Below are 251,672 nucleotides of genomic sequence, written 5' to 3' on the forward strand. Positions count from 1 at the left end.
CACATGCTACAACTTCAAGTCTTTGTTTACTTTTTCCTTGTTATTTAATTCAACCAACATGGTTACTTAGCAACCCATAAGACTAATGTAAAAAAAATGTGACTTTCAGTTTCATTTTTCTACGTTATTAGATTTTTGTTGGCAGTTCTAACTGTAGTAAACTCGTTTTTAGGCCAAAAATAATCTATTTACAACATTTGAAGAAAATTGTCTGAGCCGTTTTCGAGATCTTGGTACAAGCAAGCAAGCATACATACATACATACAAGCAAACATTGCTCGTATTAGAGTATAGGATAGCAGGAGATTTAAAGCAAGTTTTCACACTAAGAGCCTTGTTTTCGCGTATACTTTGTGGAGTACTTCTTAAAACGAAACGATCTGTTGGCCCGTCTTAGGTACGGAAATGGAGCAGTCAATTAAAATTGAGCATGACTCGGAACAGCTAGTTTACACGCAAAAAGTTTCAATGGAAAAAATCATATTGCAAACAAATGATACGTGACCACTACTTTTTTCCGATTATAGGGCTATACGCATTTAAATCCGATAACTATATAATAAGCAGCAATTGTGTCAATTTGAAATGCCTTCAAGTGAGATTGGTGGCCGATTCACAAAACTGGTTTTAAGAAGACGATGGAACTACCTCGATATTTTAGGTACGTTTTAAATTATAAAACTGAATAAATGAATACTGTAAATTAATTTATTTCCATTTTGAGTACAAACTTATAACATATATTGACTGTGTTTGGAAATTCACTGGCCACTTTTCAAGTAGTGCGGCCAGTTAGAACAAATAAAAAAACAATAAATTATAACATATTTTGAGTCTAGCATCTTGCATTAAAAACTCTCATGCCACCATTTGGGTATCTGCTAAATACATACATTAAAATAATAAATAAATAACAATATAAGTGTTGCAAATTATACGTGCACAATTAAATAACACTAATTATAAATAATAAAATAACATCAATTAAATAATAACCAACAATAATTAATTATAGGTAATCCATATATAAATAATAAACAACAATAATAGTGAAAACTTAACGAAAGGTAGAAAGTCATTTCATTCTTACATGAAACTATTGACCTACATTTGCCTTTGGTACCATATCTATGATATAACATTGCTTAAATAATTGATATCTTGTTGTGCTGTAAGCCAGAGAGTAAATTGTTTGCAGAATGTTTTTAAATTTGTACGATTTTTAATAAAACATTATAATTAAATAAGACATATTTATTTCCCAGTTAAATCACATTAGATTTTACGAGTATTTAGGTTTGCTGCTATGGGGAGGCTTAAAAGTGTGATTTTCGAAAAAATAGTAAGAGTAGGCCTACAGAATAATTTAAATAAATTTGCCAAATTTTATCAAAATCCATCCATAAATAAGCAAACTACTTTAGTTTTATTTTTCTCCATAAGAATGACATGGGCATTTTAAGAATACAGTTTTTTTTTTAATTTTCTCTTTTGATTTGACAACTACCCTTCAATATACAACATCATTCATTTTTGTAAGTTCTACACGATGGTTATATTGAAACAGGCATATTCATGATTTTAGGGTAAAAATGTGAAAACCCCAATTTTACAATTTTAAAACCCTCAGAAGACTCCGTTCCCATGACCAGATCTTGCTGGTTCGCAGACTCCTTCAAGTTTATCCTGCCCTTCACCTTCAAGCCAAATTTCATCAAACTCGGACCAAAACTAACAATTCAAGTTATCGCGTTGACAGACACATACAGTATATATAAATTTGAGCGAATAATGTTTTAGCCTCTGGGGAGATCAAAGAGACAAATTAAATCGGCCCCGGGCCCAGGTCTTACCGTGCCACTTACGGTGATAGCTGCTTCCCTTTAGGGAAATTTGCTAAGATGTATCGCAGTAAACAAATAAACACCTTATTATTATAAAAAAAACCTTTAGATATAGTGTGCTAGTGTTACTTGTCCTACATAAAAGAATCACCTAATGACGGTAATGCAATAATGGTACCATTCAATTTAATGCTGCAAATCAAATGCAATAAAAAACTTATTACCACTCTACTTCTGAGAATCGTTAGTCCATTGATTGTTGTTAGAAAACTAATTGTGAAAATCAACCGAGTGCAAGTACTTCTATATGTCGCAATTACAGAAAAGTTAAAGAAAAAAGTAATGAATGAAATCGTAATTACCGTTTATAGCGCCTCGGTCCATTAAGCTTACATTCTACATTGCCTCATTACTTCCTCATTACATTCCTGTCTAATTACTGTGTGGCCGGGCCCTGAATAAGTAAACTGGTGTCAGTAATGTAATGCTACATTGACTTTGGTTATGTCACTGGAAACTGTGATGAAATAAATCTACTAGAAATTTATATTATAGGATACGCATTTGAGAAACAGACAAAAAATAAAAACGATGCTTACATAAAATATGAGTTTGGTGGGCACAAGTTTGAGTGAGACTTTTTTCATCAACTATGTCTGTCCTCTAAATGCGGCTCAATAAATGACCATATACAATGCATTATACAATTCAGCTTTATAACAAAGCTATAAATGAACTACTGATTTCAACCTACGTTTTCTGTGTTTCAACTAACAAAGTGATACTTCTCCTTCTCATAGAGCTAGTAATCCTTAACCTGCTAGCCCTAGAACTCCTCCTCCTTATTAAAAAATACTCCTTATTCTATATCTAGTACTTCTCGTCATCAAAGAGCAATTAATTCTTCTCCTTGGTGGTAGTCCTCCCTCCCATGTTAGTTGTATTGCTCGTTCTCCTGCTACAGTAGTGCCAATAATTCTCAGATCGGCGGCGCTTGAAATATTTTCGCGAACTACGACTTATCCTTCTGCTGATATAAGTACCCCTTGTGCTAGTGTGTACACTCCTTCATCTTCTAGTACCAGTTCTTTTTCTCCTAGTACTAGTACTTGTTTCTCTGACAGTATTAGTAATCCTTCTCCTGCTACGGCTAGTATTCCTTATCATTCTAGTGCTACTGCTTCATCTTCTGGAAGTATTTGTTCTCTCTCCCCTACTAGCTCTAGTGATCTTTCCTCTACTATATAGTAGTGCTCGTGCTTGTACTAGGACCACGCCTTGCACGCCCACCCTCCATCAGCTGACCTTCACCTTACCAAGTGACTTTCCCAATACATTCCACCACTCTGCCGTTCACAAGTATTGGAAATGCACACAACACATTCACCATCTAGTATAAAGATTTGATCATTACGAGAACGTTATAATTTCATTTAAGTTTACTTTGGTATCACTATGTTTTAATACGTCACCAGATTCAATCAATATGCAGATGATATGCCTTAATTGACATTCTGCAGGGTAGCCATGCGGGACACAGAGGCCCTAGTCGCCCGCAGTAGCCAAGGAAAGCTGATGTCACTGCCTGCATCAACCGATGCACTTGGATGCAGTCCAGAGCTAAAGTGCATCTACCTCCCGGTAAGATTCTCTGCCAACGACTTTTATATACTTTTCCTTTCACACTCGTAAATGTTACTTATGACTCTTTGTATTCGTTTCTAAACACAATTTACATATATATTTAAGCACCTAATTTTGCTTTTAAAATGATTTCCCCAGAGGTGCTATTATTATAACATTTAATTGCTCTGAAAATCTAGACTATAGTTTAAGCAACATTTCAAAATTTTACATACAATCTAAATAATAATTAAATTAATTAATATTTTAATTAATTAATTAATTAATATTTAATAATATTATTTAATTAATAATAATTAAACGATTGTACGTCAAATTTATCGAAATTAAATATGTTAAACTAGCCTTTTACTCAGATACTGTAACTGTTACAATGGGTATATTCAGCTACCGCTCTCTTTACATATAAATGTAGAACAGTTCTATGAGCAAGTAGTTGGATTATACCTGACAGTGTAACGGAAGAGTTTTTAGAAGTATTCCAGACCTGATGAGAAACTGTACTTAGGAGCTTTTATTTTGTTTTAATATGATGATAGATTTAAACATTAAAACTGCTTTAAGCAATCAAAACTGCGTCTTAAATTCCATTTACAAAGATGGCAACAGTTAAGATCGGTTTTAACGGAACTTCGTACAAGCGGCAGAGGATTTATATAGTTTATTCGTGAAGCGCCGTCCGTTGTGTTGCCAAAATAAGGTGATTTAGTGTTTAGCTTTTATTATACATTGTGGTCACGCAGTTTATAGAATGACGGAAAGCTAAGGTATGCAAAGAACAAGAGACTGTTGGCATTCCTCATGTGTGCTTGGAGAAATGGCGGGAGAGTTGACAACGATGCCAGAGCAGCATGTGAGAAGACGTGAGAGCGTTTCAACACTCTGGGCTTTTATAACACAAATTTGTGATTATTGGCCATAGTAAACAACATAAATCTAGAATATATTTTAACTTATTTAGTTGGTTATATTGTTTAAGAAGTATAAGCGACAAATTGTCAGAGTTTAGACATTACAAATACACAAGTTGGTGCAAAAATTACATATTGAGTGTCATACCTTAAATAAGCTAAGATAAATTTATTTTCCAGAAATAGCAAGCATGGTGATACATACACAGTAACTTATACATGTAGGTATATATAGTCAATGCTTATACCGACAAAGAATGTCCATCTATGTGTGGGGAGAGTCTTCGTTGTCAGTTACCACTTCATAAAAAACGCAACTGTGTTTGGTGAAAAAAATTAGGTAAAAAGACTTCAATAAAAGTGTACAAATACAAGAGAGAAATAATTGAAGAACTAAAAACAAGATATTCAAATTGAATGTGGGTGTCAGTACTAAATTGAATTACGCCCCTGCATAACGCCTAAAACAAAAAGATTACAAATTTGCTACGTAAAGAGAAGTGTTTGCAACGATTTTTTCTCATGTCCTATACTGTGAAACAATTCAATATTTCCACTTATATTTTGCATAGATAATTTAACTTTCACCATATACAATACAAATACAAATACAAATACAATACAAATATATTTATTATGAAAATTACAACAGCTTGGCCTCACCAAGTTTAAAAAAACTTGTCGGTGAGGTCCAATTGATACAATATAAGGCTAACAAACAAATACAGTAGTTTACATTTTTTTTTCTTTTTTTGAACAAAGTTTTCTTAATGTACTATATTTCTACGGCGGTTTGTGGCAGGCACTTAAACTATATGTTTTTCATTTTATCTCAATGTCAATCCCTTTTCAAACCATGTATAATAATTAATTGTCCATGCAGACCAATAGGTAATCAATGTAATACAATATAATATAGAACATTTTCAACTAACCTAATTTCATGTAAATATACAATAGCCTATAACTTTTTGTAACAAAATTGCTTCAAATTCAATATAATTTTATTTAAATAACTTTTCAAAATTCAATTTTAGCTCTCTAGCAAATGAACATTGTTATAATATATGTGTGAACAGTGGCCTACAATTGTATGTGATTAAGTCAGCATTGACATATGTGAGTACAACAATGCATCAAACCTTCATCACTTCCAAGAGAGCTGAGCTAGTATGAAGATATAAGTTGTGAACTGCCTATTTTAATATAAAAAAAATTTAAAAAGTGCATATATTTGAACCTAAATTAGTGAAATTCGATTGAAGAAGAACCGTCCTTGTTAAGAACATTAATAATTACTACATCAAGAAATTTACCGAGAAGAAGACATCAATTTTTGGTGAGATCACTCCAGTAGACATTTTCTTTCCTTGGAAGCCATTAGAACATTTTTAGGCCTAATTTTTGGAACATTTAAATACTAACATTCAAAGTCAAGAAACTAATAGAAGCTTAATATTCACAACTTTAATTAATTCAACCAATCTATAATTTGGACTAATTTTTAATCAAAACAAAATTTAATTAGGCTATAATTATATAAACACAAGATTAAATTCAAATGCTGCTCGATCACCCCTCCTGAGATAAAGATCCATACAGTAAGTTATAACACCTGAACCTAAATTAGAACTATTGTAATAGACTTAGCCTAAAGCTTTAACTAGTAAATTCATTCCAACTCTTTGAAAACTTTATTGTGAACCCTTTCTTTTCTTTTACCATCAATTTTGTATTTTAATTAAATAAATTTGAGTTTCGATACTGTACATGGAGTTTCCATTATATTCTTAACTTTAAGATTGATTACAACTGGGATCTGATAAGCTCTTCGGTAGCATCATCGCTCAGTCCGAGAAGCCACTGCCATTTTGTATTGGGTTGAGATAGAGATCCCTAGTTTGCGTTAATGGGTTTCTTTTATCAGGACCTTCAAAATAAGGGGTCACTCGATGGGTCTTACAATTTGAAATGTTTGAGTTTCCCCTGAAATCCCCCATTTTGGGGATGTACACGAAGTGGCGATTAAGTACTTCATAACATGTCATAAAGGTATGGAGAGTTAAGTTTTTCTAGTATGGGCCGTTAAAAAATTGACCAGGGTTCTCCAGACTTTCATTAACCCTGTATGTATAAATATAAAGGAATGTTGTTATTAGCATCTCAAGGGATCTAAAAAGAATTGCCAACAATTTTACTGCCTAATTACAAGAATCAAATAGCTGCTTTACACATTATGTGGGGAATACACTATAGTCCAAGTAAATATAAATAACAGACACAAGGATCGTTTAAAAATTGCGATAAATTTTCTCTAATTTTTAGGTCCTAACCTATATTCCTACTACTGTAATTGTCAATTGTGAACAATTGAATTTTGGTATGTTTGAAATCCCCTAATTGTTCAGTGTTCCCATGCTGTGAACCGCGCCCTCGTACCTGCACCCAGGCCAACGACTTGGAAGCGTGCTTCCATGTGCAGGCCCGAGGAGCAGCCCACTAAAAAAAACAAAAAAAAACAAACAAACAAAGTGAGAACCATGGATGGAGGTTCAAGAACAACGCACTATTTGAGAGAAACGAGCTGTAATAAACGAATTTCAATAAACACAACAACACAATAACAAGAATACATTGGCCTAACTCTGGAAATTAAAATTATATGATTTTGTTACCCATCTAGCCTACTAACTTACAAAAATTTCTTTAATTTTAATCAAATAGGTAAGACTTTCTAGACTAGCTTTTACCTTTGAAAAATTCCTTTTAAATTAACAAATAAATAACAATTATAACAAAATTTACTAATTTCTTTTAATTTTTTTTTTTACTCTCCGCCTCATGTTGGTGCTCCACCTCCTGGGCCCCATCAAGCGCGCTGGGCGCTCTTAAATTACTGCATAGTAGACAAAATCTTCACAAAGATGAAATTACGCACAAATACATTGAAAACATGCCACAAAAGTAATGATGTAATTGGATGAAAATTTATGCCGATGCAGCGCATTCAACAGTCTCGGAGCCTCTGAATAGTCGGCGGTGGGAGTAATAAGAACAAGACACAGCCTTGTTGAGGATCGTTGGAACAGTAAACACAAACTAACATACTATACAAAAAACACTTTGACCATTGATTATGAGTTGTGACATTCGCCGGTGGAAATTAGTCACGGCTCAGCTGGATCTTTTCGGATTTTTGTTTATTTATTGTTCGGTATGTATGATTTCAAAATATGGCTTAAATTTTCTTGATGCAGTTTTTCCCACCTCAAGTGTATTTTACTTGGATTACTGATTTTAACTACTGAAGGTTTTATTAAAAACAAAACTTGGATCAAGTCCTGACTTTCATTTTGCCTGGTGAGGTACGGCCAGGTACCTCCAGGTAATATAGGTGAGGTTTTCTATGTTAATATAGAAAACCACAAAGTAGAAGAAATAAAATTTTTTTATTTAAAATCGTTATTATGGGAAACCTAATGTGGCTATGAGTGGGAAACATTTGTAGAAAACACTAAAAAGCAAGACCAGTATTTAAAAAATGATAAGATAATTACAAAATGTTGATTGAAATGTTGATAGTAGGGGGAAGTGCAGAGTTTTGTGTGGGGATCCTGATCTGTGTGGTTCCATGTGGTTCCATTTGGCTCTGTTAGGCTGGACCTCCAGGAGATCTAAAAATAGTGCAATGCCTGGGGGCTACTGAATTTCTCTTCTCTTAGGAAAGTGAGAGTTGTTACAAGGAATTATTTTAATAAATAGCCTGAAAACCAATATTGAGTTGATGTAGACCAGGGTATGAGGGTAACATTGGGTATATTTAGTGCACATTTTATGTTTTGAATCATTTAATCTGTAACTGAATTTATACCAATATGAAATTTTAAATATTGGGATATACAATTTTACTTGGTATAAAAGTGTAGGTCAAAAAAGTTTAACAGTATTTAATAAATATATTCAATACCATTTGAAATGTATTGTTGTATTCATCTACAAATATTAAAAATAAAATTTATTGAACAATGTGGTTTGAATGTTATAACAAATTAAATTTATTAAATGAACTGGATGTATGCTACAAAAATGAATTTCTACCAATCTTGCAAGTCATTATAAGTCTGTAATCAAAAACATTTCTGCCATTTAAGGTTGTACAAATATATTCCTGCTCATGTGTAATTCGGTACTTGTAATTTCGTTTGTTGTTCAGTGACTCATTTAGCTAGACACAAAATGCAGAAATAAACCATAAATGTCAACGTATAAAAATTAATTGGAACAATTAGTGGGGTTTAACATTTCTTTTCATGATGTTTTGTAAACATAATGTCATTGCAATAAATATCCTAGTTTAGGAAACTTGTAATTTGTTTTTTCTTCAACGAAATAAATATGTTAGGATTAATTCCCTAAAGGTTTTTATCAATCACTAATCTTTAGCGTTTTTTATGAACTGTATGTTTACACCCAACTGTGCTTAAAGCAACAAATATGAGCTTATACCTTTAGATAGTTATACATAGTTATTGTAGGACCACAAATGTATGTGTTGCAGTGTTTTTAACTTACAATGTGTTTCATAATCATCACACTTTTTGGTAAAAATAGTTAAAATAATATATATAATTGGAGAACATGTACACACTGTAACTGTTTTTTGTAGTATGTATGAATTTAGAAACAAACAAAAACATTGCCTAAACATTTAAGTTAAACATTAACATCCAACTGTGTTTAAAGCAACAAATATGAGCTCATATTTTTATATAGTTTTACATAGTGATTGTAGGACCTCAGAAGTATGTGATGCAATGTTTTTAACTTGCAATGTGTTTCATAATTATCTTACGTTTGGTAAACGTAGTTAAAATAATATATTACTGGATAACATGTACACACTGTAACTGTTTTCCTGTAGTTTGCATAAATTTATAAACAAAACCTTGCTTAAAAATTGAACATTAGTGTGGAATTACAATTTGACATGAATAAAAATTAAACAGTGCAATCCCTCAAACACATTAAGATATCTCAGCCATGTATCGTAAACATATAATTCTGCTATGTATTCACTGAGATTAAATTAAGTTAAAAACTCATTTGCTTCAATATCGTTTTAATTTAAACGTCATCTCTGTTTATATATCGTACTTACGACATTTGTAAGATGTTAGCAATGTATTCATTAAATATTCATTGACTAAGGTTGTACAAAGTGTTGTTAATATGATTGTGTAATTGAAATATGATCTTACTTCATATATTGCAAATTTATAACTGTGTCAATTATTGTATTCTGTATAATCAGTGTCATTTAAACACTTACTCGAAACAAATACTGTAAATATAATACTTATGCTTTATGTTAACTAGAAATTTGTAAAATTGTAATATATTCATTTTGTATATAAATTTTGCTTTGTACAATAAAGTAGGTTGGGTTAAAAAAGACATATATTTTAACAACTTGAGTTTTATTAAGAATAACTTTCTGAAACAGTATACAATTCATATAAATCAAAGTAATTTTTATTACAACGTTAGAACAAATTTTAAGTAAAAAGATACATATAAAGACAACAAATATTTCTCCCAATTAATCTTTGATCATCATTCTGAATAGTAAAGTTATATGAATAAACTAAATCTCTTATCGTTATCTTTTCTCACCAACAAGTTATAAGTAAAGCAACTACAATCTGTTTTATAGGTAACGTTTAACACAATGTATTTTTTTTTCCTAAACGGAAATTGTATCCCATTATAAGACAAAATGTATCTTAATGTAAAATATTTTAGTATGTCAGCTCAAAATAAACAAAAATATATGTATTTATATGGTAAAATGTTAACACAGTATTCTTTTTACTCAAATACTCTTAGGCGCAAAGGTCTGTTAAATATGAACAAATAGCACCCTTTTATTGCAAAAACATGGAAAATAGTTTTACACAAAACTTTAATTTACTGTTTTAAAATATAATAATTAGTTGCTTGATGTTATAATATTTTTATGCGTAAAAATAATCAATCATTTCTTATTTATACTGTATACATAAATGAAATATATAATTAGGAAATAACTAAAAAAAAAATGATTAAAAGTACTAATGCTAACAAAGGTAATAATAATATACCCTCAACAAAATCAATTGGATAGTATAATTTTTTTAATTATTTACAAATCAGAGTGTGAATATGCAATGTTCAGAACTTTTTATGGCAACAATTAAAATCATGTCTATAAGCAACTTCGTCTCAAAACGCATGTGAAATAAATTTTGAATTTCGAAGAATTAATGTAACTATATCCTTTACAAAACAATATATCAATATAAAACTATGTTTGTAATTTACAAATTATTCAAATCAGAAAGCTTAGTATTCAGATATTTACAAATATTATTGATTAGCAATCTCGTCCTAATACACTGAATGAATAACATTTTAATGTTTAGAATAAATATCACTGTATTGTTAACATACAACTTTGTTTGATGAACTACTTTAACAGATATCATAGTGTCCATATGGAAGAGTATTAACACCATCTGCACATAAGTGGCGTTTGAAGTCATAACCACTCAGTGTCAATTTATTCTCCCACTTTGTCTTGACGTCGTGTCTGTATGACCGGAAAGTTGTGTTCATAGTATACCAGTCCTCATTTTCCATTATACAACGGCGGTAGTCTTCGGCACGAAGGATTTTTGATACTACTGGCTTGGTGATTCCTTTGCATTTCTTTATAGGATCTTGTACTTCATCTTCTTTTACGACGCAATATACTTTAGTTCTAACACCCAAGAACTCTTGAATGTATGTCCCGTTAAGTTCATCTTTAAACTTTCCTAATACTTTTGCATTGTCAGGTTGGTATGCTAGGTTGTTTTTTGGTAAACTACTAGTGTCGAGATGATAGACAATTGGCAAAAAACTCTCATACAAATCAGGAGTATATACTTCTATGACAAAACTGTCCGTGTCCATATAAATGAGGCGTACGTTATCTTCTCCATAGTGTGGGACTATTACCTCGTAGTAGAATTTGTACATGAGTTCTTTGCTCAGCTCAAGGATACACATCCCAACATAAAGTGGTTTCTCAAGAACTATGTTTTCTTTCGCTAGATTTATACCAACCATCGTTTCAGAAATAATTGTTCGGTGCAAGAAATTTGGTTTTGCAATTAGTTTTTCAGCCTTTCGTTCACTTGTTGTTAGTTTGTAGTTCAATCTTTTTCTTACGTTTTCCATTGTTTTTCCAAAAACCGAATTGTTGTACAGCTTGAAGAGATCCTTTTCAAAGTCATTTTTGGCAGCCTTCCGTAGGTTGGTGTTTAGATCTATGTATGGTTTGAGCCAGGGAGATTGGTCAAACCTTACTACTCTATGAATTGTGGTTACTTTCAGTCCATGTTTGAGTGCCTGTTTTAATATGCGATAGTGGGCGATGTAATTTTTCTTATTTTCTAACGTGGTTAGTAGTTTGGGGTGTTTTGAGCCAGGTGTGGGTTTCCTTTCACAAAGGAATGGGAGATCTCTGTGCTGATCGTGAAGTGACTGCGGGTATTCCATGTCCACCTCAAGTACGTAACCCACATCGCTTTCATCTGACACAGTTTCTATGTTAAGGCAGTCAATTTCGTCCCTGTCTAACCATCTAAATCCCCCTGTTGGTAGGTATTGAGATTGAGCCCATCCATACAAGTTGTTTGCATCCACATAAGTTAAATATTTGGAACGTTTTGAAGGGTCGTAGCCTGCACAATACCTATTATTAGCCACTGATCTTCGCTTCATGCACTGTGAAATGCCTCCACGTATGCCATTTTCAAAAAATAGGTAGATATCATGGTCCTGAATGGTTTCAAGTTTTATATTTGTGTTCTTCAGCATACAGTCCCATGAATATGAAGGCAGGGTGATGTAATAAGCAGGATCCAGCTGATGTGATTTTAGACTCGCATCTCGGAAATGTTCGAAGATGTCTGTAAGAAGGAGGACATCAGTAAGGAGGTACAGATCGGAATACTGGCCTAAATCTTTGATGTTGAAGGCTTTCCAGACATCTTCAGCGTGTTTAAAATCCTGTTCAGAAATAGTCTCTAAAGTGAGTTTGTTGTAGAAGGCTTGCCTAGGTGGGAGTTGTGTTTCTTGAAGTTTCTCCACTGAGGAGATGTATGAATACGGAAAGACACCTTTGCGCGTGAGAAGTGTAAACTGAGTGGGATCTGGAAATCTGCGTTTAGTTTCTTTGAAACATTCATTAGGAAGGTTGTCTGCTAGTTTAGAGAGGCTAGATGGGAGGAAGCGCAAGGTATCAACAAATCGAAGTTTAAGAACTCCTCTGTTTGCTTTCTTATAAGGGATATACTTGGTAAAACTAATATATTTCTCCTCAGAATTTGCAATCACAGAGACTTCTCTTTCATCATATCCAAGTTCTTTGATAATAAAATGTGAATCGTATGATAAGTTGTGAAAATAACAGTTGATTGTATTTTGCTCTTGATGTCTGATATTGCAACTTGAATGAGCAGCACCTCTATATGTATATGGGGTGGAATGCATATGATCCCTTACTTTGGGATCTTTATCAGAAGTAAAACCCAGACCACAAATATAGCACTGGTAGGCAGCAATGTGAGCTGCTTCCTCTGCTGGGGTTAAGTTGGGTGTCATACGCCTTTCTTTGTAGAGTTTGTCCCCAATTTTTAAAACATCTTTGTTAATGGATTCAACAAAATGCTTTGCTGCATTTGCACCTCTGTATAGACGTACAATAGGATCAGAACTACTAAGAGAATCTTTGATCAAGTAACAGTAAGAATGAGGTTCATGTGTATGGGTAATTGAATCTGAATCCAACATGTCATTTGGGATAAGACTACATTCGAAATCAGCATAAATGGCAAATCGCACACGTTGGCTTCTTTCGGGATGCTTAAATGAAATGAATGGATCAGGAGAAAGATCTAGACGGAGCGGAGTTTTTGAAGCGCAATAACGTTGGTGTTCAACCAACCTCTCTTCGCCACTTAAACCTAACTTGTTTGGCCTGTTTTCAAAGTAAGCAAAACATCTCTTGCAAATTGATATTGGATTATTTGTTTTGGTCAGTTGAGATTTTATTGCTTTATTAAAATCTCGTATGTAAACGTAATGGGTTCCTGAATTCTCGTTAGTCAAGAGGAGGAGATCACGATGGTCAGGTAGTTCCTTATTGGAAATCTTCAAAGGATACATTTTGTTTTCTTTATCGAGGCCAAATACGTTGATACTAATATTGTTGTCTCTCTCAAATTTCGGTATATCGTTCAACTTGACTGGAAAATCTATTGATCCCCAGTTATATTTTGTCTGCAATTCAGGTGTGTAGTTAGTGGGATATCTGGCATCACCTTGCACAAATTTAGCTAAAATGGAATACTTAAAGCAAAAGTCGTCCAAATTATAAACATTAATAATTCCAGCGTATTTTCTTGGTGAAGGTATATAAGAAGCTCCTTTTAAGGGGTTGTACTTATTCACACGAATTTCAAATTTTTTAACTTTTACAAACGACCAGCCTGATCCCTTAAAATCACATTCCTCTTTCTCTTTTACTAGTTTATGGAACAGTTCTGAGCACAAACTTTCAATATCCGTGGTCTTGAGCAGTGGTGTATTGTTTGTTTTGAAGTTCTTCAAACAAGTCTCTCCATGGGTGTTTATAAACTCACATTCTAAAAAAATGTTTATCTTCACACAGTTGTAGGTCTCCTGTACCTTTTGTAAAAGGCTTGTCACATGGTCAAAAACAAATGTTAAAAAAAGTGAAAGCGTGAATTTCTTGCTGAATTTACGTTTTAGTTCATAAGTTATTAGGCGGGATTGAAATGCCTTTTCTGTGGCCACAAAATCATGTATGTCATCTTCAATCTTGGTAGGTTTTCCAATAGGCAGAGCCATTGGCTCCTCTGTAGAAAGATTAACGTTGTTTTCAGTCTTGGAGGGTTGGTCAACATCTTGGTCCATTGGCTCTTCTGCTGAAGAATGGGTTGTAGGATTGTGAACAAAAGGAACGGGTGCAATTTTGACCCTTGTTGCTGGACAAACAAATTTCTTGTGGTGAATAAGTTTATCTTTGCGAGATACTACAGCTTTGCAATCTTTACAAACCCCAGATCCTGAAACATAAATAAAACATACTCTTTAAAAACTATTTATAAATATGTTAATTTTTAAAAGTTCAATATTGTAGGTGCATATCATAGTATAATATTATATCATAGACTAAGCAAGGGAGTATGATTTATCTATGATTATATGTATAATGCACAGCATAGTATTATAATAATAAATAATATTACAGTAATATATAAGGCAAGCAAGTGTGTAAAGAAATTTAAACACAAAAACAATTAAATTAAATGTAATATTTGATCAAAAAAACTATTTCAGCTTATTGCGTTTTTTTTTCAAAGTATTATGAAGTATTGTACTGTTATTAATTTATTATTTAATTAAAACAGGTTTTTATTTTAATCAATATTCATTGTTTAAATGGCATATTGTGACCTAAAAAATATAATATTAGCACCTGAATGCAACTTCTTTCGCTTTAGTAGTAAAAAAATATTTGCCATGTATATTAGTAGCATTAGTAGTTTTCACCAATATTGTGATGTTTTTTGCTGTTTGTACATATGTTAAATTGGTGGCTAAAAGTTGCCGTCCATAGCATTGCAATAGACTTGTTTTTTTTTTCGCACAGCCTAGCAACGATGAGTTTAATTTATCAACGATGAGTTAGATCACATAACCTTATAGCTGTAGTTGTGTTGACTATTAGCATGTAGTTGTTATTGCGGTGAATAGTGGTAATAGGGTATAGTGTGTGAAAAAATAGCATTCGTATCACGAATCGAAAATTGTTTTGCAGCTCTCGATCGTTTTAAGTTCTCGATACGTTTTAAGTTTTCGATTTGGTCTTATACAAGTTTTGGTGAGTGCTTTAAAATCTTCTACACATGAAAAAAATGTCAATATCTTTACATGATCGTTACGTAAACTACTATTACTCTACACACACACATTTCAAAAGAATTAAAACAATGTGTATAACCCCCCCCCCCCCGCTCCTAACCAAATTTTTTGTATTGTCTTGCCTATAAATCAATTTTTAGTTATACATTTTCCTTTATATAACTGTTTGCTAAGTTAAATTACAAATAAAAATCTAGGAAAATAATGTTTTGCTTTACCTTGTGAATGGGTCTTCATGTGCCTATACAAGTTAGTTTGAAATGTGAAGACTTTATCACATTCAATACAAGGGAATCCTTCTTGCATGGTAGATTTAGACCATTCCTCTTGTTCTTGATTACATGCAGACACTGATTTTTTAGGTTTTAAAGTTTTGATGTTTGGTGTTGCGTGTCCTGCTTCTTCAACATCTAAAAATAAAATCATGATTATAATTATTATTTTAATTTTATACTCTTTTTTAGCTTCAGTAGCTTATGACATAACCATTAGTACACTAACCACAATGATGTTAAACATATCCTACTTAAAAATGTTGTACACAAGCAATAACTCATGGAGTGTTATCCTGTTGGCAATACCACAGATTCTTTTAAAGCAACAAAATACTGTTACAACAGAAAAGATTTAGGTAAGAAGCTTCATACACTAATATTAAATATTTCCAATTTCACATAAAAACAAGAATTTGTAATTTTTACCCGTTTAAAGTTATGTAGAATGAAAACCATATAAAGCCATGATAAACTATAAAAAATGAACTCTATTATAAATATCGCTAAATTGTGAGCTTATAGATCATGCAAATTTTAAAACTATATTTTTGTTTTCGTTACGTATTGTTTAACGTGATATAAAATAGACATTCTATACTTTATCACTGCTATGTGAAAAAAAAACAGGTTTGTAAGAGCTGTGTTGTGAGTAATGTATAAGTTTGCATTTACAAACTAAAAAAAAAAAAACAACTTATAGTTAACAAAACAAATTACAAATAAATTTTACAAGTTCAATTAGCCCATGAGAATGCTTTACAATGATATTATATCTTCATATAAGTTTACCTGATGTATCTATTGACATTTGAATATCTCGGTTTGGAGTGGGAATTTCATTGCTTGCATTGTGGAAATCATTGCGTGTTTTAGTCAAGCCATCCATTTCATTGTCAAGTCGTGCACGTTCTGTAAAGAAAAAAAATATTCGTTAACTAATCTCAAATTCAAGCCTTATTATATAAAGAAATTAGCTGATTTTGTATCTATAAAAAATGTAAACCGGAAATATTACCTGTTATAACTATACAGACTGTATTTTACAGTCATTTTATGTTATGTGAGAATCCATCTATCATCTTTACTATTGTACTAAATAACGTGAAAAAAAAACTTGTTCATGTTTTGCATCAGCTAAACAATATTTTTAGGTAGGTACCGATTTAGAAAAGGTAAATCATCAACTTTTGTACTTGAAGCTTGCCATCTCAAAATGGTTTTGGGCTAAAAATCTGTTTAAAATAAAATCAACTTTTTCCTCATGTTGGCACCATGATTGTCAACCTGTCTATTTCTTTAAAACGCAGTATATGTTATATATCAGTAATAGACAAATTAATAAAAATTTGATAAAAACATATTTTTTCAAATGCTTAAATTATGCATATTATTAAATTTTCGGAGTTATTGGTCATGTTATTACTTCAAAAATACGTTTAGAATAAAAACTGTAAAATAAAAAGTATTGGAAATGTTTTATTCTAAAAACTTTATTTTTTGTATTATCTGTTACAATTAGCCAAATCTTTGTAAGATATTATAATTTTTCGTAAAAAGTGAATACAGGATTAAATAATGGCAAACCTGCACACTTAAGTATTGATGTGACACAAATCTATATCAGGGGAAGTCTACGGGTAACAGCTACTGTAAAATAAACATGCACTGTATACAGATTTACAAAATACGTTTAATTTTACTTCAGTTAAAAAAGAGTTTAGAAAATAAAGCTGAAAATACGTTTAGAAATTAACTATTTATAGTTTTATAAAATTATTAATTTCGTATATTTGGTCAAGATAAAATTTATTGATTTTTTATGTCACAAAACTCATAAAAAATTCATAGCTCATGCTAAAACTGTATTTAGACTGTTTTAAACTATAAATGTCGCACAATTATAAATTTCGTAAACAAATTTATTTTTTTCTTTTATTTTACAGTTAATTTTTTTTTCATATCAACATTGTTTTATGGTCCTTTAAAATAGGCACAACATGTTTTACCACATCAAGTTACATCGATTATGTAAAAGTGCTATTGCACCTAAATAATTTAATTACAGTTGAAATAAGCTCATTTGAAATAAATTAATGTTTGTAGTTTTAAAACTTGCTAAACAAAATTTATTAGATTTTAAGCACATAACAAACCACATGTTTTGCTAACAAAAAACCACATATAAATGTGTAATTATTTATATCACCATATAGAATTCATTATTACATTACTTTAGACTCTCATAACCGTAAACAATACCAATACTTAATAAATCAATATTAATCAATAAGTGATCAAATGGTCCCTACACATATTCTATCTGTTAACTTGGTTTAATAAAATAGAATTTAAAATAATTTGGAACAGTTTTACTTACTTGAATGGATTTGAAGGTGGCGTTGAAAGGCATCTTTGCGATCAAACTTTTTATTACATTCACGGCAAGAGAAAATATCAATCTCAGTTGGATCTAAATGTTTTCTCATGTGGCGCTGTAAACTTTTTTTATATGTAAATTGTGTGCTGCAAATATCACATGTAAATGCCATCTTCTTTTATCTAAAAACAAACAAAGACAAGTTTAAAAGCAGCATCAATGCAATTTTAAATAATTACCTTCTAAATATGTCAGGCTCATAGGCATAGTAAACAAAGGTTGTTTTCAGTATATTTGTACTTACGAACAAAATTACTCAAGTCATCAGAATCATCATCATCATTGAAAAATAGTACTTGTAATTTTAATTTTTTTATTTGCACCCCTACAAATCATTCAATTTCTTAAACATATCATTCAAAAACTAATATTTACATGAACATTTTTGTTGGATAGCAAAGCTTATTTCTTATTATTACTCATTAGTTTTTTTTTGTCATACTAATAATTCGACTCTTTACTTTGGCTTTCTCTTTTTTTTTATTACTTTAAAAAGAATACGTTTTCATAGTTCGTGGAGTGTCTGGTTTATGTGGCACAAACACTTTATGATTTTGTGGATTTTTTTCAAAACAGTTTTAGGAGTAAACATTTAATACCATTCACTATGTCAATTATGCTAGAACATGGATTTTTTCCCTTTATCCTTTACGATTATTCCTTTACAACAAAATGATATTTCATGAATAATATTTATACTAAGCCATAATTATGTAATGCTAGGTTATAAAAAAACTTACCTTTTTAATAATAAACACGGTGTAAACTGATAGCAAACTTTCACCAAAACACTGTAGATCAGGGATGTTACGCACTACCGGAGAGATCAACTCAGCAGCAGTAACAAAGTGAAAGTGAGCACAACCCTAAGTTGCGTCTCTATTTATACACAACCCCTAGCAGTGTGACCTCAATAACTCTAAAAATACCTCAGTTTGTTTCCTGTTATGATCTTATTGTGAAATCACTGGACATTCTTTTTAAGTTGCGAAAGAGTTTATATAACAAAGGATGAAGTTCATACTTTCGTTGGAGGAAAGGTTTATAGTTAGCTAGCTATTGCAATGCTATAACGTTTGCTTCAGATTTTTACTTTTTTAATAAGCTATTCGATTTTTTAATATTTATCGTAAAAGAAATCATCACATTAAACGGTATCCAAATGATTTGTGAGCAAATGTGACGTTTAATTTTTCATATGTAGCAAATTTGAATGAATGTTTTTCTTTTACAAATAAACAATGCAATTAATTTATATTCAACATACTGTTGCATCCAAGATTATTTGTACAAAAAAGGATGTTAACAATTTGCTATGGGTACTGTTTTGAATAAAGTTGACAAACTTAAAAATAACATATTATAAATGAAGATGCACTTTGTCTTATAATGATTTACAATGCGCGTTTAAAAAAATGCATTGTGTTAAACATTATCTATAAAACGCTAGTTTTTTATTTATTTTTATTTAATGGCATAAAAAAATAGAGATTTTGTTTATTTCAGATAACGTAACTATTCAGAAGGTTAAAATAAGAGAGTTAGATAAATATTTGAACTCTTTGTATATTTTGATTTTTTTCCTAAATCTTTTTAAATAATTTAATACAAAATTACATTGATGTCCATAAATGTTATAATGTTTCAGAAATTATTCTTTGATAAAACTCAGTTTGTTGAAAATATATGTCTTTTTTATTTTAACCCAACACACTTTAGTGTACAAAACAAATGTATGCATTTTTATGAACTTATAGTTAACTTTAAGCATAAGTATTATATTTAAGGTATTTGTTATGAGTAGGTTTTAAATGACACTGACTATACAGAATACAATAATAGGAAATTATGCATTTACAATATATATGAACTAAGATCGTGTTTTGATTACAATCATATTAACAACACTTTGTACAACCTTAGTCAATGAATATTTAATGAATACATTGCTAACATCTTACAAATGTCGTAAGTACGATATATAAACAGAGATGACGTTTAAATTAAAACGATATTGAAGCAAATGAGTTTTTAACTTAATTTAATCTCAGTGAATACATAGCAGAATTATATGTTTACGATACATGGCTGAGATATCTTAATGTGTTTGAGGGATTGCACTGTTTAATTTTTATTCATGTCAAATTGTAATTCCACACTAATGTTCAATTTTTAAGCAAGGTTTTGTTTATAAATTTATGCAAACTACAGGAAAACAGTTACAGTGTGTACATGTTATCCAGTAATATATTATTTTAACTACGTTTACCAAACGTAAGATAATTATGAAACACATTGCAAGTTAAAAACATTGCATCACATACTTCTGAGGTCCTACAATCACTATGTAAAACTATATAAAAATATGAGCTCATATTTGTTGCTTTAAACACAGTTGGATGTTAATGTTTAACTTAAATGTTTAGGCAATGTTTTTGTTTGTTTCTAAATTCATACATACTACAAAAAACAGTTACAGTGTGTACATGTTCTCCAATTATATATATTATTTTAACTATTTTTACCAAAAAGTGTGATGATTATGAAACACATTGTAAGTTAAAAACACTGCAACACATACATTTGTGGTCCTACAATAACTATGTATAACTATCTAAAGGTATAAGCTCATATTTGTTGCTTTAAGCACAGTTGGGTGTAAACATACAGTTCATAAAAAACGCTAAAGATTAGTGATTGATAAAAACCTTTAGGGAATTAATCCTAACATATTTATTTCGTTGAAGAAAAAACAAATTACAAGTTTCCTAAACTAGGATATTTATTGCAATGACATTATGTTTACAAAACATCATGAAAAGAAATGTTAAACCCCACTAATTGTTCCAATTAATTTTTATACGTTGACATTTATGGTTTATTTCTGCATTTTGTGTCTAGCTAAATGAGTCACTGAACAACAAACGAAATTACAAGTACCGAATTACACATGAGCAGGAATATATTTGTACAACCTTAAATGGCAGAAATGTTTTTGATTACAGACTTATAATGACTTGCAAGATTGGTAGAAATTCATTTTTGTAGCATACATCCAGTTCATTTAATAAATTTAATTTGTTATAACATTCAAACCACATTGTTCAATAAATTTTATTTTTAATATTTGTAGATGAATACAACAATACATTTCAAATGGTATTGAATATATTTATTAAATACTGTTAAACTTTTTTGACCTACACTTTTATACCAAGTAAAATTGTATATCCCAATATTTAAAATTTCATATTGGTATAAATTCAGTTACAGATTAAATGATTCAAAACATAAAATGTGCACTAAATATACCCAATGTTACCCTCATACCCTGGTCTACATCAACTCAATATTGGTTTTCAGGCTATTTATTAAAATAATTCCTTGTAACAACTCTCACTTTCCTAAGAGAAGAGAAATTCAGTAGCCCCCAGGCATTGCACTATTTTTAGATCTCCTGGAGGTCCAGCCTAACAGAGCCAAATGGAACCACATGGAACCACACAGATCAGGATCCCCACACAAAACTCTGCACTTCCCCCTACTGTTGATTGTATAGAAATGTTATGTCCATCGTGAGTATTTTTATAATCCTCGAGTCAACTATTTTAAAGTCATCTGAAAATATGACTGTTATTCGTTTTAAAATAACGCCTGTAATACTTCGCAATTACTCGAGTTTGAACAACAAGTATACTGGTATATTTTAAATGTTCCTAACTGTGTTAAAGAAATATTCCAATGCACATGTTTAATTTTTTTAAATAATTAGTTTTTGTAAAGTGGAGAAAATTAATGATTAAACACGAGTGAAATTTGGTCAACATCTCGCACCTCAAAAATATGGTCTCAAATATGTAATTACTCCCTCTATAAATGTTTCTAAAATATACTATTACTGATTATTGTAATGGGTTTATCTATTGTACTTTGTACATTGTGTACAAACGTAGAGGTATTTATCACACAGCGTCAATTTACTTGAAAACAGGTTAAAAGACAATGTAGCTCAAAAGTAATTCTGTACTTCAGTATTGTTGATACAACTTCATTAAAAGGTTGGTTTGCAATTAAATGGGCTATTGATTGGAAACTAGGAAAACAATATTACAATCAACTGATTCAATCAACCAAATGACTATAAGTTGCAAAATTGCATTGAAACTTTGGCTCTTTGGATAATTAGAAAAATCCTAAAATTGAATAATTTTGAGAATGCTAGAATTTTAGAATTCTAGAATGCTTACCTATTCTACGAAAGAAACGAAAATCCCATATTATGTATTTCTAGGTGCGACAATACAATTTTAGTCATGCGCTCATTTTCTAAATCTTTGTATACACTGATAAAAACAGCAACACAACAAACATTGAGGTTCTTAAGACAGATAGATCCGCATTTCCGATGGAAGTTGTGGCTTTACAGTGTACAGAACTTCTCATAGCAAGTACTTAGTATACTAATTTTAAAATGTATAACAGTATCAAGAACATTACCTTTACATCAAAGACCACCGCCATGATATGACAGCTCAAGGGCAACCAGTTACTAAATATTCCCATAAAGAAAGCGGAATAAAATTTAAATACTATCTAAAAGGTTTAATTGCATGAACAAGGTCGTAGAGACCCTGAACTTTGACTTTTCAAGTCCACCTGTAGTACAATCTACTCTGGGTCGGAACAGACAGCCAATAAATCACTAGGCCTATTTAATTTTAATTATAGATATGTAAATATGTTTCTATAAAATAGTACTACAGTACTGTGTTCGGTACAAAAAAATCTCAAACAAATATAGCTTATATGAAAGGTAATTAATTTAGGTAATTAATTAGATATTTCGTGATGTTGAGTTATTTAAAACAAATATTTTCTGATGAGGACTAAATCAATGGACCCCAAGGAGGTGTAATGAGATGAAAAATTACAACATTTTGTATACATACTACCTATATATTATTATATTTATGTTATTATAATTGGTTTGTAATAGTTACTCATTTACACGTTTGTTGTACTAGGCCTAGTCAGTTGGAAAATATCCAATAGCCATTTATACTTTCTAATATTTATTTGTTGAAAGGATGATTTGTTTTAATGGTGAGTTTAAATTGACAGACCAGTTTTCATTATTTTCAATTTTAGTTCAGTTTAGTTTGGTTTGGTTGAGTTTTTTCTTACAATCGTGAAATACATTTTGTATTTCCTCATTGACCATATTATATTATTATACCGTTCAAATAATTTTTGCTAAAGGATTTGACATCCGTAATTTTTATAAATACCTAAAAAATCTTAAACGCTTATTTTTAAATTAAAAATCTTAGTAATTAAGATGTATGGTAAACGTGATCATGAAAAACGTGATTTAACTCCCCAATGACAGTCTGTTTTGGGTTAACACTGGTTATGAAAATCATAATCGGTTTGAGAGTCGCCTCATTTGATACCTAGAAGCATCATTGAACATACACTCTACATACACTCATCCACTACATACACTCTCCATACACTCAGCACACGGGAACTGGACAATAAAACATAACTTTTAAATCTCTTACAGCACTATCGGACCACATGTGTAGTCTGTAGCCCAGGAGCCAGATGGTGAGATGTTGTGTTAACACACACAGTCATGTAGTGCAATTACTCGACTGTCACTGTCACTGTCAGACCCGAGGAGTGTTGCTGCACGTTGACACGGCCTTGTCACTTTGACAATAACGAGTGTTTCAAGGTTTTATTAACCTATTTTGGTAGCGATTATTTGTCACATGGCTGTATTAGTTGTTTTACCAGTGGTGGTTGTAGGGCGACCTTCTGGAGTTTTGGTCAGTTTCAGGTTAGAAACATTGGGCTTGGTAAGCCATTTGGGGAAAACGAACTCATTCAATAGTGGATTCAGCCCCTTTTGACGAACCAGAATTATTTACAGTTATTGTTAGAGAATTTCCCATTTATGGAATACCCAAATAAACAGACATAAACCCGTAGGCTACCCGTAGGTCCCACCTAGGTCTTTCCGTTCCACCTACGGTAATAGCTTCTTCCCTATATGTTTTCATAAAATAATGGTGGTGTTTTTACCGTCTTTAAAACTATTATAAGACAAATTAAATATTTCATATTGATACCCCTGGATCCGGTAGCTCAAACAGTTTTGTTTACATTAATAAAAACAGCTGTGTTGATTGTTGTGCTAATCGACAACCTTCTTATTCTTTTAAATAAACTGAAAGTATTTTCTTATAGCCTAAACATGTTTACCGTCAAGAAGAGGCTAAGTATGTAACCAAGTGAACTAAAGTCAGTGACCCCCCCCCACCCCATTTAGGGTGTCAAAAACATAGTTTATTAAAAGAAATTTGCCCATCTACTAGTTTCATGTTGTTAGCCTCCGGATCACTGGTAAAGTAATGAATAATGGTTTGAATACCTTATACTGTCAAAAGCGATCCTTTATAGTCTATGTAGGCTACTGCAGTTTCATTCCCGGGGGAACTTCATCAGGCTTCGAAAGACATCAAAAGTTCATTCCAGAGGAAGTCGTCATGGTAAAAATCCATCAAGGTCATATTTACATAAAACACGATTTTTTATAAGGTTGCCTATTTTTCTTTATTTTTCTTATAGGGTATTTTTATTTATTTTATAAGGTATTTAAACCATTATTCATTACCATCTACTAGAATGAACCAGACATGCGGTCCCCATTGTAACGAGAGAAATGTTATACGTGTGGGCTGAAATAGATCGTCTGTAGAGCAAGAAATGGTTTTCATGTTGAAGCTTATTTATTAGCTATGTATCTTATTGATGTCAGGAGTTCAACAAAATAAATAGTTTTTTTTTTGTATATTTTCTCGTTTTCTTTTTATACCTTAACTAAACCCCACCATTATTTTATGAAAACCCTGTATAATTTTGATATAATGTGCAAATGCTACAAACGTGAGATTTTAATAGTCTCCGCCTAGTCACACTATCAATGATAGGCCAAGATTTACCATTCAGGTTAACACACAGTTTCTTATTAAAAATATAATGTATTGCTAACTACTATACAGGGTGGCTAGTCATCAGTGTTACAAAACCTTTTTTGTGTAAGTACGAAGTAAATGGAGTGTGGTGATGCATATAAGGGGTTCCTAGGCAAAACATTTGCTTTCCAAAGAATTATTTAATTTTTTCTAGAATAACTATGTTTTTAAACACAATGCATCAATTTCTCAATTACCTGTGAATGGATTTGAGTAGATGATGCAATTTTCGTGTTCTTCATTAAATTTTGAATAATAATACCGTAACATAAAATGATGGAGGATTAATAGCAAAAACACCATTGTAAATAGTTCCAAAGATTAAAATTAAGGTATTTGATGAAAATTTAAAATAATTGGCCTATTGAATTTTCCTACACCCTGTTTACAAGAAGGTAGCAAAATATCTTTAAAACTGTGCCATTTTATAAGCTTTCCAACCGTATGCTACACTATTTAGGTTTAGATCCGTTTTTGTTTGTTTTAGTGGATTTTTTTACTGATTTACTTTTTACTGTTCAAACTGTTCAAAAATACAAGTTTTGCGAGTCCAGTCATATCAGAGTTTTAGGTGGAAATAATTCTCCAAAGTGGTGGAAAAACACTTTATCCCTCTCCATGTAGCAGTGAACCTAGGTACTCGTTAAACCTATGTTATTTAAATAGATTTAAGTGAAAATCCAATCAGGCAAATGGAAATTCACTTATGCTGCAGGTTTGCTGTGGTGGGGGTATTTTACAATAACTGTGCATATTTTTAATGTATGCATTTTATATATAAACCTCGCTGCTAAGGGATTTTTCACGTTCCAAGGCCACTACAATGTAATATTTGTTTGAAAAAAAAAACTGACAGATATCAAACAAAATTTATGTTTCTCTTTTTAAATATGAATTTCAATTTGTCTCAATAACCGTTATATGTCGGCCAAATGTGGTAAGGACTAATAGATGCATTTTTGTGTGTAACTTTTGTTTGAACAAGATTTCTGTATTTCCAACGGTTAATAACATATGGCCAAAAAAGTGAAAATTGCCCGCCATTTTCCAAGATGGTGGCCGTAGCACAGCATGCACGAATGTTGATTTTTAAAAGGTGTTACTGGGTACTAGTACTACATAAAATGTGAAAAGTCTCACCACTTGGGGAACTATTTCCAGGTAGAGGGGTATTTTTACCTAAAATGACTGGACTATGCTGAATACATGCCTACTATATTTAAAATGTTAAAAACGCCTGGTTTTGGAGTCTTCAAACCACTAAAGCGAACATAAGCAGATCTAAAACTCAAAAGTGTAGCATATGGGTTGGTAAGATTATAAAATGGCGCAGTTTTAAAAATAATGTTCTACCTTTTGGTATACAAAGTGTAAAAAATGCAATAGACCAATTGTTTTTTTTTTTTTGTTTTAGCGAATTTCCCTATAGGGAAGTAGCTATTACCGTAGGTCTCATGGTAAGACCTAAGCCCGGGACCGATTAATTTTTTCATTTTGATGTCCCCAGAGGCCAAAAACACCATTCGTTCAAATTTTTATATATCTATATATATATATATATATATATATATATATATATATATATATACATATATATGTGTGTGTCCATCCGCACGATAACTTGAGTAATTTTTGTCCGATTTTCATAAAATTTGGTTTAAAGGTGTAAGGCGGGATAAACTTGAATGAGTTCGCGAACCAGCATGATCGGACTATGGGAACGGGTGTTTATGGGGGGTTTTATGGGGTAAAAATAGGTTTTTCCCATTTTTGACCATAAAAACACAAAATTTCACAATTTCTTTTTAAACCATTTTGTAGAGCTTAAAAAAACAAATAATTTAGTATATTGAAGCGTTATAATGCGCCTAACTGTTACGGAGAAAATTCAAAAAAATTGTAATTTTAAATTCCCATGTTATTCTTATGGAGAATAAATCAACTGTTGTAGTTTGCTTGTTTATGAACATATTTTGATCAAATTTGGAAAATACATTTTGTACTAAACCACAGTACTTTTTAACATTTTACATAAAAAAAATTTTTACCCTCCCTGTTGCAGCAAACCTAAGTACTCACTAAACTAATTCTGTTTAAATAGGGAATAAGTGTGATATTTTTAAGGAGACATTTTAGTTTAAATCCAATCAGGCAAATGGAAATTCGCTAAGTCTGCAGGTTTGCTGCGGCGGGGTATTTTTTTTTATCAAGGACCTTAATTTTTATCTTTGGATCGATTTACAATGGAGTTTTTACTATTCATCCTCCATCATTTTATATTATTCTTATTCAAAATTTAATGAAGAACACGAAAATTACAACATCTACTCAAACACATTTACAGATAATTGAGAAATTGTGTTTAAAAACATGGTTATTTTTTTAAAACTTAAAATAATTTTTTGAGAAGCTAATTTTTAGACTTGGGACCTCGTATATGCATCATAACACTTAATTTACTTTCTACTTACACCAAACATCTGTGTTACACTGATGACCAGCCACCCTGTATACATTAATTGACTTCTTCAATGCATTCAATAACATATACATTTGCATGACGCGACCCGTTGCGTCAGTAAAATCGATCATGGGTAACGATAATGAATGAATAGTGGTTTCTTTCCCGATTACGCCAGGTCTATGATTTTACCTGTCCCCAGTCAGCTTAAGATTTAGCAACACAAAACATGAATATTGTATAAGAGGATAGCGATCAACAGGTGACGGAGGCGTGACAGGAGACCACGTCACAGCAAGGACCACTTCTTGTATATTTTACATCATGAGCTACTTACAAACACAGTTCGTGGTTCTACGAGGACCATACTCTGAATAACCATAAGATCATTAGTTGTATATGAGGAAGATTACCATAATCTATGTACATTACTAATCAATCCACTTGTTACGTTGCTTTAGAGATGAACAAAGCCCTCTTCGTTGCAGATTATTCAATGTTATATTGATTTAAGTAAATTATTAATGGACGGAGAGTGAGTTTTACTGTCCATACATGAATATATAATAACTAAACAACTATATCTAAACTATATAAGCTAATATTCGTTTGTAATGACAAGATAAATAATAAATAGGTAAATATAAAAAAAACTATCCATAGAGGAAATATGTAATGCTATAAAATGCATAATATTAGGTCGTTTTACATGATCAAATGTACACAATGACATAACCCACGTCTAATTACTAAATTGTCAGCATTATAATTCACATAAAATCTATGATTTTACGAAAAATTCCGTTAAACGGTTCAAAATTTCACTTTCTGATTAGTCGGAAACAACATGATAAACAGGCTGAGAAAGCCGTGACATTAGCTTGGGAAGCAATCTGACCGCTTATTGTAATGACCAGCTTAATAACAGCTGACTACTGTGCTGTGGTCAGTAGTTGGCCTTAATCGATGGATCGTTATACAAGTCTTTGGTTGAAATCAAATTGTTCTGCAATAAATTTGAGTAACAAAATTGATTGCAAGATTTAATGTGATTTTATTTATTTTCCCAGTGACAAGAACTAGACAATTGAATTGTTTGTTACCTTGTTTGGTAGTAATTTTTCTTGCAGGTTAGTAGCTCAATATATTAAACATTGCCACGGCGTTTGACATCTTCAGGAAGTAGAGAAGTCGGAAGCTCTTTGTTTAAATCGTTGTGCCATGTGTATATAGTGTATAATAATGGTAAACAGAATTTCTCTACTCCGTGAACATGCCACCCACTGTGGCGAAATATATTCTAGGAAACAACTAACCTGCAAAAACAAAGGCTACTAAACAAGTTAAAAACAATTCAAGATTTTAATGATAAACGTATAGTCTGTGTTTTTGCAGGGATTGTACAGAATTTTATAATAATTATGATTTTATGTCGAGAAAACTAAATATTATAATCTAGCATTACCAAAACCAGAAAAAAATTTATACAAAAAATTCTTATATTTTTGAAAATTAACGGTTTAATGGTTTAGGTGTTTTAATAATTTAATTTGAAAGGTTTTTTGTTTCTCATGTATTACAACATTGTTTGTTGGAAAAGCGGTATTATTTATTAGCCAGCCGTTTTGACTTATCTAATTTAGTGAAATGTTAAACCAATTCTTTGAGTAGGCGCAACACATAATTGAACAAGCTGGGTGACGAAACTTTTCAAAATGCTAATATTCCAAAACTGCTTCGCAATTCGTCGTTATATAAGTTGGCATGACATAACAGTTCCGCAGGTGCACTACTAGGGACACCTATCATTACCAACACGCGCAAGGTCGACCTTGGTCCGGTTTTTGAAAGTACCTCACCTTCGCTGGAATGCACCCCTACCCCTTCCCCAAGCATCAGTTCCTATCTGGATTTGCATAAGTCTAGAAATCCAAACCTATCCGTAGTTGTATCAATGATCTGATTTGCAACTACTGTACAAGGTCAGCCTAACAGGAAAACAGCAACACTATATAGATGCATATGTATCAGGGGTAACTGCAGTAAAGCTCGACCCTTAGTGACACGACTGCTAGTATATTGCGCTAATCACATACTACTGTAATAGTTCGATGAAGTTATTGCTGCGACTTATTTGGCGTTCAACTATACATCAGGAGTTCCATCTAGATTCATTGTAAAACTTCTGTACAAATACATTCAAAAACTATTTTTTTTTAAATTTGCGATATAATTCTTATTTCAGCCCATTACAACTGCCATTGTCTTGTCAGTAGCACATAGCACGAGATATGAAATTATGCACCGGCAGTAACACAAAGAAAACGACCCTGTTACACCCTATAACCCAATGCTCTATCATACAGTACTATTACAGCTGGATCGTCTCAGTTGGGTGCAGGTCTCATTACTTACTGTTTTACTTTGTTTGCAATCTCATCTAGATGTTGGCTATCCCTACTAGATGCATCTACAGTAAAAAGGATATCATATCAGAGTGCAAGGAACATTTAATCGAGGTTCATATTCAACCTATTAAATTTAAAACATGTTAAAATTACAATCCTAGACCATTTGTAAAAATCGGGGACCAGTTTGATAAAAAAATTCGAATTTATTAATCATTCATTTATCTTTTAGATTTAACGAAGTACTAGGTGACCGAGCCAAGCTCGGTGGGGTGTTAACACCAACTTCGGTTTCAGAAGTTAACACAACATAAAACCGACACATAACACATGTATAATGTACAACTAACTGTCTTATTTCATTATACACGAGAGAAATGTATTGATTATTGAGTCTTCATCAGTGGTAGCCATATTTGATTATAGTCCCATAAGAGCAATGTTAAATTTGACACCATCATTTGAAGCAGCATGCCGGTGTTATTTGTAAATTTATAGTTTTGAAAATTTATAGTTAGGTTTATAACATAATAGTACTGTACTAGGGAATGAGAAAATTATATTTAAAATATTAGTTTTTGTCTTTTCTTAATAAATTGTTTAATTAAATGCTTAATTAGCTTATTAAGTGGAGGAAAAATGACAAAACTAAATCCTCACTCCCTAGAGGACCACTAAACCTTAATTTTAACACTTCAATCATTATTTTATCACAACAGGTTTTTTAGAAATTCTGTTACAAAGTTAACATTGCTCTTATGGGACTAAAATCCAATATGGTTACCACTGATGAAGACTCTTAATAATACTTATATAATATAAAATACGCAACTAAATAAATCGAAGGAAACACATTTGTTACAATACTCAAGCTACAGGGCTACAGACACAGCTTTTTAAAAACAATTTCACTTATCTTGGGCCATAAAAGACATTCAGATAAAACACTCATTCAATACAGGCATTGAAAAGTATAAAATAAACAAAATCCTAATCTTTTCGTTAATACGTAGTTCCTAATATAATCCAAGTATGAATAATATTTTGGATTGGCTCTCTTACATTTTCATGATGTAGTCTAAAGTCTTCTGATCACGTTTGTATGTTGGGGACCGCAATTGTTTGGGCAATTAAATCAAAAGTGAGCTTCTGCAAGTTTGGTTGTGACAAGATGATTTTTGCCGACTAAAAATCTAATAAATTTATTTTTAATCATTGAATATTTGTATAATTTGGCTCTATGATTTGTTCTATGCCACAATTCATGTATTAACCCAATGTAAAAACTATAATTTCCCAATTAGTTATTTTTGGGAAAATACGAGTTTTCCAGATTTTTGGGATTTTTCAGTCTGTTTAGCCCCAAGCACCCTTATTCTCAATTCTTGTTGGTTGGATTATGAGGTCAAGTTTGTTAAGACCCACGACCAAGCAGCATTCCTTGTATTATATTTGGATGGAATTTAGAAAAAAAGGGAATTGATCTTTGCTTAGGAAGACATCATAACTGCACCCGAAAATCAGTATATACTCACTTCTATTCATCGAATGCTCTCCAAACACCTTTCTGTAATCTGTTAAATAGTATACTATAGATAATATATTAGCTTATAGCTAACGTATAACATTTAGAGGGATTTGACGGAGGCGTTTCATACTTGATCTAGCAAGAAAGCTTACATACACGCCTGAGTATAGGTTTATTGACCTCTTACACTTATCATTGCGTCAATTCATAACAAAATGCCTACACATTTCCAATCGGTGTATTAGGCACATTATTTATAAAAAAACTCAACATATGCTACATATGATGTGTGCGTGGCTACGTACGGCATTTTTAAATCGGTCGAGGTGATGTAATACTATTGAAATATATTAAAATCACTATCTTTAAACATCAATAGTGACACTCCTTTGAACACAAATGCACACCCATTGACACAAACCCCAAGTTATGCTTTATCCAACACTTCACAACACGTTATAACACGTAACCTGCGGCACTATAACACAGAGAACGGGATGAGGATGACACCGGATGGAGGATGGTCCTGTCGAGGAAGACTCCGGAGGGAGACTGGACGAGGAGATGCTGCTCCACCTTGGCCTTGGCTCATCCTCCGAAGGTCGTCCGCGAGGTGGTGGGAACACTGGGTCACGTGATGCACATGATAGGTCACTGGGCTTACACTGAATATGACACTGGTGTAAACAACTGGATGTTAATTACACTAGACACCTTAGCAAAGTATTTGATTTTCCGTAACATAGACCCCAGCATTCAAAGGTATTTAATTATTGTGCACATACTGCAAACAAATAATATATGTGCTTAATATTATTGATTATTGGCCTACGCAAAGAAAATTATGGTATATAATTATTGGGCATTGTACAAACAAAGCCACAATAAGTGAGGTTGTACATCGTACGTTGGTGGGCTTAATGGTTTTACAAGTTAGACCACAGCGATAGTTTAATGTACTGTATAGGTGATGTAATATTTGCACAATCGACACAGTCACTGCATATCTCACAGATGTGTGCTGTGCTGTGAACTAGTCCACTGGCACATTGGTCCACGGGGCCGCGACATTGAACTGCGACCGAGTTCTCACTCTTACAAGGTCTTGTAGAAGTTTGATATAGAAAATGAAAGAGACCAACTGTCTAGGGGTTGAGGAAGGGAATCAACCTTTCTTCATCATGTACGCATGTGGCATTTTGAAATGAAATACTGTCCAGTAACAGAAACACTTTTAGGGAAAGCTGTCCGAACCAATCAAACGTTTTGTGAATTTACTGGGCAATGAACATCCTAACCACTAGGCTAGAAACACACATTTGAAACGAAACTGTGTGGAGTTTGCTACACTTTAAAGACAATACTTTTGACAAATGAAAGGTATACAGGTAAATGTGTCTAGAAGTTTGATCAAAAACAGTTCATGAAACTACAGAGAATGCAATATAGGATAATAGCTTACATCCACATACGAGCAATATTATGTACCTTCGTATTTGTTTCTTCGCTTAAAACGTTAAACTTCTACGCTATTAAAACTAGTTAAAAATACAGGCAAACCATTAAGGTGTAATTTAGATGTATACTGATCAATATATTGATCTGAAGAAACATCTACATGCTAAATTGTAGGTACAAGACACTGAACAACACAGATAGAAATGAAATTATGTCACACAACCGTGGGTGTGCAAATTACAAAGAGCAGAACCGCAAGGTAAAATCTCAACCCAGAGAATAAACTCGCTTAATACTAAAATGATATGTAAGTTTCCGTTTCAAGGAAATACTGTATGTCATAGATCAGCTAGGAGCTGAACGTAAATAATTGCGTTGACAGTGGCGCGTCGGCGGGCTTGTGCTGGGCACTGACTACTGATGTCCAAAACGTGAACTTGAGGCCGTGACAAGACTACCATCAGCGATGACTGATTTCTAACCCGTCCCTGTCAACAGTTTACAGCCCATTACCGAATGTTGCTGCCATTTCTGCACATGCCTTGCATTAAAGCTGCTATTTGTAGGTGGATTAGGAAGTAAAGCTTAATCGAGAGAGAATTGCCAAAAAGTTAAGTTACGGGTCACATTTCACTTCCGAGAGCTTATAAAACACAAACTGAGCTCACATTGATGATAATGTATCAAAATGCAAAAGGGTGTGTTTGATTCTTGAAGTGAACTTAAATTACAAATTGCAATAGTAACCTTTAAAATATAGTCCGTGTAATTTAGATTATAAACCAATAATATTAATTACTTGATACGTATATGTCTGGATATGATGGATGTGTAAGTACAATATACAGTGTATTTACGTAAAATAGTCTAAACTACCCCGACTAACATAATGCTGCAGACAATAAAAAAAAGAAGCGTGTACAGTTTCAGCTTTGTGTGTCTTCTTAATAATATGACAAACCACAAACAGCCCACTTTATACATCTTACATAAGAATTTTTTCTCTTACAAGTATGTTGAGGCATTATGTTTTTACAAACGGGTGAATGTCCGAACCAGTTTTTGGCACTAAGAACAATCTCTTGTCCCTTTCCCTGCCGCGCCGTATGATTCATATTGCATGACCACAGTAAAAGTGACCAGAGCACTTTCAATAGCTGCAGATCCGAGATAGTTGTGAACACTGCCGCGGGCTGCACGGCAGTTGTGCAACCCGACCAACCCTGCCAAGTAATAAGTAGTAATAGAGGAGACATTGTGTATGTGGTCGCGTGCTACACACTGCACTGGGGATTACGGTATTACGCACGCTCCTCAAACCACTTGTTAAAGTCCATGATTGTACAATACAAATCTACTTACATGAGCTTTATACTTCTGTACCAGAGGAGACATTGTGTATGTGGTCGCGTGCTACACACTGCACTGGGGATTACGGTATTACGCACGCTCCTCAAACCACGTGTTAAAGTCCTGAATCTACTTACATGAGCTTTATACTTCTGTACCAGAGGAGACATTGTGTATGTGGTCGCGTGCTACACACTGCACTGGGGATTACGGTATTACGCACGCTCCTCAAACCACGTGTTATAGTCCTGAATCTACTTACATGAGCTTTATACTTCTGTACCAGAGGAGACATTGTGTATGTGGTCGCGTGCTACACACTGCACTGGGGATTACGGTATTACGCACGCTCCTCAAACCACGTGTTAAAGTCCTGAATCTACTTACATGAGCTTTATACTTCTGTACCAGAGGAGACATTGTGTATGTGGTCGCGTGCTACACACTGCACTGGGGAGTCAAAGGTATTACGCACGCTCCTCAAACCACGTGTTAAAGTCCATGATTGTACAATACAAAATCTACTTACATGAGCTTTATACTTCTGTACCAGAGGAGACATTGTGTACGTGGTCGCGTGCTACACACTGCACTGGGGATTACGGTATTACGCACGCTCTTCAAAACCACGCGTTAAAGTCCATGATTGTACAATACAAAATCTACTTACATGAGCTTTATACTTCTGTACCAGAGGAGACATTGTGTATGTGGTCGCGTGCTACACACTGCACTGGGGAGTCAAAGGTATTACGCACGCTCCTCAAACCACGCGTTAAAGTCCATGATTGTACAATACAAATCTACTTACATGAGCTTTATACTTCTGTACCAGAGGAGACATTGTGTATGTGGTCGCGTGCTACACACTGCACTGGGGATTACGGTATTACGCACGCTCCTCAAACCACGCGTTAAAGTCCATGATTGTACAATACAAATCTACTTACATGAGCTTTATACTTCTGTACCAGAGGAGACATTGTGTATGTGGTCGCGTGCTACACACTGCACTGGGGATTACGGTATTACGCACGCTCCTCAAACCACGTGTTTAAGTCCATGATTGTACAATACAAATCTACTTACATGAGCTTTATACTTCTGTACCAGAGGAGACATTGTGTATGTGGTCGCGTGCTACACACTGCACTGGGGAGTCAAAGGTATTACGCACGCTCCTCAAACCACGTGTTAAAGTCCATGATTGTACAATACAAATCTACTTACATGAGCTTTATACTTCTGTACCAGAGGAGACATTGTGTATGTGGTCGCGTGCTACACACTGCACTGGGGATTACGGTATTACGCACGCTCCTCAAACCACGTGTTAAAGTCCATGATTGTACAATACAAATCTACTTACATGAGCTTTATACTTCTGTACCAGAGGAGACATTGTGTATGTGGTCGCGTGCTACACACTGCACTGGGGAGTCAAAGGTATTACGCACGCTCCTCAAACCACGTGTTAAAGTCCATGATTGTACAATACAAATCTACTTACATGAGCTTTATACTTCTGTACCAGAGGAGACATTGTGTATGTGGTCGCGTGCTACACACTGCACTGGGGAGTCAAAGGTATTACGCACGCTCCTCAAACCACGCGTTAAAGTCCATGATTGTACAATACAAATCTACTTACATGAGCTTTATACTTCTGTACCAGAGGAGACATTGTGTATGTGGTCGCGTTCTACACACTGCACTGGGGATTACGGTATTACGCACGCTCCTCAAACCACGTGTTAAAGTCCATGATTGTACAATACAAATCTACTTACATGAGCTTTATACTTCTGTACCAGAGGAGACATTGTGTATGTGGTCGCGTGCTACACACTGCACTGGGGATTACGGTATTACGCACACTCCTCAAACCACGTGTTAAAGTCCATGATTGTACAATACAAATCTACTTACATGAGCTTTATACTTCTGTACCAGAGGAGACATTGTGTATGTGGTCGCGTGCTACACACTGCACTGGGGATTACGGTATTACGCACGCTCCTCAAACCACGCGTTAAAGTCCATGATTGTACAATACAAATCTACTTACATGAGCTTTATACTTCTGTACCAGAGGAGACATTGTGTATGTGGTCGCGTTCTACACACTGCACTGGGGATTACGGTATTACGCACGCTCCTCAAACCACGTGTTAAAGTCCATGATTGTACAATACAAATCTACTTACATGAGCTTTATACTTCTGTACCAGAGGAGACATTGTGTATGTGGTCGCGTGCTACACACTGCACTGGGGATTACGGTATTACGCACACTCCTCAAACCACGTGTTAAAGTCCATGATTGTACAATACAAATCTACTTACATGAGCTTTATACTTCTGTACCAGAGGAGACATTGTGTATGTGGTCGCGTGCTACACACTGCACTGGGGATTACGGTATTACGCACGCTCCTCAAACCACGCGTTAAAGTCCATGATTGTACAATACAAATCTACTTACATGAGCTTTTACATTAGCCAATACTTTTGTAGATCGGCGAGAGAATATGTGTGTCGGTTTTAGAATCAAAGAAAAGTAATAGGTTGATAATGTGAATGGGAATCAAAGGACGATGAAGAAAAAAGAATCGTTATATTTTAGAAATATATATGGAAATTCCATGGGGAGGAACAATTTAAAAAATCGTTGAAAACACAAGTTCAAGGATAATAGCTCGGTAGGAAAAGTCACACCGTATCTGACTGGCGAGGGTTCAGTACTGACTGGGTAGGCACGAGAATATTTTTCTCTAGCGTTTATAATGATAACCTTTACAAGATTTAAGGCTCAATAAATAGTGGACAAATGTCTGAATGTCAAATGTCGGCCCTTAACAGAGGAAGAAAAAATAGATAAAAATGGCAAGAGAGAAATGTTTCTCTTTCTTTCTCTCTTATGGTTTCTAAACAATGATGGTTCCCAACTCGTGGAATGTTTCTTCTTTTCTTGCTTCTCAAAATGTGGGTCTGATTGAGATCGTGAGCTTGCAACTCTGAGCTTATTGCCTGCCTCCCTTACCGTAGACCCAATCACATTGGTAATTATCTTGGGTCGGCATAGATCATAGGGAAAAGGGCTGTAAACTGTAACTATCTTCTCGCCAGTTTATGCTCTCATAAAATGCTACAGGCAGTGACGTAGCCAGGATTTCAAAATAGGGGGGGGTCGACCGACCGGGGCCCCAGGTAAAAGGGGGATCCGGGAAAAATTTTAAAAATATAGGCCCTAAAACGGTCCTTTTAAGCTCTCTTGGCATTGAAAATAATCAACCCCAACGTCAATATTTATATATTAATTTGAAACTGTTTTTCTTTGTCATAGCTAAATTGAGAGAACGGCTGGGCGTAGAAACTCGGTAGGGGTGTCTAAAGAAAGGTCTTGGTCTGTAGATGAGCCATCAAAAGAGAAACGTGGTAAATTCCATTGGGGCTCTGCCCCAGCGGCCTTTGAATTCCCATCCCATGTTATTCTTATGGAGGAAAAACTGGGTTTTTGTCCCAGCTAATTTGAGAGAACGGCTGGGCGTAGGAACTTGGTAGGGGTCTCTAAAGAAAGGTCTTGGTCTGTAGATGAGCCATCAAAAGAGGAACGAGGTAAATTCCGTTGGGGCTCTGCCCCAGAAGCCTTTAAAGTTGCCTCTTCAAATTTGTTTACCATATGCATAATTCTACACTAATTTTTAATGAAACAGCTGTTAATATTTAAATTGTGCTTTATTGAATTTTTCGAAATGAAGTACAGTATTTGCAATGGGGTTTTCTGATTTTAAAATCGATTTTATTCTGCATCGTGTCATGTTTTGCAATATAATGTTCTATTACCAAATCAGTGGAAAATCCTAATATCACAGTAACTCTTAAAATTATTTCTTATGGAGTTAACTTATATCTATTGTATGGCTTGGTTTCTGCCTTTTTTTTACCACTTCTTGGAGATTGTACGTAGGTGATATTCTTTGGCGTATTGCATCTGTAGACGAAACTTGGGTTGGTGAAATTATTACAATGGAAAAAAGCGAGAAATCCTGGACAATTTGATATAGGCTAAAAATAAAACTGAATTAACAATATGCTACATTTCTTGAGCAATCATTGAAATAACCGATTTGCAACAATGGAAACATAGAAAAAGTCATAGAACACAACCAAGTAGAAGAAATAGAAATAATATTTTTTTTTTCATTTATAATCGTTATTATAAACAACCTAATGCGGCTGTGAGAGAGAAAAATTTGTAGAAACACTAAAAAACAAGATCAGCTTTTTGAGAAAAGACAAGATATTTACAAAAGATTTTGATTATATCTAACTGTTGTGTAGATAGTGAGTATTTCCATAATCTTCGTGAGTCGCCTGTATGCTTCGCAATTGCTCGAATTCGAGCAACAGGTACACTAGTAGTATGATTATATAATTTTACATTTAATTTAACAAAAAGTATTATATTTAAGACCGGAAAGGGGGGGGTCCAGACCCCCAGGACCCCCCCTGGCTACGTCACTGCTACAGGTATTTGTACCCCTACCCGTACTTTCAAGCATATATTGTTTAAACGCGACCGTCTTAACGGATGAAGATTCAATCACAAACCAGGTTGATTTTGAAATGATCGTAAGTAGTTTTAGGTTGATAAGAAACAAAATTATTGATAAGAAACATCTTTTTGATGGTGTACACTTTACAGCAGGTGCTTATATATATATAATGCATAGATACATAGCTAAACATCTTATCTTATCTTATCTTACTAATATTATAAATATGAAAGTTTGTGTGTTTGTGTGTTTGTTTGTTTGTTTGTTTGTTTGTTTGTTTGTGTGTTTGTGTGTTTGAAGTTCAATCACGCATAAACCACTGGACGGATTGGGCTGAAATTTGGCATGATGATAGCTTACATTCCCGATTAACATTTAGGCATATTCTTATCTCAAAAATCCTTTCGGGCTCCACCCCAGTGGCTCTGTAATTCCCCATGTTAACCTTATGAGTAATCATATTTTAAAGAATTTAGTCAGCTGTTTCAACTAAAAAAGTTGGTTCTATGATATGGAAAAGCATTAAAAAGTTATAAGATTTACCAACAGGGTGCAGCACTATATTTCTTTGCATTTATGAAAACAGCTAATTTGAACTAAGAAGCAACAAAAAACTGTGACTCGCAATGAGAACTGTCAAAGTAGGATTGTTTACAGTTATGTTTATGTTTTTCATTTCATGAATAACTTGTGATATTTTGCGAATTGTTGATCATTTATTTTTCTCTATTGTTTAGGTGAAGTGGTAGAACATTATGGCTATGGTAGATGTGTAATAATATAGAATACTGTAAATTTAAAAACGCAAATTTTATCAAACTGTGTCCTCCCTTATTGCAAACGCAAAGCTTGAGTATAACTGCAATACGCATTTTATACTTACATTCCAACCACTTACGAAGGACGGGTACTCTGCTAGTTCCATATATTTGTGAACGTTCAAGCTTTGGCTATTAATACATCTACACATTCCATCCCCTGTTGAATGGTGAGCTATAGCAACTTTTATGACTCATCAAGCTGGTCAGCAACAAAAAAATATGGTATAAAATATAATTTTAGACACTAGCGTATTCTGTGATTGGCTGGTTGTAATTAATTTGTTATGTGATGTTGATTTTTGGTAAACAATTTATGACAGCTGGTCCATATAGATGGGATGTCTACATAATGAATTCAATGTATGATCAGAATTAAATCCCAAAACTAGTCGTTTATTCACCAATAATGGTAGGTAAAGGAGGGAAAATAGAGCGAGTAAGTGGCGACATTCATCACATGATGTCCGGAACATTGAGGGTCGGGCGACAAAACTAATTGCCAAACCAGAGAGAAGTTGAGCAACACTGACACATGCACTGTACTGTACTGTACTGTACTGAGTGAGCCGTTCCCCATCGGCCATTGTAATGTACAAGGTGAGGTTATTGAAAATTGAAATGCGGGAGACGTGAATAGATGATGAAGTCATATGTCTCAATGATACTCGCATATTAGAAAGGCAAGAGCGATTGAGTTGTATGTAAGGTGCTATAGTTGTGTTCCCTATTTGGAAACAGGTATGCAACAATAGATAGAAATGCTTTATATTTCACGACTCAATAGATAAGTTAAGTTGAGGCTTGAAACCAATCATCTTAAAAATTACATGCTTACTTTCATACATATGTTATAGAAATATTCAATTAATAAAATATACTGTAGTTCAATCTCCAACTGTTAGTAATCACGCAGATTATACTGGTTGACTAATAGAAAATATATTTTGTTTTGGAATAGTGATTTTATCATTAATTGGTGTACTAACCTAGGTTTGAAAGTTTTGAATACTTGTAAAGTAATCTCAATTGGGGTTATATTAATAGGCAAGCATGTTTCATTAAAACCTTTTTTCTCAGCTCGTGTACATCACAGGGAAAATCTACGCATACTGTTAGAAAGATATATTCCTGTAGGTGTGCAAAGTTCCTTTATAAATTAAAATAGGCTCAAAGATAAGCACAAACAATTAATTTGAAATTAACAAAAAACTAAAATGGGCTTTATGGGTTTCCATGATGGTGATGAAATAACAACGGAATATAAACAGAAAATCAAAACAAATGTAAGAAATTCCAATCACATGTTTTATTTACAGCGGGGGGTGAAAATAGACAAGTCTGTACAGAGCAATTGGATTTTTTTAGCTAGAAGCGGTTAAGATGTTGTGGAATATCTTTGAAGATGAAACCTTTTTAGTGCTATCATGTGTTCATTACGTGTCAAATTTTGAGGTTAAATCAAAACAAACAAACTGGCATAATATATTCTTAGAATTTGACAATAGTTAAATATACTTAACTCTACTTTAATAAAAACCCTTTGTCATTAGAAAATATTTACTGTGAAATAGAGACATGATTCCTAATTCCAAATCAACTAATGAATAAATTGTTATTTAATTATTGCTTTCAAATTAAGTAATGGTTGCTTTGAAAATAATTAATTTAACATGAGCAGATATTAAAATATTGAATCATCTTGCAAAATTAATGTTGATCATTATATTAATAGAATAATGTAGTCGCCGTGACTGGGATACACATCAAATAACTGTTGGGACTAATGGTGATTTACGATTCGGAAATTGATTACACGATACAATGATAACATATTGATTACACGTATTGATTACACGATAGGCCAAGGAAGCAAGATTCGAGTTTGGTTTGAAAAATGCAGTAACCTAAATGATGAACGTTTTCTAATGAATCAGACAATGATATATACTAAATTAATTTATTTGATCTTAAATGCAATTTCTTTCGTAATTCATACAACATTGCCCCTAATTGACAACATGCCAATTTTTTTGTATTGATTTGATTTCACCTCAAAAATTGAAATGTGCACATTGAACACATGAACATATAAACACTGTTATCAGATCTTAACACGTGCAGAAATTTTATATTATTGAATCATATGCATTTTAAAAACAACTAATGAAAGTAAACAAAACGGGAAACGGTTAACAATGAACATATGCTTATAAAACCTAGAAAACTTCTCATTAATCACGTGTGAGTCACAGTGTCGTGGGAAAAGAATTAAGTGATGTATCCATTTAATTAAAACCTGATGATTATTTTATGGACACCCTGTATATATATATACATCCTTGAACGCGATAACTTGAGTAATTTTTGTCTGATTTTGATGAATTCGACATGAATATGTAGGGTGGGATAAACTTGGAGTTCGATAACCAGGATCGGACCATGGGAAAGGGGGTTTGTAGAGGGTGTTGTGGGATAAAAATTGGGTTTTCTCATTTTTGACCCCTGAAACATAACATTTACCAATTTCTCACTAAACCATTTTAAAAACCTTAGAAAAACAAATAGTTTAGTATATTGAAGTGTTTTTTCACGGTTATTGGCAACGGAGAAAGTTTTAAAATTAGTAAATTTAAAATCCCCATGCTTTTCTTACGGAGAATAATCGAACTTTTGTAGTTTGCTTGTTTATGGATATATTTTGATTAAACTTGACAAATTTTACTAAGATTGTAATATTTTACAAAAACACACACTTTATTACCTCCCTGTAGCAGCAAACCTAGACACTTGTTAAACCTAATGTTATTTAAAAAGAACATTCAATTAAGTGTCGTTTTATAAAGATGGTCAGATGACTAAGTGGGGCAACAAAACAAGAGGGGACGAAGTAATGTGGGCCCAGGTCGTCCAAGAAAGGGCGAGTTAGATAGCCTGGTGCCGCTAAAATACTGTCGTGGCACGGGCAAACCACATGCAACATGCACACTGGCCCAGGATAGTGCATACATGACGCATTGGTGGGAAAATAACTACCCACCAAGGGGTGGCAGGATTGTATCCCCTTCCCCTCACCGAATCAGACTTTTACTGATACATTGAAGGGTTGGGCAAAAGTCTGGAACCTCACAGTTAACTTTTTAGCAGTAGGAAAACCAAACTCGGCACATATTTACAACATTAGAAATTGGAATTTTTTCATCAAAGTTACAACTTTGCCCCAAGCCTCCGAAATGGGGTATTTTGGGGGCAGCCCCAAATTTTCGAATGTAAACACCTATCATGTGACCCCTAATTTTAAAGGATTTATCAAGAGAAATTGAATGGCGCAAACCAGAGGTCAATATCGCACCCCTAATCAAAATGGCAGCCATTTTAATTATTTAAGATGAGCAAGCAAGATAAAGTCTGGACACCCCCAGTGAACTTTAAAAATTTAATATTTTAATACTGACCAAAAGGTGAATTCTCTTTTTTTATAAAGCTATGCTGAGTTTAGTTATCCTGCTATAACCTGTTAAAAAGTTAAAAGGGGATTTTTCAAAATGGCTGCCACTTTGATTAGGGGTGTGATATTGACCTGTAGTCTACGCCATTTAATTTTTCTTGAGAAACACTTTAAAATGAGGTGTCACATGATAGGTATTTACATTTAAAAATTTGGGGCTGCCTCCAAAATACCCCATTTCGGAGGCCGCGTACAAGTTCTAGCATTAATGAAAAAGTGCATTTTTTAATGTTGTAAACATGTGCCGAGTTTGGTTTTCCCACTACCACACGTTATAAAGTTAACTGGGGGTGTCCAGACTTTATCCTGCTTGCTCATCTTAAATTAAAATGGCTGCCATTTTGATTAGGGGTGCGATATTGACCTCTGGTTTGCGCCATTCAATTTCTCTTGATAAACCCTTTAAAATTAGGGGTCACATGATAGGTGTTTACTTTTGAAAATTTGGTGCTGCCCCCAAAATACCCCATTTTGGGGGCTGGGGCAAAGTTGTAACTTTGATGAAAAAGTGAAATTTCTTATGTTGTAAATATGTGCCAAGTTTGGTTTTCCCACTACCACACGTTATAAAGTTAACTGGGGGTGTCCAGACTTTATCCTGCTTGCTCATCTTAAATTAAAATGGCTGCCATTTTGATTAGGGGTGTGATATTGACCTCTGGTTTGCGCCATTCAATTTCTCTTGATAAACCCTTTAAAATTAGGGGTCACATGATAGGTGTTTACTTTTGAAAATTTGGTGCTGCCCCCAAAATACCCCATTTTGGGGGCTGGGGCAAAGTTGTAACTTTGATGAAAAAGTGAAATTTCTTATGTTGTAAATATGTGCCAAGTTTGGTTTTCCTCCTGCAACGCGTTAAAAGTTAACTGGGGGGGGGGGACTTTTGCCTAACCCTGTATGTTATGTGAAGCTGAATTCCAGCTCATTACAAAATTAATTCCAACTAAAAAAGTAAGGTAAAATGTAGGCCTTTGTCGTATTGGGCGTCGTGGTCCTTTGAGCTTTACAAAATCGTCAATCCGATTGTCATGAAACTTAGGGAGGTGGTCCTATAGAAGGTGGTAGGTTTCTTTTCTACTACCATTCTAGAGATCCCCCTTGGACTTATAAAGGTTCAATATATATAAAATAGTTATCCGGATGCATAAAGGCATAATAAGTGCACTTGAATAAGTGTAAGGTGGACGTGAATTTTGTTTCATACAGTAGATTCAACTAACCCCAGTGTTCTTAGTTATTATAATATGGTAACTACAGAATCTAAAAAATTAAAATTTACGAAAAACATATTATCTACAGGAATTCATAAGATATCTGATTACAAAAATATATTTTTATATTTAGAAATTATCATGCACACAGTTCGTTATCTGTTTATCAGTTGTTTTGTATAGGATTAAAATATACAGATTCAAGTTCTGATATTGCCAAAAGGCTCTTGCGTTTGAATTTTAAAGTTGAGTATGAGGTCGGTTGTCCTCCTCAAAAACGGGAGAAATTCCAATCACATGTTATATTTACAGTGTGTCTGTGTGTGCTGAAAATAGAGAAGTATGTACATTGCATATTTTTGGTCGAGTGTTCAACCACTGGGTCGTCCTCTAGTATTATTTAATATCACGATCCTTTGTTTGCAGTGCTTCGGTTAGAATTTCCTACAACCAACTTAGTGATAGTACAAAAAATGCGCATAATGAATTGAAATCTGGCATTCGATACTACTGTCATTTATCATAAATTACCATTTATGACTAAAGTCGAGTATCTACTTTCATCGTGATAATTTAAATCCAATCCTGAAAATTAGCGTGACGGGACTTAATTATATAGAATTATATAAACTAAACGCTGCATATCGTAATAGAATCTACGTGTATGCTTAATAAGCACTATTTGATTAGTTCCATACCTATAATTCAAATGTAAAGTAACATTACCTCGCTATCAGTTGCCAACAACCTGCTAAAGCACGCACACACACACACACACACACACACTAGCACGCCTTTACCTTGACATTATCTGAACCTTCTAACGCCTCCACTATCAAACACAGTTCCGCCGATTTCGGCATAATTATTTTATCCGTATATAGGCTAAACGTATTTTTTCCTACAGTCACAATGTTTTAAAGACTATTTGTATATGCTTTATAGTGACTGTAGTAAAAATATAATCTGTAACGCGAGTGCAAAGTGCCTTTACTGCACTCGGGAAACTTTCTACACTCACCTGCGGGTCGTGCGTAAACATTTCTCTCATGTGCAGCAAAGTGCCACTTCGCACACTAGTTTCTCAAATAACTATTGTTAGCTAAATGTAAAAATAGTAAGAGCGCCTATCATTTTCTTACACATATAATAATTAATTGATGGTTAGAGGATAGAGCAGGGATGGTAAAAGTTAAAAAGCACTTTTAATTCGTAAACGAAATATAACACTTATAAGAATTTTGAGGCGTATTTCTCATACATAAATACTAACGGCATCAGCTTTGCTGTTAATATAGAGCGTTGCCTTTTACATAAGAGACAGTGGAAATGCTAATCCCAGGACTTGTGGACCGGACCAGTGACTTTCTTACAAAGCTAGATCCTAAGTAACCGTTAGTCTTGTGTGTCTCATGAAACTGTTCCTTCTACTTTATAGTTATGGGCTTCGTTACGACTAACTTCGTTACATGGACAGTCTTTATATCTAATTGAATCAGATTGGAATTAGTCAGAGCATTCTCATAATATACAGTTTGTTATGAGATTCTACGTACCCAGGCTGGAAAGTTCAAGACTCCTGTGCGATGATGATGTTGGTATTGCTGTGTCATCTTGATTGTACGTGACGAGGCTCATGAAGTTTATTACACCGATTATTGGACAATTGGAGTCAGTGTATCACAGTTTAACGGAATTATTTTATTGTATTATACATTTAGATATATACATTTAAGGTATTTTCACCAAGACATGTCCGCTATCGACACAATGAAAACATATTCTCAGTTTTTTTTTTTAAGATTAAGTTGCATATTTCAAAACTGTTGATAGTGAAGGTTTTAAATTAACGTAACTGTTGTCGATGATATTTACGATATTTAAAGATGTAAATACCAATGCAATGTAATGTGTGTATGTAATGTAAATACATATGTTAAATAAGATGAGCAGCGATGCCTAAAGCTGTATCCACAAGATATTATTCTTATGACTATGATTTTCATATAGACTACCAGTTAGTTAGTTTTACATTATAAACTTCGAATGATGTAACTAGTCCTAACAACTGCCAAAGATTTTTCGTTACGTAAAATCAACAACTCAATTAATGTACCAATTTAATGGGAGAGTATTAATTAAATTTGCATTTTTAGGCCCCCTTGTTCGGGCGGCTACCAGATATTATTGGGCTAGTATGCAAAACATGAGAGATTAGAGTGCCTTTCTCACACAACACTTCCGGAACGACGATAGGAAGTTGGTCAAGAGATCCTTATCAAAAAAGTCAGTATCGTACCACCAACAGTTAATCTGGACAAAAAATGCCCTTGCTCTAAAAAATGACTTTCATCTCTCGTTGAGCAAGAGGCCGGGACCGGACCTCACGTGGGGCAGCGCCGGACAGAGGGATTCAAAACGAGTTCTCTGTTGACGCAATACGAAAAGCGGTTCCTTTGCGATGTCGGATGTCAGTACCCGGTTTAATGAGACTTTTTTTACTTACAATGTCGAAAGTTTCTAATACTTTTGGGTGATTTACGTCGAGAAATCGAAGCTCGTTAAGATGTTGGGTGAAATGAGTTACATGGGCAGATCGACAAATTACTTTCCCCTTAGACTTAAGTTGCAGAGCGATGATTAGCTGTGAAAAACACGATTGAGCTGTAAACAGAGACATTAATAGTAAATATGGACAGGTGAAAATATACCATAGAGAATCCGTTATATATAAATTCAAAACTTGTAGATGACCATCCTAATTCTTGTTATGTATCGTCAACATGAGTTAAACTACAAATTTCTCAACACAGCATCAAATTTAAAAACTGTTCACTGCAGTAAAAAATGGACATTGATTCAATATAACTAGATGAAACGTATGTGATTTTAAAAGTTTAACGTGGTAATTCTATAACATGGGAAACAATCAAATGTCAAAATAACAAATATCCTTAACTCTTAGTCTATTTTGCAAATATAGTACTACCTAATTAAATGTACACATACTCGAGTGCTCCATACAAATGACCAGCTCTAGAAGTGAATTAAACGAGCGTAGTGACAGAGGCCTCGCCATTCTGTTGATGTAGGAGATAGAGCGCGCCGCTCACTTCTTCTGACGACCAATTAGTATTAGCATAAACGAGCATCGATAGTACACACATGAATGTGAATTTGCGTTGTCATTAACACACATTGTACATTAACCACAATGGATTTTAAACTCAGTTTTTAGCATTGTTTGTAGAATCATTAGCTATTTTTTTAAGAGGCTGGTGGTCTCTATAAACCTTACACTTGCTCGTATATCCAGCATTGCAAGGTATGAGCCGGACAATAAAAGAGTTCACAGCTCTGATATCATTTAGTGACATAAACCAGAACGGCCATCTGTTGATTGTATTGATTTGATTATTGCACAGAGGCATTTCTGTGGCCACCGACTTACCCAATGAAATTAATGATCGAATGCCGCTGAAAAAAAAACAGGACAAAATACCATTTCCATTTGAAAAATTAGTATGGGTTTTACATTTATTAGCGTCTAATTGCTCTTAGGCCGTTTCAATAACAGGCCTGCTTTGACTTTTAAAAGGTATGCATATTTACCCCGAGCAATTTATTGCTATATTTAGATAATAAAGTACCAAATAAATGTGTTTTTAAATCGTTATGCCCCAAACCTAGGGTTTTTATCTCTGAAATAATTTCGTGAAAACCACTGAATGTGTTCACATACTCAGTGCAATGCATAATATTTAATATAATAGTTTAGTTCTTTAAATTTAGATTAACCAAGCGCCATGAACATGTATATAATAAGCACAATGGGCATAAGGTTAAATACCCCCACCGCAGCAAACCTGCCGACTAAGTGAATTTCCATTTGTCTGAATTGATTTTCAGTTAAATATATTTTAATAACATTAGGTCAAACGAGTACCTAGGTTTGCTGCTACAAGGAAACTAATAAAGTGTGTTTTTGAGTAAAATATTGATAGCTTAGTACAAAATAAATGAATTTGCCAAGTTTGATCAAAATATATCCATAAACAAGCAAACTACAACATTTGACAATATTCTCCGTAAGAATAACATGGCAATTTTAAATTTTAAATTTTTTAAATTTTCTCCGTTACTAATAACCGAACAAAAATACTTTTATATACTAAATTATTTATTTTTTTAAGCTCTTTAAAAAGGTCTAAAAAGAAATTGGAAAATTTTGTGTTTTGAGGGTCAAAAGTGAAAAAACCAATTTTTAGCCCATAAAACCCCTCGTAAAGCCCCGTTCCCATTGTCCGACCATGCTGGTTGGCGAACTCATTCAAGTTTATCCCACTTTACACCTTTAAACCAAATTTAATCAAAATCTGACAAAAATTACTCAAGTTATCGCATTCACGGACGTATATATATATATATATAAATCTATATATATATATACACATATATAAAAATTTGAACGAATGGTGTTTTTGGCCTCTGGGGACATCAAAATGAAAAAGTAGATCGGTCCCGGGTCTAGGTCTTACCGTGCCACCTACGGTAATAGCTACTTCCCTATAGGGAAATTCGCTAAAAGAACACGTTACTTCACAAGAATAACATATTCAATATTCCTACATTAATTTTATTCAAGTGCGTATTAGGGTACGTAATTAAACGAGTCGACTTTTATAGGAAATGAATTAAAAAAGCATTGTTGAAACATATAGAAAGTCAGGGTTTGTAAGACTAAAATCAAGGTGACGAAACTACAGATGGGGAAGTCGCCCAAGGCCAGATGTAAGATAAAACTCGACACTTTCGTTGAGAAATAACAGAGTTTGTATTGCTAGGCCTATATAAGATATAATTGGTATCACATGATTTGAGACTAGACAATTAACTAGGCTTACCTGAGTACAAAAACTAGTTTACTAAACTGACTCGTCGGGACACTGTTTTGTTGGGGAGTGGAATACATTTCAACGTACCCACAACATCAATGATAGGGTTATTTTTATGTATCTGTGGAATAAAAATCACGTGTTTTCAAAACCAATAATGAACATTAGATGATGATTAGCGTTACGTTGAGTTTAAGTGGCCTTTGAAGACGACAATGGACACTAGCGCGATCTACATCTCATTATAACCTATTTTATAATAGAAGCATCACATTACACTCAACAGCTCGCATAACGATCAAAATGTCGCCACTTCGACCCTGAGACGAGTTCATAGCTTGTTGATGGTTCGAAACTGGACTCAGCCCCTGATCATTGAAATTAAAAAAAGAAAATAATCCTAACTGATGAAACGGCTTATCTTAGTCAGTGCAAAGGATACGCAGATAATCTCACAGCATTCTACACTCATCCTTCATATGTGGGTTTAACTAAAAACGCACCTCGGTGGTGTCCCTATCTCAATGATAATAGATAATTAATAAAAATTAGGAAGGATCAATTGGGTGACCACATTCAATTTTGTCACCTTTAAATTTACAAGACAACTTGTTACCTGTCTACTTACTTTATAAGCTACTAGCTTTTGTACCCGTGCTTTGCAACGGGAAGATTGCATGAATAGAAACATTTTGATCTTTAAATCTCTTGTAGCCTATATAATATACACATCCACCAACGCTTTTACAAACAAAATTCAACCCTTTGGCCATGGCGTTCAATGCGGAAAAGGACCAGGTTTCTTCACCGTACGTAACAACAGGCCTAATAAGAGTCTTGTACAACTTCATCTTTGTCTTGCGGGTCATCAGCTTGGATTTAAGGATCTTAAGGTTAGCATAATATGATCTGTTACCAGCCATGATTCGGTTTGTGATTTCTTGCGCAACAGTGTTTTTGCTATTCAGCACTGCCCCAAGGTAAACAAACCTATCCACACCCTATTTTTTATTTCTTTAGTACATATATTTAATTTACAAATGAAATTGAGCATTTAGGATGGCAGACAAAACTAATATGATTATCAAAACATGAAGAACTAAAAAAAATGTAATAGACATACGGTATATGTTCATTGCATCTATGATTCTACTCCACAAAAATATCAACGAACAACGTAATATACAAACCAGTTCTTTTATTTAGTTCCATAGTCCATTGCCTTTACATTTTCACACTTACCATATAAGTAAACATAGTAACAGATATTTCATTTATTTTAGAAACAAAAGAACACTGTGTACAGCTAAGTTTTTTTATATTTTCCTTAGTTTGATTTAATCAGTGGTGTAGCAAAACACAATTACTAAATTTACCTAAATATAAAAAATCAATGTGAAGTGCAAGTTATGTTAAGTTTATCCAACACATGTTAAGCAGTTCGAATTTATAAAAAATAGCCTGCAAATTGATACAAACCATCTATACATTGTAATTTTCATACTGTTTCCATGAAAATATATCAATAACATTATTTTCATAACTTAGACGCTTTAAAAAAATCCAAGACGGAGCCGGAGTTGATACAGCAACGGTTATAGAATCTTTTTTATTTCTATAATCATTGACATAGTTTTAGAATAAATAATCCATGATATAAATTTTTTGATTAAAATAAACCTACCGCATAGTTATGGAAAATATTATATTTAATTTTGTTGGATCAGCTGTCTGAAATTGTCAAATATGCAATTTGGCAGTTCTTCTTGTTTACATTGAAATGTCAAAGGAAATGTAAACAAACATAATGAGTTTTCTCATTGCACCAATGGAGACAAATCAATTTTACTTTTGAAATCCTCACATCAGAACTTTTAAAGCCAAAGGGGCAAAGCCCACGGTCGTATCGAAGTATGAATAGTCCTATTACCATTCTTGGTATGGTAGCTATTTTTTTTTAAATTTAAGCCCAGTTGGTTCAGTAGTTTTTGCGCCTATTAGTAATACACATACAGACAGACACCATTAGATTTTTATATAATAGTATGTGTTATTATAGCTATGTATGTACGGACAATAAGGCTGGTAAGTTATTTGAGATTCGTTATGGATGTTTTATGGGGTTTAACTTACAAGCTATTTATAACTTTTGGTAAAGGACATTTACTTTATTTATTTATTTATTTATTTATCGTTTCAACGGCTGACGCCAATACATAGATGATTAGATTGAGATACAATTTGGGAACTAACAAGAAGCAAATGTTAACAATTCAGAACAGTAACAAGCTACGAGATAACAATAAATACAACAATAAAAACAAAAACAACAATAAATAGCAACAATAAATACAAGTTGACAAACAGGCGAAATTCACAATAATGATTTACTAATTTGAGAAAATTATGTGATATAACATTTGAGTGCAAAAACAGAACAATAATAATGCATGAACAAACCAAGCAAAGAACAACCCAAACATATCAGAAAATGTGAGAAGAATACTGCCATACAATTAAACAAAACCAGAAAGGGCAGTAGAAGAATTTGCATAAACAGAGAGGCACAGGCACAAAACACAGAAAGATCTTCACTTCACCACTTCGAAATCACCACACATTTCTTGAAGGTAGCCAGCGACATATTAAAGAGGTCAATATCATCCGGTAGAGCATTTACGAGACGTTGGGCTCTAGGCAGTGGGCTGAAGAGATGGTAGTTGGTGCTGAGATGCTCACGAGAGAAGAGATCCTTGGATCTTGAAGATCTACCTGCCCTGAAGTTCAGAAGTTTGAGAAGTCCGGGACAGTCGATGAAGCCATTGACCAGTTTGTAAATGAGCAAGATGTCCTGGATCTCACGTCTGGACTCCAATGGAAGGATTTGAAGGGCCTTGGAGATTTCTTGGATGGGTACCTCTCTGTAGTTGTAGCCCAACCTCACACCGACCACTCTCAAGAAGTGATTAACAACCATTTGAAGTTCGGTCTTGAGATAGTCCTGGTGAGGTGACCAAACACAACAGCCAAACTCTAGGTGTGGCAATACGAAGGCCAGGAACAGGGTTTTGAGTAGAGTAACGTCTTGGAAATATTTGGAGCTTCGAAGAACAAAACCCAGGGCTTGAAGGGCTTTTCTGCAACTAGAGGTAATGTGACGTTCCCATGACAGGGAGGAGGTTAAGGTCACACCTAAATCCCTCACTTCATTAACCCTTGCAAGATTAGATTGACCCAGGCTATATACGAACTGAGACTGAGACTTCTTCTTACTAAACGATATGGCTACACACTTTTTAATGTTTAGATCCATGTGGTTTGAGAGACACCAGTTCTGGACGGCATCGAGACTACGTTGGAGGAGAAGGCAGTCTTCGTGGCTTCTAATGGTACGGTATATCTTCAGGTCATCAGCAAATAGAAGGCAATGGTTACCTACGTGGGTCACAAGGTCATTTATGAAGATGTTGAAAAGTGGTGGACCGAGGTGTGAGCCCTGGGGAACACCAGATGTGGGGAAAAATTCGTGAGATAAAGAACCAAGAAACTTAACTTGGACGGGGCGGTTTGCAAGGTAGGACCGGAACCAAGATAGCATTTTCCCAGTTACACCAGCAGCTTGGAGCTTGGTGAGGAGGAGCGGATGGTTTACCCTGTCGAACGCCTTAGCAAAGTCAAGATAAATTGCATCCACTTGCAAGCGATCTTGAAAGGCATCAAGGATGTCAGCTTGCATTACCAAAAGATTGGTGGTAATTGAGCGTCCGGTAGAAAATCCATGCTGCAGTGGAGAGAGATACGGCTTGATGGCAAAATTCAGTCTTTTGAGGATCAACTTTTCAAAGATTTTGGAGACTTTGGGAGGTAAATTCGTTAGGCGCACATGAAAAGAGCCCAAAAACTCAGGCAGACGCTTGAAAAGCGCCCGGACCTCCAAGGTCCCTCAAAGGACGGTGCGAAAAGAGCCCGGGTTCTTCCTAGAACTTTCACAACGAGTCTTTAAAGGAGAAAGAACCAATCACAGTTGAAATACATGAATTTATTTACAATATTAAAAGATACACTGTTAAGAGACGAATTATTAAAATTTAGATTATTAAAAGATATTTACATTACTAAAAGATATAGTATGTTTACCTAACCTAACCTAACCTAACCCAACCAGACACAACGCTATTTCAGAACACGAGTCAGCGTCCTCCTCCTCAGGTACCTGTGGAGACCCGGGCTCTTTCCCGGGTCACTTCTCTTAAGATTAGTAAACCTTTTTGGGGATTAAAATTTCGGGCTCTTTTCATGTGCTCCGAATTCGTTTGATTTCAAAAGTATAATTTTAACTACTCGCTTGTATAACCAAGACTATTTGTAAAACTTAAAATAATTTCAATTGCCTGTATTACAATATTTTTTTAAATGTTTTATCAAACTGCAAACCGTTTGGTCCTTAAAGTAATTGACTAAAAACAGTTAAGTAGATGTGTTTTAATGTGACTACCATCCAAATGTCAGGATTAGCATCAATATGCCACACTATATATAGTACACCGTATAGTGTACGGTGACCTACACCGTAACTATATAAAATGGTAAATATACCATCCAAATGTCAGGATTAGCATCAATATGCCACACTATAGTACACCGTATAGTGTACGGTGACCTACACCGTAACTATATAAAATGGTAAATATACCATCCAAATGTCAGGATTAGCATCAATATGCCACACTATAGTACACCGTATAGTGTACGGTGACCTACACCGTAACTATATAAAATGGTAAATATACCATCCAAATGTCAGGATTAGCATCAATATGCCACACTATAGTACACCGTATAGTGTACGGTGACCTACACCGTAACTATATAAAATGGTAAATATACCATCCAAATGTCAGGATTAGCATCAATATGCCACACTATAGTACACCGTATAGTGTACGGTGACCTACACCGTAACTATATAAAATGGTAAATATACCATCCAAATGTCAGGATTAGCATCAATATGCCACACTATAGTACACCGTATAGTGTACGGTGACCTACACCGTAACTATATAAAATGGTAAATATACCATCCAGTCACTGGGTTCGGCTGTTGGCAGCAAACAATAAACTGATGTGTATTGCAGTAGGCGAGTTGCCGGACCTGGTAGCCTTGCAGAGTTACCATCTGCACCAGATGCATACTCAAACAGTTGTGTTGACGATACTACCACTGCTACAGAGTAATATATTTATAAGTAACTAAGGAGTGCAACCATTGTGAAGACGGACTAAAATGTCACCCAAATCTGCATATGTATAATAGGGATTTTTAGTCATCTCGAAACTGGGTTTTCTGAATAAAAACTATCAAAAAGAAAGTTGTTTATAGGGATTTCCAGATTTCGAGTAGATTTCATTCTATAAAAGAATAAAATTGTATTTTCCCTCTTGTGATATGTTTTGGTAAATTTATAAACATTCTATTGGTATTTATCACCCTGCGTATATTTAAATCGGATCATGTTTTTATCGTAGGCCAACTACCTAATTAGATTTATTATTTGGATTAACTAAGAACTAAACATAATTTTACTATTAAAATTGGGTGCGTTTTAATGTTTACTGGGTACTTGAGTACAATTTTAGCAAATAAATATACAAGGTGTTTAGTAGTCAATGTCAAAGATTCTAATGCATTATTATGCAAGAAAACTGTGGGGAAATACGCGATTTCGATAGTAATATATCAACCCTACATCCCACAACAGCCGTTTTTACGTTTTCCGTTAAAATGTCTTGCCATTTACAATATAATCTTATTTTTATAAGTTTTAGCCAGCATAATGATATTTTTAATTGCGTTTTTAGAATTTTCATTAAATATTCTATCAGAAAACGTAAAGTTTGTTACAGCCAAAGCCATGTAAAACCTTGTTAACTCGACTTGAACTACAAATTTGAAAAAATCAATACAATTTTTGGACTAAGAACATTTTTTTTATGCGTCGTGTTAAAAACTGTCAATTTTCTATTAACTGACATTAAAACAAAAACGTATTAAGTGAACGTTGTAAGCAATGTAGCTGTATGATTTTAAGTATACCTCAAGTAAAATTGTAAAATATAATATTTCAGTACAGAAGGAAAAAAAATAAACATATTATTTGCTGTTTAAGTTATTTCACTAAACAAATTTTAAAATGCAAGGTAATATCATTCAATTTAATGGAAACTGTCAAAATCATGGAAAAGGTGTACTTAATGTGGTTAAAACTACCTGCCTTAATGTCGGATGCATGTTCTTGATTCAGATAGTTGCTGCACATTGAGGCACATATCTAAATGACAAACTTAATTGATAAACCTGTATAGATATCTTGCAGCACACCTTATCTACAATCTTGGATTTTTTATATTTACGTCGAACCACAGTTAAACACATATGTGGTCAAACTTAAATCGTGTACGTATAAAATGTCAAAAAGATAGAAATCCTCCTCATTACACTAATGAGGTATGAGTCCTAGTTTTTTTTTGCTTTTTTGGATGAAGCATATTCTTTGCATGGCCAGCCAGATGTCCTGCCTTCGGAATTCTTTGTTTGGGCATTCCTTAAAAGTGAAGTGTGTACTACACATTTATACAGGGAGGAGAAACTGTATAATTGACAGAAGCTGTAGAAATGTTAAGTGGAACCCTTTCCTTAAAGATTACAGTTGCAGCAAAAAGTTCAAGCTAAAGTCACATGCTCCAGACTTTGAAGCAGATAGTGTTAACTACATAAGAGTATTTAAAATTAAGGTGCATATTTTATTTGAACAATTGTTTGGTAAAATAACTTACATTGCAAACATGTTTGGTACTTTTTTATTACTCTTGACTCGGGTATTGATAAAACTCTCTACTTTAACCTAGCTGAACCTGGATTGAACTGTACTAAAATATTAGATTTACAAGTTTACTTGAGGTATGCTTAACTGGTACATCTCCCTTTGCTCAATACTTTCACAGAATCCCTCCTTGTGATGGTGATTAATGGAAAAAAATGATTGTACACTTGTATGTAACGACATTACAGATATTCTTATTCTTAATCTTATTCACTGCTACGAAATGTTCTTCAATGTGTAGTAACAGGAAATTAGGAAATAAGTAATTGCAACAATTATTTCCAACTAAATGTCGACCTAATAGCAATATCACCCAGTCGTGATCGGAACAAATGAATCACCAGGGAATATCGAGTGTGATTCCGGCACTGTCTAGGATCTACAGGAGCAGCAGGACACGCGAGTCCTTGAGGATAAGGCGAAGACCAGACGGTAGCCTGCATTGTAATTTATACCAAGAGAATGTTAGTGAGAGTTATTGTGATATGTAAAGTAGATCTACTCGATACTTGCTGAGCAAGGGAAAATTCACACGCACACGCACATGCGCATGGACATGTACATGCGTGAACAGCGATAAGCATAGTGCTGTAACTAATTGGACGAAAGGATCAATGCGTGTTCCGTGCCACTAGCATTGCCAGAGTAACAATGCCAAGGATTCCTCATTTTTCTCGTACAAGGACAAACTAGCATGAGCATCTTGATCATTCCGTAATAAATATAAATACAAGTTAAAAATACATTACTTAGACATAAGTTCGAAGAACTTATTCAAACTCATTGTGAAGAAAATTATCCTCTTGTTGTTGTGTGCGTTTGTTCTATTTTGAGCGTTTAAGTAATGCGAATAATTTAAAGCGGGTAAAGAAATAGAAATGCAGTACAGTAATCCTTGTATTCTGGTAAAACAGTCCCTACCCCACCCATGTTAAAATGACAGTTTTTAAGTACACACAACTTTTACAAATATTAAACTATCAACTTGAACTTTTTATACTAAGTTTTATACATTTTTACCAATAAAAAGTAACATCTTTTTTGAGGAAGAATAATTTTTTTGTATAATTTTTAAATTTTATAAAATATTTTGTCATTTTTTAACATAAAATATTTTTTAAGTTGAAAGGTTGTTGGTGGTCTTGGAAACTGATTTCTATTTGTTCTTCCATAATATTTGGTATCTTCGTGTTCAGAAAAGTCTGTTCTACAAATGTAAATCATAAAGAATTTTCCAAAAATGTTAATATATGACGGCGTACGATTATGTAGTAGGACTTTGGGCATGCTAAATTAAGCTGCAGGAGTTATTAAAAGTCGCTGTAAAATTTTAAAATAGTGTTTTTCTTAATTTATAATTATTATTTAAAGACTGTTCACAACAAAAATAAATAACAAACAAATTTCATATTTTACTGCTGTCTTGCCTTAACAACACTTGTCTTACACTAGAGGAACATACATACTTTCTACTCTTGGCGTCTGAGTAATTTCTCAGAGAAAAATAATTAATAAAGCTAATTCTGTTTTACTAAAAAAGCTAGACGTATATAAGGTGTTATACAGTGTGAGCAGTGAAACAAACTCCCATTCTCAGCATGATATAAGGTTATAACTACGGTGTTTGTTTATGTCAAGACTGTGCAGTAAAGTACAACGCATTCAAACAGTTAGCCCAGGTGCAGGTCAACGCAAGACATTTAGATTTAGGCTGTTAAAAGAAATACTTCTATCAATCAAACAAAGCTTCTATTCTAAATAGAACCCTTATATTTAACAAGTACATAAAACAATCTATAACAATCGGTTCATTAAATAACTCTTTTGGTGGTAATGAGTTCAGCTAAGCGACATTAGACCTAACTACTTTTCGTGACCAGGAAACGCGCAGAACATGTAAAGGGGACGAATGAGACCCCGCAAACTCTAATTGGAACCTAACAGGCAACGACAGGGCCGGGTGGGAGGTCAATGTCGGAATGTTGGCCATTCAGAACCCAATATGCTACGTGATCTTGTTGGGCTCAGACTTATCTGCGAAATAAATTGTTCAGTGATCAGGTTATCTTTTCATTAGTCTCCCGTAGAATTTCATCTCGATTGTCAGAACGAGCATTGGGGGATCGTTGTTCCACCATAACCCTTTTAATTATAATTTGATTGGATTGTCTCCGTATTTAAACCCTTTTTGGCTGGACTATACAATAATACAATACAATGATTGTAGTCGTCGTCTTCAAATCTGAAGGTTGATAGAACCCAAGTCTTCCCAAGATTCTAGAAGCAGAAGATCACAGAAGCATCTTATAACTGAGCATTTATTTATTGATGCTGTTTAACAAATGGATGACGTTAGACAGAAATAAGACTACGGATTTGACCGTGTCCTTACAAAAAACGTAAACGAATGCTTTCAGCGTTGAAACACGCAAAACATAATAAACACTCAGTGTAGTTTGCTGATACGTTGTTATTTTGTGATTAGTATCCTTTAAATTTAGATTACGGAATTGGGGAAATAAAGAAAGTCTACGAGGTTCATTTGTACCATTGTACCATATTTCATAAAAAAATGAACTTGAAAATACATTCTACGGAAAGTAAATAAAAAGTAAGTCTAATAACACTCAAAACATATATTTACACTTACACCGTTAACTCATAGGACGATATACATATATGGAATTCCATATATATACGGAATTCTAGACCGTAAGTGGTGATGTATTTCAATTGGACATTATTCTCTATATTAAGTTTGATGATTTTTAATAACACTTATAATAAACTTGACAAACTGTTAAGTTTAATTAATAAACTTTTTAATAATGCTGATCAAGAAATTATTCAATACATTCTACTGAGGCAGACATGATTGGTTATTCAGTGCATTAGTGAGCCACTCAACATGCACCTGTTGGTTGATGCAAGTGGAGCAGACCCTGATTGGAGACTAGAAGGACACCAACTCTAATTGTACCAGTTGTAAAACTTATTAGTAAAATGGTGCCGCAGCGTTGTACAAGAACACTGATCTTTGGGAGATAAACTCCTAAACTGTAGACAGGACTAGTGACTGGAGTCCTCGGCTGAGGAATTAACGGTAAGAGTGGAGAGATTACCGTACTCAGTTTTTTAGGCACGAGGCGTGATCTTCTCACATGTTGTTTTATAGTTAAGGTACAGCATTGGGTTTGAATTCCAAATTAGTAACCTTTTAAGAGTACAAGTAATTAACTAAACAGCAAAAGTGTTTGCGTGAATTTAACATAGCTTTTAGGAGCTGAAATGATGTTTTGTTATATAAAGAGTAAGTTTTATGGGTACTTTCCTGTTAAAGGGGGCATTCATTATCATTGATGATTGTTTTTCGATATATCGATATTTTATATTTCGATCCGTTATCAACGAATTGAAACATATCAGCTGATAACCGTGATAAATAGATATTGTTCAGTATCAACAGACAATAATAAAAAATATTATATTGAAATGAAACTGTTCTACACTAACCTTACCTAACTAACCAAACTTGCTATAACATTTCAAAATTCCGTTTGATGATTCTCAACATGCCTTTTCTGTTATCAAATGGTACAACAAGGTTGGTTAGTTATGTTAGGTTAGTTTAGAACAGTTTCATTTCTCAATCCAAATAGGTATATTATTTTTACCTAAACAATATCAGTTGTATATTCGGAATTAAAATACGTTAGCGTTTGACGATATTGAAACAGAAGTAATAGCCTATGGATGGTAAAGGAAAAAAATATCGATATATCGAAAAAACCATCATCGATGATAATAAATGTTCCCTTTAACAGGAAACAAAATGTCTTTTATGTTACGAAAATAACTCGCACATGTCGCCAAGTCTAAAAGATAGTTAGACTATCTATACTATCTATAGACTATCTATACTATTATATAACATTCTGATCGTATATGTCTGTTTGTTATTCAATCACGTAAAAACTTAAAATTTACAAATATATAGATACCATACTATAAATATTTTAATATTACCGATTATTCCCGCTCTTAAACTGACCGAAGACTCTGCCCCATTGGCTTTCAAGGTTTTAAGCTGATGTTTTTACAAGTAAATATTTAATTGTTCTCCATGACGGAAAAAAACAATTTAAAAAGAAAATAAATCTGACAATTATATGGGAATGTTTAAGGGAAAATACAACAACGTAAATGAAAATTCGGTTATTCTATAGGTTTGCTGCGGCGGGGTATTTCTGTACTGGCATACAAGTCATTCATTTTTATCTTACAATAGCATGATAAAAACCAGGAAGGAAAAAGCGCAACTAAATAAACGTGTAGTTGAATTTGTAGGTATTAATTTTGAAGGATAATGGATTAAAAATAGATTCATGTGGTTTGCGGTCTGTGACAAGAATGAATTTCCTGTCATAGCAGTTTGGAAAGCACTTCTTCACACCCCAAGTCAGTGGCTTATGTTTTGTCAATTTGGCTGTATTGATTCTTATGCTTACTCAGGGGTCTGAATAAATGATGGATGTTATGGGGTATGAAAGTTCATGAAACTTGAATTCATTGCTCGAAGGCAATTGGTTTTTCTGTTCCACCTCACCGGTGTGAAATTACAGCTGCCAGGCCAGGTGGTACTTGGTGATGCATCCGTTGACACTTTTTAAGGCAATGAGAGATTGCAGTGGATCTGGGTTCGATCTTTACAAATATCCATTCGAACACATTGAAAACTTCGTTTTCATTCAGCCAATTCAAATGTATTGCCCTTCTGTAAGAGTTTGTACAATAGGTTTAGTTTCTCTGCCAGTATAGGTAAAGGCTTAATGTAGTAGTTTGCCAAATCTATGAAAAAACTTATTGGTTGAGACCGCAGGGTCGCTTTGCTTCATCAATCGCTTTTCCATTTTCAGATCCCTTTTGATGTTGATTTTCATCAAGCAAATAACCCTTTTCTGAAAGAATTTAACTTTTAACAATTCAATCTTATGTCATGGTCACTAGGTTTGGACTAGGTTCAATCTTTCTTAAGTTTCTCGGTAGTTCGATCGATGATGATGTCAAAAGATAGTGATAAAGATGCTTTTAACACCACTAATTCCTTATAGTATTCGGTCCTTGAACCTTTGTCTTGGTGCTAACATAAGAACAAGTATCATTCTGATGACCCGGTAAAGACCATTTCACTATTTATTTATAGTTTTCATAATTGAACTTTCCTCGTCGATTTGCATAAGTAGGTAGGCATGGTTTATCTCCAAGGTGCAAAACGCTTTCCTCCATTCATTTTCGTGAAGATTTCCTCTATCATAGGTATTGGATATTTGTCGTGCTGCATCACTATATTCAGTGTGGTTTTATAGTGTGCCCATATTCACGGATCCGTTGGTTTTTACTACTGGGACAATTTGCGTTCCCTAATGGGCATCGTTCACTTTAGTGATCATACCGGCATTCTCTAGTCATTGCGTTCATATTCTACTTTTCCTTTGAGTTTGGGACTTGGATAGGTTTTATGAAGATGGGCTTGCATCCTTCTTGAAGGGATAAATCAACCTTCTCACTACAGCCAATCTCCTTTCTGAAAACATAAGATAATTCTGTAATGATGAAATCACACAAGTGTTTTTTACTAGCTCAGATATCGGAGATTTTGAAGTTAATCTCTCTAATCTCTTCTGTAAATAGTTCTACATTTTATCCAATGACGTATTTATATTGGTTGGCGTAAATGACCAAATTTCTAAATTCTTTTCACCTATTGAGTAGAGTTTTGATCAATATGATTAGAAACTGTAATTTACCCACCAATTTTGAAGACGGTGTTCTTTACCGTGGGAAAGTTGCCATATTATTGTGACCGTATGGAATATGTTTTTGGCAAATTATTGTACACAAAAGATGCTTTATCAGTAGATTGTGCGTCCCTTCACACTTGATTGGCGGATGTTTCCGCTCCATGCATATCAGAACCTTTTCGTGACATAACGTCTCATCCTGCGACGGTTTGGCGAAAGTGACATCGATCAGGTGTTAGATTGACAGCTCCTTTATGGATTAGAAATTTATGTAAATGGTAATACGCAATGCTGTGCGGAATTCAGACATTTCTCGGCTTGGCTGCCCAGAGCTGACTGTAGGCCTATAATTATGTTATCTTGTTATACTGTTTCGGCGTGAATCTGGAAGGCAGTTCATTATAGAACCAGGTAGCGTGACATAGTAATTTGCGTTGTCAGAACCACATTGATAACACGTTTGTTTGACCTTATGTCTGACTTTGACCCTTCCATCTTCAAACGTCTACACTTGTAGCTTATAAATGACCACCAAACATTATCAGATAAACTGTTTGATTGTCTTTTTGAGTAATGTTGTTCTGTAATTTTTAGTTTGTAATATTGTTAGAATACTATTTACAGCCTTATTTTTTATCTGCTGTTGTAGGCCTATTCCAAATTGTGCAGCTGTGGACATTACATAGGTTTGGTTTGTATTGAAATTCCTTTGGCATGTATTGAATTGTAAAAGATATCTGTTTGATTTTTGAACAAATTAGGTTACACTAAACCTATGAATATTCAACCCAGAATACAAGAATGACAACGTATCATTAATAGGGAATACTATGTATAAATCTGATACATATACTCTTGCCCATACTACTTGCCTATACTACCTAGATCTATACTACTTGCCTTTTAGACTGGTGTATCATCTGGTTAGGGTTGATTTTCTGCCAACCAAACAATTTGAATTGTCACTATTACCCTATGGGCAAAATTTTCAAAATCAACCATAATTTTGTAGCCTTTTATATCTAAGAAGGTTGACACAAATTGATTTCAAATATATCAAATTATAAAAACGTTAAGGGGGGGGCGGGTGCAAGTTACTTTTCAGCCACCCCTTTATACATTCGACCATTGATTAATCCATTCGAGGATATCCATGCCTTTATGAAATTCCAAATAGCGTTTTAAAGTAATTGTAGTGATGATGAGTATAATGGGCCACTACCCGGGCAGGGTTGCATAACCCGGGGGGGGGGGAGGAGATTGGTCGATGCGTAATGTAACTGTCTCAATCAGAGCAGAATGGCAATCAGCTGTAGAGTGTTGAGTGTAGAGTTCCCGCCAGAGACGGACACCTGACGTGTCAGCAGCTGGGTGGTCTGTGATAATAGCGGGTATTGTCACACTTTTTTCAATATTGTAGGACATTAAGTATATAATGAAAGTTCGATGATTAATAAGGCTGTCATAAGGTATCATGACCAAGGATCCGATTCTTTTTCGGATACTTTATTGTTACATTTATTTCCAATCCATCGGTTTTCAGCTTCATTTATTTTCCGCAGCCAAATCGCGTCAATTAATGCGATCTGTTCATATGGAACATCCCATTATGCAGAATGGTGTTCAGTAAACAAACTGCCAGATAAAATCCTTTAAATAGTGACCCAATAGAAATAGTTTGTATTGTAGACTTATGCATGATGTTTTTTTAAGCTATAAGCTATTTTGAACCCCTAGATATCGTGCCCTGTGTTCATGCACATAAATAAAATATATATATATGTTATGGACATAGGTAATCGTAATCCAATAAAATATAATAAATATCCAATAGAACTATAGCAGATCCTTTCCTTGTTCTAAAAACAAGTATTTAAACAACTAACAAAAGTATTACGTTAGTGAGTAATTTGCGTTTTAAAATGTGGTTAAACAGGAAACCATTGATATAAAATATAAAACAATTAAAAAATAACCTCAATCAAAATAATGAAATTTAAATTATTATGTATATTAGATTTAGGAGAAATAAACCTTTAAATATTTATGTTATACAGTTATGGTGTATTGTTGCGCATATATGGTGTATTGTTGATTATAAATTAAATAGTTTACTGGTTCAACTACAAATCAGTTTTTCCATGATAAAATGTCGAGCATGTATAAATACCTAACCCAATTTAGACTTATTTTCACTAAAACAAGAATGTAATTTATGGAGACAATTAAAAATTGCTATATAATTAACGATCAAGCACTGTACGTGCAATGTGAAATTACAGCAAGACGCGAATGTAATGCTACACAAGGCAGAGGCTTGTTGCGAATTCATCATTGTTTTAACAATAGTATATTCTTGACGTGGTGTCGTCAGGTTCTCAAACTGCAATAATAGAGTCGTAAGTTTCCTAACTATAAATTAAATACCCCCGCCGCAGCAAACCTGACGCCTAAGCGAATTTCCATTTGGCTGAATTGATTTTCAATTGATCTATTTAAATAACATTAGGTTTAACGAGTACCTAGGTTTGCTGCTACAAGGAAACTAATAAATTGTGTGTTTTAAGTAAAATAATTATTGCTTAGTATAAAATGAATATATTTGCCAAGTTTGATCAAAAGATATCCATAAACAAGCAAACTACAACATTTTACAATATTCTCCATAAGAATAACATGGGAATTTTAAATTTACCAGTTTTTTAGATTTCTCCGTAACCAATAACCGTAAAAAAACACTTTGATATACTGAATTGTTTGTTTTTTTAAGCTCTTTAAGAAGGTTTAGAGAAAAATTGGGAAATTTTGTGTTTTGAGGGTCAAAAGTGAGAAAAACCAATTTTTACCCCATAAAATCCCCCATAAAACCCTGTTCCCATGGTCCGATCATGCTGGATCGCGAACTCATTCAAGTTTATCCCGCCTTACACCTTCAAACCAAATTTCATCAAAATCGGATAAAAATTACTCAAGTTATCGTGTTCACGGACACATATATATATATCTTTATAGACTGCAGGATAACACTACCTACCGCATTGGATTGCAGGATATTACTCCCCGCGAGGTAGCAAAGTTTGGTAGCGTTATGCCTGCATTTCAAACACTTGGAAGCCGGGATAACACTACCTAGCACTCAGATTGCAGTATATCACTACCTCACTCCAATTTTATTGTTTTTCACCATATCACTACTTGCAGGCTTAACACTACCCAGTGATACCAACTCCTAAAATCTTTTAGACGCTAATATGCTTTGTTTGTTTTGTCTAACTTATTGATTATGATAAAACGGCAATTTTTAAGTGACAAATTTATCCTAAGCAGTTTAAGATGTTGAATTACCGGTACTGAATTACAAAACATAAAATTATTTAGTTCTCGAATATGGAGTTTAATTTTAGACATATTTGCTCAATTCTAATCACGTTATACTATATTTTTTTTTATCAAAAACGTTTAGTTAAATACCAGCTTTCATTTTAGTGGTTGACTATTATGATCGAATGTATCTAAAGCACGCTGCAGAAGCATGACTAACAAAAAAAAAGCTATTTATCATTGAGTGATAGTTAAACTATTTTAATTGAAACATTAACGTCAATTTTGACGGGTCTCACCTAGTACTTTTGATTAAAAAAAAAAAAACATTGAAATAAACTGTAAATTTATAAAACTAGAAAATCTTAGCAAAAGTTAAAATTGTGAACGGTAACGGCTCTTTTTCCGTAGCCATATACCATGCTGAATACATGAGTAAAGGTTATACATCTATATTGTTATTATTGTATGTCTTTATTATTATTAGTTATATAGAAATCGGTGTATTACGTGACAGGTGCGACAAAACTTGTGTGACATAAGGTTGGCGCGTCTTTCGCCTAAGTATTATATGGTCAACGTAACATATTTTGAATTAATCAATCAATAATTTGAATTATGTCCATTAAATATATGACCTTTTGTTACCCACAGTTTTTATTATTTTTTCCACTATTTGCCAGGCTATTTAAAAATAATTTGAAGACATATCAACATTTATTTTTTTCAGTCGAGTTTAATGAAGATTTTAAAAATAGTTAAACGGTTCTTAGTCTAATTATTTGAAGTTATACTAAAAATATAGACGAGCTGATTATTATTTTAGATAGTTATGTATATCAATTTGATATAATTGCTTTAACTGAGTCTTGGGTGGATGAATCAAGTGGGAATGTGAGTATGGATGGTTATAACGTGTTTATGAACAAAGAAAGTAGAAATCGTAATGATGGTGTGATTGTTTGTGAAAAAGTATTTTTCTGCGTGCACGGAGGAGGTTAGTATTATGTTTTGTTTGGTATTAAGGTTGGTAAATGTTTTGAGCAACATGTGTTAAAGCATAGACAAAAAGGACTAAATAAAGACCGTCAGCTGTACTGCGGTTACCATAGACACAACACTGGGGGCACCATGTATGTACGCGCTACGTAACTACGCGGCGCTCCAAGCGGTGTGTGCCAGAACCTATGGTAACCATGGTAATCACAGCAAGGTTGACAGTCTATATTTAATTATTTTTGTATATGGTTAAAGTAGAGGTAACATTTGGCGGTGCGCGGCTTTCCCTGTTATCGGTGTACAGGAGTCCGTCTAGTGATCTACAGTATTTCCATTTATCGATACCTTGAAGCCTACTTAGGTTAATAGGGTATAGGAAACACTGGCTGGTCGAACGTCTGGTCGGCGACATTAATTGCTGCATTTTGCCAAAAAAAAGCTAACAATATCTTACACCACTACGTGAATGTTTTATATATGGTTCAGGTTTTAAAATAATAACTTCATTAAATCTGCTATTATAAAACGTGCTCTAACAGATCATTTTTTCATGGTTGCACAAATACAAGGTCCGAAAGATTTCTCAAAAGCTACTTAAGATTTACAAGCCAAAATAGAGAAAACTTTTTTAGATTTTTCTGTTGGAACCCGCCTTATCTGTGATACGGCCTGGTCTGTTATGTTCAATAAGGTACAAGAAATTATTTCAATGTTAAATTCTTAATAAAAAATAGGTTTTTACCTTTGTCTACAGCTCAAACTGTTGTAACTTGAGTTACGGCCATAACTTGAATTTACGTCGTTTCAATCCGAGTTATAATGCCGAAACGGCCGTAACCCAAGTTACAACAGTTTGAGCTGTAGACAAAAGTAAATATTTATTTTAAATTATCATCACAGCTCAGGGGCAAAACATAGATTTGAAATTCATAACCATATAAGAAGAACGCATATCTTTGCACTCGAGCCCTATCAAAAATAGGTATTGCCTGTTTAGTCAAAAATACTACGAAGTAGTTTGCAATCAGAGCCAAAATAAGCTTTCCCCTACAAAAACGTTATTGAATTTTTTAAACTGCAAATTTCAAAGCAAGAGCTTCCTTTTTATAAAATAATAGTGGTTTAGTTACCTTTACTTTCGTACTTATATTTGTCTTACCAGTTCAGGGGCAAGCCACAACAATGAGTAAGCTTCTTTTTCTATAATTTGTGAATAGCTACGCTCAGCTGTTGAGAATGTGCGTGACTGATACGCTATCAGGTTCTCTACACCATCTGGTAAAACAACACGGGTCCCAGGCCTACTAAGCTAGCGTCTACGGACAATTTGAAAGGTAAACTGTTGTCTTAAAGAGCCTAAGTAGGAGTGTTCAGGGCCTTTTACCTTGTCAAAAGCCTCAATACAACATTCTCATAAAATTAAAGGATGTGTGTACTTCATAAGCAGGTCGTAAATTATGACGTAATGTAGTGGAACGAATATGAAATGACATATGGCTTCGACATAAGCCCCTAAAACGCTCAAAAGTAAAACAAATAATTGTAATATTTAAACAAACTCGGAATCAAATTGAAATTATCTATGTGTCAGGGTAGATATCTCAGTACAGTAAAACATATCTTTTGTGTAAAAAAAACAGTTGGTTGTTCTTCTTTGTATGCTTTTGTTGATATTATTTTCAACTAGATGTGTGCCCGTCCTACGTACGGGAATCTTGTAGTAGGTTTGAACCTTCTTATATTCAGAACAGGAGTTTGTTTGCATAAGGCTAGGCACACACGAGCGATTATTTTGAGGCGACTATTTCATCGGCCGATCTGTGCATCATGTAGGGTTTACTCGTATTTGAATGGAAGCGCGCACACAGGCGATCGAGTATTACGCCGATTTTAAAATCTGGGTTTTGCCAGAGATTCGTAGGCAAGGCGATTGTCGCCCGAAAATCTGTAACGTACAGGTTCTTGTTATCAGTCCGCGCTCACGGTCGACTAAAAAATCGGCCAGTCGCTTGTTGTTCTCCACAGGAGTCAGTGAACTTCAGTGTGAGTTGTGTTGTTTTCTTTGTTAAAAAAGCCACAGCTGTTATAATACAAACTGAAACATTAAATGGACATTTTATAGTAAATAAGTTTTTACTGTCATCACGTGAAGTGTATAGTTTATAAAACTGTCGATTTAAAAGTCTCTGACTTACTATCGGATGAACTCAATATTTAAGTTGTCTTTTTTCTAATTGGAAGAGTACAAACACAGGTTAATTCAACAAAGTCCATTTTAGTATAGCTTAAACAACGCACTCAAAAAATCCATTTCTGGACTAAAAAATCGCCACGTGTGCGCCTAGACATAAATCAATGGCGATTTTTTTTGGCCGATTTTTTAATCGGCCGATCAAAAATCGACCGTGTGCGCCAGGCCGAGTGCATTTTTTCAGATATGCTGGCAAAACTATTACTGTATGGGAAGACATATAAACCTTCGCGAATACAATATCAGACAGTTTCGAGCCAAAATTAATGTTTCGAAATTAAATGTCACCCAGTCGTGTTAGTCCATATTTCATATGAGGCATAGCCCAACACTGGTTAAAAGTAGTTAAAATACTACCTCAACCTCACTACTGCACACTTTATTCGGGTTGAAATTTTCATTAACAAAGTTGCTCTTGTCTTTTCCACGAGACACTTAGAAATAAGGACATTAATGCAATATACATATACACACAAATACATAATTGAATTTGGGGATTTGCTACGATTTAACCAAAGCAAATTACAAACAAAATAATTATTTGAAAGTTTTGATAGTCATCAAATTTTATGATAATCTAATTAAGTCCTGATCAATCAATAAAATTTGTATAAATCCGCTAGCAAATATATAAGTAAGTAAATAAATACTCAGTCCACAAAACATTGATAAGTTAACAACGCAAAGCTTTAAAAATGCATGATGGTTTGCTAAAAAAAATCGTTCACTGATGTTTTATCATTTTCACAGCATTAACTAATATTTTGGATACCAGACAGAAAACGCAAATATCATACTGTAAGACATCAATTAAATTTAATAAGAAATAAGTTGCAGCACTAACGATAACTACACTTTGGTGATGTGTGTGTACGTAAAAATGATTCTTGCTTCTACCACCGGTTCTAAGGAAAAGTATCAGTACCAAAAACCAACGTGTACAGTTATAACTATAGTACTTACGACCAATTCAAACTGTCCTTGTAATCAAACTGGTGTTAATCCATTGGCAAATATATAAGCCTAAATACACAGGCCAAAAACCAACGAAACGTTAACAACCTAAAGCTTTCAAAATTCATCATGGTTTGCTCAAAAATCTTTCACTTGATGTGGTATCAGTACCGAAGTTATTAATCTCCCTTGGTTTTGGATTTTTCAAGTTTTTGAAAATCAAAGCTATTTTCCATTAATAGTATTATTTGTAAGCAACTTTTGATGTTCACATATTAATGACAGTTTGAAGAAACCACCTTTATCCAAACAAAGGTTTCTTATTTAAAATGTTACGTAATCTGTAAACTATGATCGGTATTTCTAGAAAATATTCGGAGGAAATGTGACAAAAACAAATCTAGGGTTTTTTACGTTTGTAGTTTTACTTCATACGTGGGAAGGCCATGTATTCTAGGGAAAAGTACCGATATCGTTGTCGAAATGTGGTTGTGAATAATTAGGCCTACGTAGGGCCTACCCAGGAGATGGGCTATGGGCCAAGATTTGGGTATGGTCCAGCGATTACAGCACAAAAAAGTAAGTAGAAACCAAAAGGGACACATTGGAAAAGCAAGTTTAGCTACTTCTGTAAGTTAACCCTCTGTTACAATCACAGCGAAATCAGAAAGATCTTACAAGATCGCAGCATAATCCACGATCACCCACTGTCCTTGAAGAGCCGTCAATGAGTAGAAACCTTTTTTGGAAACTATTGGTGACGAGTATTAAAAAAAATATAAGTTTCCCAGCACTATACAACAATGATTCGTGGTCTTTTCCCCCGTTATAAAAAATCAAGAACAATCGTTGCACTTGTGATTAATTAAACCGGTTAAGTAAGGCACAACGTTTTTAATCACACTTGGATGTGCTTACAAAAGTTGATCGGGAATGGTTTAGGCGAGGTGCTAGGTGCAGTTGAGTATACATGAAAAGAGTCAGAGATTTTTACTTTTGATTTTGGTAATGGGGGCTTAGATGAGTGTAAAAACCAATGTCGTCACCTCCAGGGGTGGTCGACAAGTTAAGGGTGGGGGCGCAAAGTTGCGAAAAACGTTAATCGGCAAAGCGCTTTTAACTCCCTTGATATTGAATGTAAGTAAAAGGTTAATTTAAATTGACTTTTTATTTTATCATTGGGGGCCTAGGTGAGTGTAAAAACCCAGGTCGTAGTTTCCAGGGGTTTAAGTTTTAAGTCTCTATCAAGTTTCTAAATGGTTATGAAACAAACACATATGTAAATCACTTCCAAGCTTATAATAACATGGGAAACTGTTATAGCCTCGTAATAGTGTTAGAATCTTTCAAATGTTGACACTACTTTCAAGGCTTACACTAATTCAGTTAACTGTTATACACTGAGTGAAATTATACATATTTTGAGCATTTAGCATTGTTGAGAAGACACGTTCTAACTTCAAAGGGGGGGTATATCCGTTACAGTGTAAGTTTGTCAGTTCATATCGTACTTCTGTGCCAATGAATAACCCTCTATCATAGGTTTGGCAAATTGGTTGTGGCATTACTGTTAAAGCTGGAATTCCTTGACATGGAGGATGTCAGTTAGTTGTCTCAGCCTTATTAACTATCGAATATTTTTCCAATGATTTGAAAACATGTATGGCAATAATTTCATAAACCTATGATGATATGTCTAGAATAATACGATAAAATATAGGCTAAAGTGGCGGAAAAGGCAGACACAAACCCGTAAAATAGATATAAGATCGTTCTGTAAAAGATAATTGCAATAGTTTCTGTGATAAAAGGATTTTTCACTGATTTTGTAATGGAACGTTATATTGCAAAACATGACATGATACAGTAGGAAATCAGTTTTAAAATCATAAAATAACATTGCAATTACTTCTTTTAGACAATTCAGTAACTCCCAATAAATGTGTGTTGTTTAAATTACAATTTAAAAATTAACAGCTGTTTCATTAAAAAGTATTATCCACATGGCCAAAATGTCAACAAATCCGTGGAGGGTTCTTTAAAGGCTTCGGGGGCAGAGCCCTAAGGTAATTTACTTCGTTTTTCTTTTGATAAATCATCTACAGACCAAGACCTTTCTTTGGACACCTCTACTAAGTTTCTATGCCCAGCCGTTCTCTCAAATTAGTGGAGACAAAGTTTCCAATTAAATATTTAGATGCCCCCATGTTAATCTTATGGGAGAAAACTCAACTTTGATGGAAGATCCTGCCAAAACTAATGAAGATTTCAGAAAATGAAAACACTTTGCAAAACTACAGATCAGGACCATTTTTTTGACACTTTAATCATTAAAATCGGTCCAAAAATGAGGGAAGAGTTCTGTTTAGAAAAATCGGCTTAGCGTATTATATACATAGACTAGCTGATTGCCCGTTCTACGTACGGGAATCTTATATTCAGAACAGGAGTTGGTTTGCATATTTAGTGTGCATTTTTCCAGATATAATGGCAAAAACTATAACTGTTTAGGAATACATATAAACCTTCTCAAATACAATATCTGACATCAAAGTCAAAACGAATGCTTCGCAAGTGTCACCCGATCGTGTTAGTCCATATTTTATATGTAACGATGAAAGGAATTTCTTTACAGTATAGATCTATGAGGCATAGCCCTAAGGTAGGCATGTAATTTAAAGTTACTTTTCACACTGGTTAAAAATAGTTAAAACACTGCCTTAACCGGGCTGAAATTTTTTTATTAACAATGGTGCTCTTGTCTTTTCCACGAAAAATAAGGACATTAATGCGTTACCAATAGACATACACACACAAATACAGAATTGAGTCCACACAACATTTTGGAGTCCAGACAGAAAACGCTAAAAAATATACAGTAAGACATCAATTAAATTTAATAAGCAATAAGGTGCAGTGTTTATAAATAAATAGTGAAAATAGTGATGTGTTTGTAAGTAAAAATGATTCTTACTGCTACCACCGGTTCTAAGGAAAAGTAGCAGTACCAAAAACCAACGTTTACATTTGAGAAAAGAACTGTAGCACTTAGGACTAATTCAAACTGTCCCTCTAATCAACCTGTATTATAGGTGTTAATCTCTTGGCAAATATATAAATAAATAAATACAAAGGCCACAAAACATGTAACATGTAACGTTAACAACGTAAAGCTTTGAAAACTCACTATGGTTTGCTAAAAAAAACTTTCACTTGATGTGGTGCAGTACCAAAGTTATTAATCTCCTTTGGTTTTAATTTTTTTTTTAGTTTTTGAAAATCAAAGTTATTTTCCATTAATAGTATTATTTGTAAGCAGTTTTTAATGTTGACATATTAATGACAGTTTGAAGAAACCACCTTTATCCAAACAAAAATTTCTTATTTAAAAGATTACGTAATCTCTAAACGATAATCGGCACATATATCTAGCAAACATTCGGAGGAAATGTGACAAAAACGCACAAATCTGATGTTTTGTACGTTTGTAGTTTTATTTCCTAAGTAGGGGTAGTACCGATATCGTTGTCGAAATGTAAGTAAGTAGAAACCAAAAGTGACACATTGGAAAAGCGAAGTCACAGAATGGACAGACAAACATAAATACCGCATGATTCTAAGCAATGTAAGGACAAAACTGTAATTTTATTTATATAGATAGATAACGTTATCAATAGTTTTTATACAGTAAATTGAGGTAAACCTAAATCAGCGACTTCCAATGCTATTCTTATGGAGAACATTTTATGGTATACTGTATATACTTTTGTGTAAACATTTTTGGAATGTTACTATTTTCCCCGCCGTCACAGGATCGAGGCCTCTAATTTGAGCCTTCTCCCGTCATTTTACGACTTCCCAGTCACCCACAATTTTGACGCAAAGAATCAGCTGACGTAATTAATATATGGACTAGGAGCATGTAGGGACATAAGTCCCTAAAAAGCTTGAAACGTAAAACAGCTTATTTTAATATTCAAACAAACTGAGAATCGAATTATTTATTTGCCAAGATGGATCTTTTTGTCTAAAAGTCGCTCTGTTTGCCTTTGTTGTTGTTATCTATACATGTGAAATCCAATGTTTGTTATATATGCGAATATGCGTTACATCCGATCGTGATGAAACTTAAGGGAGGTAAATAAGTACTATACAAAATTAACAGTTGTATTAGCCACATTAAGTATAATTTTATGGTTTTAGGGTTCCATTTCCCAGTTGTCGAAGCCAATATTGCTCAATTGGCTCAATTATAGATAACGATATAATGTTATCCCAGGTTTTAATACAGTATACAGTGCATTTTTAGAGTTTACTGGCTAAGAAGTAGCCCAACTGCGTGTATTGAATACTGGCCTGGAAATCAGGGGTGTATGGCTTCCAATGCTATTCTTATAAAGAACATTTTACGTTATATCTAAATTTTATATCTAAATCAGCTTGGATCCGCCATTTTGAAATGAGAAAAAATATTTAAAATATGAACGCGTTGTTGTGACCCACCATTTTGAATAACTTTTTTATGCTAAACTCAATGCCGCTATCAGTTTTTTGTTATCAAGCTTTCTTAATGAAATATTACAATTATTTTATTTAAAATGTCAATATTTAAAAAACAAAATATGAATAATAAAAACGGATTGAGGTATTGAGTTCAGCCTACAAAGTTATTCAAAATGATGGGTCACGGCACCACTTTCATATTTAAAAAAAAATTTGTCATTTCAAAATGGCGGCCGAAAAAATAAATGTGTCATAGACAATGACTGATGGTGTATACTTATCTTTATCTAGCACTATTTTGATATTATGGTCTTAGTTTGTAAATGCACAATGTTAAAATGGGCTAAAAATAAATTTAGAAGAAATTTTAAAAACAGATTGCAGCATCATATTCAGCGTAACAATCTCGTTTGAAACTATGGGTCACAGCCCTAGCTTTACATTTGAAAAAAAAACTGTGTATCCAATATGGCGGATCCCAGATGGCGGTCAAAGATTTACACCTAGTCAAAATGAAGTACTTACTACTCTAAAATTATCTTACGTGGCCCGAAGTTGACATCTTAATAAATGTAGAAAAAGTGGGGGAGACTCATTAAAAACTCACCCTGTATATACGTATATTGTACAACATTTCCCTCTTTAAATTATTTTTTATTAGGATTAATTTGACATAATGAAATAGTATATATACAGCATGAACTACAATAACAATTCCATAAGTTTAAGGAACAAATATGAGAGACAAATGCAGGTACCACGATTACTAGAAAAATACCAGTATGGATCATAATAAACATAAACAAATGACGTTTTTGGCCCGATAATAAACATTATTTAACATTGCTTAAATGGAACTGCCAAATCATATGTTCAATGCTATTTGTATAGGATTCGGGCCAACAACGTCATTTTGTTTATGTTTATGATCCATACCGGTATTTTTCTAGTAATCGTGGCAGGTACGTTACGCCAAGCGTCCCTGACTTTCATCACAATTAGGATTTTTAACGGCAAATTACAATCACCAAAATCAGTCCAGTATATCAAGTTAATTGTTCCAGCACACTGTAATACAGTTTCCAACGAGATTGTGTGGGATGGGGTGCAAAAGAGCGAGATTTAATTTACTAACCTGGTATGACTTATACACGGCTAGGCACAAACGAATAAGGAGATCTTTCGACGTCGACCACGCCTCGAGGCAATTGTGAAAGTGCACGAAACTTAATGAACGGTTGGATAGCAATGTAAGCTTTAGAAAGAGGGTATTTTGAAGGAAGTTCGCAGAGCACTTGCAGCCTGAGATATGTGCGAGGGTATGGATGTCAAACGGAGCGGAGAGAGCTAAATTTGCATAACACCTCACGAACAAAAAGGGCGGGTAACTGCCGAAGACAACTGTAAAACTATGTGATCCTTTGACACAATACAAAACGTAACACGAGCTATATAACAAGCATTTATTGAAAACTGCAGGACTATTACGTCCTGAAAACGAATATGAGAGACAAATGAAGGTACGCTACAACAAGCATCTCCGACTTTAAGACGACTTTATTTTGAATGGCAACTCCAACCACCAAAATCGGTCCGGTACGTCAAGTTAATTGTTCCAGTATATTGCAATACAATTTACAACTCGATTGTGCCTGATGGGGTGCAACAAAATTATAAATTCGTTTACCAACCGAGTATGACTTATACACGGCAAGGCTCAAACGGAGGAGGACTTACGACGTCGACTACGCCTCGAGACAACTGTGAAACACACTTCACAGAATACAAAAGGTAATTCGAGCTATTAACAAACATATATTGGAAAACTGCATGACTCTTACTACCTGAGAACGAATATGAGGGACAAATGCTGGTACGCAAAAACGTCATAATTATGATTTTTTACGGCAACTTCCAATAATCAAAATCGGTCCAGTACATTGAGTTAATATTGTTCCAGTACACTGTAATACAGTTTCCAACTAGATTGTGCGTGATGGTGTGCAATAATTTATGAAACTCATCTACCAACCTGGCGTGACTTATACATGGCTAGGCGCAAAGACGAATAAGGAGGACTGACAACGTCGACTACGCCTTGAGACATTTTTTGAAAGTGCACGAAACTAACTACAGTTGGATAGCAATATAAGCTTTGGGAAGAGGGGAATCTGAAGTTCCCAGAACACTTGTCACCTGAGATTTGTGCTAGTGTATGAATGTCAGACGGAATGGAGAAAGCTGAATTTTTATAACACCTCACAAATGAAAAAGGGTGGGTAACTGCCAAAGGCAACTGTGGAACAATGTGAATCTTTCACCCAATAAAAAACAACCCGGCGCAGGAAACCTGCAGACTAAGTGAATTTAAACTTGTCTGATTACATTTTTACAAAAATATTTCCATAAATAAGACATATGTATTCCCAATTTAAATATCATTAGATTTAACGAGTGCTTAGGTTTGCTGCTACGGGGAAGGTAAAACGTGTTTTTGGCCTTACGTTAATAGTATAAGATGAAATAAATACATTTGTAAATTTTTTAAATATATATCCAAAAACATGTAAACTACAACAGTTTTTATTTTCTCCCTAAAAATAACATGAGAATTTTAAATTACACTTTTTTTATTTTCCTCGTGACCTCTAGGTATACAAAAGCGGTTCAATATACTAAACTATTTATTTTTTTATCTCTACCAAATGGTTTAGAAATAAATTGCTAAAAGATTTGTTTTTAGGGTCAACATTGGGGAAAACTCATTTTTACCCCCAAAAAACGCCCCCTAACCCCCATTCCCATGGTCTGATTATGCTGCTTCGTTATCTCGTTTGAATAAACGTAGTTTTAAACGTTTGTACCAAATTTCGTTATAATTGGATAATTTTTACTCGAGTTATCGCGCTATATGAATTTGAAGGGATGTTGATTTGCCCTCTGGGGACCTCAAAACGAAAAAGCAAATCGGTCCCTGGTTTAGTTGTTACCATGAGACCTACGGTAATTGCTTATTCCCTATATGAGGAATTCGGTAAAAGGTTATATAAGTTAATAAAGGCATTTAGTGGAAAACTGCAGGACTCATACGACCTGAGTGACAGGCGATAAATCAGGGGCATGTTGGCGGGACTATACTATGTATTTTCATTGGGGTATAGGCAAGAGTAGCGAAAAATCATAGTCGGTTACGAACACTGTAGCCGACAAAAGACAAATACACCGTGTCCCAAAAAGAATGGATCAAATCTACAGCTTAATATATGTGTTATTGACGGTCGTAGGAAAGTCAAATATGGCTTATTTTAAAGCTGACATCTTTAAGTGTTTTTAGTATGATTAAACAAAAATCAGCTGTTCATTGTTGTGAGCACGCTTGAATTTTCAAAACATAAACAAACCACACAGTTGCATTATGAATGTGCAGTTAAAAGCACAGTGCCTCGAGTGCTTCATTGAGACTAAATCAGTGGTTAAAGTAAAAAGAAGATTTCGGACTGTATACAATGTAAATCCACCATCCAGAAACAGTATGCAGCGATGGTACAGGCAGTTTAAGGATTCTGGAAACATCGGCCAGACGGATTAAACCTTCCCATTTGGATTGGTCGCGGCGGTTCCATACGGTGGCCTCCTAAATCTCCAGACATTACGCCTCGTAATTTTTTGTATGGGGATTTGTGAATCAAGTGTATAACTTGCCGATCTCAAACTTAGATGAACTTAAAGCAAAGATAAGGGAAGCCTTTGTAAAAATATCCAATGAAATTTGACACAATGTGTGGTCTGAGCTTGAAAACCGCCTTGACTTTCTCCGAGCGAACAACGGAGAACATGTAGAGGTTAGGCGGTGAAATCATGTTAGGAAAAAACTTATAATGTTAAGAAATAAAATGTATATAAAGTTAACTTTTTATCTTTAAGAATAAAGTGTTCATGTCAGTTTACTTTTGATCCATTCTTTTTGGGACACTCGGTATATCGATGAGATGATTCGACTCAATAAGCACAGAAATAAGGAAAATTAATTGAACAGAAGGTATCATTAAATGGCCTGACAAACCAAGATGAACGAGCTGCAGCAAAATATTATGTACGGCGTTTAAAGCAATCTAATCACAAAGAACATTATATGACTGTAACGTTTAGAAAAGCTTTATGCTAGTGCATTGATATGCGTATTAACATGTATAGATATTATACTAAAGACGGAGGCTATACTATAATCAAGGCTAGGTTGTGATAGGGCCAATGACGAGCTGATTGTACTAAATAAGTAACGGAATAAGACCTACAGAGTAGAAACCCTATTGCACAAAGATGTTGTTAGGACACTGTATTATAATGTTATATTCACATATTATCATATGTTAAATGTATCATATGTTAGTTGGAGGTAAACAATATCAGTCGTGTTTATGTTTCAGTCTTGAGTGGAATGGTAAATAAACTTCTGAGCTTTAAATGTTAAAGCTTCTAATTTTATTTATATTTTCTAACTAAAACATGGTGTCAGGTGTATTTTGAAACCTAGAAGAAATAATGGAAGTATCTGGATTGTTTAGGTTGCCTGAACCTATGAGTTTTGAAGGAAATGTGAGTGAAAATTGGAAAAGATTTCGTCAGAAGTTTGAACTGTACTTAATAGCAACTGGCACTGGTAAGAAACTTAAAGATGAAGTTAAGATTGCGCAGCTGCTTAATCTGTTAGGCGATGATGGCCTAGATGTATATAATACTTTTAAATTTGAAGATAATGACAAAGATAGTTTTGATTGCGTACTTGCTAAGTTTGAATCTTACTGTTGTCCTCTGAAAATGTCATATTTGAGCGGTTTAAATTCTATAGAATGAAGCAGGAAGAAGGTCAAGACTTCAGTAAGTTTGTTATGCAGTTAAAAATAGCAGCTAAATCATGCGAGTTTCTTGAACCTGACAATATGATTAGAGATAGAATTGTCTTAGGCATAAGAGATAAAAGTACTCAAGAGCGTCTATTAAGAGAACCAAAACTTGACTTGAAAAAAGCTATTGATTTCTGTATGATTGTAGAGAGTAGCAAGGATCAATGTAGGACTATTGTAGAGCACAATGAAACCAAGCTTTCGGGGACTAAGTCGGATCCATACAGTGTATGTGTTGTTAATAATGTACCAAATCAAGAACTTTCGCGGAGTGCTGCAAAAGAAAAACAGAATGATCTATGTAGCTTTTGCGGCTACAAACATGTACGAGGTAAATGTCCTGCATATGGCAAAACATGCTCGGAATGTGATGGTAAAAATCATTTTGCAAAGGTTTGTAGGAGCAAAACTATAAAATCTCATGCTGTTACAAACGAGGAACAACACGATGAAGACTCTTGTGTGAGCAATGTTAGTTTAGGCTCGGTAAGCTTAAACATTAGTGGAGTGAAAGGTCAAAGTGAAAAATCGTGGACGGAAAACTTGACTGTTGGTGGTACACAAGTTAAATTTAAACTAGATACAGGTGCAGAGATCAGTGTTTTACCTGCTAGTTATGTACGGAAAATGAACATTACACACGTAAAACGTAGTTCTTATGTACTCTCAGCCTGGGGAGATGAAAAATTCAAAATCAAACCTCTAGGTCTTGTGATATTACAATGTAAAACAATTACAGGCGTAACTGCAGATGTGAATTTTGCTGTAGTGAATGTCGAACATGAACTGCCGATTTTAGGGCTGAAAGATTGTGTCAATTTAGGACTCATTAAGAGAGTGTCATCGATATGTTTGAATTTTAAGGATAAGGACGATGTTTTAACCGGCTACAAGCCAGCTTTTGAAGGTTTGGGACAGTTTCCAAGCACTCATCATATTCAGCTTAAGGAGGGTGCTATCCCACAACGCAGGTGTAAAACAACGATCCCGGTCACTGAGGAACTGCTGAAACCAACGCTGAATGATGGAGTACAAGACAGGTTAAATACAAGACAACACCTGCAGAAAAAATATTATGATATCGGTCAGCCAAAGACTTAAGGGTTGTAAGAAATAACGAAAGAGTTGTCTTCAGAAATGAAGGAAGGGGGGAGCAGGGAAAGATTGTTAATCAAGGACCAACTCCAAGAAGTTACTGGGTAGAAGGTGACAACGGGGCTACATTAAGAAGAAATCGCCGCCATCTGAAACCATCACTTACTCAACAAAACAATTCCCAGTCAGTTCCAAGGCAAGACGAGCCAGTACGACTAAGACCTCGTAGAGAAATCAAGCTACCATCAAGATTTCAGAATACAATATAATGGTCTCAAAAGAAGGGAGAAGTTTGGTTGGTTAGTGTTTTTAGTTAATTCTTTCAAATTTGTTTGCTGTTTTTTAAAGGGGAAAGATGTATTATAATGTTATATTCACATATTATCATATGTTAAATGTATCATATGTTAGTTGGAGGTAAACAATATCAGGCATGTTTATGTTTCTGTCTTGAGTGGAATGGTAAATAAACTTCTGAGCTTTAAATGTTAAAGCTTCTAATTTTATTTATATTTTCTAACTAAAACAGACACAGAATTACACAAGTCTGTTGAGGGGACAGTCCCCTTGAATGTATTGGATTTATTTTGGAAATTCATTCTCCAAGTGTGTTAGAATGCCTATTTTGTAAAACACAAGACTCTTAAAAGGACAACTAAAAGTTTTACCTATATACAAGAGTGTTAAGAAAACTTCCCTCTTATTAATAAAAGAACGACATTTGTTCTCTTATCAGCACTGTATTTGAATGCTGTCCACTTAACATCCTAGGGTAAATCTATGTACACAGTGTGATTGAAAAGTCCCAGGACGAGGTAATATATTTTGTTAACCTTTATAAATAAAGGAATGACACTTTGTAAATCAATTATAACTACAAATGTCTACCTTTTTTGAGCAATTATTTCATTTTTCCATCTTAAGGAGGGCGGCCCATGAGGAGTAAGTCAAAATCCTCAAATTGAAGCATGGATCAAGTTTGGTATAAAGTTATAGGTCTTATTTAATAAAGTACCATGCCCCAAGCCCGAACTCAAACGGACAACCAAGTCAAAAATGGCAGCCATTCAAAAACGTCCTTAATCTGCCTTTTTGAATCTTTGAACGGCTACCATTTTTATTGTAAGCTCAAATTTGCGGCATTGTATTTTACTAATAACCGTTCTGAATCAGCATTTTTTTTTTTTTAATATTTTTAATCATTACTAGAGGTTGTCCAGTGGTCGAAACTCGACCAAAAATATGCAATGTACAGACATCTCTATTTTCACACCACACTGTGAATAAAACATGTGATTGGAGTTTCTTCCATTTGTTTTCATTTTCTGTTTATATTTCGTTGTTATATCGTCACCAGCATGTCCACCCATAAGAAACATGGAAGTTTTTCAACATTTTAAATTCATTTTCTGTGCTTATTTTTAAGCCTATTTTAATTTATAAAGGCATTCTGCACATCTAAAGGAAAATATCTTTCCAACAGTATGCGTAGATTTTCCCTGCGATGCACTCGAGCTGAAAAAAGGGTTTAAAGAAAAATGCTTGCCTATTAATATAATATAGATTTGATTTTCTTCGTTTTGTTCTATCTACAGCCTAAACGGTACATTTTCGAGACTTTGAAAATGTCGAAATCGGATTCCTCACATACTAAAACATACATTTTGACATACAGATCAATAGGGTTCGACATAATAACAAACTGTATATTGTCATAATAGTCGCGCTCAATATAATAATTTTTATTGACCTTATGGCTACATTATCGATCATAATTGTAATAACCATTATGAACCAGCATCATTTGGTTTAGGGTTTGAGACTATTATATTTATATTTCACCACAAAAAGATTTTTAAAATTAATAATTAAGTTTCTCCGAGTTTTCAACTCTACAGCCTAAACGGTACATTATCGAAAGTTTGAAAATGTTAAAATTGGATTCCTCACATACTAAAACATACATTTTGACATACAGATCAATAGGGTTCGACATAATAAAAAACTGTATATTGTCATAATAGTCGCGCTCAATATAATAATTTTTATTGACCTTATGGCTACATTATCGATCATAGTTGTAATAACCATCATGAATCAGCATTATTTGGTTTAGGGTTTGAGACTATTATATTTATATTTCATCACAAAAAGATTTTTAAAATTAATAATTAAGTTTCTCCGAGATTTCAACTCTACAGCCTAAACGGTACATTTTCGAAAGTTTGAAAATGTCAAAAGTGGATTCCTCAAATACTAAAACATACATTTTGACATACAGATCAATAGGGTTCGACATAATAACAAACTGTATATTGCCATAATAGTCACGAACAATATAATAATTTTTATTGACCTTATGGCTACATTATCGATCATAGTTGTAATAACCATTATGAACCAGCACCATTTGGTTTAGGGTTTGAGACTATTATATTTATATTTCACCACAAAAAGATTATTTAAATTAATAATTAAGTTTCTCCGAGTTTTCAAGTCTACAGCCTAAACGGTACATTTTCGAAAGTTTGAAAATGTCAAAATTGAATTCCTCACATACTAAAACATACATTTTGACATACAGATCAATAGGGTTCGACATAATAACAAACTGTATATTGTCATAATAGTCACGCTCAATATAATAATTTTTATTGACCTTATGGCTACATTATCGATCATAGTTGTAATAACCATTATGAATCAGCATTATTTGGTTTAGGGTTTGAGACTATTATACTTATATTTCATCACAAAAAGATTTTTAAAATTAATAATTAAGTTTCTCCGAGTTTTCAACTCTACAGCCTAAACGGTACATTTTCGAAAGTTTGAAAATGTCAAAATTGGATTCCTCACATACTAAAACATACATTTTGACATACAGATCAATAGGGTTCGACATAATAACAAACTGTATATTGTCATAATAGTCGCGCTCAATATAATAATCTTTATTGACCTTATGGCTACATTATCGATCATAGTTGTAATAACCATCATGAATCAGCATTATTTGGTTTAGGGTTTGAGACTATTATATTTATATTTCATCACAAAAAGATTTTTAAAATTAATAATTAAGTTTCTCCGAGTTTTCAACTCTACAGCCTAAACGGTACATTTTCGAAAGTTTGAAAATGTCAAAATTGGATTCCTCACATACTAAAACATACATTTTGACATACAGATCAATAGGGTTCGACATAATAACAAACTGTATATTGTCATAATAGTCGCGCTCAATATAATAATTTTTATTGACCTTATGGCTACATTATCGATCATAGTTGTAATAACCATTATGAACCAGCATCATTTGGTTTAGGGTTTGAGACTATTATATTTATACTAGGGGAAACCCGTCGAAATCGACGGTTACTTTCAAGGCTTACGTTAATTCATCTAACTGCGATGAATTGGGTGAAATATACATATTTTGAGCATGTAACATTGTTCAAAGAGTAAGTGTAAAAACAATAACAATATTGCGTTAGTTGCCAAATTTGGTTGTTCATTCAATGATTAAAACATTTCCTATCCTGTACGTCATCGGAGTTATTATTAGTATGTTATATGGTATCTATTCCTTTGGTAGAACCTTTAAATAGTATTTAAATCGTATTGGTGGATCTTTTGTAGCTAAACACTTCCGTGATTTCATCAGTGTTTGAGAAAAAATATATGTTTGTTGAGAAGACACGTTCTAACTTCAAAGGGAGGTATATCCGTTACAGTGTAAGTTTGATTTTCCTTCGTCACGTCGCGTCAGTTCATATCGTACTTCTGTGCCAATGAATGAACCCTCTAGCATAGTTTTGAGAAATTGACTATGGGGTTACTGATAAAGCTGGAATTCCTTGACATGGGGGATGTCAGTTAGTTGTCTCATCTCGGCCTTATCAATAACATAAAGTTGTCAATATAATCTCTCTACGGAATGTTAAGTGTAGTGGAATACATGAAGTAAAGTTGGCTTTTATTCTTGAACTGTTAGGGGCCTCCTAGTTCATATGATCTTGGCGGCTTCATTGGCAATAAATAATGCAAATGACATAGCAATTGAACATTTCCAAAAAGCAAAAATACTGTAAAATGGCTGTTACGTATATATTGACGTTTACATATTGTTAATCAACGTATATGATAAATACTTTAATCCTTTAATACGTTTTTTTTATGGCGACCATTCATAGTAGGTAAGCCAAGTATGAATGGAGATGAGTGTAGGAAGAGTGGCGCGATCTTGAAGTCTTGTTAGTTACTAAGGCCGACATTCCTTAGATACAGCTGTTAATTAATAGCCCTTACAGCGAATGGCAACCAAGGGATCTACAGTTTATAGTTGAATTGGAACCAAATTTTTTTTGCATTGGTATTTATGAATTGGTATAATTATCAGGATAGCACTGCGGGTAGTCGTAGTACTCACTCGTGCGGACGTTAATCCACACCAGGGAGTATCGCATCCACAGTGCATTCCTATAAATATCCACAATTTATGACCTCCTAGTAGCTGGATTACAGGACGACGCCACCCGTCCCAGTCAAAGGATTATGTGATCTAGTTTAAAAGGAATATGACCTTTCTGTCATGACAGTAGCTGCTTAAATAGTATTTTCTCTTTGTACCATATTTTACAGCCAAAATGTCGTGTTATTTTCAATAATGTTACTAATTCAGTGCGCCAAAGTCCGTAATACAGGCAGGTGCAAATTATTTGTCAAGATAGGTACCATTTTAGGCAATGTTTCTAAGTTTGGATTTTATTAGACACAATAAGAGCAGATATTTCTACATAAATATTTGATATTTTGTAGAATAATATGATAAAATGTAGGCAAAAGTGGCGAAAAAGGCACATACCAACCCGTACAATAGATATAAGATAGTTCAATAAGATATAATTTAAGATTTGCTGTGATAAAAGGATTTTCCACTGATTTCGTAATGGAACGTTATATTGCAAAACATGGCATGATAAAGAAGAAAATCAATTTTAAAATCAGAAAATAACATTGCAAATACTTATTTGGTAGAATTCAACTCCCAATAAATATGTGTTGTTTGAAATACAATTTAAAAATGAACAGCTGTTTCATTAAAAAGTATTATTCTCATGGCCAAAATGTAAACAACTCTGTGGAGGGATCTTTAAAGGCTTCTGGGGCAGAGTCCTAAGGGATTTTGCTTAGTTTTTCTTTTCATAACTCATCTACAGACCAAGACCTTTCTTTGGACACCTCTACCAAGTTTCTACGCCCAACCGTTCTCTCAAATTAGTGGGGACAAAGTTTCCAATCAAATATTTAGATTCCCCCATGTTAATCTTATGGGAGAAACTCCAACTTTGATGGCCTGTGGGGCAAAGCCCGATGATTTTTACTACATGAATTGGTGAAAGGGGGTGTTTACACAAAAAATATTTTATTTTGACACGTCGTTTGTAAAAATCCGTCCATTATTAACGGAGGAGTAGTGTTTTCAAGAAATCGCCTTCACGTATTGTATATAAGGATTTCACCACAAAAAGATTTTTAAAATTAATAATTAAGTTTCTCCGAGTTTTCAACTCTACAGCCTAAACGGTACATTTTCGAAAGTTTGAAAATGTCAAAATTGGATTCCTCACCTACTAAAACATACATTTCGACATACGGATCAATATATTTTTACAATCCGTTCTTTAGTAAAAAACCTGTATATTGTCATAATCGTCCCGTGAATTATAATACTTTGTGTTGACCTTATGGAAATTAAATAAAGATACGTCTTTTACACGCTTTTTTATTCACGCTTAAACTGTTACTCACAAGACGATAAATGTACAAAAGATGGTAAGTGGTGATCGATTTCGATTGGACACTCCAATCATCATCAGACCCAATAGGCGAATGACAAGAATATTGAATGGCGTCCCTATTTATACCCTATTGGCTACCGGAAACACCAGCCAATACATTTTTATAAGTACATCTGGAATCGAAATTTACTTGTTTATTAATCAACGTATTTCAATTTTTACATTTTTCCTTATAAATATACAATTCTTCCCAAGCATTCATCACATATCCCTTCTTACAATTCTTTAAAATACACAGATTATCCTCCATTTTTCCTATTGAGTGTCCATTTTGTAACAGGTGTTGTGCGACGTTTGATCTTTCTGGTTTGTTGTTCCTCCATGCAGATATGTGGTTTTTGAAGTGGTTGACGAAGTTCACAGTCTGTCCAATGTAGAAGCTATCACAATCGTTACAATTGATTTTATAGATGCCCGATGCGTCGAATCTGTTTCAATCTTCTATTTTTGGGTGCAGTATTTTACTCATGGTGTTCTGAGTCCTGTAGGCTATCGAAACTCCGTATTTCTTGAATCTGTTAGCAGTCCTTTGTGTTGTAGTCCCCGTGTAGCTAAATGTGACATATCTAGTGTTTTCCTCTTTTATCTCTTCTAAAGTTGCTCTGCTGTGTAGTGTATTCTGTCTAATGAGTTTTCTTTTCGTCTTTCTTGCGATGTCCTCTATTGTCTTGGTTCGAAATCCATTAACTTGAGCTATCTTCTTAATGGCTTATCTTCTTAGTTGACCTTATTTCTAAATTGTTGGTCATAGTTGTAATAAACATTATGAATCGGCATATTTAGGGGATTTAGTTGAGAATGTCATATTAAAAAAAAAATAAATAAACAAATTTAAATATTTATTACCGATTTTACTGGCATGCTCGAATTGAATCCAGACCTCACTGTGCATTAGTTTTTAATTATTAAACAAAATAATGGTAGTAGTTAGAGTTTCGTTGAGATAGTAGTTTAAATAAAGCTTTCGCAGACATATAGTCAAAAACTATTGTAAAGTACAATACTAGTGAGTTTTTACAAACAAGAGAGATAATAGAGCTCTTGATTTATCAATGATTTTTATTTCTCATAGTTTGTGTTTGCTTTAAAGCAATAATAATTGAATAAAGCTCAAGGCTGTAGCAAGCATAACTATATGATACTATTAAATAGATATCACACAAATATAAAAATGTAGTCATCGATACTTTTGCCTATTTACTACATTGGTATTGTTTGAAAAATACCATTAAAGTACTATATTAGTACTGTAAAGGAGTGTCGTAGATAGACCTTCGTCAATAGGGCTACTGGAGGGCTCCCCCGGGATTTTTTTTTTAAATTAACAATTAATAGACCTTGACTATAATAACACATAGAAATAATAAAAATAAGGCCGAAAATAAGGTTTTGCCGGCTCGAGATAGTTTTTAAATCGACCGAGAGCTGCAAAACCATTTCGGTCTGTGGTACGAACGCTATTTTTCACCCCACTATACCCTATTACTACTATTCACCACTATAATAATGCACACTGATAGTCAACACAACTACAACTTTAAGGTTATGTGAAGAAATAATTTGAGGAATCAGCAAAAATAAAAATAAATAGTTGCTAGGCAACGGTGACAATAATACAATTCTATTGCAATGCTATGGATTTTGATTGTGTATTTAAAATGCATTCATGTTTTAAGTAAGGAAGCGGACAGCTGATTTTGCCCCAGGCTGTAAAACCCTGGTTGGTCCCCAAATTACGATGACAGCTTGCATGGCCAGCAAAACGTAACTTTCAGCCACCAATTAACGTAGGCCTATGTAATAAAGCCAAAAAAATCATAGTGTGGTGAAAAATTATAATTAGTCCAAATATCGGAACATTCTTAAAGTTTTGTAGTCGCTGCTTCAACCTAATCCCCTAAAATATTTATCTAAAATGGATTTTTATGCTTTTTATTTGTTTGCGTATTTTATGTTTTGTTTGTTATTTTTGTAACTATTTCTGTTGAATATTAAAAAAAGAGCTAACTCCGTATTATCTTAGCGATTCTTAAAAAATGTCATAGCAGAATAAAAAGTTGAATGAAACCGTAAAATCCTAGGCTAAATTATTACATTCAATGAAAGTTTATTTGTAGCAAAGTAACAAACACGAACGCACTACTAACACCAGACGACTGACACTACTTGAAGACCGGACCAAAAAGTGCGAGTGAGGGGAGTAGAAGGAGTGGTTTATAAGCTGTTGAATGTTCGGTGACTCGAGTGCGTTTGGCGCGCAAATAGCTTACGGGTACCGGTTATTGGCAGTGCTGGGGATATATGTGAGTGAGGGTGAGGAGCAATACACAAATGGTTTCACAAAAGTGCCCTGGTCAACCCCTTTACCTATAACCCAACCAGATTTAGTCGCGCATAGGAACTTTGGCTACTGCCACTGGTATTGCATTTTTTGTGGGACCAGTTATCGATAAACAAAATAGTATACTAGTATACTTACAATAAACAAGCTTAATTATAATAGAAGTAAAAAAAGATAAAATATTTTCTTTCAAAACATGTGTATAATGGTGGTGGCACAGTATATAAGCCGGGTGGTTTGTACTGTACCGGCTCACTCCTTGCTTTGCTGTATACGATCCACGAACGGGTGGTTAGTCTATGTGTGCAAATGCAAGGTTAAAAGAGGCCGTCAACACTTAAAAAATAATAAAAAGTAACATACTTTTAATACAAATTTCAGGAAGGATTTTTCACCTCCTATATGTTCAAGATGGTGTTGTACCTACGCCACTGTGGTAAAGTATGAAATTAAATTAAGTATTTTGTTTGTAAAATTTTGCTAAACAACAATTTATACGTGTATTATCGGTATTATACAACATCCGAAAGGTGACAGTGGATTGGGCCGTTCAGTATTTTTATTACAATAGGGGTAACCGTCATGAAGTGAAATGTTAATGTAGTACAGAGTTTAGTAAAAAATCTATGCGTGTTAACAGTAACAGTTTTGGTGAAAACGACTCTTTGACATATAAAAAACTAACAATAAACCGTATATCGATCCTTATTTACTCCACGAAAAAACTACGCGGATTAAGGATCACCCTACTAAAAGAAAGGTTCTACTTACAATTTTATCATTTGTAATCGTTAGTAATTATTGAAGAATATATTTACCTCAGAAAACATAATATGTTACACCGAGTAGTAACTATGTTACATATACTTTTTGTACATCGAGTTAAAAGTCGTCCAAAAACCGAAAGTTAAATCACAGAATAAATATTTATTCACAGTAGGCCTATAAATAACTTGACGTTAATGTTTAGTGTTACGTAACCAGTCGAAATGTTAGCAGATCATCCACTAGTATATGTATACATATTGTCACTTCTTGTGTAATTTAAAACAGATTCTAAGCAATGCGTTCACCTACGATGAAACTTATCAGCATTTAATTATTGCAATGATTCTACGCTTCATCGACTGTTTTTACTTATCCTACATTCATTTGAAATTAATCACTAAACGGAGTTAATAACGGCAATGTAAAACTAAGATTAGTTTTATTTGGTAAATTACGTGGCTTTTATCATTTGCACTTTGGAATTTTATATTTCATTTAACCAGTTGCATTATGAGAATTTTAAATTATAACAATTGAAACGATTGGTTAATAATAATAAGTTTTGGGAAATCGTATGTTATATCATTCACTATGGGATACAGAAGAACTATTGTATTAATAGTCAAAGGTCATATGCGAGATATAATAACGAGACAAAGTCCGTACATAATGGAAATTGTATAAATGAACATAAAACTTCACAAAACGTAAGTCTATAATTTAGGTAATACGAAAACTTAAAGAATAAAATAACAGTAAATAAAGAAGATGTGAGATGACAGTGGGGTTTAATTCAACAGTTGGCAACACGTATTTTAGGTAGTACTATCCTTTAATCCGTATCAACTGGAGTAGAATCGACGTAAGGCTCGAGTAAATACGGAGTGAGGGATACTGCTACCCGGCCTCGAACGCCGGAAGTGGCGCGGAGGGGGGACGGCCGGTAGTGATATCACTGAATCTAAAAATCAAGTAGCATTATCCCTCCGTACATCGTTATATATATATATATATATATATATATATATATATATATATACATATATAAAAATTTGAACGAGTGGTGTTTTTGGCCTCTGGGGACATCAAAATGAAAAAGTAAATCGGTCCCGGGCCTAAGTCTTACCATGAGACCTACGGTAATAGCTACTTCCCTATAGGGAAATTCGCTAAAAGCAGAACTGTCACATAATTAGAAGACAATGGTGCGACGACAGGCTGTTCTCAGAGATACCTGTCTGTTGCCAAACTGTCAACACTCAACAATACACGAGAGACGTGATAAGCCGACATAACACGCGGGTGTAGGTGTAATACGTGTGTATTATACGCGGGGTTTAATACTTAAGCTTTTCAATAGGGAAATAAACATTTAACATTTAAGGCAAATAATATTAAACGCATAACAAAATTTGTGAGGTGGTCCTTATTGCAGGTTCTTATCTTAAAAACTGGTTGAATGCCACAAACACAGGATATCTCGTATTTTGCTACACAACTAATTAAAAACAACTTATCGTTGGTGGCCATGTTGTTTATGGAATAACAACGAATTCAAATTTAAAACAACTGCAGGATAATTTCTACCAGAAAACAGTTTCATCCGCATTAACATATTACTCCATAGGAAATTGAAATTCCACTTTAACTTGAGTTTGATAGCATGCATTTTCAATAGTATTTCATAGTTTATGTTCTTTAGTTTATCTTTCTTAAGATTTCGTAGTAAAAAATAATCAAAATTTGTTGTTTATCACACACAAGTTTCAGAACTATCCTAGCGTACGAATACCGAGCATGGCGCTGTCCTCCAATACCATACTACACACAGTGGGGGATGGCAGAAGCTGTGTGCTCCTGTGCTGTGTGTGTTAGGCCTCGCGTAACGGAGGATGGAACAAATGGAAACGGAACAACCGGCGCGGATGGCGCAAACAGAGACAAACGAGACCTTGGACAGGGAACTGTGGATAGTGGACAGTAGTGGAGGACGGGGACAGATACACTTACAGATTACACGGCCGAGGTGGCCCATGGAGCAATCGTGTGTGTTGCTAACAACACACAACAAATGCCAGGAAAGGTCGACAGTTGCAGCAGTACAGTATACGTCTGTGTCATATTGGACAATTGGAACTGTCACACTCAGAACACATCAGGGGGATTCTAACTGTGAAATTCATAATACTAGTTCATAATAAATGAAATTCGACACCTAGATTCCCCCAGTACTGCTCCTAGGTTCCCCAATCCTGCTCACCATCCCTTCCCCAGGGTCTGCCATGGTATCATGGATATCTGTGTAATATATCTCAGATGAATCACATCTAATACCTCTCTGACCGTATAATTCATAGGCATACATTTAAGAGTTCTCTGATAGGTATATTTTTCACAAAAGCAGACATTTGCACCTCTCTGAGAGGTCTCAGGTATATCTAAGATAGGTTTCATGCGTATCCTTAGTTATAATGAGATGTGTCTATCTAGGAGTTTTGCTTAGCCGTTTGTGTTATTCAATGTGTAATGGGAGCAGCCTGGCTCATGGCCTTTTAGGTTATTGAAACTGAACGAGGCTGCATATTGAATGGTATAAAAACTGTGATTTACTTGTAAAAAAACAAACTTAGGAAAGCATATATTCATAAAACAACGTAGAGGGTGTAAGAAAGGGGATTAATCCCGTCAGTCGTATGTCAGTCTTATGGCAGTCTTATGTCTCATTAACCTAACACCTCTTGACTAAGCAAAGCGAGTGATACCTTTAGGAAACTTTAATTTAAAGTGAGGCAAGGGTATTCAAAGTACACGCTCTTCTGAGTGGAAAATAGTTTTTCGTAATCTATATTATATATCTAATTCCGTAAGCCCAAAATTTTGCAATGAAATTGTGAGCAAACGGGAGGTCGTAGAAAGCTGGGCGAGGTCTCATTTTAAAGGTCTGGGCATGAAATTTTGGGGAAAATTATTAATTTTTCTTAATTATGCACCAAAAGGTTGTTACGTAATAAAATAATTCACATTTAAATAGCATGGGAATCTAGGTCATGTCTGCTTTGTTTACCTACTTTAAAACATGTGGTTTGTCTTTATTTAAAGCATATGGTAATATGTACTGTACTGTAATATGTATAGACCAATTTGTAATGTGACATTATCTCTACATTACAATTTTGAGGATGACATTATCTCTATGTGTTTTATCTAAGTGAATTTGTTTATATTCAAAGAAATTTGTATATATTTAATTAATAGTCATGAAGATTATTATTAAACATGTTCCTTAGTTGTAATATGATTTAGTTTGTATTATAAACACACCGCATGAACAGTCCTTTGTAATTTTTATTTTAATCTGAGCAGACATCAAAATGCATTGCAGGTATGTATACATATTATAATATACAAAAATGTTCATCGATAATTCAAGGTAGGGTAACCCATGAGACTAATAATTTGTACAAAATAATTACTAGAATATATAGTATATAGGGACTATTGCCCCTACAAGCCACTAGTACTGCTTTAAACACAACTGTTTTTGACACATGGTTGTGTTAAAATTCAAAAGTTCTTTTTAGTCTTTGGATAATAGCATATTATGTTTTGATGATCATTATCGTACTAGTAGGCTACTAAAATGAACATCGTTGATGGCACTTTTGATTCGAGGTAGTTATAAACTGATTAAAATTCATTCGATTATAAATAATCGAAACAATTATTGTTATTATCGAAAAATTCATTGTTGTATTGTTATTATTCTTGCGTTCGTTTCCCGTACACCACTGGTGATTGGTCACTCTATGATTAAAAAATGTTTAGCAGTTAAAAAAAATATCAAAGTAAAGCAGTTTCACAAATGGTTAGCCTTCTTAAAATACAAAATTTTGGTTTTTGCCAAGGAAATCTAATGTTTTATGATGGAAGCACCAAACGAACTTTGGCTACTAACTACAGTGATTTTATCAATTGGTTTCTTTGGTGCTTGTCGGAGTGACGAACTTGTAAATTTATCAGTTGGTGACGTCCAAGACCATGGACGTTACTTAGCCGTGTACTTGTGTAGTTCACCAATGATTTATAATTTAATTGATTATAGTACTGGTGTAGGTTTCTATTGTTAAGTGCGTTTTGTATTTTAATAAAACTACTTAAGAGGAAGAACCTTTAATTAAAGGTTATAAATCAAATGAATTCAAGATAAATCAAGGTGTAGCATATTTCCACGAAAACCTTGCCAAAATCTAATTTTTGTTTTGAAGAACAACCGATTGATTCGAACCACAATGATTGGTTTGAAATGATCGACTCAACAACTGATGGTTATGAATGAGCCAAAGTGAAATGTGCAACAGCTGATTGTTTCAAGGGACAATCAGAATAAAACGTTTGAGGTTATGAAGACTCAGTACGTAAATTCTACTATTGTTTTTATTTAAAACTTAGGGTTTTTGGCTGTATGACGAAAAATAATGTTCGTTACTCGGATCAAAAGTGTATTTTTAATACTCGCTCATTTCCCAGTCGTATGCCATTTTCCAGCCGAGGCGAGAGCTCGTATTAAAAATATCCACTTTTGATTCTAGTGACGAAGTAATTCAGCAATTCAACTTAACACAGCTGACACTAACATAGCTGCAGTATCAAATTAGCTAGTTAAATTAAGGGTAAACAGAGTTTAACATCAAACTAACATCAAATTGTAAAAGAAACAATGTGTGTTTTTTTTAGATGTGGAATGGTGTCCCAAACAACATATCAAAAGTCTACCAAAATCGACTAAGGGGAAGGCTGCCATATTGGCCGCCTTAGAGTTTTTTTTTTTTTACTTGAGACTTGTGAGTATTATGACTCTTTAACGACCAAATATCAACCGAATGGGTCAAACAAAGTGTATATTAATAAAGAATCAAGCCAGCTTTGTAATTATGTATAACATGTCGACATTTAACAAGCCAAAATTTAGCGAAGTCTGAAAAACTTTGAAAAATACGGGGTGTTTTTACAGTTTCCCCCCTTAGTCTACTGAAACCAAATGATTACTCAATTTAACAATATTGACTCATTAATAATTTACTAAAGATTCTGAGAGGTTTAATAGTAATATTTCATTACTAGGGCCTAAAGTGACTCTTTTTGACCCGAGGTCAAGAAAATGAGCGAGGGTTAAAAAGTCACTTTTTGCCCGTGTGGTGAACCATATTTGTCGTCATATTTCATCATTGATTAACAAAAACAAAGCTAAAAAACGAAACAATTTTTATGTAAAGAATACCTCTCAAAACTAATATCAGCTTGTTTTCAATTCTGCTAATACAAATAAGCAGCTGTTTAGTAAGTTATTAAATTATTTCGTCTATTATATTAAGATTGTGTTATTATATAACGAGCAATCGACAACGATAGGCTAAACCCTTACCTAATCAATCAATCGGTAAATAATGTCGATCGATACGATTGCCACAATTGAAATTTACAACTGTTTACAACAGCTGATTTTTACTCCCTAGAGACTAAAAATGATTTTCACTCCTTAGAGAGTAAAATTGCTACTTTAGACCCGCAACGCATGCTTTAGAAACGGCTGTTTTTGCTGCAGTATGACGAAAAATTATATACATATCGTCAAAATTGTTTAGCCAAACTTAAGTACTTTCAGTAGCTTTCGTATACAATGAACACTTAGATCTTTTGCTGGTTACAGGTAGTCATGAATAATGGTTGTTAGGACTAAAATGTAAGTTTATTATAACCCATAATATAGTTTAACAATTTACAAAAATAAATATTAACTCGGGGTTTTTAAAGTCAAAGTTGTTTATTTATTTACAGTTATTTTACTTATAGATATCGTATACATAAAGAGTTGGATAAAACTTAGTTAATTCTGGACTATAGTTCTCTCTGAACAAAGGTGAAACAACTATCTCATTCTCCATCAGAAACACCGTCATCATACACTTCTTCTAGATTAGTCGTTCAAGAGCTTTAATACTCACAAGTCTCAAATTTTTTGAAAAATCAAAGATGGCTGCCGATATGGCGGCCTTCCTCCTTGTGGATGTTGGTGGACTTTTGATTTGTTGTTCGGGACCCCATTCCACATCTAAAAACCTTACTTTGTTTCTTTTACAATTATTTTTATGTGTTTTCCTTCATTTGACTAGGCTAAATAGTCAATGATAATACTGTAGTAACGCCACGCTGATATTATTTAATTCACATTTTCACCCTAAAACCTCCACAAAAACATAACTAAGCACAATTCATAATATTGTAACCTGAAATAGCTTTACCTAGCTTAGTTTTTAAAGACGCTTTATTATTATTTCAGAAAATTTGTGGAATGATCCCATTGGGACTCCCGCACTCACTGGAAATGGGAACGAAAACAACGATAACTCCTTTCCTAATTCCCCCTAAAAGAACATGGTGATGCATCTAAGCACCTACACGCTAGTTTTTTGAAACTTTACAGGCCTTAATCATATAGCAGCAACTATCATTAATCATCAGCCTTAACCAGTAGCAACTATCATTTTTTTTACTTTTGAGTGTAACTTTGCAAACTTTGACAACATTAAATTGGAATTCGTCATAAGTACGGTTACGTAAGGTTTTTCCAAAAGCGTATACATCTATTGCTTAAGAGAATGGACAAAAATCGATCCGCAATAGCAATACCATATACATGTAACCAGGGAAGTATATAAATGGTCGCAGAGAATGTAGTCACGACCTGTGCTGTGCTGTGCTGGTCGTGCCTTACGCGAGACGGCCCCAGCTGTGTTGTATTAATTATGTAAGTAAGTCAATACCTTTCCCTGGTGCACCAGTGAATGGACCTAGAGAAGTGTCTAACCCACCCCCTGGTCTGGCGGAGACGCCAGAAAGATGTAATAGATGATCGTAAACTGAAAGCTTTCTATTTGTCATTTCTTAATAGACGGTTCCTAGAGGTGAACGGACATTTTATGTGACGTTAGAATCATGACAGTGAGAGGCATAGTAAAACACGACGATAGAAGGGAGAGGAAGTTAAGGGTAAAGGAAATGCTTAAAACATTATTCGACAAATGTTCATGAAACGTTGTTAGATACATACTGAATAGAAAATTAAGTAACTGAGTTTATGCAAAGTGATTAAAGGTCAAGTGTTAATGGTTGTTTGAATATAAACACTTGATCTACATGTGCCTTTAATCCATTACAATGTTACTACCAAAAACACTCCAACTTTAACAATGTAGACAATTATAAAGAACCCTTTTTAAAACAAATCAAACAATTTAAAACAACACCAATTTTGGGTTCTTGAGAAACCTTTAACTACGGTAAGTTTGGTGGGTAAAAAAATAAAACTTAAATGTTTTTTAGTATACCTAAGTTTAAGTGATCTTTAAGACCCTCGTCAAATATTTATTTAAATTTTGGCTAAACAGTCCTTTGAGCCCTTGGATAATAAAATCAACCTACCAATATTCTTAAACGAAATATTTTTAAAATACCATAACACAAATCCGTTATTTGCTGGTTTGGTTCGGAAGAGTTTAGGGTTGCAGTTTAGACCTATCACAGGTAACTAAAAAACAATGCCAATAAAAAAGTCTTTTTGTCATTACAAAATATAAAAATATATCTTAGGCAGTTTTAAAGGATAAATGGATAAAATATTGTTTAGTTATGACTGAACGTTCTTACTAAATGTACTACCAGTTAATATGCATCACACAACAAAATACAGTAAAATAAAAAATAGCTATGAAAATCTGTTAGGTGCGTGCAAATATTGCATTGCTCGATTTATTCGTCTGTGAAGTAGCAGCGAGGTTCAGTATGCATTAGATGTGCGATGTGCACTCATGCTCATTACATATGCGTGCAGCATGCACTCATGCAGCTTGGGTGGTGGATCTATTGTTCGTCAAACAACTGTCACAGTAATGATAGTGACACTGTGTAGGACTGGCGTCATTTGTCACCTGAGGCTCATTACATATGCGTGCAGCATGCACTCATGCAGCTTGGGTGGTGGATCTATTGTTCGTCAAACAACTGTCACAGTAATGATAGTGACACTGTGTAGGACTGACGTCATTTGTCACCTGAGGCTCATTACATATGCGTGCAGCATGCACTCATGCAGCTTGGGTGGTGGATCTATTGTTCGTCAAACAACTGTCACAGTAATGATAGTGACACTGTGTAGGACTGACGTCATTTATCACCTGAGGCTCATTACATATGCGTGCAGCATGCACTCATGCAGCTTGGGTGGTGGATCTATTGTTCGTCAAACTGTCACAGTAATGATAGTGACACTGTGTAGGACTGGCGTCATTTGTCACCAGAGGCTCATTACATATGCGTGCAGCATGCACTCATGCAGCTTGGGTGGTGGATCTATTGTTCGTCAAACAACTGTCACAGTAATGATAGTGACACTGTGTAGGACTGACGTCATTTGTCACCTGAGGCTCATTACATATGCGTGCAGCATGCACTCATGCAGCTTGGGTGGTGGATCTATTGTTCGTCAAACAACTGTCACAGTAATGATAGTGACACTGTGTAGGACTGACGTCATTTGTCACCTGAGGCTCATTACATATGCGTGCAGCATGCACTCATGCAGCTTGGGTGGTGGATCTATTGTTCGTCAAACAACTGTCACAGTAATGATAGTGACACTGTGTAGGACTGACGTCATTTGTCACCTGAGGCTCATTACATATGCGTGCAGCATGCACTCATGCAGCTTGGGTGGTGGATCTATTGTTCGTCAAACAACTGTCACAGTAATGATAGTGACACTGTGTAGGACTGGCGTCATTTGTCACCTGAGGCTCATTACATATGCGTGCAGCATGCACTCATGCAGCCTGGGTGGTGGATCTATTGTTCGTCAAACAACTGTCACAGTAATGATAGTGACACTGTGTAGGACTGACGTCATTTGTCACCTGAGGCTCATTACATATGCGTGCAGCATGCACTCATGCAGCTTGGGTGGTGGATCTATTGTTCGTCAAACAACTGTCACAGTAATGATAGTGACACTGTGTAGGACTGACGTCATTTGTCACCTGAGGCTCATTACATATGCGTGCAGCATGCACTCATGCAGCCGGTGGTGGATCTATTGTTCGTCAAACAACTGTCACAGTAATGATAGTGACACTGTGTAGGACTGACGTCACTTGTCACCTGAGGCTCATTACATATGCGTGCAGCATGCACTCATGCAGCTTGGGTGGTGGATCTATTGTTCGTCAAACAACTGTCACAGTAATGATAGTGACACTGTGTAGGACTGACGTCATTTGTCACCTGAGGCTCATTACATATGCGTGCAGCATGCACTCATGCAGCTTGGGTGGTGGATCTATTGTTCGTCAAACAACTGTCACAGTAATGATAGTGACACTGTGTAGGACTGACGTCATTTGTCACCTGAGGCTCATTACATATGCGTGCAGCATGCACTCATGCAGCTTGGGTGGTGGATCTATTGTTCGTCAAACAACTGTCACAGTAATGATAGTGACACTGTGTAGGACTGGCGTCATTTGTCACCTGAGCTGCTCTAGATTTCTAACATGTAATCTAATAGTTCAGTGAGTCACTTATTGGTGCTAGGAAAGTTCACTTGCTCTCAAGTGTTTCAATTAACCTATCTGTATTAATATATTTATCAGGAATGATTATCTTAACTGGTTCAATCAAAGTATAGGATTGGAATTACGTTTTCAATTAGTATATAAGTGAGTGTGTCAACGTTTTACATAAATTATACACTTTTAAGATTGTAACTAATAAGACAGACAAACAACAAGAACAGAAGATTAAATGTCAACAATGTTGACGTTGTAATATTAAAGTAACTAGCTGATAGCCCGTCCTACGTACGGGAATCAAGTAATCGATAAAAACTGAATATAATTCAGAACTACTAGTTTACACGGATAAAGAATATTCTGCTAGTTTGAATAGGGAAAATCATAGCCTATTGTAAACTAATACCACGTGACCATCTATTTCTTTCATCCGATTTCTATATTATTATAGGTATATACGATATGCATTATAAATCCGATAATTAATAAAACATCAATTGTGTCGATTTTAAAAGCCTTGCAGTGAGATTAGCGGTCGATTCACACTCAATGGTTTAAAGTACAGCAGCTACATTCCACTTTTAGTTGCATATTATCACTTATCGTACCTTATTTTAACTCAGTGGCCACTGAAACCTTAAGAGGTTTGTGGCCTCCCATTCTCTTCGATGCCTTGCCTCTCCTAATGTTGATCCCAGTCTGGAGAAATCTTTCATTGCTTGGTCTATTCATTGGAATACATTTTTAAAAGTTCATGTATCTTTAAATAACATTGTTACATTGTTGTATAGAGAGTTTCCTTCACGTATATCTGGGTGTTTAAATATTCCTCTTAGCTCTCTGTTCTTTCGGATCTCAACCTCCGTTTCCATAATTGGATAATCATTCCATTATTTTCTCTGCACTATATTTCTCAAACCCAGCAATAAGAGCTTTCGGTTCTTTTGTCAGTGACAAAGTTTCTGAACCACACATTACTGGGGTTATATGGTATGACATGACTCCAATTTGGTATCTACTGACACCCTGCATCTTATTGGACAGTCTTCTAGAGACCTACTACATCGGTTGACATTATTTGAATTACCAACCAAAAATTTGGTATGCACACATAGTCCTGACATTATTGAATAAATTTTCCATACCTATCCTTTGTATCAATTTCACTGCATTAATTGCTTAAAAAATTTGTAAACGAGGAAAAGTAAAAACAAAAATAGATTGTTTTAAAACAGATGTTTGGTTAAAATAACATTCATTTTAAAAAAGAACTTGTCATTTGTGGAAGGAATTTGAGAAAGTGAACACAATATTAAGCTAGTGACGTATTTTTTCTATGTTTATTTATCCGTGATAATTACCCACCCTCATTGAATGATAAGACATTTAGTTTAAATAAAAGTGATATTTTGCCTACATCAGCGTACCCAAACGTAACCACACATGAACACACTCCAAACAACGTATTAGATGTTACAAAAGGATAGTAAGTCTACTTGCAGTATCCTACGTCAATGATAAAGTCGTGTTTAATCTACGTCATCCTTTTATCTCTGAATAAAACCCATAAAATAATTTGCATATTGCACGAAAACAAACTTAAGATTTTAATGACTGCTCTAAAAAAAATTATTATCAAGTGTTTTACAATGTATATTTCAATAATCCGTCATTTCCTTACCAAATATATTAATTTATTACTTATTATAACATTACACATAGTATAAATAAGCCAACCCTACTTATGTCATTTCATGTCTATCCAAATGCTGAAATTGTGTCACAAACTCTGAATGGTACAGCTGTTACGTTAAGCAAATGGTTTCATAGGTACCATCATATTTACTTATTGTTTAATGCAAAACAGATTGTATGTAAAACTATGTTTAAAAAAAGGTACCAAAAGCTAATCTAGAATAATAGTGTCAGCTGTAAGACCTCTTTAAAATTAAAATTTAATAAAAAAACTGAAACCTTAAACTAAAATGATGGCTTCGACATTCCCTAGTTCTCAAAATGATCTTTCTTTTAACACAAAAACCATGAAAACCCGTCAAGTGGTTGATTCAGAATCGTGAAATAAAAAAATCCTCTCACGTTTTAATATGTATATGATATAATATGACATGATGACAAAGCATATATCCAATATTTTTCTACAGTTACAGTCCTTTAAATAAAAAAATTCCATTTCCAATCTGTGGAGGAGTTAAAAGGTTATCATAATTGTCCTTAAGACGCGAAAAGGGAGTTCATTAGACAAACCGTGCTAGACTGTGCTAGAAATCTAACGAAGCCATACAAAAAACTCGAAAATAATTATTTATATCTCCCATTTAAGGGCAATAAGACAAAATGAAATGTCAAGAATGTTGTCAGGCCGTTGATAGCTACTGTGGCAGTTAGCAGGAGCACCTGACAGTTGCCTGAGACTTTGAGTGTTGACACTTTTGCAAACTTTCATCTAGATGGTAGGGATGAAATAAATACAACTAGCGATTTGAAAGTTAACAATGACAGTTTTAAAAGATGTATGGTCCTTTGCATCCTGGAGCTTGAAAATATTTTACTTCTCTCATACAGCATTTCATCTCGGTGGCGATGTTGGTCATGTTACAAATAGTTAAACTCTGGCATTGAGTCCCTCGCCTACCTGTGAACTAGAATGGGTTGGTTAAATGTATCTAGGCTGCTTTACTAATGTGAATTTTCAATCTGATAACATATTATGATTGTCGTACTGTTGTCAACGCCTTTAGTAAGAATTCGAAGAAAATGTTAACTAGCCACAAGAATTTTGATTGATGAATTAGCACTCGTATACTGAATAATGTTTTATGTATTGCACTATGCTATACTTCATTGAATTGTCAATGATACATATATTTATGTATTTAAATGGACTTACCTAAAATGTAATTGACAGTTATTAGAAAGTGAACGTTTGATTGTTGTTCTCTTGCACGTGGATTCAATTAATTGGAATGTAATTAAATTTCTTTAGACTAATGCAAAACATTATCATTTAAAACCAACACATGAAGAACGTTATTTGAGTAAGATATTGATTTTTCAGGCTTCAAAACCTATAAAATATTTTCAAATATCAGCTGACGGGACTAATCTCTCTGAAATTCTATATCCCAATCACGGCACATGCCGGAACAAGATATGAGACAAGTTAGATCCTTGATGTTGTAGTCTAAATCTGTTTTTATTTACGTTTTTCAGCCATGACTATCAAGTACTACAATCGTCAGCTTCTGTTTATGTTATGAAATACAACCAACTATTAATTTTTAGCTAACGGTAACCATATTGTCATACGAGTGTCAGCGTTTAGATATATTTATTCAATCGGGATATTAATTTTACTACCAATTTACAAACAATACAACCATTCACGAAATAATTTACTTTATAACATAGTTCCACTTGCTATTTTATAATTTTTGAGACAGTTTATTAGAATGTTACGAAGTTCTGTTATGCACAAAAACAACTGAAATGGAAATGATAGACACCTATGCAGTATCAATGCAGTACTCTCCCCTAACAGGTGATCCTGCAGCTTATCAGTTGCAGCATCTCGGTGCATATAACGTTGCAGGATGTATACCTATGGGAGACATTACTTGTAAGTTTGGCAGCAAGTCATAACCCAAGTGTAACTGTCTATGTGTGAGACTAATTGGATTCGTCCGTTTGGAGGTATGATGAATAAACGTCTTTAGATAATGCATGACGATTCACTAGAGGGTACGAATATTAGTCTCCCAGCTAAGACATAGGCTCGCCAGCTAAGACATAGGCTCACCAGCTAAGACATAGGCTCGCCAGCTAAGACATAGGCTCGTCAGCTAAGACATAGGCTCGCCAGCTAAGACATAGGCTCGTCAGCTAAGACATAGGCTCGTCAGCTAAGACATAGGCTCGCCAGCTAAGACATAGGCTCGTCAGCTAAGACATAGGCTCGCCAGCTAAGACATAGGCTCGTCAGCTAAGACATAGGCTCGCCAGCTAAGACATAGGCTCGCCAGCTAAGACATAGGCTCACCAGCTAAGACATAGGCTCGCCAGCTAAGACATAGGCTCACCAGCTAAGACATAGGCTCGCCAGCTAAGACATAGGCTCGCCAGCTAAGACATAGGCTCGCCAGCTAAGACATAGGCTCACCAGCTAAGACATAGGCTCGCCAGCTAAGACATAGGCTCACCAGCTAAGACATAGGCTCACCAGCTAAGACATAGGCTCGCCAGCTAAAGACATAGGCTCGCCAGCTAAGACATAGGCTCGCCAGCTAAGACATAGGCTCACCAGCTAAGACATAGGCTCGCCAGCTAAGACATAGGCTCACCAGCTAAGACATAGGCTCGCCAGCTAAGACATAGGCTCGTCAGCTAAGACATAGGCTCGCCAGCTAAGACATAGGCTCGTCAGCTAAGACATAGGCTCGCCAGCTAAGACATAGGCTCGCCAATTCCTTGTCATCTTTAAACCCGATAAATCAACAATAACAGATTCCAGTGTGCTTCGAGATATGGAAATGTGTAGACCTAATTCTTGCTCAAATTAATGCGACACGGCTTTATCGACGAATTACCATGTAAATGTGAGATACGTTTGTTAGGCGGCTACATCCTCTAGCTATTAACATAACAATGTTCAATAATCTAATAGGGGCACAACACAATAGCTAGTTATTGCGAAGCCAGATTCCAGCAGCTCGTTAATTAGGTCCTTTCTTCATTTGCCAAACACCTTGCCAGTCTTCACACTGTACGCCTCTCTCCTAATTTAGTCTTGTAAATGTGGTATTTGGGTAAAAAGTGAACGGTGCTGAAGGAAAAAAACTGGCAAGAATTTATGACTCGTCTGTACCATTTTATTTTAAGAGGCGTCGTGTTTGTTTTTTACAGAGCTATTATAACCAAAAGCTTGGAGTGAAAGGTACTTCTGTAAGATACAAACCAGAGCACTTGTAAGCGTTGTGGGAGTGTGTTTAGTATGCAACTGCACTTTCCCTAGAGCGACTTGGATTGGGCGTGCTATATCTATGTCTGACAGTGTTACTGTCAATAATCTATACGGGTTCCTTTACTCTTATGTGTATGCCAATCAATAATTAATTGTTGATGATTTTTATTACCATCATAGTCTAGGCATATTTGAGAAATTACCTAAAAAAACTCTTATAAGTGTAAAACTTGGTACGTATATTGAATTTTACTTCCGTAATAACATACTAAAAATCCTAAAAAAAAAACTTGTGCTACGGCCGCCATCTTGGGAAATGGCGTCCAAAAACCAGTTTTCCTCGATTACTCCAAAACTGTTCATCCTATAAAAAAACATTAAATATAAAAAATGTTCGCCAAAGAAAGAGCTAATAAGGTATATTTCGATATAATTAACCGTTTAGCCATAAAATTCAATATTTATAAAATAAATTTGAAAATTCTTAAAAAATCATTAATTGCGTTTTATGGCTAAACGGTTAATTATATCGAAATATTCTTGGTACAAAAGTTGTAGCTCTTTCTTTGGCGAACATTCTTTACATTTAATGTTCTTTTATAGGATGAATAGTTTTTGAGTAATCGGGGAAAAGTGGCTTTTGGACGCCATTTCCCAAGATGGCGGCCATAGCACAAGTTTTTTTTAGGACTTTAAGTATGTTATGCCGGAAGTAAAATTCAATTTACGTACCAATTTTTACACTTATAAGAGTTTTGTTTTGTAATGGAGAAATGCTGATTTAAAATGACTACACTATCACCGTATCAATAACTGAAGACAGTGGCGCACACCTACAAGATACACCTACTAGTAGATGGGTATTTTAAACTGAATATGAATGCTAGGTGATTGGAGAATGTAGTGAGATGAGATTATTTGCCCTTATACTTATTACTTTACTTTACATTATTTGCAGATGTCTCTTGCAACATGACTGCCATATACAGATTGATTCGCAACTCAGACTCCACGTCATAATTAGCAGCTGTTCTACATTCAGATCCAGGAACTAATACTCCAGTGTTTCTCAACTGTATCAATCCTGTAAATCGTTGGTCTGCATGCACAATTACCCAGCCGCTGGCCGAACTCTATGAGACTCCGAGTTATATAACATTGTAATCGGTTGAGACGTGACGGCATTCACCTCTCAAACTTCCCTGATGGATCGCTACATTATTTCTAAATCACAACATGCGTCAGTAAAACGAACTTTTGGGGATCTTACATTGTATTTGCAGTATTTGGTTTCCACGGGTTTTACGAGTGTTTAAATGTTTCTTGGGCAATTAATTAGAAAGACTAACATTTAAGCCCACTTGTAGTTAAAAGACAATACAGTATCTGAACTAATTCAAGGTATTCCATTGGGCATAATGACCCAATATTGCGTTAACTTGCAATTAGGTGAGTCGGTGGCCCAATCGGTAGCGTCACGGACTTCGGACCCCAGGCAGCCATGTCGTTAAAAAGGATCCTGGTCACAGCCGCAAAAATTTTATCAGTACAGTTCACCTTCGTACTGTAAGGGCTCACCCCTTGCATTGCTGGATACGTTTTACGCACGGGCAGTTAGTATAAAATGTGGAAGGGCAAATGCAAGGTTAAAAAAGGCTGCCAACATATTAAAAAACAATAGCCAAGCCAATGTTGGCCCACTAATTTTTACTTTTTGGTAGTAATTGTGATTGGCAAATTGTGTAGGCAAAAGGTTAAAAAAAAAAAAATAGATCTATGATATTTGAAATATAAACATAAATCTATATTTTGGATACCCCAAAAGGCAAATCTTAATCTTATAGTGTGCATTTATTACAAACAAATTAACCTTTATTCAGTTGAATGTTTCACATTCAACCATGGTTAAACTAAATAATGGTAAATTGAATTTTATATGTTAGCGTCAGCAGCTTGACTAAGAATTGAGGGTAAGTTTCTAAAAAACTTAAACTAAAAATAAAAATCACGGCTTCTACATTACCTCCCTCTGAAAATTTTGGTTCTTTCGACAGAACAATCATGAAAGTTCATCAAGTGGTTGATTTAAAATCTTCCAATAAATAACTCCAGCCCGTTGAAATCATAAAATTATTGAGATTATTAAACAGTATTATTAACAACTTTACTGAAGATTCGTGTTTAATAGGGATATATGACCGATATAAGCCTTTTAAAAGGATTACAAATAAAAAGGTTTTCATTTTAAATAGTCTACGTTTGTGTCGATGAAGTCTATGTTTGACCTTACTAGGGCGTCCACAATCAGCCTTATAGCTCGTTTGGAACTACACCTTAACGAACTGGATAAATAAAGGTGCGATGCAAGGTCGATCCTAACGTAAAGAACTAGTGAATGTGAGAGGGAGAGGGACACAGCACAGGGATGTAGAGTAGAGGAGGTTTGAATGTATGAAGGTTGGTAGTGTTGTGACGGCGGCTTGTACTTGGTGTACAACTTTACAATGAAACAGTATGAATTATAGTTATGAAACGAGTAAAAGTCGCTACATTTGGAGAGGAATGAGTGAAAAGGAAGTATGAGAATATATATTAGCTTTTTACTAGACACATGACGTATAGAATCCAGGATATACAGGGTGGTCTGGACCTAGTGTTAAAAAATTTTTCGGGTGGTAGAGCAACACAAGTGTGACTCAAATCCACAATTTAAAAAAAATATATTCCATACACCCACTTGCAGAAACATTATTTTGATTTTTTTAGAAAAACCTGTACATAAACACAAAATTTTAAAATTTCTCTAGTATTTTCATACATTTTTATAACTTTGACACCACCATCATATTCTCCATTAAATTCTATGTAAGAATAGACAGCTTTTGGTGAGCCGTTTCCATGTATCCAGAATGTAGCTAAGCTTCAGAATTGCTATTTAATTTGATTAGAACTAAGACATTTTGATTTAAAAAAAAGGTAAATAATATGCCTACAGACACTTTTTTTAAGAAAAATACTAGAGATTAGCAAATTGCTCGAAAAGCTGCTCTAAAATCTTAGCTTTTAAAAGATATGATGAGGCATTTAATTTGCTTCATTCTAAGTACAGCTATTCCAGTTATAACTGTGGAAAACATGGTTTAAGGAAAACAAAACCACACTTTAACAAACCAAATAGACACACATGATAGTTTTTATTTTTATAGAAACAGCATGAGGCTGCAACAAAATTTGTATCTAGACAAGTTCAAAACGAATTCCAAGTATTGGATTGATAACCGAACTAAAATGCAAGTTCATTTTAATTTATTTTCAAAATGTCCTCCATTCTCTCTGATGCAGGCTCTAGCTCTCTTTCGAAATGAAATCCATGGGGTTCAGATCAGAAGATCTAGCGGGCCAGGGCACTGGAATTGAATACACCTTGTTTTGTAAAAAGAGCTTCATCTGTGCACAAAATCTTTTTGAAAAAGTCGTATTGTTTAATGTCAGAATTCAGGAGGTAGCGACAGAAATCTACTCTAGCACCATGCTCTCCTCAATACTCCTTTCAAAAAAGATTTACTATAAACGTTTGGACAGCTGTGATTGGTGATTGCTTCTTAGGTCCCCATATTTTTTAGGGAAGTTTGAGTGGAGAGATGTACCTTGAATTTTTGCAACACGATCTTCCTCAAATTTTGGATGTGATTGATCCTGTGCTCCGTCAAGATATCATTTATCAACAAGACGGAGCACCTCCTCATTTTACGAATGACATTTGAGATTGGCTGAGTGCTAACTATCCCATGTGGATAGGCCGAGGAGGACCGGTGCCCTGGCCCGCAAGATCTCCTGATCTGAACCCCATGGATTTCTTTGCGGAAGAGAGCTAGAGCCTGCATCAGAGAGAATGGAGAACATTTTGAAAATAAATTAAAATGAACTTGCATTTTAGTTCGGTTATCAATCCAATACTTGGAATTCGTTTTGAACTTGTCTAGATACAAATTTTGTTGCAGCCTCATGCTGTTTCTATAAAAATAAAAACTATCATGTGTGTCTATTTGGTTTGTTAAAGTGTGGTTTTGTTTTCCTTAAACCATGTTTTCCACAGTTATAACTGGAATAGCTGTACTTAGAATGAAGCAAATTAAATGCCTCATCATATCTTTTAAAAGCTACAATTTTAGAGCAGTTTTTGTAGCAATTTGCTAATCTCTAGTATTTTTCTTAAAAAAAGTGTCTGTAGGCTTATTATTTACCTTTTTTTGAAAATCAAAATGTCTTAGTTCTAATCAATTTAAATAGAAATTCTAAAGCTTAGGGCTCACCAAAAGCTGTCTATTCTTACATAGAATTTAATGGAGAATATGATGGTGGTGTCAAAGTTATAAAAATGTATGAAAATACTAGAGAAATTTTAAAATTTTGCGTAAATGTACAGGTTTTTATACAAAAATCTAAATAATGTTTCTGCAAGTGGGTGTATGGAATATATTTTTTTTAATTTTGGATTTTAATCACACTTGTGTTGCTCTACCACCCGAAAAAAATTTTAACGCTAGGTCCAGACCACCCTGTATAATGATTTGGTAATGGCATTTTCGCCACACCTCTTTGTTTAAATGGTCTTTCCTCGACCATAAATTTAGAGAGGTAATCGAGTATTGTGTGTAAAACAAGTAGAGGATGTGAAAAATCTTTTTAAAAGAGATTGAATTAAACACATTTTGTAGCTGCCGTCTGTGTTATCGTCCTGTTGCTAAGCATGGGTTACTCTAGTATGATTTGAAGGGGTTTTTTGGAATTTGGAAAGTTATGTATAGTCAGGACCTCTTGGCGTAACCGTCATGTACCTATACATTAGCTGATTCTTTATCAGTTTCACAGATCCAACCATAGTTGCCCGCTTTCTTGGTCAGTTAATGTGCTTCTGGACCACATTTCCAACCAAACTGGACCCTGTTAAGTGGCGGGTTAATCACCTTCGTCAGTATGTTTGGTAACCGACTCATGTTTTCTGCATTTGGAAATCCAAGTTTATTTCTGAGAGGCGCCTTAATGTGCAACAGTTTTCTCCAATTAATGTTTTGTCCTTTTTATCAAATCCAGTCTCAATTGTAAACATTGTTAGTATCTCTAGTTTGACCACATTTTACGAGGTATTTTATTTATATAGACTTTACAAAGCCAACAAAATGCATTGACAAGGACAGTTGTTGATGTTTCTAGGGGTTGTACCAGCAACCTTCTGGCTACTACTGTTAAACATCCGATTTTGTATATCTTAATTGAAACAGGTGATAAATTAATTTGTTGTAATAAATTCACAACTTGGAAAAATAATAATGGATAGGCTTTACACTTGCATTTATAATGTTAATAGCTACATAATTTAAATTACAAGTAGTCCGTGGTTACTATTGAGGCCTGATAATAAACGGTGACTTACCTTTTATCCTTCATTTTACGTAACTAATCAAAAGTAAAAATTAGACGGACCCTGATTTTATCTAGAGCAAACCTTTAAAAATATAGTGGAAACAACATACATACTAAACAGTTGATGTAGATTTAAATCTTGCAAAGCCCCTAGTAAAATGTACGCATGAAATAAAAGACCAAACATTTTATCGATTTAGTAAGATTTTACATTATTTAATAATATTGTATAATTACTCAGGTGATATATTTTTTAAACTTTACAGAATCTTTTATCGTCTATATTTAGAGCCCTTCTGACATCAATTTTAGTCGCTGGTTTTTCTAGTTATTTAGACTATTATGTTATTGTGCAGGACCAACCCAATTTTTACGCTGCTATTGTTTACTTGACACGTAACCGGCAGTTGAGGCCACAAGTTTTTCTCTCAGATAAAAGTGAAATGTCAACAAGAAAAATAATGTCCAATACCAATTATTTATAGCAATACAAAATAATTTTACGAGGAGCCTAGTAGTCCGAAGAATCTGAAGGTTTTTGGTTCAATCCTGTCAGGGATCGTTCCTGCATCCAGTCGCTACCAAACATTTGTCTAAACCAATAACAGACAACGTTGCGTAACCACAGATAACTGGCGTGACAAATATCACTGGCGTTGAAGAACACGAGATAAAAACAATGCCTCGAACTTAAACTATACGACTTACTTTCAATATAACTGATCTTCAACCATTAGCATATTATTCGACAGAGGTAGATACAGGTAGATAGATACAGCGACGACACCTTGTCGAGTGGAAAGTCGTCTGGTTCGCAAGGGCGGTTGACTCATTAGCCGCGTGGACAGTATAAGTCGTAAATCCACTAAACCACAGGACTGCGGCCCTGGCTGAGTTATGGGGGTATTATTTACAATTAACATAATTCCCACCCTACAGACACCACTGCACATTACCACTTCAGGTGTAGCAAAACACGTGTACAGCAATGAAACTGGGGTATTTAGACACCACCTTGGTTGTGGGAATTGACAGTGCTTCTAATGTATGGAGTGGTCTTGTACTAAAATATGTACTTCATTAGCTCCAGGAAACATTTACAACGTGTGTTTGCCGTTATAATGTTAATACCAATTAGTTTGGTTAGTTTACTTAGATAAACTAGAGACACTAATCTATCTATTAATCTATTATGGTATACCAAATGTTTGTTATTAACTTTGTTTTAATAATTCTTTGTGTACATGAAAAAACTTTGGATGAATTATGTATGTTATCAACCAAACTACCACATACGGTATATTTACAAACCAACACTTCTGTAAATCTTTTGGCTTTTGAAGATTTTGGAAGATTAACTAAATGAATGATTTTATATAATAACTAGCAGAGTACCCGTCCCTTGTACGGGGTTGACATATAAGTATAAAATGCTTATTGCAGTTATACTCGAGCTTTTCGTTTGCAATGGGGGAGGACACCGTTTGATAAAATTTGCTTCTATTTTCGGTATACTATAGCCATTAAATTTACGGTACACACCTACCATAGTCATAATGTTCTACCACTTCACCTAAACAATAGGGAAAAATAAAAGATTAAAAATTTGCAAAATATCACAAATTATTCATGAAATTAAAAACATAAACATAACTGAAAACAATCCTACTTTGAGGGTTCTCATTGCGTATCACAGTTTTTTGTTTCTGCTTGGTTCAAATAGCTGTTTTCATGCAAAAAAATAATAGTGCTGCGCCCTGTTGGTAAATCTTATAACCTTCTAATGCTTTTGCATAGCATAGAACAAACTTTTTTAGTTGAAACAGCTGACTAAATAATTTAATTCCCTTTAAATATGAATACTCATAAGGGTAACATTGGGGAACTATAGAGCCACTGGGGCGGAGCCCTAAAGGATTTTTGAGATAAGAGTGTGCCTATACTTTAATCGGGAATGTAAGCCATCAACATGCCTAATTTCAGCCCAATCCGTCCGGTAGTTAATGCGTGATTGAACTTCAAACAAACACACAAAATTTCACATTTATAATATTAGTAAGATATATATAAATATACTAGCTGGTCCAACAGACGTAGTCTTGTCCTAATGTGGTTTTATGTCAAAAAGATGAACTCGTTCGCATCGCTCAATCACGTCCTGATTGAAGTTCGTTTGCTACGCTTACTCACCTTTAGGTTGGAGCTCGTTCGCTATGCTAACTCGCCTCCAGGTTGAAGTTTGTTCGCTACGTTCACTCACCTTTTGGTTGCAAAATTAGCTGTTGTCATAAATAAAAAAAATAATTGTCTGCACCCTGTTGGTAAACCTATTAACTTTTTAATGCTATTGAACGTCACAGAATTAAATTGTTTAGTTGAACCAGCTGTTAAGATTATTAGTTTACATTTAAATATAAGCACTCATAAGTAACCTTACAGGTTACTTATGAGTACCTGTAACTTAATGAGTACTTAATGAGTACGTGTAACCTGTATACAGGTTACACGCCCCAGTGGTTCTTGAGTTTCCCATGTTAACACATGGGAAACTCAAGAACCACTGGGGCGGAGCCCTTTTGACGGATCTGCACCAAACTTCACACAAACCATCCTTGAATAATGCCTGAAAGTTTGATTACAATCTGTCGAGTGGTTTCGGAGTCCATAACGTTCAAATATATATACAAACCTCCTCTTTTATAAATATAGATATACTAGCTGTAACCCGCGGGCTTTGCCCCGTTTAACTTCTTAATTTTCAAGATGATCTCGTTCGCATGGCTCAATCACGTCCTGGTTGAAGTTCGTTAGCTACGCTCACTCACCTTTAGGTTGGAGCTCGTTCGCTGCGCTCACTTGCCTTCAGGTTAGCTCATTCGTTACGCTCACTTGCCTTCAGGTTAGCTCGTTCACTACGCTAACTCGCCTCCAGGTTGAAGTTCGTTCGCTATGCTCACTCACCTTTTGGTTGCAAATTAGCTGTTGTCATAAATGTAAAAGAAATAATAGTGCTGCACCCTGTTGGTAATCCTTGTAACTTTAATGCTATTGAACATCATAGAATAGAACCAACTTGTTTAATTGAAACAGCTGTTAAGATTCATTAATTCCATTTCTCATAAGGTTAACATGGGAAACTCCAGAGCCACTGGGGCGGAGCCGATTGGACAGATCACGAAATTGATGGTGTATAAACCTTTTCCATGAAATTCTACACGTATGTACCAAGTTTCGTGGCAATCGGTTCAGCGGTGTCTGAGTTTATCACTGCCAAATATATATACAAACATCCTCTTTTATACTTATAGATATACTAGCTGACCCGGCGAACTTCGTATCGCTTAAGTTACAGGTTTCCCCTAAGACAGACCGATGGAAAGAAAGTACCGTTACGTTTAATTTTCAAGATGTTTTAATTTTCTCGTTCGCATCGCTCAATCACGTCGTGGTTGAAGTTCGTTCGCTACGCTCACTCACCTTTGGGTTGGAGCTCGTTCGCTACGCTCACTCACCTTTAGGTTGGAGCTCGTTCGCTGCGCTCACTTGCCTTCAGGTTAGCTCGTTCGCTACGCTAACTCGCCTCCAGGTTGAAGTTCGTTCGCTACGCTCACTCACCTTTAGGTTGGAGCTCGTTCGCTACGCTCACTCACCTTTAGGTTGGAGCTCGTTCGCTGCTCTCACTTGCCTTCAGGTTAGCTCGTTCGCTACGCTAACTCGCCTCCAGGTTGAAGTTCGTTCGCTACGCTCACTCACCTTTTGGTTGCAAATTAGCTGTTGTCATAAATGTAAAAGAAATCATAGTGCTGCACCCTGTTGGTAATCCTTGTAACTTTAATGCTATTGAACATCATAGAACAGAACCAACTTGTTTAATTGAAACAGCTGTTAAGATTCATTAATTCCATTTCTCATAAGGTTAACATGGGAAACTCCAGAGCCACTGGGGCGGAGCCCTTTTAAGAATTTCGAAACGGGAAATAGTTTACGTCCGATTCGCATACCTACAGAATTTACACACCAAATTTCATAACGATCGGTGAAGTCGTTCCGGAGGAGTTTGCAGACAAACACTGTGACACGAGAATTTTATATATTAGATATTGATTTCATTTTGTAATGTACATTACAAGCAGAGTTGTCTATAGCTATACGACCCGTGGCTGGCCAAGTGCTTTGTGCACGGTACTTCGGTGCTGAAGGATTGCGTTTATATCAAACCATTCACCACGATATAGCCGTAGTAGGAAAGGGTAGGCCAGTGAGAAATTCCCTCCACTAAGTTTTAGCGAATTTCCCTATAGGGAAGTAGCTATTACCGTAGGTCTCATGGTAAGACTTAGGCCCGGGACCGATTTACTTTTTCATTTTAATGTCCCCAGAGGCCAAAAACACCATTCGTTCAAATTTTTATATATGTATATATATATATATATATAGGTATATATATATATAGATTTATATATATATATATATGTCCGTGAACACGATAACTTGAGTAATTTTTATCCGATTTTGATGAAATTTGGTTTGAAGGTGTAAGGCGGGATAAACTTGAATGAGTTCGCGATCCAGCATGATCGGACCATGGGAACAGGGTTTAATGGGGGGTTTTATGGGGTAAAAATTGGTTTTTCTCACTTCTTACCCTCAAAACACAAAATTTCCCATTTTTCTCTAAACCTTCTTAAAGAGCTTAAAAAAACAAACAATTCAGTATATCAAAGTGTTTTTGTACGGTTATTGGTTACGGAGAAAACTAAAAAAATGATTAATTTAAAATTCCCATGTTATTCTTATGGAGAATATTGTAAAATGTTGTAGTTTGCTTGTTTATGGATATATTTTGATCAAACTTGGCAAATTTATTTATTTTATAGTAAGCTATCAATATTTTACTAAAAACACACTACTTTATTAGTTTCCTTGTAGCAGCAAACCTAGGTACTCGTTAAACCTAATGTTATTTAAATAGATCAATTGAAAATCAATTCGGCCAAATGGAAATTCGCTTAGACGGCAGGTTTGCTGCGGCGGGGGTATTTTAGTACTTATTTAAACTAATTTACCTGTAAGTTGATACATGTTGGCATCACATCTACAGTTTAACTCAGGTAAATTAGGATGTACACAAGACTATTTCATATTCCATAAAAACATTGGAGTTACAATATTCTAATCAGTTATTGACTGTTCCCTATTCACGCTATCTCTCACTATCAAAGTATGGTTTGATTGGAAACGATCCAGTGATTCGAGTGTATCCGGGAGGTTCTTATTTTAGACTCAATAAAGTATGAAGGGATCCAGTGGGCTGAAGCCCTTGCTCAGTTTGTTGGCCCGAGATTGTAGTGAAGGGTAACCTTGGCTAAACGGAACCGAACTGTGGACTAGCTATGACAGCTTGAGGTACAACACACGGGGCGAGGCACTACAGGTCTACCCGGACATCGGACATCCACACAAAGGATAACACTATCAAGGTCGTGCATTCTAACAGCAAACAATTTACTGATCTGTGTTTTCGAATCCCCCGAAGATTTGGGATAGTTAGTACTTCTAGTTTGTACGTTGTCCATTACTGGGCTATTACTGGGACAAATGTGTTGCAGTATACAGTATAAGTTAGTGTAATATGACTACTTCAGTAAGTATAGCTCTCTTGCTTAGTCCTACTGCTATAGAAATATACAATAGCTTAGCTACAAAAAATATTAAAGGGACAACCAGCTATATGTAACAAATGGAACGAGACAAAAAAGAGCACGTAGTGACCGCCTCGTAAAGCTAGGTCTCAACTAGATCTCTGTTACCAGCCTTCAAAGAGTTGTGGGTGAGTCACACTCTTCAGGATAAAAATATAATTGTAAGGCATTTATGTACAGCTTAAACATCAGGACAATATTTTGACTCTTTGAATGTTGCAATCAGCTCGATTGTACCTTACTCTCAACGGCGCCAGTTCACGTCATGAACGCACAGTCTAGTAATCATTAGTACTCGTCTTTTGCTCTTCACTCGCTGCTTAGTTGGATCACCTACTGTTGCATTAAGCCTTACACCCATACTGTGATGCCTTCAATTACCACAACATAATCAGCCATTGAGTCAACCTTTTCCATAAATCGTTACGGTACAATTTGTGGGAACAGAAATTACACAACAAAACTTAATAGTACTTATACATTTAATTTCCCATATAAAGATTCCACTAGAAGATACAAACCCGAAGAGAATGAGGTCAATTGCCAAGTAAGGAAGTCGGAGCGCGCACGGTCCGATAGCACTGCTCTCTAGATGTTGTCGTTTGTTAACGTACGTCATCGCGTCAGCTGATCGGTCAATCAGGTGGTAAACTATCAGCTGATAAACAGGTGATGGTTGTTGAAGTATTGCCAAGTTATAGCCACGCGTCGTCCCAGATACATACTAGTACACCTGTGACCTGCACTCCTTGTTGTCAGGTCAGTAAACTCGATTCTGGTTTTCATTCTGAAAGAGAGAATTTTGCCAACTAAGATCCACGTGGCAACCAGTTTTGGGCTTAGGCAAGGTCAAATCGCTCACCATAAACCCATATTAGTTTATCTTGTTGTATATGTTTCTTGTTATGTAACATTTGAATGTGTTTCGACTAATGTGTCGGATTTGTAAGCAGACAAATGTACTTAGCTTGTTGTTGTACTTTCAAGTTATGTTAGGTAAAAAGAAAAACAATTTTTTGCTCCATTTGTCTAAAGGAGCAATTTAGGGGTGATTTAGGATAAATTTAGGGGGATTATTTTCTGATTTAAGTTTCTCTAAACATTGTATGTTATGTAAAAACTAAACCTATCCATTTAATAATATGGAAACAATAAAATACCACTTTTGGGGAGATTTGGTGGAAAGCACTATCCTTGACCGAACCCACGGGTGGAGTAATGGTTGTTGGATTCATTTTAGTGAATTTCCCTATAGGGAAGTAGCTAATTACCATAGTTAGCACGGTAAGACCTACACCTAGGACCGATTTAGTTTTTCATTTTGATGACCCCATACGCCAAAAACACCATCCGTTCAAATTCGTATATGTTTCTCTGAAATCGATAATATGAGTAATTTTTGCCAGATATTGATGACAATTGGCTAGAAGTTGTAGAACACGATAAACGCGAATGAGTTCACGAACCAGTAAGATCGCGACACTGGAACGGGGAATTATGGGGTTTTGAAATTGCCAAAATTGTTTTTTTTTTTATTTTCCTAAAAAAATGGAAATGTTAAATTTTTATTACAACTATCGTGTAGAGCTTAAAAACAAATAACTTTGTATATTGAAGTGTTGTTGTACAAATTAAGAGTAACAGATAAAATAAAAGAAAACTGTACATTTTAATCCACAAACCATTTTTACCGTCACCGTAGCAGCAAACCTAAGCACTCGTTATATCTAATGTTAATTAATTGGGATTGAATATGAATAGTTAAAGTAAATATTTTAGTAAAAATCCAATCACACAAATTGAAATTCGCTTAGTCTGCAGGTTTGCTGCGGCGGGGGTAGTGTTTTTTAATAACAAGTTGAGGGGAGAAGACTAATCTAATACAGGTTATAAGTCTCGTCACTGTTTTTCAAAGGGTAATATATTTAAAGCTAAACATATTAGTTTCAACGTACTTTCATTAATTATTGTGGTAAAGGCAATATGAAATCTATTTTACTTCTTCATGTAATATATGAACAGTTTCAGACTCTTATATTATAAGAGTCTGAAACTGTTATGAATACTGGTCTTCGTATCATTGGACATGGAATGTCTAACAAAAATTGATAAGGAAGATTGTGGTCTCTATTTACCGATTGACCAATCAAGTGACACCACGAGAGCTAAGGCGTCTCTATTGATACATCATCTCATCTTGTATTTAACCGGTTTGACACAACAATAAGACATTTGCATCTCCAAATTCACCGTGTAATTTATACAGATTGTACGCAACTGACTGCGTTTTAATTCCTTGGTATGGAAAGCAAAACTGGATGAATGAACGTGGGTTTCGCATACGTCATTCTCTTATGTAACCTGACTTTCTCTGATTTTGTGTAGATCACGTGCTTGATGAATTTTGATCCGGTGAAATTGACGTGATTAGTGATCTTAAATTTGATTTGTTCACCAGTTTTTATACATAAATATGCATCATAAATCAAATATTTGAGGAATAAATGCTTTAATAAATGTTTTTTTTTCAAATAGTTTAAATACTAACCCTTCGAAATGGACTATTGTATTTTTGGGGGTTTCTTCTATATTTAGAAGTTTACAGTGCACAATTAAATGGGTCATTGCAACTATTCCAGCGTCTCGGAGAAATTTTGTTTCTGCTCCTTGGTTTATCGATTGTTATGTATTTTAGTGTATTGACTACGTAAACATAAAATGTTTTATATTATTAAGTCTAAGCTATACAATCTTAACTGTCCGCAGAACATTACATTCTTTACCTTTATGACTGTAAATAAAAGTAAACTTTATCAAATATAGAAAAGTACGCTATTTTTACAAAGACATTGTAGACTATAGATAATTAGTATAAAATATATTTGGTATATCAGATGTATTTTGTATTCTGTAAGCTTGAACCCAACATAACACACGTGAGAGGCCGTAGCTATATTTATTAGTTGCACGACAGCTGATCGGACTTGCGGCTATCGCAACAACTGAAGGCAACAATGCCAGGTATTCACCTTTATAACTATTGCAATTTTCTCATTGTTCTTCTACACTTTGTAGCAATTATTTTATACAAAGAAAGACAAAATGTGTGATTGGGTTAATGTCGTGTAAACGAAGTAATCTGTTTGATGATAACTATTCTGGCTATTCAAAAATAGGCATTTATGTAACTAGTGCCCAAAGTGATACAGTACTTTGCACTCGTGTTATGCGTTATATTTTTCTTTCAGTTACTATAAAACGTTTAAATAATGGTTAATTGTATGTATACGAGTTAACTGTTACTATGCAGTTTCACAAGTTGCTTTAACAATTTCAAACCTAAATGAAATTATCTATAATAATAATAATAATAATAGTAGTAGTAGTAATAATAATAACAATAATAAATATGTATCTGTTATATGGATACATTAGATCAATAATACAAAGTAAAAATCATCATCTTACATCAATTGTTAAACAAAAGCAACACTTTCAATATAATGTTAAGACAATAGACATATAATAAATCACTGATCACTATATATCTTAAAAACTACAAGCCATAAAAACTCAGGAATTGGCATGGAAGTTCCAATCAACCTCTAGGTGTGCAATAAGAAGCGTTTTCAAGGAATTCCATCAGGGCTCTGCCTCAGTGGCTTTTAAAGTTCCCATGATCCCTATGGAGAAAAGATTTGTTTAAATCGCTCGAACAAATTAATACTTTTGAATCTGCACTATTAATTTAGAACAGCTGGTTATATTTTACGAGGTAAAATGAAAATATTTACATTATTTTTTGGCTTGAAAAAGTGTGTTACTGCATAACACATTTTTAATAGTTAAATTAATTTTAAAAAAAATCCAGATGTGGTTGGCCCTACTCTATTTTTTGTGGTTTTTAAGATCTTTGTATTCTCTATAATTTAATAACAGTATATTTCACGAGCTCAGAATGTCAATTTCAAAGGAATAATAATTATTTTCTAACGAGTTTAATCTATCATTAGAAGGGATGGCACCTGCCTTCTTCTATCACTCTAAAACTATTTATAATTGGTGTTCATAAAATAAAATCATCACAAGTTTTTGATAAGTATAATCTTGTCCATTCTTAGTTAGATATAGGACAATGACAATTGTGGTCACAATCATGCAATTGCAGAATAATAAGTATGTTGTTGTAAGATTAAGTTCAGTATTTGTGGTTGAAGTAAATTACAAACTAGAATTTAAAAGTTAAAATTGTAAATGGATAAGTTTTCCTAACTAATATAACTAATAACTAATATAGCTAATAACTAATATAGCTAATAACTAATATAATAAGTATATAATAACTAATACAACTAATATAGATAAGTTTTCGTAACTAAATTAAGTGATTATATATACATGGATTAAGCATTAATATGTTTATTTTTTATTTTGTTGACCTATCATATTAAACATTTAACTTAAATTATTATATTAATTTAAATTTTAGTGATCGAAGCCACGACGGGTTTACTAGAATGCACATATTATTACTAAAACAACAATAATTAAGGACCTGATAAAGCATCAGGCCAGCAGCATGGTACTTTATATGAATGTCAAAAATATATTTGGCCAGATGTGAAAAAATCATCCAGGCTATAAGAAAAGTTGTCTAGTAGCCAATTGTAAAACAAGGACTTAAATTTTTGCTGGGTTTAAAAGGTTATATACTTCAGTTGATAACACTATGTGGCTCCTGCTCGTCTTACTCAGACGATGTAACTCCAACAAGGCACTACAGTATTTGTAAATCTGCTATTGTTATCATGATTTTGAATTTTACGTTGTGGTTTTTTTTTTAGATATAAAGGGTAAGATCATTAAACAAAGTTATTACAGATTGAAACTTAACACTCTTAAAGAGAGGTTTGTAGTGCTTGTTTGGCTCCGATCCATTCACAGCTCTGATAGCGCTCATTTGCAGGATTAAAATGTCTTTAATTATTCCACACATGACCCAGAATGTCAATCTAGATCACATTGCAGACTTAAAATATGCTAAATAAGCCGATCCCAAATAGTTCACATCTTTGAGACGATCAAGAAGAAAAATTAGTGGATATAGCCTAGTACACAAATAATTTATATGCTCATTCAAGGATAGTTGATGATCAATATATTTGATACCCATAAATTTCGCTGTCACAGTAATAATTTCACTATTTTAGGCAGCATTGTATTTTTGTTTTGTTTTATAGTCATTCAATATAAATCCATTGGCATTAAACCAATTGGATGCGTTTAATCTTGTGACATGGCCTAAATCTTGAAGTAGAAGTTGGTTAATGTTTTCATGAAAAAAGTGGTATCATCCGCTTACAGAATAGTGTTGGTATTCTTTGCCATTGAAAGGTCATTAATGTAAATTGAAAACAGAAGTGAGCAATGGACTGATCCCTGTGGAACGCCCCAACTTGCTGTACTTCCCTTTCTTGTGATTTTTTCTCCGTTTAAACTTACTATTTGTTTCCGGGGTTTTAAATAAGATGAAAGAAAATTTAGAGAAGATAAACCCTTTAACCTTTAAACCTTTAAACCCATACAGTTTCAACTTATTAATAAGAATTTCAAAGTCAACACAATCAAATGCTTTTTTGATTGCAAGAGAGGGCCTACAATCAGACCGTTAACGTGATTAATGTTCCCATATTAACACAGTTTAAAAAAAATCTTTAGATTTTCTTTTCACTTTCCACCCCAATCCCTGTTTTAACCCCTTAAAAATCCCCCCTTAATACTTAGTACTAGTTGGTGAAAAATATCTCCCATTATTTTAGCCATTCATGTGAAAAATAGCCTTCTTAAGCAATGCTTTCTTACATTGTAAAATCAGAACTTTCGAGTGATGAAGTTTTTTCGTCCGTTATTTGGTTTCAAACACAAAATACGAACATATAATACACACCACATTAATGGTTTCATTATCACAACTGAATACAAAGTAAAGAACAGCCCTTTACCTAGTAATTAGCTATTTAGCCTGATAACATATAGAGAATGCGTCTGACGAAAACAACAGGATCACTCAACCGTACAACCGGTTGGATCTTAATTTATCAATACATTCAATCGGATGTTCAATTTCTTAATATTTCCCATAGTAAGTTGCCATTGAGTTATACAGAGGTTGTATCAACCTACATTTATAAAAGTCTATGTATAGTTTTAATTTAAAAACCTCGTATTTAATGTTGTAATTAGTTTGTTCTCATGGCTTTCCCCGGTTGGTACAGAAGGGTCTGAACTGGACTTCACATTATTTTCCAGAGAATAATAGAATATGAAGCTTTCACATTGATGGTTCGTGCGCGTGCGCGTGCGTCTAGTCGTGTGATAAGTTGTTTGTGGCGATATCTATAACTAATGAGACTGCAGCTACTTAACTAATGAAGGAGAAACACACGTTGGGGTTTAAAGGTATGAGTATTTCCTCAAATGTATCTTATATTAGAATGGTAATTCACAATTGGGAGTTTTACTAACTATTTCTCCTATCTTCTTCATTTCGATTAGATGCAGTACGTATCTCATACATAAACTGGTTTAAATACCAGCTTCTATGTAATCCAATAGTTGCAAGGTCACGCAACTAGTTTCAATTTACATAGAAGCAGGTATTTAAACCAATTTATATATTCAACGTAATCCGGAGGCTAATATCAAAAATGTCTCATACAAATCATTCCGTTTCTAAACAATTACAACTAAGTTTGCTATTTCAAAATGGTGGCGTTTAATAATGTATGATCAAATAAAAAATACGTTTAAGTTAATTAACCAGTCAAAAAAAATACTGTTACATTCAAAATTACTTTCGCTAGTTCATTCATTTTTAATTATACACCATCCAATCTTTGAAATTAGTAACAGAGCTATTATCTAATCAATTGAATAGTACCAATGGCTTGTAAGCCGTCTAATTACAAAAATAGTTAACGAAATAAGTAAAATAATAATGTTTCCTTCCTTTCTTGATTTATTGTGTATTCATCAATTTAAAAACGGTTTCTCTATAATAAATGCGAAAGTTCAAATAACAAAACTATAACCTATTAAAATATTTTACTTGATTGATTGAATATTAGGTCGATTTAATCTTTTAATATTATGGCGAATGTTCTTGTGTGAATTATTTTGAACACGTTAAGCGTCCACAGATTTATTTTAGTGAATTTCCCATGTATGGAGTAAGCTATTAACGTAGGTCTCATGGTAAGCCCTGGGCCCGGGACCCATTTACTTTTTTGTGTTGAGTTCCCTAGAGGCCACAATTCGTTCAGACTCATACGTCGATGTTTATAGTCTAACTATATTTGTATAGTTAGTCTATATACATCAATGGGTTCATATATGCTATCATTGACTATATATACCTATCAATGATGCTATATATTTAAATATGTGTCCGTTAGCGCATACTTCGAACCAAAATAATTCGATTTTGATGAAATTTAGTACAAACGTATTAAAACGAGTTTGCAAACCAGTATGACCGATCCATGGAGATTCATGGAGGTTTTATGGGGTAAAAAGTGGGGTTTCCCTTTTTGATTCTGTGAACATAGAATTTTACATTTTCTTTCCCAAACCATTTTGTAGAGTAAAAAAAAATAATTTAGTATACTGAAGAATTTGTGTATGCCTTAAGGTTAGAGAGAAAATTCCAAATAAAGTGGAAATTAAAGTTTCCAAGTTATTTATTTCTTACTAAGCTATCAACATTTCGAAAGAAACACACCTTTTTACCTTCCCTGTACAATAAACCTGAGTATTCATAACAATTTATGTTATTTAAATAGGAAACAAATTTGACAATTTTAAGGGATTATTTTAGTGAATATCCAACCAGGTAATTTGAAATTCGCTCAGTGTGCAGGTTTGCTGCGGCGGGGATATTAAACATTACCCTACTACCCCTCAAAGTACCCAAAAGATAAGATATTTTGAATAATACTCTACTACCCCTTAATAACCCTAAGGATATTTTCGGGTAGAAAACAGTTCATGTATGTAATTTAAAACGTACTATGAACAAGTAAACAGATTTAACATTGTACTCAACGAGGTTTGGTTTACGCAGCAAGGCTCCAGTTGTGGCTGTTGTGTTAGTGTAGTGTTAACAAGAGTCTGTGGTCTACAGGTAGTTGTTAGAAAGCAGCATCGATCTTCCATACAGATACTTCCTCCTCATAACGCAGTGATCTCTTTGAAGCCCCGGATAGAGAAGATTACACAATCCCTTATTGACCGCGCACAAGCGCACTGACCGCGCTCCATTCATAGACTACAACCACAACCAGCTGACGCAACAACAGTCTAAATGTCAAACTCAGCTGTCATATCACAGCCGTTTCCTGCCGAACGTCTCGTCTGCAGACAGACCGAGAAAAATGGATTGGCTCAAGATTTTTGTGGACGCGTCATCCAATCAGCCGATTGAAAGCCGTTCTCTGTCGCGCGTATTCGGGAGTTTCGGTTGTGCAATACGTCAAGTACATTGCAATATTACAGGGGAGCGGATTTTTTAAATCAGTTATTGTTTTGATGATTGAAGGCAGCAGACTTTACACGGTTAAGCAAATAAACTTCAATTAAGGTCACATAAACCACCTTCAATCCCAATGAAACACCCAACTTCCTGTAGCGATTACATCCTCAAATGCCGCCCAGTTGCTAAATCCCCGCCGGACATTCAATCGGGCCTGTAACTTTAATTCCATCGTTGCGAAATATCCATATGAGTAGAAGGCGCGGTAGCAAGCGCGGGAGAGAAATATGGACTAATGAGTTAATAATAGAGTAACCCCTGTTTAAAGGTAAACGTTCACAGAGAGACCGAGAGTAAATGTGGACAAAACCAGCGCCGTCACGCCTTGTTGGCCGCTGGTAATAGTTGCAACTGTATGCGTGGTCGCAGCTTTACTGGGTCTTTCACCATTGGCAGTTGGACGTGTTTTTGTTACCACAACTGCCAGTAATTATAGCCAGTTCGGCCTTTCAAAATATCGTTGCAGATTTACATACACCTCTGAAACTTTTAGTGTGTAGATCTTTTCCAAAGTACATACGTTCTAAACACCGTGAAACGATTCAGTTGTATAAAAATGTATGTATGTTTGTATAACAATACCAAAGTTAGCGTTAGCTACTCTATATAAGAAGTTGTTGTTACTGCTTACCTATACAGGGTGAATAAAAAGTTAAGACCCCCCATCTAATATTTTTCCAAGTAAATATACAGAGATATCCTTTTGGGGGTCGTGCAATCTTAGCAGGAAGTTTCATTTTATGATTTTGAAATTTTTTAGTGTCCCCCGAAAAGGGGGGATTTGGGGTGTAACTCAAATATTTTAAATGTAATTAATTAAAGCACACTAAAGGTCGCTATCTCTTCTCTATCCAAAAGTGTAGCCCGTCAAATGTTGTGGAAAATCAATGGTAAAATTGGTTCGTAATGGTAACATTGGCCACCATTTTGGATAGAGAAGAGATAGCGAACTCTGGTTTTCACCATTCTTTAAGTTTTTGTAAACACTTCAAAACGAGGTGTCACTTGAAGGGGGTTTACATTGAAAAGTTTTGGGTGTCCCCCCCAAAAGGGAGGATTGGGGGGGGCAACTATAAACTTTTCAATGTAAACCCCCATCAAGTGACACCTCATTTTGAAGTGTTAACAAAAACTTAAAGAATGGCGAAAACCAGAGTTCACTATCTCATCTCTATCCAAAATGGTAGCCAATATTACCATTACGAACCAATTTTACCATTGATTTTCACAACATTTGACGGGCTACCATTTTGGATAGAGAAGTGATAGCGACCTCTAGTTTTTGCCATTCTTTAAGTTTTTGTAAACACTCCAAAATGATGTGTCACTTGAAGGGGGTTTACATTTAAAATATTTGAGTTACCCCTAAATCCCCCTTTTGGGGGGACACTCAAAAATTTCAAAATCATAAAATGAAACTTTCTGCTAAGATTGCACGACCCCCAAAAGGATATCTCTGTAAATTAACTTGGAAAAATATTAGATGGGGGGGGGTCTTGACTTTTTATTCACCCTGCATAATGCATATCCTAAAAAAGTATATTTGCATTTATAAATTTACTATTTTAAATCGTATTTGTGGAAATAACAAGTAAAATACAATTTGTATGATAAAAATAACATATAGCAATTGATGTGTATTTCAGGTACTCTCCTTCACATCCCGAAGTAGGAAGAATCTGAGGTAATTTTAGCAGTAAGAATAATGGGCGCTCCCGTTGCAAAAAAGGCAATATTCTTTGGCCAAGTATGTTTATTGATTGGTTACGTCACTGTCCATGAATCGTACTTTCTGTCCTGTACTGATTTTGCATGCCACATGGACAAGTAGATTTGCCCAAATAAAGGAGTCCTGCTGTTCATTTTAGTTTAATAGTACCCATTTATCTCAAATAATTGATATAATTGCTTGATTGATTGATATAATTGATAATTGCCAGAATAGCATTTCAATGTTTTAACTCAACTAAGTACAATATCACAAAACAAACATCACATCAATGTTAAAGCACACAATTTATTTGCTGCATCCTCATTCCTCAACTCGACCAATCCCCAGCTCCAATGAAGCGGACAAGCAACTTTCTTTCAGCAAATGCGCGTTTGTCCGCGGCCGCGCGCGGAGTGGCGTTATTTAAAATCATCTGATCAATTGTGATCAGCTGTTACGTCGTGCGTCGGTAGAATGTCAGGTGATCTAGTAACCAGTCCACATTGCCACGCGGTAAATGTCCCCATGTATTATGCAGAGGGAAATTTGTCAAGGGGCTGTCATATAACGACGGGTAATTTGCTAGCAACCGGTTGTTTTCTAAACTTCGTTGGACAGAAAGGTATCGAGAAAATATCAAAATATTAGTTGTTATAATAACTTAAGTTTTGTTTTTGGATCTTTTGGCTGGATAGTATTATAGACCATTTTAGCAATTTTATATTTATTAGCCATTTTATATAACATAGCTCACTGAAAATGTTGCGTGCAATGCTATTGAGGGATAATGATATACACTTATAGCTCACGGTCGACAATAACATGGCAAGGTTTTTGCTCTAGTTGGGTACAGTTATTCTTACATACTTAGTATTCTATTGGATGTAATAAGTGGGTTCAGTTTATAGCTCTACTCCAGTAATACATCAATACATTTCTTTCCCTTACTTAGTAAACAAGCCAATTACTTACTTGTTACCTGAAGCCCGTTGCTTACTAACAAGCCTTTCTTAAGCTGCTTAAACAAGTTTGATTGCAAATATACAGTGTTACAGATACCATAATTATTCTGCACTTTTTTAGTATACCATTCTACTATATTGCTGACTGTTTGCTCAGGTTGTTATCACCATCCAATGACATAAATCACCAATGGAATTGCATCTTCATCTACTGTTTCGTATTACAGTCACATAGAACATGGGTAACTAAAAATACCCTGTGAAAGTACACTAATGCAATAATAACATATTATTTAGCAGCTAATAAATGACAGCGATGAACCCGTTCTTTAAAGAGTTTTGTAATAGAAGAATAGAGCGCTAGATATTAAGTGCTAGATCACAACCTTGTCTAATGACCACAATTTTGTTTACGATGCATGAATGAGCATCTTTTTATGAGCGTATGTCTTTAGTTTAGTACATATCAGATATGTTATATTTGTTTAAACAATTATAAACCTTTGTTTTAAATATTAGTGGATTTAGATATAGAATCGTTTGCTTTGTTAATCATAGAGTGCTCTGCTTAGCAACAGGACATATGCACACGCACGCCCCATAAAGTATCAGTCACAAAAATAGAGCCTTCGTTCGGACCAGAATGTTTAATGAGTGTTAGGCAGTTAGCAGAGATCGGAGAAGGTTATCGTATGTCTCGGGACTTGAAAAACAAATACAGTATAACAAAACTTATATACTAATAATAATTACTCTACCACCCGTCAAAACCATCAACCATTCATAAATATGTTGTATACTTAATTATGCAGAACACTACTTTAATTAAAATTACCCCACCAACAGTTATGACAAAAAACTTCCGTTTTACGTCACATGTTATATAAATAAGTTCATAAAAACTTGATATTAACTTCAAGAATAAGATAACATTGACTTTATGATTACTGAAGACGAATCGTATGCTATTAGATCAAACAAAATGATGTTTTAATATAAGCTTAAAAACATAAACTAAAGCCCAATAAATTTGTCAAATCGTGTAAATATATCATCAACGAACAATCAAACTACTAATTATCCTGTAAAATGATCTAACGATGGTCGGAGCCAACGTACTACGTTCTGAAATTGTATATTGGTACCAATGAACGCAGAGTAAGCATGTAATACAGTATAGTAAATTGTTTAAGCTAAGATGAAAGAGAAAAATAATTTTAACTATTATATTCTACACCAAGCAGTCATAGGGATAAAATATATTTTAAAATCATTACCCCATTGCAATGATTAAGAGGATAATTTATTACTTTATACCTTGTAAAATTGTATTCTATGTTTTACACATGAACAAAAATATCTCAATGTGTTAAAGGATCTGTGATAATAACAGGCAACAAAATAATTGTGGTCAATTTGAGAGTAAAGATATTGTTCACAAAATATATATCAAACAATTCACAAAAGAAACAAGCAAAAATTATTAATGATGTAGTTTATTAAAAATTGAAATATTTAGCCTAGAACTCAAACTGGCTAGGACCAAGGTGTAATAAAATATTACCAAATAGTCTTGGACCTGAACATCCCTGATAAAGAATTGTTTAAACACGTACTGTACGATAGACTCTACATACAAAAAACGATGTAGCACATTAAGCAATAAAGAATGTTAAAAATTTCACTAAATATGTGATGACGATTAGAGAAAGGGGGCCCACAGTTTGACAAAGCTAACATTGTTAAAGCACAAAGCTCAGTTATTGTGTAAAGAGTGGGAAAAATTAAATTAAATGAACATGAATGTAACATCATGTAAATATAAAGTTAAAATGTTAATTATGTTAGTTACTGTAATAATAATCTGTTAGCCAATTACGAGTAAAAAAGTATTTTTTCAAAATAGGTATAAAAACAGTCTGCGATCACAGTATATATAATTACCGTATTGCTTACTTTATTATAAAGCTGTACACGAGCATCTCGCATACAATATTAAATAACTAACAATAATAAATAACGTATAACTATTTAATCAGTCATAAGTGCAAGCACAGATTTCATAGAATCAGTCATTGATTCTATAGATAAAGGCGAGCAAACCGTGGGAATTTTTATCGACCTCAGCAAGGCATTTGATAGGGTTTGTCATACCAAATTATTAAGTATTCTTTCAAATTTTGGAATAAAAAATAAAGCTTATGATTGGATCAAATCTTATTAATGTAATCGAACTACTTTTGTTGAACTGAAATACGTAAACAAATATAATCAACTTATATCTTGCCGTTCCAGTAACAGTCCGTTGAAATATGGTGTACCACAAGGATCAATATTTGGGCCTCTATTCTTTGTATGTTACATCAATAGCTCAGCTAATTTCAGTGATCAGAGTAAAATCACTTTATATGCAGATGATGTGAATATAAAACTATCCGGATACCATGCAAATGACATAGAAATATCTTCTTTTATAAAACTTAATGCAATCCAACAACATTTAGCTGATTTAAACCTTTTATTAAATAAACAAAAAAAACTAAATATATTAATTTTTCCGCTTCAAATAGGAAAAGTGGGTCTGTGGTAAAGAATGTTTGTCTTAATGATTCCTTTATTGATGAAGTTAAGGACACAAAATTCCTTAGTTTAACTGTTGATAGACTTCTTAGCTGGAACACTCATGTATCTCAAGTTTGTAAAAAAATGTCAACAGGTCTTTTCATCCTTAGAAAATTATCACCATTTTGTGATATTAAAACCCTTAAAGCAGTTTATTTTGCTTTTGTGCACTCTCATGTCTCTTTTGGTTTGTCGGTTTATGGTAACACCTCTAATAAAAATTTAAACATGATACTTATATTACAAAAAAAACAATAAGAATAATAGTGAAACTTGGTGAAACTTGGGGAAAGTGGTTTGAGTCAGCCAGAGAAATTTTTTCAAATTTAGGAATAATGACAGTTTACAGCCAATTAATCTATGATCTGATTCTGTGGATTAAAACAAAAATCAAAATAGTCATTGTATGCTAGGTTTTAACCACAGATATGAAACTAGAAATAAGAATAATTTTTGTTTTAATAGACATAAGCTAACGTTTTATGAGAAGAAGCCAACATATTCAGGCATCAAATTTTATAATTCATTACCAGACAACATAAAATGTATAACTGATTTTGGGTCCTTCAAAAAGAAATTGAAGTCATTTATTATTGTTAAACCTTTGTACAGTTTTAATGATTTTTTTAAAGCATATGTCGTCTGTAACATTTAATTTAATTTCTTACAGTGATTATAATTTTAATTTATTATTGTATTATATATACTTGTACTTACTAGTTTATAATAGTACTTGTTGATGCCATTCTGTACTCTATGTGTACATAATGAATAAAGAAAATTTTGATTTGATTTGATTTGATTGAATAATTCAAGTGATTAAACTGTCTTCAATACTACACTGACTAATGAACCTATTGAACATTAAATATTTCGTTATTTGTTTAGAAAAATTATAACTATTTATTTAACCAATAATAATGCTTATGTTATAAAGTATAAACAGATTATTAGAGTACTATTGCTACAATTTTCCAATATCAAAGTTATAGTAGACAGTCGAATCTTGATCTTCGTTAGATGACCGGGTCATTGTATTGGCGAAGATAGTGGCCGATGTTTTGGATGTTTTGAAGCACTCCATTCTTGGGGAAAAGTACAGTTATTCAACAATTGTATTATACAATTCAACAATTAACAGTAAGACAGTAATCTGTCCGAAGATTGATTGTGCACCGCATACAAAACATCGGCCTCGGCCAACATCTTCGCCAATTACTGACGCGGTCATCACCCAAGATCAAGGTTTGCATTTTTGCTTGTTTATTATTCTAGGAAAAAAATTATTTCGAGCCCACCAGTGAGTTGAGTTATACGGACGGTCCTCTACAAGTAGGAAAAATCACACATACATACATATGGCAGATCATGAGGGGAGATCATAACAGTGTCTTTAAACTGTGGTTTCACACACTGCTTCATGAAAAATGAAGTTGCTTTTGAAGAAAAAATTCAATTTTAAAATTAAAAATATACCGTTGAATTATATGAATTAAATAAAAATTTCAGTGAAACTGAAAGTTTTAGTGAATGGGTATTTATACAACTCAGCCAAACAGTTAGTTCAATTGTTTCGTTGATGCACAACGGGTTCGCCTCGAGGGAGACTTAAACGCGTGGTCTGACCGAAGTCGTAGATTAATATGTCCGATTGGTTTTACGCAAGTATTACAGGTGTATGTTAGTATGTTCTGCCTCTATCGCAGCACATTCCTAGTGTCACACCTGTGTGTGTGTTGGTGTGTGGGTGTGTGTGTGTGTGTGTGTGTGTGTGTGTGTGTGTTGGTGACATTGCCGCGGGCCGTCCTGTTGTGTATCCTGCTGACATTTCTAAGTTAACATAATCGCTGGAAATCGATGAATCATCCTGACCGATCTATTTGAGTCAAAAGCTCATATTAAAGTTGTAGAACTACGTAATTATATTCTATCTCGGGTAAATTAATCAATTTGGATGGGTAGTTATGTATTTCCTTGATGTATATACGTTTGAAAAACGAGTCTTATAGCTTCAATATTTGAATAAATATCCGTAAATGAACACATTCCTTGTAACTATGTTAAACTATATCTGAAATAGGGATGGTATAGTTACAGATTGGTATATCGTTTACAGTTTCAGTTGAGAAAAAACTAAAGATATTCAAACGAAAACTACCAATGGATACCGATTTGAAATCGTGACGACTCTAAATAAGTAATATGAACGCAATTTAAGTGTGATTTTATACGTAAAAATATATCATTAACCACAAATTATTAATTATGTCTTTAGTCATTGAATGATTAATATACAAAATTGAAAAGAAAGGGTGCATTGGTCACACCAATAACAATAAGAAATGAGTTTAAATGTCATCAGCAGATAACACTAGTCCCCTTGTACAGGGTGGGGCAGGGAAATATCCCTACTTTTAAGATGGCACTGTGAGTAGTATGGGTGTACTGGAGGAATGGGGTTAGGCTCAAATGACGCTGTTGCTTTGGGATTTTCTAAGAATATCACTTTCAGTAGTAGACATGGCTTACTCGAGTGAGCAATGTGCTTTTGCACTCGAGATGCATTTTTTCAACAAAAAATCAGTATTGTTGCTATGCAGCTAGCGTGCGCTGCGAACTTGTTATCAGATGGCCTGCCGCAAAGCTGTTACATTTTGGTGTGGGTGAAGGACTTCCGTGTACGTGGTGGTGTATTGCGAAGGATATTTGATGCTCAAAGAACCATCCGAACTCCTGAAGACGTTCACCTTGGCAGAAGATCGATTTTGCAGTCTTCTCAACGTTCTGCTTGTAAACAAGCATCCGCGCTGGCGTTGCCTAATCTTACTGTGCCTCGTATTCTCCATGAGGACCTACACCTCCATCTATTAAAGCTTGTAGTTGCTCATGAACTCACACAACGGGACTGGCAATTACGTATGAAGGCATGTGAAATCTTAATTGCGGGACTGTCTCATGTTGCTCGGGTTTTTTTTAGTGACGAGACACACTTCCATATTACTGGAGCGGTAAATAAGCAGAATATGCTCTATTGGAGCCTAGGGTAGTTTACGAAAAGACCCTAGATGCCTTGAAGGATGCAATTCACCTTGAGGTTGGCCGCACTCCACAACAAATGCTTCACAGCGTTATGATGAACTCCAGAACCAGAATACAGCAGTGTATTTACGATTAGGGACACCATATGCAGGATATGCTGTTTAAAACCAAGTAAAGTTATATTAAAATAAACTCCCAGATGTAACCTTTTAATCCCAATATAAAGTTTGGTTCTAATATTCTTGGTTGTCTTTTAATGTACCTTCAAAATTAGGGATACTTCCCTGCCCCACCCTGTATCTCCTGTCTGCGTGCATATGAAGATATAAGGGCTGAAATCTCCGCTGAAATATTCAACCTCATGGACGGACAGAATTATCTTTAATATTCGGAAGCATTCTAGATCATTGTGGTACAATCTAGATTCTAGAACACGCTATAATGCTGATAATTGTTCTAGAATATTGACGAAATTTAAAGTATTTCATGCGTGTCACATATTAATGTAAAAAGTAAGGAAATCATTTACAGTGTACTTAGTGTATTTCTGAATTCAAAAGTCTTGATTTGGACAGCGAATGAATAATAACAAACTGTGAACTTTGAGAAACCAATGCGATACAGTGAAAAACAAAGTGAAAACAAAATGTGAAAAGTGTTTAAAGCATTCTTAGATTTTTCATTATTTAAAATATTTCATTTATATTCCATACAATTCCTTAACGTAAAACAGGAGGGGACCTTGCAATACTAATCTATTATCAATTCACTGAGCTAAGCCAAGTACTCCAGCTAGTAAATTATATAGTTAAGGTAAAATAGTGGTTACCTTCCACTAGAATGAATGGGGTAGATCTCATAGATTCGAAACAAACACTTCATTATACATTAAAGTTGGACGACCTAGCAAACTAAGCAAAGTGCAACTATTAGGACGGTGTAAAGATACAAATATTTTAAACAGGCTTCAAATTATTGAAAATTCCAGCCCTTTACCATCTCCTCGGTCGCATTCCCCACGCTGAGGAAGTAAAAGTGGCTATTCGACATTGAGAGTGGCGGAGTTGGCGGGGGGTTGGCGCAGCTGGAGTGTGGAGCCGAGCTGAGTCGACCGGCAAGTACAGGCCTAGACAGTCAGTCTCAGTCAGTACTCAGTAAGTGCACTGTGCAGTAGGCTAGGCTTCCCGCGAGTACACGACCAGTTGACCCCTGCAGCATGAGGCTGTGTTACTGTCTGCTGCTGCTGCCGGCGCTGACTCTCGCTGTCAAAGTATCATCTGGTACAACTTCTGCCAGAGTCAAGAAGCGAACAGGTGCGGATTTAGTGTCAAGTGATTGTTATCATTGGTTTTCGCCGGTACCGTAAGTCTAGTGCATGAATACTTACTGTAGCCTAGTGTCTATGTCACTAGTTTCATGTAAATGTTCCAGTAGACTGTATAATGTTTCGTAATTTTCTCAAGTGGGGTTTGATATATTTTAATAAACCGTGCAACAACATGTATAACAGGATGACACGCATGATGACTTCATATAAAATCTTTTTACAAAATCAATGTTGTAAGTAATTAACCTCGTGGCAACTTTCCTCTTAAACACAATATTTACTGAGAAAATAATTAATTAATTTTATACGAGATTTTAACTGCACAATAATAGTTTTTACAAAAATGAGATAACAAAAATTGTCTATACTAAAATAATTTAAATTTATATTAATTGTGTGAAGGCTCTATTAATATTAATAGTTTAAACCCCAGCAAAATCTTAATCTTATTAAGATACAATATTTTAAAGATAAATAATAATATAACGTAGGGGTAAATATTTTAAAGCAGACCTGGGTGTTGTTTTTTGTAAACTTTACAATAAGGTTTTGTGAAGTCGTTCTTTTTCTTAAAGTAGATTAATCATAACATGAACACTATAGTTTCATAGAAAGCCTTGTTATCAAATACTATGTATATTTAAACATAAAGTGGTTGCGTATATTGAACGCATTAACAATATTGCCTTTTGGTATAAATTCATATACTAAAATAGTGTTGGTAATAATTGTCATTTAAAACATAAATCGTGATGTAATGTTGGAGCATTGTTTTAAATCTTTTGACACATAAACTCACTGTATGTTGTTAAAATACACATTTATTACGAATAATGAAATATGTTTTATTAACGTAAGACTTAACTTATACACTTTTAATTAGTCTTAGTTAAAACATCCTCTTTTTTAGTATCAATATAAAAATCTTTTACTGGGTTTTTATTGCTAGCCAAGATAAAATGCACGAGTTCAAACTGAATCTCTTTATCAATATAATAATAAGAAAAATTCAAAATATAGCTGATGTATCTGAGATCTGAAATATATCAGGCAACAAATAATTATAAAGGTTAAAATAAATGTCCAGTTTTTATGGAGTTTCAAATTGTTGGTTAACTCCGTAATTTATATGTACAGTATAAATTAATACTTCACATTCTAAAGATGAGGGATTCGCTCTTCGTTTATATAAAAAAACTTTGAATTTCCGCACTAAAAACATTTGAATCGGATGCATGCAATACATGAGGATGACACTTGAAATCTGTATGAATATCGTTAGGGTTTACTTCTATACATGAGATATTTAGCTCAAAACAAAAATACAATGGAAAAATAACCATAATAACTTGTACTTGTGAGAGTTTATTATATAATCAAAATTGCTTGATTCATTCTTTTCTTGCAACCATCATTTACTTTGTTTCACCATTGATAAAATGTGCATTAAAATTTATCACTCATACACATGCATAAATATTTCACACAAATTGTCAATAAAAAAGAGTTCCAACCTCCTGGTGACATTTACATTATTTAATTACATCAGAGTGAATCGCTTCTTTTACACTATAAAAATAGTGCTTAGTTATGCTTAGGTATAACGATAACTTACACAAACCCTATAAAGCAGCTAGTCTGCTGTTTACTGCATGTCTACAATACACACCTATGGGGATGATCTTGTCTCGTCATTGAGGGTTTCCAAACATTAGAGTACTTTTACACCCGTCATATGATCTTTATTATCAAAAAAACCGTCCAAGGCACGACACGGGCCCCGCTCATTGCGTGTTTGGTTGTGGCGAACAGAGCTAGAAAAGGAAAGTACTAACGGTGACCCAGATCTGACCAGCAACTCGCCCAGACCAGATCTAGATTTCCCCGGGTGAAAAAAGACAAATTTTGCCAGCTATCACATCAATTCTAACATGTATTTTTATTTATTTATCTGCAATAATTACATTAGATCTGTTTCTTTAACACGTTGTTTAGGTTATTTGTCCTTTGGTGAGATGTTATAATAATTAATCTATGCAATACATCATTTTAAAAAGAATGGTTTATGCAAACACTATGATTTTATTGGGATTATTTTGGATGCTATAAAAGCTGTAAAAGGGGCATTGCAAAAAAACCGCACGTTTGGCTTTAAGTGATCTATATATTCCTACGAATAAAAACATCTTTACAAATTTAGGAGGGAAGAATTACATTTTAAGTCTACATATCTACCACATACCACATAACAATTTATTAATGAATAAATTGTTCTCTTCTAAGTACAATTTTTCGAAGATAATCTTAAATTTGAGAAGGATTCAATGTTCTTAGTTTTAACTGATAATTGTTTACAAAGTTGTGTAATTGAACGATAACGCAAGATTGAGGTGAACTGGTTTGGAATTATTTTTTATCCGAATGACGTATTTAAAAATACTAATTTGTTGTAATTATAATACCGCCAATTTAACAATATTAATTATTTTTTTCGATTTACTGGTAAAAAAATTATAGGCTATTCCTTCTTTGTAATCAATATTTATGTTAACCATGGATAATCTAGTGGATAATTTAGTGAGTCGGTGGCTCAGTTGGTAGCTTCGGGCCCAAGGCAACGATGTCGTGGGTTCGGATCCTGGTCACTGCCACTAAAATTTATCAGTAGGCCTACAGTTCATCTTTGTACTGTACCGGCTCACTCCTTGCTTTACTGTAAACGATCCACGCACGGGCACTTTGTGTGGACGGGCAAATGCAAGGTTAAAAGAGGCAGCCAACCACTACAAAAAAACCATGGATCTTCGTTCATAAAATTAAAAGACGATTGAGAATTAAATAGTATCAATATTTAATATTATTTGCACGTTTGAAAGGCTTGACCATGTATAATGTTCTATAGAAGACTATAATATAACGATTTACTATATAAATAATTATAAATAACAAATGTACATCACTGCATTATACTTCTGACATTTAAGTACTGTACTGTAAAACAATCGTACCTTCAAAAACTTGTATCAACCATCAAAATAAATACAGTTAATAATGCACTATTAAATGGTGCATAATAATTTTGCTTCGGTATCAGACATTCTTTTTTCAATTCTGTAATTGCTTAAACTTATAAATGAAGAGTAAAATTTAATCACGATATCATTTGGATACGATAGCAATGGAAAGAGGGCATTGCAAAACAACCACACATATGGCGTCAAGTCTCGTAGCCTCTTAGTATTCCGTCAGCGTTATAGCGTCGTATGCATATTGGTACGACCACGCTTAATCAAAAGGTCAGAAATACACGAAACGGCACAAAAAGTTAATTACAAACAATATTGCAACACTACACATAACCTAAAGCTAACGTTTCGCTAAACTGTCCTTTCGCAATGCAAATAACGGAGTTCAAGGAAGTGGATGAAATAAATTCTTGTTCAACACGTAAGTCGCAAACACATTGGTGTTAGTATAATATAATAAAAAATACACTTATGAAAACTAATTATGTTAACTCACTGTAGCACATTGTTTAATTGCAATCCTAAGATTTCCCATGTATTTATTATAAATAAAATTTCAGGGTCATTCATTAATCAATGTGTTGTTTTATGATCCCTAAAAGGGACCATTGCAAAAAAACCGTGCATATGGCTTTAAGTGATCTATATATTCATACGAATAAAAACATCTATACAAATTTAGGAGGGAATAATTGCATTTTAAGTCTACATATCTACCACATAGCAATTTATTAATGAATAAATTGTTCTCTTCTAAGGATAACTTTTCGAAGATAATCTTAACTGGTCCCTTTAACAAGAAAAAGTCTAGAACTAATATAGTTAAAAATATACCAACAATGATTAATTATAACGATGACAAACAATATACTGTATAGCACTAGCAGTATTACTTAACTGAGTACCACACAATGTACACACTAGGTTAGCTTGCAATTGACAAATCTTGTTAGGGCCCAGGATTGGAATACTTGGTGGATAGGAAGCAGTGAAGTAACATCATCAGATCGGATCAGTATCTCGTTATCAAACTCCGGTCGACTGCACATTTTAATTTGCACATCCGTAGAAACTAGCTTTCACTCTGACTGTATTACTCTGGGACTACCTAAAAAGGAACTGGGCCAGTATTGGGATTGACATTCACTGTTAACATATCTATTGTTAATAGTTTAGACCAGATAAACGATATTTTTGATAAGACTGAGAACGAAAATTTGGTGATTGGTTGCTTTCTGGCCAACATACCACTTTTCATCTTTCAACTATAAATTATAGCCAACAAGACTCTTACTTTTTGCCTTGAAGTACCTATCTATCGAATTAAGTCACTACCGTACATGGCCAAAGGCCGTTAGGAATGTTTGTTACCCATTACTATGCATGACTGGTTTTATTCTTCGTTATCGAAAAAAATAGTGGCTCTTAAATCGTTGTTGAAAGGGAGGTTGTTAGATGAAGGTCGACTGACGAAGAAGTTGTATTCTCACATTAAATGTCATAAATGCAATGCCAGGTTACCCCTACGCAATATTATATATACTGTGCAGTTTATATGTACAGTATTTACATTTTAAATCTAATATGGCAATTAAATTCATACCTATATTGTGCATACATTTTAAATGTATTAATATTACTTCAAGCATTATTATCCGCGGTAAGACTAACCTATACATAGGAATTAATTGCAAACCTTGCCAAGATTTAAATTTTAATCCATTAAAATTAATAATTGGATTAAAACTCAACATAGTGTAATAGGTCAAGGCCAAGAGGATACATGTTTGAAAAGTTTGATCATGAAACCACTTGAAGTCCTTGATTCCGGACAAGTTCACTGTCACACTTGTATCTTTGCCAAAATTTAAATCGACCCACTTTCAAAAACTGGTTTACGTGAGGATATTGTAAATTGGCGTTAAAGTAATGTCTGTTTATTTCATTGCATTTATTCAGTGATGTTTTGTGATTATTCTTTTTAAACCATCCAATTGGTATATTTTTGCAATTTTGAAATAAATTATCCCTGGTATTTGTATCAAATGATCCTAGATTGAAAACTCTTGAAAACTCATACTTTTTTATATTGTAATTATTTTGGTTGATAAAGCGATATAGTCTTAAATTATTCTAAATTAAAATTTCTAATTCTAATTTCTAAACTTTGACATCACGTTGAATTTGTATTGACACCGATTCACTTCCCAGCTTTCATTTATCTTTGTGCAAGGTTACAATATACGAGTACAACTCACCTAATATGAACCAACATCTAATCTTTTTATTATGAGATATAGAATTAACTTCTTATGGGGCACTCCCCTTTATTTTTTTATATGTGTTTTGGGATGGTTTTGATTTTTTTAATGTATCCGCCATTTTCTAATATGGCCGACAATTTGTTATTTCTTACGGAACATCTTGTATTTAATGATTGTACTCGTATTACAAAGAAAAATAAATAAAATACGTTAAAAATATTGATCCTGTTGTTTTAAAAATGGCCACCATTAAAAAAATGGTAGTTAGGTATATTTTATATTGGAACACTTAATATTTTATAACGGTTACTTATATTGTAAAACTTGGTATTTTATGGTCTTTTAGGATATAGATGTGATTTTAAGACGTATTTATTCTTTGCAATTTCTCTCTAAACATACTCGTTTATGAGCCAGAGGATGCAGAATATTCCATAAGCAATTCGTTCTTAGGTTTAACACACTGTAACCCCTAAACGAGTATCTTTAAAGAAAAAAAGCCAGGAATAAAAATGTTTTTTAAATCGCATTGACTTTTTAAAACTAGCATAAAAACAGGGTGTTACATAAGAAATAACTAAGTTGTCGGCCTTTTTGGAAAATGGCGGATACATTTTTAAAATTCAAAATCATCCCAAAACGTATTCTTAAAAAATAAAGGGGAGTGCCTCATAAGAAGTTATCTCTACATCTCAAAATAAAAATTTTGGCTATTGCTTCACTTTAGGTGAGACACCCTGTATACTTCATGAAATCGCAGTTTCCATCCAACTAATGTACAATTTTCACATTCTTAGCTACAAGCAAATCACACTCATCCTAGTTTTATTTGTTGTAGGAGTAAAACATGTAGGACATTAGAATGTGCATATATTACACAGAATATTGAAAACTCGCCGCAATCAGGCCGCAGTTCCCGCTGACGGTTGTGTCACCATGTAATGACGTCACTAGGCACACAGTGTCCGCGGCTACACGTTCACCGTTGTTTACGGAATGATTGCTTCCGTTTTGTGGATAATCTCTCTCAGTCAGTGCGACAAAACACATCGTAAACGCGTTTAGCAGAATGAACGGGAACTCGTGCTGAAGCTATGGAGGGAAAGTATCTATATATCTTATGCTTATTGGTGTTTGTGGTTGACTTTTACGCTCTTCTATGAAAGACGCAATATTTGGTATGGAAGTGGATACAATGCTTCGTGGGAATGGAGGCCGATGCACGCTAAAAACTATTGGTTCATTAATAGTGAAGCATGTTTAAAAATAGTAAAAAAATCCTCGTATTACTATATTTTCATTCACACATTTTATACCAAAGTAAACCCGGTATCAGATAGTTTATTTGTATAAACAGGTAGTACGTGTGGTTCCACATAGGGCCTATTCACAATTTATGTAGACCAAACATTTCCAGGCAATGTTTTCTTTTTTTATAGTTATTACATCGTAGAAGCTACATGTTATCTTAATTTATCAATTTACTTCCACTCGATGTAAGTGTGCACTTCACTAGAAATGTTCTTATACATACCAGCCCAGATGGCTGAGGACTAGGGACTTGTAGTTTCTCTGTACCGTTACCGTTGTCCATTATCCATGGTTTATGATGGTGGTAATAGTGCAGTATAGCGGTAATTCCTGTAGAACATGCAGAGTTTTAACGGACTGTACGAATATTGCTCGCCAATGTGGATAATATTCACACTGACCAGATCGTCTGCATTGTAATCAGCTACTTGCATATTCAGTGTTGAAGAAGATAACATAACCTACAATTAACACGTGTGGTGAGGTAGAGGTCGAGTAAGTTATGTTAACAAGCATAGTAAATTGAAGATGATTCAATTCATGTCAATACTAATATAAAGTGTTTAAAGATACTTACAGTATCAAGGCTGTACATCTATATTCTATCGTTCTCAGTTCATCTTTGTTCTTCTTCTTATAGTAAGGAGTATTACGTAGAACACAGAGTATAAAAGATGATAAAGCTTCTAGGAAGTAAACGGATGTGTGTTTAGAAAAATGTAGGATGTGTTTCAATGCATGGTTAGACAATGCGAGATTACAGATTAAATTAACTACTAACAGTCATTATATTTTTTTATAAGCAAAATATGCAAAAGCAAAGGTGTTTTTTAAAAGTGATCAAGTTAATGTTGTTTACATTGAATACTGTTTTAGGATCAATTCTCCTGCGTTATGTGAAACCTTTTCTTGAGACATGTTGAGTTTACTTGTACATAATTTTATTTTCTTTCACCAAAAGGTTCAGGAATCAATATGATGAGCTTATATGTGTTCATTATTTTACATACAAACACCACAATCCCTTAACCTCGTTCCGATGTCTTTGAAAAACCACCCTGTATTTATGTATCTATTTGACTCCCAACAGAAAATTGCCAATAAAAAAAAGAAATAAATATGTGACATACGATTATACTAGACAAATAACCGTACAAAATATATTATTTTTAATAACCAGAAGTAGAGATAACAATATAACAACCGATAATTGGAGTTTTCGCCGAGAAATGCCCCTTGTTACGGAATAAACCAATAAACAACAGTGTTTTCCTTATTACTCTGAATTTCTCTATTGCACCCTTGTCCATTCATGTATATCGGAACAGACTAGGTGTGTTACTCAACCGATGATTCAATGCAGATGATTGATTTACTAAGCAGAAGTTCAGAAGTTCTAAAGTCCCTTTACTGTGCCTTGGTGAGGCAAACTCTCGAATATGGTTCACCAATATGGAGTCCTCATCAAAGGTTACTAATAAATGAGCTGGAGAAAATTCAACGAAGATTTGTTCGAATGGTGGGCTTCAAGATGGGATTCCCATACCTTCAGGTGCCCATTGACACTATATCCCTGGAACTTGGTCTTCAGTCGCTGGAGGAACGTAGACTCATTGCTGACACGGTCCTGCTGCACAAGATTATCAACGGAAGAGTCGACTGTCCTGACATGCTCCGCCAAATCCATTTCAAGACTCCTTCCAACACAAGGTCGACTGATCTGTTTATCAAACAACAGCACCGCACTAGCTACTCAGCAAACAGCACGATGGTTCGGGTCCAGGGAGCTGGCAACAAAGTGACAAGGCATGTCGACTTTTTTCTAGACAGCGTAACTACTTTGAAAAAGAAGATCATCAGTCTCAGTCAGTCCTAATTAAAATTTTTTTTCGTTGTACCATTCATACTAATACTACTTGCCTGTATAAATTTCACTTTTGTCTTTGCATTTAACTTTAGGTCTGTTGTTGCTCTTTAATCAATTTAATTTTTTATTAGTCAATCTATATATTTATCTTTCTCATTTGTTATTGTTGTTAGTGGGTTTGTTGTTATTGCTTCATATTTTTTATTTATTGTTGTTGTCTTAAATTATTTATTATTAGTATACCTTTGTTATTTTGTCAGTTGTTGTTTTGTTTGGCTAGGTTTGGCATTGTTACTGTTATTTGTTATTAGATCATTATATATTGTTGATTTATTTCTAATATAAGCACAAAATTTGTATTATCAATTAAGTCATCCTGAGTTTAATGTTTTGTTTTGTATGCTGTAAAATGGAGATGTCCGTGGGAAATAAATAAATAAATAAATAAATAAATAAATAAATAAATAAGCGCCCATGCGTAACCCGCCCTTGGCGTCTCCCAGATCCTGGGATAGGAAAGTGCGATGAGTCAGTTGAGCCTCTGAGCCTGTCATGGTCTGATGCTTACTTTCACTCTCTCCTTGGACAGCTTTGTCTCCTCATTACAGATTTGTTTCGTCTCCTCTCTGTTGATCAGCTGATCTATTGCGTTATCAGCTGCTTTGTCGATCGCTGTGTGACGTATGGCATTTTATAATCGGTTACGCACGGTCCAGAGCTTTCTATCTGGCCGACTCAATATAATAGGGACAATTTCGTCCGCGTGTATTGGGAAAGGCAGTTTTATATGATTTGTTCTTGAGAGTATATTATAAACTCGAACGTCACCAAAGGTGCCTTTGGCGTGACCTCAATGTTGATTGTTATCGTCTTAGACCCTCCAACTGTTTAACTGATTCTCTTGAATTCATTGATAGTTTTAAAAGTACTGAGTATCAATTACGTGATGCATTTAGACAGCTGTTAGCCTATTTGATATTTTAGACATTTTCTCAAGCGTTAAGGTGTTTATTAGATACACCATTTAAATGGGGAATACTTACACTTGTGGTCTCAACAATGTACACGTTACTAAAATACGAAAATATAAGCTACGTGTTATTAAATAACCGGAACCATTCCCTCTACAAAGAAAGATTTCCATTACACAATTTTCCTGTATTAAAAACAAGGCGTATTTTCCCGCCAGAATCAGTGACTATTGTTCCCGCCAAACCACCTGCGCATGCGCTGCTCGGCGCTGATGTAACTATCCAGTCGCTCTAGAACAATATAACTGTTGCACCAGCACCAGCCTGTATCTGCTCCATATAATTCACTATGATTCCTCTACTTGTCTTCACCATTGTTAACAGATAAACGCTTTCCAACGGATATTGTATCACTCTGTCAGCTACGTCCCTATATCACAATACAGGATTTGAAATGTCCAATCTCCAATGATTATTTAGAGGGCGAGAACAGGGTTGTCGAGTTGACAGATACATAACATTACAAAACATAAATCATGTAAACAACCTAACAGTTCAATGTACACACACTGTTGGTTGGCTAAAACATTGTTCTTGTACGGCACTGTGTACTGTGTATCCGGTTTCCAGATTGCAAGGCGAAGACGATTTAAGGATGAATGTTGAATTAATGCGGTGACAAATACAGTATGTTGCTACTGACTAAAATCATCTGGGTTATTATCCATTTATTAAAAGCTCAATCTTAATGTCCAAAAACCTTACAACGATGTTAATTTTAAAATTTAAAAGAAAACATAGTGTTTAAAAATAACGCATGTCTAGTCATTTGGCTACGTTAAGAAAAGTAAGGATTAGTCAATTTAGATTAGTTATGTGCATGTCCAATTGTTACTTATCCGCATACATTAAACTAGCTCTAATTGTTAGACCTGTTTACCGCATCATTGAATACCTATTTCTTTGCATTTCTGTATGTATTGTGTCACGTGGTGTGGTATTTCCTCCGTTCTATGCCAACCGGAGTGTATATTATGTTAGGATTACTATCGTTGTTGCATTTTAAAATATTTGGGTTTCCAAGCTAATACAGCTGTGTTTTAGCATTTCCCATATAGGGAATAAGCTATTTTACTTAAATAATTGTATTAGCTATACGATGACAGTTGTTTTATGAAGCTTAAAGTTGATACTTTACAATATATCTAGTTTAGAACATAATACGTAGACTACAGTATAATTTTGAACAGATGTCTCTGTACTTGGGATAACCGTCTCCATTTCATACACATGGCTATAATCTACACAATATTCATAAACTGTGAAAAATACAGTATAACATTTAAAACAGGTTAAGAAACAGTTCATGTCCAGAAATTCCATCTCATGATTTAAATCAACGTTCTTACAAACTGATACAACTTATTCTGTTGTAAGTTGTAAGCTTACATTATAATGGCAATATATATTTATGATATTATGTTGTACGATGTAGATTATATTTTTAAAATGTTTCTTTTTTTCTTTACAGGTAATTTCACGGATATACTGTTAAGTCTGCTAGACACTTGGTGAGTGTATCTTTATGTTTATTATGGCTTCCAGTTTTCGTATAGTTGGTTTCATTAGTACAGAAATATTGGTCCAACGAGCACGTTAACCAAATGAGTGCGCTTTTAATGTACAGCGTATCAGAATTGTTATTGTTCATTCAGTTGGTTGCATCCATCCAGAAAATACTAACGCGTTGATCATAATGTTATCGTTATCAGATCGGTTCTTACCATGCATTGAAATATAATACATCCTGGGGATATTAAAAATCAGTGTATAAATCAGTTACACACACACACACACGTGCTGGCAGATCGTCAATTGTGATAACATTCTCCAAGATCGTGTAGGGAAAGGTAGAACCTGCAAAGTAATTTACAACTCTCGCATTTATAGGTTACGGATATCCTCATGTCGTATTCAATACTATATGATGTACTAGCAATTACTGCCAAAACAATTAATTAACTTCAGCCAAGCTTTTTCATCATAGTTGTTAATGGTAACTGGTTTATGTAATGAGTAAACTGATTATCTGTTTTAATTGTGTTATTTGTAAGAGTCGACATATTTAATGCACTTTAATACAGTATTTTCAATGTACATTTTTGTTGCACTATATATTGATCTGATAAGCTTCGTCGTGTTGTGACGTAAATTTTAAATTGTCAAAGTTTGAAACTAATAGACTAACAGGGACCCTTACGTTTTTTTAATCACGAAGAAAAATAAAAAAAACGCACCGCTTGTGGCAGCCAGGGAGAAACAATCACTACATTCTAAATAATGAATGCTTAATTATTTGACCAATAATTCCGCTCCTTGTTGGACAGGTTAGTAAACCTTGAAAAAGCTAAAAAATGTATACTAGAAAATCATTTAAAATGTCTTGCTAAAATTAACGATAAGGTGGAAATTCGTCCAAGAGTCAACATGACGTAGGAACCTGCTTGGGGGGGGTTGTCCGGGGGTAATCCTCCGGTCTCCCTGAACACTGAGCTTTAACGGTTTTAATTTAGTATATTATTATTGGTTATATGTTTACATCATATTGCAATACTGTACTGTACTTGCTTGCCACAACCGCAGGGGCTGGTACTGGTTGTATTAGTGGTAGACGCAGTGGAGGCGTACACTCGGTTGTGCTGCGGTAACTACGGTCAATAAATAATGCCTTGGCTTCACAACACTATGAATGGGCAAAGTTAACCGTCTCCCTTCTCATATTATCACTGAAACATTGTCGTTGCGATCTTTGACCTGGATGTTTTCTTCCCCAGGAATATCATAGTCAATTATTTTGATCCTATCAAACATTTTACTCTGGAGCTTTACATTTTCTCTACTCGGTATAATTCCTTTACATGACGGTGTTTTACACGTTTCGTGCAGTTTCTACCACTTATTCTACCCATGGGTTTACTATATCAATACCTAAGCTACGAGCTGTCAGTCTATTGTCTATAACTCATACAAGAGTCAGTCTCCCGACCTTGCGCCACGCCCAGACCTTTCACGTGGCCTCTCTCTCTCACTCTCGTGGTCCTTTCACGCGCACAAGAGACAAGCTTCGCATACAACCGTAGTATAACTCCCGCATCAACAAACACTGCCTGATAAGGAATATAAGTGAAACACCTGACCAGCTGACTAGCTGACTGTCCCCACGCAAGCCGACAACCTGAGCATTTGGCATTTATAGTACGTAAATTAGCCAAGTTGAATCCGCCCTTGGTTGTAACCACCATAATGAGGGCGCGTGAAGAATGATATCGGGGAGTTGATCTTGACCTACAAGCGAAATCTTGGTTTATTCTCACGGGCGTCCCTGATAATCTGACTTGAACAGATACATTGAATCTGTGACATGTCGCGCCATTCTAACGTAATTGGACCTCATATCAATTGGGACAACAAAGTCGTAACTTTTAACGACTATCGTTGACCTCTGCTCGTGGCGGTGCTGAATTTGTGGGCTAAGTGGATAATTCAGTGAATTATATCTGCTAAACTCTACTACCCCCAACATGCACTCCGGTGTATCATTCAAATATCTCATCTAATTTGTTCCGTGGTATTTGTATTTTGACAACGTTTTACGGGTAAACCGTTTTCGTTTGAATTAATTTAAATTCCGATCTATTTTCTTCCTAGGAGAACCAACACATATTGAGGCCAGTCGGAGCCCACAGAACTGGGTCTGATTCAACATCACTATTGCAACTACTATGACTCAGCATCTAGCGTTATTGTACCTTGACCTTCCCAACTCTCGCTAGTTTCACACGAGATAGAGATACGAGTATTCAACGTCCTCAAGTAGAATTTGCGTATTGAATGGTTGCTTCATCTAAGGTCAATGCTACATTTTATTTCCAACGTGCCATAACATTGCAAGGTGTGGTACAAGCTGGAAGTATGATAAATTACCATCTGACGACCTTCAGAACAACAATGGGCTGCCGATATGAAATAAAGAAACGGTGGTTTCCCTCAGGGCGGTACTGTATTGCCGGTGAGAGAAAACCCTTACCCACCAGAAGTATGTCTCTCAATTGAACAGTCCACAGTTGAAGCACAAACATGATAATCACATGTTAATAGGCAATACGCATGTTAATAATAAATTATTGGTCAGTAGCCAAACCATCGTAGTAAACGCCCCTCCAACTGATCAAAGTTTTCTTCTAGGCACCTCTTTTATTATAATTGGTCAAAAACATAGAGGACAGATATAAAAATACTTTTCTCTTTAACGCATTACACTAATAGTAAATCAATAGATGAAACTAAATTTTTAGACCAAACTTTTCAATGTATATTGCAAAAGACTACTGAAAGTTAAGGACCTTTAGAAGACGTCCATAGTCCAGGCCCCCGTACACCTGAACACCTCTCGCAACGCTGTTGTAGGATAGCAACTCAGAAGTATCAAGTTTAAAACCATAACGTTTGGTTTATAGAACATGAATAATGGTTATACCAATATTAGCGAGAATTGATGTAAAAAATATTATTTTTTTGGATTTTAAAAATGGTGTTTGTTTATATAAGTCCTTCGTAGCCGTTTTCTCAAGACCCAGAAAGGCCACGGTTTGGTGTTTTAGTGTCTGCTAGTGGGCCAGTGGAAGTCAAGCCAGCAGTTAACTGCCAATAAACGGGGAAAGCTTGTGTTCTAGCGGTTGCCGCCAATGTTATAACCCAATTATCGCTCGCTACAGAGTGCTGGTGGTATATTCTTGAAGAAGTACCAGTGTAGTGGAAGTCAAATTTCTAGCTTCAGATCAGTTCATTGATTAGATTTAAAATGTAATTAAATGTTTTTACATTACACAGAGTCAATTGAACAATAATTTAAACAATAAGGAAATAAGAACTCTAAAGTCTTTCAGTTGGTAAACAATTGTTATTGTATTTTATTTATTCAACGTTGGTTGGTTCCGGGAGCTTTGTCCAGCTTCAATTTAATATCACATATTAGTAATGAAAAATTACCAGAAAATGCTCAGTCATGAAAAGGTGTACTAATTACGTACAAGGAACAATAATTTCAAATGTTGAAGCAAACATTAACATGTCAGCATACTTTTTAAAAATGTGTCCATTCCCTTTCTTCATGCAAAAAACTCAAACTTATAGCCTAATTTATGTTTGCTGTCCAATGTTACTTACAACGTAGGGAAGCACTTTCGAATACGCACTTTTTTCGAGTTTTTGGGTGGGTTTTTAATCCAATAAAATGTAGCCTTTTTAGATTAATTAGATTGCAATTTGTTTGACCTTATTTGAAAACAATACACTACAATCTGAGGGCATAACTTACTTTCGAAAAACTTTCAAAATGGTTATCATATTATGTTATTAGAGATAATGCGAAGCTAATTATTTATTTCATTATTCTTTTGTTTCATCAATCGATACCTCATGTCAAAGTTTAAGGACTTAGGAAATTGCAGATCAAACATTATGATTACACGTATTAAACCTTAGAAAAACCACTATCCCAAATTACTAAGTCCGGGAGGGTATTTTAATTTCGATAATATTTCAAAATCTTCGTTAAGAGTTTAACTAGGTTAGCCGTGACATTAGTAGGTCAAGATCTGACCTTGTAGCTGAAAACAATGGCCTTCTATATCACAGGATCGTTGCTTCTAGTATCCTGACCAAGACCAATTACTGAACAGTAATGAATACAGCATTGTTAGTGTTTACATTGTTACTGTTATACTCGTCGGCACGACCACAACGTGAGCATAATGTATGACCTTTGGTGGTAATAAACTTACTACAGTTACCCATAACGAGTACGATGGACCTTAAGAAACTCGGTTAGTAACCTACATGAAAAAGATTTCATATATTAACGCTTATGAATAAAAATTAACGACATATATAAAAAGTTTGAACTGTTTAATCAGTTACGACGTAAGAATATAATTGTATATTTTTATCTGAAGACTACGACTACAATAATGAGTTCACAATGGCCATGTTAAATAGAACTTCAAAGTAGGTATTATTTTTTGAGACATTTGATTCATGAGCATCATTTACATAAAACGTAGTTATTTAAAATATTTGATTGCCAAATCCATTTCCTGTGTTCATTTACACTTAAGTGCGAAGTATACAGACTCCACCATAATAAAGAAATAAGAGTGCTTTATAAGCTATTATTCATTTGTTATGTCAGTAAAGACCTTGTAAGCTGATTTATTGTATCATTCTTAGCAGTGGCAAACCGTTGTACAATACAAAACCTTAGACTATAAAAGACTCGTCAACCTTCGGGATATTTCTTCTAAACCTTAGTGAATGGCATGATAAATTATTCATTTTCTCTTATATTTTTCAGCCAGTAGGAAGTGCCTTACTGTCCTAAACTTGAGTTTTAAGTCATTAAAAATAAAGTTGCAGGTTGTTTCAAAAACATAGAAACTGTATCTTGGGATCCATTTTCTTTCCACCAGCCATGAGCATTTTCTTCTTAAACTACACATTATTTTTGTTCATCAACTACCAATTTCTAGGAGTTTAAAAGATTGCCTTGGTATGTCAAAAAGGGTTTTCTGAAACATGTTCTTGAGTCGGGGTAACAATCAGTGTTAAAGTTATATTTTTCACGTGTTCTACCAATAGACGGCTACAAAGTTAGTTCAAGGCCTGTTCGGGGTCCATAACGAAACTGGTCTCATTTAAACATACAATGAGTAAGTGTTTTCTAATAATTAGTTGTCGTGACAAAATATTGTTACAAATCAAAAGTTGGTTATGGCTCGACTACCAGTTATGTAGCTTAGTTTTTTTTTTTAATTTCAAATCTTACCTAATTTTGATTTAAAAAATATAAAGTTATTTGTAAGGTGATAAGGCATTAAACTCACTGCCTGCATTCCTCCATACCACCCTTGGCCACTGCCACAATCAACTTTGAGGTGTCAGGTGGCAGCTACCTTCCAAAGATGACAAACTGCCTCCGCCGTACCTTGGTAATAGGTGGGTGAAAGGTCAGCTAGGGCTCCGCCCCTCACGATGGTAATTAAACATTCGGACCCGTTGCTTAGCGGACCGAGAGCGGCAAGGACAAGTTTCATAATAGTCTGTGCTGTTGCTTATCGTTTATTAGTAGAGTTCTCGTCTCAATTGCGCCGAGATTAGCCGAGATTTCTGGGCTTGGTTTATTAAATAATTTAAAATATTTTAACAATACTGCCACAGTTATTTTTAAGTTTTTTCTTCGTAAATTTGACTTTTATTTGGAAACACAATAGTGTACATGTAAAATATATGGCATTGAATTCTAAATATTCAATCACCAAAAAACGAAGCCAAGATTCTCAGCAATCCATTACAGATTCATGGAAAATTCTCTGCTAGATCCAGGAGACAGCAATTCTACGTCAAACATTGTCTACCAGATCATCCAAGAGAAACGAATTCACCCCATAAATTGACTGCTACCGCTAGATCATCCATGAGGCTACAGCATCCATGAGGCCAGGAATACACCATATAGATCGTCTTCTAGATATTATATGAGGCTACTAATCTACTTCCCAAATTGTACGCTAGGTCTGCCTTCAGGATACCAAGAATCGGCCTCAGACATTGTCTTCCACATAAACAACGAGGAATATACCTTGGAACCATACTGGAATCAGAGACTATCTAGGAGGCACGTATCCTCCTCACAAATTGTCTATTCAGGGGGCCACAAATCTAACGTTCATATTGTCTGTCAGATTAGCACCCAGAGGTCACGAATAAATCCTACACATTGTCTGCCAGATCAGTTCCAGGCTGTTTTGACACAATGACCTTAATTGTTTCGCTTGTGGCTATGGCTATGGTACACCTACAGTTGTCGAGGAAAGGTCCAGTCATTTGATTACTCCGAGAACTAGACCATCCTTCATTGTTCTCAAATGTCAAGGTCAAGGGAGTGGGTGTAGTGCGTTTATTTGTCGTTTAGTGATTTCACGAAAGTTATCACATTGTGCAACATACCCTTCTTGAGAACCTTCAAGAAGAATAAAGCCGTCTAGAACTAAAATTGAGCGGCTTTACCATAAAAGAAATTACTCTTAAAAACATACCATAAGTTTAATTATACAGGGTGCGGCAGAAAGAACTCCCCTATTAGGAAAGCTAATAAAAACAAAACCAAGTAAGATATGAAATTTTTATTGCTATTAACCAAAAACATACATTATGCCATTTTAAAAAATATAAAATTATAGTGCTTTAAATAAAATGTCGTTTTAATAATCGATAATTTAAAATTATCGTGTTTTAAATAAAATGTCATTTAAATGGCGGCCTCCAGTGTTAACACATTGGTTCAAACGTTCTGCCCTCAAAGTTTGGAAGCCCTCAAGGAAAGAATAAGGCATGAAGTTGCAGCCATCACACCCGACATGACCCGAAAGGTAATGGACAACTACCGGGAACGTTTGAACCAATGTGTTAACACTGGAGGCCGCCATTTAAATGACATTTTATTTAAAACACAATAATTTTAAATTATCGATTATTAAAACGACATTTTATTTAAAGCACTATAATTTTATATTTTTTTAAATGGCATAATGTGTGTTTTTGGTTAATAGCAATAAAAATGTCATATCTTACTTGGTTTTGTTTTTATTAGCTTTCCTAATAGGGGAGTTCTTTCTGCCGCACCCTATAGTATGAGTTTATGTCTAAACTAATGCGTTGTATTAGTGATAGGTAATGTAAACGAGGTAATGTGCGCTCTGTATTTAGTGATTGGACGATTGATTACGTGGCTCATAAGCAAGTTTAGTGTCTATGAAGTTTGCAATATGCGAAATAATACTAATCTAGATACTAATCTATCCTGTTAATCTAATAATCATGTTAATCTATTAGTACACATTAAAATGAGGTAAAGACCTCATATTGTAAATTACATTAGGGTCAATTGAATTTACTGTATAAGTAAATTCATTTATATTTACGTATATCCTACATTTACAACGCATAGTACCAATGCAATAGAATTTGACACGAATACTAGAACAAATGCCGGTATGGATCATACACATAAACAAATGACGTTTTTGGCCCAAAAGTAAACACAACCACTAATATCATTAATTAACAAATGTTTTTGTTTACTTTCGGGCCAAAAACATCATTTGTTTATGTTTATGATCCATTCCGGGTCTTTTCTATTATTCGTGGAATTTGACTTTGAATGATACTAGAGTAGACCTTTAAACTAGTCTTCAATGTCTAATATTTAATCTATGGTTAAAGTTAGCCAGATATATGTGAAGGCGAACCTATGAGACAAGGATACGCATGTGACGTTACCATCTGCTAGACTAAACAGTTCAGCAAGGTCTAGTTGTAGTCAGCTGACCATAGCCGCCTACTTTCACAAGAATAACTTTATAGTAATGGACCCTGGGTACTAGATAAAATGGGCGGGACCAGTAATGAAACGGCTCTGTGAATATTAAATTGTTACATTGAAATGCCACGAACCAGATGGAGGTTTATCTTATGCAAAGTTTATTCGAAGATTTCTATTAATATCTCAAAAAATAGAGCATATACTACAGTTTATAATTCTGATATTTACAACGACAATGTAGTATTTAGCTTTGGACCATTGTTAGAGAAATCAAGAGGCAATACCTGACCTTTGTAACACATCGATATACTGTATAATATATCGATGATGTAACATAATGTAACGTCGAGTCGCCTGCCGTAGTCTCGGCGTCGCAAAACATCAACCAATCAGAGGCCGCCTCGGCTGAGCAAGCGTAGATGTGGAAGTGAGGTTTAAGATGTCTAATGTGGCTTACTAGTGGAATTAAACCTTGCAACCATACTGGAATCAGAGACTGTTTAGTAGGCCTACACATTCCCCAGTTTAATGTAAGTCACCTCAAAATATGTATAAGAATAGATAATATTAACTGATATCTTACTGCGTTACCAAAAACTGTTGCATGATAATAAACAGTAGATTTTTCTAGATGATAACTCGAAATAACGTGCACTTACATTTTTTATCCTTACAATAAAATGTTTATAATAATTAACTAGGTGTTAGCCCGTCCTACGTACGGGAATTCAGTAGTTAGTTAAAACCGTGTACAATTCAGATCAGCTAGTTTACACATATAAAGACAAAGTTTCTTGCAGTTTTAATGTGAAAAATCATCTTGTAAACAAATGTTGTGTGACCAAATATGTTTTTATTCCATCATAGGCCTATACGATATGCATTTTAAATCCGATAATTTTACAATAAAACAGCGATTCCGCAATTTTTACGATGTGAAAAGCGTTGAAGTGAGATTTGCAGCCGATTCGCACAGACGCACACTGATTATAAGTAGCCTACAGTAGAGAGAGTAATAGTCAATTGAGAAGTGCATAGACCTAGTCAACGATACCACCTTCCATAGCATACCTGCCTCTTCCATAATTATTATCACCACAATACAACTACTATACACAATTTCCAGTAGGTCTGAATAGAAACGACCTAAAATAAAACGATAATATCCAATAAAATTCACAGTACACATAATTTAACTTTGGTCTCCTAACATCAAAACTAATCGTCACACCTATCCTTTATATCAATTTCACTGCATTAATTGCTAAATAAATAAGCGTAAACAAAGAAAAGTAAAAACAATAACAGTTTGTTTTGAAACAGCTGTTTGGTTCAAATAACATTCATTACTGGTCACTTGTAGCAGGAATATAAAAAGTAAACACAATAGTAAAGCTAATGACGTAATAGTCAATGTTTATTATCCATACCGTTATCAGTTCTATCCTTGATAATTACCCCCCTCATTGATTAAATGTACATCGTAATTTCCCATATTAGTTAATTTAAACTACAATATATTCATGGTTTAAATAAAAGTGATATTTTCACGTTTGGGGGCGCTGATATAGGCACCCCCAAACGTAACCACAACTGAACACGATTTCATAAAAGGATGGTTTGTCTAATTGCAGTATCCTAGGTCAATGTTGACGTTGTGTTCAATCAGCAGTAAAATAATTTGCATTTATCCTTTTTTATTAAGACTCGTGTACAGAGCCTCGATTTGTACTGTGGTTTAATTAATTTTGGTCTAAACTATTTTAAACTGTGGTCTAATCATCTCTACTAATCTTACTTACTTCCTATAATCAATGACAAAATAAGAGTAAATAAAATAACTTCATAGTCCCATAGTTTATATTTAACCAGCTGTTAGTTAAAACAAATTATATTGCTCTAAAACAAATCGAAGATTACAAAGATTGCTTTAAAAAATAATTTGAACATCCTAGTTTTTACTATGTACCTATATTTAATTAATCAGTCATCCTCTTACAGAAGAATTGAACGTATCAATGATTAGCATTAAACATAGTATAAATAAGTCAACCCTAATAGAGCGGAGGCTGGCGTTTACCCCCCCTCCCCCCCCCCGGTGGGAATTTTCGACATATACATTTTTTGGTTTGTATTGACATGTACTTTAAGGTTTTAGGTGTTTGCCACTTGTGAATTACAGCATGTTCTGGAAAACACGAAAATATCATGAATATATATATTTAAAAAAATGGTTTTTCTTTAGCGAGTTCGTTTGGCTCTACAACCCGACCGATTTTCATGATTGAGGTCTCAAATTGAAGGTATTAACGCACAGATTTCACATCAAGCATCGGCATATAGTTGCCTACAGTCCCACTCGGCTTATACGTAAACAAAATTTTTTCCCATGTATTTCTTATGAGAGTTAAATTTGGTTTTTCTTTTCCGAGTTCGTTTGGCGCTTCTACCCACCCGATTTTCATTATTGAGGTCTCAAATTGAAGGTATGCACGCACAGATTTCACATCAAGCATCAGTATATATTTATCGACAGTCCCATTCGGCTTATACGTAAATTAAATTTACTTCCCATGTATTTCTAAAGGGAGTTAAATTTGTTTTTTTTCTTTTCCGAGTTTCTTTGGCTCTTCTACACGTCCGTTCTTCATGATTGAGGTCTTAAATTGGTAGTATGCACACATATATTTTACATCAAGCATCATCGTATATTTATCTACTTTATTACTCGACCAAAAAACATAGGTTTGATATAATTTTTAATTCGTATTTCAAATTAAATTGTACAGTATTTTACCATTTGTAATTATATAACCCTATATATTTTGGTCTAAGAACCTTCAGTGAAATACCGGCTTGCATTTAAGATATTAGTTATTCAAATCGGACGGTTTTCAAGCAAACGCAAGGTGGACATCCAACATAAAAAAAATTATAAGGGTTTTCTATGATTGAATATCAATAGCTCCAGTATTGTTTACGTTTTTTTTATATGTTTTAGACTCAAAATAATCAGTCAATTATAGGCTTTAATTTGAGCTATTGATCGTTTGAATCAGTTAAGTTTAAGATACTGTATTACACAATCAAAAATAATAAATTTGATTATCTTTCGGATATGATATTTATTTTAACGCCGCAGTGCAGCATGGGTCCTTTAGTATAGATTTTTTAGTTTGATTTGATTTGATTAGTTGATTCCTGTGCGTAGGACGGGCCCACAGCTAGTTAGAATTTGAAAATTCAAGTATGGTGAAGTCATCAGATTGTTCTCACAGTGACATGCAAGCAAATGAAATGAAACGAAGTGAGCAAAGTATTTTGCAAGTACTGTACTTGATGCTTTTGAACAATGCATTATTCTGCTTGAAGTTGAAAACCGTGATCAGAATTCCTAGATGGTCTGTTTATCAGCTGGAAGACCTGTACCCGAATCGGTGGAAGACAATTTACTCAATGTAGATAATCTAGAGAAAGCTGCATGCAAACAGATTAGTTGAGATAAGAGCAATAAGAAATATTTTTAAGTACCATGGGCATCAGCCACTGTCGATGGATGCCCAACCAAAACAGAAATGGTCAAACTGCTCCATGCTTTGGAGAACAAGGGTATAGACGAACCTCTCAAGATTTAAGTATGTATGTATGTAATTGACGGTATGGCTTACTTTTAGGTTCTTACTAATATTCCAGAAACCTCTGGTGAACTAGCACAGATTGTCTACAGCCGTTTTCCGAAATTCAGCAGGATATACTTTATTACGGATACCAATTTAGATGTATCTATTAAAAACATTGAAAGAGAGAAGGGGATTTGGAGAAACGTTTTTAATGAGAGGTCCAAAATCAAGATCCCTCGGGATTGGAAAAAAATCCTAGCTAATGGTAAAAGTAAGGAACAACGGGTTAACCTGCTAAATAATGAATGGTCTCAGCACAAATATGCATAAATACAAACAAGCTTCAATACACGTTTCTAGAGTAATGTAAGGTTCTTTTTGGTGATATTTTGAAATTCACCCCCCACCCACAAACAGGGTTGCTAAGAGTAACTTAAATTTTTTTAAAGGCAACCCATATCAATCAGCACATTATTTTAAAGAGATTTAAACAAGAAAATTACTGTCGCAAATCCGATTTTGATATGAGGAAAACGAAGTTTTAGACGTTAATTTTACTGGAACCTTACATTCCAGTAAAAATTACGTCTAAAGTTTCTCAATAAAATTTATTTAATTTAAATAGAATCTCTTAAAATCTCTTTCCTAGAGGTACTTGTTAAATCTAATGTTATTTAAATTGATTTAATTGAAAATCAATTCAGGCCAATTTGAAATCCGCATTGCCTGCAGGTTTGCTGCAGCGGGGATATTTTATTAACTTTTCTTATTTTCATTTAAAGCCTTTGAATACATACTAAAGAAGTCCATAAAAAATATTGCACCAGTAATTAACGCAGACTACCCTTTTGTAATTTAAATAAAACAGTTTTTAAATTTAACAGTTTTTCTTTATTTTCCGGAATACGCTGTAATTTAAAAGAGGCAAACAACTGAATTCTTAATCTGGTAGGTAATACCAACAAAAAAAAGTATAAGTCATAAATTCCCACGGGGGGGGAGGGTTTCATATTGGTGGCTCATGGTCTATAAGTATGTCTTTACATTTCTATCCAAATGCTGAATTTGTGACAAAAAAGCTGAATGTTTACAGCTGTTATGTTAAGCAAATTATTTAATGCCAAAAGCTAGTTTAGAATCTTAGCGTCGGCTGCTAGACTTTTTAAAAATTAAAACTTAATTTCTAAAAAACTGGGACCCTAAACTAAAATTATGGCTTCGACATTACCTAGTTTTCAAAATTATCTTTCTTTCAACACAAAAATCATGAAAATCCGTCGAGTGGTTGATTCAGAATCGTGAAATAAAAAAACACTCTTTCGTTTTAATATTATAGACGAGGTGTTAGCCCGTCCTACGTACGGGAATTCAGTAGTCAGTTAAAACCGTGTACAATTCAGATCAGCTAGTTTACACATATAAAGACAAAGTTTCTTGCAGTTTTAATGTGAAAAATCATCTTGTAAACAAATGTTGTGTGACCAAATATGTTTTTATTCCATCATAGGCCTGTACGATATGCATTTTAAATCCGATAATTTCACAATAAAACAGCAAAATTCCGCAATTTTTACGATGTGAAAAGCGTTGAAGTGAGATTTGCAGCCGATTCGCACACTGTATAAGTAGCCTACAGTAGAGAGAGTAATAGTCAATTGAGAAATGTATAGACCTAGTCAACGAAACGATACCACCTTCCATAGCGTACCTGCCTCTTCCATAATTATTATCACCACAACACAACTACTATACACAATTTCCAGTAGGTCTGAATAGAAACGACCTAAAATAAAACGATAATATCCAATAAAATTCACAGTACACATAATTTAACTTTGGTCTCCTAACATCAAAACTAATCGTCACACCTATCCTTTATATCAATTTCACTGCATTAATTGCTAAATAAATAAGTGTAAACAAAGATAAGTAAAAACAATAACAGTTTTTTTGAAACAGCTGTTTGGTTCAAATAACATTCATTTGAAAAAAAAAGAACTGGTACATGTACAGGAATATAAAAAATAAACACGCTAGTAAAGCTAATGACGTAATTGTCAATGTTTATTATCCATACCGTTATCAGTTCTATCCTTGATAATTACCCACCCTCATTGAATAAATGTTCATCGTAATTTCCCATGTTAGTTAATTTAAACTACAATATATTCATAGTTGAAATAAAAGTGATATTTTCACGTTTGGGAGCGCTGATATAGGCACCCCCAAACGTAACCACAACCGTAGTTAAACATACTCCCTTAGTAGATTTCTCGGTACTTACGTATTAAACGGAGGCCACATTTTGTCAGCGTGCTGCGGCGGTTATGTTAGGTTGGGTTATCGTAAATATTATGTGTGTAGGACTTTCCTCGCTTCGTTATGAATCGAACGATACCAGACGAGTTATACTTTCTATTATGATAACACAACCTAACATAACCGCCGCAGCGCGCTGACAAAATGTGGCCTCCGTTTAATACGTAAGTACCGATTTCTCATCCTAATGGAACAGCTGAAGACAATTTTATTGTTAGTTCTGTACGGTTTATGTAGAGGTCGTGTTTTGTTTACAATTTGTTTCCCGTTAATACAGTCATTTAAAACCTCGTTTAACCAAATAATACGATCTAATCATAAACAATAAATTGTCCCATAGTTATTTAACCAAGCAGTAAAGCACAAATCAAGAAATTAACCCTAAAATAATAGAAACAAAATTTCGTCGACACTAGCGCCCAGTGTGGCGTACATGAACTAGACATGAAAAACGAGCTTCAAAATTTACAATGGGATGAGAAGCACAACTGAACACGATTTCATAAAATGATGGTTTGTCTAATTGCAGTATCCTAGGTCAATGTTGACGTTATGTTCAATCTATGTCATCCATCTGTTTATCTTTGTATAAAACCCGGCTGAGGTTGTGGTGGTCATTTAAAAACGTGATTCCTGATTATTCTTGATCTTCTTTTTATGACATCAATATTTCCGGGCCTAATCCAAACAAAGTTAAAGCAGACAAACATTAATTGTAAACAAAAAGCTACCATGGAGAATTAAAACATGTAAACATTGTTATTTTTCTATTCTTTCCTTGAAAAGTGGAGTAGTAAAATAATTTGCATTTATCACTTTTTATTAAGACTCGTGTACAGCGCCTCGATTTGTACTGTGGTTTAATTAATTTTGGTCTAAACTATTTTAAACTGTGGTCTAATTATCTCTACTACTCTTTCTTATTTCCTATAACCAATGACAAAATAAGAGTAAATAAAATAACCTCATAGTTCCATAGTTTATATTTAACCAGCTGTTAGTTAAAACAAATTATATTGCTCTAAAACAAATCGAAGATAACAAAGATTGCTTTAAAAAATAATTTGAACATCCTAGTATTTTACTATGTATAATTTAATTAATCTGTCATCCTCTTACAGAAGAATTGAACGTATCAATGATTAGCATTACGCATAGTATAAATACGTCAACCCTAAGTATGTCTTTACATTTTTATCCAAATGCTGAATTTGTGACACAAAAGCTGAATGTTTACAGCTGTTATGTTAAGCAAATTATTTTATGCCAAAAGCTAGTTTAGAATCTTAGCGTCGGCTGCTAGACTTTTTAAAAATTAAAACTTAATTTCTAAAAAACTGGGACCCTAAACTAAAATTATGGCTTCGACATTCCCTAGTTCTCAAAATTATCTTTCTTTTAACACAAAAATCATGAAAATCCGTGGAGTGGTTGATTCAGAATCGTGAAATAAAAAAACGCTGTTTCGTTTTAATATTATAGATAGATAGATTAGTATGTCTAAAAATGGATCTTTTTCTACGCTCCGTTAATACTAGTGTAGAATAAAATGTATTGTGTATATTTCCTTTTTGAATAGTTTTGACGTTTTTACCTCTAAAGTATGATAATGCTGTAGTGTTTTCAAAGTTTGTTCGGATATAAATAATTTGTGTCCTAGCCATATTTCTCGATTTCCGTGTTTATAAAATGGTAGATTCAGTTAGAAATATAATCTTAGTTTTGATTTAATAATTTATTAATAAAAAGTAAATTTTCTAGTATGTAGTTTTGAGGAAATTGAGTATCAATGAACTCACAGTCACTCTTGACAAAGTTTTGGTTTACTTCCTCTAATGCTGCTTGGTTTGTGTGATATAGTTTACAGAGCAAATACATTGCAATAGCTCAGTTCCCTTTCTCCACCCTACGTATTGTATCAAGGCTAGGCCGACCCACCCAGCCTGCAAGCGGTTCCGTGTACTGCAACCCATGAACTGTTGGAAGAGATATTAAAACTCATAAAATCATATATATACTGTATTAGTAAACGATTCTTTTGAAACAATTGCTTACCTTACCTAAACTATTGACAGATGTTAAAAATCAAAGGAGGTTTGATACTGAAAAAGAGCAAAGGCTCGTAGTTCTCCAGCCCAGCCGCACTCGGTAGTTCAGATACTCAGGCAATATAGGCTCGTAGTACTTTAGCCCAGCCGAGTGAGGTAGTTCAGATACTCAGGTAATATAGGTTCGTAGGTAGTTCTCCAGCCCATCCGAGTGAGGTAGTTCAGATACTCAGGTGATATAGGTTCGTAGTTGTTTAGCCCAGCCGAATGAGGTAGTTCAGATACTCAGGTGATATAGGTTCGTAGTTCTCCAGCCCAGCCGAGTGAGGTAGTTCCGATACTCAGGTGATATAGGTTCGTAGTTCTCCAGCCCAGCCGAATGAGGTAGTTCAGATACTCAGGTGATTTAGGTTCGTAGGTAGTTCTCCAGCCCAGCCGAGTGAGGTAGTTCAGATACTCAGGTGATATAGGTTCGTAGTTCTCCAGCCCAGCCGAGTGAGGAGTTCAGATACTCAGGTGATATAGGTTCGTAGTTCTCCAGCCCAGCCGAGTGAGGTAGTTCAGATACTCAGGTGATATAGGTTCGTAGGTAGTTCTCCAGCCCAGCCGAGTGAGGTAGTTCAGATACTCAGGTGATATACTTTCGTAGTTCTCCAGCCCAGCCTAGTGAGGTAGTTCAAGTACACAGGTAATATAGGCTCGTAGTTCTCCAGCCCAGCTGAGTGAGGTAGTTCAGGTACTCAGGCGATATAGGTTCGTAGTTCCCCAGCCCAGCCGAGTGAGGTAGTTAGATACTCAGGTAATATAGGCTCGTAGTTCTTTAGCCCAGCCTAGTGAGGTAGTTCAGGTACACAGGTAATATAGGCTCGTAGTTCTTTAGCCCAGCAGAGTGAGGTAGTTTAGTTACTCAGGTAAATAGGCTCGTAGTTATCCAGCCCAGCCGAGTGATATCTGCAATAATCCCCCAAATAACATCAACTTACTGCAGATATCGGAATGATGTTTATTAACCAATAATCAAATAATTCCCTGATCCTTCTCTAAATTCATGTACAATTCACGGATTTGTATACGGTCATCAACAATGAATTACAAACAAAGTATTTTATACTCATATCCCCTTTGGATCAAATGATGTTAGGTTTTCATAATTCTTTACAAACCATATGCCTTAGTTCTCAACAAATTGTAGGTTTGACCCTGAACTGCTTAAATTAAACTTGTTATTTGATTTTTTGTGATAGAGTTTACAGTGCAAATACATTTCAATAGCTCAGTTCCCTCTCTCCGTTTTACTTATTGTATCAAGGCTAGGCCGACCCACCCAGCCTGAACAAAATCATCAATAAATATCTTTAACGTAGGGGATCCGTCAAGTTTTACGTACATATCCCCAACATCAGCCCCAGCACTCAGATTCCCCTGGCCACACGTCGTTCTACAAGGCTACGAGAGTGTGCCCATCCCCAACATCAGCCCCAGCACTCAGATTCCCCCTAGCCACACGTCGTTTACAAGGCTACGAGAGTGTGCCCATCCCCAACATCAGCCCCAGCACTCAGATTCCCCCTAGCCACACGTCGTTTACAAGGCTACGAGAGTGTGCCCATCCCCAACATCAGGCCCAGCACTCAGATTCCCCCTGGCCACACGTCGTTCTACAAGGCTACGAGAGTACACATCCCCAACGTCAGCCCAGCACTCAGATTCCTCTGGCCACACGTCGTTCTACAAGGATACGAGAGTATACATCCCCAACGTCAGCCCAGCACTCAGATTCCCCCTGGCCGAACGTCGTTCTACAAGGCTACGAGAGTGTGCCCATCCCCAACATCAGCCCCAGCACTCAGATTCCCCCTGGTCACACGTCGCTCTACAAGGCCACGAAAGTGGCCCACATACTTCGCGGTGACAAAGACATGTATGTGAATGCGCTTTCAGTCCAGAATACTGCAACAACAGACACTCAAGGCTGGTATTGAATTATGCGATGTGGGAACAGAGGATATAATGTTCCCTCCTCAGCCCCGTGGAGAATGTCATTACAAGACGTGCGTTCTGAACAATCGAGCCGTACTTTCAGCCCAAATTGATTTTAAAACATGCACAAAGCAGGTAATGAATAAATAAAGTCCGAAATGAGTGGACATGTGAAACCTTTACAGAGCGATTTCAAAAGCTAACAGTATAGCTTCAGAAAAGGGGTTTTCTAATTAAGACAATAATAAACCATAATTTTGACTGATATACTTGTTGTATTTTTTTTTTTTTTTATTTGACGATTTTAGTGTCTCTAGGTAGAGTTTATCGTAAAGTCGTGTTTGGCTAATATGTTGCCAAATCTTTCCCTAAGAGAATTGCATAACTCCACGGCTTAACATTTCCCACCAGATGAACGCGGTAACATAATGTTGATAGTTACGTTGATATGTAGTAACACAGCTCAAAATAGCAGTGATCATCGGGATATCCAACTGAAAGTCTAGTACATGGGGTTCAATTTGCATCAGACAACGAAGTAGCAACGTTTCAAACTAATATTATGCTCTATTTCATATCAGTGTTACTGTAATCTGTTTTTAATTCCTGGATATGATTCTTCTGAAAGAACATTGAACATTGAAGCGTTTGGGAATTTGAAGATACATTTTCCTATGAAAGCCAGGAAAAGTCTCTTCGGTCATTCTAGACCGAAACTAACAACGCCACGTTCCTATGTACTCGTAATAACTTGTGTAACTCTGCCCAGCAATGTTTCAAGTGTTAAGTGACAACACATTTAAAATATAAATAACCACTATCAAACAAATATTTAAAAAAATCGTCTATTATATCAACTGTACCTGGTATTGTGATTCATGTCAATCTGTGTATTTCCAAAGAACACAAAAGATCAAGGTCAATATCGAGATCAAGGAGAGCGAATGTTAGCGAACATTGTACCGAGAGTTTAGATAAGGCCACCAACAAGATCACCTCGCAAACTACCTGTAGCTGATCATATTGCTGAGTCTTGTTACCTCCACCACAAATTACTGCACATTTGTATTTCCTGTAGCCTGTAGCATGAGCAGAGGCTAATCATTGTATTTAATATACCGAGGATTTGGTTCCACCTCAATAAACTGAATAAATAAATGTTACTGGAAATATTCCACATAGTATGATCAAAGTTATGCTAAACTCGTACATAACTGTAAGTTGACAGTAAATTTGCAAATACGTAACCCAAAGTGCAACTCAATTAATTAGTATTTTAATACTTGGTAGCGTATTGTAAAATATCATGTGCTTCTATAGGCCTAGTTTAGGGTTTTCCTAGACGCGGAGTCGGCCAGCGGAGAGCGGACAACGGAGAGCGGAATTGAAATTAACATGGCATTCCGCTCCGCTGCTAGGAAAACAGTAACATTAAATTACCTAAGACAAGCTGAGTCCGCTCTCCGTTGTCCGCTCTCCGCTGGCCGACTCCGCGTCTAGGAAAACCCAGCTTAAACGAAATCATTTTACATATTTAACCTCCTAAATTAAACACTATGATGTCATTGGGTATTCTGACAATCACTCTAGAAAGGCAGGTGGAAAAATTACACCATAATCTATATATGCTATCAGAGAAAATGTCTTTATTTGCATACTAATTCGTTGTATTACTTTATCGAAATTGTTTTCCGCACTTCCAATTACCTATCCCAACAACGGACGAGAGTCTCCACCAGAGAAATTCCTTTCGGCAACAATGTATCGACTCCAATATCCAATATGTTACGCAGCTTGTTCTCAGGCACAAAGCCATATTTCACAACCTCGAACATACCACTTATATCTACATCATTACCAAACAATGCCAGCCGAGATTATTGTTATAGGCTGTTGCTGTTAGTTGGCTTCTGTCAGAAGTGCTGGAACATAGTTAACTATGGGCCATAACACTGTACTGTACAGTGTAGAGTGTACTGTAGAGCAGCCGCGGAGAGCGAGGGACCATTGATTGATTGATGGTCCTATCGTCCTTGTGAGATCGAACTGTAACGGTCATCTAATAAAGCCATTTTTGTCTTTTATAGTTCAGGAACTATCCTTGTGGGAATACCAACATAAACTGTTATCGGCTTTCAAACCGTTCTGTTTGTAACGCCATATTTATCTTAAATCTCTCTAGGGAGAATCGATATTATGAGTTATTCTAAGATTTTAACTATTAACAAATTGAATTTCAGCCAATGTTAACAAGAAGAAGCTTTCATGTTGCGTTTTCTTATCGGTAAGAGTAAATAATTTTATGTTGTTCCATAACTCTTGTCGAGGGAATACAAATTTAACCTAACCATGCTCCCAGTCAGTATTTCAACTACTGTATATTAAGACCGAAGGAACGATGTTGTTAAAATATATTAACTACATGTTAATCACCACTGACAAATAAACAAATAAAAATGTTTGGATTTGATTTAGAAGAATTGTACTTATGTTCATGTTGGACAAATTAAAAGATGCAATTAAAATATGTATGCATTTAATGTTTATTATAATTAACAGCTGTTGAATATATTTATGTTTTCCTTTTGGTATCTGAAATTTATACAGTGTAGGTTATCTGTGGAACTGTACCCTTTTTTGGATTATCAACGAAAGGTAATAGCAGTTTTATTATTTTATTTTTGATTACCTACTATTACATTTATATAATGAGGTACATGAAAAGAAGCCTGACGAAGAGAGTTTCTTACGTCCCTACAACATATCTATTCTACTATATGCATAATTTATTTAACTTCTTCAAAACGGTACTCTATGTTAAACTATTGTTTTTTTTTTATTTGTTTATTATTGCCTTTAAATGTAGGTAGGTTTTCGATTAAAATAAAGGTTTAAGTAAGGGTATCTTTCAAAAATGAAATATTACTGGTAATTAAAATAATGTTCATAATTGAATTAGCGCCTTTATATATTTTGTTGTTTTATATAAAGCGTTGAAATTGAGTGGGACAAACTGTGGTATCTCTACTTTCTTTTAGATCCAGACCTTGGAGGTCGAACAGATGATGATTGACTCCCCTCCCATAGTACAATCGTCACACTGGAACCATTAACATAACACTTTCGCTACAAGCTACTGTCTAGTCACGGCGCGACTGTAGTCCAAGGACTGATCATTGATTAATTAAAACTCCTCACGAACTGCATACTGTAGGAGGTATGGAGCAGCAACAGCTGGTACACGGCTGCAGAGGTCGTGCAAGGGTGTTCGGTGGGTTGCCTAGGATACCTATATGTCTCCCATGGATAAGCTTATTTCAAAAGCCAAGATATTACTAAAATATTGAATAGTCCACCATAAATAAATACTGAAAGACTTTTTTTCATCAGTGTCTAGTTATATACATACTGTGTTTCCCTAAAACTATTTAAATCTTATTGATTCGTATAACCATAAGGGTTTGAAAACACTTATGCTTAATTTTATTTCGAGGAAAGTATTTTAGACTTATTTTAACTTAGTTATTTAACGAATTATCCTGTTATCATACCTTCTAATAAGGGTATCAGAGCTATAAAGGATGATCATATAAAGATAAAATTATTTGTTGCCAACACTACGGAGGATCATTTGAATTCAATAATTTATAAGTCAAGGAAGAGCTTTAATCTGGTGATTGTTAACTCGAACTATCGCCGGTTCTGAATGTCGCTTCAGACATGATTGTGTGTTTGTATCGGTTTGTATTGGAGCCCTGAAGGCTTTATCGGCGTTCTCTAATGTCGTCGACGGCTGTCCAGCAACAATTTCTTGTTTTACTGAATTATGGATCGAAGTGAACTTTCCTCCTGCAGGCTCGTTATATCCTTTGCCTTATCCTGCATATTTTAGTTTTGGGAGATAATGTATTGATTGATTACGAATAAGAGCTGAAGCATCAACTTGGATGTCGGTTATATTTTTCAAATTATCGTAACCCGTGAACGGATAGTACGAAAATCAGATTGTTTAACCAACCAATTAGTTTTTTCTTGCACAATTTGTTGATAATTGAACCAATCAATGATCCAATGTGATACAACGAAATTTCAATAGTTGTCTGAACTTAACCTATTCGGTAAGGGGAAAAGCAATTTGTTGGAACCGCCAGCCTAATCCAAATGCAGGGAAGCCTCTTTGATAGTTTATCTTTGCCTCACAAAGGCAAATTAGCTTTGCCGGAAGAGAAAGTAGTTTCCGTCGGATATCGACAGCTCGCCATTGTCCGAATACACCGCTTTTGTTTTATCACATGACTGTGGCCATTCTCTTGCTGGTTGTTGACTTTTGGTTAGTTCTACATTGGAGAGGGTCATGCTAGGTACATGAAATTTGGAATGTCAAAATAGATTCGTTAACACACCCTAACATCAGTTCAAGTTTTACTTTGTTTATTGTAAGTCGGATTTTGTGCTATCTTTGGATGGCAGCGAGTTCGCATTCATTACCATGTTTTACCAGTCAAGTCACTGTACTTGTAGCTTGTCATTCATTCAATATTACATTCTCTAAACATAGAAATCACCTTCAATAGGTGATTGACCACAGGTGGTTGATCACAGAAAGCTCCGTCGCTAAATACAAACTGTATGATTGGACTAATTAACTACAGGAGGTCCAGTAACTGTACGATGGCAGGAAGAGCCAGGGTCACCTTGACTTACACAGAAAGCTCCGTTGCTATACACAAACTGTATGATTGGACTAATTAACTACAGGAGGTCCAGTAACTGTACGATGGCCGGAAGAGCCAGGGTCACCTTGACTTACACAGAAAGCTCCATTGCTATACACAAACTGTATGATTGGACTAATTAACTACAGGAGGCCCAGTAACTGTACGATGGCAGGAAGAGCCAGGGTTACCTTGACTTACACAGAAAGCTCCGTTGCTATATACAAACTGTATGATTGGACTAATTAACTACAGGAGGCCCAGTAACTGTACGATGGCAGGAAGAGCCAGGGTCACCTTGACTTACACAGAAAGCTCCGTTGCTAAATACAAACTGTATGATTGGACTAATTAACTACAGGAGGCCCAGTAACTCTACGATGGCAGGAAGAGCCAGGGTTACCTTGACTTACACAGAAAGCTCCGTTGCTATATACAAACTGTATGATTGGACTAATTAACTACAGGAGGTCCAGTAACTGTACGATGGCAGGAAGAGCCAGGGTCACCTTGACTTACACAGAAAGCTCCGTTGCTATGCACAAACGGTATGATTGGACTAATTAACTACAGGAGGTCCAGTAACTGTACGATGGCAGGAAGAGCCAGGGTCACCTTGACTTACACAGAAAGCTCCGTTGCTATACACAAATTGTATGATTGGACTAATTAACTACAGGAGGCCCAGTAACTGTACGATGGCAGGAAGAGCTAGGGTCACCTTGACTTACACAGAAAGCTCCGTTGCTAAATACAAACTGTATGATTGGACTAATTAACTACAGGAGGCCCAGTAACTGTACGATGGCAGGAAGAGCTAGGGTCACCTTGACTTACACAGAAAGCTCCGTTGCTAAATACAAACTGTATGATTGGACTAATTAACTACAGGAGGTCCAGTAACTGTACGATGACAGGAAGAGCCAGGGTCACCTTGACTTACACAGAAAGCTCCGTTGCTATACACAAATTGTATGATTGGACTAATTAACTACAGGAGGTCCAGTAACTGTACGATGGCAGGAAGAGCCAGGGTCACCTTGACTTACACAGAAAGCTCCGTTGCTATACACAAATTGTATGATTGGACTAATTAACTACAGGAGGCCCAGTAACTGTACGATGGCAGGAAGAGCCAGGGTCACCTTGACTTACACAGAAAGCTCCGTTGCTAAATACAAACTGTATGATTGGACTAATTAACTACAGGAGGTCCAGTAACTGTACGATGGCAGGAAGAGCCAGGGTCACCTTGACTTACACAGAAAGCTCCGTTGCTATACAAACTGTATGATTGGACTAATTAACTACAGGAGGCCCAGTAACTGTACGATGGCAGGAAGAGCCAGGGTCACCTTGACTTACACAGAAAGCTCCGTTGCTATATACAAACTGTATGATTGGACTAATTAACTACAGGAGGCCCAGTAACTGTATGAGGGCAGGAAGAGTCAGGGCGACCTTGACTTACACAGCAAGTGCCGTTGCTTTCTCTGCTCGGTCCGGTACAAGACTCTCCGACATTTCTTATAATTTCACTTTCGACCACTTTCCTTGACTTATCCAGACCACCTGACAACGATCTCTTCAGGTCTTCAAATTTATGTTTTAATAGGGGTCGCTTTTCTCTTCAGCGTTTAACTTTTGCTACCGCCGTTACCAGCGCCTAATTCTAAAAGAGTTTTTAATTGGTTCACGAGAATGTAAAAGCACGGGAGATTTAGAATTATTACATGCATACAAAAATGATTTTCTATTATTGTTTGTAGAATTTTAATATTCTTGACATACCAAGTTTTGCTTTTTGAAAATAAAACATTTATTTATTGTGTCTCCAGCATAACACCTCATAATGTATATCTAGACTTTTTGGTGGATCTTGTAGTCAGCTTGGTGTTTAAAATGTCAGTTTATTTTCGTTTGATGTGTGTTTTTATTTGAATCATAGTAATTGCATTTTTATACGGACGAATTACGATGCTGAAATATATTTCTCAATACCGAATACACTATTCACTTTGATTTAAATAATCTCTGCCCATAACTAACTTACTATAAGTGGATGCGGATGCATGTCTTCATCAAGTGGTTTTCCATGCAGTGTTATAATAATTTATAACCGTACAAAAAACTTTGATCTAATTTAATATAAACCAGTTATTATCAGTCACAAATCAATTACACCACGGAGCCGACCACATAGCTCTCTCGTTGTCACAACTCAACATGCATTACTCTATGCACTTGCTCGTGCACTCATGCTCGTCTCATGTTGCTAGTGTAATCTTACACCTAGCACACTTATGACCTTCGTCGAGCCATGACCTTTAGATGAGGTGGTCGATAAACAGATAACGCAATAATGAGTTCTGGTTTGTATTAGACTGAGGAAATATTAGTACAAGAAAGTGCGATGGAACTGTAGGTTTAATTAGTACTATAATAATAGGCTTGTAGTTGTTTTCCCCTTAGTTACCTTAAGTTAATTCATTATTCATTGTTTTAAAGAGCATTTTTATTTATTTATTCAAATTCGATGGACACCGACCATTGTAGTAAAACTTAATTGTCTGTTTTTTTGTCCTCCAAAACATTTTCACAATCATTCACTTTATGTTGGAAACTCAATGGTAATCATACACAAAAATGTCACAAGGTACATAAATATTTTGTACTATTCCTAGTTTCAAGAACAATTAAATATATGTAGGTGTACACAAGGCTACTTACTTCGAAAACCTTGCAACCATAATGTAAACCTCCGTCCAAAAATGTTTGATTCTAATAAGTGAAAAGTGGGAGGTATAGTAAACATGAAGTAAGTTAGAAGTACTTACCCTTTCATCAGATTTTGTTCTACAAAGACGCAACTACAATGAGTCTTTGCCCAACCAATTATAGCAAATAGTAGTTAATGACAAACGACGTCTGATGCACTGGATGAAAGATTGTCACTTGTGTGTTGTTTGCAAGAGGCAGTCATGCGGGGGGATACCGGTCATTACTGTAATGGGAGAAATCACCAACGTGTTCCTCTAATTTCCCTTTTTGGGTGCTATTAGCTAAGTTACGGCAGGCGAGAGAGTGGTTTTCGTAGTCGCAATTATAAGTACCAAAAGATTGGCCATTAATTATGTTCTCCCCGTCTCGTTGACATGCTCACAAGTTATGGACTAACTCTAGACCAATGAACAATTAATTTTAATGCTCTACCATTTAGGGATTCGTTGTCATTCTTGGTAAAATACTGCAAATGTAAACTATGTCCAGTCCAATATCTACAGATAAAAGGACTAACTTGTACTGAACATTCCATCGTTCTAGACCTTACATACATAGTTAGTTATTTGAGTTATACCAATTTATTTTACCGTACATTATTTGTCAGATCAAAAGGGATCCTACGTCACATGCTCCACATCATACGTCCACATATTCAAATAACATTTTACTGATTTATTGTTGTGTTTTTATCTGGTTAATGACTGCCGATTTATTGCAAAAATCCAAAACATAAATCTTAATATTTCGAAACCCAAATGAAATACTTTTGACAAGTGGACAAAAGGAAAGTTAATAAGCATTCGATTAAAAATTCAGGAAAGAGTTTGAATAACTGCCCGTGACATAATGGATATGTCAAACCGTAGCTTGTAGCTAAGGCAACTCTGGGTGGCCTCGGAGGCTACAAGTGGTCATGATTTGATTTGCACCCGAGGTGGGTGTTGACGGAGGCGGCACTCCATTATAAAAGTGAAAAGTGACTCGGAGAATACATGAGTAGTTGCTTCCCTTTGCTCTAGTTTCTAAATTGAAATGTTGTCTCGATGATTTTGGACTGGTTGTTAAGGTGCGGGGTTGTTGTGTTACAAACGAGCTGCTCTCAAGTTGTTCGCAAGAATATTCAATTAAGTTCGTTAGATTTAAAGTGGTTTAGTCCTTTAAGTCACCCGATTCTTTTTACGCTTGTGATTAAAAGTAAAGAGTTTGAACGTACATTAAATAGATTACTAATCTAGGCCTATATATTTTTCTGACGGGAGCGTAAGATGAAACACACGAAATCGCTTACCCATTTTTCAAAAGTAATGCCGGATTCTGCATTAACCTTCAGCCATTCATTCAAATCGCGAAGACAGGGTTCAGAATAAATTAGGACCAAAGAATAGAGGTGTGGGCGGGGCGGAGATCACGCTGAATTTTGAAACTCGGCAACAAAGTGGGGATCTCAATACATGGCGAACCGTTCGCCGAAATCGTGAAGTCCTTAACCTTTTATCTGACATCCAAGGCTACTTTAAAGCCATGACAATCCTTGAGTCCAGCACTTTTACAACCGTTTGTTTACGTTTTTTTCTGGTTGCAAATCCAATGTCTACCCAAGAGAAAAGCGCACGCAATAAAATGAAATAAAATTACAAATATACATCTGCTATAACCGTAACTGAACCACTTGGATTAATTGTTAGGATCGTGTTTCCTAATATATGTATAAAATTTTATTGTGTATTTACAAATGAAAAGGTAAAACTACCTGTTGTCGCCTCATTGCGTATTTATTTACAATGTACAATGTTTCGGTTATGAAGTAAGCTTTTCACCGATAAAATCTCGCTTCCCGTGGTCTGATCTCCCTGAAGTGTTTTCTGCATTAAGTGAATTCACCATCGATAAAATCACGATCACATAATAACTATACTCATACACAATTCAACTAAATTAATTCACGCAAATAATAAAAAACCACATTAAATATTGTATTAAATTAAAATTTACACTTTTGACATACCATAGTACCAAGAGGATTTGTCAGTGGTTGTTTACCAAACCCTAAGCGTGTTTTTTTGTTTTTTTTTTTGTAAGAAAATACTTATCAACTTTGAAAAGTAGTAGTAGGCCTACCGTTTTTTTAATACATTTTAATCAACAAGTTACTATATAATGTAAGAAATTGTTACATATACGTATTATAATGTCCAGCCATCAACAATCATAGAGACATTCGCTCCAAGGCCGAGCAAACATTGCGAGATGAACGTTGCTAACTCAGTCAGCAAGACTGACATTGTAATCGCAATATCTGATACTGTGACATTTCTCAGCTGATTTCACACACACGGGCGAGAAGTTGCAATCAGCAAAATCGCACTAAGGAATGTCGCAACGTTCTCTATTTAGATAAATCGGGCGATGCATTGGGCAACCTAATGTGCGACAAAGGCTAGGCATGCGCTCCACCTTCTACTGAGGATATGTGTAATTGAATTAACAGACGGTGTTGGCGAAATGATGTCAAATAACGTGTAATACTGGACTTTGTAGAACATACCAACAAGTCAGAGCGGTGGAAACTCACTCAGATATAAGGCATCATCAAACTATTTATAGCTTGATTATCTTCAACCCCACGGGGAGGGATATGATCTATTACTCGTCGTGTTGTGTGCATACATTCATACATTAGATATTACTCATTATTTATCTTGCTCATACTGTCAGACTTCTTGTAATTGCCAGACTTAGCTTTTTATAAAATATATATAGATTTTTATAAGAATCAAATATTCATGCCATCCTAATAATAACTATTTTTTCAGGTATGAGGGCCGAAGGTTGTTTCTGTTTCAATACGGCTGAATAGTGAGTAGTGCATGTGTAAACTATGCAAATATAGTAAAAACCCCCACTAGTACAACATATCTCATTGTTTTTGAAGTTTCAATTTTATTGTGTGATAATAAAGCCTTTTTGTTTCTACATATTAGATTAGGTCAATAGAACTTAGTCTTGGGGACTTTAACGATGGGTTTAGGGAATGCTTGTTTGTATTTCATTGGTTCTCCATCATTTCCATCATTTGCCTTATAACTTTTGTGTGTTGACTTAAAAGTCCATTTTGGTGGCTAATGTGCTAAGGCACATTAGTTACCCTAATAAAGAAAAATCTTCCCTTTTTATAAAATTTTTAATTTCATAACTATGCAGTATACCTATAGCACAGACTATAGAATATGTAATGTTTACTCTATAGTCTATGCATATAGTTTACTATGGTACATCGTTATAAAACTTAAAGTGTATAATTGAGGTCTATCATCCTTAAACCCTATCATCTATCATCTGTATGTCCATTTTGACGTCAATCTGTAGACAACCATAAACAAAGACATTCCTGTAATGCATTTGAGTCTCCCGTGCACTTGTAGAGTCCAAAAGACTTAATTAAGAGACACACACAAACTTTATCATTTACTTACAGATTGTAGTTTGCAGTAAAAGTTAGCCTACCAAGTAGGATTTAAATTTCAGATTTCCTCACATAACAGCTAACCTTGCCAATTTACCTTATAAGTATCAATCTGCATATGGTCGTCATAGCGGGACAGGTTAGCTGCGACAGGAAGTTAGGAGGTTTACTGTGAACGATTGCAGCCGTTATATCAAATGGAAAGGTCGTATATGTAAATGATGTCTAGTTGTCTAGTGTACTCACTGGGGTTTCGAACTATTTATAGTCAATTTACGTGTTACTAACATTTCTTATTATATGAAAAACAAATATCCCATATTTTCTTACATCATTTATTACTATGCTGATGTAAGTTAATGTATTCTATTCTTATGTATCTATTCTTTCATTCACTAGAAAGCTAATTACAGTACCTATAACTGAAACACGATTAAAATGTAATAAGATTTATATTGTCTCTTAGCTGTAATCCCAGAATTAATACTTACACAATAGAGTATAACCGAGAATCTGTATTAGAAAACCGCAAGTTTACAAAAATAGTCAAACGTTAAAAAACGTTTACTGAGATAAATACCCCGCCGCAGCAAATCTACATACTAAGCGAATTTCCATTTACCTTAATTGATTTTAAATTAAATCTATTTAAATAACATTAAGTTTAACAAATAATTAAGTTTGCTGCTACATGGAAGGTAAAAAAGCTCCACGGATCGTCGTGTGCAACATCCGTCTCATATAAAATCCGCTCAGTCCAACAGTACAGGTCCAGATCTGAGGAAATGATGGTCCAGATCTGGGCCTAGCCTGTGTTTAGTAAATTATAAGCCGTGAAAGTGAGATTCGTGTCACTTTCTTTTCCCAAATGCGACACTTGTCAGCAGTACCGGAATCAGCTGTTCTGATCAGCTGTTACTCACCTGTTATTTAGCTCTACGTCATATGGTATACGAGGTAATGCTTTCGATTCTTGCGTAATACGAACGAATAACTGTTTTGTAGTACTTTATGACTCATCTTCAACACTGAACTATTATACTAGTAGCATATATAATAGATAAATGTAAAAAAATATTTGAGCCAACAATCGTTATCCAAACGAATGTTCTTCTATCAGTTCATCAAGGATCTTTTACATATACTTTTCATTCGTCTAAGACAGGTGTACATATTACCTTTCTGTGGTATTACTGGAGACATGTGCTTAGCGATATTATCTTTGAATTGAACATGCAAGTGATAATCATTGTGGAAAATATGTTATCTTATTCAATTTTGGTATTAGGTAGCCCTTGAAGCTTGATGTATCCTAAACGAAAATCTTTAAAATCATACTTATCAAAAGAGTTGTTAGTCTGTACACATCTTCAGTTTACCTACAGTACAGCATCATTCGTTCGATGCTATTTAGTAATACAAATATACATGTGGAATATAGGTATCTCACCGTTATTGTGTCTGGACAAACTCATATCAGGTATTGAAAATACATCAGTGTGGATTCAATGAATTCATAGCAGCATAATGTTAAAGGGTTTAAACGAGGTCATGGTACCTTGCCATTGTCTACAACCTGCATCATAGCTCAAATATACGCATTTTCAGTTAACCTATAGCAGCGTCTGCAGTTGAAGATTAGTGATGAAATTGTACATACGATGTCAAATGCATCAAAGCTCACAATATACGTATTTTCAGTTAACCTATAGCATCATCTGCAGTTGAAGATTAGTGATGAAACTGTAGATACGAGGTCAAGGTACCATCGCCATTGTCTACAACCTGCATCATAGCTCACGTTATACTATATTTTTGGTTACTATATAAATTATGTCTGATCTCGGAAAACTCTTCAAAATATTTTTCATTAGGTTCGTTTACGAGTTTTTACGTAGTCTTAATTTGAGTTAATGACCAAGGATTGCTAAGATGATAATGCGCCTTTGTATATGAGAAGTTCTATGAACTGCAATATAATATGATTGGTTAATTTTTACCTCGGGTTGTCGATGCGTAGCTTCTGTTGGTTCTTCGTTTGACTATTTAAACAAATAAAGAGTTTTTATGAGCAAATTATGTGACAATTTCAGTTTTCTATAACTCGGTGACGTGGCTGAGCATAAACATTGATAACAAGGGCTTAATAGGCAATTGACCGATAGAAGATTAAAGAACACATTGTTATGGATGATTTTGTTGATATAGACAAATTGTAATGTGTATTTTCCTAATCGAGCAGTTCAATCAACGCACCTACCCTCTATAATTTTATTTTAATCTAGCTGGTATGTAGGCAATTGTAATTTGGCATGTAAGTATGTGTGCATAGCCCACGCAAGCATATAGGTAGGTAGACTATACCAGTCACCAGGAACTAGTTTATTCCATAACACTTAACCTGATTGCTGCAGTACATACAGCAATAAACCTACCGGAACTTTGTATACTCAGTTGCCAGGAATTTATGTTCTCACCGGACAGTAAACCCGTGAACAGAACCACCTTAGCCGTTGAGTTTGTAGATACAAGTACCTGTGAATTACTACAGCTTCAGTTGTGGTTGTAACGTAACAGCTAGTTTCCTGTGAACCAATCACATCAGTTGCGCACCAATCACGCAGACTCCACCGGACAGTAAACCCGTGAACAGAACCACCTTAGCCGTTGAGTTTGTAGATACAAGTACCTGTGAATTACTACAGCTTCAGTTGTGGTTGTAACGTAACAGCTAGTTTCCTGTGAACCAATCACATCAGTTGCGCACCAATCACGCAGACTCCACCGGACAGTAAACCCGTGAACAGAACCACCTTAGCCGTTGAGTTTGTAGATACAAGTACCTGTGAATTACTACAGCTTCAGTTGTGGTTGTAACGTAACAGCTAGTTTCCTGTGAACCAATCACATCAGTTGCGCACCAATCACGCAGACTCCACCGGACGTTTGGCTCATCATCAACAGGTGATTAGTCGGGCATGGCGAAATCCGGTATGAAACATTGGTTGACACAAAAAATATGAGAGTGGATGAAAATATGAAAAGATAAGAGGGATTTGCTCATTCACTCTGTTTTGTTATGTCGATTATATCTTCCTACTTTCTATCACACAAACTAAATTTAGTACCAGTACCTAAAATTTAAGTTTTTAGGGACCCCTGTAAATATGACTGTTATTCGTTTTGAAATAATTCCTGTAATACTTTTCTATTGCTCGAATTCGAGCAACATGTACACTAGTCTATATAATTAATACGCTACATGAAACTTTGTCGGTTGAACTCCTCCGCCATTTCTTAACCGATTTTATCCATTGACGTCTCATTGGAAAGAGCGTGTCGCGTAGATTTGCAAACTGGCCTTACACTTTTGACAAAGTCCCTTGGGTTCTGCCCCAGTGGCTTTGAAAGTTCCCATGCTATCCTTATGAAGAACATAATTGTTTACATTTTGATCAGCTGTATAATTTAATTGCTGTTATTTATTTTTCGATTCAATGAAACGCATTGAATAAATTTATTTACTATTTGAGTTTGTGTAAACATAACCCCCAAGACGGATCATGTCAGTATGGTTGTATCTTAAATTTGTGTATTTATCGTTGTTTTGTGTCACTATGTCGCTATATTATTTGTTGTTTTATTCTTTTAAATGCCTCCGCCGCGATGACAACGACACATATAAAATAGACAGGAGGTGTAATCGTGATAACGACCGCAGCTACAGAACAGTGGCGCGTAATAGGCTCAACTCCTCACAGTCAGCACCTGACCCTGGACAATCTCAACTATTAGTTTACGAATGCGCTCTAACACTACCCCAAAACTACTTTTCGTTCTCAATTGGTCCTCTATCAATGACCTGTGTTGCCTGTACAGCGAGGCATTTTTAGAAGGAGAAAACCGGCCGGAAAGCTTTAGGCTTATCAATAACGAAGATAAACATGTTCTGAGTTACACACCGGTAATCTTTGGGTTGACTCTTTTAAACTCATTGTAAATATGACTGTTATTCGTTTTGAAATAACTCCTGTACTTAATAATACTTTAACTTTTACTTTAAGTTAATAATAACTCCTGTAAATACTTTTCAATTGCTCGAATTCGAGCAACATGTACGCTAGTCCCATATTATCGTGTTTTCATAACCACAAAAGATATTGGGCTCACCACATCTGGGAAGGTTATATGACTAGTGAATATTCCAATCTTATCTATTACAGATTTCAAATGTATTTGGAGATGGTAGAGAAAGCTGTATATGTAGACGAATGGTCGGTGGTCACTCCTCAGTCCCTTATACTAGTGGTTAGTGGAGGTCAGTGATGCAAGATGTGCATCCACGCTCCATGGTTACAGCCGCAGTTTAGGTAGCGGAAGAACACAGACACTGCCTGAAGGTTCATCCCCATCATTATACAGCTCTACGGTCATTATGCGATTTCCATAATGTCGGAGACTTGCACAGACGGCTGCCATTCGCCATCTGCATACAGCCCGTCAACCATCCAACGTTTCAGCTTGCTTTCTTGTCAACTATCCAACAAACCCTTCAACTGGTCTAAAATGAAATACTAACCTGTCAGTTTTTTTCAACGTGATTTTAAACTCTTATGACAAATTGACCTGGTTGGCCTACTTGCCATATATCCAATCATTTAACTCTTCAGATTATCTATTTAACAGACATTATGCTATCCAACATTATCAATTACCTGTTATCAATCAGGACATCCAACCGACCTACCATTACCTCCAACCAGCAAACCTCTAAAACTGTACTCTTTACTCTTCCAATAGTCTAACTTACCAACCTAACTGCCATCCATAGAAGCGTTTATCATGTCCACCTCCCGTGTAGTCAATTAATTACATTGATTTACAAGTCCTTAAAAATAACTATAGCCCCTACATTCATCCAATGGAAATATGATTGTTCTTCAGACCTCTTTTAGTTTATACATATTATGGAGTTTTATTATTGGACAAATCAATTAGATTTATCAATGTTTAACTTAAAGTTATTGTGATTTGCAACTTCTTAAAACGTACTACGTGCCACTAACCTAACTTTAGTCTTCCGCCAGTCAACGGATTGAGCCTTTACTGGGTATCAGTTATCGCTGCAAGTGATATACAGGTCCAGTTACTAGCATTGTTCAGTACAGTCGGAGTCGAGATGGCGCGGGGCGTGTTGTTACTTATATCTGACGGCAACATATGATCTGGGAAAGTTCTCGGCCCTTCTCTTCTGGTTTGATAATAAGATTTCGACCTTAATTGGTTGTCCGGCAGGTTTCATTAGATCTCAATTCATTTATCCTCTGCTGCTATAACTTATAAAGAAAGTAGTTGCAATCTACTTTCCTGCATTGAAAGTACTTGGATGGAGTATTATTCGGACGTTATTTTTGTTATCACCGTTGACAATGCATTCAATTACTCGCGTAATTAATTTGACGCACATCATTATATCTGAATATTTTTACAAAATATACGTAGTTTTGACATTAATCAATTTGGAAACATTTGCAACTTTGAAGAACAAATTTCGTAAAATGGAGAAGTTCAGTTGTAATATTCTACATTTTTATGTCAAAACGTCAAGGAACTCGTGTACATTTTTATACAACGCCCATCTGGTCTGGCGTCAGAGTCACATGTGAAGTTAAAAGTGAAAGATCGCAGGTCAGAGAGTCTTGGACACGTGGAGATGTAAGAGAACGCGATAATACTTATATGGTACTGCCGTGATGTAACCTCTCAGATATGGTGTTTATGAGGGATACAATACGCTTTCATTGTCAGTAGTTAACTACGAAAGAGAACAACTCCACTTGAACACCGTCCAGGTATCACATAAATTTGAGAAAAAGAATATCAGGTACATTTATTCTACTATGAATCTTTGTTTTTAACAATTTGAAAGTCATCTAGAACATTTCCATAATCCATAAGGACGAATCTTTACGGAAATGTTATGTCCGTAAGGATGAGTCCTTAGGAACACATTAAGTAAAATTAATAAGACGGCATTCTTTATTTTGTCCCTACTCATCTAAGCACATCACAATAGCATATAGGGGTAGTTTTGGCCCATCATTATCATGGGAGTGCATTATAAAATACAAATCTAGTTTATTACCATTGTTAATTTTGTATTTTCCTATTTTTAATGGTCCTACCGTAGTAATTCCATTCAAAGTTTAATAAAACTGACCAAAGAGAAACTCATTGACTTTGCATGTGTGAAGTAATAATATTATAAAGTAATACATAATAAACTATTAACACAAATAAATAATGTATGTTTTCTTGGTTTCCAAATTAACTCACATTTTCGAACCACGCCCACGCCTTTCTCTTTACCAAAATACCTTGGAATTAAATCTTTGGTAATTAATTATCACTCAATCGTCGAATGTTTCTTGCTCTATCTGTGAACAAGAAAGCGTAAAATGATCACCTGTGCGAAGTAGGCAGGACTTCACGGCGCTAAACACACAGTTTGGGTCCGCGGGCAATTTGGGCAAAGCGTGAAGATTCTATCTCCTCTTTCGCATTAATCTTGGTTAGTTCGGGTTGCGGCCACATACAAACATTAGGACTCGTGTTCGCACTTACTAGTAAACCACTGTGAAATATCCTCTCCTCTCTGGGCTTATTGTTGTCGGATACACTAGTAGTTAGTTAGCAAAACCACTGTGAAATATCCTCTCCTCTCTGGGCTTATTGTTGTCGGATACACTAGTAGTTAGTTAGCAAAACCACTGTGAAATATCCTCTCCTCTCTGGGCTTATTGTTGTCGGATACACTAGTAGTTAGTTATCAAAACCACTGTGAAATATCCTCTCCTCTCTGGGCTTATTGTTGTCGGATACACTAGTAGTTAGTTAGCAAAACCACTGTGAAATATCCTCTCCTCTCTGGGCTTATTGTTGTCGGATACACTAGTAGTTAGTTAGCAAAACCACTGTGAAATATCCTCTCCTCTCTGGGCTTATTGTTGTCGGATACACTAGTAGTTAGTTAGCAAAACCACTGTGAAATATCCTCTCCTCTCTGGGCTTATTGTTGTCGGATACACTAGTAGTTAGTTAGCAAAACCACTGTGAAATATCCTCTCCTCTCTGGGCTTATTGTTGTCGGATACACTAGTAGTTAGTTAGCAAAACCACTGTGAAATATCCTCTCCTCTCTGGGCTTATTGTTGTCGGATACACACATGTGACGGTCGACTTGCAAAAATCCAACTAACTCTTCTGACTATTTCTATTGACTTCCATTTTATTGAAATATGTAAGTCGGATATCCACTTAAATATCTATCCGTTAGCTTGAACTATAAAACGAAAACTCATTTTGTATACATTAAATGAACTAAGTCAAAATAAAAAAAAAATAAGTGTAGATGTGTGTATCGTGTGTTAAAATGCAAGAGCACCTCTACACTTAAACACACAAACATCCTAAATAAAGTGTCAACAAATTTTCTAGATATACTGTATCATAAATAACTATATTTCTAGATATATATATATATCACACCGTTATGACCAGTTACTTCAACTTGATTCATCTTAACGGAGCTTCCTTCAATCTCTCAAGTGTACATCGTAGCTGCTATACCCTGTAAGGTCGAGCGGATCGTTTAGTAGACTATCAGACCATATCTCGCATCATTCCTGGGAGGAAGGAAAGGTAAAGAAGCTGGGCCGTTAACCTTCCTAATGATGTCGTTATTGACAATGAAACAGTGCACCATTAAACCAATGAAATGTACTGCAGCTTTCTCCCATTATATACAAATACAGGCGGTTGTATAACCGCCCCGAGCATGACTCTATCACCCCAGGGTAGAATACCCCTTGACATGTGCTTTACTATCAAGCAGCATCTGACATCTGACACTACACAATTATCTGCAAACATCGTAGTTAACTGTGCATACATCACGGTCATGCAATTATAGCCGTTACGGAACTCCCTGATATAGATGTTTTCGGTAATATGTTCACGGATTGGCTATTCCATCTTCAGACTGGAAGACGACACAAATCTTTCCGAAGTGTGTAGAAGATTTACGTATCGTAAAATTATTGATATAACGAATTGTAACTCTAGGATTCGTTTTATAATCTTTTCATAGAACGTTGTTCAACTATCTGGCAATTAGTTGCAACGTAAAATGTTATATGCTCGTAGATAATTGTTATGGACCTAGAAGGTTCTCAATTGACTGATATTGTGAATAGTTTCAAAACCACGAAAATGTCATTTAATTTGATTGTAGAAAAATACCGTAACGATTTCATTTAGCTCTATGACTTCAAATATAAACACACTATTTTCTCTCTGTCAAAAAGATTTTCATAGCAGCTCATTGTGAAAAATATAGACTGTGTTAGCTTTAATTATTTTAGTAGAGACATCAGCTTCTCACTATCACTCACTAACTAAGTAATAATTTTATATGCATTTTGAAAATTAGAAGTTTTGCTCAACTACCTTTAACTATAAGTACCAAGTACTTAACTATAAGTACCTTCAACTTTAAGTAGTCTGCGTTTGACAAACGCTTGAGCTTTTACGGGTAGGTCACGTTCACGTACAAGTACTGTAGTGTTCTGCAAGTCTACCATTACTTGTAACCCCAGTCCCAGAGGGAAGTGGTGTCGTTTCCTTCGTCAGGACATGCTCCGTAGTTCCGTCCTGCACTGTTCCCTTCCCCTGCTAAGGCTTCTAAACCCAACGCCACACCGGATGGATAAATGACAGCTTGTACTTGCTGCCAATTTCCTTCAGTTTTTCGTTTTCCTGACTTCAAGTAGGTCAAAGTACCCGTTGGACAGCGTTATACGATAAATTAATTGCACAAGACCCGGAGGAAATCAAGTTTTACCATTAATCCGGTAGTGCAGTGATATGGTTTACAGCCCACAACATTATTTGTGCAATCTCACTTCATTGCAGTGTAAATTTAACTTAATATTTTTAAAATTAACAATACTAGCTCAATACCCAAAATCGATCTTACTTAAGAATAAAATTGGTCCATTACCTTCTCTAGACATTCTTTATTGTGCCAATGTAGCGATTGCAATCGATTCAGTTTCCGAAATTGGCAACGTCCGCTTATAACCAACCTCTCTGACCTGGATCACTCCAGCAATCACCTGGCCAATCGGCGCCGCGGTTGACATTTGAGATGGACAGCTTCAACGCTAGTTTAGTTGTTCATGGTAATGTGACCTTTGACAACCCCTCACTCGACGCAGCTCAGTTCTTGTTTGTAACAGCAGCACAGTATTGTCGTATGCCAGTGGATTTGTCGTGTCACCTTTGCCTCATACCATGTGTCCGTAGTAATCTTCGTCTTCACTTCAGTACTACCCAGGCCCTAGCCCTGCTTAGAAACGCTGCAGTAACATAAACAGTAGAGAGATATGGTGGATATCTACAATCAATTGTTGATAGGAATAAACCATTTGGTCAACTAACAAAATAAAATAATAAAAACCTTAAATTGATGCATGTACCCCATATTGCAGTTAGTTGTCCTCCTACCACTACTAATGGTAGTCCTACATTATTATCCCGATGTAGTAAAAACACCAATACTCTTAAAACTAAAAACACCTAAATACACTTAAAATACCCTAAATAAACGTATTGATATTTGTTAATTTTCACACATCCAGTTTTTTTTCCATGGTTGAGTTACCTATTGTTACTGTTGTTATCGAATGTACAGCAGCCATATTGTCACCACTTTCATTGTTAATTTTTACATCATTGTTTCTGTGTTTGTTAATTTTGCATGGTATAGTTACCTATTGTTACTATCATCGGATGTTTCCATTGTTATTGTTCCCATAGTTTATGACATGTTTCATCGCTGCTTTGCTTCGATGAAAAAACGTAGAAAATGCCATTGGCGTTGAAATCACACAAAAATAAAATAAATATTAAGTTAAAAGTGGCACTGCTAATTTGAAAACAACATTGCATGCATGGCATGGTATAAATAGTCAAACATACATAAATATTTTTCTTCATTTTCTTCATTAATTAAAAAGTGCGATATATGCGATATATAGTTTTGCATATCCAGGATATAATTATTTAGTAAATATCTTACTATTGCTACTCTCACTACTAATCATTTTCTGGAGATTTATCATAAGAAAATGCTGCATAGAAAACGCTGTAACAATTAATTTCAATTTCAAAGACCATTAGGCCTATAACAATAATACCACAAAATTAAACGTGTTGCTTTGTTCTCATCAGTTTCGATTTAATAACCTCCAGATTATTCCTGCAACTGTTTCCCCTTCAAACACACGACGTTCGGTGGTGTGCGGATTGAGCGACAAAAACTGTTGTTTTATAACACACTTTCTCGCACGTGCGTGGCCGTGTCGGCGCTAAGTGGCTGCCACAACCACCTGTGTTTGGAAACTCACTTTTTACACATTCTCTAGACACATAAGTAAAAAGTTGCTGTTCAATTTATGGCTAAATAAATTATCATCCTTGGCCATACAACTGCGGGCTTGTTGATGGCCGTCCAAGTAAAAAAAACTAGTAGAGAACGTGTGAAGCCCAGTTATATATCGATGGTGAAGCCATGCCATTACGTTTTATGATGGATCATCAGAGTAACGATGTGATTCATGCATCGTGTTTAGACTTATAGGGCTATGTTTTCTTGTAGCATTCACTTGTACCGGCTACTTCGAGACGCTCGTACACAGTTTGTCGTGACATAACAGACTGGAGTACAATAATGTTTATCAAATTTTGCCTGTTACATATAATGTTGTTGTGTTTAGATTTTTCCGATCCAATTTGTTTGGTTTCTAAAGGTATGGTAGGTTTCTCTAGAATAAATTTCTAAATCCCGAGACGATACATTGTAAAAGCAATGAGGTTAGCTGACCAAAAGGGCAAACAAGTTCAACGACATTGTCAAAATTCAGCACATCCTTAGTCACCATCAGGTTTGGCTGTCCAATAAACCGAATGATCCGTTAGGTCTGACGTATCTCTCAGTTGATGGGTACTTACTCACTCCGGGAGATCTGGTTTTCTAATGTCCCGCATCAATTTTTGTCCCACTTTAAAAACATCATTTGACAGTATTTTCACTAATATGGATATACGGCATAACTTTCTAGAACAATAGTCTTTATTTGACATGTTAAAATACTGTTTAGAAGTTCAATTCACAACTAGTGTACATGTTGCTCAAAATCGAGCAATTGCAAATAAGTAAAGTAGCTTTTTCCCATTTTTGACCCTAAAAACACAAAAATTCTTTATTTCTCTCCAAACCATTTTGTAGAGCTTAAAAAAATAAATAATGTTGTAAATTGAAGCGTTGTTGTATGCCCAACGGTTACGGAGATAATTTAAAAAATTCTAAATTTAAAATCCCCATGTTATTCTTATGGAGAATAAATAAACTGTTGTATTTTGCTTGTTTATTGACATATTTGAACCAAATTTAAGAATTTTGTTTATTTCATACTAAGCTATCAACATTGCAATATAAAACACGTCTCGATATCTCCCCTTTAGCAGCAAACCTAAGTACTCAATAAAATTAATGTTATTTAAGTAGGAAATAAATCTGGCAATTTTTAGGAAATATTTTAGTATAAATCCAGTCAGGTAAATGGAAATTCGCCTAGTCTGCAGGTTTGCTGTGGTTTTACATTGTAATATGTACGAATGTAAATTAAAATAGTAAATATTTAATTTCAACAAAATCAGTAAATGTACACAATGCGTTTCATTGAATTGAAAACTAAATAACAGCAATTACATTATACAACTATAATATTGTGGTATAATTACCTCGTCAAGTAATCCAAATGATGTGTTAGGCTAAAAACCTACATGTTTCGCCGTTAATACGGCATCGTCAGGGTACAAACACAGTAAGACATTGCTGTCACACGCATACAATAAATAAATAACACGAAACGAATTACGAACATGTTCTACTACCTGCGCCGGGACCGTCCGCGTCGTGTGATAGGCCTATCTAAATGTTATGTTCGTAATTCGTTTCGTGTTATTTATTTATTGTATGCGTGTGACAGCAATGTCTTACTGTGTTTGTACCCTGACGATGCCGTATTAACGGCGAAACATGTAGGTTTTTAGCCTAACACATAATTTGGATTACTTGACGAGGTAATTATACCACAATATTATAGTCATTTATAGTAATCCAGGGGCCATCAACATGGAATTTAATACATTATACAGCTGATCAAAATGTAAACAATTATGTTCTTCATAAGGATAACATGAGAACTTTAACAACTACTGGGGCAGAGCCCAAGGGACTTAAAAAAAAATGTAAGGTCAGTTTGCAAATCTACGCGACACGCTCTTTCCAATGAGGCGCCAATGGATAAAATCGGTTAAGAAATGGCGGAGGAGTTCAACCGACAATGTTTCACGTAGCGTATTAATTATATAGATTATTAGTTAAAAATCTTCATGGAAAATACCATATTAGTGAATGTCATATAATCAAAAGATGTTTCTTACTTCAAAGTCAGATTTAGATGAACCCTTTTTCTTGTTATGCGAGTGAAACTGTGGGGTAGAAGGCGACTCAACTGCCACCTAAGTTGATCAGTTCTCTGAGCAAGTAGGTGAAGGTAGCTGTCATCTGGTTGATAGAACGAGTTTTTAATTTCTTTAATCATTGATTTCGCTCGTCAGCTTTGCCATCGACGACTTTCGCCTGATCTGTCCATCGTCCCGCGACTGAGCGAGGTTCCGTTTCTCTGACAATTACGTCACATTAACTGTCTACACTTTTATAGTCCCTGTCATTTTGTAATTTGAGATCAAACTGTTTTCTATATTTTTACAATTATTGTTATTATTAAATCTGCTTGAAGTAAATTTAGCTCATGTATAACTAGGGTTTTGAAGTCGCTAAGTGGTATTTACGTAGGCTATATAATTTTGATATTTTTTTAAGAAGCTCCTAAAGGAGCAAAGACATTTTGTAAGCTTACTATTACGTTTCATTATTAACTTAAGTTTACATTTAAAACTTCATATTTTTGTCATATACATACATAGACCATCTTTACACTCTTTTACACACATTTTAAAACTTAGTTTAAATTACAAATATTTAAACTTTATTCTTTTTTATCATGAAGGGCGAATGTTTATTTAAATTTAATTTATTTACTTTAAATAATGTTCTTAGGAAAATGTTAAAGGTGTAAACAAATTTTTAATCAGATATTTTGTATCCGTCGTTCAGGCCCTTACTCTAGTGAACTTTTTTAGTACATTAAACCTACCCTATGTAAGTTGTGCTTTTAAACACGATTTCAAGTTCAGTGAAAGTTCATAATTAATTGTCATAGTTTAATTATGGATATACTCTGTTTTCCTCCATCATTATGTGTCTGAAAGCATTACCACAAAAACTATGAGATTTCCAAAGTGCGTGATTCGAACCACACCTAAACAAGATATCAACTTATGTATATTCAAAGGCTGAGCTAGGTAAACAAGGCGCGTACAAGAGTCAGACAATTTCCCACAGTAAATGCAGCATTATATAAATACTGTAGTATAAGGTCAGTCACGCCGCAGTGAAGGTGAACTACTACTAGTTCCCTATTGGTGGCGGTAGTGCACACTGCAACTGATGCTGATAACAGACGACACTAGGTGTCAGTCCATGGTGGCGGTAGTGCACACTGCAACTGATGCTGATAACAGACAACACTACGTGTCAGTCCATGGTGGCAGTAGTGCACACTACAACTGATGCTGATAACAGACAACACTACGTGTCAGTCCATGGTGGCAGTAGTGCACACTACAACTGATGCTGATAACAGACAACACTAGGTGTCAGTCCATGGTGGCAGTACTGCACACTACAACTGATGCTGATAACAGACAACACTACGTGTCAGTCCATGGTGGCAGTAGTGCACACTACAACTGATGCTGATAACGGACAACACTAGGTGTCAGTCCATGGTGGCAGTAGTGCACACTACAACTGATGCTGATAACAGACAACACTAGGTGGCAGTCCATGGTGGCAGTAGTGCACACTGCAACTGATGCTGATAACAGACAACACTAGGTGGCAGTCCATGGTGGCAGTACTGCACACTACAACTGATGCTGATAACAGACAACACTAGGTGTCAGTCCATGGTGGCAGTAGTGCACACTACAACTGATGCTGATAACAGACAACACTAGGTGTCAGTCCATGGTGGTGGTAGTGCACACTGCAACTGATGCTGATAACAGACAACACTAGGTGTCAGTCCATGGTGGCAGTAGTGCACACTGCAACTGATGCTGATAACAGACAACACTAGGTGTCAGTCCATGGTGGCAGTAGTGCACACTACAACTGATGCTGATAACAGACAACACTAGGTGGCAGTCCATGGTGGCAGTAGTGCACACTGCAACTGATGCTGATAACAGACAACACTAGGTGGCAGTCCATGGTGGCAGTACTGCACACTACAACTGATGCTGATAACAGACAACACTAGGTGTCAGTCCATGGTGGCAGTAGTGCACACTACAACTGATGCTGATAACAGACAACACTAGGTGTCAGTCCATGGTGGCAGTAGTGCACACTGCAACTGATGCTGATAACAGACAACACTACGTGTCAGTCCATGGTGGCAGTAGTGCACACTGCAACTGATGCTGATAACAGACAACACTACGTGTCAGTCCATGGTGGCAGTAGTGCACACTGCAACTGATGCTGATAACAGACAACACTAGGTGTCAGTCCATGGTGGCAGTAGTGCACACTGCAACTGATGCTGATAACAGACAACACTATGTGTCAGTCCATGGTGGCAGTAGTGCACACTGCAACTGATGCTGATAACAGACAACACTACGTGTCAGTCCATGGTGGCAGTAGTGCACACTGCAACTGATGCTGATAACAGACAACACTAGGTGTCAGTCCATGGTGGCAGTAGTGCACACTGCAACTGATGCTGATAACAGACAACACTAGGTGTCAGTCCATGGTGGCAGTAGTGCACACTACAACTGATGCTGATAACAGACAACACTAGGTGTCAGTCCATGGTGGCAGTAGTGCACACTACAACTGATGCTGATAACAGACAACACTACGTGTCAGTCCATGGTGGCAGTAGTGCACACTGCAACTGATGCTGATAACAGACAACACTACGTGTCAGTCCATGGTGGCAGTAGTGCACACTGCAACTGATGCTGATAACAGACAACACTAGGTGTCAGTCCATGGTGGCAGTAGTGCACACTGCAACTGATGCTGATAACAGACAACACTAGGTGTCAGTCCATGGTGGCAGTAGTGCACACTACAACTGATGCTGATAACAGACAACACTAGGTGTCAGTCCATGGTGGCAGTAGTGCACACTGCAACTGATGCTGATAACAGACAACACTAGGTGTCAGTCCATGGTGGCAGTAGTGCACACTGCAACTGATGCTGATAACAGACAACACTAGGTGTCAGTCCATGGTGGCAGTAGTGCACACTACAACTGATGCTGATAACAGACAACACTAGGTGTCAGTCCATGGTGGCGGTAGTGCACACTACAACTGATGCTGATAACAGACAACACTAGGTGTCAGTCCATGGTGGCAGTAGTGCACACTGCAACTGATGCTGATAACAGACAACACTAGGTGTCAGTCCATGGTGGCAGTAGTGCACACTGCAACTGATGCTGATAACAGACAACACTAGGTGTCAGTCCATGGTGGCAGTAGTGCACACTGCAACTGATGCTGATAACAGACAACACTAGGTGTCAGTCCATGGTGGCAGTAGTGCACACTACAACTGATGCTGATAACAGACAACACTAGGTGTCAGTCCATGGTGGCAGTAGTGCACACTGCAACTGATGCTGATAACAGACAACACTAGGTGTCAGTCCATGGTGGCAGTAGTGCACACTGCAACTGATGCTGATAACAGACAACACTAGGTGTCAGTCCATGGTGGCAGTAGTGCACACTGCAACTGATGCTGATAACAGACAACACTAGGTGTCAGTCCAAGGTGGCAGTAGTGCACACTGCAACTGATGCTGATAACAGACAACACTACGTGTCAGTCCATGGTGGCAGTAGTGCACACTGCAACTGATGCTGATAACAGACAACACTAGGTGTCAGTCCATGGTGGCAGTAGTGCACACTGCAACTGATGCTGATAACAGACAACACTAGGTGTCAGTCCATGGTGGCAGTAGTGCACACTGCAACTGATGCTGATAACGGACAACACTAGGTGTCAGTCCATGGTGGCAGTAGTGCACACTGCAACTGATGCTGATAACAGACAACACTAGGTGTCAGTCCATGGTGGCAGTAGTGCACACTGCAACTGATGCTGATAACAGACAACACTAGGTGTCAGTCCATGGTGGCAGTAGTGCACACTACAACTGATGCTGATAACGGACAACACTAGGTGTCAGTCCATGGTGGCAGTAGTGCACACTGCAACTGATGCTGATAACAGACAACACTAGGTGTCAGTCCATGGTGGCAGTAGTGCACACTGCAACTGATGCTGATAACGGACAACACTAGGTGGCAGTCCATGGTGGCAGTAGTGCACACTGCAACTGATGCTGATAACAGACAACACTAGGTGGCAGTCCATGGTGGCAGTACTGCACACTACAACTGATGCTGATAACAGACAACACTAGGTGTCAGTCCATGGTGGCAGTAGTGCACACTGCAACTGATGCTGATAACAGACAACACTAGGTGTCAGTCCATGGTGGTGGTAGTGCACACTGCAACTGATGCTGATAACAGACAACACTAGGTGTCAGTCCATGGTGGCGGTAGTGCACACTGCAACTGATGCTGATAACAGACAACACTAGGTGTCAGTCCATGGTGGCAGTAGTGCACACTGCAACTGATGCTGATAACAGACAACACTAGGTGTCAGTCCATGGTGGCAGTAGTGCACACTGCAACTGATGCTGATAACAGACAACACTAGGTGTCAGTCCATGGTGGCAGTAGTGCACACTGCAACTGATGCTGGTAACAGACAACACTAGGTGTCAGTCCATGGTGGCAGTAGTGCACACTGCAACTGATGCTGATAACAGACAACACTAGGTGTCAGTCCATGGTGGCAGTAGTGCACACTGCAACTGATGCTGATAACAGACAACACTAGGTGTCAGTCCATGGTGGCAGTAGTGCACACTGCAACTGATGCTGATAACAGACAACACTAGGTGGCAGTTCATGGTGGCGGTAGTGCACACTACAACTGATGCTGATAACAGACAACACTAGGTGTCAGTCCATGGTGGCAGTAGTGCACACTACAACTGATGCTGATAACGGACAACACTAGGTGTCAGTCCATGGTGGCAGTAGTGCACACTACAACTGATGCTGATAACAGACAACACTAGGTGTCAGTCCATGGTGGCAGTAGTGCACACTACAACTGATGCTGATAACAGACAACACTAGGTGTCAGTCCATGGTGGTGGTAGTGCACACTGCAACTGATGCTGATAACAGACAACACTAGGTGTCAGTCCATGGTGGCAGTAGTGCACACTGCAACTGATGCTGATAACAGACAACACTAGGTGTCAGTCCATGGTGGCAGTAGTGCACACTGCAACTGATGCTGATAACAGACAACACTAGGTGTCAGTCCATGGTGGCAGTAGTGCACACTACAACTGATGCTGATAACAGACAACACTAGGTGTCAGTCCATAGTGGCAGTAGTGCACACTGCAACTGATGCTGATAACAGACAACACTAGGTGTCAGTCCATGGTGGCAGTAGTGCACACTACAACTGATGCTGATAACAGACAACACTAGGTGTCAGTCCATGGTGGCAGTAGTGCACACTGCAACTGATGCTGATAACGGACAACACTAGGTGGCAGTCCATGGTGGCAGTACTGCACACTACAACTGATGCTGATAACAGACAACACTACGTGTCAGTCCATGGTGGCAGTAGTGCACACTACAACTGATGCTGATAACGGACAACACTAGGTGTCAGTCCATGGTGGCAGTAGTGCACACTACAACTGATGCTGATAACAGACAACACTAGGTGGCAGTCCATGGTGGCAGTAGTGCACACTGCAACTGATGCTGATAACAGACAACACTAGGTGGCAGTCCATGGTGGCAGTACTGCACACTACAACTGATGCTGATAACAGACAACACTAGGTGTCAGTCCATGGTGGCAGTAGTGCACACTACAACTGATGCTGATAACAGACAACACTAGGTGTCAGTCCATGGTGGTGGTAGTGCACACTGCAACTGATGCTGATAACAGACAACACTAGGTGTCAGTCCATGGTGGCAGTAGTGCACACTGCAACTGATGCTGATAACAGACAACACTAGGTGTCAGTCCATGGTGGCAGTAGTGCACACTACAACTGATGCTGATAACAGACAACACTAGGTGGCAGTCCATGGTGGCAGTAGTGCACACTGCAACTGATGCTGATAACAGACAACACTAGGTGGCAGTCCATGGTGGCAGTACTGCACACTACAACTGATGCTGATAACAGACAACACTAGGTGTCAGTCCATGGTGGCAGTAGTGCACACTACAACTGATGCTGATAACAGACAACACTAGGTGTCAGTCCATGGTGGCAGTAGTGCACACTGCAACTGATGCTGATAACAGACAACACTACGTGTCAGTCCATGGTGGCAGTAGTGCACACTGCAACTGATGCTGATAACAGACAACACTACGTGTCAGTCCATGGTGGCAGTAGTGCACACTGCAACTGATGCTGATAACAGACAACACTAGGTGTCAGTCCATGGTGGCAGTAGTGCACACTGCAACTGATGCTGATAACAGACAACACTATGTGTCAGTCCATGGTGGCAGTAGTGCACACTGCAACTGATGCTGATAACAGACAACACTACGTGTCAGTCCATGGTGGCAGTAGTGCACACTGCAACTGATGCTGATAACAGACAACACTAGGTGTCAGTCCATGGTGGCAGTAGTGCACACTGCAACTGATGCTGATAACAGACAACACTAGGTGTCAGTCCATGGTGGCAGTAGTGCACACTACAACTGATGCTGATAACAGACAACACTAGGTGTCAGTCCATGGTGGCAGTAGTGCACACTACAACTGATGCTGATAACAGACAACACTACGTGTCAGTCCATGGTGGCAGTAGTGCACACTGCAACTGATGCTGATAACAGACAACACTACGTGTCAGTCCATGGTGGCAGTAGTGCACACTGCAACTGATGCTGATAACAGACAACACTAGGTGTCAGTCCATGGTGGCAGTAGTGCACACTGCAACTGATGCTGATAACAGACAACACTAGGTGTCAGTCCATGGTGGCAGTAGTGCACACTACAACTGATGCTGATAACAGACAACACTAGGTGTCAGTCCATGGTGGCAGTAGTGCACACTGCAACTGATGCTGATAACAGACAACACTAGGTGTCAGTCCATGGTGGCAGTAGTGCACACTGCAACTGATGCTGATAACAGACAACACTAGGTGTCAGTCCATGGTGGCAGTAGTGCACACTACAACTGATGCTGATAACAGACAACACTAGGTGTCAGTCCATGGTGGCGGTAGTGCACACTACAACTGATGCTGATAACAGACAACACTAGGTGTCAGTCCATGGTGGCAGTAGTGCACACTGCAACTGATGCTGATAACAGACAACACTAGGTGTCAGTCCATGGTGGCAGTAGTGCACACTGCAACTGATGCTGATAACAGACAACACTAGGTGTCAGTCCATGGTGGCAGTAGTGCACACTGCAACTGATGCTGATAACAGACAACACTAGGTGTCAGTCCATGGTGGCAGTAGTGCACACTACAACTGATGCTGATAACAGACAACACTAGGTGTCAGTCCATGGTGGCAGTAGTGCACACTGCAACTGATGCTGATAACAGACAACACTAGGTGTCAGTCCATGGTGGCAGTAGTGCACACTGCAACTGATGCTGATAACAGACAACACTAGGTGTCAGTCCATGGTGGCAGTAGTGCACACTGCAACTGATGCTGATAACAGACAACACTAGGTGTCAGTCCAAGGTGGCAGTAGTGCACACTGCAACTGATGCTGATAACAGACAACACTACGTGTCAGTCCATGGTGGCAGTAGTGCACACTGCAACTGATGCTGATAACAGACAACACTAGGTGTCAGTCCATGGTGGCAGTAGTGCACACTGCAACTGATGCTGATAACAGACAACACTAGGTGTCAGTCCATGGTGGCAGTAGTGCACACTGCAACTGATGCTGATAACGGACAACACTAGGTGTCAGTCCATGGTGGCAGTAGTGCACACTGCAACTGATGCTGATAACAGACAACACTAGGTGTCAGTCCATGGTGGCAGTAGTGCACACTGCAACTGATGCTGATAACAGACAACACTAGGTGTCAGTCCATGGTGGCAGTAGTGCACACTACAACTGATGCTGATAACGGACAACACTAGGTGTCAGTCCATGGTGGCAGTAGTGCACACTGCAACTGATGCTGATAACAGACAACACTAGGTGTCAGTCCATGGTGGCAGTAGTGCACACTGCAACTGATGCTGATAACGGACAACACTAGGTGGCAGTCCATGGTGGCAGTAGTGCACACTGCAACTGATGCTGATAACAGACAACACTAGGTGGCAGTCCATGGTGGCAGTACTGCACACTACAACTGATGCTGATAACAGACAACACTAGGTGTCAGTCCATGGTGGCAGTAGTGCACACTGCAACTGATGCTGATAACAGACAACACTAGGTGTCAGTCCATGGTGGTGGTAGTGCACACTGCAACTGATGCTGATAACAGACAACACTAGGTGTCAGTCCATGGTGGCGGTAGTGCACACTGCAACTGATGCTGATAACAGACAACACTAGGTGTCAGTCCATGGTGGCAGTAGTGCACACTGCAACTGATGCTGATAACAGACAACACTAGGTGTCAGTCCATGGTGGCAGTAGTGCACACTGCAACTGATGCTGATAACAGACAACACTAGGTGTCAGTCCATGGTGGCAGTAGTGCACACTGCAACTGATGCTGGTAACAGACAACACTAGGTGTCAGTCCATGGTGGCAGTAGTGCACACTGCAACTGATGCTGATAACAGACAACACTAGGTGTCAGTCCATGGTGGCAGTAGTGCACACTGCAACTGATGCTGATAACAGACAACACTAGGTGTCAGTCCATGGTGGCAGTAGTGCACACTGCAACTGATGCTGATAACAGACAACACTAGGTGGCAGTTCATGGTGGCGGTAGTGCACACTACAACTGATGCTGATAACAGACAACACTAGGTGTCAGTCCATGGTGGCAGTAGTGCACACTACAACTGATGCTGATAACGGACAACACTAGGTGTCAGTCCATGGTGGCAGTAGTGCACACTACAACTGATGCTGATAACAGACAACACTAGGTGTCAGTCCATGGTGGCAGTAGTGCACACTACAACTGATGCTGATAACAGACAACACTAGGTGTCAGTCCATGGTGGTGGTAGTGCACACTGCAACTGATGCTGATAACAGACAACACTAGGTGTCAGTCCATGGTGGCAGTAGTGCACACTGCAACTGATGCTGATAACAGACAACACTAGGTGTCAGTCCATGGTGGCAGTAGTGCACACTGCAACTGATGCTGATAACAGACAACACTAGGTGTCAGTCCATGGTGGCAGTAGTGCACACTACAACTGATGCTGATAACAGACAACACTAGGTGTCAGTCCATAGTGGCAGTAGTGCACACTGCAACTGATGCTGATAACAGACAACACTAGGTGTCAGTCCATGGTGGCAGTAGTGCACACTACAACTGATGCTGATAACAGACAACACTAGGTGTCAGTCCATGGTGGCAGTAGTGCACACTGCAACTGATGCTGATAACGGACAACACTAGGTGGCAGTCCATGGTGGCAGTAGTGCACACTGCAACTGATGCTGATAACGGACAACACTAGGTGGCAGTCCATGGTGGCAGTAGTGCACACTGCAACTGATGCTGATAACAGACAACACTACGTGTCAGTCCATGGTGGCAGTAGTGCACACTGCAACTGATGCTGATAACAGACAACACTAGGTGTCAGTCCATGGTGGCAGTAGTGCACACTGCAACTGATGCTGATAACGGACAACACTAGGTGTCAGTCCATGGTGGCAGTAGTGCACACTGCAACTGATGCTGATAACGGACAACACTAGGTGTCAGTCCATGGTGGCAGTAGTGCACACTGCAACTGATGCTGATAACGGACAATACCCGTGTAGTTACAAGCCATCAGGACGCAGTGATTGTGGTAATGCGGTATTTGCTCATGAGTTGTTTTGGTTTCAAGCCTAATAAAACCTAAAATATCGAATTGGCATTGTCGGCCTATGGTGTTGATATCATCGGCGTTTTGGAATAGCAAGAAGTTCATCGATCGATAGTCCATCAGCAGCTTTTATTGCTTAAGAATAGAGAGGCAACTGAGCGGAGACATTAACCATTCTTCTTTGGAAACTAAAGTCCCATGTACCAGCTGGTAATCTAAAAAAGTGCAAGTTGATATTTGATTGAGTCGTTGACAGAATACACTGACGCTGTCAAAGCCATATTGTTCCCGCTTTTTTATACTACTAATGAACCTGTGCGGCTCAATGCCCCGCAAAAAACATATTAATTTAGAAAACGAATTCATCCTGTTATATATTGACTTGACGTCGAAAATTAAATTCAGTAATAATAAAGCCTTAGAAGGGAAGTAGTCCAGCCATTTTCTAGCTGTATGCGTATTATATTTATTAAATTAATAAGTGTTCAAGGTTAAGTATGTTATAGGCCTAGTCTAGTTGTTTTTTTTTAGATTTTTAAAAACTATTTGATGTGACATAAAAGATTCTAGAAGTTACTATAAGTTATACTTTCTATTTGGCTTGTCACACATTCATCTCTTTGTTACATATTTGACAGAAATTGGTAATTGACTTCAGCGTACTGTAGGTGTGGCTCAATTTTACACGTCAGTTTTACTCTCATTCTTACAATAACTTGTAACAATAACAATGTAACAATGTATATGTAATAATGTAATAACAATGTAAGAGATATTTAATACAGCCGAGTATTAAAAACAACTATCTTTTACGATGTATTTATCAAAATTGCGACAAATTTTCACAATTAAATTGTTCATGACGTAACTTTTTGCTATTCAATTTAGCGGTTTCGTCCTATCAGGGATTTCACTAAATTGAATGCTATGGCCGGACGTTGTCTGGTGTGGCCTACAATTGGCCTAATACCTACTGTGGCATCACAGTGTCCGGGCAAAGACAGACTGATGCAAGATGTCAACAATGGTTAGCAAGTAGAGCGTGCAATGTAACCGGCGAACAAGACATCCCTCGTCACAGACACTGTAAAGCAACATAACAACATGTCTGTCATCTTACAAGGAGGACCAATCAATTCTTCAGACTAAAATTTAATCAATTTTAATCTTTGAGTTTCATAAAATAACTTTTACCAAGGTTGTTACAATGTTCATTTTTCTACATAACCGGAAGTATTCCCTAGACCTCCAATGAAAATAGCATGAGGTTATACACGGTTATGCAATCGACTCAAAAAATAACATTTCTCAACATTTAAGGATTGGATTTTTTACTTACGTTGGTGTCATTTTTCATACTTTCCTCAAGGAACTATCCAATCCCTGACCATTTAAGCTTACTACCTACTTTGATAAATTGCTAGAAAACATTATTAGTCAGTAACCCTATGACAAATGGCAGCTGGGTTACCGAAGTATATAACGTTCCACAGAAGTTATTCCATATCATGTCAAGTACCGGTACATAAATTTACAACTGCAATTGCTAAGCGACACAGACGAGTCTGTTGTTGACCTGGATAGCTTGGGAAGGTTAACTTGTTTTTGTCACGTCAACCTTCCATGATTGACGCTGCACTTCTGCGCGTGCATTCTTTTTGTCGCTCCTGGAATATAAAACAATACATTTCACGTTATTGAGACAAAATACAGTCAACATTATGTCTAACTATTCCGACTAAAGAGCACCTAAAACGACCTATAAAGGAGTAATGTTGAAATGTCAGAACATTGGCCAGCTGTTCCTATTTAATTAATCATATCATGTAAACTTTTTAGCATGTACGGCGGAGCAATGATTATATCGGCGTGTGGGGCAGAACCCTTAGATTTTCCGTTCATACAAGTAATTTTCGTCAAATACTACACACTCTAAGCTTCATTTTTATGTGCCATTATGCCTATATTTTTACTTAGTTAATAGCCTTAAACAATGACCACAAATTAACAAAAGAATATCACTTTAATAATATAATAGATTAGTCTTCATCTGGATATAACGTCACATTCTAGATCAGGACTATCAGAAGTTGTTGCTCTGATGGTGGAGGTCATGTCAGCGTCAGTATCTTGCTGCCTCCTTGTCAGTAGGAGTTGTTGCTCTGATGGTTGAGGTCATGTCAGCGTCAGTATCTTGCTGCCTCTTTGTCACCAGAAGTTGTTGCTCTGATGGTGGAGGTCATGTCAGCGTCAGTATCTTGCTGCCTCTTTGTCACCAGAAGTTGTTCCTCTGATGGTGAAGGTCACGTCAGCGTCAGTATCTTGCTGCCTCTTTGTCACCAGAAGTTGTTGCTCTGATGGTGGAGGTAATGTCAGCGTCAGTATCTTGCTGCCTCTTTGTCACCAGAAGTTGTTGCTCTGATGGTGGAGGTTATGTCAGCGTCAGTATCTTGCTGCCTCTTTGTCACCAGAAGTTGTTGCTCTGATGGTGGAGGTCGTGTCAGTGCCAGTATCTTGCTGCCTCTTTGTCACCAGAAGTTGTTGCTCTGATGGTGGAGGTCACGTCAGCGTCAGTATCTTGCTGCCTCCTTGTCAGCAGAAGTTGTTGCTCTGATAGTGGAGGTCGTGTCAGTGCCAATATCTTGCTGCCTCTTTGTCACCAGAAGTTGTTGCTCTGATGGTGGAGGTCACGTCAGCGTCAGTATCTTGCTGCCTCTTTGTCAGCAGAAGTTGTTGCTCTGATGGTGGAGGTCACGTCAGCGTCAGTATCTTTCTGCCTCCTTGTCAGTAGGAGTTGTTGCTCTGATGGTGGAGGTCATGTCAGCGTCAGTATCTTGCTTCCTCTTTGTCACCAGAAGTTGTTGCTCTGATGGTGGAGGTTATGTCAGCGTCAGTATCTTGCTGCCTCTTTGTCACCAGAAGTTGTTGCTCTGATGGTGGAGGTCACGTCAGCGTCAGTATCTTGCTGCATCTTTGTCACCAGAAGTTGTTGCTCTGATGGTGGAGGTCACGTCAGCGTCAGTATCTTGCTGCATCTTTGTCACCAGAAGTTGTTGCTCTGATGGTGGAGGTTATGTCAGCTTCAGTATCTTGCTGCCTCTTTGTCACCAGAAGTTGTTGCTCTGATGGTGGAGGTCACGTCAGCGTCAGTATCTTGCTGCATCTTTGTCACCAGAAGTTGTTGCTCTGATGGTGGAGGTTATGTCAGCGTCAGTATCTTGCTGCCTCTTTGTCACCAGAAGTTGTTGCTCTGATGGTGGAGGTCACGTCAGTGTCATTATCTTGCTGCATCTTCGTCACTAGGAGTCGCGCTATCCAAAGAGGAGGTTGAGTGATTAAACCAACAACAGGTCGGGTTTCAGTGAAAGTGCTGATCCAGTTTGAATCTTACACCTCTTCGTCCATTCTCTGGGAAAGTATTTTGCATATCAAGTTACGCTTTCTGTACTGGTTGTTATAACTTAGAAAAACAAAAATACAAACAAATTTAATTCCGATTAATACCATCGAGCACTGGTTATATAATACACTAACACGTTACTGAGCAATAAGATAAATACGACTTTTCAAATACGCAAAGTCTTCTATCGCAAGCCATTACCTATACACTAATATCATCTAATATTGATCTAATAATCTTGAAGAAAATCCATGGCTCGTTGTATAGTTTTCTAATATATAATATCAGGTATTTCTTTAAAATCATCTATTCTTGACTTCCGTTTTATTTTGACCCATTAAACCTATTCTTAAATTGTCTGTACCCACGAGACACATTGTAACTTATATTGTATATCCATATTTTATTGCTATCGTAAATCAACTTAAACTTAAACTTCGAGGACGTGCTTTAAGTTGATGTTTTAGTAAATCTATATTAATTGATTGTTGATCTACAAGGAAACTAATAGCAAGTTTTAATTTCCATTTACTGTATTTGCATTTGATCCTTTCGACATTATCTACTATTAAAACAATGATGTTTAGCGTGATCTAGATAGGGAATATGCTATTTATTTTTATTATCTTAAAACATTACATAATGTTGACACTTTGTACAATGTGAAACAACGATGAACAGTTTAAATGAATAAATAAAAGAATAAGTTAATTTATTTTTCATATCACAAAACATTTTACAAACATAATAATTGTTGAGAAATTAAAACTGTTCACTTTTTCAAGTAATGTGACCAGTTACAAAATTAAACATATATAATGAATTTATGAGCCTAGTATCAGATGACAAATATTTTATCCGCCTGCTGTAACATCTGGGCAAACTTACTTACACATAAACATACACATCATGTCATAGGCATACCTGACATAACCAAGTGCTGACGAGAGGCCAAATACAACAGTTGCTTTAAACAATAGGCCTTTGCTGGTCACAAACTTACAAAATATCTCATTAGATCAAGAACAAAGCATCCATTAATTGGCTGGGCACCGCAGGCGATGCGTGCCGTCGTGTGTTGTGTGTTTAGTTGCTCAACCTAGCGATGTTTTCAGGCCGGAACAATTTCGTCCTCAATCTCTGCACTTGATGATTTTATACTGTCCATAAACTGTGTTACACCTCATAAAAACATTGTGAAATTTTGTTTTCTCAACAAGTAATAGCATGTAAAAACTTGTAAGAATGTGTTTACAATTCTGTGAAATAGACGTTAGAATAACGTGTAACAAACTGAAGATTTTGTTTGAAAGTTCATTAAAGTGTAATTTCATGTGTTTGGTAACTTGTCCTTCGATCGTAAAGAATAGACCATAATAGTCTATGTCTTGATGTTTTTACTTAAAATATTAAGCAACCAAATAAGTTAAGTCGCATTCCATATACCAATATGGTAGTTGCATGTAAACCTGTATTTTATATAATCCCAAATAGAGTAAAAAATAATCATTTTGTCTAGGTTTATATAAAATCAATAAATACCATTTGAACATTTTGAACATTCAAATTTACGTTCGATCTACGTTATCAGTCAGTGCAAGCGTTGAATGGTAGAATCACCAGCATCTCGAATGTTATAAATGCCTGTAACGTTACAGATGGGTTATAGTTAAAATATGATTGACCAAAGGAATTTTCAAAAAGAACGTATCAATTAGTTTAATTGTTATAATGTAGTTTATAACAAAAGTATAACAAAGTAGTCAAAAAATAGTTTATAACTATAAACTGGATAAGTTTATAATTCGGCTAAATAAAAATAAACGGTATCAGCAATCAGACATATACTTTATTCCAATGTCAGCTTGTCAACAACCCTTATCATGGGTGGGAGTAAGATTGGTACAATTTCTGTGGCCTATCTAGTTTGTTTGAACTATTCAATTGTTCAATTGCTCATTTGCACATTTGCTAATTTAACTATCCTACTTACTATCAAATATCAAGATTTGCATTAGCGTCGGCAAAAGTTGTCAAGAGCAATGAGCTATATATCAATCAGATCGTGCCCCATAGAATCATAATGACAGCAAATTACGTAGTCAAAGATGAAGTTGTCTCGTCAGAAGACAATAGCTGCGTATCAGATTGGCACATGAGACAACCGATTTGTGAACAGAACGACTGCGAAACACCGTACATGTATGATTCAAAACTACGCTACTGAGACTATTCGCCTGCTATGATCCTAATCCAGTTTCAATATCTACCAAAATTAGCTTACTTCCTCACTGGTAATGAACGGATGGTCAGTATTCGCAACATCTAATCAACGAGTTTCGTACACGAGACCTTCAACCACTCGTACATCCACGGGATGTGGAGAAATTCCTCCGGACTGAGGCTGTGTGGGAAACGGTCCAAGGACTTTCCCAGAGTAATTGGAGAAGAGCATAAAGAATATACAAATCTCTATGAGGAAACCACAGTTATTATCAGTCAGAGTATACACACTATATAGAGTGTGTGGTTAGTATTGAACTGATGTTTACCAAGACATTGACTAATAGGTTAGTGGTCTTGTTATCCTTATAATAATACGTGAAGGCGATTTCTACGAAACACTACTCCTCCGTTAATAATTGACGGATTTTTACAAACGAGGTGTCAAAATTAAGAATTTGTTGTGTAGACGCCCCCTTTCACCAATTCCTGTAATAAAAGTCCTCGGGCTTTGCCCCACAGGCTATCAAAATCCCAATGTATCCCTTATGAAGAAAAGATTTTTTTACTTAAAAAGACGAATAATTTGTATTAATTGCATACTAAAACAGCTGTTTATAGTAAACGCATGATACACATAAGAGAGTTCATTTTCAGAGTGAGTTCATTTTCAGTTTCGATAACAGGAGTCGAGTGATAGATTACATTATCTTTGAGTTGACTCTTTTAAGTCATCGGAAATGTTGACTGTTAATTCGTTTTGAAATAACGCCTGGAATACTTAGCAATTGCTCGAATTCGAGCAACAGGTGCACTAGTTTATTATTAATACGTGTAGATATAACAAATATTGTGATTTAATTCAGATCCGACACCAAGATGCATGAAGTTTGAACATCACCAAATATATATCTATATATTAATGGGCAAGCATGTTTCTTTAAAACCTTTTTTCTTAGCTCGTGTGCATCGCAATGATAATCTACGCATACTGTTAGAAAGACATTTTTTTTTCTGTAAATGTGCAGAATCCCTTTAAAAATTAAAATAGGCTCAAATATAAGCACAAAAAATGAATTTGAAATATAAAAGAAAATTAACATAGGCTTTATGGGTTGCCATGCTGGTGACAAAATAACAACGAAATATAAACATAAAATCAAAACAAATGGAAGAAATTCCAATCGCATGTTTTATTTACAGCTTGGGGTGAAAATAGAGAAGCCTGTACCTTTTTTTGACTTATAACTAGACATTCCATCTCCATGTCAAAGTTGTCATTAGTTTTTAAATTAAATTCGTCGTAGTTGATGTGAGCCACCAACAGATTGCGCTGATCTAAATTACAAATTTATGTCGGATAAACTATGTTATTTACCAAGTCAACTTTTGGAATGACTTATTTTCAGCTATAGCAACTCTTATGACCCATCCACTTTGTCAGCAACAAAGATAAGGTAGAAATTAGAATTTTAGACACGCATTCTGTATGACTCACACAATTACAAATTTTTGTAATAAAAAATGACGACAGCTGGTCCATATAGATGGGTTAGCTATTGTCTACTTCAGTATCCAATAGTCAATGCGTGTACATTACATATTTTTGGTCGAGTTTACGACCACTAGTTTTAGTTATTAGTTGATTGATTTAGGCAAAATCAAGTTTCATTGTTGTATATTTGGAGTACTGTATATATTTTATGCACACTATTTACTCCAACTCTGTAGCTTGATACTCTAATAGAATACTGTACTCTAGAGCTAACTGTAGACGAGCTTATGGTTGTTGGATGCAAATTTATGCAAACGCGTCAAAGGTTGTAAAGATACAGTAATATATTTTCGGGGCGACTGAAGTAAAGCGGTATCTTGCACCAAAGATGGATTCCTGAGACGCATTAGAAAGCTATTCACTATTTTTCCCAGTTCAAAGAGTGTCATCTCTCGAAATGTCAGGTCCGTCTCGCCTCTCATACACCACACACGCTGAGAAAGAGATAACGGCGCATTCAACGTAAATGAGACAAGACCACTGTAATTGAACACAAAACACCCCAGCCTCGTGTTGTGTAAGGTTTATTATATACTGGTCGGTGTTTGGCAATTGTGCGAATGGCTATGCAAATCTGAGAATTCTCTCTTGGGCAACTTACAATACTCTACTGTCTCCAAAGCCGCGCCTCCTGCAATGCGTGTGGGAACTGGAACTGGATCTACAATCAGCAAACATTCAGTTCACAGTCACACCAGACTATTCGTGTATCCGAGATTAAGCCGTTTCTTTAATGCTGTAAGTACTAGCAGTGAATATTATAACAGAAACTGTATGGATCAAAAACATAAACAAATTATTTCACTGGCCTGGTCCGAAAGTAAACATGATAATACTACCCAACTTTCTTTTTTTCTTTTTCTAGAACTTTCTTTTTTTACTTTTTCGCTTATTTCAATTTTTATTCTTGGTTTTTTCGTTGCATAGCATGAATAGTAGTATTTTATCAAGCAAATATAACTTATTCACTTATGTAAATTATAAATATAACAAATTATAAAAAAGTCTCTATTGTATAGATTACACAACATGAACTGCTCATTAAAAAAGTTATCAAGAAGTCTTTAATTTTATTAATTATAAATCCTTTAATTTCATTCGATGAAATATTCATCGTTTATTTGTTTTGTTTCGCATATTCGTTTTCATTTTTATGAGATACCGTATTGATTGTTTTATGATTTCAATATTATTTATTACATTCAACTAGTTTTTAACCAATAGATTTGTACTAAATTCAAGCAGATTACTTGAAAATAGAAAGACTTTTTAATAGGACTGCAGATGCCTAAGTGTCATACATTTTTCACCAGGCTACAATACAAACAACACAAAAAAATGCTGATAAAAAACATTATCAAGGCGGGCGTGGCCGTGACGACCTTGATGTGATAATTGATTTTCCCGCCTAATATCTCTATCAGAGCACCTGAACTCGTCCATTGTCCAGTTTAGGCAACTACTCTATTATAAGCCTCCATCACTTGATAGTCCTTTTACCAGCACAGGTGTATTGACGGTTGACGTGAACCGTGGAATGTCTGCATTGTCGAAACAAGAGAAAGGACAGTGTCTAAACAGTTGCTTAGTTGGTTGTTTTTTTTTTTTAGAACAAACGTCATTAATGAAGTATGCTGATAAGTTTTGCTCATTAAATATACTTTGAAAATTCTCGGAATCTATAAAATATACCTTAAAACACCACAAGAACTTTTGATACCAAACATTGGTTAGGTTAAAACTGTACAGTTAGTTGTTTCGTTTTTTTCTCTTTTACAAACTTGAAAAATAACTTGTTTAAATAGATGTAGCCACAATCTATGTATATTTGGTCGACACTTAAACGTTACTCTCCTTCTTCTGCCGTTACCCTTTTCCTACATTGTAGATTGCAGAACGCACGTTTCTCAAGCTCAGGCGTGGTCGTTGTAGGAGGACACGCTCTATAAAACATAACTTGACAGTAACAATCTCCATCACGTGACTTGTCTCACACACACCAACACACACACACACACACACACACACACACACACACACACACACACACACACACACCAACACACATACATACAGGAGTATCTCACAATCGTTTACTGACCACAGCAGTTAATTCGTTTTAACTTACTTAGTTGGCTATCGACAGATCTCAACACTTTCACTTTTCGTCAATCCAACCAGAGAGACTTAAATGGTCGGAGTTGCTGAAGTCGAGCGTATGGATCGTGACATCTAATTCGATTAATAAGGTCGAAGGAAACTGGAAGTGGAAATCTACCCCCGGAAATTTACCCCCATGAAAAACGCCTACTACATCATTTTGACGTCACGAGGGGCTATACACGGTAGAGAAACGGCCCGCGACTGGAAATTTACCCCCAATATATTATTAAATAATCAATATGTAATTGTTTGCTTATAAAATGATTTGCCATACCACGGAATTTTACCCCCGGAAACCTACCCCCGGAAATCTACCCCCAGACCTTTGACGTCAAAATGACGTAGGTGGTTTATCATGAGGATAAATTTCCGGGGATAGAATTCCGGCGACCCGAAGGAAATACAAATGCACTCAGCCAACTTTCAGATTGAAGGATTCTATAATTATTTTATAATCTAGTTCTTATCGGGTCCTACCTTATTTGTTATACAGTACTTGTATATTATAAACGTAAGTCCGTATTCATGTAGGTTAACTTTAAAAACGTATCGTTTAAATATACAATGAATTTCTAAATTGTATTGAAATATACCAGAAAACAATAAGTTTAACGGTAACACAGGGAATAATTCACTTGATTTAAAGGCAATCTATTACATATAATTTAGAATCATGTCCACATTGAAGTTATTCAGACATAATGTTGTTTATAGATACTCATTAAAAAAATATCCCACCTAACCAATGTTATGATGTAAAATAAGCCGTTGTTGAAGTAATCCAGATTTTGTATACGACAGACTTAGACACATCATATTAATGTTTGTTTTAGCCCCCAAGACAATCAATAGTAAAATAACACCCTAATACTATTAGAGGTGTCACTAAAGCAGCATATTCACTAACTGATCTTTGTTGTTTCAGATTCAGCATCCCCCAGAAACGACCAGTCGACGTCTGCCCAGACATGGTACCAGGACATTGCCGCCCCCGCGCCTGCCCCGGGCTTCACCCCCGCGGACCAGGACCCTAGTCTGTTCTCCTCCTCACATGGGCTGGTGCAGACCCACCCCGCCGGGTTCGGCGTGGCTGCTGAGGACCCTGCCACTAGGCCGTACATCCCAGCCTCGTCCTTGGACTTTGACACCCGGGGACTCAACGAGCTGAGGAACAACCCTCTGTTGTCGTCGCCTGAGGAGTGTGCCAGGGCCTGCAGAGAGGGTGAACCTCCCAAGATCTGCTACTATCACTTCACATTAGAGTTCTACACCGTGCTGGGAGCGTGAGTACAATGCACTTAAAACCATAAACTCTATGTTACTGTATCTATAAGTAGTCGGTTCACTTATCTTCAAAATTATTACGCCTATGTATTAACCACATTTCGCTTTCACCTATTGACTTCAGTAATTAAAATAGACATATAACAATTTTTAATTAACCGTTTAAATGGTTTTAAAATTCTAAATAACCTCATCTGTTATACAGAGTGGTTGAAAAGTGCCGGAACGGTGTAATATATTTTTCACCAATGTAGATAAAGTAATGAGACTTGGCATATCAATAATAGCCATAAATAAATGTCTAATCTTTTAAGCTGTTATCACTTTTTTATCCCTTAAGTGATTTACAAAATTCATCAGTATAGGTCCAGTTTGGTACCAAATTAAATGTCTTATTTAGTAAAATACATTGTCACAAACCCGAACTCAAACCGACAACCGTGTCAAAAATGGCAGCCAGCAGTTCACATATTTTTTTAATCTACCATTTTTTTATATCTAAATTTTTAAGACTGCCATTTTTCACATACGTTATTCTGAACTCAAATTTGCGGCATTGTATTCTACTAATAAAGACCTCTAATCTGATGTGCATATTGACCTATGCTTTACGTTTATGATTTTCTTCCGACTTCTAGCGGGCCACACTCATGATAAGCATTGCAAATTCAAGGAATATTTGAACAGCGCAGTAATTCTTTACTCAATTGTCCGTTTGAGTTTGGGTTTGTGGCATTGTGTTTTACTAACGGAGACCTTTAATTTTATACCAAACTCGACCTATGCTGATATTTAAGAATTTTGTCTGACTCCTCATGGACGTCCCCCTTAAGGGATAAAAAAGTGATAATAGCTTAAAAGAGTATACATTTATGGCTATTATTTATATACCAAGTCTCATTATTTTTTTCTTTATTGGTAAAACATATATTACACCGTTCCGGGACTTTCAACCACACTGAATATCAGACGTAATTTAGATTCTTGAGTTGGGAATACGGAATACTGTGAGTTTCAATTAAAGTTCCTTACTAACAAGAAGGGCTAGGAAGTGTTCAGGTTTCAACTCTAGTACTTTCTCCGTGTACATTTCATCTAGTTGAGTGAGTTATTTAGTTAAGTACTTTGGTTTTTACGATTTGAAAGTCACAGCTAGTGGCCGAGTTTATTAACCAGCTTCGTCGACACTTCGTTACTTGCACAAATAGAAACACAACTGTTGTCGAGTGCAGGTTATGATTACCACTTCACTTGGTCAGTTGAATGCTCCTGTTTGGCTGACCATTGAGCATGATGCTGCGTATAACTTTCAGTTCATAAAGTGAACATCCTAAAAATACGAGGACGTGTCTAATTTATGCTAGTTGGTCAAGTTGATATATAGGTGTTTTCTAAACATTCTTGTATTTTTATTAAAACGTTTTTATTAGCTCGTTTTCTTGTCCGTTTGCTACAAATTTTTCAATCGATTTTTAACTAACTTCCCAATGAGCTAGAGACTTGAATCATGAAATATTGCTTACAAGTGGATGACAATGCAATATTAAATCAGTTTATTTTCATATTTCCGTTGGGCTACGCCTGGGCTTCCAACGTTTCAATGTTTACATTTTGGAAGAATGTAAATAAATATATCAATTGAAGTCACTGAAGTCAGTTGTAAATACTTTAATTTGGCAGTTTGTTAAAAGAACAGGTTAAGAGGTACAGGTTCTGCTCCCGAGATATTCTATTTTTTTATTATGAGAACTAGCACGTGACTTCAAAGTTCGTGATGTATTTGATATATAGTTGATAAGGGTGAAAACTATTATTTCTCATCATATCCCTATTATTTGCACTGTGTGACCTATTATTTTCATTGCGTGCGCGATCTGTTTGAAGCATCTTAGTAATATAACAAATGCTAATAAAACATACTATGAAAACAGAAAATCTCTTCTTTACATTTTAAACCAATTACATTTTTTACTTAAATTCCCTATAACATCAATAAGACATACTGTGAAAACAAAAAATCATATCACAACACAAAATCCAACGTAAGTAATTTTCTGCTTTACTTTTTATACAAATAGCATTACAATATTTTACTTGAATTCGCTTAAACATCACCAACTACAGATAACCACATTTTCTCATGGATGTAAACAAAACTGTATTTTGGCCATCTGTTTTGATGTAAACAAATGTAAACTCGAAATAGTTCAGATGATTGACAACAAAATTCAGCACAAACCCTGAAATGTAAAAACCTGTAGGACGAAGGGCTTTCACGAGATATCATCCAAACCCGCAAAAGGCACGTCTAGAGGATAAGAGCTTTAAATTGATACCCAATATGTCTGTAAAAATCAGTATTTATGGTCAATTTGCTGCATACAACAATCCAACAAATTATTTTAATAATATAGACTAGAGATTGTCCAGAGGTCGAAAAACTCGACCAAAAATAATGTACCTTAGACTTCTCTATTTTGAAATAAAATACCCCCGCCGCAGCAAACCTGCCGACTAAGCGAATTTCCATTTGTCTGAATTGATTTTCAGTTAAATATATTTTAATAACATTAGGTTTAACGAGTACCTAGGTTTGCTGCTACAAGGAAACTAATAAAGTGTGTTTTTGAGTAAAATATTGATAGCTTAGTAAAAAATAAATTTGCCAAGTTTGATCAAAATATATCCATAAACAAGCAAACTACAACATTTGACAATATTCTCCATAAGAATAACATGGGAATTTTAAATTTACAATTTTTTTTAATTTTCTTGGTTACTAATAATCAAACAAAAATACTTTTATATACTAAATTATTTGTTTTTTTAAGCTCTTTAAAAAGGTCTAAAGAGAAATTGGGAAATTTTGTGTTTTGAGGGTCAAAAGTGAGAAAAACCAATTTTTACCCCATAAAACCCCCCGTAAAGCCCCGTTCCCATGGTCCAATCATGCTGGTTCGCGAACTCATTCAAGTTTATCCCGCTTTACACCTTTAAACCAAATTTCATCAAAATCGGACAAAAATTACTCAAGTTATCGCGTTCACGGACGTATATATATATATATATATAAGTCTATATATATATATATATATATATATATACATATATAAAAATTTGAACGAATGGTGTTTTTGGCCTCTGGGGACATCAAAATGAAAAAGTAAATCGGTCCCGGGTCTAGGTCTTACCATGCCACCTACGGTAATAGCTACTTCCCTATAGGGAAATTCGCTAAAATGAAAAAAATATTTACCCTACCGAGCAAAGTTAGGCCCACATGGCTCTTTCTTACACTTTTTTAATTTACACTTTAAGTTTATTTTCACCCTACGCTGTAAATAAAATAGATTATTCCCTATATGTGAAATTCGCTAACATATGATTGGAATTTCTTCCATTTGTTTTGATTTTCTGTTCATATTTCGTTGTTATTTCGTCAGGCCAAAAGGGGCAACCCAAAAGGCCCATGTTAAATATTTAAAAAATTTTAATTTATTTTTTTGTGCTTGTTTTTAGCCTATTTTAATGTATAAAGGGATTCTGCACATCTACAGGCAAATATCTTTCTAACCGTATACGTAGATTTTTCCTGCGATGCACTCGAGCTGAGAAAAAAGGTTTTAAATAAACATGCTTGCCTATTCATATATAGATAGTAGCACCAACATGTGATTACAGTTAAAAAGGGGTTGGTTATGTATTAATAGACCATATAAAATAGATTTAACAACAAACACATAAAATACTAAAAGTAGAAAATAATTAATAAATAAAAACACTTTTAAATACCAGGTGTTTTAACGCACTAAAAAGAATAAAATAATTAATAAATATGTGGAGAGGATAGATTATTATCAGATTTAAAACGAAAAATGTGGGGCACATGTCATTGATAATAATAATAATTCAATAGGTAAAGATGATTAGCTATTGCTAATCACGATTGCTCCCCACGATTTCGTTTTAAATATTACAAAAATTTATTCTCTACATTTATTAATTATTTTCTACATTTTATTGCGTTTATAAATGTGGTATTTTAAAAAGTGTTGTTTATTTATTAATCGTTTCATCGTGTCTTATACTGTGATTAAGGCCTAAATTTTATTCACAGTTGATATAAATCCCCTTAATGTAATTTGTAAACAAGCACTTATTAATTATGAAATAGCGGTTTGCCATGTAAAATAAAGTGAGTAAATAAAGCTAGCTTTATTTGGGTTGGTCAGTTCAAAACTTTTTATGCGTAATCCGCATAAAACAGCGTAGCCATTTATTATAAATAGATTTATCATTTGTCTTCATAAGAGGGTTCTCAAATTGTTCAAAACAGTTCTTTCAGCACAGTTAAGACTATTACTGTTTTCTTGCAACGCTATGCCCAAGTTTACATTGTTATCAAGTACCTTGTAAAACATTGGCTACAGGTAATTCCAGGTCAATATAAGCAATTGACACGAATGCATTTGCAAAGAGACATTGTAAATCGACCAAGGTGACCGACATTGGAGGTGACCAACTCGTTAATTGACGCACGAGTCAATTACTGTACAAGTCTATCAGTGATATTGACATGCAAGGGACCGCATCAGCTTGACTACGCAAGCTATCTGATCAATTAACACCTAGCCTGATGTGAAGGAACGCAATAGATTAACCTAAATCAGGTCACTCAGGTACTGGAGATGCACAACTCATTAAATAGATATCCGATCTTGTAGTAGATTGCGAGATCACTCTGGGTATAAACCCTCTCCCAGGTGATGAAGATACCTGTTAACCTATGTAGATCTATATATTATACATTTCTCTACTATTAAGCACTTGAGTCGGCAGGAGTCAATAATTTTGCATTGTTGTTGTCCGTCGGATGCCAGGCTAAACAGTGGTTGTCCAAGCGCCGATCACCAAAAACATGCGTTTACGTAGAAGCATACTAATCATGCACCGTAAGCTTGATTACCTAGCAGTAAATGGTATGTGAGTCTTAAATACATTTTACGTGTGAATTGCTTTTCGGATTTTTAGAACTTTCGTTTTAAAGGTTGAAAAAAATCACAGTTTAAGTCAATATATTTACGACATAAAAACTATTAAAATTAAAAAGTAGATAGCAAATCAAGTACGCGGTTAAAATAGCTTTAAAATAAGATATTTTGCAACTTATGTTATCTGAATAAACAATGCCGTAATATGCTTCATTCATTCATTGCCGTTATGGGCAGAAAATCCAAGATGGCCGGGGGTCCTGCTGACTCCTAATTCTTTTAAATATTCAGTTATGTCTTTTTAGTTTCCTTTTACTGAACAGTGACCTCGACAGCTTTGTCATACTCTTTAAATTCATTTTTGCAACGAGTAAAATATAAAATGATTGATTAATTAGAAGACACGCATTGACGCTGAATGAAATTAATACCTGAAATAGATTATTATTAAAATTGTTAAGGGCTAAAAGGGAAGGCATAAACATCAAGTTTTAACCATATAATGCTAAGTTTTACCATTCGTTTATTTAACGAAATGTCGCTATTTGTTGTAATAGCTATGGTTACTAACCAGAATTTCAGGATATCCTAAAACCGTTGGATAGTTGTCCGTTCTGGGAAGTTTAAGTTTAAAACAAAGTAATTAAGTCGGAAGCGAGGCCGTCAAACTGACACACGACCGGAAACCGAAATAAATTGAGTAGAAACTAAAACTACATTTTTTATCTTGTGAAATCGTTATGTACATCATTAGATAGGAGGGGTTTGAATATCTCGTTACTATTGTATCATTGATTGCGGTATTTGTAGAATATAGAAATATTTTACAAAGTCACACATATTTTACTCTAAAACTTTACCATCAAAAACTTCAAGACTAATTTTTCACCAAATGTTTAAGTAACACAGTGACCAACCAATGTATATCTCAAATCATAAACACAATATTTGAAAGCAAAAGTGTGAGTAGTGGCAGCGGGGCTACCCCCGATAGTGTACCGTGTAGCGAGGGCAGGGCTAGCCCACACTGTAGTCTAGTACAGTATATGTAGCGGGAACAGGGCTGGCCGCTAGCCCCGACTGTGTTGTAGCGAGGGCAGGGCTAGCCCCGACCGTAGTGTAGTATATGTAGCGGGGACAGGGCTAGCCCTGACTGTAGTGTAGTATATGTAGCGGGGACAGGGCTGGCCGCTAGTCCCTACTGTGTTGTAGCGAGGGCAGGGCTAGCCCAGACTGTAGTGTAGTATATGTAGCGGGGACAGGGCTGGCCGCTAGTCCCGACTGTGTTGTAGCGAGGGCAGGGTTAGCCCCGACTGTAGTGTAGTATATGTAGCGGGGACAGGGCTAGCCCCGACTGTGTTGTAGCGAGGGCAGGGTTAGCCCCGACTGTAGTGTAGTATATGTAGCGGGGACAGGGCTGGCCGCTAGTCCCGACTGTGTTGTAGCGAGGGCAGGGTTAGCCCCGACTGTAGTGTAGTATATGTAGCGGGGACAGGGCTAGCCCCGACTGTAGTGTAGTATATGTAGCGGGGACAGGGCTAGCCCCGACTGTGTTGTAGCGAGGGCAGGGTTAGCCCCGACTGTAATGTAGTATATGTAGCGGGGACAGGGCTGGCCGCTAGCCCCGACTGTGTTGTAGCGAGGGCAGGGCTAGCCCCGACTGTATTGTAGTATTTGTAGCGGGGACAGGGCTGACCGCTAGCCCCTACTGTGTTGTAGCGAGGGCAGGGCTAGCCCCGACTGTTGTGTAGTATATGTAGCGGGGATAGGGCTGGCCGCTAGCCCCGACTGTGTTGTAGCGAGGGCAGGGCTAGCCCTGACTGTAGTGTAGTATATGTAGCGAGGGCAGGGCTAGCCCTGACTGTAGTGTAGTATATGTAGCGGGGACAGGGCTGGTCGCTAGTCCCGACTGTGTTGTATCGAGGGCAGGGCTAGCCCCGACTGAAGTGTGCGTTGTAGTAGAATGCGCTGCGCATAGCAGATCGATTGCGCACGCTCCTCTGAGACGCAATTGCTCCACGCCCGTGGCATTGCTTAAGACCCACGAAATTGAAACCTTTGTAATTAGACTGCGGTGAACACTTAGCCTAAAGAGCGCTTAGAGTCCGTGTTATTATTATACTTGTCTGCTGTGCTGTGGACTCATGTCAGAACATTAGTAGTCATCCGATGGGGAATATTGTGAAATATGAGGGGGAATCGTGTTCTTTGCTACAGAATTTCCTCAAATGCTTACATTATAAAAAGTTCAGTTTCCAAAATAAAGTATTATAAAAGAAAACTTAAACAGCACGACTGCCTTTTCATCAAATAAAAGTTTTCTTTGGTAAATTTTACTTTCAAAATAAGGACCATTTTGTACCTTAGCATTATGTTTTCCATAATATGGAACATATATAAGTTAAACACTTCTCATAGTGTTACAGTTATTTTCGAGTATTTTTTTTATTCTGGGTGTTTAACTTGTAGGCCTACTGCTGAAAAGCTAATAGAGGCCGATCAACAACTTTACTACAAAGGTCACAGGCAGGGTCCCGGCACATCAACCAAAGCTTAATGTGCATCTTCACTAGTGAGTTGCAATCAAGGCAAACATTTAGTGCCTAGGAACGTATCTAGGGGCCGCACATATATGTCAGTTATCTAATTTCTCCACTCTTTCACCTTGTACAAAGAATGCCGTAATACTGATATAAACAGTAGGTAGGCACTAGGAGGTTACTTAAGTCGACCGGTGAGCTAGAACCGCATACCATCTGTATCAGCACGGCACCATACCGGCCGCTACCACTACCACTATATACAGTACACCATTATACTACTGCACGATAGTACAATTACTCCGTGTGAAACACGAGATGTAATAACGGTTGGTTATGTCTCAACTGTATGTTTAATAGTGAAAGTGATATCAAGGTCGCATTGCCAAAACCAATCGTATGGGCAATTGGCCGTCGTTGCTAAATACAGGCCTAGTCGGTTCGTTAAGTCTGGCCTTTGTGACTTGTTGTTTGTTGGCATCATGTTAGCCCAGGTATCAGCAGTTTCCTACTAAGATTCGGTTTGCTAAGTATTTTAGATTTTTCTCAGTCGAAACAAAAGGATATCATGAACTCTCTTGTAAACTGATAACGTATGTTATGTTTGTTTTAAAGAGCTTGTCAAGTATGCACTCCTACGTCTGGTATCACTGTTATGTTTGTTTTACAGAGCTTGTCAAGTATGCACTCCTACGTCTGGTATCACTGTTATGTTTGTCTTACAGAGCTGGTCAAGTATGCACTCCTACGTCTGGTATCACTGTTATGTTTGTCTTACAGAGCTTGTCAAGTATGCACTCCTACGTCTGGTATCACTGTCATGTTTGTTTTACAGAGCTTGTCAAGTATGCACTCCTACGTCTGGTATCACTGTTATGTTTGTCTTACAGAGCTTGTCAAGTATGCACTCCTACGTCTGGTATCACTGTTATGTTTGTCTTACAGAGCTGGTCAAGTATGCACTCCTACGTCTGGTATCACTGTCATGTTTGTCTTACAGAGCTTGTCAAGTATGCACTCCTACGTCTGGTATCACTGTCATGTTTGTCTTACAGAGCTTGTCAAGTATGCACTCCTACGTCTGGTATCACTGTCATGTTTGTTTTACAGAGCTTGTCAAGTATGCACTCCTACGTCTGGTATCACTGTTATGTTTGTTTTACAGAGCTGGTCAAGTATGCACTCCTACGTCTGGTATCACTGTTATGTTTGTTTTAAAGAGCTTGTCAAGTATGCACTCCTACGTCTGGTATCACTGTTATGTTTGTTTTACAGAGCTTGTCAAGTATGCACTCCTACGTCTGGTATCACTGTTATGTTTGTCTTACAGAGCTGGTCAAGTATGCACTCCTACGTCTGGTATCACTGTTATGTTTGTCTTACAGAGCTGGTCAAGTATGCACTCCTACGTCTGGTATCACTGTCATGTTTGTCTTACAGAGCTGGTCAAGTATGCACTCCTACGTCTGGTATCACTGTCATGTTTGTCTTACAGAGCTGGTCAAGTATGCACTCCTACGTCTGGTATCACTGTCATGTTTGTCTTACAGAGCTGGTCAAGTATGCACTCCTACGTCTGGTATCACTGTTATGTTTGTCTTACAGAGCTGGTCAAGTATGCACTCCTACGTCTGGTATCACTGTCATGTTTGTCTTACAGAGCTGGTCAAGTATGCACTCCTACGTCTGGTATCACTGTCATGTTTGTCTTACAGAGCTGGTCAAGTATGCACTCCTATGTCTGGTATCACTGTCATGTTTGTCTTACAGAGCTTGTCAAGTATGCACTCCTACGTCTGGTATCACTGTCATGTTTGTTTTACAGAGCTTGTCAAGTATGCACTCCTAACGCCACCAACACCGTCTGGTCTCACTGTCAATGTGTGTTAGCTGATGGAGTAGAGAGAGGAATCCTCAGCATCAACAGAATGTTGCCCGGCCCTAGCATACAGGTGCAGTACAACTGTCCGTCCCCACACTTGACCCACAATTTGTTACCATCATGGGCTTCCATCTGACTTTTCGATAGGGGGCGGGGGATGGGGCACGAACCCCAGTAAAAAGGGTGGTCTAAGGAGTACTTGAGAAAACTATTAAAATTTAGATCTAAAATGATTGCTTTTACACTTTTTTAAACCTAAATTTGCTTTGTCAATTTATATGTTGTTGTTATTTTTTTTGTACTTACTACTCATTAATCTGAAAGGAAAATCGGTTGTTTTACGCAGAACTCCTAGACAAAATTCACAATTTTTTTCACTAAGTTTTCCTGGTTTTCATTTCTAGTACCCAAGTGTACCTTATAATAGTGGTGTGTGGGTCCGGGAACTCCATATGTTTGTGTCCGGTCGGACCAACGGTTGGCACGAGACAGGCAAAAATTATTGTCGGGCCCAGCTTGCGAGTCGAGCCGAACCGAGCGCAAATTACCGCAACCGCGGAGAGCGTTTACGAAGATGCGCGATCGAAAATTGACGAATTTACCGCAAAAGAAGTGTTCGATCCTACCGTGACCACAGAATACGTTTTTGATCTACCGTGACCGCAGGACATGTTCTTGATTTTGCCGCGGCTTCGGTATGTGTTAACGGTTTCGCCATGTCCTCACTGGTGACGATCGCAATTCCCCGTGACTACAGACTAAAACAGGGGTTTCCAGTGCGAGTTCAAAATTCCCTCATAGTTCCTGATTTAATGAATTTACGCAAACTTCCCGGAATTATCAGTCTGTATGGTTTCCCTGGTAGGGTCGCAAAGGGGGAAGGGGCTCGAGCCCTCTCTTGCCCATATGGATGGACGTCCATGGTTACCTTACCATAAAATGCAATAAAATAAAATTAATTAGCACCTTAATATTCAAATTCCTAAATACTTTGCGAATACACTAGTAATCAAAACAAACAGATTTTTTACTTTAAAATGTTCAAGTAAAACTAGTATTCAAGTTTAAGAGAAATATAGTATTGAAACAGGACCTCTTAACTACAAAGAGTAATGCCGTATAAAGTCTATATGCAACCCAGCAGACGCACAGGCAGAGTTCGTCTATGTCTGCTGATTCCACAAGACCAATTAATTATAACTAGCTACAAAATTATAAGTTATTATGTTTCTTTTTGCTAGTTTTGTTTAATTCAACATTAAGTTCACAACATTGTTATTTTTTTCTGTTCTTGATTATTTACAAAAAAATTTTAAATTGTACTTTGTAGCAAATTTAACGGAATAAATCATTCTTTCATTCATAACTGTGAGGTCACGCTATTTTTTGAGATGATGTTAACATTTTTAAGTTCAATCAAGTCTTATGTTGATCCTGTAAGAATAATATAAGATTTGTCTATTGTAATTGTCGACTCATGTGTGATAGGTGTGTGAGGGAGACAAGGTAGTCATCGACGTCCACAACCAGATGGAAGGTCTGGAAGTGACCATCCACTGGCACGGTATCCACCAGAAAGGAACGCAGTACTACGACGGTGTTCCCTTCGTCACTCAGTGTCCCACCCTAGCCGGCAACACCTTCAGGTATCAGTGGGTCGCTGGCAACGCGGGAACTCACTTCTACCACGCTCACACCGGTAAGTCACATTTACTAACCAACGATCAACACTTTTAGAAACCTTAATGACTACGGTATTTAACATTTCAAAGGTTATTGCAACTCATATGATTTTTCATAAAATGACACAAAATCGGATTTTAAAAAATGGCTGGACCGATTTTGATTAAAATTTAGTATGCCCTTTTTACTCTAAACAAAATGCCTACTGATGTAAAATTACGGCTCAAAAGTTATTGCAAATTTAGTGATTTTGCCCATAAAATATCAAATGGTTACTCCCACGCTTACCCGTGATAGGGGTTGTTGAAAAGCTAATGGGAGAAAGTATGTGTCAGATTGCTGATAGCGTTTATTTCCTACATATCTAAATAAATATATATACCGGGTGTCCACAAAGTCTTGGCCTGATTTAATAGCTTTGCTGTACGAAAACCATTAGAGCCACACTTGACTTGAATGCCTTGTTTTGAAGGAAATTTCATCTATATAATTAATACGCTAGGCCTACATGAAACTTTGTCGGTTGAACTCCTCCGCCATTTCTTAACCGATTTTATCCATTGACGTCTCATTGGAAAGAGCGTGTCGCGTAGATTTGCAAACTGGCCTTACATTTTTGAAAAAGTCCCTTGGGCTCTGTCCCAGTGGCTTTGAAAGTTCCCATGTAATCCTTATGGAGAACTACGCTCCTTACCAGATTTTATCCATTGACGTCTCATTGGAAAGAGCGTGTCGCGTAGATTTGCAAACTGGCCTTACATTTTTGAAAAAGTCCCTTGGGCTCTGTCCCAGTGGCTTTGAAAGTTCCCATGTAATCCTTATGGAGAACATAATTGTTTACATTTTGATCAGCTGTATAATTTAATTGCTGTTATTTTTCAATTCAATTAAACGCATTAAGTACATTTATTTACTATTTGAGTTTGTGTAAACATAACCCCCAAGACGGATCGTGTTAATATGGTTGTATCTTAAAGTTGTGTATTTGTCGTTGTTTTGTGTCGCTATGAAGGATCGTGTTAGTATGATTGTAACTTAAATTTGTGCATTTATCGTTGTTTTGTGTAGCTATAATTTGTTTATTTGTTGTTTTTTTTTCTTCTTTTAAATGCCTCCGACGTGACGACAACGAAACATAGACAGGAGGCGTAATCGTGATAACAACGGCAGCTACACAGAACAGTGGCGCGTAATAGGCTTAACTCATCACAGTCAGCACCTGACCCTGGACAATCTCAACTATTAGGTTACAAATGCGCCCTAACACTACCCCAAAACGACTTTTCGTGCTCAATTGGCCCTCTATCAATGACCTGTGTTGCCTGTACAGCGAGGCATTTTGAGAAGGAGAAAACCGGCCGGAATGCTTAAGGTTTATCAATAACGAAGACAAAAATGGTCTGAGCTACACACCGGTAATCTTGAGTTGACTCTTTTAAATTAATGGTAAGTATGACTGTTATTCGTTTTAAAATAACTCCTGTAATACCGGTACTCTGCAATTGCTCGAATTAGAGCAACATGTACACTAGTCAAGTTTTATTTGATGAAATAGGAAAAAGCCTAAACACAGCTGATTGACAACAATATACCAGTAGTTGATATCTATATATATAAAGCCAAAAGTAGGTACCCATGAACTTTTGAGAAAACTACAAGTCACACCCCCATAAACCATATACTTAAAATGTTCGTCATGACGAGAACCCTTGCGCAAAACTATCCATTATTTCATAAATTGTCCTTTAAGGTCGTAATTCCTTTCCAAAGGGAACTTTCCATATACCTGATGTTAAAAATACCTTAGCTGTTTGTACTTATTTGTTTGTTATTCTTTCAATGTATTACCTTATTAAAAACAGATGTGATTATTTGTTTGTTTTACTGTATTTTGTTAATTTCAGGTTAACTTGACCAATCAATAGTTTTATAATACTTATGAAGTCGAACGGGGTGAAGCCCGTGGGTAACAGCGAGTTCAATACAATAACAAATTATAAATTGTGAGTTTACATGAGAAATCACAGTTTGTTTTTTTGTTTTACGAAACCCAATCCCCTATAGCAGTTCGAAAAGTTCGAAAACTAGATTTTGTTATAAAAACGAGTTGTCATAAGTTTTTTTTTTATAAGAACGTGATAATGATTATCTGGATTAAATTGAAAGTCAAACTAAATAACGACGACCCTTAATGCATTAACTGCTGCAGGCGGGGCACGTTACAATTATGTAGAAAGTGGGTCGTTTCGGGCAACTTTTCGGCCAGTTTCATGTTTCTCCGGTTTGAAGGAGTCATACTTGTTTTCCTTTAGAGTTTTTTTTTTCCTCCGAGTCATTTCATGCCTTTTACCGATTAAAGAGTGATACTGGCCCAGATTTAATTTACCTCTAACCAACCACAAAGTAAGTGTGATCATTTTACAACATGCAACAGTTCTTTTATACTTTACTAGATGGCCTAATAAAGGGCGACCACAGAGTTTGAGATAGTATTAAATATTATTTTAAATTGTTCAATACCTAACAGTTTATGGAAACATATGACTCTAAAAGAGGAAATGGACTATGGATAGTTCCAATAAATTGTCTATACTGACAAAGTCCCGCACTTCCTAATGACTGAAAGACTCTCTCAAAGCTTCATTAATTTGTGGATAGGACCATAAACAAAACATCCACAGGTGCAGTTGCAGTTCTTGCCAATAGTCCTAGTCTAACTGGTTAGCAAAGCTACGAGATTGTGAACTGGTGGAATGTCTATGATGGCAATCCCATTTGTTGCAATCTGGAATCCATTTACAACTCACATCAACATCACACGATCCTCTTCCTATAAGATGATGACATCATCAATCGACTCTTGGATAACAAAATGCAACTTTCTACCTCAAGATTGAACTTTCAGTCCCCACACGTGTTCCATTAACCCCACTCACTGCCCACATAACCTTGCCGATCACGAATGATGCTTTCCTCGGATCCAATTTTGATTTGTAAATTATGCTTCGCAACTGATCCTGTTTCGCTGATGGATTAATGATTTTGATTTCTGTTGTTGTGTGTAGGTTTTTATGAGTTGTGGAAATCACTTGTTCAATTTAAGTTCGACAGTGGTTACTACAGAGCACGGGGGGGTCATAAGTTTTAAATACAAATTATCCATCAAACTACATGATGATGGTGAATGAATGATGCCTATTTGAGGTTCCCAATTCAAACAGTAAAGGGGATAAAATTTAAATAAAGATTTGAAAAAAATAATGGTAGTTTTTATGAAAAAACTTATATACAATGTAAGAATCACATGTATTGTTAAAATAACGCTCATTTTTTTATCCACACAAAATGTAAAATAAGAATAATACATAAACATTGGGATGTTGATTGAGATTCTACTTAAGTTTCGTGGTAAAAGTTAAAATTTTTAACGAAGACAAAAACTTAGTAAATATTAAAATCCTTATTTCTAGGTTGCAGAGTTGGTTGCTGCGGGTATCAAGTATTATCAAAAACTTACCCATAAAATAAGCTTGAAAATTATATATAATAACCTTTAATTACCGTCAGATTGCATGCTGAAATTCATGCATCATTGTGAAAAAATCATAGTCATGCTAAAAGTCTGGTAAATTGAAGTTTAATGGATTTAAAATGCTATTTTAAGTGCAAACGACTGATGATTAGGTTTCCTACTGATGTTTGGGTACAGTGGGGGACAGTAACGCATCATTTTCCACTCCTCGGAAAAGTGAATTTTGCAAAAAGCATAGACTAATTGAGCGGAGCGAGCGAAGCTCTTTGAGATCGGACCGTATGCAAACTATGTAATCAATTAACTCAATAATGGCTGAACATATTGAATCCAAACTTACCAGGGGTATTTCGGCAAATATTTTTGTTGTTACTAAACAAACAAATTTCAATTTGGTAATACCTGTACACTTTTAGACTGACATAAAATTTGCAATGTTTAACATTAGTCTTATGGGTTGCAATGATGGTTACGAGAATGATAACAACGTAGATGTAAACAAAGAATCGTAGCGTATGCGACTCGACATTGTGTACCCACGGGCACCTCAGCTTGCACATGCGCTATGCGCAGATGGCCTAGGTACAGTTTCTGGGGTAACTGCTTGTAATTACAAAAGACAGTACAAAAGAAAAGGGCAGTCCGATGAATACCATTAAGCATTGATTAATAACGCAGTACACAGATTCGCATTACTAATTACTGTCGGCATTATACAAGCAAATTATTTCTTTTGTTGGGTCTTATTTCTATTAGTTTTGTAGCAAATAGAATAACAGCAAAAGAAAATCTTCACTATCGAAAAGTACAGAAACTGCATTTCCGAAGCAGGTATTCAGTATTTTCAAATGTTGATAACAGTATCCTATCCTAAATAAATACAGTTGCTAGGCCTGTACAGAAGGGTTGAGTAGTATTTGCGCCGAGTAGTATTTGCGCCGCGTAGCACCAGCGCCGCGCCAGCTAATTAAATGAGGGTTAGCAGTTTTGACAGGTTAACAATGGCGGAACCAATCAACTGCACTAATAGGGTTATTGTAAAACTGTACTTATGTAGGGTTATGTGTACTTATGTTCCTACCACATTTTACTTTCAGCGTAAAGTGGTTGCACGCAGTCACCTCGTGACCCATGCTAATGGTTACACATAATTTTAAATCTAATAACTGCAAATTGATGCCACCAAAAATATCGTTCACTGGTTGACAACAATACACAGTACACTCCGCCGTTTCAGTATAAGGGCTACCTAAAACCAATTAATTACCAATACGGTAACTCAACAGAGAGGAAATTACGAAAAAAAAAATAGTTTGTTACTGTACCAGGTTTGGTTGTAATACATCGCGCTTCGTGAACCCTGGGAGTTGAGACAGGCCTTATATCAATTTAAGTTCATCTTAAGTCTAGAAATACAAGTACATATTAAGTTTACAAATTAACTCTCTAAAACATGTAGTGGCAATACCACAAAGATACCTCACTTTAGGCGTTTTTCCCCATAAGAATAACGTGGGGATCATTTTTCAGCCACTAATTCCAAAAATCCTGATATTTGCCTACATATCCCTACATATAATCCTCATATAGTATATTCAAAATCAAGCTAAAAAAGCTAATTCTTTAATTTATTTACCAATTAAATGTAAAGTAGGTATAACATAGTAATATGACCTCACTTTAGGCACTTTTTCTCCATAAGAATAACATGGATGAGTTGTTTTTAGCCATTTTCTAAAGACCCTGCTTTCGGCCTATACAAGCCAATATACATGTTCAATACTATTGTACAACTCAATGAACATTACAAATCCCCATGCATTCCCACGAATATTTAAAAAAATCATTAACTTGACGGTGCGAGGTTTGCACGTGAACTCGGGCGCGCTCCCGGCTTATGCTTATCGCTTCTCGTGCGTTTTGATTACATTTGGCATGAATGTGTAAAAGGTTGAATCACCTTGATTAAGTTTACGAACCACCAATATCGGAATGAAGCCTGTTGTTATTTACCTACACATATAGGTCTAATATAAATAAATTAACGATACTTACGTCTTCTGTACCAAAATATTAAATTCGCAAAAAAATGGATGTTTTTAGCGAATTCCCTATAGGGAAGTAGCTATTACCGTAGGTGGCACCGCACCGTAAGACCTAGGTCCGTGACCAATTTACTTTTTCATTTTGTATAGATTTATATACGTTATCCGTGAACGCGATATCATTAGTAATTTTAGTTTGCTTGTTTATGGATATATTTTGATCAAACTTGGCAAATTTATTTATTTTATACTAAGCTATTCATAGTTTACTAAAACTCCACTTTAATAGTTTCCTTGTAGCAGCTAACCTAGGTACTCGTTAAACCTAATTTTATTTATATACATTCAATTAAAAATCAATTCAGACAAATGGAAATTCACTTAGTCGGCAGGTTAGCTGCGGCGGGGGTATTGTCTGTTTAGTTTAGCTAAGTGTTATCATACAATGAAACTGTGTACCTGATACCATACGGTTTTTTGTGAAATAACTTGTCACCCGTTTTGATTAACCAATGTTTTCGATGTAGGTGTCCTTGTACATCTTATGATATAGCAGAGAGACGAATGGTAGCTAAAAGTGTCATTTTGGGCTTGCCCCACCCTCAAGTTATTGATTTATTTACATGGTTACCTTTTTTAGAACCTGTAATTATGACAAACCTTTTTATAATGGGGATTTATGTATGAACCCGTGATCCTTCACTTCGATGTATAACCTTTAGATAGCAAATAAAAGACGAAACCATATGGGTCTAAACTATATAACGTTTTTAATCACCAGTAGTAAAAAGCCTTTTTAGTCCCTTAAGGAGTACAAGTAAACTGTTGTGAACAGTTATAAATGTCGATTGTAAGCAATTGCATTGTTTGAAATTATTTATCGATTCATTTATTCGGTTAGAGGTTTCAGAAAGGTTTTATTGTAGCTTATTGTTGCATTCTTATCAATTGTGCGACATATCGATGATAATGTACAGTAGGTCAATTGTAGTAGACGAAATGATTGAACATTGAGCCCTTCTTTGTGGATTCTGCTAAATTCTACTCGAAACTGACAATGACAACACCATTGAGTGACCAAAGGTAACATAAGGGAGTGGGTTACTCCGAAAGGTATGGGGATATATACCCCTAGCAAATCCCCCTAATACCAATATGCGGAGCTGTTTGCATTCCACATAGCACCGCAGACTATCCTGGTGCAACTATTTTCTAAAAACTTCGTAGGAAAACAAAAGTCCCCCTTTCTCCTAAATTAGTAATGTAATAAGTAGAAATTGTCTACTGGTTATAATAATTATAGTTCAGGAAAAATATCTATACTAACTCAATACTGCATGTGGTGGTATACAAGTGTTTGATCGTTTTTTTATGTGCAATAGTGCACTACTATAGTATAGTACAAGTTAATTAGGAGTATGGAAAACGACACTATTGACAAGCAACTCAGTCAAGTAATGTGTAAGTAATTATGACCCTCGTCACTTCTGCATCATTGAACTAATCAAACTCCGCGGCGCTGGAAGCACGATTTAATCCGCGGCGCAAATGCTACTCGGCGCAACTGCTACTACACGGTACAGAAGTCAAGTTGCTATAGTACATATTAAATAAATACCTAGGCTTATATAGAAGTCCACTTTTAACTAAGGTGTGAAAATAATTGGCTAGGCCTGTACAGTTACGATTACGATGCGTATAGGCATACTGATACTAGCCTAGACTGCTAGGCCTATACGGAAGTTCAGTAGTGAACTTACAACAAGTCTATTTAAGTAAATATTTAACTAAGTTTGTATAGAAGTCCACTTTTAACTAAGGTGTGTAAATAATTGGCTAGGACTGTACAGTTACGATTACGATACGTGGGCATACTATCCTAACCGCAAGGGCGAAATAAAACTCGGGCGGAATAGGACGTATAGTCCAATTCCGCCCGAGTTTTATTTCGCCCGTAACCTAATTAGTCCTAGTTCGCCCACGATCCCAGATTAAGGCCGGGCGCGCACTATCCCGACCACGACCACGACCACGACCAAACGCCCGACCGGTGGTTGTCATTCACCATGCGACCAGAGAACGACCCGACCACGACCCGACCAAGGCAAGGAATGTTTTACAAACTTCAGTGTCAAGATGATTGTTGAAGAAGTAGTTGTTATGGTGCATTTGTATTGTAAGTACGTTAAGCGGAAGAAGACACTATACTGGGTATATCCAATGTTAACTGTTAGGTCTGAAAGGGCATTTTGCAACATTTTATGAAGAGCTACGTCAATATGAAGACAGGTTTCAAAAGTGTCAAAACCCTGCGACATTTTACGAAATGAGTCACTTCACAGACCGGCGCAAAAAACTAGTGCTCACCGTTTGATTAGTCTAGGAATACTCGGGGTTGAGTGGTGTACTGGTCGGGTCGGAGGCAAGTCGGGGGTAGTGCGCGTCGTCCCATTACATTGTGTGCTATTTTTGGCTGCAACGACCAGCGGGTCGGGCCCGACCAAACTGGAAAATTTTGGTCGTGCGACCAGGGCCCGACCAGGGTCCGACCAGTCGACCAGTGCGCGCTGTTCCATTTATTCCTATTATAAAACTGGTCGTATCCGACCAGTCGGAGTCGTGGTCGTGGTCGTGGTCGGGATAGTGCGCGCCGGCCCTAACCCTTATAATCATCAGCTCTACCTGCGTCAGGAGTCCTATTCCATCCACGGAGGACCCCACCCACCCCCAAACTATGTAAAAGCCCTACCCTACCCATCACCCGGTTATCCACCTTCGACTACACGGTTATTTAAGCTTAAAATATTTGTTTGACAAATCAAGCGAATTTCCTTTATAGTATTAATGTAAAGTTTAAACACAAAGATATCTGTAAAATATTTATAAAATTTACTGTCCATGTACTGTTAGTTACTGTATGTTTGTATCCCTATCCAAAATGTGCAAATAAGCAATTTAACTGTTTAAAATATTGCGCTTAACGTCAAACAGAAACATATGATAACACTGCAATCCAAGACATGGCCAAACAAAGGCCACTAGTTAGCTGCTTCTAGTATTAAACTAGTGGCTTGTAGGGACATAAGTCCCTAAAAAGCTCAAATGGAAAACAACCTTTTGCAATACCGGTATTTAAACAAACTCAGAATAACATTATCTATGTGTCAGAATAGGCATCCCTACACCATATCTTTTGTGTAAAAACCAGTTTGTTGTTCTTCTTTGTTTGCTTTTGTTGATGTCACTTTCAATAAATAATTTGGATCACTCCAGTGGTTTAACATGAAAAGGCAGCAAACATATCATTGTTTGTGAATAAATACTGGTTTACTAAGGTAGCTTTGGTCTTGTGGTTAATGAGGATAAATAAAAGCTTCCCTGTTTGGAATTTTAAAAATTCATTGGAGGTTCGCCTTCAGATGAATTGAAGACGCCTGCAATTTCATCTACAGTAGGCTTATTATACCTATGACGATCCATATTTATCCTGTCTACAAACCTAAGTTCTAATTCACTGTCACCTTGTACAACCATTTCTTCCGAAGCTCTTTTGCAAATTTGTGCAAATGGATTTTCTAATAGAATTTCAGCTAGTTTTGACAATATTTCAGGTTTTAAGTCACTATTTTCTCGACGCCTTTGACGAATTTCTGTTGCTGTTGATGTGTCAATAATGTACAATTGGCCATACACGGGGTCTTCATCATGTTGAGGCAACAAATCTGAGATTGAACGATAAATCTGTCCTTGAATTTTGAAACAGTATGGTCCTTTTCCTGGAATATCTTTCTTACTGGCTGAAAAATAAGCAAAAGCCATCGCACTGTTGCATTGTCAAATGAATTTATACAGTTGTGGGCTCTCTTCAAACAAACTTTTAAGATCTACATTAGTTTTTGACTGAGGAAAGTTAATAAGTCCGTTATGGCAACATGTCATAAAATGATTTTATAACTTAAACGAAAACATAACCTCTCTTAGGAGTTTTGAATAGTGATATAAGTAATTAAAATATTGTCGTATGTAAAGTAGTCGCGTAAATAAAGTAAACGAAACTATCTTAAAGTTTTCCTTGCGTAAACTACTACAGTATATTACATTGTATACGAAAAGTAAAAAAAAACTTCTAATAACACTTAAAACATATTTTGTGCTTTCATGGTGTTATCTCACCAGACGATAAATATACATAAAAGAAGGCAAATGGTAATCGAGTTCGATTCGACACTCCAATCATCATCAAACCCAATAGGCGAAGTATAATAAAGAAAACTCAAAAGTGTGCAGTTGGGTATTTAACACTAGAAGCAGCTATCTAGTGGCCTTTGTTTGGCCATGTCTTGGATTACAGTGTTATCATATGTTTCTGTTTGACGTTAAGCGCAATATTTTAAACAATTAAATTGCTTATTTGCACATTTTGGATAGGGATACAAACATACAGCAACTAACAGTACATGGACAGTAAATTGTATAAATATTTTACAGATATCTTTGTGTTTAAACTTTACATTAATACTATAAAGGAAATTCGCTTGCTTTGTCAAACAAATATTTTAAGCTTAAATAACCGTGTAGTCGAAGGTGGATAACCTGGTGATGGGTAGGGGAGGGCTTTTACATAGTTGGGGGGGGGGGTCCTCCGTGGATGGAATAGGACTCCTGACGCAGGTAGAACTGATGATTATAAGGGTTAATCTGGGACCGTGGGCGAACTAGGACTAATTAGATTACGGGCGAAATAAAACTCGGGCGGAATAGGACATAACCGACTGCGGTGACTGCTAGGCCTGTACAGAGGTTCAGTAGTTAAAACTATTTAAGTAGGTAAATATTTAACTAAGCTTGTATTGAATTATATTTTTAGCTTAAATTAATAAATAGTCGTCGGTAAAGAAATACAGTTAGGATTAGAAAAGTAGGCCAATAATTAATTAGCCTAGACAGCTTGGCCTGTACGGGAGTACAGTTATAACCAAGCGTCATATGATAATCGATATTCCTCCTTTTTCCCATAATAAGATTAATTATTGCAGCCAACAGAACTAGCATGTTGGTATTTTGATGTCAGGTTGGATATTTACTACAATCCTACAGGTTTTACATTAATACAACAACTCAACTGCTTCCTTTAAACTGAATGGTGTCAAATGTTCTCGAAGGCAATTTCCACTAAATCTTGCCTGTGCGATTTCGGTACATCGCAGCCAAGCTGCATGCTGGTACTGTATATCAGGCTGTGGTGGACCTAGGAAAGTCAGAATTTTCTCTCGACTTGACTTATGTAGCATTAGGAGTTATAACCATCGAGGTTATAATCATATGATCACTTGATCGATCCATTTTCTATATCGAAAGCAAATAAATAAGAGCAGCAAATGGCAAGCAAAGAAAAAGAGATTGAAAGACTCAAGACAATTGCTTATAACTGTAGGCTTGAATAATGAGGTTTGTATTGATCAATAAAATTCAATTTTGTTTGTTTTTATGTTGTAATCCATAGTATATTTGGAAACGACAAATTGTATTTTTAAAGAAGGTTATTTGTTTATATCGATGCTTGCTTACTCCGCTCAATTGGCGGACCTGAGGCCGCATGCCTAGTAATTTGTAAACCCATTAAAAAGCCAAGAGTAAAGCTCGGCCCTCATGGTTTTGTATTCATGGGGCCCCAATCCTCAGACCTTTTATTAGCGATATGGATAGAAGGGATTGTTGTGTATCCCCCGGCCGGGACATACCATTTTCATATCATCATAGCTGCATTATTACCCATTCACTCATTGACGCGTTCTTTGGCCGCAACACCATGCGTTGGACATACTGCTTTCTTATTCTTCTCAACTGGTTTGGTTTCTAGACAACTTTATTGGACTGAACCTGAGAATTGGGGATGTTGTGATCAGGACTCCTCATGGCCGCTCTCACATTCCATTTGCCCAAATCATAAATAAAATGCATTTCTAAGTAATCCCAAATAACATGAGACAAGGTTGACTGTATATTTGTGACTGACTGAATATTTTTTTATTTTCAGGACTCGGCTGTGTTATCTTATCACATTAGCTAGGCCTAAATTGTGATTATTATTGTAATACCGGTACCTGAATTAAAAAAATACGTGTATTAAATTAAAACATTATTTCAGGAGTTCCAAAAATCAGAAAAACCATAAACATCAGTCGTTTGCACTTATAATATAGTATGGTAAACCATCCGACAAACCGCAGTACTATCCAGATAATTAGACCAATAATTCGTATATACCAAAGGCAAAAATGTGGTTCGGATTCCACTATAAACTGTAGGTCCAGCTGTATGGGTTATTAATTAACAGCTGTGTCTAAGGACTATGTCGGCCTTAGTCACTAACAAGACTACAAGATCGCGCCACTCATCCTACACTCATCTCCATTCATACGGCTTAAAATACCTACTTTGTTTGTATGGTCGCCATTTCATTGAAAAGTAAAGTAAAAAAAAGCATTATTCTTTAAATTACCCATTTTTAGCATGTTTTTTTTTCAAAATGGTGCATGAATCTCACTATGCAATCAATATGATTTCAGTTTATTATAAGTAGGCCTACATCATTTTAAAGCTTTTTTGATGAGGAAGTTTTTGTTAATACTCGATACCTTCACCTTCAGCAACCTACTCTGCAACCTAGAAATAAGGATTTTAATATTTATTAAGTTTTTGTCTTCGTTACCTACAAATTTTAACTTTTACCACGAAACTTATAAGTAGAATCTCATTCAACAGTTCAACACCCCAATGTTTATGTATTATTCTTATTAATAAAAACTACCATTATCTTTTTAAATCTTTATTTATCTTTTATTATCTTACTGTTTGAGTTAGGAACCTCAAATATGCATCTTTCAATCGACATTATCATGTAGTTTGACAGATAATTTTATTTAACACTTAATTATGGCCGTATTATGCTTGTTAATGAGATGACACTAACTGTGGTTCTAAATACCTACAACAAAGCTACAACTCATTCTTTTTATTTGAATCGTCCTACCATTTTAGAAGTTGTTCATTGATACATGTTTGTTGGTGTAGGAACTCAGAAACTAGACGGTATCTACGGCAGCATCATCGTGAGAGAGGCGCCGTCTCAAGACCCCAACAGTCACTTGTATGACTACGACCTGACGACCCACGTGATGCTGCTGAGTGATTGGATGCACGAGGATGCCATGGAGAGGTTCCCTGGGCGTCTGGCAGCCAACACGGGTCAGGATCCGGAGACACTGCTCATCAATGGAAAGGGACAGTTCCAGGTATAAACATGGTTAGGCTATCATAAGTCATGGACTTTATTTAGAACCATATACAATCGTAGGCTTTATAGCTATTTAGATTTTAAATTGAATGTAGCTTCCTTCCTAGGCATTATAAAAATAGTTACTACCTGTACAAGACATCAGCTGATATTATATGGTTACTTTGCTCCCTTAATTGTTAAACAGTTCACTTATCTATATCTATCTTACTAATATTATAAATGTGGAAGTTTGTGTGTTTGTTTGAAGTTCAATCACGCATTAACTACTGGTCGGATTGGGCTGAAATTTGGCATGGTGATAGCTTACATTACCGATTAAAATATAGACATATTCTTATCTCAAAAATCCTTTCGGGCTCTGCCCCAGTGGCCCTGGAGTTTCCAATTTTAACCTTATGAGTATTCATATTTGAAAGGAATTAAAGAATTTTGTCAGCTGTTTCAACTGCACAAGTTGGTTCTATGATATTAAATAGCATTAAAAAGTTATAAGGTTTACCAACAGGGTGCAGAACTATTATTTGTTGGTATTTATGACATCAACTAATTTTTTACACAATAAGAACTTTATACATTAAAAGATTAAAAGAACCAAATTTTCTTAAACCGTGTCCTCCTCTCCCATAACTGCAATAAGCATTTTATACCTATATGACAACCCCAAAATTGCAGAATTGACTGGCAAATGAATAATCCAAATGTAATATTGCTTACTTGCTTAATAATATTGATAAATCACGATCAGCTGTATTGAAGTAAACAAAAATCAGCAGTAAATGGCTTCTAATGCTATTCTTATGGAGAACATTTTACGTTGTATCAAATGTTTTGTTAAACTTTTGGGAATTTCACTATTTTTCCCGCCATCACGGGATCGAGACCTTTAATTTGAGCCCCCTCCCGATTCTACGACTTCCCAGTCACCCACAATTTTGACGCAAAGAATTGGCTTACGTAATTAATATTTAGACTAGTTGCGTGTAGGGACATATGTCCCTAAAAAGCTCAATAATATAAAACAAATTATTCTAATATTTAAACAAACTAAGAAATATATTATCTGTGTCAGAATATGTATCCCTGTACGCCATATCATTTGGCTAAAAAACAATTTGTTGTTTGTCTTTGTTTGCCCATGTTATTTTTAATAAATCATTCGAATCACAACATAGGTTTAGCTCTGCTAAAGGCAGCAAACATATAATTGTTTGTGAATAAATACTGGTTTATTAAAGTAGCTTTGGTCTTGTGGTTAATGGTGATAAAAAAAGACTTCTCTGATTGAAATTTTGGAAATTGTCTTCTTCAAATTTGAAAAGGCAAATAAAGGTGTGTTGAGGTAAGCTTAGTTCTTGACCAAACTCGCTAAATTAGCATCCCTACCCAGTTAATATTGCTAAGCTTATACTCCTTTTGTAAAAGTTTTAACAACATTAGTGTATAAAGGCATCCCATTGACCAAACTTAACCCTAGATTACTTTTCTGATCAACATAAAAAAACTACAATTAGTAGTATAAGTTTATGTGGTGGTATTCCTCTTAAAGGTGCGACTGAGTTACATATTCTATCAAATTAGCCTAATCATAGCTGATTCTTAACTCTTTTGCAGCAACAGACAGTACCTGTTTAAAATCTCCATACGATATTGTTTTTCCTCCCATTGGAACATGTCACAGTACTTACTTAATAAAAAATATATATATTTCCTGTTAATTAACAAATATATATTTCCTGTTAATTAACAAATATATATTTCCTGTAAATTAGCAAATATATATTTTCTGTACGAAACTATTCCATCTTTATTCCCAGGTTATTTTCTAAGAGTAGTCGTTGAGGATTCCACTTCATACAAAATATTGATTAAACGCTACAATAAATCTCAAATTTAAAAATAAAGAAAGTGTAGAACATATGTTTTGAAATAAAAACAAAGAAGAAGTTTTCCATTTAATCTTGAATCGTTAATTATTTAGTCAATGGGGTTATCATGTAAAACGTTAAAAATACACAAATTTGAAAAAAGCTTTTCAGTAAAATAATTTATTTCCACATTCTATAACGCATCTAAAAAATCTTAACTATTATAGGTAACTTTATCCCTGGTTTTATAAAGTACATTGCAGAATTGTCTGGCAAATAAGTAATGTAAATGTTAACATAGCGCTTGATGATAAATCACGGTCAGCTATATTGAAGTAAACAAAAATCAGCAGTAAAAGGCTTCTAATGCTATTCTTATGCAGAACATTTTACGTTATGTCTCTTTCTGGTAACTTTATGGGAATTCTGCGATTTTTCCCAAGTCCCTGGGGTCAAGACCTTTAATTTAAGACCCCTCCCACTTTTATGCTACTTACCAGACGTCCAAAATGTTTTGGTAAAAGTTTACTCTTACAGAATTATATATAAGGTCTTGAAAAGGAATTATAAAACTCTATACCTTTATAAATCTGTTTGTTTAATGTGTGACAATTCAAATTATGAAATAAATCAACAGGAATACCCCACTCTTTTAACGTCTATTTTGTAATGCATTATCCTACTTCATAAAGATCATTTTTGTTTTATAGCTTGTGTCATGACACTCATTAACAAATATACTACAGTTGAGGTAAATCGTGTTGAATCCAAACCATAAGATTTATGGATTTTGATTAAGACCTCTTACCCATGTTAACCAAAGCATTTCCTTAATAAAACCCATCCTTTAAGTGCACGCTCTTTATTTGTCAATGGTAAACTTTGTATGGACACTCAATGACCATAAGTAACTCTGAGCCTGTGACAGGACCCAACTACAGGCTACCAGACCAACACTCCTCTAGAGACCTTCACCATAACTCCAGGTCGCAGATACAGGTTCCGCATGATCAACTCCTTGGCTACTGTGTGTCCTGCGCAGCTCACCATCCAGGGACACCCACTCATACTCATCGCTTCTGATGGAGAGCCAGTCCATCCCGTTGTTGTTAATACCATCATTTCATTTTCAGGTAAGATGGCTAAAGATACTTTACGACGACTAAAGATTTGTTTGTAGTTTTCTCTACATTAGAACTATTTTTCCAAATACATAGGGAGAACCCTGTGTTTTAGGGGTGTGAGCGCAATAGACTACAAATCCGTGGCAGTGATGTGGGTTCCTTTAAAAAGCACACACACATTAGAATAGGTAGTTCAATGTTCAACAATGGTTTTCAGTCCAAAATAAACCACTTGACAACTTGATGTTATGTTATGTGTAGGAGAACGATACGACTTTGTAATCAACGCCGACCAGCCTGTGGGAGCTTACTGGATTCAGGCTCGAGGGCTAGGAGAGTGTGGAAACAAGAGAGTACAACAGCTAGCTATCCTGAGGTACGCCCGAGGACCCTACCAGCCGACGTCACAACCACCAACGTACGATGTCGGCCTGCCCCAAGGAGTGGTGAGTCACAACCACAATCATTAAGATTACAAATAGTGTCAGACCGGAGTGGTGTGAAAATAACAATAGCGTGGTATTACAATTTATAGTCAGTTATTTTTTATTAGTTAGATTTTCATTGAAAATTTTGTTGAATGAATAAAACGGCTAGTCCAGGAGCTATGCTTGCAGTGCCGATCTCAGTAAGTTCCCTCTCTTGTTGTGTGCATGTCTTGAGGCAGTGAATTGTGTAGTTTTCTGTCGATCTTGGATGGCTTGGTTTCAAACAGCGAAACAGCTTTAGGTGGTGTAATGGCAGGATACCTAGCTCACCATTTCTAGTGTTGTGAATTGTGATGGTGAGTGTCCTGTACTGTCCATGATATATTCCTAATGGAGAGGACATTACTAAGCATGGTAAAAATTTAAAATATTACTGGTGCTATCCCTATCATACACCTATAATACCGTAATCCTTATTCTTGGAGGCAACATGCAACATGCGTCCCCATCTTAATGATTGATAATTGATAATAATTGATAACATCTTGTTCATTGTGATTTCTACAAATACAAATTTGTGCAGGTATTGAACCCTCTGGATGCTATTTGCAACCGTCCCAGAACTGACGCTGTCTGCATCAACCAGCTAAAGAATGCCAAGCCTGTGGACGAGGGAATCCTTGCTGAGAGACCTGACGTAAAAATCTTCTTGCCTTTCAGATTTTTGTTCTACAGACCAGAAGAACTTTTCCAACCACATCAGTACAACAGATTTTTAGGTAGGTCAATCAAAAGTACGAAAATATCCTCCCCGCAGCAAACCTGAAGACTGAGTGAATTTCCATTTCTACAGTAGGGCCTACTAAAATATTCCCTAAAAATTGTCAGATTTATTTCCTATTTAATTAACATTAATTTTAGTGAGTACCTAGGTTTTCTGCTACAGGGAAGATATAGAGATGTGTTTTTTTTATTGCAATAACGATAGCTTAGTATTAAATAAACAAAATTTCAAAATTTGGTTTAAATATATCCATAAACTAGCAAACTTCAACAGTTTATTTATTCTCCATAAGAATAACATGGGAATTTTAAATTTACAATTTTTTAAATTATCTCTGTAACCGTTGGGCATACAAAAACGCTTCAATATACAAAATTATTGATTTTTTAAGCTCTACAAATTGGTTTGGAGAGAAATTATGAAATTTTGGGGTCAAAAATGGGAAAAATCACTTTTTGCCCCATAAAACCTCCCATAAACCCCCGTTCCCATGGTCCGGTTATGCTGGTTTGCGAGCTCGTTTGAATAAACGTAGGTTTACACGTTTGTACCAAATTTAATCAAAATCGGATCATTTTTACTTAAGTTATCGCGCTAACACCACATATATATATATAAATATCTAATATATAAAATTCTCGTGTCACAGTGTTTGTCTGCAAACTCCTCCGGAACGACTTCACCGATCGTTATGAAATTTGGTGTGTAAATTCTGTAGGTATGCGAATCGGACGTAAACTATTTCCCGTTTCGAAATTCTTAAAAGGGCTCCGCCCCAGTGGCTCTGGAGTTTCTTATGTTAAACTTATGAGAAATGGAATTAATGAATCTTAACAGCTGTTTCAATTAAACAAGTTGGTTCTGTTCTATGATGTTCAATAGCATTAAAGTTACAAGGATTACCAACAGGGTGCAGCACTATTATTTCTTTTACATTTATGACAACAGCTAATTTGCAACCAAAAGGTGAGTGAGCGTAGCGAACGAACTTCAACCTGGAGGCGAGTTAGCGTAGCGAACGAGCTAACCTGAAGGCAAGTGAGCGCAGCGAACGAGCTCCAACCTAAAGGTGAGTGAGCGTAGCGAACGAGCTCCAACCCAAAGGTGAGCGAGCGTAGCGAACGAACTTCAACCAGGACGTGATTGAGCGATGCGAACGAGATCATCTTGAAAATTAAACGTAACGGTACTTTCTTTCCATCGGTCTGTCTTAGGGGAAACCTATAACCATAGATAAAAACATACTCCCTTAGTAGATTTCTCATCCTTATGGAACAACTGAAGACAATTTTATTGTTAGTTCTGTACGGTTTATGTAGAGGTCGTGTTTTGTTTACAATTTGTTTCCCGTTATTACAGCCATTTAAAACCTCGTTTAAACAAATAATACGATATAATCATAAACAATAACCTGTCCCCTAGTTATATAACCAAACAGTAAAGCACAAATCAAGAAATTAACCCTAAATTATTAGAAACAAAGTTTCGTCGACACTAGCGCCCATATGTCACGTACATGAACTAGACACGAAAAACGTGCTTCAAAATTTACAATGGGATGAGAAGTCTAGCTATAACCTTAGGCGATACGAAGTTCGCCGGGTCAGCTAGTATATATATATAATATATATGAATTTGAACGGATGGTGTTTTTGGCCTCTAGGGACCTCAAAACGAAAAAAAAAATCGGTCCCGCGTCCAGGTCTTACCATGAGTACTACGGTAATAGCTTATTCCCTATATGGGAAATTCGCTAAAATGACGTATGTAGTAAACATGGAGAAAAAAACTAGAAAAAACACAAAAAATTGGGTTTTTGATCGTCCGTTATTTTATTTCCAAAATAGTGAGGCCATATTTTAATGGCTAAGGACACTCTCGCCAATCCTGTGAATACAATTAAACCATTAGAATCATAATCGGTACTCTAGTTTTCTTTAGAGTAGGCTGCGTAAAATGCCTTCTGGGCCGTGACAGACGGACATAAATTAAGATAAGACATGTTTCAACTTCTTCAATGTATAAAACGTAAAAATAACCCAAAATATGTATAATTCTGAGCAATGTACAGACAAAACCATAACTTTATTTATACAGATTAACTGGGTTTGAATTTTCAATATCTAAACAAATGTATAAAACTTCTTTTAGTTTTACAAATAGTGCTGGGCGGGGGAATAATGTTTCTCATTTGTTGTGTACCTCATTTATGGTGGGGGGGGGGGGGCTGTTGCTCAATTTTGGGGGTTGCGTCATGAGTCTAGGGGGGGATGGGCACCCCTGATTATTATAATAAGCTGTACCGAACCGAACCGAATTTGTACCGTGTAAAATGCTGTACCGAACCGATGACGGTAATTAAGCTTGTACCGTACCGACTTTTTCGGTGCACCGCAGACCCCTATTAATTTTTAATTTTTAATGTTGGCATAAATACTATCACTTACCCTCCTTGATGCACAATATACTATTTTGTTTTGGTTGGTTCTTTTCTTTGTGTTACAAAATAGTGTAAAAATATGTTTTAAACATACTTGGGAATAACAAATAGAAATTCTAACGAATAGCGCTTATTCGTTGGTTTTTTTGGCTAACTTCTATTTTATTAGTTAGTTTTTAAAAAGAGCTGGAAATAACTTCTACTCAGTTAGTTTAGTAGACAACGAATAGATAATATATTCGCTAGTTTTAAATCGTTAGCTTTTCTGGTCAGGCGAAAGTATTTCCAGTACGGGTTATTTATTTTACGTGTTCAGTGAGGGTTGCGTGTTGCGTGCGTACGTGAGAGGTCAGCGCCCTTGTGACAAACAACGAGGGGGGTGGGGAAAGAGAAAGTCAAAGTCCAGTTGCTTTGGTATGCAGCGGACCCGGGGGGCGAGCCAATGGCAGCCAATAACATCACCCCAAGCACCGAAGGGTGGGAAGGGGGAATGTTTGTTTGGCGATTGATATGTAATCTCAAGTGTCAAAACATTGTCTTTACTTCAGTCGATGTTCATTATCTGACCGTGACAGGTGTTAATTTTTTGTTAGTTTCTTAGTTGTGTCTTGTCGTTATATATATTTTAGTGATAGTTAAATATTTTAAATACATAAGTTATTAAGGTGAACAGTTTGAATTAAGTTGGAGTAGATAAATAATATTTGTTTGCGTCCATTAATAATAATGGTGGGCGAGTGTGATATCAAGTGACCAATCTTAAGTGACATATTTCAACAAGTTGAAAAAATGAAAAGGGTGGAAACGCATTAAAATGTTTATTGTGTTTGTACCCAAAACAACAATAATTAAAGCATCTGTCACAAGTGCTTCGAGGTAAGTGGAGAAAATGTATGATGGTCTCGTTTTCAACTTGAAGTGGAATAGGCCTATATATTTTTTTAATGAATATAATTTTTATTTTTTAGTACAGTTATAGTGTATTTCTCAATGTGTTTCCCATGCTCTTTTAAACTTTATCTCGCCACAAATAGGTCACTTTTAAATGTAGTAATAAACTATACATTTATCACACTGGAAAAACTACTTCATGAGACTTAAAAAAAAAATATCTGATATTTCTTAATCCATTAATTGTTGTACAAAAAATTTTAGTGTAAAATTCAGCTAATTGAACATCAACAAACTGTGTTAACCGGGAACTTCAGTTGTAACTTATGTTTGTGTATTGAAAGTAATGTTTATGTCAGGAAAGGTGAGATGATCACTATTTGTTTTTGTCTTTTGAACTATATTGAAAACAGAGTGATGAAAAGTTTTTGTATTACCTTTGTCGGGAAATAAATATGTGCACTCGAGTGTGAGCCTAAATATATCTGAGATGAATTATCCGATTTTGTTGAAACAAAAATTAAATATAAGCGCCGAGACCGCGGAATATGTTAACGGATGTTGCTACAATTGCAGGAGACAATCAAAATGGTAAAAATACTTGTAAACATGAAGAACTGCAATGTTATCTTGTATACAAAGATTCGTCTATTTTTATGAATTTGTTACGGGTGCGGTGGATCTGTGAAAGCAGTTTGACAATAATACTTTTACAGCAAATGATATTGTTTTCAAGTACAGTATTGTAATTTGTAATAATTAATTGTAAATCAAAATCAAATAAACTTATGGGGACAGGGGACCAGAATGTCAGCTGATCTCTATACTGGAATCATTATGAATTGTTGTAGAATTTGGAAGACCGAACAAAAGCTTAGTTAATAGTCATAGTGGACTACGTAAATTTTGATTAGGACCGAGAAAACTCTATATATTTTTTAAATGTACTTTATATTTTGGAAGAATCACCTCCAATATCCTATGGTCAAGTGTCAAGAGTACATGAATATTTTATACGCTATGTTTATTACCGAAAGGAATAAAATCGCAATAGCGGGAAATACAAAACTATGTTGCCGTGATCGCAACAGTTGCTCACGGGATGTTCCCTCAATCCTGTGACCTCTTTTCTAATGTTGGTTTCGAGTATCACTTATACCTAATGTACTAAGAAAAATAAAAATAATGAAAGTAACAACCGCTGCGCGCGCAATTCGTCCGATGCCGCCGCGTGTATCGTTTGTCGTCATCGTCAAATCGTTGGCACTTATAGGCCCCTGTCCTGTTGGTATAGAAATCCTGGTACCGTACTCACATTTTAACGTTGATTGTTAGTTCAGATACTTGTCCTAAAAACCGATGGTGCCGATGCCGAGATTTTCCTTTAGGTATCAACACAAAGCTAATTATAATAATATTAAATGGTTATGAAATACTTATTTTTTTATTTTCTCCTGCTCTCGGGGGGACCATGGTCGCCCCTCTGTTCTGTGGACACAGTTGTCACTTCAGTATTTATAAATGTCATCTGTTCTTTTAAAGCGCAATGTTTTGAGACAAATTTTAAGAATTGGTGTAAAGGAGTTGTGTGAAAAGAAACTTAACTAGGTGTGCAATGCAGTCGTATGCTTGCAATATTGAGCGGAGCAAGTATGGAATGGACCTTGTAACTACAGCCATGTTAACCGCTTAAATAGCCTATCTAGTATTAAAACTGAAATCTATCCAGTCACTACTGGTCAACGATGGATGCATGGTATAAAGGTATATTAATCATTTTTTAAGTAAATGCTACGTCTGTTGTAAATGGAATGTCTACTTACTGTATCCAAAGTCAATGCTAAATCTAGTTTACGTAAATGAGACGTCTCCTGGTCGAATCCTTATTCAATGGTACGTTTGGTTTACATAAATAATGGAATGTCTACTTGCAGAACCCAAAGGTAATGCTACATTTGTTATACGTAAAGGGGAAGTATACTTACAGTATCCAAAGTCAATGCTCCTTTTGGTTAACGTAAATGAGATGTCTCTTTGCAGTATCCAGTGTCAATGGTGCATTTATATCACGTAAACGGGATGTCTAGTCTTCTTACAGTATCCGAAGTCAATGGTTCATCCGGTTCTCATAAATGAAATGTCTACTTGAAGTTAATGTCGATGGCACATTTGGTTCACGTAAATGAAATGTCTACTTGCAGTATCTAAAGTCAATGGTTCATCTGGTTCTCATAAATTACATGTATACTTGCAGTACCTATCCAAAGTTAATGATACATTTGGTTCACGTAAATCGGATGTCTACTTGCAGTATCAAAGTCAACAGTTCATCTAGTTTACATATATTAAATGTCTACTTGAAGTATCCAAAGTCGATGTATCTGTTTCTTGTAAATGGGATATCTATACTTCCAGTATCTAAAGTCAATAATGCATCTGGTTCACGTTAATGTAATGTGTAATTGCTGTATCCAAAGTTAATGATGTATTTGGTTCACATAATTTGGAATCCCTATGTGCAGTATTCAAAGTAAATTGTACGTCTGGTTCACGTAAATGAAAAATGTCTACTTGTAACATCAAAAGCCAATGGTTCATAATCCTTATTGGTTATACATTTTGTAGCAAATAATGCTCAACGGTATCAATCTGATTGTTCTTCCCTTTTGTTCTCTATTTCGCAATGTGCTAGTTTAGATGATTTATTGGTAAACACATGTTACAGCTTTTGTTTACCTTTTTATTGTTATCTTGCAAATACTTTCATGGCAACCAATTAGCCCATAAGGCCCATGTTAAATTTCTAAAAGTTTAAATTCACATAGGGAAAAGCCCTGTGGTCCGATTTGTACCATTTCAGATTTATACCTTCCCATGGTTGGTTACTATGACTGTGCTAAATTTCATGCAGATCACTTCAGCCATTCAGGAGGAGTATTTGTAAAACAAAAGCAGGAGTGTAGTATAAGAGCTTCGCTCGCTTCGCTTCGCTCTGCTCAACAAAAAGTGATCTTTGTAGGTTCATAAGTTGATTAAGCGAGAACTTCTTGGTGCTTTGAATACTCTTTTAAGAGAACATGTAGCGGAAGAACAGTTTACAACCACTCTACTTGACAAACAAGCAGCAGCTGTTTTGTCCTTGTGAGTGGCGATTAGCACTAGCGCTCTCCTAAAAGTGCTAGTGGCGCGCTAATTTTCTAGCGCTAGTGGTCACATGACTACCCTTCCCACTTGTTAGCGCTTGTATTATCAAACATGTTAAAAGCGACTAGCAGCGAGTAAAATACTAGCGTGTAAGTTGTTATTTTCCCTAATGATGCGTTTACTCGGGGCTAATAATCAATTAGCAGCTAATACTAGCCTCGTGTCTGCTATATTCTGATTGTATCACTGGTTGCAGTTGCTCCTGGCGCTGGTGACCACGTCATCAGTTTGGTTGATGAGATCTCTTACGTCAGTCCACCTTCACCTCCGCTCTCACAGATTGATGATATTCCTCCAGAGATGTTCTGTAATGGAGACAACAAGCCAGCCAACTGTGGTCGTAACTGCATGTGCACTCACAAGGTCGATATCCCTCTCAATGCCGTGGTCGAGGTTGTACTGGTCGATGAAGGTGAGCCGACAATAGACAATAGACAACAATCTAAGTAGAAGAATGTGTCAGTAACTGTGTTTGTTATAACGCTTGCAGTGTATAGCAATGATGTATGGATTTATTTGTTAAAAACTCCTATTCTTTCCATGTAACCTAACTTAAGTAAGGTATCTTTAAGTAGGGACTTTGGTCTTACATCTAACGTGTGGTGTGTAAGGTATTTGGTTCTTATTTGAAGCCTTCAGGAATATGATTGAAAAATGATGTTCCTTTTTAAGATTGTTTGTTGTTGTAGAAGCTGTGGTGATGTATTGAGAGGGCAAAGTAGTTGTAGAAGCTGTGGTGATGTATTGAGAGGGCAAAGTAGTTGCATTTTTGGTTTAATGTTGGATCAGAGTTCTGTGTTTTTATTTGTTTTTTGCTGATTTTTTACAACATGTCCCTGTCAATGGATGATTGCTTGACTGTATGATGGACTTGATGGATGAATGTAGTGGTGTGGCTGTAAAGATGTTTGTATCTTAAAACTCTTGTAGTGACTAAGCCCAGCTAAAAAAAATTTAATCACTATTTTTCAGTATTAACTACTATTCAATAAAAAAAAAAAACTTTGTTTCAACAGTACAACAGCCCAATCTGAGTCATCCGTTCCATTTGCACGGATACTCATTCAACGTTATTGGTATGGGTCGATCTCCGGATAAGAACGTCAAGAAGATCAACTTGAAACATGCTTTGGATCTTGATAGAAGAGGACTGCTGGATCGTCACTACAACCTCCCTCCTGCAAAGGACACCATCGCTGTGCCCAACAATGGATATGTCGTCTTCCGCTTCAGAGCCGATAACCCAGGTATGTTCAGAGACATGAGATAATCAATCACATATTGGAAGACAAAGCACGGCTTGGCTTTGGATTAAACAATAGAGAGAAATTCAATCATCTACTGATTTGAATAAATCTTTCGGGTTACTACGTTCAGGAACACCTGTAATGAAGTATTTACATTTATTTTAGCCTAAGTATTTAGTAACGGTATATTTTACCCAAGCTATTTATGTTTAAAAAGTACCCCCATAACTAAGAAGCTGTAAAAACTTTCCAGAAAAGAACTAGTTTTGATTCAATGAAGTGAAGAGGATTTCTGTAAATTCAGAAGAATTCTAATTTGATTTTAAGGAAACCATTTTGAAGGTTTGAAGCGAAGATTATCAACAATCTTTTATTCATATTTTGTTAAAAAAATGTATTAAGAAACAGCAAGTTTAAAAAGCTTGAAACAGTTCAGAAAAGACTAAATGGTGTCAGTGTTTACTTGTTTTTTTTTCTCTCCAACATCTAATTAAATTGTTCCTGAATAAATTAGCTACAAGGTTATTGGACTACGCTCATAAACGATGCCAAAATAAATAAACAATAAACACAATTTTTTACTTCTTGGTACCCCAACACGATTATTACAATTGATTTATAATTTGTTTCTGTCTGCAGGTTACTGGCTGTTCCACTGTCATTTCCTCTTTCACATTGTGATTGGTATGAACCTCGTGCTGCACGTAGGAACTCAAGCAGATTTGCCGCCAATACCTCCCAACTTCCCTCGGTGTGGAGACCACTTACCACCCGTCACGCTGCACTGACCACATATCTCCACGGATAACTTATTGCAAAGATAACACAAGGGACTTCTAAACTGAGGCCAGCCGAGCATTGGACACCGGGGAGAGAGGCAATTGAGCAAATAGTTAGCTAGGCTGTACAGTACAAAAAATATTGCGATGGTGGGAAAAGCCCCGGTGACGATTGTACTTAATGAAATATTATCAATCTCTTGCATTTATAAACTGATTTAAACATAAACAAATACATAAAATTGATAAAAATAACATGTGGTATATTGTAAATGAGCATTTTATTATCTAAGTAAAAACCACATCTTATGCAAGCCAAAGAATATGAATAGATAAAGCCTACAAGGTGGGAAGAAGGTTTATTGCTCGATATATTTTCATCTCGTTGCTCCTCGTGATAACAGAATGAATGTTTATGTTAAGTCTCTGACTTGTGGCCATATCACGTAACCTCAGCTGATGAAGCCCTTCGCCTCGACGGGAGTGGACTGTTCAAAACTTAATTTTAGGATTTAGGTTATTTTTTGTACGAACTCATCATTTTGAATTTTCCACTGGCGTCGTAAATTGTAAGTACTTTATAAATAAATTTTTCTATTTTGTATGCTAGCTTTCTTTTTCCATTTCTCATGTCATCCAACTGAATGAGGTTCAGCACCCATTCTCCATTTACATGAAGTTTTCTAGAGTCCTCTATTCACAATACAGCTTAGGTGCTATACCAAATCACAGTTTGATTATAAAATAGGTTTAATCATGAAACAGGACATTTTTAGCATTAAATATTTAAACTCTTTATATATAGGTCTCGCAATTGTTTGATGAATGTTCAAGTTATTATGCTTTGACCTTACAACTTACATTTTTAACAGTTCACTTATTTTATGTTGACTTTACTTTGTATAAATGTACAGGTTTTTTGTTAATTTCTTTCATACTTTTTACATTTCATTTTCTAGTTTATATTAAAATTATTATACTGTTTCACATAACATCTACCCATCTCCAAAAGATAGGTATAAAAATAGGTTTTTGTATTTTAACTGTAACACCATACTGTTTTGTACCATTATAAGGGGATTTAGACTGTACTTTGTATATATAATTGTTTTATATAATTATATAATAAATGTAAATAAATTTGTACGTAACTTATTTTTCTTCCTAGGTATTACTAAAGCCTCGTTCACACGTATCGACTTTTTGCCGTGCGCCGTGCACGGCTAGGCGCCGTGGACCACACGACTCGCGCCGTGAACAACACGACTTGGGCCGTGCGAAAATGACTTCTTACCACATTTCTTCAGTCTGTCAAAATGGATAGCCAAACAAAAGTAGCTATTTTTATACTTGCTACATCGTCAAAGCAAAAGGAGGCGTAATAAGCTAAAGTGGGTACACCCTATAAACGTGCAAAGGCCAGTAATAGGAGCATTCGTTCTTCTTTTCAGTTCTTTTCTTTTCTAAGAAAGATCGAAAGTAAATTTTATAATTATTTTTTCGAATGTCAGTTGCTTCATTCGATGAACTGTTAGTAAAAGTGCAAGGAGGCTTATTTAAAGAAACAGAACACTTAGGCCTCGGGTACGATACGAGCGGTGAGCGGCAAGCGGCGAGCGGCAACCTGAGCGGCACGTAAGCGGCGGTGGTGGCTACGATACAAGCGGCTCATTTATAACACTCATCAAATTTCCCCTGTTTTATGAGTCCGTTTGAGAAAAACCTCGGACATCGGGTCTCATTTAGTTGCGTGTAAATTTGTTGAGGGTGGGGGCCACGATGTGGCGAGCGGCGGTGAGCGGCACCGCTCAGTGCCGATCACGGTTCCAAGTAAAAAACGATTTTCGCGAAAACGCCGCTCGCCGCTCAGGTGAGTCAAACATGCGATATGGGTCGATACGTGAGGTGCAGTCCAGGGAATTTTTGTGGAATGACCAGCATGGAAGTTGTAAAACACTTCAGTCACCATAAAAGTATAGAACAAAGTTAGAGTTAAGGTTTTTCTAAAACCCAAGTTTTTCTTTAAAGACAAACAATAGTCAGATAGCAACAATAGTTGCAATACGTCTTGCAGGTAAGCATAGTTTACCATTTTCGACTAAACTGACTCATAAAACTGGGGAAATTTCATGAGCGTTATAAAAGTGCCGCTTGTATCGTAGCCACCACCGCCGCTTACTTGACGCTCAGGTTGCCGCACGCCACTTGACGCACGCCACTTGCCGCTCACCGCTCGCCGCTCGTATCGTACCCGAGGCCTTACTCTCAGGTTTTGCGCTAAAAGGTGTGTTTTATGTATCATACAAACTATGTAAGCTGACTTCATTTCCAAATAAATGTGGTTAATCTTTACAAATGGGCTTTGTGGCCCAACTTAAGGCATGACTTCACTGTTTAAAAACTAATGTTGTATAGCAAATAATACTATGAACTTGTGAACTGTTCAAATAAGTTATTTTTTAAATTTTTTTACAAAAGTGGAAGATTCCGCCTTTTGTGATGGATGTACTACAACTCTCGAATCCAGGAAGACACTGAAATAAACAATGTCTGCGCATGCGCTAGACCGAGTCGGGACGGCCCCGCGTCGACCTGTGTGAACGTGTCCATAAGAGACCATGGTGTTCAAGAGGTTGAATACGGCGCGACGGCGCATCGTCGCTTGAAGAAGGTCGTGATGTCCACGGCCGCCGTGGACGGCGCGGCGCCGTGGTCGATACGTGTGAACAGTTGCATTTACAGCAATGCTATTGAATAAACACGACGTCGTGCCATACACGGCGCACGGCAGAAAGTTGATACGTGTGAACGAGGCCTAAATCTTAATTAGACTAAAACGGTATATTGCTTTACCAGAATTTTATCAATTTAAAAATTATGGTAGGGTATTAGTAAGTCAACAAGTTTTCCTATTACTAATGAATCGTACTGTTGTGTACGTCTGTCAGTTTACTTAAGAGAAACAAAGAACAACAAGATGGATATAATGTCCTAGGTGAAATAATTGAACTTACTGCTGTATGGATTTTTCATTCTTACGTAGGCTCAAGACAATTCCCAGGCTTGTTTACTGGGTTGTCCAAATGGGGGAGGGGGTAATGGTCACCGATGAAATTGTAAACTACTACTTTTATTCTGTCATTGTTAGCCACAGAGTAAGGTATATTTTGCAAAATGTATACTGAAACATTAGAGAATCATTTATTAGTTGACAATAGCACACTCAAGTGTTACCAAACATGGACACGTATGAAAAATTTATCATATTTTATAAAAGAATGAGGAACTAAATCAAAGAATCCAAAGTTATAAAGGAGAAACCAAGGATTTGTGCAAAGCATTTGAGCAGAAAAGTGAATAATACCCCTGTCGCAGCAAACCGGCAGACTCAAAAAATTTTCATTTAAGTCTGATCGAATTTTTACCTAAATATTCCTTTCAGTTTTAACATGCTGGATTTGGTTCACATTTAAACAACATTAAGTTTAGCAAGTGCTTAGGTTTGCTGCTAAAAGGAATGTCATAAAGTATGGTTTTCATTTAAATAATTAATACCGTAGACCTCCTCTTAACACGTTAAGTGCCATGCCAGTTTTTTGTTTGTTTGATTATCGCAGTGCCAAACAGAATTGTAGTTCTGTTTTCAACTATACAGGATGTTTTTATACTTGTTGTCTTAGATATAAAGTTTCTAATTAAAAATTTAAGATTTGGACAAAAAAACTGGACCAATCGAGTAGGCACTGAAAATGTTTAGCAAACAATTTGTAAAAAAAGTAGTGCTGACCCAACTGGTCCTCAGGTCAGCTTACAGTTTTCGAGGGTTATTTTTACTCCTTTTAATTGACAGTAGCGTCATTTCCTGCCGTTTCTCGTTCCCGCAATCTCTGTGCTTTATACTTGTCACCCTCTGCCACTCTCAGCCACTCTTACCAAGTGAGATTCACTCAGCTCTAGTCACCCACGGTGTACGTTGGGTACTTGTGACTGTGGGTGTATCAGTGAGTTTATACTTGTCACCCTCTGCCACTCTCACCCACTCTTACCAAGTGAGATTCACTCAGCTCTAGTCACCCACTGTGTACGTTGGGTACTTGTGACTGTGGGTGTATCAGTGAGTTTATACTTGTCACCCTCTGCCACTCTCACCCACTCTTACCAAGTGAGATTCACTCAGCTCTAGTCACCCACTGTGTACGTTGGGTACTTGTGACTGTGGGTGTATCAGTGAGTTTATACTTGTCACCCCCTGCCACTCTCAGCCACTCTTACCAAGTGAGATTCACTCAGCTCTAGTCACCCACGGTGTATATTTGTGCTTCTGAGTGTATAAGTGAGTTTATAGTTGTCACTGAGTGAACTAGACGAAAGTTAGATAGACAGAGTTGGACTTTATTTTAAAATAAATCTATAATTATAAAATGCAAAGCATATATAGACTCATATATATATATATATATATATATATATATATACATACATATATATATATACTAGCTGTTGTACCCGTGCTTTGCACCGGGAAGAGGACCTGAAATTGAAACATTTTGAACTTTACATCTGTTGTATAAAATATACACATCCACCAACGCTTTTACAAACAAAATTCAACCCTAATGGCCTTTGTGTCAATGCGGAAAGGGATCCCCCGTGCGGTACCCCCCGTGCGGTACCGGGTTAGAATTTATATTGCCAAATAATAGTAAGGCAGGTAAACGTGATACGTATGTAATTTTTGATAAATAACAATTGCAACATACACACTACATATTTACAAGTGTATAATGATTTATTTGTTTATTTTTTGTTGTGAAATAGCATAATTCGCTTATTAAATCCTAATCTCTGTTGTACACGCAATCAATCTTCTTCTGTAATCACGTTAATGCTGATCTTCCCGTGCGGTACCGGGTTAGAATAGCACCGCAGCCTTCTCGGGCTTGTCGTAAGAGGCGACTAAAAGGGTGACCGACGAACTCACTGGGAGTCCCTGGGAGTGCCCCTGTTGTGTTGCAGGGGTTGATGTGTGCTCTGCACTGCCGATGGGTTTTATCAGTGGGTCGTGAGAAACCAGCCACTTCGGTCCTTGGTCAGGGAGTGCGGCATGGATGCAGAGGTCGGGCTCTGCATTGCGACGGGCGACCCCCGGCATGTCAGGTATCCGGTGCTGGGCAAACGGAGGTCGGGCCCCGGGGAACCGGGGTAGGGGTTTTTGGTCCCCGAGGGTATACCCGTTCCTGACTGATTCCGGGCCGCTCCTTGCCGCACGATGCGCTGGAGAAAACACGATGAGTTTTAATAAAAATCCTACAAACACATCATTGAATAGGAGCTCAAATGAGCAAAATGAAGCGTCTGAAGTGGAGCAGAACCCCTTTGATCGAAGCTCCAAGCTTAAGAGGTCGCCACCACCGAAAAACGTAAGGACATCTCCGCCACCTGCACCTTTCAAGTGCTCTACGTTCCCCCCGTTAGGATCCCTTTCGGCAAGTGGAGCTGGAAACGGTCCAGGAAATGTTGGCGATGTAGATGTCGAACTGGCATTGCCGGGAACTGTTGTAGGGATGCCGAAGGAAACCTTCACAGCGACGTCGCGGTCGGAAAGCTCTGAGATTGTGCTTCTGCGTCAGGAATATCTTGACGCAGATAGTAACATTGAAACCCGGCTCCGTGACATGGAAAAGACGATTAAGGCTATGCTGGACACCTTCCGGACCCAGAGAGCCGTAAACCAAGTGGTAAAAAATGGAATGGCAAAACTAGAGGATGACCTTGGCTTCGTCTTTGCCTGCCGTCTGGTAAGCAAGGCGACCATGGAAAAGATTGCCGAAAAGGTGGTGTCCCTGCCCGATGAAAGAGCGCTGCCTTCTAAAAAACGTCGGAGGCCTTCCACATTGGAGAGTCCTCCAAAAAGAGAAGAAGGCGTCCAGACCAAAAAGACCACGGTAAAGGCCAAGGCGACTCAGACGGACCTCTCGTCTGCTGTGCCCAACGGTACGTCGTTTTCGGACGTAGCTGCATCTCGAGCGAGGCGCCAACTGGCACAGCAACCCACGACCCCTCTTCAGGGAAGTTCCCGAAAGGGGTCAGTGGTGGAGACACCTGGGGCTGTTTGGGAAAAACGCCTTTCCAAAAAGGAGAAGAGGCAATTGAGGCGGGCGGAGGTCGCCTCCATGAAAAATGAGGCAGTGAAGGCACAGCCAACTGGTGTTGCCCAAACTGGGCCCGGTTCGGTGCCTGCACCTAAAAGGTTGCGGCCAAAAAAGCCCAGGATGGAGGCAATCATTGTCAAACCCTCAGGGGGGAGATCTTTTGCCGAGGTCTTGGGTGCAATCAAGGCCAATGCTAAGCCAGAGCAGACCGATAAGGTTGTACGGTCGATTAGACAAACCCGGGGTGGGGACGTTCTCCTTGAACTGGGTAGGTCGAAAGACAAAGCAGCCTTTACTGCCGAACTGAAGGCAGCTGTCGAAGGCCAGGGCACCGTCCGTTCTCTTGAGCCAAAGACATCAGTCGAGGTTCGAGACATTGATTGTGTGTCGACGGAGGCTGATGTTGTGGAAGCCCTGAAGAAAGCTATCCCCGAGCTTGGTGGGCAAACGGCTTTTCTGAAGGTGTGGCTCACAAAACCGAATAGGAGCCAGCAGCGGATGGCGGTCGCCGAAATGGCAGACCCACATGCCAATAAGGTGCTGGCACTCCAACATCTGAGAGTCGGCTGGGTCAACTGCAGGCTCAGACGGAGAGTGGAAGTAAAGAGGTGTTTTAAATGCCTCTGTTTCGGCCATTCCTCCCGAAACTGCAAGGGACCCGACCGAAGCAAGAACTGCCTTCGGTGCGGGGAGGTCGGTCACATCCGTAAGGACTGCGAAGTCGAGTCCTGTTTTCTTTGCAAAGAAAATGGGCTCGCTGAAAAACACTTGAAGCATATAGCTGGGTCTGGACAGTGCAGTGCATTTAAATCTGCACTACAACAAGCTAAAGCCCTCCCACGAAGATAAGAATCCTTCAATGCAATCTTGAGCGATCCAGGACGGCTGACGCGCTTCTATGTCAGTTTGCCCTAGAACACGATGTCGACGCGCTTTTAGTCAGCGAACAGTACCAGTACCGTGATAGGGACCCAGCTTTTTGGTTCCCTGATAGTCTTGGTACTGCTGCAATCTGGGCGCGTAATGCAGCTACAGTAGAAGTACGGGGTCACGCGAAGGGCCGAGGTTTCGTTTGGGTTCGGTGCCGGGATGTCACTTACTTTAGTGTCTACCTCACTCCCAATGAGGCCATCCGTGACTTTCGTGAGAAGATAGACCGCCTGGAAGAGAGCGTGCGCAATACCACAGGACACGTCGTCGTGGGTGGGGATTTTAATGCTAGGGCTGTCGAGTGGGGAATGACCCTCACAAATTCCCGGGGCAAGTACATTCTGGACTTTGCTGCCAGAGCCGGACTCGTTGTCGTCAACGAGGGCAACACGCCAACTTTCCGGCGCCCTGGGATGCGGGGAACGATCCCAGACATTACCCTTGCATCTGAGTCTCTTTTGCCAAGGATCAGAGCCTGGAGAGTCCTGGAGGATTACACGGCCAGTGACCACCAGTACATAATTTTTGACGTCCTGGATGGTCATCAGAGACAAGTGGCAGCGTTTCGTCAAGTGCCCGTTCGATGGAACATTAAAAAACTGGACGTGGCAAAATTCAATGGAGCCATCCTACGAAGAACGCCGGTGGTTCATCCTGCAACTGGCGTGCCTCACGCAGAGGCGTTAGTTACATCCACGATGAAACTGATTGTCTCGGCCTGCGATGAGTCTATGCCTCGCAGGAGATACCGGTGCAATAAGCGTCCTGTGTACTGGTGGACTGCCGAGATTGCGGAATTGCGTCGAGCGGCATTGAGGGCCAGAAGACTTGCTACCAGGGCTAGAGAACCCCTAGACAGACGGCGTAAGTCGGATGCTTATAGGGTGGCTAGGAGGTATCTTCGTCGAGCCATCAATCGGAGTAAACGCAGTTGCTGGGATAAATTAAGGGACGATGTTGATTCCAACCCGTGGGGCCTGGGTTACAAACTTGTAACCAAGAAACTTGGAACCCGCTCTCCACCTTCCGTCATGGACAGGTTCACTATGGAGAGGATAGTCGAGTCCCTTTTCCCGGCTCACGCGTTGCGCCCACTGCGGGATTATGGAAGGGTGGACGACGTCCCACTTTTCAGCCCTGAAGAGCTGGTGGCGGCCGTCATATCCCTGAAGAACAACAAGGCTCCTGGTCCCGATGGGGTGCCCGGTGAAGTCCTCAAGAAGGTTTTGACTACCGACCCCTTGATCCTTTAGAGCATGTATAACGCCTGCCTGGTTGAAGGGGTTTTCCCCTTGTGCTGGAAGACAGCTAGGCTTGTGCTTGTTGGGAAGGGCAAGGGAGACCCAGATCTGCCATCCTCTTACAGACCTCTGTGTATGTTGGATACGGCTGGCAAAGTCCTCGAGAAATTGATCCGTTCCCGGCTAAATTCAGCCGTTGTCGCTGCGGGGGACCTCTCCCCTCGTCAGTATGGATTCAGGATGGGGCGATCAACGATTGATGCGATTGAGGAGGTGAAGCAAGCCGTGATGAGAGCTGAGGATTTTACCCACTACTCTCGCAGGGTTGTGCTGCTCGTAACGCTCGATGTGCGAAATGCATTTAATTCGGCGAGGTGGTGCGATATGCTGGATGCTCTGGAGAACACCTTCCACGTGCCGGCATACCTCATGCGCATCATAGAGGATTATCTCCGGTTTCGCCTCCTAACGTTTGACACTGCGGAGGGCCCGCGGACGATGAGTGTCACTTCTGGTGCTGCCCAAGGTTCCATACTCGGCCCAGACCTCTGGAACGTCGCTTATGACAGCCTTCTGAGGTCTGAAATGCCTGAGGAAACAGTCTTGGTTGGGTACGCAGACGACGTTGCAGCTTTGATAG

The 251,672-nt window shown here is 36.1% G+C and overlaps 2 protein-coding genes across 2 annotated transcripts; one reads left to right on the forward strand and one right to left on the reverse strand.

The window, feature by feature from the left end:
- Nucleotides 1–10,909: 10,909 nt before the first annotated feature.
- LOC128996535 (uncharacterized) lies at nucleotides 10,910–18,194 on the reverse strand. The gene is made up of 5 exons (XM_054421926.1): nucleotides 18,086–18,194; nucleotides 16,498–16,617; nucleotides 15,652–15,843; nucleotides 14,251–14,493; nucleotides 10,910–13,263 (listed from the first exon to the last, which is right to left on the reverse strand). Exons 1-5 carry the CDS (start codon nucleotides 18,192–18,194, stop codon nucleotides 10,910–10,912), a joined length of 3,018 nt encoding a protein of 1,005 aa, XP_054277901.1.
- Nucleotides 18,195–132,810: 114,616 nt separating this feature from the next.
- On the forward strand, nucleotides 132,811–243,313 carry LOC128982897 (uncharacterized). Its single transcript, XM_054401953.1, has 11 exons — nucleotides 132,811–133,031; nucleotides 205,616–205,973; nucleotides 215,331–215,457; nucleotides 216,876–217,086; nucleotides 229,722–229,942; nucleotides 232,741–232,945; nucleotides 233,198–233,382; nucleotides 233,948–234,143; nucleotides 240,880–241,095; nucleotides 241,700–241,930; nucleotides 242,570–243,313. The coding sequence occupies exons 1-11, from the start codon at nucleotides 132,935–132,937 to the stop codon at nucleotides 242,716–242,718; spliced, it is 2,196 nt and encodes a 731-aa protein (XP_054257928.1). The 5' UTR covers nucleotides 132,811–132,934; the 3' UTR covers nucleotides 242,719–243,313.
- The last annotated feature ends 8,359 nt before the right edge of the window (nucleotides 243,314–251,672 follow it).

The sequence above is a fragment of the Macrosteles quadrilineatus genome, unplaced genomic scaffold (genome assembly GCF_028750875.1).
Source record: "Macrosteles quadrilineatus isolate MER2022 unplaced genomic scaffold, UCM_ALF_1.0 Scaffold_1__1_contigs__length_201487025, whole genome shotgun sequence".
Lineage (NCBI taxonomy): Eukaryota > Metazoa > Arthropoda > Insecta > Hemiptera > Cicadellidae > Macrosteles > Macrosteles quadrilineatus.

What these genes read in the sequence shown, in the direction of transcription:
- LOC128996535 (XM_054421926.1), bottom strand. Translation starts at nt 18,194, where the DNA reads ATGAGAAAACATTTAGATCCAACTGAGATTGATATTTTCTCTTGCCGT. An exon ending in CATGAAGACCCATTCACAAG is followed by an intron (nt 14,494 to 15,651) that starts GTAAAGCAAAAC and finishes TTGTTTGTCCAG; the next exon opens with CAACAAGGGTCAAAATTGCA. An exon ending in AATAACTTATGAACTAAAAC is followed by an intron (nt 13,264 to 14,250) that starts GTAAATTCAGCA and finishes TGTTGGATTCAG; the next exon opens with ATTCAATTACCCATACACAT.
- LOC128982897 (XM_054401953.1), top strand. Translation starts at nt 132,935, where the DNA reads ATGAGGCTGTGTTACTGTCTGCTGCTGCTGCCGGCGCTGACTCTCGCT. An exon ending in ATGGAAAGGGACAGTTCCAG is followed by an intron (nt 229,943 to 232,740) that starts GTATAAACATGG and finishes AGCCTGTGACAG; the next exon opens with GACCCAACTACAGGCTACCA. An exon ending in GGTTGTACTGGTCGATGAAG is followed by an intron (nt 241,096 to 241,699) that starts GTGAGCCGACAA and finishes TTGTTTCAACAG; the next exon opens with TACAACAGCCCAATCTGAGT.